Genomic DNA, 288,358 nt, shown 5'->3' with positions numbered 1-288,358 from the left:
ATTATTCACCCACCTTGTGTCAATCATTTTTCAGAATCACCTTTAGCTACAACTTCAACTCTGAGCAGGGGCGTTATTAGAAATGTTTGGGCCCCTAGTTCAGTATTGATGGGGCCCTCTACGTATCACTGTAAAATCATACTCGTCACATTGTCTGTTATTCCTTAATCTATATATACTGTATAAATGCGAAAGCCCTCACTCACTGACTGACTGACTGACTGACTGACTGACTGACTCATCACTAATTCTCTTACTTCCTGATATGTTAGAAAGCTGAAATGTAACATAGGTATTCTTAAGGAGGGAAATAGCAAATTGTCAAAGTCAGAAAAATATCTCTATGCACACTACCATATTTGCACCTCACACAGGTCCGTGCTGCGCATGCGTACGCTCTCCCGTACGTGCGCATACTCACAGTCGCAGGCACCCGCAGGCGCACGGTATGCGTATTTACGGTAGAGTTTATGTGATCGTAGCGTGCGACTCAATCGTTACATATTTCCACTATATAATGTATTTTGTAGATCATGGTCCCTTTGATAGATTCTGAAAGTTTGGTTAATGTAGAATGTTCATGAACAGAGAAATCCCTCTTTGTTTGATACAAAGGGTCAGACAGGAGTAATACAGTGGTGTTTAGTACCCATCGGAAGAGTATTTAATTAGCAATATTCCGGTGTTGGTTTGAAGCGGATTAATCGCTCGTGCGAATAGTTATGGACATAAGAAGTTTATGAACATTTACTGTATTTGCACTTACTTATCCATGCGGCGGGAAACCCAGTTTCCCTCCCACCTGAGCTGTTGGAAATAGTCACGGCCCACCTGTATGAATCAACCTATGACCTTTTGTTATAATGCGAGGAGGAATTCCTGTGTCCAATGAACAATGAGATTGTAGGGACCATTGAATTGTATTGTGTGTGGGGCATAAATAGACAAGCCGATCACATCCAGCTCTCACTCTTCAACGGTTATCATTGCTGAAAATCGGGAGCTGGATGTCCAGAGGCGCATGCGATCGTTTCCCCTTGTGCGTAAGTGTTTCTCCGCAACCATATTGTTCTTACTGTTATTGTGGGCCATTTCTCTCTCTCTCTCTCTTCTCCTCTTTCTCTCTTATTTTCCTTTAAAACGTAATTGTATTGTATTGTATTTCCTGTGTAGTTATCTGGTTAGGTAGTCTATGTTATATTGTAGTGTATGACTTGTATTGTGTTAATTCTTTTGCAAGTATATCATTCATAATATATATATATTAGGCGTTGGACCCTAAGCCCAGGTATCTGTGTATTTCTTATAGTGTTTAGTATTCTCAGAGCGTCGGTGACGCTCGAACAGCATTTGAGTTAATAAGGTTACACTAGGTTGCATCTACACCCTATTTCTACACTAAGGTTTTACTGCATTATATACTGTTTATGGTTTAGAGATAAAGGTTCAACATTGTGAGCGTCAGCGCCGCTGGTGATCTCCTCGTGGTCCCGAGCGTCCGCTACGCTATAGCGAATCATTACGTTAGACGGCAGCCAATAGCGTGCCTGCCTGTGATCTCTTGGCCATGAGCGAACGTGACGCTTGAGCGTCTCGACTACGGCTAAGCGATTGCTACGCAACGAGCGTACCCTTACGGTACTCCATACGTGAATAGCGTACAGTGTTCTTAGACCTCACAAAGGGTTTTATATAAGATAAATATTCAGCTTTATCAATTGGCGGCTCGCCCGTCCTTCACATATCTGCACTAGGTAATTTCAGCAGACATTATCCAGCAGCAAAGGGCGGGAGGTCATATTCCTCGTAGTGCTGTTTGGATAAGCGTCTGCTTCGCTTAGTAAAGGGTGCTGAAGGAATCCGGGACCGGAGGTAAGAACAAAACGATAGTGTCTTTTTAAAACTGTTTATTTCTGTCTTGCGTACACACGCACGCATATCTGCATTTCTTTTCATCCGTGTATTTTCATATATCACTCTCCTGTTTGCCATTGTATAATTGATAAACGTACTAAGAGAGATTTGCCGCTATTCCATAGTTAAAAGAGTAAAGGTAATACAGTTAAGGTATAGAAATACACACAGCTCTACCTAAAGGTAAAAGGAGAGATTGGTGTGGTGTGCGGTAGATGATCGAGGATCATCTACATTGATAAAACGTGTTAGTTGTGTTACGGTGGACATTGGTTTTGTGTACACGTGTCTCTAACAAAGGGCTGAGACTCGCGTACGCAAAGGCCGACGCACGCAGCGTAAATTACGCAACGGAGCGTCTGGGTACGCCCACGTAACTCAAGTTACACGATAGTGTTGATTTTTAAGTAATGCAACAAGCGATAAATAACGCAACAGGCGATAAGTAGCGCAAATCTATTTTAAATTCGAAATTTAAATTAACAGATCCTTCTCCTAATTTGTAACACATCTGGTCTAAAGAGAAATTTCTGCGCAGAAATAGAAATAGAAACAAAAGTGTACATGTGGTGAGTGAGTGTTTTTACATACAATTTTGAGGTTGAACCAAAAGAAATCATCGAGTTCTCGTGAGGTACATACGTGTAAGTGACATGCACGGTGGCTAGGGAGGCATCCTTGGTTAAACATAAAAAAAATGAGCATTAGAGTATAGCAGACCAGGAGGTCATACTGTAACAGACCAGGAGGTCATAGCAGACCAGCAGGTTCAGGTACAGCAGACAAGGAAGTCCGCTATACAGTCCACAGGCACAACACCAAAAAAAGGGTTGATGCAACACCCATATAGGCCATACAAGCTCTTGCTGAAGGAATTCGCAGCCGCAATTTTCGATTCCGCTGGTCGCTCCGTACATAAGATTAGTTGCTTATGTGCTGAACGATTGTACCGCACGTAATTGTGTGCATTAGTAAACCTGACCGGTACTATTTGTGTACGAGGGTCATAAACGCTATTTGTACATTCTGACGTGATTTGTGTAATTTTTTATTTTTACAAAGGGAAGTTCGCTGGTCACTCAGGAATTATCCAACAACCTCACCTTTACTGGAAAGAGTAAATGTTCTGCGGATATCCCTCGCATGTTCCAGTAAACAAAGGTTAATAGGTGCCCTGGGTCGAGTACGCCAGCACCATATCGGTGTGATCAGGTCGTATTGGTCGGCGTGGGCAGAGTGAGTAAGGTGCTCGGTAAACCTTACCGTCAACCTATCGTGAATATCTTGGTTTTTTGGAAGGGTCCGTAACACCTGCAAATTATGGGGGCCAGTTGTTCAGGAAGGGGGCGATCAACCTCGGTTCGGGTTGATTCCATAAACCGACCAGTCGGGTCGGCAAGGTACGTAATGTGTGAAAAGTACGGAAGTCACACAGAAGCTTTATGTGATGAATGGGAGAGAATGACAGTACATGACGGGGAGAAATTCCCAAGAGTAGGTAGCTTCAGCACAGAAGTGTTAACGAATTTAAGGAGAAGGATATGTCTCATTAAATCAGCAAAGAGACGAATCAAGCATTATGATTATTTGCAGTTGTGGCAACAGGAGGGTGACATACAGAGAGGATTGGCTCAGGCGGCGGGATCTGGCTCGATCAGGAAACTGATAGCCACGGCTCCACCGCCACCATACATATCAGGAGAGAAATTGGTTGCGGAGAATGACGCACTAAGGTGTAACAAACAAACACTTAGCAACTGTGTAAATGTTAAAGATAATGTTAACCAATTAACCAATGCAAGTATTAACCCGTGCAAGTTGTGCCCTGTTTTGAACTTTCCTCAGGAGTGTGATCAAGAGGACGAATCGGCAACAATTTCAGCGCTCTCTCTAGCAGCCACCAAAGCAGAGACCACAGTAGGCACAGCTCCACCCCCGAGATTAGTAACAAAGGCCCCTAGCGGAGGGATAGGTGAGGTCGTATCAACGGGTAAGTACGGCACCATACACTATGCTGAAACTATTTCACCACAGCCTGTAGAATCTACACAGAATGAGGTTGTTAGTTAATCCTGTTAAGGTAATAGTAGTTCCAAATGGGAAAACAGACACTTCAGGAGTCACTCCTGTTAGGAACATTGCCATGTATAGCCCATTATCCCGAATGGAATTAAGGACCATAGTGTCTGAATTCCCTGACCCTAGAAAAGACCTAGTTGCCAGCCAAAAATACATCAGAGACCTAGGTAACACGTTAGAGCCCAACAACAAAGACTGGCAGATTGTTAGGGTCTCCTGCCCTGTGCTGCCACGTCGTCATGGCAACCGGGAGACAAGTGCTAGTGGAGTAACCTGAGCGCAGCTGATACTCCGGTTCAGGTCTTTTGCTGTGCAGTGGTTATAGGCTCTGTGCACGGCAGGGGATCCGGTGCTGGTTTTTGTGCTCACAGTCTGTGAGGTCTGAGTGGGGCGTGGACAGCACCTGCTTTATAAGGCCTCTTTTCAGGGTAAGCAGATGCTGCTGAATCTCTGTTGGTTAGTCAGTTCATCAAAGTTAGCCAGTACTGTGTAGCTTTGAATTTGTTTGTTGCTTACTGCAAATAGGCCTGGGGATTTGGTATTACACTCTGCCAATCCAGACCTAGCAGTAAGACTGGAGTCAGTCGTTTAGCTTGCTGGGGTTCTGTTATTACTCTGTGAACTTAGCAAGTTTGCGGCTGTATTCTAACACTTGCCTGTCTAATCCTGTCTCACTGTGCTAGGTGTCAGGGGTCAGTTTAGTGGCAGTAAGCTTAAACCTGTGCACTGCAAGTGAGAATCAGGATTGTGGAGGCTCTCCTTGTGTCTATCATTCCATCTCTGACCAAGGAGTTTACTGCCACACCCGTTGGTAACCCTTTAGGGTTTTGCTGTTGCCCTTAGCAACAGCATTTCGGGTTCTCTACGTATTAAAACACAACATCTTGCTTTTTACATCTGAGCAGTTCTAATACAAGGGAGATACCCAGTTCCTTAGCCTCTGGGCTTCTCTGTTCACTGTGTGTGTATTTTGTTACCCTATCACCTTCTGTGTACGTTATGTCATATTCCCCAGTTTGTCTGTGAGTCCATTTGTTTTGCATAACAGTTCAAACACCAGTACATTCCTGCAGGCACTGGTGTGCATAACATATTCAGCAGCCTAATACTCCTGTTGAAATTTTGTGGGAATATGGAGCATACCCCTCAAAATACGTTGCAACAGGTGGTCGATCAGGTGCAGGTCCTGACTCGGCAATTTAATGATTTGTCCATTAAAATGCACACCTCCCAGGCTGCTGGCGGAGCTCCCGCAGCAGCAGCACCTGCAGGGGTTAAGGAGCCGAAAGTAAATCTCCCGGATCGTTTTTCTGGAGATCGCTCGCAGTTCTTTTGTTTCAAGGAGAGCTGCAAGCTATACTTCCGGCTTAGGCCTCAGTCTTCTGGGTCGGAGATTCAGCGGGTGGGCATAGTGATTTCCTTGCTACAAGGAGACCCACAGGTCTGGGCATATGGGTTGCAGCCTGACTGTCCGTCGCTTAAAAGTGTTGATGCTTTTTTTACGGCACTGGGCATGTTGTATGATGACCCTGACAAGACGGCCTCAGCCGAGGCTCAGATTTCGATCCTTAAGCAAGGGCGAAGGCCAGTTGAGGTTAACTGTACGGAGTTTCGGAGGTTGGCCCATGATACCCAGTGGAATGACCCAGCCCTGAGACACCAGTACCGAAGAGGTCTTTCTAACCAGATAAAGGACCAACTGGTACAATATCCCTTGCCTGATAGCTTGGATCAGCTCATGCAGTTATCCATCCGGGTGGATAGACGGCTGAGAGAGCGTAGGCTTGAAAGGGAGACTGAGATTTCCTTCCTTCCCAAGGGAACCTCAGACTCTGAGGAATTTTCTGAGGTGCCTATGCAGATTGGGGCTACCCGCCTCTCCTCGCGTGAGAAGACGCGGAGGAGACAGCAGGGGTTGTGTTTGTACTGTGGGAATAAAGGTCATGTGGTAGTATCATGCCCAGAAAAGCCGGAAAACTTCAGGGCCTGAGGGTGATGGGAAATATCCTGTCAGGCCAGAAGTCAGAATTTCCCAAGAAGACTTTTATCATTCCGGTGACCTTGAAGATCCTCGGTCAAACTGTCAAGACTGAGGCCTTTGTGGACAGTGGGGCCGACGGGGTTTTTATGGACCGCCAATTCGCCCTAAAACACTCTGTTCCCTTAGTACCCTTGGCATCGGAAATTGAGATTTGTGGGTTAAACGGGGAACCATTATCCCAAGGTAAAATTACCTCTTGCACTAGCCAGATTTCTTTGTTTATTGGAGCCACACACTCGGAGGAGTTGTCCTTTTATGTGACTGTCTGTACTTTTGCCCCATTGGTGTTGGGGTTACCCTGGTTAAGGGCCCACAATCCTCAATTTGACTGGGTCTCTGGGGAGATTCTTAGTTGGGGTACTGATTGTTTCAGGAGTTGCTTGAGCCTTCCAGTCAGGCTCTCGCAGCTAAGTTTGCCAGGATTGCCAGGGTGTTATGCAGATTTTGCGGACGTGTTCTCCAAAAAAGTTGCAGAGGTACTACCTCCCCATCGCCCCTATGACTGTGCCATTGATTTGTTGCCAAATGCTAAGCTTCCCAAGAGCAGGTTGTACTCCCTGTCACGTCCTGAGACTCAGGCTATGGCAGAGTACATTCAGGAGAACTTGGCTAAGGGATTTATCAGACCTTCACAGTCTCCAGTTGGGTCGGGGTTCTTCTTCGTGGGTAAAAAGGACGGTTCGTTGCGACCCTGCATCGACTTCAGGGAATTGAACCGTATCACGATTAAAAACTCATACCCACTGCCTCTCATTTCGGTCTTGTTTGACCAGCTTCGTACTGCCACCATTTTTTCTAAGATTGACCTACGCGGTGCGTACAATCTAATCCGAATAAGAGAGGGGGATGAATGGAAGACTGCCTTTAATACCCACTCAGGGCATTATGAATATTTGGTGATGCCTTTTGGGCTCTGTAATGCCCCGGCAGTCTTCCAGGATTTCATGAATGATGTGCTCAGGGAATATTTGGATAGATTCTTAGTTGTATACTTAGATGACATCCTAATCTTCTCCCATTCCCTGGAGGAACATCGGAAGCATGTACGCTTAGTCCTCCAGAAACTCAGAGACCACCGGCTTGGGGCGAAGCTGGAGAAGTGCGAATTTGAAGTTCAGCAAATCGCATTTCTAGGATATATTATCTCCCCAGAAGGTTTCCAAATGGAGGGTTCCAAGGTACAGGCAGTCCTGGATTGGGTGCAGCCCACTAGTTTGAAGGCGCTTCAGCGTTTCCTGGGCTTTGCGAATTTTTATAGACGATTTATCGCTGGATTTTCGTCTATAGTGGCGCCCTTGGTGGCACTCACTAAGAAAGGGGCGGATGTTGCTCACTGGTCTTGTGAGGCTAAAGCGGCTTTTGCCCGTCTCAAAAGGGCATTTGTTTCGGCCAAGGTGCTGCGACACCCAGATCCAGAGCGTCCTTTTGTGGTGGAGGTGGATGCCTCTGAGATGGGTATTGGGGCAGTGCTTTCTCAGATGGGAGTGTCTGATAATCGCCTTCATCCCTGTGCTTACTTTTCCCGTAAATTTTCGCCTGCCGAGATGAATTATGACGTGGGTAACCGGGAATTGTTGGCTATTAAGGATGCACTCGAGGAGTGGAGACACTGGCTTGAGGGGGCTAAGTTTGTGGTCTCAATTCTCACTGACCATAAGAATCTGGCATATTTAGAGTCAGCGAAGCGTCTCAATGCCAGGCAGGCACGATGGGCTTTGTTTTTTGCTCGCTTTAATTTTTTGATAACATATCGCCCTGGGTCAAAAAACATCAAGGCTGATGCGCTCTCGCGGAGTTTTGCTCCAATCCAGGAGACCACCGAGGAGCCGTTGCCCATTGTTTCCCCATCATGTATTAAAGTGGGCATTACCCAGGACCTCTTATCATTAGTCCTTAGAGCACAGGAGCAGGCTCCTCCAGACCTTCCGGTAGGTCTTTTGTTTGTGCCTCCTAGGTTAAGACAGCGAGTGTTCCTGGAATTCCATGCCAAGAAGTCGGCAGGTCACCCGGGTATTGCCAGAACTCGGGAGTTGCTATCTAGGGCGGTGTGGTGGCCCTCGGTGGCTAAGGATGTGGATCAGTGGGTTCGGGCATGTGACATCTGTGCCCGAAATAAGACTCCTAGAGGGGTTCCTGTTGGCCCATTACATCCACTCTCTATCCCATCTAAGCCATGGACCCACATTTCAATGGATTTTGTGGTGGACTTGCCCAAATCCTCGGGGATGACAGCCATCTGGGTTGTCGTTGACAGGTTTTCGAAGATGGCGCACTTCGTTCCACTGGTTGGGCTGCCATCAGCCAGACGCCTGTCTGAATTATTTATGCTGCATGTTGTGCGTCTCCACGGGTTGCCACTTGATGTGGTCTCTGACCGCGGATCCCAGTTTGTGGCCAAATTCTGGAGGGCATTTTGTTCCGATCTCCAGATTTCTGTCAGCTTGTCGTCAGGCTACCATCCGCAGTCTAATGGGCAGACTGAAAGGGTGAACCAGTCCTTGGAGCAGTTCCTCAGGTGTTATGTCTCCAAGTGTCAGACTGACTGGGTTGCTCATCTGTCCATGGCGGAGTTTGCCTATAACAACGCGGCTCACTCTGCTACAGGGATCTCTCCCTTCCTTTGTGTGTATGGGCATCATCCTAAGGCCAATTCTTTTGACCCCCTGGACTCCACGCCTGGTGGTTCCTCTGTGGTTTCGGTCCTTAGAGGTATTTGGCGGAAAGTGAAGAAAGCCCTTGTGTCTGTGTCATTAGTGACCAAAAGGGTTTTTGATAAGCGGAAAAGACCCTGCAGCTTCAAATTAGGAGACTTCGTCTGGTTGTCTACCAAGAATTTGAAGTTGAGACAGCCATCTCATAAGTTAGGGCCCCGGTTCATCGGCCCTTATAAGATCACCAGGGTTATCAATCCGGTGGCATTTCAGTTAGATCTGCCCCGTTCTTTGGGTATCAATAAAACATTTCATTGTTCCCTTTTAAAACGGGCGATTAGTAATCCTTCTTCCAGTGGAAGACCTTCCCCTCTTCTGATACGTGGCCAGAGGGAGTTTGTTGTTGAAAGGATTCTTGACTCCAAGGTGGTTCGGGGTCGGCTGTCATTTTTGGTGCACTGGAAGGGGTATGGCCCGGAGGAGCGGTCGTGGGTGCGCAGTTGTGATCTTCATGCCCCCAGACTGATACGCTCTTTCTTCTCGCAGTTCCCCGATAAACCCGGTGGTAGGGGTTCTTTGACCCCTCGTCAGAGGGGGGGTACTGTTAGGGTCTCCTGCCCTGTGCTGCCACGTCGTCATGGCAACCGGGAGACAAGTGCTAGTGGAGTAACCTGAGCGCAGCTGATACTCCGGTTCGGGTCTTTTGCTGTGCAGTGGTTATAGGCTCTGTGCACGGCAGGGGATCCGGTGCTGGTTTTTGTGCTCACAGTCTGTGAGGTCTGAGTGGGGCGTGGACAGCACCTGCTTTATAAGGCCTCTTTTCAGGGTAAGCAGATGCTGCTGAATCTCTGTTGGTTAGTCAGTTCATGAAAGTTAGCCAGTACTGTGTAGCTTTGTATTTGTTTGTTGCTTACTGCAAATAGGCCTGGGGATTTGGTATTACACTCTGCCAATCCAGACCTAGCAGTAAGACTGGAGTCAGTCGTTTAGCTTGCTGGGGTTCTGTTATTACTCTGTGAACTTAGCAAGTTTGCGGCTGTATTCTAACACTTGCCTGTCTAATCCTGTCTCACTGTGCTAGGTGTCAGGGGTCAGTTTAGTGGCAGTAAGCTTAAACCTGTGCACTGCAAGTGAGAATCAGGATTGTGGAGGCTCTCCTTGTGTCTATCATTCCATCTCTGACCAAGGAGTTTACTGCCACACCCGTTGGTAACCCTTTAGGGTTTTGCTGTTGCCCTTAGCAACAGCATTTCGGGTTCTCTACGTATTAAAACACAACATCTTGCTTTTTACATCTGAGCAGTTCTAATACAAGGGAGATACCCAGTTCCTTAGCCTCTGGGCTTCTCTGTTCACTGTGTGTGTATTTTGTTACCCTATCACCTTCTGTGTACGTTATGTCATATTCCCCAGTTTGTCTGTGAGTCCATTTGTTTTGCATAACAGTTCAAACACCAGTACATTCCTGCAGGCACTGGTGTGCATAACACAGATATTGCTGAGAGCATGTTTACCCTCCAATGTTGACGCAACTCAATTTTTAGCTGACTGTGGATTAGATCAGGATGTACCTCTTACAGAAGTGTACAACAAAGACAATGTAAAAAGAATAAGCTTACAGTTAAAAGAGTATTTCCCAGCGGTAGTTAAATGGAACAAGATATTCTCCATTAAACAAAAGGAGTCAGAAACAGCTACAGAGTATTTTCACAGAGCATTATTAGAGATGGCAAAATACACAGGCATAGAGGACATTAAAACAAACATAAACCATCGAGAAGTAGCAGTATCGGTACTGATGGATGGTTTAAAAGAGTCATTAAAGACTAGGGTACAGACCACACAACCATGTTGGCGAGGTCTGTCTGTGGCTACTTTGAGAGAGGCTGCTATTGATCACGATAGGAACATCACCAGACACAGGGAACAACAAGGTGATAAGTTAATGGCAGTAAGTATACAGGCCTTGACCACAAAACAGCCTGTGTTAATATCACCAAACCCTGTGGGTAAGTCAAATGTGGTAACATGTTATTTTTGTCACAAACAGGGACACTTTGCACGAGACTGTAGATCGAGAAATATACAAAAATCTTATCAACCCCCTAGACAACGACACGACACACGACATTGGGATCAGGGTCCGCAGAAACGGAGTTATGAGCCACATGCAGGGGAAACAAAAAGATATCCCCCGAACAGAGACTGGCAAGCCTCTGGTAGCTCCCAATTAACTCCATCACAAGTAGTTGCTGCCAGCGGGATTCAGGGAGGTCACCATACCCAATAGGGGTGTGGCCATACCTGTAATCTGCAGCCAGTAAAATTGATTGCAAGCCTTGGAAGTGAACCAGAAATTGCAATCAATGTAGCTGGTAAATCATTAAACTTTCTTGTAGATACAGGGGCGGCCAAATCAGTGATAAATTCGACAGTGGGCATGAGAACCACTGGTAAGACAATTCGAGCCATAGGGGTAACGGGAGTAGTCCAGCACTACCCTGTTAGCAAACCAGCCGAGATTACAATAGGGCCTTTACATACCAAGCATTCCTTTTTGCTGGCTGCATCGGCACCGACTAATCTCCTGGGAAGAGACTTACTGTGTAAAATGGGGTGCGTCATTTATTGTACTCCTGAAGGTGTATTCTTGGACATACCTGAGAATCACGCTCAGGAAGTACGAGACATGTTAGACTCCCCATCAAAATTAATGTCACATACCATTATGACAAATAGGACTCCCTCCCAAGTAGAAGAAATGACATCTCAGATACCAGAGTCACTTTGGACTAAAGATGGACAGGACACTGGATTAATGGCAAACGTAGCTCCGGTAGTTGTACAAGTAAAAGATGGTAGGATAGCTCCAAAAATCCCACAGTACCCTCTGAAGCCAGAGGTGGAGTTAGGAGTTTACCCAGTAATAGAGCGCTTGCTACAACAGGGCATTCTGGTAAGAACGTCCAGCACTGCCAATAGTCCCATCTTCCCTGTTAAAAAGAGTGGGGGGAGGGGTTACCGGCTAGTGCAGGATCTAAGGGGGATTAACAAAATAGTTGAGAGTCAGTTCCCCGTAGTGCCAAATCCAGCTGTCATCCTAATGCAAATCCCTCCCACTGCGAAATTTTTCACTGTTATTGACCTCTGCTCCGCTTTCTTTTCGGTACCTCTGCACCCTGACAGTCAATATTTGTTTGCATTCACATACAGAGGAGTCCAATACACATGGACTCGATTACCACAAGGATTCATAGATAGTCCAAGTATATTTTCCCAGGCTTTGCATGATTGTTTACAGTCTTTCCAACCAGTGAGTGGATCAGTATTAATACAGTACGTGGATGATCTACTACTGTGTTCTGATTCATTGGAAGCATCCCTGAAGGATACGAAACAGCTCCTGTTTCATCTTTCAGACACAGGACACAAGGTTTCCAAAGACAAGTTGCCATTATGCCAAACTAAGGTAAAATATTTGGGACACTGTCTAACACAAGGACTGAGACACCTGACCGCTGATAGAATTCAAGCAATTAGAGACATGACTCTGCCACAAACCCAGCAACAGATCAGAACGTTTTTAGGAATGTGTGGGTATTGCCGTAACTGGATCCCAGGGTTTTCCATTCTAGCGTTACCTTTGCAGGAGATGGTCTCCTCAAACAAACCTGAGCGGATTTCGCACACAGACGAGTCCGAGATGGCATTTGAGAGACTTAAACAGTGCCTAACGCAGGCACCAGCATTAGGTATGCCAGACTATGGGAAACCCTTTGAACTATACGGAACAGAAAGTGCTGGTTGCGCGGCAGGCGTACTAACCCAAAAGCACGGTGATGCCAGCAGGCCAGTAGCATATTACAGCGCACAGCTAGACACGGTAGCGCGATCCCTCCCCACATGCTTGCGAAACGTTGCTGCGATAGCATTGCTAGTAACGAAAAGCGAAGATGTAGTGCTAGGTCACAACCTCACAATTCATACACCACATGCAGTGTCAGCCTTGCTGAATTCTGCCCAAACCAGGCACGTCTCATCAGCGCGGTTTACAAGATGGGAATTGGCACTAATGGCCCCCGTAAACATCACCATAAGGAGATGCAGTGCATTAAATCCTGCAACATATCTCCCAGGTGTGCCTGGACAGGCACAAAGGGTGGAGGATGAGAGTGGTGGGGAAGGAGGATTTAATACAAAGGAAGACACACATGATTGTATGGAATATTTGACCCAAAATTTTACCGCAAGGCCTGACATCAGTGACAACCCACTGGAAGATGTAGAACTTACGTTCTACACGGACGGTAGTTGTCATAGACAGTCAGACTCGGGAGACTTGTGTACTGGATACGCAGTCGTAGATGACCAAGGCACCATAGAAGCGGAACCGCTAGGCCCACCTCACTCAGCCCAGGTTGCTAAACTGGTCGCCCTAACCAGAGCATGTGAATTGGCTAAGGGCAAATCAGCCAATATCTACACCGACTCTAGATACGCATTCGGGGTAGTCCATGATTTCGGAGCCCTATGGCGCCTCAGAAATTTCATGACGGCAGCTGGTACACCGGTAGCGCATGCAGCTCACATAAAAAGGCTTCTAACAGCGATACAGGAACCCGACAGAGTGGCTGTTATCAAATGTAAAGCACACACATATAGCCAAGACCCAGTATCACTTGGTAACAGCCGAGCAGACGAAGCTGCTAAGTTAGCAGCTGCTACCCCCAGACAGACAGACACCACACAACTGATGGTATTTAATACCATCAACACACAGAAGTTGTGTGAGATGCAAAATTTGTGTTCCACACAGGAAAAGGCAGTCTGGAAGGCAAAAGGATATGGCCAGGAGTCCTCAGGACTCTGGACGGATGGACACGGTAAACCAGTGGCCCCCAGAGCATACCTTCCATGTTTAGCTGAGGCAGCTTACGGGCTGACTCATCTGGGCAAGGAAGGGATGTGCAAGTTGGTAAGAGCATATTGGTGTGCCCCAGGATTTTCATCTCATGCGAGTAAAAGAGCAATGTCATGCCTTACCTGTTTGAGAAAGAACATCGGAAAGGCAATACCTACAGAACCATCTCATATCCCACCTGCCGGCGGCCCTTTCCAGGTAATACAGATTGACTTTGTTCAATTACCCCCTTGTCGAAATTTGAAATATGTACTTGTTTGTATAGATGTTTTCTCAAATTGGGTCGAAGCATTTCCGGCGGCCACAAATACCGCTATGTTTACTGCTAAGAAAATTGTGCAGGAATTTGTATGTAGATATGGTATCCCTAGAATTATCGAAAGTGATAGGGGTACCCATTTTACAGGTGATGTCTTTCAAGGAATGTGTAAATTGATGGGAATTGATAGCAAGCTGCACACTCCTTACCGTCCACAGGCGAGTGCGAAAGTGGAAAGAGTGAACAGCACTATTAAAAATAAACTGAGTAAAGTGATGGCAGAGACAGGACTGACATGGCCAGAAGCTTTACCCATTGTACTGTACAGCATCAGAACCACTCCCAGGTCCCCTCTTAATCTGTCTCCCTTTGAAATCTTGTTTGGTCGACAACCGCATGTTATGATTAACCCTCAGGATGATTTGAAGTGTAACAATGAAGTGACTGTAAAATACTTGATTAACATGAGTAAACAGTTAAGGAATCAAAATGATAATCTGAAGTTAGTGATTCCTGATTTACCAGATAGTAATTGTCATGACATTGAACCTGGGGATTATGTAATGATACGGAATTTTCTACGCTCAGGTTGCCTTATTGACAGATGGGAAGGACCATACCAGGTCTTATTGACTAGCACTACAGCATTGAAGGTTGCTGAGAGAGAGACTTGGGTTCATTCGTCCCACTGTAAGAAGGTTGCTGATCCAGAGAGGTCCCGTGATAAGGAACAGACGGTAGAGGTTGTATCACTGGAGTGTCTGTTCCAGGAGGATTGAGGCGGCACCTGAGCATTGAAAATCACAAGACCAAAAGCAGTTGTCGATCCCCTGTTCCCTTTTATTGTTTTTCTCCAACTTCCCATCCCCTCTCCCTCAAATTATTTTTCCCCCTTCTCATTCTTCTCCGTTTCCTCCTACAAGATGGACTTGCCCCAAGAGACTGTGATCCGGATTTTCCTGTTGACCATGATGTTGACCAGAGCAGTCTGTTCCGGCGAGAGTACCATGGAGGTCGAGAGAGGTTCTGGAATGGGTTCTGATGATAAAGATGGAGGCGTAGTTTTCCAAGAACAACTTAACCAACAAGTAAAGGCGAGTATCAGAAAACGATCCGATAGCATTGACCATAGAAGGAATTGTGAAGGATTGTTAGCTGAAGAAAACTGTATCTGTCGGCTCTGTAACAATGTCATTGAGGATGGGTGCATAAAGAAATGCCAATCCAGTTTTAATATCCATATGGACCGGCATCCATTGAGTGACTATCACTCCTTAGTGGGTAGTGTGTTAAATAAAACAGATTGTTGGGTATGCTCCCAAGTACCTCAAGGTCATAGCAAATCAGGGCTAGTACCATTTCCTTTAACGTTAGGGGAGGTACTTGAGTTAAGTGGTGGGAGACCGGTGGACAGGAGGTTTAATATCTCCAGCCCTCCTAGTTTGAAGCTCCACCAATACCATGTGGATAGGTCCCTATTATGTTTTAACATCTCCAATCCCCGAAAGCCGGGAAATTGGGAAGTGTCATGGAGTAATCAAACCATGACCTTTTCGCATAGAGCAGATAGAATGCCTACAGATACAGAGCTTATACGCCACATAGCCAGTAGAGGAAAATCTTTCCGATATAGGTATACCTTAGGAAATAGGATTACGAGAGTTGGAGAGGTATCACCAGGATACTGTGCACATATCGTACAACCTGATACGTGTACTAAGCAGATGGAAGAATTAGGGTTAGGAGATTTCACATGGAAGGTGTGTAATATGGTTATGTCCTACTCCGTCCCATATGTTCTCCCCGATGATGCATATTTCATATGCGGGAGAAAGGCGTATAAGTGGCTTGCCCCAAACTCTGAAGGATTGTGTTATATTGGAAAAGTACTGCCTGAAGTAATGACTGTATCACATGACAAAATGAAAGACATACACCGTGTTGCCCAAACTCCTTATACTCACACCCATTACGAGCACGTAGTTAAACGGCACCTGATAGAAAGAACAGAGCATCCGGCCTCTGACATGATCCATTAATCCACCGGGATTCAGTTTCTAATCGCGTTAGACATCACTCGCACCGCCAGAGGAGTGTTGAATTATAAATACATATCTGCGCTTGCAAATTTGTTAGATAATATCACTGAAATGTATGATGACACGTTTAGGTATACTGGAAGAGAACTTCAAGCTTATAAAACAGAACTGGTACAGCATAGAATGGTTCTTAATTACCTCACAGCAGTGACAGGCGGATATTGTGTCACACTGGCAACACAATACGGCGTGAAATGTTGCACATATATTACGAATAGCACCGAGGATCCGGTCGAGGTCATAGACCAAAAGATGGACGATATTCTCCAACTGAAGTGGGAATTTCGCAGGAGACACAATCTCACTCTTGCTGCTGTAGGTAATGAGCTGACTGGTTGGGTGTCATGGTTGAACCCGCGAAATTGGTTCTCTGGTTTAGGTGACTGGACTCAAGGAGTCATAATGGATGTTGGGAAGTTTCTTCTATGTATTTTAGGTGTTGTCATATCAATTGGTTTGATATTTAGATGCGGTCAGGCTTTAATGAAGTGCAATCGTCGTACTAGGGTAATGAGTCTGAGGAGTGAGGAAACTGTAATTCCAATGGATTTGATTTATGACCCAAATGTAGAAACAATGATGTGATGAAAATGCGATTTCTACGGTCCGTTTCTTTCACCTGTTTTTCCGTTTTCTCCAAGGTAAAAAGACCCACTTGGACGAGGAATTTGATGAGCCGATATACAGACAACAGATGGATTAAAGAAGAAGTTTTGACAACCTGATACACAGATTTTTTATGAACTTTGCCATAGATCCCCAGTTTCCCTAGAAATTTTAAAATTACGCTAGCCCAACACTTTTGTAAATCTATGGACATTGACAAAGCTTTTGCTCGCACCTTATGGGCAAAAGCACAAAGAAGACTGCATTCAACAGACACCAAACAAGACCTCAATCGACGAATGTACATTTACCTGACATAGAATACCACCGCATTTACCGTAATTATGTATTTTCTTCATTTCTACAACCCTCAGGTAATGACACACATAGTCGATAGGGAATACAGGCACAGATATCAGCAATCACATATCTCCCCCATTCATGTATCATCAACTAAAATGTGCTCCCCCATTTTTTTTTACAACCAAAGCCGAAAAGAGCTCGGTAAAGTTTGACAGCCCATCCACAGACCCGTACCACGGGATAAGAAGGAATTCAAATGTATACTTCGCAATGCCTCGAAGCTTGATGTACAACACGTACGGCACAATGATACATGACCCCCCCCCCCAAACATGGATTCATACACACATGCTTCTACTATCTCACTAGGTCATACCCTCTTCACACCTTCTCCACTCTCCTCCCTTACCCAACCATGTAAATGTATTAACCCCTGACATATATTTTTCTCTTTTTGAAATGTTTTAGAAGGTGGCAGTTATTGTTGACTGCCAAAGGGTGGACTGTCAAAGTCAGAAAAATATCTCTATGCACACTACCATATTTGCACCTCACACAGGTCCGTGCTGCGCATGCGTACGCTCTCCCGTACGTGCGCATACTCACAGTCGCGGGCACCCGCAGGCGCACGGTATGCGTATTTACTGTAGAGTTTATGTGATCGTAGCGTGCGACTCAATCGTTACATATTTCCACTATATAATGTATTTTGTAGATCATGGTCCCTTTGATAGATTCTGAAAGTTTGGTTAATGTAGAATGTTCATGAACAGAGAAATCCCTCTTTGTTTGATACGAAGGGTCAGACAGGAGTAATACAGTGGTGTTTAGTACCCATCGGAAGAGTATTTAATTAGCAATATTCCGGTGTTGGTTTGAAGCAGATTAATCGCTCGTGCGAATAGTTATGGACATAAGAAGTTTATGAACATTTACTGTATTTGCACTTACTTATCCATGCGGCGGGAAACCCAGTTTCCCTCCCACCTGAGCTGTTGGAAATAGTCACGGCCCACCTGTATGAATCAACCTATGACCTTTTGTTATAATGCGAGGAGGAATTCCTGTGTCCAATGAACAATGAGATTGTAGGGACCATTGAATTGTATTGTGTGTGGGGCATAAATAGACAAGCCGATCACATCCAGCTCTCACTCTTCAACGGTTATCATTGCTGAAAATCGGGAGCTGGATGTCCAGAGGCGCATGCGATCGTTTCCCCTTGTGCGTAAGTGTTTCTCCGCAACCATATTGTTCTTACTGTTATTGTGGGCCATTTCTCTCTCTCTCTCTCTTCTCCTCTTTCTCTCTTATTTTCCTTTAAAACGTAATTGTATTGTATTGTATTTCCTGTGTAGTTATCTGGTTAGGTAGTCTATGTTATATTGTAGTGTATGACTTGTATTGTGTTAATTCTTTTGCAAGTATATCATTCATAATATATATATATTAGGCGTTGGACCCTAAGCCCAGGTATCTGTGTATTTCTTATAGTGTTTAGTATTCTCAGAGCGTCGGTGACGCTCGAACAGCATTTGAGTTAATAAGGTTACACTAGGTTGCATCTACACCCTATTTCTACACTAAGGTTTTACTGCATTATATACTGTTTATGGTGTAGAGCAGTGGTTCTCAAACTCGGTCCTCAGGACCCCACACAGTGCATGTTTTGCAGGTCTCCTCACAGAATCACAAATGAAATAATTAGCTCCACATGTGGACCTTTAAAAATGTGTCAGTGACTAATTAATACACCTGTGCACCTGCTGGGTTACCTGCAAAACATGCACTGTGTGGGGTCCTGAGGACCGAGTTTGAGAACCTCTGGTGTAGAGATAAAGGTTCAACATTGTGAGCGTCAGCGCCGCTGGTGATCTCCTCGTGGTCCCGAGCGTCCGCTACACTATAGCGAATCATTACGTTAGACGGCAGCCAATAGCGTGCCTGCCTGTGATCTCTTGGCCGTGAGCGAACGTGACGCTTGAGCGTCTCGACTACGGCTAAGCGATTGCTACGCAACGAGCGTACCCTTACGGTACTCCATACGTGAATAGCGTACAGTGTTCTTAGACCTCACAAAGGGTTTTATATAAGATAAGTATTCAGCTTTATCAAAATCTACATAATTAGAATTTTAATAAATCACCCCTAAGGGGATGAAAAGGAGGTTGACATAATGACGTCATTACCGATGTGTGGCTTGCGTTGCGTGAACGATAACGCCCAAACGGACAATCAAAATTTGGATTGCACCTCCAGTGTGTAGAATTTCATAAACTACAAAAATGGTCCTGTCACTTTTTACCGTATCTGCTATGGGGGCAACTCGGATAATGCCAAGAACCATGGATTAATATTTACTTACATTAAGACGTCTCAAATTTACTGCTCAATATATTTACTACATTTTTAAAGCTCATTTATATTTACAACCGCGAAAATCAGAAACTCCCGTGCGAAGAAGAACATGTAGAACAGCTAGCATACAATAAGGCAGAGTCCTAATTCCATAAACAAAAAGTGTGATTTGCAACATTTGTGGGTATATTTACTAAGGTCCCAAATTAATTTGAATCCATTCGCGTTCCTTTTTTTTGTTCTAAGTATGATCTCGGGAATTTACTAAACACAAATCTCGGCAGTGTTGGGGCTATTTGTATTGAGATACACTGCTGACCACACAAATACGAATGAATAGACCATTGGTCAAATTTGGCTGTTATTTTAAACAACTCGGTAATTTACTGCAAATTCGTATTCTCCATCACTGCCGACAATAGCCAAACACTGCCGGGAAAGCATAGAATTCATAAAAAAATGGAGCTTTCAATTAGAACTGCTTTTTGCTGACATGTTCAGATAGTCATGCACGGATCAGTAAGATCCGTGCATGCTTCTCTGTGTAAAAGGGTCAGAAATAGTTAACAATGGAAAAAACAAATTGCGTGGGGTCCCCCCTCCTATGTATAAACTGCCTCTGGCTTTTTGAGCCTGTCCTGGTAGTTTAAATACCGGGGGGAAATTGACTGGGGTCCCCCAGTATTTTAACAACTAGCACCAGGCTCTTGGCCCGGCCCTGGTTCCAAAAATACGGCGGACAAAAAAAGTAGGGGTCCCCCGTATTTTTAAAACCAGCACCGGGCTCCACTAGCAAGAGAGATAATTGTCAGGTCTCTGGTTTGATCTGTCCTCGGAGGGGGCACTAGTGGGTCAGTGTTGGTGTGATGTACAAAACACGGAGACCGAATAAAAGTCCTGCGCATATGCGCTGATGTTTATTTCAACACAGAGGTCACAGAGCAATGATTTAGCAATGGGTGGTAACTTAGAACCAGCAGTAACAGAAATGAAATAATGTACGGTAACTGAATCCAAGATAATAATTATGCAAAAGACACTGGCAACACAAATGAGGATTTAAGATAACTTGATAACTGAATGCAAATGATTTGAAGAAGTATAAAGTCACTGGTAACACAAATGAAAAATGAAGATAACTTGATAACTGGATGCAAACTGTTTGTAAAGTATAACTGAAGCAGACAGAACTCCGGTATTACTATGAAAGCACACAGTCTCTGTATCACTCTAGTTCTTATGGCCAAGCAAGGCCCAGGCAGGAGACAGTCCTAACGCAGCAAGCTTGTTAATGCTGAATGCACAGAGTGGAATGCTGGTAATTAGGTGCACAGGTTAGGCAATGAATAAACACCTGAGGAAAGTCTCTTACTGCAGATGAGCTGTAGCTGGCTGTGGCTGGAGTCTGAAGCAGGCAGGAGAAATGAAGACTGAAAGACGAGAGTAACCATGGGGAATCCACTGGAGACAGGAACACGAGAACCAGGAGAACTTGACACACCGAATGTGACTCGTTGTCCGAGGCAATGTGACTGAGCTACGGACTGGAACTTATACCCCTTGCTCTGCGGTGATTGGTTGCTGGACTTTGTGTGCAAGCACAGCGCTGGTCGGATGTCCGGATCAGCTGAGTGTGGGTGTCATGGCAGTGCCCATACAGACCGGACGCAGGCACACAGCAAAGCACACATGGCTCAGGGGTACTTAGCGACAATGAAGATGACGTTCGTGATCAGCGCATCCATGCAGCCGTGACTGAGGCAATGACCTCCGGAGGCCTGCACACCAGCGCTCTGGTAAGTGAGACGCTGCTGAACGCCGATTCCTGACAATAATGCCACAGCCGGGGAACACTTTTATACTGGTCCCTGCGGCTGTAACATTACCCCCCCCCCAACTAGTCAACCCTAGCCAGGGTACCCTGGGGGAGTGGTGACCCCTTAAATCAAGGTGCCCCCCCTCCAGGCACCCAAGGGCCAGGGGTTATCACTGGATTGTTTGTAAATATATTTTTTATTTTTACAGGTACACGATTGGATTCTACTGGACAAGGGGACGTGATTGGCGGCGTGGGATGTAGGTAAGTATGTATGAGTGTGTAAGTGTGTTTTAATAAATTTTTACAGTCACGGTGTGTGTCTTGTTTTTATTTGGATATTTCTTTTGTTGTAGAACTACAGGTACCAGAGGGCCTCTTATTTCCCCACATGCTGGTACTTGTGGTTCTCCAAGTATCAGCAAGTGGTGGAGGCTTGCTGGGACTTGTAGTTTGAAAACAAAAGACAATATTCTTTTTTTTTTACACTGAAAAAGGCTATCAGCCCTCCATCCACAGCCCAGGGATGGGGAGGACAGCCTCGGCTTCACCCCTGGATCTTGGGTGCCTGGAGGGGGGACCACTTGATTTAAGTGGTCCCCACTATCCCAAGGTACCCCGGCCAGCGGTGACTATTTGGGGGGTAATGCCACGGCCGCAGGGACTTAAATAAAAGTGTCCCCCGGCTGTGGCATTATCTCTCTGGCTAGTGGAGCCCGGTGCTGGTTTTAAAAATACGGGGGGAAGCCGACATCTTTTGTTCCCAATATTTTTGGAACCAGGACTGAACGCAGAACCCGGTGCTGGTTGTCTAAATATGGGGAACCCCTGTCCAATTTTTTCCTGGTATTTAAACAAAAAGGACCGGCTCAAAGAGCCCGAGGCTGGTTATACATAGGAGGGGGGACCCAACACAATTTTTTTTTTTACTTTTAACACTTTAAATACTATACACAATGAAGCCCTGCTGATCCGGCTGGGCTTCATTGTGTTATGTCCGGCAGTGTTTTACTAATCACTCCCGTAAAACACTGTCCGACAATACGAATGTCATCGACATCGGAAAATACAAATTAGAAAAACACGGTAGCTTAGTAAATTACCGGTTACAAATTCAAAAAGTTGCCATTTTGCACGGCCGATGTTATTCGTGTTCAATTTCGAGTGAAATCGGCAGAAATCCAGGGATACTGCCGTATAAATCCAGTCCAGTGGTACTGCCGTATAAGTCCAGTGGTACTGCCGTATAATTCCAGTGATATTGCCGTATAATTCCAGTGGCACTGGCGTATAACTCCAGTGATACTGCCGTATAAATCTAGTCCAGTGGTACTGCCGTATAATTCCAGTGATACTGCCTTATAATTCCAGTGATACTGCAGTATAAGTCCAGTGATACTGCCGTATAAATCCAGTCCAGTGGTACTGCCATATAAGTCCAGGGGTACTGCCGTGTAAGTCCAGTCCAGTGGTGCTGTCTTGTGCTGCATCAGTCCAGTGGTGGTGTCTTGTGCTGCCATAAGTCCAGTGGTGGTGTCCTGTGCTGTAAATTATTTACTCCAAATAGAAAGGTTATATACATTACTTATATTATTATCCAAATAATTTTTACAGGGTTTGCCCTGTGTGGTGTAGGGGTACGCTCGCCTGTGCTGCATATTATTATTATTATTATTATTATAGCTCCAAATAAAAGGGTTATTATTATCCAAATTAATTTTACAAGCTTTGCCGTGTGTGTGTGGTTTAGGGGTACGCTCTCCTGTGCCACCAATGTTGTGCATGTATTACATCTGGGCAAATTCTAGCATGTCCCATGTTGTTTGTGCCGCACATTGTATGATGTGCTGTTTGGGGCCTAGTTTTTTAAAGTGCCATCCTGTCTGCAACTGCAGTGCCACTCCTAGATGGGCCAGGTGTTTGTCCCGCACACTTGTGTCGCTTAGCTTAGTCATACAGCTGCCTCATTGAACCTCTTTTACTTCTTTGCATGATGTGCTGCTTGGGGCCTAGTTTTTAAATCTGCCATCCAGCTACCTCGGTGCAACCTTTTGGCCTAAAAACCATATTGTGAGGTGTTCAGTGTTCAGAATAGACTGGAAATGAGTGGAAATTAATGTTATTGAGGTTAATAATACCGTAGGATCAAAATTACCCCCAAATTCGGTGATTTTAGCTGTTTTTATGTTTTTGACAAAAATCATGCAGATCCAAAACATGAAAAGGTGGTTTTGGCAAAACCAATCCAGATCCAAAATACGAGCATGGAACCAGAACCAAAACCAAAACACAAAACACAAAATAATATTCAAACAAAACCTTTAGGTGTCAGTGGACTGCTTACGCTATTACCCAAAGTTTCTGAACTTGACAATGACTTATGATGACTGCGCTGCTGGTGATGTATAAGGGAGGATGTTCCTAGGTGGTTAATGTCCTTACCCCTACTTATTATGGATTGACAAAGGCAACAGATAGCTTGACACCTGTTGTCCGGATTTGTGCAGAAATAATTCCACATCGAAGAGGTGGCTTTTTTGGTATTTTGCCCAGGCATGACAATGGGTTTTTAATCCCATGGCCAACAACTGTTGCCACTGGTGCCTTATTCAAACAAACCACATCACCATCAGAATCCTCATCGACAACTTTTTGCGCAGCGTCAGCTGCACCCATATCATCCTCATCCTGTTGTACTTCTACGGTGACATCCTCAATCTCAATATCAGCAACTGGACTGGTGGTGCTCCTACCAGCACTTGCAGTGGGCGTGCAAATGGTGGTAGGAGCCTCCTCTTCCCATACAGTGTTGTGAAGGTTAGGCCTAGGCACCGCAACCGTGGACAGTGCCAGCACCCCTGTATTTTCACAACACCCCTGTCATTTTACAGCATACGAGACAGGATAAGTGTACATTGCTTTTCACTGCACCTTAGAATAATTACAGCATACAAGACAGGGCCAATGTACATTGATTTTCACTGAACCCTAGAGTAATTACAGCATACAAGACAGGGTCAGTTTACATTGATTTTCACTGCACCCTAGAATAATTACAGCATATAAGACAGGGCCAGTGTACATTGATTTTCACTGCACCCTAGAGTAATTACAGCATACAAGACAGGGCTAGTGTACTGTACATTGATTTTCACTGCACCCTAGAAAAATTACAGCATACAAGACAGGGCCAGTGATTTTCACTGCACCCCTGAATTTTTACAACATACAGGGCCAGTGTAATGTTATTTGAACAGCAACACCCCTATATTTTACAGCATACAAGAGCAGTGTGCTTTTAATTTTTAATTACTGCACCTATGAATTTTTATAACATACAGGGCCAGCAGCACCCCTATATTTTACAGCATACAGCAGTGTGCTTTTAATTTTTAACAACTGTACCCCTGAATTTTTACAACATACAGGGCCACTGTAATGTTATTTGAACAGCAATACCCCTATATTTCTCTTACGTCCTACTGGGGTCCACATTAGTACCATGGGGTATAGACGGGTCCACTAGGAGCCTTGGACACTTTAAGAAATCACTAGTGTGCACTGGCTCCTCCCTCTATGCCCCTCCTACCAGACTCAGTTTAGAAAATGTGCCCAGAGGAGCCAGTCATGCTTAGAGAAGCTCCTGAAGAGTTTTCTGCATTTATTTTCTGTTTGTTATTTTCAGGCAGGTCTGGTTGGCACCAGACTGCCTGCTTTGTTGGACTAAGGGGGGAGAACGCAGTGCCGTTTTCCCCCTCCTCCCTCCTCCTGAGTACCCAGCTCGGGGGGCGGAGTTTTGCGGAATGACGCGGTGCGTACTCAGGAGGAGGGAGGAGGCCAGGAGTGGGAGACAAGCTGCAGGGGAAGCCAAGCACCGCGTAGTCGAGGGAGAGGCTGCCGAAGAGCGTGAAGAACCGCTTCAAACGTAAGTCAGCCTCTCCCTCTCTCTCCCCCCCTCTGCCATCATGTGTAAAATGGGGACTCTTGCCTGCCATCATGTGTAACATGGGGACTCTTGCCTTCCATCATGTGTAAAATGGGGACACTTGCCTGCCATCATGTGTAAAATGGGGACTCTTGCCTGCCATCATGTGTAAAATGGGGACTCTTGCCTGCCATCATCTGTAAAATGGGGGTCAGTAACTGCCTGGGGGACCAGCAGCGAATACCAGGTGCAGTAAACAACCCAGCTGAACAGCAGAAGTAAGGCACCCCTCCTTTGATACTATCTTCTCTTTCTTTTTTAAATTCTTAATCTAACATTACATCATGTGATTGCTGAATAGATTACATCTCCTTTTAGCACACTCCTATACTCAAACAGTAATTTCGTATTTTCAGTTCTTTTTGCCTGTTGCAAAAAGTCTAATGATACAACAACCATCGCAATAAAAGCCCTTTGGTGAACACAACTGCCTCAATCTAGAGCTGTAGGTGTTGAAGGACCTATATAGGCAACATTTTGAATCGACTATATTACAACTTTTTTACTGTATGGAGCATTAATAACACAGAGAAATCTAACCGAGACATCATCCCTCTGGGACTTAAATATAACCTGTCTTACATTATAGACAGGAGTCCCAGTTTAACGTACAAATTACAAGTAATTTTCACCAAGGCGTTCTTATATATTATATTATTCTTTTTTTGAGTCACTATATTTTATCATGTTTATTAAAAGTTAAGTTTTAGTGTCTATTTTTCGATAAAGAGTGCCCCAACATAGAGTCTTTCTCCTCTTTCGTTTTGTTGCCTAAACATACTGACTCTGGGAGCACCACCGACGCATAATTGGTCAAGTACACTTCGTGTACATCATTAAGTTTAAAGTCGGTCACAGACTTAGATCTAATCTTGGTCAAATGTCTGTTAGAATAAACCTGTTGCGGAACTACCCCCTTTAGATAAAAAATGGGGACTCTTGCCTGCCGTATTGTGTAAAATGGGGACTCTTGCCTGCCGTACTGTGGAAAATGGGGACATCTGCCATATTGTGTAAAATGGGGACACTTGCCTGCCGTATTGTGGAAATGGGGACACTTGCCTGCCGTAATGTGGAAAATGAAGACATTTGCCTGCCGTATTGTGGAAAATGGGGACTCTTGCCTGCCGTATTGTGGAAAATGGGGACTCTTGCTGCAGTATTGTTTAAAATGGGGACTCTTGCCTGCCATAATGTGTAAAATGGGGACACCTGCCGTATTGTGTAAAATGGGGACACTTGCCTGCCGTATTGTGTAAAATGGGGACTCTTGCCTGTCGTATTGTATAAAATGGGGACACTTGCCTGCCGTATTGTGTAAAATTGGGACTCTTGCCTACCGTAATGTGGAAAATGGGGACACCTGCCGTATTGTGTAAAATGGGGACACTTGCCTGCCGTAATGTGGAAAATGGGGACACTTGCCTGCTGTATTGTGGAAAATGGGAACACTTACCTGCCGTATTGTGGAAAATGGGGACTCTTGCCTGCCATATTGTGGAAAATGGGGACTCTTGCCTGCCGTATTGTGGAAAATGGGGACTCTTGCCTGCCGTATTGTGGAAAATGGGGACTATTGCCTGCCGTAATGTGGAAAATGGGGACTCTTGCCTGCTGTAATGGGGATTTAATGTACAGTATCAAGGGCATTGCTGTGTATGGCATAATATATATATTTTTATTTTTTTCCTGTGCTCGCCGTGATCTGTTGGTGCAAGGTCAAAAACTGGGGTGTAAGGTAGTCTTTTCAGACGAGGCCACACCCATTTTACAGAGAACACGCCCATTTTATCAAGGCCATGCCCCCTTTGCCGGGGGCGCTTGCATACCTTTTTCTTTTTATATCTCTGGGGGGGGGGCGCATTTTTAGTTATGTCAATGGGGGGGCGCATTTTTAAATCTCGCACTGGGAGCCAAATTGGCTAGAAACAGCCCTGGAAGAACGGCACAACTTCCTAGAGTTAATGGTCCCGTTTCTCCGCTGACAGGACAATGAGCTCCTGAGGGAGTCATTCGCAAGCACCACCATGGTGAGCGTGCCCTCCTGCAGCACTCCGCCACCCCTAACAGAGCCAGAAGATAGTAGAGTGGTGAGCACAGCGCCAGCGTCCCGGTTAGCGGGTCGCCGGCGGAAATGGCGGCACAAGGGTAGGAGTGCAGCTCTGAGTGCAGGCTGCGCTCCAGGGGGCTCAGGAGGACATACAGTGTAGTGTGTCCCGCTGTGAGGGGCGCGTGAGCCACCACTGATTACCCACACTGGCTAACATACCTTACAAAGGGTTTTAACCATCTATTAGGCATAAACATTACCTCAGGCCAGTATAAAAAAGCGGGAAGCCGAGCTCCATTAAGGGGGCGGGGCTTCACTATGCGAGGATCCAGCAGCTCACCAGCGCCATTTTCCCCCTGCAGCTTACACTGACAGGAATCACAGGGAAGCGCAGCTCTTCCACAAAGACTCCACGTCTCCTCAGCGGTACCAGGGGGTCTTAGAAGGGGGGGAGTGTTGTAGTATACTAAGCCTTATTAAGGGACTTAGCATGGCGACCCAGCTAAGTATTACTTGGTTACAGGGGCGCTGTGTGGCTGGCTCCAATTTCTGTGGCTCTGTGTGGGTTAAACTGTGTTTTCTGTGGGTGGATGTGTGTCCCTTCACATTACCATGTCCATGGACTCTGTTTCCTGCACATCTGAATGTCTTTCCTCCCCCGGAGACTCACTACCCTGTACTCAGGGTAGTGCACATTCTCAAGCTAGTGGGACAGAACCCCCTATTGTCATTACAGAGTACTTTACCAGCTCAGTCAGGATCACCTCTGAGCTATCTTTGAATCATGTAGGCAACCACCGGAAAGCTCTTTGTGGTATAACTTGTTTATATATTGAAACTGGAATCATAATACAAACTGATAGTCAAAACAGTATATCTGTGCATGAGCTGCCATCATGCATGCTCCATCTCTCTCCTTCATGTAACCTTCAGAATACAGGAACAAACAAGTGTAAGACATACATCACAGACTGTAAAACACATAACATATATAGGACAGCTCCACCTGCTGTCCCTCCTGTGTAACACTTCAAGTCTGAATTGTCAGGAATCGACTTACTGCAGCTGCATCTGTCCGCCGGTGCAGTCTCCATCTGGGGCTTCCATGTCTCGCTGCCACTGGTCACCTTGTCGCCAAATGTCATCCTGGACCTAAGGACACTCCTGTTGTCAGCAGGCGTGCATGCACGCCGCGTCCCCGCCGGGCCGCGGCATGGCGCCGCCATGACAGTTCCCATCAGCTCCTTCGCATCGGCCAATCCGGAGCTTGGCCGCACCTCCCCATTCACTCCCAGCCAATACCTGCAGACCGGGGGGTATATCAGGAGCAGCATGGAGAGTCAGTCCTTGCCTTGGACTTCGTGTCATTCCTCTGACCTGTGTCACTGGCTCCGTTCTCCGGTTCCTCTGTTAATCTACTCTACGTTCCAGTCTGGTCCTGTACTGCTGTGGAACTACAAGCACCAGCAACCCGGGTACCTGTGATCAAGCTTCACACCTTTACCAGCTACAGTGTGCTCCAGCCCTCTGCAGTAGAGACTTTCCTCCAGGTGCATCTCACTATCTACACCTGTTCATCAGCCTGCAAGCTGCCAGTGTTATTCAACCTGCACTGAGGATTTCAACACTTGTCTCCTGCAACTGTTACCTAGCTTGCTATTCTCACCATCATCCCTGCTGTGTTCCATGATCCAGGAACCATCGGTTTCCACACCGATACATCGATCCCCTGATCGATTGTTACGTACCATACAGACTTTGCCATAAGACTTTCAACTTCTTACTACTTATTCATTATTGCATATCCTCTGTTACCATCAAGTATTCCTGCTGCCATACTACCTGTTAAAACTGTTTAATAAACAACTTAGCACACCTATCCTATCCGGCCTCCTCGTTTTCTCCATCCTATCTCCACTGACCCACTAGCGCCCTCTCCGGGAACACAAACTAAACAGAACCTGACAGTAAGTCCAAGGCCGATGGACTCGGATAGTGGTCAGAATGTGGGGTCAGGGGCCTTACAAAATCTGGTCTCCCGCTTGGATGGTCAAGAGGCTGCGCAGCAGCAGATGTTCCATTTCCTGCAAGGAATGTCCTCCCGTCTCGATATACTACAACAATCTCTGCCCAGTGCTCTCGTTCCTTCAGTTCCAGTCACCCCTGCACCTGCAAGTTCAGCGGGTTCTCCTTCACCGGCTGCATCAACTCCAGTGTCACGCTTGCACCTGCCCATGCCCAGCAAATATGATGGCAGTCCTAAGTTATGTCGCGGGTTTCTTAATCAATGTGAAATTCAGTTTGAGTTGTTATCACACAATTTCCCCACGCCAAGATCCAAGGTTGCTTACATTATATCACTGCTCTCTGGACCAGCCTTGAGTTGGGTGTCTCCTCTGTTGGAGCGTGCTGACCCTCTTATGAATAACTATACCGAATTTGTGTCAACCTTCAGACGCATTTTTGATGAACCGGGTCGCGTAACATCAGCCTCTGCAGATCTTATCCAACTCCGTCAAGGTACCCGTAGCATGGGTCAATACGTCATCCAGTTCCAAACGTTGGCCGCAGAGATTCAATGGAATAACCAAGCGCTGGTAGCAACCTTCTGGCATGGTCTCTCTGATCGAATTAAAGATGAATTAACCACTCGTGACATTCCTGAGCAATTATCAGATTTAATTTCTTTGTGTATCAAGTTGGACTCTCGCATTTGCAAATGCAACAGTGAGCGTGCTCGTAGTGAGCTCCGCAAGCCGAGAATGGTACCCCCGACACAAATTCAGCCTCCATCTTCTGATGAGCCTATGCAAATAAATAGGTCCCGCTTAACCCCTGAGGAGCGGTCATGAAGACTTCGAGAGAGACTGTGCCTATATTGTGCGGCTACAGGTCACCAAATTAGTTCTTGTACAGCGCGTTTGGGAAACGCCACATCCTGACTTGTAAAGGAGGAGTCAAGTTGGGATCTTCTAGACAAGCTCCTTCAATCCAAGATCTTATCCTTCCTGTGACTTTAGAGACTAGGGCTGGACTCCAGTCTGTATCTGCATTAGTGGACTGTGGAGCTGCCGGAAACTTCATTACTCAAGCTGCAGTTGACAAGTTCCATCTGCCTATCTGTGAACTCACATACCCAGTCTATATCACTGCAGTGGATGGTAGTCGAATTTCCAAGGGTTCCATCTCTCATCAAACCAGGCCAGTGGTTTTAGGAGTCGGGTTCCTGCATTCCGAACTAATTGAGTTCTTAGTCATTCCTAAGGCAACCCAGGAGGTCGGTTTGGGTATGCCCTGGCTCCAGCTACATAATCCGTAGATTGACTGGTCCACGTTACAACTGACTTCTTGGGGTTCACATTGCCATCAGTCCTGCCTAGCCCAAGTTCGTCCTGTAAGGTCTTCAGAAGTTAAAATTCAGTCAAGTCTTCCTGTGGCCTATCAAGATTTCTCTGACGTCTTCAGCGAAAAGGCCGCCGATGTTCTGCCGCCCCATAGAGAGTGGGATTGTCCCATCGATCTAATTCCCGGCAAGAAGCCACCTAGGGGGCGTACTTACCCATTATCTGTACCTGAAACCGAGGCAATGAGTGAGTACATCAGGGAGAATCTACAGAAAGGATTCATCCGCCCTTCGTCTTCGCCCGCCGGAGCGGGTTTTTTCTTTGTTAAAAAGAAAGATGGAGGATTACGTCCATGCATCGATTACCGGGGGCTCAACGATATTACCATCAAAAACAGCTATCCACTACCTCTCATCACTGAATTATTTGACAGAGTCAAGGGAGCCCACATTTTCACTAAGTTAGATCTCCGCGGTGCCTGCAATCTCATCAGGATTCGAAGTGGTGATGAATGGAAAACTGCCTTTAATACTCGGGATGGTCATTACGAGTACCTAGTAATGCCGTTCGGGTTGAGTAATGCCCCAGCAGTGTTCCAGCACTTTGTTAACGAAATTTTCCGTGATGTCTTGTATAAATATCTTGTAGTCTACTTGGATGATATCCTTATCTTCTCTCAAGATCTCTCCTCGCATCGCCAACAAGTTCGTGAGGTCCTCCGACGTCTTCGTGAGAACCGTCTCTACGGCAAGTTGTCAAAATGTACCTTCGAAGTTCCTTCCATACCCTTTCTGGGGTATGTGATTTCCGGATCGGATCTCCAGATGGACCCGACAAAATTAGAAGCTATTGTTAATTGGTCCACTCCGAGTACTCTCAAGTCCATTCAGCGATTCTTGGGGTTCGCTAATTATTATAGGAAGTTCATCAGAGGATTCTCAACTCTCAATGCTCCTATTACCAGCTTAACTTGAAAAGGGGCAGATCATTCCAACTGGTCAGAAGATGCCTTGGCTGCGTTTCAGAGAATTAAGCAGGCTTTCATGTCCGTCCCAGTTCTGTCACAACTAGATATTAACAAGCCGTTCCAGTTGGAGGTAGATGCTTCTACAGTGGGAGTTGGAGCTGTTCTCTCCCAAGTAGGGGTTGATGGAAGATTCATCCTTGTGGGTTCTTCTCTCGCAAGTTCCTTCCTGCGGAAGCTAATTACTCCATCGGTGACCAAGAATTACTGGCGATCAAGCTGGCCCTTGAGTAGTGGAGGTATCTCCTGGAAGGGGCACAGTATCCATTTAACATCTATACGGATCACAAGAACCTGCTCTACTTAAAGGCAGCCCAGTGTCTTAATCCTCGCCAGGCTCGGTGGGCAATGTTCTTCTCTCGTTTCAACTTTAAGCTTCATTTCTGTCCAGGTTCTCAGAATACCAAAGCTGATGCTCTGTCCCGTTCTATGGGATCCTAAGAGGAGATTCCCGATCCAGTTCCTCATTCCGTTTTGAATCCAGTTGTGTTTGCCTCATCTCAAGTTACTCCTGTTCCGCCTCCTGGCAAGATTTTTGTTTCCCCTGAGCTTCGTTCTATGTTGTTGTCTTGGGCTCATCAGTCTAAGTTCACAGGGCATCCTGGTGTCCTAAAGACTTTCAAGTTCCTGTCTGAAACCTACTGGTGGCCTAAAATGAAGGTCGACATCAAGGACTTCGTGGCATCCTGCCCCAAATGTGCCCAGCATAAGACTCCCCGTCAGTCTCCGGCAGGTCAGTTACAGCCGTTATCAATACCCAGCCGTCCCTGTTCTCACCTGTCCTTGGACTTCATCTCCGATCTACCCTCCTCTCAAGGATTCAATACCATCTGGGTAGTTGTCGACAGGTTTACCAAAATGGCCCACTTTGTTCCACTCCAGGGCCTTCCCTCGGCTCCAAAACTTGCTCAAGTCTTCCTACGAGAAATCTTTCGTTTACATGGACTGCCTACTGAAATTATATCTGACCGTGGAGTTCAGTTCGTAGCAAGGTTTTGGAGAGCCCTCTGTTCTGCCCTACAAGTGTTAGGGTCTCCTGCCCTGTGCTGCCACGTCGTCAAGGCAACCGGGAGACAAGTGCTAGCAGAGTAACCTGAGCGCAGCTGATACTCCGGTTCAGGTCTTTTGCTGTGCAGTGGTTACAGGCTCTGTGCACGGCAGGGGATCCGGTGCTGGTTTTTGTGCTCACAGTCTGTGAGGTCTGAGTGGGGCGTGGACAGCACCTGCTATATAAGGCCTCTTCTCAGGTTAAGCAGATGCTGCTGAATCTTTGTTGGTTAGTCAGTTCCTGAAAGTTAGCAAGTACTGTGTAGCTTTGTATTTGTTGTTGCTTACTGCAAATAGGCCTGGGAATTTGGTACTACACTCTGCCAATCCAGACCTAGCAGTAAGACTGGAGTCAGTCGTTTAACTTGCTGGGGTTCTTTTGCTACTCTGTGAACTTAGCAAGTTTGCGGCTGTATTCTCAGATTTGCCTGCCTAAATCCTGTCTCACTGTGCAAGGGGTTCAGGTGTCAGTTTAGTGGCAGTAAACTGAACCTGTGCACTGCAAGTGAGGATTAGGATTGTGGAGACTCTCCTTGTGTCTATTATTCCATCTCTGACCAAGGAGTTTACTGCCACACCCGTTGGTAACCCTTTAGAGTTTTGCTGTTGCCCTTAGCAACAGCATTTCGGGTTCTCTACGTATTAAAACACAACATCTTGCTTTTTCCATCTGAGCATTACTAATACTAGGGGGACACCCAGTTTCTTAGCCTCTGGGCTTCTCTGTTCACTTTGTGTTTATTTTGTTACCCTATCACCTTCTGTGTACGTAATGTCATATTCCCCAGTCTGTCTGTGAGTTCATTTGTTTTGCATCCCTATCCGTTCAGACACCAGTACATTCCTGCAGGCACTGGTGTGCATAACAGTTCAGACACCAGTACATTCCTGCAGGCACTCGTGTGCATAACATATTCAGCAGCCTAATATTTCTGTTGAAATTTTGTGGGAATATGGAGCATACCCCTCAAAATACGTTGCAACAGGTGGTCGATCAGGTGCAGGTCCTGACTCGACAATTTAATGATTTGTCCATTAAAATGCACATCTCCCAGGCCGCTGGCGGAGCTCCCGCAGCAGCAGCACCTTCAGGGGTTAAGGAGCCGAAAGTAAATCTCCCGGATCGTTTTTCTGGAGATCGCTCGCAGTTCTTTTGTTTCAAGGAGAGCTGCAAGCTATACTTCCGGCTTAGGCCTCAGTCTTCTGGGTCGGAGATTCAACGGGTGGGCATAGTGATTTCCTTGCTACAAGGAGACCCACAGGTCTGGGCATATGGGTTGCAGCCTGACTGTCCGTCGCTTAAAAGTGTTGATGCTTTTTTTACGGCCCTGGGCATGTTGTATGATGACCCTGACAAGACGGCCTCAGCCGAGGCTAAGATTTCGATCCTTAAGCAAGGTCAAAGACCAGTTGAGGTTTACTGTACGGAGTTTCGGAGGTTGGCCCATGATACCCAGTGGAATGACCCAGCCCTGAGACACCAGTAACGAAGAGGTCTTTCTAACCAGATAAAAGACCAACTGGTACAATATCCCTTGCCTGATAGCTTGGATCAGCTCATGCAGTTATCCATCCGGGTGGATAGACGGCTGAGAGAGCGTAGGCTTGAAAGGGAGACCGAGGTTTCCTTCTTTCCCAAGGGAACCTCAGACTCTCAGGAATTTTCCGAGGAGCCTATGCAGATTGGGGCTACCCGCCTCTCCTCGCGTGAGAAGACGCGGAGGAGACAGCAGGGGTTGTGTTTGTACTGTGGGAATAAAGGTCATGTGGTAGTATCATGCCCAGAAAAGCCGGAAAACTTCAGGGCCTGAGGGTGATGGGAAATATCCTGTCAGGCCAGAAGTCAGAATTTCCCAAGAAGACTTTTATCATTCAGGTGACCTTGAAGATCCTCGGTCAAACTGTCAAGACTGAGGCCTTTGTGGACAGTGGGGCCGACGGGGTTTTTATGGACCGCCAATTCGCCCTGAAACACTCTGTTCCCTTAGTACCCTTGGCATCGGAAATTGAGATTTGTGGGTTAAACGGGGAACCATTATCCCAAGGTAAAATTACCTCTTGCACTAGCCAGATTTCTTTGTTTATTGGAGCCACACACTCTGAAAAATTGTCCTTTTATGTGACTGTCTGTACTTTTGCCCCATTGGTGTTGGGGTTACCCAGGTTAAGGGCCCACAATCCTCAATTTGACTGGGTCTCTGGGGAGATTCTTAGTTGGGGTACTGATTGTTTCAGGAGTTGCTTGAGCCTTCCAGTCAGGCTCTCGCAGCTAAGTTTGCCAGGATTGCCAGGGTGTTATGCAGATTTTGCGGACGTGTTCTCCAAAAAAGTTGCAGAGGTACTACCTCCCCATCGCCCCTATGACTGTGCCATTGATTTGTTGCCAAATGCTAAGCTTCCCAAGAGCAGGTTGTACTCTCTGTCACGTCCTGAGACTCAGGCTATGGCAGAGTACATTCAGGAGAACTTGGCTAAGGGATTTATCAGACCTTCACAGTCTCCAGTTGGGTCGGGGTTCTTCTTCGTGGGTAAAAAGGACGGTTCGTTGCGACCCTGCATCGACTTCAGGGAATTGAACCGTATCACGATTAAAAACTCATACCCACTGCCTCTCATTTCGGTCTTGTTTGACCAGCTTCGTACTGCCACCATTTTTTCTAAGATTGACCTACGCGGTGCGTACAATCTAATCCGAATAAGAGAGGGGGATGAATGGAAGACTGCCTTTAATACCCACTCAGGGCATTATGAATATGTGGTGATGCCTTTTGGGCTCTGTAATGCCCCGGCAGTCTTCCAGGATTTCATGAATGATGTACTCAGGGAATATTTGGATAGATTCTTAGTTGTATACTTAGATGACATCCTAATCTTCTCCCATTCCCTGGAGGAACATCGGAAGCATGTACGCTTAGTCCTCCAGAAACTCAGAGACCACCGGCTTGGGGCGAAGCTGGAGAAGTGCGAATTTGAAGTTCAGCAAATCGCATTTCTAGGATATATTATCTCCCCAGAAGGTTTCCAAATGGAGGGTTCCAAGGTACAGGCAGTCCTGGATTGGGTGCAGCCCACTAGTTTGAAGGCGCTTCAGCGTTTCCTGGGCTTTGCGAATTTTTATAGACGATTTATCGCTGGATTTTCGTCTATAGTGGCGCCCTTGGTGGCACTCACTAAGAAAGGGGCGGATGTTGCTCACTGGTCTTGTGAGGCTAAAGCGGCTTTTGCCCGTCTCAAAAGGGCATTTGTATCGGCCAAGGTGCTGCGACACCCAGATCCAGAGCGTCCTTTTGTGATGGAGGTGGATGCCTCTGAGATGGGTATTGGGGCAGTGCTCTCTCAGATGGGAGTGTCTGATAATCGCCTTCATCCCTGTGCTTACTTTTCCTGTAAATTTTCGCCTGCCGAGATGAATTATGACGTGGGTAACCGGGAATTGTTGGCTATTAAGGATGCACTCGAGGAGTGGAGACACTGGCTTGAGGGGGCTAAGTTTGTGGTCTCAATTCTCACCGACCATAAGAATCTGGCATATTTAGAGTCAGCGAAGCATCTCAATGCCAGGCAGGCACGATGGGCTTTGTTTTTTGCTCGCTTTAATTTTTTGATAACATATCGCCCTGGGTCAAAAAACATCAAGGCTGATGCGCTCTCGCGGAGTTTAGCTCCAATCCAGGAGACCACCGAGGAGCCGTTGCCCATTGTGTCCCCATCATGTATTAAAGTGGGCATTACCCAGGACCTCTTATCATTAGTCCTTAGAGCACAGGAGCAGGCTCCTCCAGACCTTCCGGTAGGTCTTTTGTGTGTGCCTCCTAGGTTAAGACAGCGAGTGTTCCTGGAATTCCATGCCAAGAAGTCGGCAGGTCACCCGGGTATTGCCAGAACTCGGGAGTTGCTATCTAGGGCGGTGTGGTGGCCCTCGGTGGCTAAGGATGTGGATCAGTGGGTTCGGGCATGTGACATCTGTGCCCGAAATAAGACTCCTAGAGGGGTTCCTGTTGGCCCATTACATCCACTCTCTATCCCATCTAAGCCATGGACGCACATTTCAATGGATTTTGTGGTGGACTTGCCCAAATCCTCGGGGATGACAGCCATCTGGGTTGTCGTTGACAGGTTTTCGAAGATGGCGCACTTCGTTCCACTGGTTGGGCTGCCATCGGCCAGACGCCTGTCTGAATTATTTATGCTGCATGTTGTGCGTCTCCACGGGATGCCACTTGATGTGGTCTCTGACCGCGGATCCCAGTTTGTGCCCAAATTCTGGAGGGCATTTTGTTCCGATCTCCAGATTTCTGTCAGCTTGTCGTCAGGCTACCATCCGCAGTCTAATGGGCAGACTGAAAGGGTGAACCAGTCCTTGGAGCAGTTCCTCAGGTGTTATGTCTCCAAGTGTCAGACTGACTGGGTTGCTCATCTGTCCATGGCGGAGTTTGCCTATAACAACGCGGCTCACTCTGCTACAGGGATCTCTCCCTTCCTTTGTGTGTATGGGCATCATCCTAAGGCCAATTCTTTTGACCCCCTGGACTCCACGCCTGGTGGTTCCTCTGTGGTTTCGGTCCTTAGAGGTATTTGGAGGAAAGTGAAGAAAGCCCTTGTGTCTGTGTCATTAGTGACCAAAAGGGTTTTTGATAAGCGGAAAAGACCCTGCAGCTTCAAATTATGAGACTTCGTCTGGTTGTCTACCAAGAATTTGAAGTTGAGACAGCCATCTCATAAGTTAGGCCCCCGGTTCATCGGCCCTTATAAGATCACCAGGGTTATCAATCCGGTGGCATTTCAGTTAGATCTGCCCCGTTCTTTGGGTATCAATAAAACATTTCATTGTTCCCTTTTAAAACGGGCGATTAGTAATCCTTCTTCCAGTGGAAGACCTTCCCCTCTTCTGATATGTGGCCAGAGGGAGTTTGTTGTTGAAAGGATTCTTGACTCCAAGATGGTTCGGGGTCGGCTGTCATTTTTGGTGCACTGGAAGGGGTATGGCCCGGAGGAGCGGTCGTGGGTGCGCAGTTGTGATCTTCATGCCCCCAGACTGATACGCTCTTTCTTCTCGCAGTTCCCCGATAAACCCGGTGGTAGGGGTTCTTTGACCCCTCGTCAGAGGGGGGGTACTGTTAGGGTCTCCTGCCCTGTGCTGCCACGTCATCAAGGCAACCGGGAGACAAGTGCTAGCAGAGTAACCTGAGCGCAGCTGATACTCCGGTTCGGGTCTTTTGCTGTGCAGTGGTTACAGGCTCTGTGCACGGCAGGGGATCCGGTGCTGGTTTTTGTGCTCACAGTCTGTGAGGTCTGAGTGGGGCGTGGACAGCACCTGCTATATAAGGCCTCTTCTCAGGTTAAGCAGATGCTGCTGAATCTTTGTTGGTTAGTCAGTTCCTGAAAGTTAGCCAGTACTGTGTAGCTTTGTATTTGTTGTTGCTTACTGCAAATAGGCCTGGGGATTTGGTACTACACTCTGCCAATCCAGACCTAGCAGTAAGACTGGAGTCAGTCGTTTAACTTGCTGGGGTTCTTTTGCTACTCTGTGAACTTAGCAAGTTTGCGGCTGTATTCTCAGATTTGCCTGCCTAAATCCTGTCTCACTGTGCAAGGGGTTCAGGTGTCAGTTTAGTGGCAGTAAGCTGAACCTGTGCACTGCAAGTGAGGATTAGGATTGTGGAGACTCTCCTTGTGTCTATTATTCCATCTCTGACCAAGGAGTTTACTGCCACACCCGTTGGTAACCCTTTAGAGTTTTGCTGTTGCCCTTAGCAACAGCATTTCGGGTTCTCTACGTATTAAAACACAACATCTTGCTTTTTCCATCTGAGCATTACTAATACTAGGGGGACACCCATTTTCTTAGCCTCTGGGCTTCTCTGTTCACTTTGTGTTTATTTTGTTACCCTATCACCTTCTGTGTACGTAATGTCATATTCCCCAGTCTGTCTGTGAGTTCATTTGTTTTGCATCCCTATCCGTTCAGACACCAGTACATTCCTGCAGGCACTGGTGTGCATAACAGTTCAGACACCAGTACATTCCTGCAGGCACTCGTGTGCATAACAACAAGTTAAACTTAAGTTTTCGTCAGCCTACCACCCTCAGATTAATGGACAGACAGAAAGGTTGAATCAAGAATTAGAGACCTTCTTGAAACTTTATGTTTCCTCTTCCCAAGATGACTGGGTAGACCTGCTTCCCTGGGCTGAATTTGCTCACAACTTTCGCTATCATACTGCCACGGAGACTACCCCGTTCTTTGCTGTATATGGGCAACATCCTCGTGTTCCAGATTTCCAAGATCTACCAAACATCGATGTTCCTGCAGCCACTTCTGTTCTAAATCAGTTTTCATCTACTTGGAGGAAAATTCATGTTTCCCTTAAAAAGGCCTCAAGCCGTTACAAGTTCTTTGCTGACCGCAAAAGACGTGCAGTTCCCAGCCTAAAACCTAATGATAAGATTTGGCTTTCCACCCGGAACCTTCGTCTCAGAGTGCCATCAATGAAGTTTGCACCACGCTTTATTGGTCCTTTTTCCATTGACAAAGTCATCAGTCCTGTAGCGTACAAGCTCAGATTGCCTCCTTGTTTGCGAATACCTAATGCCTTTCATGTCTTTCTCCTTAGACCCTTGATCCTGAATCGTTTCCAAAAAGCTCTTCCCGTTGGCCCCAAAGTACGAACTCAAAGGGGCATTGAGTTTGAAATAGAGAAGATTCTGGATTCTCGTTGCCAATACGGTCATCTGCAATACCTTATCGACTGGTCCGGCTATGGTCCTGAGGAGAGGAGTTGGGTAAATGCTACAGATGTCCATGCTCCAAGGTTGATCCAAGTTTTCCACAGAACTCATCCTTCCAAGCCACGTGGGTGTTCGGTGCCCACCCGTAAAGGGGGGGTACTGTCAGGAATCGACTTACTGCAGCTGCATCTGTCCGCCGGTGCGGTCTCCATCTGGGGCTTCCATGTCTCGCTGCCACTGGTCACCTTGTCGCCAAATGTCATCCTGGGCCTAAGGACACTCCTGTTGTCAGCAGGCGTGCATGCACGCCGCGTTCCCGCCGGGCCACGGCATGGGCGCCGCCATGACAGTTCCCATCAGCTCCTTCGCATCGGCCAATCTGGAGCTTGGCCGCACCTCCCCATTCACTCCCAGCCAATACCTGCAGACCGGGGGGTATATCAGGAGCAGCATGGAGAGTCAGTCCTTGCCTTGGACTTCGTGTCATTCCTCTGACCTGTGTCACTGGCTCCATTCTCCGGTTCCTCTGTGAATCTACTCTACGTTCCAGTCTGGTCCTGTACTGCTGTGGAACTACAAGCACCAGCAACCCGGGTACCTGTGATCAAGCTTCACACCTTTACCAGCTACAGTGTGCTCCAGCCCTCTGCAGTAGAGACTTTCCTCCAGGTGCATCTCACTATCTACACCTGTTCATCAGCCTGCAAGCTGCCAGTGTTATTCAACCTGCACTGAGGATTTCAACACTTGTCTCCTGCAACTGTTACCTAGCTTGCTATTCTCACCATCATCCCTGCTGTGTTCCATGATCCAGGAACCATCGGTTTCCACACCGATACATCGATCCCCTGATCGATTGTTACATACCATACAGACTTTGCCATAAAACTTTCAACTTCTTACTACTTATTCATTATTGCATATCCTCTGTTACCATCAAGTATTCCTGCTGCCATACTACCTGTTAAAACTGTTTAATAAACAACTTAGCGCACATGCGCAGGAATCCTATCCGGCCTCCTCGTTTTCTCAATCCGATCTCCACTGACCCACTAGCGCCCCCTCCGGGAACACAAACTAGACAGAACCTGACATGAATCTATTGAATGCTGTTTCTCAACACCCCTTCTCAGTAGGAGAGACTTGATCCACGAGACCCATCTTTCTAGATAGTCTGTGATGTCTTTCTCCAGCCAATGGCTTGGGGAGAATGTCTGCAGTCATTTCTTCTGTTAGGCAATATTCCAAGTTGAGAAGACCTTGTTCCTGTAGATCCTTCATGAAGTGGTACTTCACATCAATGTGCTTGGTCCTTGGATTTACACGTTCTGTAAGTGCTCATGCGAGACATCCTCGATTATCTTCAAAGATTTCTGTAGGTTCTGCTTGTTGCTGTCCCAAATCAGCTAACAATTGTCTCAGCCATAATAGCTCTTGACTTGCTTGAGCTGCCGCAACATATTCTGCTTCTGTGGAAGAAAGTGTTACACACGATTGCTTCCTACTTGTCCAACTGATTAGTCCTTCACCAAGTAGAAATAGGTAACCACTTGTGGACTTTCTGTCTTTAGAGTCTCCAGCCCAATCTGCATCTACATATCCAATCAGATTACACTTTCTGCTTGCTGGAAGTCTAAGTCCTAAACTGATGGTTCCCTTTAAGTAACGTATAACCCTTTTCACGGCAATCCAATCCATCTGACTTGGCTTGGAGACCTTTCTGCTTAGAATTGCTACTGCTGTGGTAATGTCGGGTCTGGTAATAATGGCAATGTAAAGCAATTTTCCTATTGCCTTTCTGTACTGGTGATTGTCTGGTAATGGTGTACCTTCATTGTACATTTCCTTTATGTAGTTGGTCTCCATGGGAGTACTTGCCAGTTGCATCTTGCATCCCAAACTCATCAACGACTTCCTGTATTTTTTGTCTCTGGTTTAAGGTAAAGTCGCCATTTTCTTCTCTCGCTATTTGAATACCTAAATAGTGTGTTATATTTCCTAGGTCTTTTAATTCAAATTCCTTGTTCAGAATCTTCAGTAATTCCACTTTATCTCCTTCTTGCTCGAAACATACTACAAGGTCGTCCACATAGATTAACAGGTAGATCCACCTGTCAGCTATTTCCTTAACATATAAGCAGGGATCTGCTTTGCTTCCCACAAAGTCTTCCTGTATGAGTATTTAATTTAATTTTGTGTTCCAGGCTCTTGCTGCCTGCTTCAGACCATATGTACTCTTCTGGAGCTTGCATACTTGGTCTGGTCTTTCAGGGTCTTTGAAACCTGGTGGCTGTTCCATGTAAATATCCTCCTTTAGCTCCCCGTGTAAGAACGCTGTCTTTACATCGAAGTGTCTCACTTGCATATCCTTTGCAGCTGCTACTGTAAGTAATGTCCTTATGCTTGTGTGCTTTACTACTGGAGCAAATGTCTCATCATAGTCTTCTCCATATTTTTGCAAATATCTTTTGGCTACTAATCTGGCCTTGTATCTCTCCACTTTTCCATCTGTGTTGTATTTGACTTTGAATGTCCATTTGCTGCCTATGGTTTTTCTTCTTGCTGGCAGTTCTGTTAGTGTCCATGTTTGATTGTCACGCATGGATTTCATTTCTTCTTTTGCTGCTACTATCCATTTTTCAGCTTCCCTTTCTGGTAAGTCAGATACTTCTTCCCATGATGCGGGTTCATGTATACTGATGGTGCTAGCTTTATATGAGAGATGCACTGGTGCTTTGCCTTTGTTCTCTCTGGTCGAGTGCCTTACTTCATCTGTGGTGCGCTCTTGCATACCTTTGGTATCTGGTTCGAGACTAATTTCAACCTCTTGGTCAGCATCTGTTGTGATGGTGTCACTAGAGTCAGCGTTGTCTTCATTATCCAGATCTGCTGGAATCATCACTTAATTTTTTAGTTCCTCCACGAAGGTCACACTATTGCTTATGGTCAGGGCCGGTGCAAGGTTTCGTGTCACCCTAGGCAAAACTTCAGCCTACGCCCCCCCCCCCCCCCCACACACACACACACACACACACATACAAACACGCGTACGCAGGTGGCATCTTACAAGTACCCCTGCCACTTGCTTGCATGGAATACAGCAATATACTTCATTTTTTGTTTTATTGCATTATTTTATTACCTAAATATAAACAAATGAGGGCAGTCAGGAAAACATCTTTTTATTTTAATGTGTGTAAATTGTGTCCAATTCTATACCAGTCCCACTTAGAGGTCAATCCAATTAGCCGTGATGATATCGCGGGAGCAAATCATTGCGGCATTGGCCGCACTCTACAACGAACCGAACTTACTCAAAAGTGCGGGCAGTGAGCACTTTTGTATCTAAGTGCACAAGGCCATAGTATATATTTATTCATATAGAAGGGCACAGTATATGCTATTTATGTACATAAATTGTCATTTTCTTTTAATTACTCCAAGATGGGCGGTCAGTGAGTTTTACTAATAAATATATATATATATATATACACATACATATACACACACTGTAAAAGGGCACTCTGGGATAGTAGATAATGCCGGGGTGCATTCCCTAAAAGGTAATGTAGAATGCAGGTATCCCCAGGTTATAAGGAAAAGGTGGCACTCCTGTTTTGTGCATAAAAATCCAAGCTGTGCTGTTTATTCACAACGTTTCAAGGCCTGTGGGTGCATAAATGTTATAAGTGAAAGGCTTACCTTATATAGGGAGACATTAGTATCTGCGTGCATTGTCTCCTCCCACTGTGCTTCCAGGTGTTGGTGCACATGCGACGTCACTATGCCGCCGACATCTGGAAGCACAGTGGGAGGAGACAATGCACACAAATACTGATGTCTCCCTATTTAAGGTAAGCCTTTCACTTATAACATTTATGCACCAGCAGGCCTTGAAACGTTGGGAATAAAGTAAACAGCACAGCTTGGATTTTAAAGCACAAGACAAGAATGCCGCCTTTTCCTTTTAACCTGGGTATACCTGCATTTTATATATATATATATATATATATATATCACACACACACACACACACACACAGCAGTAACAGCTGACCTTATACCACCGCAGCCCCCCCCCCCCCCCCTTCCCAATACATATGAGCGGCTGAAAACTCCCTTTTCCCATCCATCCATCCATCCCCACCCCACATTACTCAGAATTTGCAGCAAACCCCCCTTCCCCTCCACACAGCAGTGGAAGTGGCCAGTGAATTCCCCGTACCTGTGAATACACATGAGCGCCCGGCGCTGGCACGCTCCTCCGTCCCCAGAGACACATTCAGCGGCATCGATTTTTCTCTCCTGCCCCGTCCTACAACAAACACAGCAGCCGGCATTTACAATCACTCACCCGCCCCGCAGCGCACACTCTAGCAGTCATCAGAACTCCCCCCACCCTCCAGAAGAGAGCAGCGATAGGTGGACAGGCAGTGACACCCGGCGCCGCTCCCTCCATCTCACTCCGCGGTAGGAGCCATCAGTAAACCCTATAACCCCCACAACACTGAACTCTCCCCACAAGCAGGGATCTAGTGACAGCGATGGCTGTGAATGGTTAGACTCACAGCTGCTGCTGGCTAGCGCAATCTTTGAAAGGAGGATTCACTTTTCAGTATGACAGATGTAGTGGCGCCCTCCGGTGGCCGGCGCCCTTAGGCAGCTGCCTAAAGCTGCCTAATGGTGGCGCCGGCCCTGCTTATGGTTATCGTATCTGTCTTTGGATTCAGAATTCTGTATCCTTTGGAGCATTCACTGTATCCAACAAAGATTCCTTCCACTGCACGGTTTTGCAGTTTACTGTGTCTTTCTGCTGGAATATACACAAATGCTTTACATCCAAAGACTCTTATCTGTTTCACATTAAGTTTTCTACCATGCCATAATTCATATGGTTTTTTTTCCACTGTTCTTGAGAATAATCTGTTCTGTAAGTATGTGGCTGTCATTACGGCTTCACCCCAGTATTTGTCAGGTAATCCTGAATCTGTTAACATGCATCTGATCATTTCTGTCCTATTCTTTCTTTCAGCTACCCCATTCTGTTCTGGTGTGTAGGGTACTGTCTTGTGGTGCTCTATACCGAGTCATCTCAGGAAGTGTTCTATTTTGTGACCTATGAATTCACCTCCATTGTCGCTACGAAATACTAGTGGATTTCTTTGAAATTTATTTCTAGCCATTGTTACGTAATCATGTAACTTGTCCAGTAAATTCATCCTTGCTTTTGATCAGATAAGTAACTGTATATCTGGAGTAGTCATCAGTGAAAGTCACTATATATCTGTTACCGCTTGGTGTACGTACTTGCATTGGGCCACACACGTCGCTGTGTATGAGATCTAGAGGTCTTTGGGCTCTGTTCTCACTTTGTTTTGGAACTGTCATTCTTGTTGCTTTGGCTTTTATACAGCATTCACACCTCATGGTTTCTGAACAATGTATGTATGTATTATGTATTAGAAACAGGACCGTTGCACCATAACTCAAGATAACACTATTGTGAGTTATGATTGACCTGCAGGAAGTAATTAAAATATTCTTGAATGTAATTAATTTTATGAAATATAATTTGTCAACTAATGGGACATATGTATATAAATATGATGGGTTGTTTTGATTTGGAATTTTTAGAGTTATCAGGAAACAGGAAATTGAGGATCTACTTCCGGGTTACTTTTAGTATAAAAGGGGATGCATGCAGGTATGGATCATTCTGCCCTGAGGAAGAGTTAAGAATAACTCGAAACGCATTGGCGGCTTATTGATCCATTTACCTGCATCCACAATTGGAAAGGAACTGACCTGGTCCTGCTGCCGGTGTTTAGCCTGGAAGGAGTAAGGAGGAATTTCCGGAAACTCCAAAATTTATTGCTCTCTCGATTGCTCCATGCTGGGAGCTTGGCACGGTACGGTTCCAATTTTATTAATGTAAAGTGAATGCTTTCACTTTTATTTGGATGAAAAAGTGTTTTTACACGTACTCACTTTTTATACACTCTTTGAATTGTAAAATAAATCGTACATTTTTAAACTAAAATACTACACCATATGCGCTTTTTTTTCTATTTTGCATGGACACTTATTTGTAAGAAGTTCTCTGCCTTGAAGACTTGCTGGAGGAAAGTGAACCTGTGGAAGTACAAAGAAATCCTTTCTGGGACATTTAAATAGACTCTCTCATTACTCCCTAATATTGTAATTATTTTCAAACATTGTAATGTACATCTGAGGTGGTAGCGCCGAAGCTATATTCAAATCTTGCTCTCACATGGTTTCTGAACAGTCTGATACTGTGATGTCCTTTGTTAGGCCTCTCTTTTGTAGTTCCTTAATGCTGTCTGGGTGCCTGTGTCCTAGTCGTCTGTGCCACATGTGAATACAGTCTGTGTGTCCGTGTGTGCTTAATCTCACCAGTTGTGCCGCAGTGTCTAGACGATACAGGTGTTTTTCTGCTTTGGCTGTGGCTACTGTTTCTGTTCCATTTTGAATGATGCACACTTTATCTTTGAATTTAACGGTAAGCCCTTTATCCGGCAAACACTTTACAGATATTAATCCACCTTCCAATCTGGGAACATACAGTATAATACGTTTTTAATTGGTATTGTTATATCACTTCCATTAGCACTGGAGCATATGAGCATACCATGCCCTTTACCTTCTGCAGTGATATTGGTACCATCTGCAAGATAGATTGCTTCTCTATGACTTGTGTCAATTTCGGTGAAGAAATCTCTGTCGCTTGTCATGTGGCTTATCGCTCCTGAATCTATGTACCAACTAAAGTTCGTATGTGTTACTGTCGCTTTAAAAGTGATATTCCACTTGTTTGTGCATATGTCTGTAAGTGTAGTCTTGGCTTTCTGCTTGAATCCTTTTAAAAAATAGTTTCTGCTGTTATCCTTTCCATATAGAGCAGTCCTTTTTTAAATATCCTATCTTCTTGAATCTAAAGCATGCTCTTGGTTCTTTGTTATGCACCCTAGTATCTGTAACTTTGAGAGATTTTTCTGTGTCACTGTCCATGTAATCCTGTGTGATTTCTTTCCTGCGCTGATATTCATCTATAAGGCTGTTTTTCACAAAGTCTAGTGTGAGTTTTGTTTCAGGTCTTGTTTCCAAAGCGTTTATTGGTGCACTGTATGTGTCTGGTAGACTGCACAGAAGTATGGCTACTGTGTGGCTGCATTTTAGCTCCTCTCCTATGGATCTGAGCTGTGTTACTATCTCCAGCAATTTACTTATGTGCTCTTGCATAGTCTGTCCTTTGCTAAGTCTCATTTGGTACAGTTTTCTTAGCAGCAATGATTTGCTGTTTAAACTGGTTCTTTCATGTAGCTTTGCAGTGTATCCCACATGCCCTCTGCATTTATATGGACTAACTGGTCATCAGGCCCGGCGCAACCCGCTCAGCGAGGTGATGCAACGCAGGGAGGTGCCGGGCCTGAGAGGTGCTCTCCCCCTCTCCATAGCTAGCAGCGCCCCGCTGAAGAGCGAGCAGTTAGTCCACTATTGCCGTGCAGCCTATTCGCTCCCTGGGAGGGGGGGAGAGAGAGACGCAAATGTGAAGGGGGGAGACATAACCGCCGCTGTAACTGGATGGGAAACAAAGCCGCAGCTATGATTGGAGGAGAGTGGAGACATGTGATTGGAGGGGAGAGAGAGGAATAGCCGCGGTTGTGATTGTGAAGGAGGGGAGAGAGAGAGGAATATGCACGGTTGTGATGGGGGGCCATTGAGGAGAAAAAAAGCCACAGCTGTGACTGGAGGTGGTGGTGGGGGGGGGGGTAGAATAGCCACAGTTGAGATTGGGGAGGGATGGGGAGACATAGCCACAGCTTGGGGGGGGGGGAGAGAAAGCCTCAGATGTGACTGGGCAGGGAGGGAGAGGGTAGAGTAGCCACAGCTGTGATTGGGTAGGGATGGGGAGACATAGCTGCAGCTATGATTAGGGAGGGGGGGAGAGATAGCTGCGGCTGTGATGGGTGGTTATGGTGGAAAGAAATAGCCACCACTGTGGTTGGGGAGGGGGAGAGATAGCCGCAGCTGTGGGGAAAGTCTTCTATGTGCTGGGCTGCTACTGTGTGTGGTGCTGAGCACAAGGAGCTGTCGGACGGCGGCTGCAGCAGGAACAGGGCTTCAGGTAAGTGCAGTACTGTGACTATCTGGTATTATGTGTAAGGACACTGCTACTGTGGGCATTATGTGTGCCACTACTACTGTGGGGTATGTGTAAGGGGCACTATTACTTTAGGCATTATGTGTGGCATTAATACTGTGACTGTTATGGGTAAGGGGCCCTACTACTGTGGTCTATGTGTAAGGGGTACTCCTGCTGAGGGTATTATGTGAAAGGGGCACTACCAGGTAATAATTGCCGGACATGATGGAGGAACCTGGGTCCTCTGTCGTCCCACTGCCCCCCTTACCTGTCAGCAACAGCAGCTTTATTCTCCAGCCAGCACGTGCTGCTGTGTGGTGGCTGGGCTTAGCAGCAGCAGTCTCCTCTGCCTGTACAGGGGGGTAGGACGGGAGTGATCACATTGATCATGCCACCCCCCCTCTGAATTGCCCGTCACTGAAAATACTTATTTTTACAATGAATTATTAGAAGGAGGCATGGCCACACCTCCCTCAATTGTACCACACCCTCAAAAAAGTACCTGGGATAGCCACAGCTCTCTACACCCTGGGGCACTACTGCTGTGGGCATCATGTGGAAGGGGCACTACTACTGTGGATGTTATGTGTAGTAAGGGACACTACTGTGAGCATTGTGTATAATGGGGACTACTATTGTGTAGCCTGAGTACAATGGATACTACTGTGTCGCATAATGTGACTATGGGGCTCTACTATGTGGTTTAATATGAATCAAGGGCACTACATATGGTGTAATGTGAATAAGATTGTGCTACTGCATGGCATAATTTGTATTTGGGGTACTACTGAGTTGCCATGCCACACAATAGTACCCCTAATTCAAATAATGCCACACCCCTTCTTTTGCAGGTGCACGATATCACTTTATTACATATGTAAGGGAGGGTGCAAATTTATAATCTGCAGGGGGGCGCTGAACACCCTAGCACCGGCCCTGCTGGTCATCTTCAACTAATAAGCCTATAGTTGCACGTGCCTGTCTGTTTTTATTGTCCCATTCCTGGCTATCAACATTTGGTCTTGCTGTGTTTACAGATGTATCCTCATACAGCGTTGCTCATAGCGCGCTATTTAGGGTCCTGAATCGCGAGTTGTAATAACGTTATGGCGTGTGTTGTGTCCCACGCCATGTAATACACAGTTTCACCGCTAGGTGGCGAATGCTCCATGTTAAGCACGGTGCCGCGCGTTCACTAAGAGTACAATACATCACCACGCTATGAGTAGGCACTCCAGGTAAATATATGATGTGTTTGGATGTGTTGTACTATTAACGGGTTTTGTCCGGTGTCTGTGTACAAAACATAATGGAGCCTTCCAAGATGTCACATTAATGACATAGGGATCCAGTGGCATTGTGCATTACATATTTAGGGCCATTGGAAGCAAATGAACTGGAAATGATGTCCGAAATTTACATGCTGTTTATGCTTCACCAATAAAAGATATTTTCCCCAATGTAATGACAATATTGATAGTGAACAGGTGCACCGTGGTTGGGGTAGGTGCTTTGTTACAACGAGCTCAGCAGGAAAGAATAAACAGACCAAATAACTTTAGTTCATGAAAAAAAAAATATATAAATAAATAAATCCACAAAAAAAAAACAATTCTGGTCCCGCTAGGATTTGAACCCGTCAGCCAATCAGCAGGTGGCGCTACGAAGGGTCCGTTGGCTATTTGAGGCATTCGCTGTATAGTTTAGGAAAAGCGACATCTGGTGGACAGAAAGTAGAATGCACGTTACAATTATAACGTGACGTCACATTTACAATGCAACTTATAATGGGAGTTATAGCGCAAGGAGCTGGCGCGAGTTGCATGGCGCCCGCTATGCGGTACGCAGCAACGATATATGAGGACACATCTGTATATCTTCACACAAATAATCTTTAGTCAGCAGCATTTCAACTTTAAATTTCCACAGTTGGTAGTTATCATTAGAAAGCTTGGTTACTGCCAGTCTAAGTCTGTGCTGCTTGCCATCTCTTTCTGTTTGTCTGTTATTCCCCTTTAGTAATAATACTGGGTTTACTCACAGTTGCTGTGCAGATCTCTCAGAGATGTTTCTTGTGCCTTGATCCTTGTAATCTTTGCTCCTGGTAACTGGGATCCTCTTGTCTGTGTCTGGGCCCATAACCTGTTGTCATTACAGAGTACTTTACCAGCGCAGTCAGGATCACCTGTGAGCTATCTTTGAATCATGTAGGCACACACCGGAAAGCTCTTTGTGGTATAACTTGTTTATATATTGAAAATGGAACGGATCATAATACAAACTGATAGTCAAAACAGTATATCGGTGCATGAGCTGCCATCATGCATGCTCCATCTCTCTCCTTCATGTAACCTTCAGAATACAGGAACAAACAAGTGTAAGACATACATCACAGACTGTAAAACACATAACGTATATACGACAGCTCCACCTGCTGTCCCTCCTGTGTAACACATCAAGTCTGAATCTATTGAATGCTGTTTCTCAACACCCCAATAGTTAGCTTCCATTAAAGGGATGATATCTAATATTTCTACTAAATTATCCCATAATGAGATAAAGACGCAGATTTTAAGACAGTCTGTGGATGACCTGATGAATAGAGATTCAGTTCCCATATTAGCGTCTCAAATCCTTGCCATTTGCACACAAAAGCGTTCTTTGGCCCAGCTCATGCAGGATGATACTGATGACGATACATCAGATCCAGAGGAGGGTGAAGTGGATGCAAGTGGGGGGGATGCGGTCCTGTCACAAGGAATACAGGCCCTGATAGAGGCTGTCGGAAATGTCCTGCACATTCCTGACAAGACGGCGGAGGTAGAGGAGGAATCTTATTTTAATGTAAAAAATAAATCCTCAGCTACTTTTCCTGCAACAAAGGAATTGAATGCCCCGTTTGAAGAAACTTGGGCTAACCCTGACAAAAAATGTCAGATCCCTAAAAATAAGAATTTACTTACCGATAATTCTATTTCTCGGAGTCCGTAGTGGATGCTGGGGTTCCTGAAAGGACCATGGGGGAATAGCGGCTCCGCAGGAGACAGGGCACAAAAGTTAAGCTTTAGGATCAGGTGGTGTGCACTGGCTCCTCCCCCTATGACCCTCCTCCAAGCCTCAGTTAGGATACTGTGCCCGGACGAGCGTACATAATAAGGAAGGATTTTGAATCCCGGGTAAGACTCATACCAGCCACACCAATCACACTGTACAACCTGTGATCTGAACCCAGTTAACAGTATGAGAACAGAGGAGCCTCTGAAAGATGGCTCACTACAACAATAACCCGATTTAGTTAACAATAACTATGTACAAGTATTGCAGATAATCCGCACTTGGGATGGGCGCCCAGCATCCACTACGGACTCCGAGAAATAGAATTATCGGTAAGTAAATTCTTATTTTCTCTATCGTCCTAGTGGATGCTGGGGTTCCTGAAAGGACCATGGGGATTATACCAAAGCTCCCAAACGGGCGGGAGAGTGCGGATGACTCTGCAGCACCGAATGAGAGAACTCCAGGTCCTCCTTAGCCAGGGTATCAAATTTGTAGGATTTTACAAACGTGTTCTCCCCCGACCACGTAGCCGCTCGGCAAAGTTGTAAAGCCGAGACCCCTCGGGCAGCCGCCCAAGATGAGCCCACCTTCCTTGTGGAATGGGCATTTACATATTTTTGGCTGTGGCAAGCCTGCCACAGAATGTGCAAGCTGAATTGTACTACAAATCCAACGAGCAATAGTCTGCTTAGAAGCAGGGGCACCCAGCTTGTTGGGTGCATACAGGATAAAACAGCAAGTCAGATTTCCTGACTCCAGCCGACCTGGAAAACTATATTTTCAGGGCCCTGACAACATCCAGCAACTTGGAGTCCTCCAAGTCCCTAGTAGCCGCAGGTACCACAATAAGCTGGTTCAGGTAAAACGCTGACACCACCCTAGGGATAAACTGGGGACGAGTCCGCAGCTTTGCTCTGTCCGAATGGACAATCAGATATGGCTTTGTGAGACAAAGCCGCCAATTTTGACACTCGCCTGGCCGAGGCCAGGACCAACCGCATGTTCACTTTCCATGTGAGATATATCAAATCCACAGATTTGAGTGGTTTAAACCAATGTGATTTTTGGAATCCCCAAAACTACGTTGAGATCCCCCAGTGCCACTGGAGACATCAAAAGGGGTTGTATATGCAGTACTCCCTTGACAAACTTCTGGACTTCAGGAACTGAAGCCAATTCTTTCTGGAAGAAAATCGACAGGCCGAAATTTGAACCTTAATGGACCCCAATTTGAGGCCCATAGACACTCCTGTTTGCAGGAAATATAGGAATTAACCTAGTTGAAATTCTTCCGTGGAGCCTTCCTGGCCTCACACCATGGAACATATTTTCACCTAAACTGTGATAATGTTGTGCGGTCACCTCCTTCCTGGCTCTGACCAGGGTAGGGATGACCTCTTCCGGAATGCCTTTTTCCCTTAGGATCCGGCGTTCACCCGCCCCTGCGTCAACGCAGCTGCGGTAAGTCTTGGAACAGACATGATTCTTGCTGAATCAAGACCCTTCTTATCTCTTGAAGTTCCGGTTACCAAGTCCTTCTTGGCCAAACCGGAGCCACGAGTATAATTCTTACTCCTCTCCTTCCTATAATTCTCAATACCCTGGGTATGAGAGGCAGAGGAGGGAACACATACCCGACTGGTACACCCACGGTGTTACCAGAGCGACCCAGCTATTGCCTGAGGGTCTCTTGACCTGGCGCTTCAGGTGGGACGCCATCTTATGACCACCTTTGGTCTTTCCCACGGTTTACAATCATGTGGAAACTTCCAGATGAAGTTCCCACTTTTCCGAGTGGAATTCATTCCTGCTGAGGAAATTCAGTTTTCCACTCCCGGAATGAACACTGCTGACAGTGTTATCACATGATTTTTTGCTCAGCGAAAAGTTCTTGCTGTCATTGCCCTCCTGCTTCTTGTGCCGCCCCGTCTGTTTACGTGGGCGACTGCCATGATGATGTCCGTGACTTTGAAGCAGAGGTCTTCCTAGGCTCAGAGCATTGGAAATTGCTCTTAGCTCCAGTATATTCATGTTGAGAAAAGTCTCCAGACTTGACCACATTCCTTGGAAATTTCTTCCCTGTGTGACTGCTTCCCAGCCTCTCAGGCTGGCATCCGTGGACACCAGAACACAGTCCTGAATGCTGAATGTGCTGTCCTCTAGAAGATGAGCACTCTGCAGCCCCCACAGAAGAGACACCCTTGTCCTTGGAGACAGGATTATCTGCTGATGCATCTGAAGATGCGATCCGGACCATTCGTCCAGCAAATCCCCCTGAAAATTTTTTGCGTGAGATCTGCCGAATGGAATTGCTTCGTAAGAAGCCACCATTTTTCCCAGGACTCCTGTGCATTGATGCACTGATACTTGGCCTGGTTTTAGGAGGTTTCTGACTAGTTCGGATAGCTCCCTGGCTTTCTCCTCCAGGAGAAACACCTTTTTCTGGACTATGCCCAGAATCATTCCTAGGAACAGCAGACGTATCGTCGGAAAAACGCTGCGATTTTTGGAATATTTAGAATCCACTCGTGCTGTCATAGAACTACTTCAGATAGTGCTATTCCGACCTCCAACTGTTCTCTGGACCTTTCCCTTTTCAGGATATCGTCCAAGTAAGGGATAATTAAGATGCCCTTTTCTTTGAAGAGAATCATCTTTTCGGCCATTACCTTGGTAAAGGCCCGGGGTGCCGTGGATAATTCAACGGCAGCGTCAGAAACTGATATTGACAGTTCTGTACCACGAACCATAGGTACTGAGTGACTCCATCTTGATTTGAACCTTTGTATGTAAGTGTTCAAAAATTTCAGATTTAGAATATGTCTCACCAAGCCGTCTGGCTTCAGTACCACAATATAGTGTGGAAGACTAATACCCTTTTCCTTGATTGTAGGAGGGGTACTTTGATTATCACCTGCTGGAAATACAGCTTGTGAATTTTTTCCCAATACTGCCTCCCTGTCGGAGGGAGCCTTTGGTAAAGCAGACTTCAGGAACCTGCGAGGAAAAGATGTCTCGAATCTCCAAACTGTACCCCTGGGATAATACTTTGTACGATCTAGGGGTCAACTTGCGAGTGATCCCACTGCACGCTGAGACTCTTGAGACGACCCCCCACCTCACCTGAGTCAGCTTGCACGGCCCCAGCGTCCTGCTGAGGACTTGGCAGACTCGGTGGAGGGCTTCTGTTCCTGGAAAGGGGCTGCCTTCTGCAGTCTACTTCCCTTTCCTCTATGTCTGGGCAGATATGACTGGCCCTTTGCCCGCATGCCCTTATGGGAACGGAAGGATTGAGGCTGAAAAGACAGTGTCTTTTTCTGCTGAGATGTGACTTGGGGTAAAAAGGTTGGATTTCCCAGCTGTTGCCGTGGCCCCCAGGTCCGATGGACCGACCCCAAGTACCTACTTTCCTTTATACGACCATACTTTCATGTGCCGTATGGGATCTGCATCACCTGACCACTGTCGTGTCCATAACATCTTCTGGCAGATATGGACAACGCACTTATCTTGATGCCAGAGTGCAAATATCCCTCTGTGCATCTCGCATATATATATATATATATAGACTGCATCCTATTAAATGCTCTAGATCACTAAAATATTTTCAGTCAGGGAATCCGACCAAGCCAACCCAGCACTGCATTTCCAGGCTGAGGCGATCGCTGGTCGCAGTATAACCACCGTATGTGTGTATATACTTTTTAGGATATTACTCCAGCTTCATATCAGCTGGCTCCTTGAGGGCGGCCGTATGATAAGCGTGTGAGCGCCTTATCCACCCTAAGGGGTGTTTCCCAACGCGCCCTAACTTCTGGCGGGAAAAGGTATAACGCCAATATTTGCTATCGGGGTAAACCCACGCCTCATCACACACTTCATTTTATTTTATCTGATTCAGGAAAAACTACGGTAGTTTTTTCACTGCCACATAATACCCATCTCTGTGGTACTTGTAGTATCAGAAATATGTAACACCTCCTTCATTGCCCTTAACGTGTGGCCCTAATGAGGAATACGTTTGTTTATTCACCGTCGACACTGGATTCAGTGTCCGTGTCTGTGTCTGTGTCGACCGACTAAGGTAAACGGGCGTTTTAAACCCCTGACGGTGTTTTTGAGACGTCTGGACCGGTACTAATTGTTTGTCGGCCGTCTCATGTCGTCAACCGACCTTGCAGCGTGTTGACATTATCACGTAATTCCCTAAATAAGCCATCCATTCCGGTGTCGACTCCCTAGAGAGTGACATCACCATTACAGGCAATTGCTCCGCCTCCTCACCAACATCGTCCTCATACATGTCGACACACACGTACCGACACACAGCACACACACAGGGAATGCTCTGATAGAGGACAGGACCCACTAGCCCTTTGGAGAGACAGAGGGAGAGTTTGCCAGCACACACCAAAAACGCTATAATTATATAGGGACAACCTTATATAAGTGTTTTCCCTTATAGCATCTTTATATATATGTCTAACGCCAAATTAGTGCCCCCCCTCTCTGTTTTAACCCTGTTTCTGTAGTGCAGTGCAGGGGAGAGCCTGGGAGCCTTCCCTCCAGCCTTTCTGTGAGGGAAAATGGCGCTGTGTGCTGAGGAGATAGGCCCCGCCCCCTTTTCGGCTGGCTCGTCTCCCGCTCTTCAACGGATTCTGGCAGGGGTTAAATATCTCCATATAGCCCCCGGAGGCTATATGTGAGGTATTTTTTGCCAAATAACAGGTTTCCATTGCTGCCCAGGGCGCCCCCCCCAGCGCCCTGCACCCTCAGTGACTGCCGTGTGAAGTGTGCTGAGAGCAATGGCGCACAGCTGCAGTGCTGTGCGCTACCTTAAGAAGACTGAAGAGTCTTCTGCCGCCGATTTCTGGACCTCTTCTCTTTTCGGCATCTGCAAGGGGGCCGGCGGCGCGGCTCCGGTGACCCATCCAGGCTGTACCTGTGATCGTAGTGCAGTGCAGGGGATCCTAAAGCTTAACTTTTGTGCCCTGTCTCCTGCGGAGCCGCTATTCCCCCATGGTCCTTTCAGGAACCCCCAGCATCCACTAGGACGATAGAGAAAGATTAATTACTTCCTTTCCCTTTCCTCTGAAAGATAGAAAGAAATGGGAAAAACCCGCCGATTGTGGACGCATCGGTATCTAGGTTGTCACGTAAGATAGTCTTACCTGTTCCTGGGGCAGTATCCTTAAAGGACACAGCTGACCGCAAGATTGAGAACACTCTCAAATTGTTATACACTGCTGCTGGGGTGGCCCAGAGACCCTCTATTGCTTGTGCATAGATCACTAAAGCCACTGCAAACTGGTCAGGTAACTTAATTGACGGATTGGGTACCTTACCCAGGGCGAAGAAAGTTTTACTCCTGCAGCATATTCAAGACTCTGATAACTTTGTGGTGGAGGCCATAAAGGAAATTTTTGCTCAACGCATGCACCACTGCCATGGCAGTGTCAGCATGCAGGGGCCTGTGGCTATGCAAGTGGACTGTGGATGCAGATTCCAGGAAAGGCGTGGAAAACCTACCATTCACAGGTGAGGCCCTTTTTGGAGATGAACTGGATAAGTGGATATCCAAGGCTACAGCGGGTAAGCCTATGTACCTTCCTTCCGCAGCACCCCCAGCTAGGAAAACCTGCTCCAATTCTGCAGTTTTTTCGGACAGCGAAATTCAAAGGCAAATCCAAAGGTTCTTCTACAGCCTTCAAAGGTAATAGAGGTAAACCCAGAAAACCAGCAGCTGCAGGTTCTCAGGAACAGACCTCTGGGTCTGCTTCCTTAAAGCCTTCAGCATGACGGTGGTCCACACTGCCTGGAAGACAGGCAGGTGGGAGCTCGGTTACATTATTTCAGTCACATTTGGGCAACATCTTGCCAGGATCCCTGGGTCACAGACATTATCACCCAGGGATGCAGACTGGAGTTTCAGGAACTCCCATCTCACAGATTCTTCAGGCTTACCAGCTACTCTGGAAGCAAGTATGACTTTACAGGCAGCAATTCAAAAACTGGTACAGACTCAGTCCCAGTTCCACTTCAACTACACAACAAGGTTTATTACTCCAACCTGTTTGCGGTACCGAAACCTGGCGGTTCGGTAAGGCCCATTTTAAACTTCAAATCCCTAAACCCGTATTTAAGGGTGTTCAAGTTCAAGATGGAATTTCTGGTGTCTCTGGACATCAAAGATGCGTACCTTCATATTCCGATTTGGCCACCTCATCAAGCTTATCTACGGTTTGCAATACAAGACTGTCATTACCAGTTTCAGGCCCTGCCATTTGGCCTCTCCATGGCACCGAGGGTATTCACCAAGGTAATGGCAGAGATGATGTTTCTCCTCCACAAGCAGGGAGTGAACATAAAACCATACCAGGACGACCTGCTGATAAAAGTGCCTTCCAGGGAGAGGTTGTTGGACAGCATTGCCCTCTCAACCCAACTACTTCAGGATCACGGATAGATTCTGAACCTACCAAAGTCCCACCTGGAACCAACACGGAGGCTTCCGTTCCTGGGGATGATACTGGATATGGAGGAACAGAAGGTATTCCTTCCATTGGAAAAGGCATTGGTAATCCAGTCGATGGTGCGGGATGTTCTAAAACCAGCCCGGATATCGGTGCATTTATGCATTTGCCTTCTGGAAAGATGGTCGCCTCTTACGAGGCTCTGCAGTATGGAAGGTTTCATGCAAGGCCCTTCCAGCTGGATCTGCTGGACAAATGGTCTGGATCGCATCTTCACATGCACCAGAGGATATGTCTGTCGCCAAAAGCCAGGATTTCTCTTCTGTGGTGGCTTCAGACTTCTCACCTGCCCGAGGGTCGAAGGTTCGGGATTCAAAATTGGATTCTGCTAACCACAGACGCAAGCCTCAGAGGTTGGAGAGCGGTCACCCAGGGGCAACAGTTCCAAGGAAAATGGTCAAGTCAGGAAGCCATTCTTCCAATCAACATTCTGGAACTAAGGGCCATATACAACACCCTTCTACAGGCATCGCATCTTCTTCAAGATCAAGCCATTCAGGTTCAGTAGGACAATGTGATGGCCATAATGTACATAAACCAACAGGGCGGAATTAAGAGCAGACCAGCAATGTCAGAGGTAACAAGAATTCTCCTCTGGGCAGAAAGACATGTGGTGGCGCTGTCAGCAATCTTCATTCCGGGAGTAGACAACTGGGAAGCGGACTTCCTCAGCAGACACGACCTCCACCCGGGAGAGTGGGGCCTTCACCCGCAGTTGTTCGAGTCCTTAACACGTCGGTGGGGAATGCCACAAATAGACATGATGGCCTCTCGTCTCAACAAGACGCTAAAGCAGTATTGTTTCAGGTCGAGGGACCCGAAAGCAGTGGCGGTAGATGCTCTGGTGACTCCATGGGTCTACCAGATGGTTTACGTGTTTCCACCTCTTCCACTGATCCCAAGAATTCTCAAAAGAATAAAAAGGGAAAAGGTTCAAGCAATTCTCATTGCTCCAGATTGGCCAAGAAGGGCCTGGTACGTGGATCTACAGGAAATGCTCCTAGAGGACCTGTGGCCTCTACCTCTTTGAGAGGATCTTCTACAACAGGGGCCGTTCGTCTATCAATACTTACCATGGCTATGTTACCATGGTAAGCCATGGTAAGTCTATAAACACTTACCATGGCTAACCATGGAAGTTGAACGTCAAATTTTAGCCCAGAAAGGCATTCCGGACAGGGTTATTGCAACCCTGTTCCAATCCTGGAAAGGGGTAACATCTAAACATTACCACCGTATTTGGAAAAATATGTCTTGTGGTGTGAAAACAGGAAATTTCCTGCAGTGGGATTTCAGCTGGGACGTTTTCTCCTTTTTCTACAGTCGGGTGTGGATGTGGGCCTACGTTTGGGCTCCATGAAGGTCCAGATTTCGGCCTTATCCATTTTCTTCCAGAAACAAGTGGCTTCCCTCCCTGAGGTCCAGACGTTCTTGAAGGGGGTTCTGCACATCCAACCACCCTTAGTGCCTCCCATGGCACCTTGGGATCTTAACGTGGTGTTGCAGTTCCAACAATCGGAATGGTTTGAGCCTTTACAGGAGGTTGACGTAAAGTTTATTACATGGAAGACCGTTACACTGTTGGCCTTAGCTTCCGCAAGGCGTGTGTCGGAACTGGGGGCGTTGTCTCACAAAAGCTCCTATTTTTTAACTCAGAACTCGTCAACAATTTCTTCCTAAGGTGGTGTCTGCGTTTCATATCAACCAACCTATTGTGGTTCCAGTGCTTACTGACACCTCTGCTACCTCAAAGTCCTTGAATGTTGTGAGGGCTTTGAAGATCTATGTGAAGCGGACAGCTCGTCACAGGAAATCTGACTCGCTGTTTGTTCTCTTTGATCCCAAGAAAATTGGGTGTCCTGCTTCAAAGCAGTCTATTGCTCGCTGGATCAGGCTCACTATCCAGCATGCTTATTCATCGGCAGAATTGCCGGTTCTTAAAGTACAGGCCCACTCTACTAGATCGGTGGGTTCTTCCTGGGCGGCTGCCCGGGGTGTCTCGGCTTTACAGCTCTGCCGAACAGCTACTTGGTCCGGTTCGAACACGTTTGCTAAGTTCTACAAGTTCGATACTTTGGCCTCTGAGGACCTTTAGTTTGGTCAATCAGTTCTGCAGGAACCTCAGCACTCTCCCACCCAGTTTGGGAGCTTTGGTACATCCCCAAGGTACTAATATGGACCCCAGTATCCTGTAGGACGTAAGAGAAAATAGGATTTTAATTACATACCGGTAAATCCTTTTCTTGTAGTCCGTAGAGGATACTGGGTGCCCGCCCAGTGCTTTGTTTTTCCTGCACTATTACTTTGTTAAGTAATGTTGTTGGTTCAGCTGTTGCTGTTCCTGTTCAAGTTTGGTTAGCATGGCTTTCCTCTTGTTTGTGTGTGCTGGTTCGAATCTCACCACTGTTCTGTTACATCCTTCAACAGGATATGTTCATCTCCTCGGGCACAGTTTCTAGACTGATTCTGGTAGGAGGGGCATGTAGGGAGGAGCCAGTGCACACTATTGATTTCTTAAAGAGCCCAAGGCTCTTAGTGGACCCGTCTATACCTCATGGTACTAATGTGGACCCCAGTATCCTCTAGGATGTAATAGAAATATAGGGGTGTTGCTGTTCCAATAACATTACAGTGGGCCTGTATGATGTAAAAATTCAGGGGTACAGTTGTTAAAAAGTAAAAGCACACTGCTGTATGCTGTAAAATATAGGGGTGCTGCTGGCCCTGTATGTTATAAAAATTCATAGGTGCAGTAGTTAAAAATTAAAAGCACACTGCTCTTGTATGCTGTAAAATATAGGGGTGTTGCTGTTCAAATAACATTGCACTGGCCCTGTATGTTGTAAAAATTCTAGGGTGCAGTGAAATTCAATGTAAACTGACCCTGTCTTGTATCTTGTAATTATTCTAGGGTTCAGTGAAAATCAATGTACACTGGCCCTATCTTGTATGCTGTAATTATTCTAGGGTGCAGTGAAAATCAATGTACACTTGTCCTGTCTCGTATGCTGTAAAATTACAGGGGTGTTGTGAAAATACAGGGGTGCTGGCACTGTCTGTGGTTGCAGTGTCCAGGCCTAACCTTCACAACACTTTATGGGAAGAGGAGGCTCCTTCCACCATTTGTACGCCCACTGCAAGTGCTGGTAGGAGCACCACCAGTCCAGTTGCTGATATTGAGATTGAGGATGTCACTGTAGAAGTACAACAGGATGAGGAGGATATGGGTGTAGCTGGCGCTACGGAGGAAGTTGTCGATGAGGATTCTGATGGTGATGTGGTTTGTTTGAATAAGGCACCAGTGGCGACAGCTGTTGGCCATGGGATGAAAAACCCATTGTCATGCCTGGGCAAAATACCAAAAAAGCCACCTCTTCAGTGTGGAATTATTTCTGCACAAATCCGGACAACAGGTGTCAAGCTATCTATTGCCTTTGTAAATCCATAATAAGTAGGGGTAAGGACATTAACCACCTAGGAACATCCTCCCTTATACATCACCTGTCTATACCCCATGGTACTAATGTGGACCCCAGTATCCTCTACGGACTACGAGAAAAGGATTTATCGGTAGGTAATTAAAATCCTATTTTTACAGCATACAGCAGTGTGCTTTTAATTTTTAACAACTGCACCCCTGAATTTTTACAACATACAGGGCCAGTGTAATGTTATTTGAACAGCAACACCCCTATATTTTTCAGCATACAGCAGTGTGGGTTTAAATTTTAACAACTGCACCCCTGAATTTTTAAAACATACAGGGCCAGTGTAATGTTATTTGAACAGCAACACCCCTATATTTTACAGCATACAGCAGTGTACTTTTAATTTTTAACAACTGCACCCTGAATTTTTATAGCATACAGGGTCAGTGTAATGTTATTTGAACAGCAACACCCCTATATTTTACAGCATACAGCAGTGTGCTTTTAATTTTTAACTGCACCTCTGAATTTTTACAACATACAGGGCCAGCAGCACCTCTATATTTTACAGTATACAGCAGTATGCTTTTAATTTTTAAAAACTGCACCGCTGAATTTTTACAACATACAGGCCAGTGTATGTTATTTGAACAGCAACACTACTATATTTTACAGCACACAAGAGCAGTGTGCTTTTAATTTTTAACAACTGCACCTGTGAATTTTTACAACATACAGGGCCAGCAGCACCCCTATATTTTACAGCATACAGGAGTAGTGTGCTTTTAATTTTTAACAACTGCACCTCTGAATTTTTACAACATACAGGGCCAGCAGCACCCCTATATTTTACAGCATACAGGAGCAGTGTGCTTTTAATTTTTAACAACTGCACCTCTGAATTTTTACAACATACAGGGCCAGCAGCACCCTTATATTTTAAAGCATACAGGAGCAGTGTGCTTTTAATTTTTAACAACTGCACCACTGAATGTTTACAACATACAGAGCCAGCAGCACCCCTATATTTTCCAACATACAGGAGGACAGTGCCCCTGCACCCTGTACAACACAGTGACAGCCAGGACAGCAACACCCATGTACAGCTGCCGCACATGAATCACCAGTGACAGCCAGTGACAGCCAGGACAACACCCCTAACACTGCAGCAGAACCCCTACAGAGCACACACTAACCCCACCAGACAACACCACCCACATAGAGAGACAGAGGTCTGTCTCCCTCAGTCTCCAAGTCCGAAGTGAAAATGGCAGTGGCGCGCGGCTATTTATATGGAATCCGAAACCCGCAAGATTGAGACAGTGGGATGATGACATTTTGCCTCGTTCTGGTTTCCAAGTCTGGCGGGAAGTCCCGAGTCAGACTCGGATCCGGGCTCGGAGCATGAAGTTTCGGGGGGTTCGGTTTGGTTATATATACATTGTGTGACCGAACCACATACAGTAGACGGAGTACAGTGTGACTCATTTATTTCCACCTTAGGCAGGTTTACACAGTACATGCAGGTTTTGCAGGTCAGGTTTTATAGCAGTCTTTAAGCAGCAGCACAACATTCCAAGTTCTAATAAGCACAAGTAGTACAGATTCCAAATGGTTTCTAATGTAACCCCAGACTCCCACCCTATCGCCTGGCCACTTGCTGGTTTCATGAGCAATGGCCTACTGAACAAACACATTTTTAAAAGTAGAAGATAGTTTGTAGTGATTGACTGTGGCTTACGGGATCAGTATGATACCGGCGGTGAGCGCAGCATGTTCCCTCGCGAGCTCGCTGCGCCTGTCAAGCTTTGGCCCCAGTGGCAACCGACAGGGTTATATTCCCCACTCGGGTTGTGGCGTGGACCACCTCCCAAGTGGGGATTCCAGCCAGCGGTCAGGATTCCGACCGCTGGTATTTCACTGGGTGTTGGGATTCCAGTGTCGGTATCCTGACAGCCGGGATCCCGACAGCTGCTAAACTGACTGCCTCCCGTGGCTTACAACAGACTCAGCTAAAACCCGACCTATTGCTGCCTCTCCAATCCTGCCAAATCCTGCACATTAACCTCATGTGGAATTATGCTGTGCCTGCCAGACTTACTGCAATATTAAGTAGTAATAGCACCAGCTGGTCCTGATCAACACCCCTCTGCCACCCGGGGTACCTCTCAGTCTGGGCCCGGGACTGAAATCCCTGCCGTCCCCGCTACATGGCAGCCATGTATGCATGGCCAGTGATGGACGTAGTGGAGCTATTGTGCATGCATCCAAGTCGCATCACCCATGTGTCCCGATTGTGTCTATACAGAGTCACATAGGCGATTTCAGATGCACGGATTGAGAAATGTGTTGAAAATGTAGTGGGCATTCCTGGACGCTGACAGAGAGGTGTCTTAGCGCACGCACAGAGATGGTCCGTCTTATAGGCGTTTTATGGGAGTGTCACAGACGTGTCAGTGGTTGCGTACACAGGCACTCAGCCGCTCACATAGGAAGCCACACACGGATGGAGATACTGCACCTGTTATAGGGCCTGTGCAATTTTTGATGGGGTGACTTATGGTGCGTCTAAACAGTGGCATTCACAATGAGGGGTGCAGGCCACTCCAGACACCAAAATGACGACTCCTCCGCAGTATCAGGTGCCAGGTGCTGCGAAGGAGCCGTCAGTGATGAAAGAGTCTCTGAGTGCAGCCCGCACACGCCTCGAGTGAGGTAATCAGTGGCTTCTCCCACAAAGTCACATCCCCTTCAGTGATGTCAGGTGGACTCCCATGAGGCCACGCCTCCTTTACATGTAGCCATGCCCCTTTTTCGGCCTCATGTGCATGGGGTCTCATGGCCCCACCAGGTGTCACCAACCCTGCTGCCACCACTGCGTCTAAAGACTCAACAATCCGTATTACTGCATGTATGGACGCTGACAGCAAGCATCTCAGTCCTTGCACATCCAGATGCATGGATGGACCCAAGGGTAAGACTTTGTACTGGCATTTGCATAAAGTCACAAATGGGTGACCACCAATAGACATAGTTGTGGGCTCTATAGCTTCCACCTCGAATAAGCCCCTTACAGTGGTGCCAAGAGCAGCCCGGGATAGCAAAAATAAAATAATTCTGGTCCGTTCCAGAGAAAATTCAGCTATTTTGATATATATGATATTGGCAACCTACATTAATAATTCAATATACTTTACTGACATCTGCTGGTTGTGATAAAACATGACATATTTATTTGCTGTTTTACCTTAAACATTTTTTTAGTGTCTGTCTTTTTATTTCACATGGTGGTTGGTTTTTATGTGGTGCTAGATCATATAATTGCATCATTTCATTAAAATGTACTAGCTTTCTTCATTAAACAACTGTGAAGTAAATGTTTTGCCCAAAGTACAGTTTTAGTTTAGCGCGCAATCCAAATAAAAAAAAAATTGTCAACAGCTTTAAAATGCGCACATTAAAGTTAAAATATGACAGTGTCGCTGGGAACTGAATGTACTGGCTCTATTTGTGTGTGGTCATTTGCTTTGAAGTATTTGGTAGGTGAGGCGCCTGGGGAAAGGGAATGATTGAGAGACATGGGGAAGTGACTAAAGAGCTACAGTAATGATGGAAAATCCATGAAGAAACCACAGTTGACACACTAAGTTAATTAGGTTTGACCAAGCAGGAAGAGTTGCAAATTAAATAAACCATTATATTTTCCATTAAGGTTTTTGTAACGTGCCTTTCATTACGTATAGGTTTTATTTCATACAATGTAATTTTCTACATATGGAACTGTTGGTATACAGGGCTGGCAATATACAGTATGTCATTTAAAGACAATTGTAGACCTGAGTAGGAACAGCATGACCCAAAGGGGTAGATTTACTTAAGCTTGTAAAACAGACAAGTGCAGGTGTTATTAGTCATAGTAACCAATCAGATTCTATAATTTTCTAAGACGCAATAAAGAAATGATACTTAGTCTCTGGTTGCTATGGGCAACACCATCGCTTTTCATTTTTAGAAGCTTTATGAAATCTACCACAAAGACTGCCTAATGGGCCCTAGACACTGGCAGATCCGCCACCGAGGTGCCCGACGGCGGATACAGCCGACGGGCGACCCGACGGCGGATACAGCCGATGGGCGACGCGGCGGGGGAGTGAAGTTTCTTCACTCCCTCCCGTCACCAGGCTCCATAGCACTGCATGCTAATATGGACAGTCTCGTCATATGCATATGTGACGGGGCACCAACGATTGACGAGCGCGGGGCCGCGCATCGTTAATCGTTGGTGCCTATACATTGCACGATATGAACGAGTTCTCGTTCATTAATGAACGAGAACATTCATATCGTGCAGTATTATCTGCCAGTGTGTAGGGCCCTTATGTGCACGGTGACTCTCGTGTAACTTCCCACTTTTTCTAAATAATCCACACCCATGATCCATTCAATCCACCCGCAGTCTACACAAAGCCCTCCAAGATCTATCCGATCAGGTCCACACTACTGTAAAGCCATTTGGGACTTTATTGTGTCTGACAGAGCCGGCCCTAACTAATATGATGCCCTAGGCAAGATTTTAGCTAGTGCCCCCTAGCACCGCCGCTAGTTCTGCAGGAGATGCCTGGCATGAGTCAGCTGGCAGCTCTGCTAATGTCGGGCGACTTTTGTTTATGAAAATTCATTTTATTTGCATTACTTTATGGTTAGCGTGCACAAGCAGCTTCTGCTGATTAAAACAATATGCAGCTTGCCTATATTCTGTGTGTGACTGTGGCTGTATCTGCATACGAAATGCTACATTACAGTGATTTCCAGGAATACACTGCAATGTAGCATTTCGTATGCAGATACAACCGCAGTCACACAAAGAGTATAGGCATGCTGCATATCATTTTAATCAGCAGAAGCTGCTGGTGCCCCTAAGCATACCAAATGCCCTAGGCATTTGCCTAGTTTGCCTATGCCTAAGGCCGGCTCTGGTGTCTGAAAACATTGACATATTTAATAAACAGCTTAGGATAACTTTCTGGAGGTAAAAGCTTTCATCAGTGGACACAGGATGCCTTGATCAACTTAATTTATTTATATAGACAGGTGATGCCATACTCTGTGTTTCAATACAATGTTCTTTGAAATGCACAGTAAGCCTATGACCCCAAGTTTTTTATACTTCTTCTCAAGGTCAGAAAGATATCACTGCACTGGGTCCTAGTAGGAAACATCTGGCCCTTGTTATTACTCTGGGGCCTGGAGTAATACCACAAAAAGTCTTAGGGGGACATTTACTAAGCAGTGATAAGGGCGGAGAAGTGAGCCAGTGGAGAAGTTGCCCATGGCAACCAACCAGCACTGAAGTAACATCTATAATTTGCATACTATAAAATGAACAGAGCTGCTGATTGGTTGATGGGACAACATCTCCACTGGATCACTTCTCCGCTCTTATCACTGCTTAGTAAATGTCCCCCTTAAAGTTTATTCTGACCAATTTAGCATTATTATTATTATTGTTGTTGTTGCACAAGGCACTATAACTATATCAAACATTGCACTATTAAAAAGCAAACTGCTAAGAAATAAATACAAGATGGTAATAGAATTACATTGTCTCACTATTTCCTGCTGCCATCTCCTGGACTGTGGTTGGTGGGACTGCACTGCCCAACACAAAATCATAATGCTTTGTTTGCCCGCTTCCTAGTTTAGTAACATAGGCTGGGCTGAGAGGACAAGGTAAGGTTCAGTGACGGTCATAATCCCATTGCATTGATGCCTGTCAGAAAACTTGAGTTTTTTAGGGGATCCGGTTAGAATGTCAACATAGGTTCTGAATGTTGACAGTCAGAATGCTGACTTTTACATAAGGTCAACAATAACCCCAAATGTCGACATGGACAGAATGTCGGCAGTACATTTTTGTGTTATTTTTAGGGATAGGTTTAGGATAAGGGGTTAAAATTATGTTTATTGTAGGGCGTTAATGTTAGGTATAGGGTAAGGGTTAGGTTTGGGGTAAAGGATTAGGGTAAAGTTTAGGGTAAGGCGTTAGTGTTAGGTTTAGGGTAAGGTTTAGGTTTAGAGTTAGGAGTTAGGGTTATGTTTACAGTAAAGCATTAGTGTTAGGCAGAGGCGTAGCGTGGAGACATGACACCCGGAGCAGGGTTATGTCACGGCGCCCCCACCACCACTACACACACATACATACATACATACATACATATGTACACAACACCTGAGCCACAGGTGGGAAGAGACTGTTTGTCTGCATTATCTTTTGGAGGGCACCCAGGCGTTATTCTACTTATCAGAGTGCCGGATATTTCTTTTTTGTATGCTATTGGGACATGGCAATCATCCCTATGTATCAAGGCACCTGCACCAATTGTACCTAGCTGTTTCTGTCCTTGCCTGGACTATCTCAGTAAACAGCGTACGTTACTTTTTTGCAGTTTTTTGAACGTTTGCTTTACGAACCGCACTACCAGTGCATCTCATTGTCAACTCAAATTGCTGCACAGCAAACGGCACGGCGTTGGCTGTCGCCTTCAAGAGGCAGCATGACAACACCCCCCCTGTTGGGACCTTTGTCGTTCATCGACCTCAAACAACATCTGGACGAAACTTTGAGTTTCAATACTGAACAAGCCCACCAGATTCTATTTGGGGAAGACCTCAGCATTAAACCGGATCCATCCACCATAGATGAAATTTCTCACATACTTCTCAAATTGCGCAATAAAGAAACAGACTATCTCCTACATGGAACGTCCTTGTCGGATTATTTTCGTTCAAAAATGATACCCCGTGGGTTCAGAATAAGAAACACGCCCACTATTGGTCGCAATAGCGCAGAATTCTGCCGCAAGTGGGTATCTATACTTAATAAGTGTAGCTTTGATCTTATGCTATTAGTCATTGATGAAGCGAGATCCACATTATCAGATACTAGGTCCAAATTAGCAGCAGCGGCCACGAGATATAAACCACAGTTGGAGGATAAGAAATATCAGGCCCAATGGGAAAAATTGGAACAACAGTGCAACACTTATCGTCAAGATCTCATTAAATTCAAACAAAAAAAACTCTCTGCAGTACAATCCGACTATGAAGACCTCAGGGTGTATCGGTGGCTGCAAGGATCTGATCCACCTACCCGTGCCAGATCCCGCGTCTCTTGGAGGGACAGAAGGGCACCACAAAGAAGAAATAGATCGCAGTCCAATAGCGACAGCGACTTTTTAGTCACCGACTCTGAAGATCCCCAGTCATCTCGCACCCCTTTAGCCAGGGCCACACGTTCAAGAGAAAATCTCAACAAGGAAGAACGCGACGTGGGGGCCAAAACCAAAGGATCTTCCAAACCACCCACCAACAAAGGGAAGAAATAACCTTCAATTTATCATCCCGGGTGTTTACCGATACAGAACTAAAGGTACTTAACAAGGGATTGTCCTTTGTGCCCACACACAATCACCGCGACCTTGATTGGAAGGTAGATCTGTACGGCCTTCATAGGACTTTAAAAACGAAAGAATTTTTCCAACACCAACCTGACTCCAGCAGCGACTCAAGCACAAGAAGGATAATTTCTAAAAAAAACTACGTTTGATCCTCCGTCATCAAATGCCTCGCTGAAATCATTCAATCGACTAATGGACATGGCTGTCACCAAATATCATGCAGCACAGCCTCATGTCATTCCAAATCTCACCACAACAGAACAAAAAGCTCTACGAGATTTGTCACACTACTCAGATGTTATTTTTCGCCCAGCGGATAAGGGAGGTGGCATTGTCATCCAAGACACCCCCAAATATATCAACAATATTGACCTGCTATTGCAAGATCACTCCACGTACCGCCATCTATCTGCTAATCCCACGGACTCATACAAACGGGAACTGGATTCAATTCTAGTTGAAGCTTACACCTTGGGACATTTGGACAAAAAGACCTACGGTTCATTAATTACCCATCACCCTATTACACCAATATTATACACAATCCCTAAACTTCACAAAGATCCGATTGATCCACCACCTAGACCGATCATTTCAGCGCGGGGATCGCTGCTACAGCCCATTTCTCAATTTCTGGACCAACTTGTCCAGCCATATATCATGCAACAACCCACGTTTCTCAAGGACACCACCCAATTACTCATTAAACTGAAGCATTTGGGAACGGTACCAACTAACACCTTGTTATGCACTCTAGATGTTAAAAACCTCTACACAGTTATTCCCCACACCAGCGGCCTAGCTGCAATGGAACTGTTTCTCTTTAAACATCACTTTGATGCTATTCCCATTCCATTGTTTCTACAATTATTGTCCAAAACTTTGACTCAAAATTACTTCATCCACAATGGTCAATATTATGTACAAACAACTGGGTGTGCAATGGGGTTTTCGGTGGCCCCGTCATTTGCTAATGTTTTCATGTTCCAACAAGAAGACATGTTTTTCTTTTCATCACCTGACACAGTAGGCAAGATGCTACTCTACACACGCTATATTGACGATCTGCTGATCATCTGGTCTGGAACAGAGGCAGAACTTGTCAAATTGATCAATAGGATTAACTCCGAGGATTCCACCATCAAATTTACTTACCAGATCAGCTCTACCAGCATCAATTATCTTGATGTAACGATCCAAATTGTTCAAAACCAGCTTCAAACCAAGCTGTTCTCGAAACCTACAGACCGCAACACGCTGCTTCACCATAGCAGCTGCCACCCGCCGGCGTTGATCCGGGGGCTCCCAAGATCCCAGATGCTTAGGGCAGCACGCATATCCAGCGACAGGTTTTCCCTAGCCAACACGCTAGAACAAATGATTCACAAATTTGCGGATAGAGGCTACAAATATCGCGAATTAATCAAGACAAAAGATGAGGTGCTACAAATCCCGAGAGATCAGCTGCTATATAGTGTACCAAAAAAACAACTGGGTTCTCGTATCCCTTTCGTGACCCAATTCACTACGGCCAGTAAAATCATTCCACGAGCCACAAAAGGTTTGTGGCCTATTGTCTCAGGTGACAAAGAACTCCCCTGCTTTAAACACACTACATTGATGCCGAGCTACAAAAGGGGACCAAACATTAGGGACATCTTGGTCAAAACCAATATTGTCCCCAACAACCGCTCAAAAACCCCCACCATTCAGATGAAAAAACCAGGGTGCTACAAATGTGCATCTTGCACTACTTGTAAATATTTGGAAACTGGCCACGAATTTTCCAATCCGCACACAGGCCAAAAATTCAAAATCCGTCACGTGCTTACTTGCACCACATCTTTCATTGTATACATAATCATTTGCCCATGTGGCATGTTATATGTGGGACAAACCATCAGAAATTTGCGTGACAGAATGGCGCTCCACCGTTCGGCCATAAAAGCATCTCTGGACGGCAAACAGATTGACCAACCAGTGGCCCGCCACTTTAAATCATGTGGCCACCCTTTGTCCAGCCTCCGATACAAAATCATCGACCACATCCCGGTTGCACCAAGAGGTGGAGACAGACAGCGGGCCTTATCCAAATGTGAATCAAAATGGATTTTTCTTCTGGATGCATTATCACCCAAGGGCCTCAACGAAAAATTCACTTGGAACATATTTCTATCATGAGGGATATGCCACTGAGCCTCCTCATAAGTTTTACTACACAACAGTAGTCCATGTTGTCCCTTTTTTTCTAACCTTTATTGATGCTGATTTTGTCTATATATATATTTTTGTCCCCCCCTTTCCCTTTTCTTTTCCTTCCTCCCCCCCCCCTCACCCTTTCCCCCCTCCCCTTCTTTTTTTGCCTCCCTTCTCTTTTCCTCCCCCCCCCCCCCCCCTCCCACCTTCCCCCCCTTTTTCCTGTTCTCCTGCACCTCTTGAGTGACATACGTCAGCCAGGGCTTAGTGCCCAAGTCAATATCAAAATTTAAAGATTACAATTTAAATAATAATTATTTTTCCCTGCATGGGATATACAGTTAAAATATGCTCATATGCCTATATAACATGTGCCTTTATTGGTAACTACAAAACTACATGTTATTTGCTGTACAGCTTCTTGAATATTGTCTTTTTAAACATTTTTTAAACTTATCTCTCAGTCACTATATTGCTTTCACTTTCACAAGTTCCGTTCACAGCTTCACTGCATGTATTTCACATGCCTTATCACTTTGTTTACATTTCTCTGACAGGCTTTCCCGGCGCCTGTCTAATCACGGACACGTTGCTAGGCAACACACACGTCATCACAGAGCCTCTCACGTGACTCACCAGGAAGTCCTGATCACAGACGCCGGGAACAGCTTGCCTTCCTCCTGCATGCTATTTAAAAGGTGAGTGTTTCTGGGTTTAGTTTGGTTCGTTTTTCTTTTTTTTTTTTTTTTCTTTTCTTTCACAGCACCAGGGTCACTTACCTGATGAAAAGGCTGCCATGCCTTGAAACGTTGTAAGATACCTGTACCTTTGTTTTGCTTTGTTTTTTTTCACCATGTTTTGAATACAAGTTTGTTATACAAGTCCTTGGAGTGCCGCCTGTTTCCTCCTCTACACAACACCTGAGCCACAGGTGGGAAGAGACTGTTTGTCTGCATTATCTTTTGGAGGGCACCCAGGCGTTATTCTACTTATCAGAGTGCCGGATATTTCTTTTTTGTATACATACATACATACATACATAGATTCACACACATTTAGGCACAGACATACGTTAACACACATATATACACAGATATATACACACAGACATAATTAAACACACAAATATACACACACAGATATACACAGACATACACATATACACACAGACATACATAAACACACACATATACTCACATATACTGTATACAAAGATATATACACACATAAACACACATACATGTATACACATTAGCACACAGACATATACACACACATTTACACAAACACAGACATATACACATAAACACACAGTATACACTAGTGATGTGCACCGGAAATTTTCGGGTTTTGTGTTTTGGTTTTGGATTCGGTTCCGCGGCCGTGTTTTGGATTTGGACGCGTTTTGGCAAAACCTCCCTGAAATGTTTTTGTCGCATTCGGGTGTGTTTTGGATTCGGGTGTTTTTTTTACAAAAAACCCTCAAAAACAGCTTAAGTAATAGAATTTGGGGGTCATTTTGATCCCATAGTATTATTAACCTCAATAACCATAATTTACACTCATTTCCAGTCTATTCTGAACACCTCACACCTCACAATATTATTTTTAGTCCTAAAATTTGCACCGAGGTTGCTGGGTGACTAAGCTAAGCGACCCGAGAGGCCGACACAAACACCTGGCCCATCTAGGAGTGGCACTGCAGTGTCAGACAGGATGTCAGATTAAAAAAATTGTCCCCAAACAGCACATGATGCAAAGAAAAAAAGAGGCGCAATGAGGTAGCTGTGTGACTAAGCTAAGCGACCCAAGTGGCCGACACAAACACCTGGCCTATCTAGGAGTGGCACTGCAGTGGCAGACAGGATGGCACTTCAAAAAAATAGTCCCCAAACAGCACATGATGCAAAGACAAAAAGAGGCGCAATGAGGTAGCTGTGTGACTAAGCTAAGCGACCCAAGTGGCCGACACAAACACCTGGCCCATCTAGGAGTGGCACTGCAGTGTCAGACAGGATGGCACTTCAAAAAAATAGTCCCCAAACAGCACATGATGCAAAGAAAAAAAGAAGCGCAATGAGGTAGCTGTGTGACTAAGCTAAGCGACCCAAGTGGCCGACACAAACACCTGGCCCATCTAGGAGTGGCACTGCAGTGTCAGATAGGATGGCACTTCAAAAAAATAGTCCCCAAACAGCACATGATGCAAAGAAAAAGAGAAGCGCAATGAGGTAGCTGTGTGACTAAGCTAAGCGACCCAAGTGGCCGACACAAACACCTGGCCCATCTAGGAGTGACACTGCAGTGTCAGACAGGATGGCACTTCAAAAAAATAGTCCCCAAACAGCACATGATGCAAAGAAAAAAAGAGGCGCAATGAGGTAGCTGTGTGACTAAGCTAAGCGAACCAAGTGGCCGACACAAACACCTGACCCATCTAGGAGTGGCACTGCAGTGTCAGACAGGATGGCACTTCAAAAAATAGTCCCCAAACAGCACATGATGCAAAGAAAAATGAAAGAAAAAAAGAGGTGCAAGATGGAATTGTCCTTGGGCCCTCCCACCCACCCTTATGTTGTATAAACAGGACATGCACACTTTAACAAACCCATCATTTCAGCGACAGGGTCTGCCACACAACTGTGACTGAAATGACTGGTTGGTTTGGGCCCCCACCAAAAAAGAAGCAATCAATCTCTCCTTGCACAAACTGGCTCTACAAAGGCAAGATGTCCACCTCCTCCTCATCGTCCGATTCCTCACCACTTTCACTGTGTACATCCCCCTCCTCACAGATTATTAATTCGTCCCCACTGGAATACACCATCTCAGGTCCCTGTGTACTTTCTGGAGGCAATTGCTGGTGAATGTCTCCACGGAGGAATTGATTATAATTCATTTTGATGAACATCATCTTCTCCACATTTTCTGGAAGTAACCTCGTATGCCGATTGCTGACAAGGTGAGCGGCTGCACTAAACACTTTTTCGGAGTACACACTGGAGGGGGGGCAACTTAGGTAAAATAAAGCCAGTTTGTGCAAGGGCCTCCAAATTGCCTCTTTTTCCTGCCAGTATACGTACGGACTGCCTGACGTGCCTACTTGGATGCGGTAACTCATATAATCCTCCACCATTCTTTCAATGGTGACAGAATCATATGCAGTGACAGTAGACGACATGTCAGTAATCGTTGGCAGGTCCTTCAGTCCGGACCAGATGTCAGCACTCGCTCCAGACTGCCCTTCATCACCGCCAGCAGGTGGGCTCTGAATTCTTAGCCTTTTCCTCGCAGCCCCAGTTGCGGGAGAATGTGAAGGAGGAGCTGTTGACGAGTCACGTTCCGCTTGACTTGACAATTTTCTCACCAGCAGGTCTTTGAACCTCTGCAGACTTGTGTCTGCCGGAAAGAGAGATACAACGTAGGTTTTAAATCTAGGATCGAGCACGGTGGCCAAAATTTAGTGCTCTGATTTCAACAGATTGACCACCCGTGAATCCTGGTTAAGCGAATTAAGGGCTCCATCCACAAGTCCGACATACCTAGCGGAATCGCTCTATGTTAGCTCCTCCTTCAATCTCTCCAGCTTCTTCTGCAAAAGCCTGATGAGGGGAATGACCTGACTCAGGCTGGCAGTGTCTGAACTGACTTCATGTGTGGCAAGTTCAAAGGGTTGCAGAACCTTGCACAACGTTGAAATCATTCTCCACTGCGCTTGAGTCAGGTGCATTCCCCCTCCTTTGCCTATATCGTAGGTAGCTGTATAGGCTTGAATGGCCTTTTGCTGCTCCTCCATCCTCTGAAGCATATAGAGGGTTGAATTCCACCTCGTTACCACCTCTTGCTTCAGATGATGGCAGGGCAGGTTCAGGAGTGTTTGCTGGTGCTCCAGTCTTCGGCACGCGGTGGCTGAATGCCGAAAGTGGCCCACAATTCTTCGGGCCACCGACAGCATCTCTTGCACGCCCCTGTCGTTTTTTAAATAATTCTGCACCACCAAATTCAATGTATGTGCAAAACATGGGACGTGCTGGAATTTGCCCAGATGTAATGCACGCACAATATTGGTGGCGTTGTCCGATGTCACAAATCCCCAGGAGAGTCCAATTGGGGTAAGCCATTCTGCGATGATGTTCCTCAGTTTCCGTAAGAGGTTGTCAGCTGTGTGCCTTTTATGGAAAGCGGTGATACAAAGCGTAGCCTGCCTAGGAACGAGTTGGCGTTTGCAAGATGCTGCTTCTGGTGCCGCCGCTGCTGTTCTTGCTGAGGGAGGCAATACATCTACCCAGTGGGCTGTCACAGTCATATAGTCCTGAGTCTGCCCTGGTCCACTTGTCCACATGTCCATGGTTAAGTGGACATTGGGTGCAACTGCATTTTTTAGGACACTGATGACTCTTTTTCTGACGTCTGTGTACATTTTCGGTATCGCCTGCCTAGAGAAATGGAACCTAGATGGTATTTGGTACCGGGGACACAGTACCTCAATCAATTCTCTAGTTCCCTGTGAATTAACGGTGGATACCGGAAACACATTTCTCACCACCCAGGCTGCCAAGGCCTGAGTTATCCGCTTTGCAGCAGGATGACTGCTGTGATATTTCATCTTCCTCGCAAAGGACTGTTGGACAGTCAATTGCTTACTAGAAGTAGTACAAGTGGTCTTCCGACTTCCCCTCTGGGATGACGATCGACTCCCAGCAGCAACAACAGCAGCGCCAGCAGCAGTAGGCGTTACACTCAAGGATGCATCAGAGGAATCCCAGGCAGGAGAAGACTCGTCAGACTTGACAGTGACATGGCCTGCAGGACTATTGGCTTTCCTGTCTAAGGAGGAAATTGACACTGAGGGAGTTGGTGGTGTGGTTTGCAGGAGCTTGGTTACAAGAGGAAGGGATTTAGTTGGCAGTGGACTGCTTCCGCTGTCACCCAAAGTTTTTGAACTTGTCAATGACTTCTGATGAATGCGCTCCAGGTGACGTATAAGGGAGGATGTTCCTAGGTGGTTAACATCCTTACCCCTACTTATTACAGCTTGACAAAGGCAACACACGGCTTGACACCAGTTGTCTGTATTTCTGTTGAAATAATTCCACACCGAAGAGGTAATTTTTTTTGTATTTTGACCAGGCATGTCAATGGCCATATTCGTCCCACGGACAACAGGTGTCTCCCCGGGTGCCTGACTTAAACAAACCACCTCACCATCAGAATCCTCCTTGTCAATTTCCTCCCCAGCGCCAGCAACACCCATATCCTCATCATGGTGTACTTCAACAGTGACATCTTAAATTTGACTATCAGGAACTGGACTGCGGGTGCTCCTTCCAGCACTTGCAGGGGGCGTGCAAATGGTGGAAGGCACCACCTCTTCCCGTCCAGTGTTGGGAAGGTCAGGCATCGCAACCGACACAATTGGACTCTCCTTCGGGATTTGTGATTTAGAAGAACGCACAGTTCTTTGCTGTACTTTTGCCAACTTAACTCTTTTAAGTTTTCTAGCAGGAGGATGAGTGCTTCCATCCTCATGTGAAGCTGAACCACTAGCCATGAACATAGGCCAGGCCCTCAGCCGTTCCTTGCCACTCCATGTCGTAAATGGCACATTGGCAAGTTTACGCTTCTCCTCAGACGATTTTGATTTAGATTTTTGGGTCATTTTACTGAGCTTTATTTTTTTGGATTTTACATGCTCTCTACTATGACATTGGGCATCGGCCTTTGCAGACGACGTTGATGGCATTTCATCGTCTCGGCCATGACTAGTGGCAGCAGCTTCAGCATGAGGTGGAAGTGGATCTTGATCTTTCCCTATTTTACCCTCCACATTTTTGTTCTCCATTTTTTAATGTGTGGAATTATATGCCAGTAATATATCAATAGCAATGGCCTACTACTATATATACTGTGCACAACTGAAATGCACCACAGGTATGGATGGGATGGTATACTTGACGACACAGAGGTAGGTAGAGCAGTGGCCTACTGTACCGTACTGCTATATATTATATACTGGTGGTCAGCAAAATTATGCACTGTCCTCCTACTATATATATACTGTGCAAAACTGAAATGCACCACAGGTATGGATGGATAGTATACTTGACGACACAGAGGTAGGTAGAGCAGTGGCCTACTGTACCGTACTGCTATATATTATATACTGGTGGTCAGCAAAATGATGCACTGTCCTCCTACTATATATATACTGTGCCAAACTTAAATGCACCACAGGTATGGATGGATAGAATACTTGACGACACAGAGGTAGGTAGAGCAGTGGCCTACTGTACCGTACTGCTATATATTATATACTGATGGTCAGCAAAATTATGCACTGTCCTCCTACTATATATATACTGTGCACAACTGAAATGCACCACAGGTATGGATGGATAGTATACTTGACGACACAGAGGTAGGTAGAGCAGTGGCCTACTGTACCGTACTGCTATATATTATATACTGGTGGTCAGCAAAATTATGCACTGCCCTCCTACTATATATATACTGTGCAAAACTTAAATGCACCACAGGTATGGATGGGATAGTATACTTGACGACACAGAGTTAGGTAGAGCAGTGGCCTACTGTACCGTACTGCTATATGTTATATACTGGTGGTCAGCAAAATTCTGCACTGTCCTGCTACTATATATATACTGTGAAAAACTTAAATGCACCTCAGGTATGGATGGATAGTATACTTGACAACACAGAGGTAGGTAGAGCAGTGGCCTACTGTACCGTACTGCTATATATTATATACTCGTGGTCAGCAAAATTATGCACTGTCCTCCTACTATATATATACTGTGCAAAACTTAAATGCACCACAGGTATGGATGGGATAGTATACTTGACGACACAGAGGTAGGTAGAGCAGTGGCCTACTGTACCGTACTGCTATATATTATATACTGGTGGTCAGCAAAATTATGCACTGTCCTCTTACTATATATATATATACTGTGCAAAACTTAAATGCACCACAGGTATGGATGGGATAGTATACTTGACGACACAGAGGTAGGTAGAGCAGTGGCCTACTGTACCGTACTGCTATATATTATATACTGGTGGTCAGCAAAATTATGCACTGTCCTCCTACTATATACTACAATGCAGCACAGATATGGAGCGTTTTTCAGGCAGAGAACGTATACTGGTTGTCACTGGTCAGCAAATCTCTGCACTCTCCTCCTACTATATAATACTGCTGGTCCCCAGTCCCCACAATAAAGCAATTAGCACACTGAGCACAGATATTTGCAGCACACTGAGCACAGATATGGAGCGTTTTTCAGGCAGAGAACGTAGATATTTGCCGCACACTGAGCACAGATATTTGCAGCACACTGAGCACAGATATTTGCAGCACACTGAACATAGAAACTGAGAGGACGCCAGCCACGTCCTCTCACGATCATCTCCAATGCACGAGTGAAAAATGGCGGCGACGCGCGGCTCCTTATATAGAATACGAATCTCGCGAGAATCCGACCGCGGGATGATGACGTTCGGGCGCGCTCGGGTTAACCGAGCAAGGCGGGAGGATCCGAGTCTGCTCGGACCCGTGCAAAAAAGGGTGTTCCGAGGAACCGAACCCGCTCATCACTAGTATACACACATTAATTCTCACCAAGGGGCAGCAGCAGAGCAGCTCCTTGTTCTAGCCTGGGGGGGCGGAGCTTCTATGTGATTGACAGGCTGGGCCTCCGTGGGTAGAAGGAAAGGACTGAGGAAAGTGAAGGGTTGGCAACCACACTGCCTGCATGTTCCAGATCACTGAATGCAGATACCTGACAGCCAGGAAAGTTCTTATGACAAGCCTCCAAACCTCCCCTCTTCCCTAACACACCACACTGCACTCCACTGGACTCTCTGCACACTGTACAATCAGTGATATGCAGCATGCAGGCAGTGTGTTGGCCACCCCTTCCATCTCTTCTAATCATCTCCTCCTACCCCTGCCCGAGATCCCGGCTCTCAGCTGTGCAGTGAGCCGTCGCCTTCTGTCCCCAGTGGCGCCTGGAGCTCAAGCTCTACTTGTTCCACCCTCCTTATGCCCATGGCGTTAGGTTTAGGGTAAGGGTTAGGTTTGGGGTAAGGGGTTAGGGTTATGTTTAGGGTTAGGTTTGGGGTAAGGGGTAGGGGTTATGTTTAGGGTAAGGTGTTGGTGTTAGGTTTAGGGTAAGGGTTAGGTTTAGGGTAAGGGGTTAGAGTTATGTTTAGGGTAAAGTGTTAGTGTTAGGTTTAAGGTAAAGGTTAGGTTTGGGGTAAAGGATTAGGGTAATGTTTAGGGTAAGGCATTAGTGTTAGGTTTAGGGTAAGAGGTTAGGGTTATGTTTATGGTAAAGCGTTAGGTTTAGGGTAAGGGTTAGGTTTGGAGTAAGGGGTTAGGGCTATGTTTAGGATAAGGCATTAATGTTAGGTTTAGGGTAAGGGTTAGGTTTGGGGTAAGGGGTAGGGGTTATGTTTAGGGTAAGGTGTTGGTGTTAGGTTTAGGGTAAGGTTTAGGGTAAGGGGTTAGAGTTATGTTTAGGGTAAAGTGTTAGTGTTAGGTTTAAGGTAAAGGTTAGGTTTGGGGTAAAGGATTAGGGTAATGTTTAGGGTAAGGCGTTAGTGTTAGGTTTAGGATAAGAGGTTAGGGTTATGTTTATGGTAAAGCGTTAGGTTTACGGTAAGGGTTAGGTTTGGAGTAAGGGGTTAGGGCTATATTTAGGATAAGGCATTAATGTTAGGTTTAGGGTAAGGGTTAGGTTTGGGGTAAAGAGTTAGGTTAAGACTAAGATTTACAAAAAACTGTCCATATTATGGTGTTGACATGTTATATATTGACATTATGAACATGTTGACATTTTACCCATGTCAACATTTATGAATGTTGACATATTGCTTCATTCAAAGCATATCAACATTCTGGTATAAATATTCTGAATGCCAACTTTTCATACCACACCTGTTTCTAGTAATCTTGGTCTGTCTCATGTACAAAAAACAACATAGAGAGAGCACAGGTAATCTTTATACTGTAAAAATGACTAAACACTATTTCCCATCAAACCAGTATATTTCTGTCAGTTACTACACATAACTGAAAAACAATAGACCTTGAAATTTCAGCTACCTACTGTACTTTAACAGTTTTGTTTTATTTTTGCAGTTTTGATGATACTTACTGCAGGGCCGAAACTAGGATTTTCGTCACCCGGGGCAGGCAGTAATTTTGCCCCACACACACACACACACACGCACACACGCACACACACACACACACACACACACACACACACACACACACACACACACACACAAACACACCTCCCCCCCAAAAGAAATCACACAAAAAAAAACCCAAACCCTATCAGACTAAAATACTCAGATTATCAAAAATGTTGAAAAAAGGGGATACTACTGGACAATATTCCCCTATGTGCCTCAAATGCCCTATGCGTCACATGCCCCGCCAGCGTGTTCAACTACATGCTTCTTTGTGTGTCCCCATACATTGCACTATATCATAACACTTCATGTCTGCACTACATTCCCCTATACACTGCACTACATCCAGGGCCGGCTCTAGGCATGTTCCAATAGAGCGGCTGAACAGGGCGCCGCACTTTATGGGTGCCGCTAGCTCTGGCCGCCATATTGGAACCTGGCTGGAGCCTGGAGCACCTGCAGCAAACAGCGATCAGCGTCCGTCCATGATCCATCCATTCCCGGGCCGGCCCGCCTCCTAGTAGTGTATCGACTTAGCGTAGCCTATCAACAACAGCAGTGGGCGGCTGACTGTGTGTGCAGTGTGCTGCCCAGGCTGTGCCGATGACTCATCATGAGGGGAAGTGCTGTGGGCGGGCCGCGGACTGAATCAAAACTACCCTGTATGCACTCTCTGCGGCGGCAGCGGCACCGGCGTCTGACAGGTATTAGGGGGGGGGGGGGGTGAATCATTTATGGATGGCACTGTGGGGGCATTTATCTGGCACTGTGGGGGCATTTATCTGGCACTGTGGGGACATTTATCTGGCACTGGGGGCATTTATCTGGCACTGGGGGCATTTATCTGGCACTGTGGGGACATTTATCTGGCACTGTGGGGGCATTTATCTGGCACTGTGGGGACATTTATCTGGCACTGTGGGGCATTTATCCGGCACTGTGGGGACATTTATCTGGCACTGTGGGGCATTTATCTGGCACTGTGGGGACATTTATCTGGCACTGGGGGCATTTATCTGGCACTGTGGGGACATTTATCTGGCACTGGGGGCATTTATCTGGCACTGTGGGGACATTTATCTGGCACTGTGGGGGCATTTATCTGGCACTGTGGGGACATTTATCTGGCACTGGGGGCATTTATCTGGCACTGTGGGGACATTTATCTGGCACTGTAGGGACATTTATCTGGCACTGTGGGGGCATTTATCTGGCACTGTGGGGGCATTTATCTGGCACTGTGGGGACATTTATCTGGCACAGTGGGGGCATTTATCTGGCACAGTGGGGACATTTATCTGACACTGTGGGGGCATATCTGGCACTACTGTGGGGGCATATCTGGCACTGTGGGGGCATTTATCTGGCACTGTGGGGACATTTATCTGGCACTGGGGGGCATTTATCTTAGCACTGTGGGGACATTTATCTGGCACTGTGGGGACATTTATCTGGCACTGTGGGGGCATTTATCTGGCACTGTGGGGACATTTATCTGGCACTGGGGGCATTTATCTGGCACTGTGGGGACATTTATCTGGCACTGGGGGCATTTATCTGGCACTGTGGGGACATTTATCTGGCACTGTGGGGGCATTTATCTGGCACTGTGGGGACATTTATCTGGCACTGGGGGCATTTATCTGGCACTGTGGGGACATTTATCTGGCACTGTAGGGACATTTATCTGGCACTGTGGGGGCATTTATCTGGCACTGTGGGGGCATTTATCTGGCACTGTGGGGACATTTATCTGGCACTGTGGGGGCATTTATTTGGCACTGTGGGGACATTTATCTGACACTGTGGGGGCATATCTGGCACTACTGTGGGGGCATATCTGGCACTGTGGGGGCATTTATCTGGCACTGTGGGGACATTTATCTGGCACTGGGGGCATTTATCTGGCACTGTGGGGACATTTATCTGGCACTGTGGGGGCATTTCTGTATCTGGCACTGTGGGGACATTTATCTGGCACTGTGGGGGCATTTATCTAGCACTGTGGGGGCATATCTGACACTGTGGAGGCATATCTGGCACTGTGGGGGCATTTATCTGACACTGTGGGGACATTTATCTGGCACTGGGGGCATTTATCTGGCACTGTGGGGGCATTTATCTGGCATTGTGGGGGCATTTATCTGGCACTGTGGGGGCATTTATCTAGTACTGTCGGGGCATTTATCTAGCACTGTGGGGGCTTTTCTGTATCTGGCACTGTGTGGCCATTTATGTATCTGGCATTGCTGGGGGGCATGTCATGTGTTGCTGGCACTGCTGGGGGGCATTTCATGTGTAGCTGGCACGGCTGGGGAGCATGTCATGTGTAGATGTTACTGCTGGGGGGCATATCATGTAGTGTTCCCGCTAGGCGTCTGTGGCTAGGCAGTGTGCCTAACGTGCTCTGCCTGGCGCAAAGTGTCTAACGTGCTCTGCCTGGTGCAAAGTGTCTAACGTGCTCTGCCTGGCGCAAAGTGTCTAACGTGCTCTGCCTGGCGCAAAGTGTCTAACGTGCTCTGCCTGGCGCAAAGTGTCTAACGTGCTCTGCCTGGTGCAAAGTGTCTAACGTGCTCTGCCTGGCGCAAAGTGTCTAACGTGCTCTGCCTGGCGCAAAGTGTCTAGGAGGTTCTACCTGGTGCAGTGTGTATTAACTGCACTACTGTGTGGTGTAATGCGAATTGCCACTATTATGTGGCCACGCACCTTCCCCACAAAGCAACGCCCCTAAATTTTTGCTGCGCGCCTTCAGCGCGCACTGTCCATGCTTTCCATGTAGGTAAATGAGCACCAAACATTACAGTATGTACATCATTTTGCCCTCCTAACTTAAAAATGTGCCCTCCCTGCCCTAAAAAGTGAACACTATCGTGTAGTGGCACTGCTGGGGGGCATATTGTGTGTAGCTGGCACTGCTGGGGGGCATATCATGTCTATCTGGCACTGCACATTGTGTATCTGGCACTATACTGGAGACATTATGTGTATCTGACACTATACTGGAGACATTGTGTGTAAGGAACACTACTGTGGCTGTTATGTGTAAGGCTGCTAATTGTGGCCCTCATTCCGAGTTGATCGCTCGCAAGGCGATTTTAGCAGAGTTACACACGCTAAGCCGCCGCCTACTGGGAGTGAATCTTAGCTTCTTAAAATTGCGAACGATGTATTCGCAATATTGCGATTACAAACTACTTAGCAGTTTCAGAGTAGCTTCTGACTTACTCGGCATCTGCGATCAGTTCAGTGCTTGTCGTTCCTGGTTTGACGTCATAAACACACCCAGCGTTCACCCAGACACTCCTCCGTTTCTTCAGCCACTCCCGCGTTTTTTCTGGAAACGGTAGCGTTTTTATCCACACGCCCATAAAACGCAGTGTTTCCGCCCAGTAACACCCATTTCCTGTCAATCACACTACGATCGCCGGAGCGAAGAAAAAGCCGTGAGTAAAAAAACTATCTTCATAGCAAAATTACTTGGCGCAGTCGCAGTGCGAACATTGCGCATGCGCACTAAGCTGAAAAACGCTGCGAGGCGAAGAAAATTACCGAGCGAACGACTCGGAATGAGGGCCTGTGTGCGTAGAGGGGGTGTGAAAACATATTTATTTATAGTCTAATAATATGAAGTTATGAGGCCACGCCCACTTTCCAAGAGGCCACGCCCACTTTCCCTGGGCTCAGTAATACTACATTACTAATACTAGTACAGTGTCTTGTGCTAATCGTGCTGCTCAGTGTCAGTTCTCAGTAGTATCATCAGTGCTCAGTATCAGTGCTCAGTAGTATCATCAGTGCTCAGTATCAGTGCTCAGTAGTATCATCAGTGCTCAGTAGTATCATCAGTGCTCAGTATCAGTGCTCAGTAGTATCATCAGTGCTCAGTATCACTGGTCAGTGCTCAGTGTCTGTGTGCTGCATCATGCTGCTCAGTGTCAGTTTTCAGTAGTATCATCAGTGCTCAGTATCAGTGCTCAGTAGTATCATCAGTGCTCAGTATCAGTGCTCAGTAGTATCATCAGTGCTCAGTATCAGTGCTCAGTAGTATCATCAGTGCTCAGTATCAGTGCTCAGTAGTATCATCAGTGCTCAGTATCAGTGCTCAGTGTCATCAGTGCTCAGTATCAGTGCTCAGTGCTCAGTGTGTTGTGCTGCTCGGTGTCTGCCATTTGATACAATTCCCGTGATACTGGCTTTTAATTCTAGTGATTTTGTCATTTTCTTCCAGTGATTTGGACCAATAATGCCATTGATTAGAACAAATAATTCCAGTGATATTGCCTTATAATTCACATGATACTGGAGTCCAATTCTAGATGGGCCAGGTGTTTGTGTCGCTTAGCTTAGTCACACAGCGACCTTGGTGCACCTCTTTTTCTCATACGTCCTAGAGGATGCTGAGGACATTTCAAGAACCATGGGGTATAGAAGGGATCCGCAGGAGACATGGGCACTTTAAGACTTTCAAATGGTGTGACCTGGCTCCTCCCTCTATGCCCCTCCTCCTCCAGTTTAGATCTGTGCCCAGGCAGACTGGATGAACACTGAGGAGCTCTACTGAGTTTCTCAGAAAAGACTTTATGTTAGGTTTTTTATTTTCAGGGAGATTGCTGGCAACAATCTCCCTGCATCGTGGGACTTAGGGTAGAGAAGTCAGACCTACTTCTGGGGAGTTTAAAGGCTCTGCTTCTTTGGCTACAGGACACCATTAGCGCCTGAGGGTTTGGAACACTAGGTACGCCTAGGGGATCATTCCCAGAGCCCGCCGTCACCCCCCTTGCAGAGCCAGAAGTCAGAAGACGGGTGAGTAGAAGAAGATCAGAAGACTTCAGTGACAGCTTATGAGGTACCGCACAGTGGCCGCGCTGCGCGCCATGCTCCCACACAGAGGCACTACAGGGTGCAGGGGGGGGGGGGCGCCATGGGCAGCAGGTATACCTCAATATAGACTGGCAACAGGGGACATAGGTGCCAGGGGCACTGTCCTAAGCCCCGCCAGTATAAAGATATTAACAGAAATAGCGGGTCTGAAGCGCGCCATTGCGGGGGGCGGTGCTTAGCCCTCACAGCTCACACAGCCAGCGCCATTTTCTCTGGTAGAAACGCTGGTCCTTCCTCACACTGCTGACAGTTTCAGGGTGTAAAACGGGGGGGGGGGGGGGGGGGGGAGGGGAGCGCAGTAAATGTGAAATATATGTTCAATATAAAAGTGCTGCAGGTTTGGGGCATTATATAGTCTTCAAAACCGTTCAGTAAGCGCTGGGTTATGAGCTGGCAAACTTATCTGTGTCTCACTGACAGAATTATACTGTGAATCGGTCCACTATATGTCAGTGGGTGGTTAGTACACGTGTGTCGGCATGTCTGTGGCGGAGTGCTTCCCACAAACGGCTGTGGGAATTACCCTGTCGGCACCGCCGACCCCTGATGGTACTTGGTACAAAAGGTCGGAGGATGAATGTTTTTCACAAGAGAAAACTATATTAGGGGATGTGAGTGGGTGGCCCTGTCAACGCCATCAATATCTGACTGGGTAAAAAAGATTGCATGTGAATGTAATGATATCAGAAAGGGCTATGTCTGTGTATATATACATATATATATATATATATATATATATATGTATATATAGTAAGGTTGCATATTCATAGCTATATTTCCCTCAGACACCTCGGGGTCGCAAAAAATTTATTTTGCCCAGTTACTACTCCCTAATACCGACACAGATGCAGCTTCCTATGTCGACCATAATGATCCCCCCAAAAAAAGAGAAGAGCATTTACTACATGATTAGTGTATGAGAAGGACATATTAATGTCACTGAGGATCCTGCTATTCTGAATAGAGAGGATCTTTGTATGTGTGTGTGTAGGTATGTATATGTTCAGGGCCGGCTCCAGGCATGTTCGAGTCGAGCGCCCGCGCAGGGCACCACTCTTAAAGGGCGCCGCACGCTGGCGCCGACATGTTGGAGCCTGGAGCCGGCCCTGTCCTAGCCCTGCGCGCGCCGCGCTGTTCGCCGCCGGCGTCTGATGTAAGACACTGGCGCTGCACAGCGCGCACAGATCACTAGGGCACAGGCACCGCACAGCGCGCACAGATCACTAGGGCACAGGCACCGCACAGCGCGCACAGATCACTAGGGCACAGGCACCGCACAGCGCGCACAGATCACTAGGGCACAGGCGCCGCACAGCGCACCTGCCTGCAGCTGCATTCCCCCTCCCTCATCGCCGGCGCCCGGCACATCAGGTACTCAGGGGACATATGTGGCACAGTGGGGGCATTAATGTTTCTGGCACTGTGGGGGCATATCTGGCACTGGGGGCATTTAATGTATCTGGCACTGTGGGGGCATATCTGGCACTGGGGGCATTAATGTATCTATCACTGTGGGGGCATATCTGGCACTGGAGGCATTAATGTATCTGGCACTGTGGGGGCATATCTGGCACTGGGGGCATTAATGTATCTATCACTGTGGAGGCATATCTGGCACTAGGGGCATTATTGTTTCTGGCACTGGGGGGCATTAATGTATCTGGCACTGGGGGCATATCTGGCACGGGGCAATAATGTATCTGGCACTGTGGGGGGCATTAATGTATCTGGCACTGTGGGGGGCATTAATGTATCAGGCACTGTGGTGGGCATTAATGTATCTGGCACTGCGGGGGCATATCTGACATTGTGGGGGCATTAATGTATCTGACACTGTGGGGGGCAATAATGTATCTGGCACTGTGTGGGCACTTATGCATCTGGCACTGGGGGCATTTATGTATCTGGCACTGGGGGCATTTATGTATCTGGCCCTGTGGGGGCATATCTGGCACTGTGGGGGCATTTTTATATCTGGCACTGTGGTGGCACTTATGTATCTGGCACTGTGGGGGCACTTATGTATCTGGCACTGTGGGGGCACTTATGTATCTGGCACTGTGTGGGCACTTATGTATCTGGCACTGTGGGGGCATTTATGTATCTGGCACTGTGGGGGCATTTATGTATCTGGCACTGTGGGGGCATTTATGTATCTGGCACTGTGGGGGACATATCTGCACTGTGGGGGCATTTATGTATCTGGCACTTTGGGGGCATTTATGTATCTGAACTGTGGGTGCATATCTGGCACTGTGTGGCCATTTATGTAGCTGGCACTGCTGGGGGGCATGTCACGTGTAGCTGGCACTGCTGGGGGGGCGGGGGCATGTCACGTGTAGCTGGCACTGCTGGGGAGCATGTCACGTGTAGCTGGCACTGCTGGGGGGCATGTCACGTGTAGCTGGCACTGCTGGGGGGCATGTCATGTAGTGTTCCCGCTAGGCGTCTGTGGCTAGGCAATGTGTCTCAGTGCTCTCCCTGGTGCAATGTGTCTCAGTGCTGTGCCTGGCGCAAAGTGTATAGGAGGTTCTACCTGATGCAGTGTGTATTAGCTGCACTACTGTGTGGTGTAATGCAAATTGCCACTATTATGTGGCCACGTACCTTCCCCACGAAGTAACTCCCCTTAATTTTTGCTGCGCGCCTTCGCCGCGCACTGTCCATGCTTTGGCATATAGGTATGGGAACAACAAGCAGTATGTACATCATTTTGCCCTCCTAACTTAAAAATGTGCCCTCCCTGTGATCAGCACCATGCCCTAAAAAGTGAACACTATCATGTGTAGCTGGCACTGCTGGGGGGCATGTCATGTGTAGCTGGCACTGCTGCGGGGCATGTCATGTCTAGCTGGCACTGATGCGGGGCATGTCATGTCTAGCTGGCACTGCTGCGGGGCATGTCATGTGTAGCTGGCACTGCTGGGGGGCATGTCATGTCTATCTGGCACTGCACATTATGTGTATCTGGCACTATACTGGAGACATTGTGTGTAAGGAACACTACTGTGGCTATGTGTAAGGCTGCTAATTGTGTGAAAATATATTTATAGTTTGATGATATGAAGTTACGAGGCCACGCCCACTTTTCCAGAGGCCACGCCCACTTTGGGGGGCGCTTTTAAATTTTCTCGCTCAGGGTGCTAGTAGGCCTGGAGCCGGCCCTGACTACATCACTATGGCCCTCATTCCGAGTTGATCGCTCGCTAGCTGTTTTTAACAGCAGTGCAAACGCTAAGCCGCCGCCCACTGGGAGTGTATCTTAGCTTAGCAGAAGTGCGAACGAAAGGATCGCAGCGCTGCTACAAAAAATGTTCATGCAGTTTCTGAGCTGCTCGATACTTACTCCTACTTTGCGATCACTGCAGAATGTTTAGTTCCTGGTTTGACGTCACAAACATGCCCTGCGTTCGGCCAGCCACTCCCCCGTTTCCCCAGCCACTCCTGCGTTTTTATCTGGCACGCCTGCGTTTTTTAGCACACTCCCTGAAAATGGTCAGTTTCCGCCCAGAAACACCCACTTCCTGTCAATCACTCACCGATCAACACAGTGACAGAAAAGCGTCGCCCGTCCTTGTGTAAAACTGCATAGTTCTGTGTAAAAGTACTTTGCGCATGCGTACTGCGGCCCGTATGCATGCGCAGAAATGCTGCATTTTCACCTAATCGCCGCGCTGCGACCGAAAGCAGCTAGCGATCAACTCGGAATGAGGGCCTATACTACATCCACTACACGCTGAATTACATCACTACACTACATGCCCCTACGCACTGCACTACATACCCTATATGCTACACTACATTACTACACTACATCCCCATCCCCTTATATGCTACACCACATCAGTACGCTTCTATAGCTTGCACGGTGCACCGCATGCTAGTCGCAGCATTGCATGGCAAAGAAGAGCGTTTAAGACAGTAGCCAACATGGGAGAGATCCCAGGCACTGGAGCTCACCCACACAGCGTCGGAGCCGGGCAGACATGTGGGTCAGAAACATTGCCCTGGGAGCTGTCTGCTGTCTCACTGGAGCAGCACAGCACTGCCGGTAAAAAAACAAGACAAAAAAATCTGCTCCTCACTAACTCCTTGGCGCCCCCTCAAATCCTGCACCCGGGGCACATGCCCCCTTAGCCCCCCCCTAGTTACGGCCCTGCTTACTGGTACCGGGTGTAGTATGGTATGCTGGCTTGCCACTGGGATTTTTGCCCATTCCTCAAGGCAAAACTGTTCCAGCTCCTTCATGTTGGATGGTTTCCGCTTGTGAACAGCAGTCTTCAAGTCTGACCAGAAATTCTCAATTGGATTGAGATCTGGGCTTTGACTAGGCCATTCCAACACATTTAAATGTTTCCCCTTAAACCACTCGAGTGTTACTTTAGCAGTATGCTTTGGGTCATTGTCCTGCTGGAAAGTGAACCTCCGTCCCAGTCTCAAATCACAGGCAGACTGAAACAAGTTTTTCTCAAGAATAGCCGTGTATTTAGCAGTCCCTGCTGCTGAAAAACATCCCCACAGCATGATGCTGCCACAACCATGTTACACTGTGGGGATGGTGTTCTTGGGATGATGGGATGTGTTGGGTTTGCGCCAGACATAGCATTTTCCTTGGTGGCCAAAAACTTAAAGTTTAGTCTCATCTGACCAGAGCACTTTCCTCCATACATTTGGGGAGTCGTACACATGCCTTGTGGCAAACTCAAAACTTGCCTTCTTATTTTTAACACTAAGTAATGGCTTTTTTTCTGGCCACTCTTCTATAAAACCCAGCTCTACGGAGTGTACGGCTTATTGTGGCCACATGCGCAGGTACACCAGTCTCTGCTGTGGAACTCTGCAGCTCCTTCAGGGTTACCTTTGGTCTCTGTGCTGCCTCTCTGATTAATGCCCTCCTTTCCCGGTCTGTGAGTTTTAGTGTCCGGCTCTCTCTTGGCAGGTTTGTTGTGGTACCATACGATTTCCATTTGAAGATGATGAATTGATGGTGCTCCGGGGGATCTTCAAAGATTTGGATATTTTTTTATAACCCAACCCTAACATGTACTTCTCAATAACTTTGTCCCTGAGTTGTTTTAAGAGCTCCTTGTTCTTCATGGTGTGATGCCTCTTGCTTAGTGGTGTTGCAGCCTCTGTGGCCTTTTAGAAAAGGTGTGTTTATACTGACAGATCATGTGACACTTAGATTGCACACAGGTGGACTTCATTTCACTAACTATGTGACTTCTGAAGGTAATTGGTTGCACCAGAACTTTTGATGGGCTTCATAGCATAGGGGGTGAATACAAATGCACATGCCAATTTAAAAAAATGTATTTATAAAAAAATATAATTTATATACATTTTTCTCATTTCACTTCACCAACTTAGACTATTTTGTGCAGATCCAAAAATAAATAAATTACAGGTTGCAATGTAATAAAATAGGTAAAAAGCCAAGGGGGTGAATACATTAGCAAGGCACTGTATTAGTTTAAAACTAATATACACCATTGGTTTAAATTTAATATACACAATCTATACCTCCCATCATCACCCATTCCAGGAGGGACAAAATACTTTCTACCTGGACTTCCTTCTTAATTTCTGCTTGCAAACACCTGTGTTGAAACACCTTTCTTATCAATTTTAAATAGTTCAACACAGGTGACATCAATCATATATTAGGTGACATCAATCATATATTAAGAGGGAAGTCCAGGTAGAGAGCATTCTGTCCCTCCTGAAATGGGACATGTTGGGAGCTATGCACAATCTAATATACATCCCCCACCTTCCACCGGGGCCCCCCCTGTCTTAACTGCCCCGGGCAACCCCAAGGCTTAATCCGGCCCTGGGGAGAGCCGTCACTAACCTAGGTCCACCCTGCGGTGTGAACAGGGTTTCAAGCCGCTGTGACATGACTTGAAACCACTGTTCAATTACCAAGGTTGAACCTGGGTTTTAGGTGGAAAAGGGGTGTTAGATAAATCTGCTTGTTTAGATAATTACCGGTACTTTTTGTTATGCGTACCAGTTATTTTTTTTATTTTTTTTATAGGTGAAACAAGGCAGCGATTAACAGTATATAGAGCTTAGACCAATTCCCTGCATGCGCTGCTGTATCCAAACTTTAATGCATGCCGCTGAACACAATAGCCTTGTGTCTTCCTATACCCGTATTCCCATATGCCTAAAAAGCTTTAATCAGTTTGTTTTGAACTTTTTGAGCAATGTTGATGATTTGATCCTAGAGCGAGACTCTTGTGAACACAGCTTTAACACATTTCTTTTGACTTCTTGGGGTCCACACATATAATGATTTCATTCAGTAGCTTTTGGCCAAGCAGGGAAAGTACTGGAAAAAAAATCCCACAGAGTTTAGATGACCTTTTCCTAACTTTAGATTTTTTTCCTGTTTTCCTTTCTGCATTTTGCCAGGTATAACATAAATATTCATCAGCTGATATTTGCAGTAGTTGTGAAATTATGAATGAGGCCAAAAGGCTTCCCCACCACTCCATTTGCAAAATGGCAGCTTCTGGTCTTAACTCACAGCCAAGCAACAATTTCCGAAATCCCTTAAGTGTACTCCGAGGCTTTCAAATTCAGTCAAGTTTTAATGTGTAAAGCAGAAATTCTGTCTCTCTTATATTTGCCATGGGATTACAAAAAAAATACATTACTTTGCTTCAATGTAAGCTTTCTGCAGTCCCGACGTAACAGACTGAAGTGCTGGCAGCTGAAATTTCTGGTTGGTTTCTCTGAATGAACATGATTTTTGCAATTTTATCTTGTAGAATTAAAAGGAATTCAGGGACCAAAGCTAATTTTACCAGCCCCCCCCCCCCCCCAAAGGAACAGGTTAATAACTTTTTTGAACATAAAGGGGTTTATTCAATTGTAGTCGGAACTGCCGTCTTGTCGGAAAGACGTCAGTTTCCGACTTTTTTAGCTCGGATAATGTTCCGACCTATTCAATATGGCTGCCATTTTTCCGACAGGTCGGCAATTTTGACTTGTCAGAAAACATGTAGATCGGCGGATTAGGCCAGGGAGGAACTATTTTTTCTGGGGGTTTTTCTCTGTGTGCAGGGCCACGCCTTCTGTAATTATGCCACGGCCCCCGAAAGATACCTGGACCCAGCCAGGCTCTCTACTCTCCTGTGTGCTTCCATTTTGAGAAACACTTCCCGCTGCCTCTCCTGCTCCCAAACAGCCACAGCCTGTCAGTCATGCTGTGGCATAAGGGGTACTGCAGTGCATCTGACAACGCAGAACCCATTCTAGATTTGCACAGTCCAAAAAACATTGAAGATGTACGTATACCATTGGATTGTGAATTAGGCACATAATCACTAATTTCCCCATAACCTATATCTATCTCTGTTTCAAGTTATTATAAAAAAAAATAAAAAAAATTCAGATTTTGTAATTATAAAATAAATAATAATATTATATTTACCGGTCACATGTAAGTCACATCATAATGCAAACATATTGCTTAAAATGTTATACCCAATAGAACTGTAGTAAAAAGAAAAATGATGTCACATATTGCACCTGCATCATCTATAATGTGGAAACAGAATACAGCAGAGGAGATAGAAATTACAATATGTGGTATAATTTGCATATCATTTACATATCATTAAATTGGGGGTGGGGAATAAAGCTCTTGCTTTGAATGTACTTAGACTTATTTATTCAGGTGTTTCCATTTTTTTTCTTTTTTGTTATATTTTTCTTTCGCTCTACCACCTGTAAGTGAGGATATAGAAGTCTAGACGTGCACAATTACAGTGTAGAAATTCTAGGAGACCAATTTTTAAATGGCTTTGTAATTCTTGCCTTTTCATCAGAATGTATAATCTCCTCTGACACTTAACCATGCAATATTTTATAGGCTGCTCTGGAGGTGAAGGGGTTACATTACTTTCAGACTTGAGACAAGTTCACACGGAACATGACAAATTTGGTAAACCTGAGTATATGTGGCCACAATACTTACTGAATGAACAAGAGTAGAAAGAAAATGAATCACTCACCCATTCTGTTTCCGCACCCCTCTCTGTGCCATCAGCTCCAAGGTGGCATGCATCCTGGCATTAACTGCAGCCCAGAGACTCGTATTTCTACATAGTTGGGTTTCCACCAGAGCAGAGACAGCAAGGACACTTCGTAGTCTTGTAACTACAGTCCTTCACATTCAGTGCAGTTAACAGGGCCAAGAACATCGGTGGGTGTGGTAGAATACCTGAGACATCCATGACCCTAATATATCCCTGGACCACTGCCGATTTTCATTAGTCTGAAATGAACAAAATGTTTCAACACATATTAAAGAAATCTATGACTATCAGTGTTTTGCAGCTGCGGAATCAGTTTACAAAAGGTTACGCAAAAAAGTAAACAAATTGTTTTTGAAAATCTTGTTATTTTTAACAAGATTGTGTATTACGATGTAGTTGCTGAGAAAATCCCATAAAAACAAGGAATAATGAATTGAATATAACTTATAAACGACTTCTTACATCCTCAGGCCGGAGTTTTATATCACTGTTTCAGATTTCTGAATAAAATATTTGTGATTTAATTAAATGATTATTATGATTACTATATAATATTGTTGTTGTTATTATTATTATTATTATTATTATTATTATTATTATTATTATTATTATCTTTTAATTATAAGGGACCACAAGGATTCTGTAGCTCCATACAAATGAATGTAAATAAAAATACAGTGTTCACTCAATATAGATAAATACCCTGTGACCCAAACCCAGGTACATTTAATGATGTTTGATTATCCACTTACAGTAAGTTTGTTTTACTTCTTTACAGCTGTGCATCACTTGCATTTCTCTAAATAAAAATATTATTCTGGTAGAATGTAAATTAATGTCACTGTATAATTTAGATTATATTGCCTTATTGCTAACGAAATTTCCCTATCAATAAGATGTCACTTGGAATGAATAGAACCTCAACATATGTCTATGAATTACAAGGTAATATAAAAATTAAATCAGATTATTTCCAGTCGACTACGGTAAGTGACTACTGTGGGGCAGGACCGGAACAGTCTTAACAGCATTGTAGGCCCTAGGCAAGCTAAGCACTGTGGCCCCTAACCACCCATTCACTGAAACCAGTTATAAAGAATCATAACATGTCCTTCCTGCTACCATACAGTGAATGGCTGCCAGCACTCTGATTTGTGGATAGCTCCAGCCATCCACCAATCAGCATGTTGAGCATCTTTCACTGTCTTGCTGCAGGCTGGGAGGCAGGTAGAGAATGTTGCCTCACCGCTCTGATTGTGTGACCACAAACTGTTTCTGCTCGAATGCCCATAGAATTGTGGGGTCCTGGCCAGCTGCCCAGTGCTTATACGTTAAGATGGTCCTGCAGTATGGATCATTTTATATCCTGAACTCACCAGAGATAGCAGTGGTCTGTGCAAATTGTTGCTATGAATTCACTATCATCTGCACACTTAGGTACATTTGATGTAGGAAAACATTAAAATCTCCTATATAATAGCCCTGTGATTCTGTGCCTTGGTCTCTAACGCTGGGCGTGGCTAGGAGCTCTCATTGGGTTAGTGGCAGGTCTATCACACCCAGTCCACAGCTGATTGGGCGAGAAACGCCCTCCCACACAGGTTACATCCAATGGGAGGCTCTGCCCTTTGCATGCTGTATTTTCACAGAGCAGGATTAGCAATGGGACTGATGGAGCTGCAGCTTCAGCCCCACACCCCAAAATAGTCCCACTGCATCTGCAGCATCATACCCTCCAACAATTTACACATAAACATTGATACACATTTGAAAAGGGGGCGTGGTTACGGGTAAAGCGACGTGGCCACGCCCCTTTCCCTATACTTTCAATGGAAGCTTGGAGAGTCAAAAAATTGGACAGACCATAAAAAAGGGACTGTACCTGCCAAAAAGGTGCAGCTGGAGGGTATGCCACTGCATCTGCAGCAAGTCTCTGCACTGTAGATAGGGGGAAACCATCCTTTTACTGCAGCGTCCTATGGGGGTCATTCCAAGTTGAACGCTAGCTGTATTCGTTCGCTGTGCAGCGATCAGGCAAAAACTCTGCACTTCTGCGTATGCAGCGCAATGCGCACGTGCGGCGTACTATTACAACGAACGATGTCGTTTTACACAGGGTCTAGCGATGCTTTTCAGTCGCACAGGCAGCCGCAGACTGATTTACAGGAAGAGGGCGTTTCTGGGTGTCAACTGCCTATTTTCAGGGAGTGTTCGAAAAAACGCAGTTGTGGCTGCCCGAACGCAGGGCGTGTTCATGACGTCAAATCAGGAACTGAATGGTCTGAAGTGATTGCAAGCGCCGAGTAGGTCTGAAGCTACTCTGAAACTGCACAAAATATTTTTGTACCCGCTCTCCGATCCCTTCGTTCGCACTTCTGCTAAGCTAAAATACACTCCCAGTGGCTGGCGGCATAGCATTTGCACGGCTGCTAAAAACTGCTAGCAAGCGATCAACTCGGAATGACCACCAATGTCTTGCTGCCAGTCCACCTGCCCCCTCCGGCATCAACAATTCCCACTCCCTAGCCGCGCCACAGGTGAAACAAAAGCTGCTGCGGCCACCGGCATAGATGTGTATGAAAGCGACACAGCGGAAGGCTTTCATATCCCTCCCTGCGCCACATACTCTCTGAGCCCTGGAGCCTCCTCTGCGTATGATGTCACAGAAGTGCCTCCCCGCCACAGTCGCACCCAGATCCCCAGAGGCCCTGACTCCGCAGCACAGCACCTGGCCTGCCGGCCTGGATGCCCCAAGATGGTTAATGTAGCGGATAGAGAGGGTGATATCGCGGAGGGTAATGTATGGACGCTGAATCAATGTAAAAGGTGCAGTGCAGTGCAGTGGGTGTGCAGTCAGGGCCATTGCTAGAGTGTTCGGCGCCCCCCTGCAAACTATAAATTTGCACCTTCGCATACTTTACAAACGCACAGCGCATATAATGACCCCTGTAGTAGAGACACTTACACATGTAATGCCCCCTGTACCAGAGACGCTTACACATGTAATGCCCCCTGAACCAGTGACGCTTACACATATCGCGCCCCCCCTGTAGCAGTGACGCTTACACACGTAATGCCCCCTGTAGCAGTGACGCTTACACACGTAACTCCCTCTGTACCAGTGCCGCAAAGACATGTAACGTCCCCTGTACCAGTGCCGCTTAAACACGTAACGCCCCCTGTACCAGTGACGCTTACAGACGCAACGCCCCCCTCTACCAGTACCGCTTACACACATAAAGCCCTCTGTACCAGTGCCGCTTACACACGTAACGCCCCCTGTAGCAGTGCTGCTTACACACGTAATGTCCCCTGTACCAGTGATGCTTAAACACATTATGCAGCAGTCACACATACACACACACACACACACACACACAACAGACACATATATATACAAACACACACACATACAATCTGTACATACATTACACACATACACAGTCACACATATACACAGTATACACAGACACTGTATATACACACACACTCTCACTCTCTTTCCAGACACTTACCTAATGAAGTCTGGCTGGCCGAAGCTGTAGCAGCTCATCCTCCTGCTGCAGCATGGTCCCGTGTAGCTCCGCCCCTTACTCCCATCTAGCTCTGCCCACTTTTGTTCCCTCCCGGACACTGAATGTCACGGACCACCACCCGTGGCACCCACGCACCCTCCCCCACCTGTGGCACCACCGCACCAGCCCCTCCCCCACCTGCGGCACCACCGCACCAGCCCCTCCCCCACCTGCGGCACCACCGCAACTTCCCCTCCCGCGGCACCCCAGGGTACCATCCGCATCTTCCCCGAAGCCGCCACTCCCCCAACCAAAGCACCTATTAGGTGATTCATCAGGCTCTGTGTGCGCTGTTCACGCCGTTGCAAGGGGCTTCGACCCCTCAACCATTACACGCCCTTTGTCCATGCAATATTTAACCACTCACACAATTATGATTGGATTTAATACTCCATATAATAAAAATATTGCACGCCACAAGGGTGTGCAAGGGTTAAGGGGGAGCGTTGCCCCTTACGACGGTGTGAAGAGCGCCCGTAGGGCGCGATGAATCACCTAGTCTATTTATAACCAACATAATTAAAACATGGGCCTCATTCCGAGTTGTTCGCTCGTTAGTGGTTTTCGCAACGGAGCGATTTGTCGCAAACTGCGCATGCGCAATGTTCGCAGAGAGCATACGCTTAGTTATTTTACTCAAAAGTTAGGTATTTTACTCACGGCATAACAAGGAATTTTCATCGTTCTGGTGATAGGAGTGTGATTGACATGAAGTGGGTGTTTCTGGGCGGAAACTGGCCGTTTTATGGGTGTGTGCTGAAAAACGCTGCCGTTTCTGGGAAAAACGCGGGAGTGGATGGAGAAACGGGGGAGTGTCTGGCCGAACACTGGGTGTGTTTGTGACGTCAAACCAGGAACGAAACTGACAGAACTGATCGCAGTGGCAGAGTAAGTCCCGAGCTACTCATAAACTGCAAAGAAATTTCTATTCGCAATTATGCGAATCTTTCGTTCACAATTCTGCTAAGCTAAGATTCACTCCCAGAGGGCGGCGGCTTAGCGTGTGCAATGCTGCTAAAAGCAGCTAGCGAGCGAACAACTCGGAATGAGGGCCATGGATCTGTAAAAATCTATGCTAAGCTGATACATTTAATAAAGACATATCCAATGTTCCTAAAGTCTCATGTTTCATTTAAAACTGAGATTCCAGCAAGCTGTATTTTCTAAGTAAAGAGGAACAAATCTATCTGTGCTCGTCTTTAATTAACACTCTTAAATGTTTTTTTAATCTTTACAAATGCGAAAGCCCTCACTCACTCATTCACTCACTCACTCATCACTAAGGGGTCTATTTACTAAGCTTTAGTTGGAGATGAAGTAGATGGAGATAAAGTACCAGCCAATCAGCTCCTAAAAGCCATATCAGAGGCTGGGTTTGAAAAATGTCAGTTAGGAGCAGGTTGGTCGGTTCTTTATCTCCATTCAGATCTTAGTAAATAGACCCCTGATTCTCTTACTTTCCTATATTTTAGCAAACTGAAATATAACATAGGTATTCTTCAGTATTTCTTCATAGGAAAACTATGTAATTAGAATTTTAATAAACCTCCCCTCAGGGGATGAAAAGGGGGTTGACATAATGACATCATTATCGATGCATGGCTTGTGTTGCGTGAACGATAACGCCCAAACGGAAAATCGGATCAAAATTTGGATTGCACCTCCAGTGCATAGAATTTAATAAACTACAAAAATGGTCCAGTCACTTTTTACCGTATCTGCTACGGGGGCTCCTCGGGTAACTCCAAGAACCATGCATTAATATTTACTTACATTAAGACGTCTCTATAGATTTACCAAATTTTTTAACGCTCATTTACATTTACAGCAGTGAAAATCAGAAACTCCCCTGCAAAGAACGGGTAGAACAGCTAGTTGTGGCATAAAGTTTTGGGGGTTTTCACAATATGCGGCTAATTATGAATCAGCCGGATCCCTGCACGGATGCAAATAGTGAATTTTTGCATGCAGCAAATGCACATATGTAAATTTACACATTTGTGTGTATGTCCGTCCTATCGTGTGTCAGACAGAACTTGGCTGGATCTGTCTTTCCGTGAACAATGCAAGCGAAATACAGACACTTCGCACCCAAATCAGGCCCCACGTTATAATGTGACTCCAAAATTAGTGAGATCATTCATGCATGTGAAAATTGATTTTGCACCTCCTGCATCAACAATATCACTAGTTCCTAGGAAACTGATAGGCTGCATCTTGATTAAAGAGATAAGGTTCAGTTCTCCAAAAATCCAAATCTATCCTAATTTTGTGGATCCGAACTGAACCAAAACACAGTCCGGATCTCCTGAGGACATCTGAGCTGAACCAAATCCTAGTTGGGATCTTCTCGCGTATGGAATTCAGATTTTAAATCTAAATTTCAGATTTTGGATTCCAAAAATATCATGATTTTGCTGTTTTCATCAATTTTATTGATTTTTATTAAGATTCTAATTTTTCTTAATCGATTTTTAACCGAAACAAAACTGAATCTGAACCAAAACACTTGAGGGTGGTTTTGCCAAAATTAAAACACAATTATGAATAAGAATCAAAACCAAAACACAGGGGTCCGCAAACATCTCTGATCTTGATGAATATTAATCAGCCTAAACCGTTGCTGCCTCCTCTGTACATACAATAACTACAGCGCTCCCAGCTAAATTGACGATTTGAGCTATAGTAACTTTGCCAAGTCATTACTATCACACCCAGCACAGATTACTATTAATCAGCAAAATGTTCGAAACATACAGTAAAGAAAGTATGTATTTTACTTTATTGCTTAATACCTTTAACCTAAGTCATTTTAAAATAAGTAGCATTTTCTCTTTATATTACCTTTAAATAGTCGACGCTTATCACCATTGTGTCTGCAACAATATGTTTATTGTAAGGAAAAGGAAAAGACATAATAAATATTTGAGCATACGTATTATTTCAGATCAGTTTAGCACGATCCGTGCATCTATAAGAAAAGTCTTGGCTTGCAGTGTTTCGTGAACACCTCATAAGAAAATGTAAAGCTTTGGCATATTGTAACATTATAACTTTCAACTCTTTCCCAACTTTGCTGAAGTACTTAACAGGGAGCCAGCTTCTGTGGTTTCTGCAAATGAAGAGGCTATTTATAATAGCTTTCAATAAATTGAGAGCCAGTTTCACTTCAAAAGCAACTTTATAACAGATATCCTTACATTGAGCCTCCGCACACAATCAATGACTTCATACTCCAGCATTCTGCATGCATACAGTGTTTGATTTGACTTCTTGACAGATGCCAATGAAAGCATGCCTATTCCAGCCCCGTTACACTGAAGAGTTTCCTTATTTAATCCGCTGCATTCTCCACACAGCCAGAGGCTGTGCTATGTTAAGGCTTTGAGATGGGTCGTTGGCATTTTCTCTACTTCCAAGGGAATTACCATTCTGAGGCCAACAGGGGTTCATTTAGTTTGTGTTGTTCAAAGGGGATAAAAAAGCCATTCTATGATTAGCTGGCACGATTCTTTGATTTAGTAGTGCACTAATGATTCTCACATTTACTGTACGATTCCCCCTTACCTGTGGGCAGATACAGTATGAGAAGCAGGAGACGAGTTTACTTTTAAAGGCACACAGATCAAGAGACGATTTTATTTTTAAAGGCACACAGACCCTATATTTCCTATATTTTATATATATATATATATATATATATATATATATAATACAAGAAATACCCCTATTTTGCGCTGTATCGGAGCAGCACTATAGATGGATTCCCTGTTAGTGGGAACCTTACAATTCACACAATACAAGACACTATCCAAGTGCGCTAGCAAATACTAGTGATGAGCGGGTTCAGATCCTCGGGATCCGAACCCGCCCGAACTTCACCTTTTTTTTCACAGGTCCGAGCGACTCGGATCCTCCCGCCTTGCTCGGTTAACCCGAGCGCGCCCGAACGTCATCATCCCGCTGTCGGATTCTCGCGAGATTCGGATTCTATATAAGGAGCCGCGCGTCGCCGCCATTTTCACACGTGCATTGAGATTGATAGGGAGAGGACGTGGCTGGCGTCCTCTCCGTTATAGTAGAAAAGACTGAGTGACTTAGTTATAATTTTGGGGAGGATTGGGGACGGGTAGCAGCTGTTAGGGAGTACAGTGCAGGGTTTTGATTATAATACCACCAGTGAGTTTAATCCGTTGTTTCTCTGCCTGAAAAAAACGCTCCACCATATCTGTGCTCACTCAGTGTGCTGCACTGCTGCATGATATATCTGTGCTGAGTGCACTGCTCACACTGCCTAATTGTGGGGACTGGGGAGCAGTTATAGCAGGAGTACAGTGCACAGTTTTGCTGACAGTGACCACCAGTCCAGTATACGTTTGTCTGCCTGAAAAACACTCCTGTGGTGGTTTTTTTTTTCTTCATACTAGTTTAGCAGTCTGCTGACAGTGTCCACCAGGTCCGTTATTATTATACAGTATATTATATATATATATATATATATATATATATATATAGCAGTACGGTAGGCCACGGCTGTACCTACCTCTGTGTCGTCAGTGCACTCGTCGTCCATAAGTAATATAATACTATACTATCCATCCATCTACATTGTATACCTGTGGTGGTTTTTTTTTTCTTCATACTAGTTTAGCAGTCTGCTGACAGTGTCCACCAGGTCCGTTATTATTATACAGTATATTATATATATATATAGCAGTACGGTAGGCCACGGCTGTACCTACCTCTGTGTCGTCAGTCGTCGTCCATAAGTAATATAATACTATACTATCCATCCATCTACATTGTATACCTGTGGTGGTTTTTTTTTCTTCATACTAGTTTAGCAGTCTGCTGACAGTGTCCACCAGGTCCGTTATTATTATACAGTATATTATATATATATATATATATATATATATAGCAGTACGGTAGGCCACGGCTGTACCTACCTCTGTGTTGTCAGTCGTCGTCCATAAGTAATATAATACTATACTATCCATCCATCTACATTGTATACCTGTGGTGGGGTTTTTTTTCTTCATACTAGTTTAGCAGTCTGCTGACAGTGTCCACCAGGTCCGTTATTATTATACAGTATATTATATATATATATATATAGCAGTACGGTAGGCCACGGCTGTACCTACCTCTGTGTCGTCAGTCGTCGTCCATAAGTAATATAATACTATACTATCCATCCATCTACATTGTATACCTGTGGTGGTTTTTTTTTTCTTCATACTAGTTTAGCAGTCTGCTGACAGTGTCCACCAGGTCCGTTATTATTATACAGTATATTTTATATATATATATATATATATATATATATATATAGCAGTACGGTAGGCCACGGCTGTACCTACCTCTGTGTCGTCAGTCGTCGTCCATAAGTCATAAAATACTATACTATCCATCCATCTACATTGTATACCTGTGGTGGGTTTTTTTTTCTTCATTCTAGTTTAGCAGTCTGCTGACAGTGTCCACCAGGTCCGTTATTATTATACAGTATATTATATATATATATATATAGCAGTAGGGTAGGCCACAGCTGTACCTACCTCTGTGTCATCAGTCGTCGTCCATAAGTAATATAATACTATACTATCCATCCATCTACATTGTATACCTGTGGTGGGTTTTTTTTTCTTCATACTAGTTTAGCAGTCTGCTGACAGTGTCCACCAGGTCCATTATTATTATACAGTATATTATATATATATATATATATAGCAGTACGGTAGGCCATGGCTGTACCTACCTCTGTGTCGTCAGTGCACTCGTCGTCCATAAGTAATATAATACTATACTATCCATCCATCTACATTGTATACCTGTGGTGGTTTTTTTTTTTCTTCATACTAGTTTAGCAGTCTGCTGACAGTGTCCACCAGGTCCGTTATTATTATACAGTATATTATATATATATATATAGCAGTACGGTAGGCCACGGCTGTACCTACCTCTGTGTCGTCAGTGCACTCGTCGTCCATAAGTAATATAATACTATACTATCCATCCATCTACATTGTATACCTGTGGTGGGGTTTTTTTTCTTCATACTAGTTTAGCAGTCTGCTGACAGTGTCCACCAGGTCCGTTATTATTATACAGTATATTATATATATATATATAGCAGTACGGTAGGCCACGGCTGTACCTACCTCTGTGTCGTCAGTGCACTCGTCGTCCATAAGTAATATAATACTATACTATCCATCCATCTACATTGTATACCTGTGGTTGGCTTTTAGTTGTGCGCATTAAAATATGGAGAACAAAAATGTGGAGGTTAAAAAAATAGGGAAAGATCAAGATCCACTTCCACCTCGTGCTGAAGCTGCTGCCACTAGTCATGGCCGAGACGATGAAATGCCATCAACGTCGTCTGCCAAGGCCGATGCCCAATGTCATAGTACAGAGCATGTAAAATCCAAAACACAAAAGATCAGTAAAATGACCCAAAAATCAAAATTAAAAGCATCTGAGGAGAAGCGTAAACTTGCCAATATGCCATTTACGACACAGAGTGGCAAGGAACGGCTGAGGCCCTGGCCTATGTTCATGGCTAGTGGTTCAGATTCACATGAGAATGGAAGCACTCATCCTCTCGCTAGAGGACAATTCCATCTTGCACCTCTTTTTTCTTTTTTCGCAGGTGATAAACAAGGTTTAATTGTTTGAAGATCCGCAGGCACACCCGCACCACCCAGCGGTACCCCCATGTCACGCCCACACCACCCAGAGGGACGGCAATGCTCTCACAACCCCGAGATGTCCGCACCACCTAGCGGTGCCCCCACACCATGACCTCACCACCCAGAGGCACTCCCACGATACGTTCGCACCACCCGGAGGCACGACCATGCCCACACCACGTCTGCACCACCCAGTGGAACCCCCACGCCGTACCCGCACCGCCCAGAGGCACCTTTATGTCCGCACCGCCCAGAGGCACCCCCACGCCATGTCTGCACCGCCCAGTGGAACCCCTACGCCATGTCCGCACCGCCCAGAGGTGCGGCCGCACTATGGAGAGAACATTCCCGGATTTATGCAGTAATTGCATCTGAAAAATCTTTTTTTTTTTTGAAGGGCCATCCTGCGTGACACTGCAGTGCCACTCCTAGATGGGCCAGGTGTTTGTGTCGGCCACTAGGGACGCTTAGCTTAGTCACACAGCTACCTCATTGCGCCTCTTTTTTTCTTTGCGTCATGTGCTGTTTGGGGAGTATTTTTTTGAAGGGCCATCCTGCGTGACACTGCAGTGCCACTCCTAGATGGGCCAGGTGTTTGTGTCGGCCACTAGGGTCGCTTAGCTTAGTCACACAGCTACCTCATTGCGCCTCTTTTTTTCTTTGCGTCATGTGCTGTTTGGGGAGTATTTTTTTGAAGGGCCATCCTGCGTGACACTGCAGTGCCACTCCTAGATGGGCCAGGTGTTTGTGTCGGCCACTAGGGTCGCTTAGCTTAGTCACACAGCTACCTCATTGCGCCTCTTTTTTTCTTTGCGTCATGTGCTGTTTGGGGAGTATTTTTTTGAAGGGCCATCCTGCGTGACACTGCAGTGCCACTCCTAGATGGGCCAGGTGTTTGTGTCGGCCACTAGGGTCGCTTAGCTTAGTCACACAGCTACCTCATTGCGCCTCTTTTTTTCTTTGCGTCATGTGCTGTTTGGGGAGTATTTTTTTGAAGGGCCATCCTGCGTGACACTGCAGTGCCACTCCTAGATGGGCCAGGTGTTTGTGTCGGCCACTAGGGTCGCTTAGCTTAGTCACACAGCTACCTCATTGCGCCTCTTTTTTTCTTTGCGTCATGTGCTGTTTGGGGAGTATTTTTTTGAAGGGCCATCCTGTCTGACACTGCAGTGCCACTCCTAGATGGGCCAGGTGTTTGTGTCGGCCACTTGGGTCGCTGAGCTTAGTCACACAGCTACCTCATTGCACCTCTTTTTTTCTTTGCGTCATGTGCTGTTTGGGGAGTATTTTTTTGAAGGGCCATCCTGCCTGACATTACAGTGCCACTCCTAGATGGGCCAGGTGTTTGTGTCGGCCACTTGTGTCGCTTAGCTTAGCCATCCAGCGACCTCGGTTCAAATTTTAGGACTAAAAATAATATTGTGAGGTGTGAGGTGTTCAGAATAGACTGAAAATGAGTGGAAATTATGGTTATTGAGGTTAATAATACTATGGGATCAAAATGACCCCCAAATTCTATGATTTAAGCTGTTTTTTAGGGTTTTTTGAAAAAAACACCCGAATCCAAAACACACCCGAATCCGACAAAAAAAAAAACCGGTGAGGTTTTGCCAAAACGCGTTCGAACCCAAAACACGGCCGCGGAACCGAACCCAAAACCAAAACACAAAACCCGAAAAATTTCCGGTGCACATCACTAGTAAATACAATACTGTATATTCAGTGTCAAAGTTAGAAACGTAGAAGAACTTGTCTCATTAAGCTCACCTTGAATTGGCTTAATGAGACAAGTTCTTGCACGTTTCTAACTTCAACACTGAATATACAGTATTGTATTTACTAGCGCACTAGGAGATATATATATATATATATATATATCCAAGTGTGCTAGGGCTATATATATATATATATATATATATATGTTAAATGTATCTGTTTAACAACTTTAAGAAGCTGATAGGGAACGATGTATCAAACCTACTTAAAAGGACAGTTAGAGAAAAGGCAATAGCCAGTGGCGCCATGAGGGAAGGCACAGGTATTAATTACCCAGGCCTGGTCTTATTAGCAAGGCCCATAGAGGGTCCCTGCTCACCCCCTCCCCCTCTTACCTGACAGCTTTTCTTCCCAGCATGTAGTGGGCTGCTGCTACTGGGTAAGCAATCTCCTCTGCCAGCAGGAGAGGTTAGCAATCGCATTGATTAATCCCCCCCTCCCTACCCCTGGATGACACACAGTAGGATTTTTTCACAGTTTTTTTTAAGGGGGTGTGGTAACACTTCTCTGATTAGGCCACACCCCTCACTTTTTTCGGGATCCTGGCAATCTGTATATGCAGGGCCGGTTCTTTGCCTTGTGGCGCCCCGGGCAAAATATAGGGGCGTGGTTTCAAATGGGGGCGTGGTCACGGCGCTGAAAGAAAAAATAAAATTAAAAAAAGTATACTTACCATCCCCGTTCCTGATCCAGACCGCCTCCGCCGGCGCCGCCGCTTTTCTCCTCTCTTCGATCTATGGGAGAGACGTTACTCCCATAGAACAGCATAGACACTAGAGGTCAATTATGACCCCTAGTGTCTGTGCCAGTATGTTGTGCGGTGCGCGATGACGTCATCGTGCATCGCACAGCAAAGGTCCTCTCCATGAAGGGAAACTAGACCGTAGCGTCTAGTTTCCCTTCATGGAGAGGACCTTTGCTGTGCGGTGCGCGATGACATCATCGCGCACCGCACAACTAAGGTCCTCTCAATGAAGGGAAACTAGACGCTACGCGTCTGGTTCCCTTCAAAGCGGGGGGGCACAGCAGGGCACTGCGGGGGGCACAGTGGCGGATCTTGCCCTGGTGCGGCACCCTCCGGAAGGCGGCGCCCCGGGCAAAAGTACCGCTTGCCCGTGGCAAGAACCGCCACTGTGCATATGGCCCTGCCCATAGCTACCAATCAGCTTCTAGCTCTCATTTATTAAACTAAAATGATAGCCGGAAAGCAGAAGCTGATTGGTTTCTGTGGGCATCTTCTCTAAACTATCCTTTTTTGAAGAGAATCTTTCTGCAGTTGCCGCTCTCAGAGGAACCTACTGGCCTGCTGTGCAGCCAGGGCCAGATGAAGGGCCACATGGGCCTGGGGCTGAAGGAGATCAGGGGCCTACTGTGAGAAGCAGAGGAGCTGTGACCAGTGTCATGTCACGTGGGCATGTACGCCACTCAGCTATATCAGGATCTAAGAGGTCTATGTACTAAGCCTTGGAGAGAGATAAAGTGAACGGACATAGTGTACCAGCCAACCAGCTCCTAACTGTTCTTTTTTAAACACAGCCTGTAACATGACAGTTAGCAGCTGATTGTCTTGTACTTTATCTACATCCACTTTATCTCTCTGCAAGGCTTAAGCCCCATACACACTAGATGAGAAAGTAAAAGATATTGTTCAGAAGGGACAATCTGAGCGAGATCTATTACAATCTTTTCTAGTGTGTACACTGAACATGTACAGACGAGGGAGATCCTCGTTAATGACAGACAGATGCAGCATGGGTGTCGTTGTCGTCGTCCCCCACATACACCCCCCCCCCCCCCTGCTGTTGCTCCCTTCCCCGCTGGCATCGGCAAGTGTGTATGCACTTGCCGAAGTCGGCTTCGCCGGTGCCAATATCGGCATTGGCGGCGACTCGTTTAGTGTGTATGGAGCTTTAGTACATAGACCCCAATGTCTCTCTAAGAGGGAGAAGTATGAAACCCACAGGCAACATCTCCACTTTATCTCTCTCAAAGGTTTGATACATCTTTCCATAGTCCTCATATGTAAAAGTAGAAAAAAGGATAATTTTATTAGGAAATGTAAATATTCTGTTAATACTTCTGAAAAATGGCCAGTCGTGTGGCTAAATGGGTGGCTGCTCTTCATCATGCTACTGTGTATGAAAATGGGCCAATTTTTAAGTGGAGACCAGGGGCTGTAATCCCAGCTGCCGCTTTGTTAATCTGGCCTTGTGTGCAGCCCATCACTTATTATTAAATCCGATGTTTATAAAAAATGCTTAATAAAATTGTGTTGGAAATGTTTTTAATAAATGTTATTAACCTAATTCAATCATAAAAAACTCAACAATTAAAAACAAAATTAAGTAATTGAGAAGTTGTGCTTAATATGATTCCAGAGAACTCACCAGCAATTTGTACATGCAGTTTTCACACAGAACCATTTCAATCAATGGGGGCCTTTAGATAAAATGAAGTTAAACAAATACACAGGATTAAAGGTGCATACACACTAGGCGACGTGCTCTATGAGCGATGTCGTCTAGTGTTTCCCCCTCCCGGCACTGGCGTTTCTATAATGGGTGCAGTGTGTACGGTGCACACAGGTCCCTGAGTCCAGAGGAGACCCCCACCGTACACACTGCACCCATTTGTAAAATACTTACCCCTCCGAAGTCCAGCGCCGGCATCCGTAGCGCTGCTAGAACACAGTGAAAATGGCCCAGCGGCCATTTTCACTGCGTTCTGCGCATGCGCTGTAGAGAGATCTCAGGGAAAATGGCCGCCGCGCCATTTTCCCGGAGATCTGCGCATGCGCAGTAGAGTATGAGCCCTCTAGTGCTCAGACTCTACGGCGCTCCGGGCAGAGAGGAGGGGGCCCGACGGTGGAGGCTGAACACGGGCCTCCTCCTCTCTTAAAACGCCCCTGCCTCCTGGGCCAGGCGGTTGGCGTCCGGGCATACACACTGAACAATATTACGTTCATATCGCTCAGTGACGTCACGCGGTGGCCGGGCCATGCGGGCAGCTCTTGGACGACAGTCCAGATTAATCATGCATGCACAGCCGTCAGCGAGGGTCATTAACGACCCGCGGGGCTGCGCATTGGTTGTCGTCGCCGGCATGCACACTTGCAGAGAAAATGAACAACGTCGCTCAGGAAGGGTGAAAATGAGCGACGCTGTTCATTTTATCGGCAAGTGTGTATGCACCTTTATTTACAGTGAAAATATAGTTTTGATAATAAATCAATGCAATGTTTACATTTTAACCTCTTCATACTGCATTTGTCTGATGAACAGCAGTTTGTACAAAGATTCCTGAGCTGGCAAAATCACTCTAGTAACCGCACTCTCTGGAGCCTAATTCTGAGCTGAACAAGTGCAACCACTTTTCTGCACCCTCACAGTGTTCTCAGGCCAGGATTAACAATGGGGCAGGTAAAGCTGCAGCTCCAGGCCTTCCCATAAAAATAGGCCCATGTCTGGAAGCAGACTGGGCTACGTGCCTTGCAAGTGATTTGGGATGGTACTCGGTTGGTTCAGTAATCTTGGAATGCGGTCACATGTTGCTTCATTCATTTGCACAATGTGGCCAATGCATCAGCTCAACAGTGGCTACGTTCCGTACAGCACTGTGTGGCAGCATTCCTGTATCAGCTAGCTGTACAGTTGGCAGCCACCAGGGAGCACTGTAGAGTTAAAAAAAAAGTTTAAAACAAAAGTACAGTAAGCGCCGGCACACTTTTGTCATGATCCGTGCCGGCGCCCACTATTTATATGTCTGTGCCATATTGCATATGCCAGCCTCTCTGCCCTATTTCTGCATATAACAACCTCTGTCCTTTTTTGCAAGTGCCAGCCTCCCTGCCCACCTCCTGTCTGTGCTAATATCTCTACTCATTCTTGTCTGTGCCATCCTTTTTGCTGTTCTGTCTGAACCAGCCATTATGATCTTATCCTGTCTGCGCTAGCCTCTATGCGGGTCTCCTTCTGCACCAGTCTCTCTGTCCTTCCCTATTTGTGCCCACTGTTCTATCCTTCTACTTAATATGCCAGACTCTGCCTACAGAGTCGGCCCTAACCAATATGATGCCATAGGCAAGATTTTGGCTGGTGCCCCATAGCACAGCTGCTAGTTCCGCCTCTGACCCTGCACCTCTTTTCCAGCACCATAACCACTCACCCATAGCAGTCCTTATTTTGGCACTTCTACCCCTTATATTTTAAATGGGAACATTCAGTGTGAAGACAAAAAAGGGGCATGTTCTTCTTGATGGGAAGGGGTATGGCCACATGTTAGTTCTCCCAATTCAATTTATGCCACACAGTAGTGTAACTTTATTCACATTATATCATGCGATAGTGTCCCTTATTAACATTACATCACACGGTAGTACCATTTTACCTTATATACATTACTCCTCACAGTAGTGCCCCTTATTCACATTACACCACACCATATTGCTCTTTATTTACATTAGACCACAGTAGTGCCATTTCTATACATTACGCCACACAGCACAGCACCTTATACACTTAATGCTACATATTAGTAATGCCTTTATACATATAATAAACACAGTAATGCCCCTTACACATATGACACACATTATTATTGTCCTTATAAACATACAGTAATGCGCCTTACACATTATGCCAACCTTTATTAATGCCCTTATACACATAATGTCCCTTACACATATGCCACACATTATTAACACCAATAAACACATTATGACACACATATTGCCCCTTACACATACTGCATGCTGCACATTATTAATGCACTTATACACATGACACACATAATGCCCCTTACACATATGCTGAATAATATTGCAAAACCAACCCACCTGTACACAGCACTCACACAGCCGCTAACACTGTGACCTCTGCCTCTGCTTGGATACAGATGTGTCCTCATACAGTACATCTTTCCTCAATATGCCATGCAGCAGGAGATGCCTGGAGTGAGTCAGCTGGCAGCTCCCGGCCAGCTCTGCTAACGTTGGATGCCTTTTTTGCCGATAATGCATCTTATTTGCATTGCTATGTAGCTGGGATGCACAAGTAGCTTCTGCTGATTAAAATGATATATGGCATGCATATAATCTGTGTGTGACTGTGGCTGTACCTGCATACGAAATGCTACGTTACAGTGATTTCCAGGAATACACTGTAATGTAGCAGTCACACACAGAATACAGGCATGCCGCATATCATTTTAATCAGCCACCGAGAGTCCAAACGACTAAGCATGGCTATATGTCACACTTAGCTCCGGACTTGCTGATTTTTGTTTGCAAAAAAGCACTATAGGGCTGCACAAATAGTCACCAAAATCAGGCGACAAGGAGTGCGAATTTGCCCACCGTTGCCAATGTTTTTATGCAATAAGGATGGCAACCCGTCCCCCTTGCATGTAATTGAATTGGCTCGCTAAGAGTGGTACTGGACAGGAAAAAAATATTTATTATTATTATTATTATTATTATTATAAACAAAAAATAACTTTTTCTTTTGTAAATTGTATTGAAAACATTTACTTTTTTTCCATTGTTTGTGAATCTGCTACTGGAAATTCAAGTCCGGGCTTTCAGAACAGTGTCCATGTGATAGCTAAAAAACCCAAGACAACCAGACCTAGAGGGACCTAGACTGGCCAACGAGGAGGTAAGAGTCTTCTTACCACTTTGTGTTAATATCACCAGGAAACTAGGTATCACATACAGTATGTCGAATTCTCATTGGTAAATTATGGAAATAGATTTCTAAGTGATGCAGTGGCATAACTAGAAATTTTTCTCCCCCAAGCCAAAAAATTATCTGCCCCCCCCCCCTCCATAATTGGCACTAGTAAAGTGGCGAATCTGCGTGCGACAAAAGCGCGCCTTACAAAAAAAGGTGTGGCCTTGCTGAAATGGGCGTGGCTTTGCATGAAGGGGCGTGGCATTGCAGAGAAAGACTACCTTATGTCCCAGTTTTGCAACCTGCACGCCCAGGCGTTGGCCACCACAGGAAAAAAAAAGAATCCTGATTCATGCCCCTTACATTATTTGTCATTTTTCCTCCGTATATATATATATATATATATATTATACCACATACTGCAATGGCCCTTAGACATTATGCCACACACAATAATGCCCATGACACAATATGCCACACACCATAATGCCCCCGACACATTATGCAACACACCGTAATGCCTGTGACACATTATGACAGGCATCGCAATGCCCATTATACATTATGCTACACACTGCAATGCCCCTGATACATTATAGCACATACAATGCTTGTGACAGATTATGCCATACACTGCAATGTCCGTGATACATTATGCCACACACCGCAATGACCCTGAGACATTATACCACATACCACAATGGCCGTGATATAGTATACCACACACCGTAATGCCTGTGACACATACCGCAATGCCTGTTATACCCTATGCCACACACCACAATGCCCATTATACATTATGCCACACACTGCAATGCCCCTGAGACATTATACCACATACCACAATGCCTGTGATATAGTATGCCACACATCGTAATGCCTGTGACACATTATGACACACACCGCAATGTATGTGATACATTATGACACACACCGCAATGTCCGTGATACATTGTCACAAACCGCAATGCCCATTACACATTAAGTCCTACAGTAAGGCTTCTAATTACTTTTAAATTACCTGCTCATTGCCAGGGGTTTCCATGCACGGTGCAAGGGGTTTTCATGCTCAGGGTGTCATGCTCGTTGCCAGGGGTTTCATGCGCTAGGTGTTATGCTTATTGCCAGGGGTATCATATGCTGGGTTTCAAGCTTGTTGCCAGGTGGTAATATTCGTTGCCAGGGGTTTCATGCACTGGGTGTCATGCCCGTTGCTAGGGGGTAATGCTTGTTGCCAGGGATTTCACGAGCTGGGTGTTGTGCTTGTAACCAGGGGGTAATGCTTGTTGCTAGGGCTGTGGTCCCAGTGCCAGATATTCCCCCACAGTGCCAGGTACACATATGCCCCCAGTGCCATTTATGCCCCCCCCCCCCAGTGCCTGGTACACATATATCCCCAGTGCTAACTATGCCTCCCCCCCCAGTGCCAGGTACACATATACCCCCCCAGTGCCAAATATGCTCCCCCAGAGCCATATATGCTCCCCCAGTGCCAAATATGCTCCCCCAGTGCCAAATATGCCCCCCCAGTGCCAAATATGCTCCCCCAGTGCCAAATATACTCCCCCCCAGTGCCAAATATGCTCCCCCAGTGCCACGTACACCCTCAGATGGCCCCAGATGGTGACAGGTTAACCAGCTTCAAGTGAAATAAAGATCATGCCAGGACCGCTCCTTGGTTATTTACTATATGATAGCTGGTTTATTTAACATTAAACAATTTACAAATAAATGAAAACTTAAAAAAGTACTTAACTTAAAACATTTGGACATTGTTTTCAGTTAAGTATTTTTTTAAGTTTACCTTTATTTCACTTGAAGCTGGTAAACCTGTCACCATCTGGGGCGCACCAAGAAGCAAAAGAACCTGTCTTTTCCTATATATGGGGGTAAAGGCATAATTGTTGTGTTTGATGTGCCATTCGTGACAACAGTACTACACTATGCAGTCCTTTCTCTGTCTTTGAGACCTAGAATTGTTGACGGAAGGTTCTGCCGTAAGAGGGAATTACAAGGCTTGGTTCTATTACATGCAGGATTACTATTGTTTCAAGGTAAAGGCATAATTGTTGTGCTTGGTGTGACATTTGGTGACAAACAATACTACACTATATAGTCCTTTCTCTGTCTTGGAGATCCAGAATTGTTGCCGGAAGTTTTCGCTATAAAGGGGGGTACTCACGGAGAGATCCATGCTTAAAATCTAAGCAATCTGACTAGATTGCTTAGATTTTAAGCATAGATCACTCGTGTGTACCCCCTACAGCAATAGCGATGCGCAGCCCCGCGCATAGCTATCGCTGGTGCTAGATTGGCCTGCCGTGCAGGCCAATCTAGCACGTCGCTCATTTCACCCGCTGGGTGAAGTGAGCGCCCCCCCCCCCCCCCGTCTCCCCCCGCGCGCTCAGCACGCTCAGCACACATCGCGCTGTACTGAGCAGCGGGAGAGATGTGTGCTGAGCGGTTCGCTCAGCACACATCTCTCCCGTGTATAGGGCCTCTAAGAGGAAACTACAAGGCCCCCTGTTGTTACATACAAGATTACTATCGCTTCAAGATACACAGATAAGCATTACCCTGCTATAACCACCCCACTGTAACTGTATTACACTATCTCTGTTTTCTGTTTCTCTTTGAGAGTTAATACACGTCTCGGGAGCTGCTTCATTAACAATCTGACTACAGGCTGTTATATATACCAAAATCTGGTACAGGTACCATCTACATTATATACATTGTCAATCTGTTATTTGAAACTACTACACTATTAGGCGCCTGTTCCCTCCCCATTGTTTCTATATATATATATATATATATATATATATATATATATATATATATATAAGTAGCAGTAGTCAGCAGCACTCCATACTGAATAAGATAGAAAGTTAAAGCCGGTGCCCTCCGTTTAACACCCCCAGCAGGGATGTCTTAAAACAACAGACCCAGTCGGCGGCACTCACGGCTCCCTCAGCAGGGAATAAAACGAGACGTAGTCGCAGAGCTTGTCAACGTTTCAATGTTATTAATGTAACATTTTCATCAGGACATAAAACAAAGTGAAAGTGTGACATACCTATATACCACCGAGGCCGTCCATGCCGCCCGCCGTCCGCCCGCTGCACGTCCATCACAACTGACGTCATCATGCCGCGCCAGACGCGGCGTTACGGAGAGCCCCGTTACACCTGCAAGTGGAACAACATAATTAACTGCTACAAACAAGAAAACAAATAATAAACATAAAACTCATGTGGAGATGCATTGATACATAACATGGCTATTAATTGCTCCAATTATTGGCTGTTACACAGAAATAAACATTAAAAGAAATATAGCAATAATTTGGTACATAAATGATGCTGTTAATTAGTACCACAAGATGTTCTTAACATGGTTTCAAGGTAATAGTTTTAACATAGTATCAGTTACTATTCAAGCATCACATTCAAATTGGACGACATTAATTCGTCCAAGAGAGTGTGGTGCAAAACTTTCAATGCAAATTACCTTAAATTACACCCAAAGATATGTGATAAGGCTTAGAGGAAACAATGTAACCCAGAGTGTTCGTTTAGACCTCTGGGCGCAAGGGTGTCCAACAAAAAAATCCAACGTGCCTCTGCTTTCAAGAGGATTAATCCCCTGTCACCTCCACGTTTAAGAGGAGGAACATGGTCAATAATTTGATGTTTCAGAACCGCCAAGGAATGGTTGGCAGTTAAAAAATGTCGGGCGACAGGTTGGTCGCTCTTTTTAGTGGACAAAGCTGCTCTAATTGAAGCCCGATGGCCCGCCATTCTTTCTTTGAAAGTGCATTCAGTTTTGCCGATATAGTGCAAGCCGCAAGGGCAGCTTAGCATATATACGACAAATTTAGTAGAACAAGTTAATCTGTGTCGGATTTTGTATCTTTTGCCTGTATAAGGATGGCAAAAGCTGTTGCCGACAATCATATGGTTACATGTAGTGCAACCAAGACATTTGAAGCATCCGACCCTTAAAGGATTTAAAAAAGAGGAAGAGGCGTTAGAGGCAACTGAAGTCTGTGAAGAAAATTGGATATTGGTTTTCACCAAGTGGTCGCGCAGGTTACGCCCACGTTTATAAGCTGGCATCAGGCGGGTATTAGATAGGGAACTTAGCTGTTGGTCCGATTGAATAATGGGCCAGAAGTTTTTACTGGTCTGATTGATTTTATTACTAAGGGTATTATATTTATTTACCCAAATAAATTTCTCATGACTGATTTTTTTCTTAACTGGTTCCAATAATTGTGGACGTGGAATTTTTAAAACTCGTTTTTTGATATTATTTAGCTCAGCTGGATGGTATCCTCGTTCAATAAATTTCGCTATCATAACGTCAAGGGATGCTTCAACTTTAGATTCCTCACTTACAATGCGTCTGACTCTCAGCATTTGTGAGTAGGGAAGACCGCTCAGCAATGCTTTAGGATGATGACTAGAGGGGAGTAAAATATTATTGCGGTCTGTTGGTTTCACAAACATGTTAGTAGTGATCTTGCCATCACACACCTTAATCTGTACATCAAGGTAATTAACCCTTTCAGAATCAATATTGTAAGTTAACTTGATGGGAGTGGTAGACTGGTTGTGAGTGTCAATTAAATTAGAAAGGGACTCATGTGTACCCGTCCACAGGATTAACAGGTCGTCTATAAACCTTAGGTACAACAAAACATTTAAACGTACTGATGAATCTGAAAAGAATAAATGGTCTTCTATCTGAAACATAAAAGCGTTAGCAACAGAAGGAGATACATTACTGCCCATAGAACAACCTTGCAGTTGAAGATAATATTGATTGTTAAATAAAAAATAATTCCGCTGTAACGTAAGTTTTAATAATTCCATAAAGAGATCAATATCGGGACCTTTGTAAGCCGGATTGTTAGTAATCAAATTTCTGATTGCAAGAAGTCCCAATTCATGGGGTATGGACGTATAGAGATTACAAACATCAATGGTGGCAAGTAGACAGTTCTGAGGAACTTCTGTGATCCTTCCCAATTGGATTAATAGATCTGTTGTGTCTTTGAGACAGGATGTTTTCGCTTGAATGCACGGTTGCAAATGAAAGTCCAGAAATATGGATATGTTTTGATAAAGGGAACCGCGTGCTGAGATGATAGGACGTGCTGGTGGATGGTGACAGTCTTTATGGATTTTTGGTATGGAATAAAGAACTGGGGTTACCGGAAATGAAGTGGTTAATGCTTCACAATCTTCTTTTGTGAGTAAGCCTTCATTGGTGGCTCTCGCTAGGATCAGGTCTAATTCTCGCTTGTAGCGGGCAGTAGGATCATGAGTAAGTTTCTGATAGGTATGGGTGTCTTGTAATTGACGGTCAAGTTCAGCCACATAATCCGCAGTATTCTGAATTACGAGGGCTCCCCCCTTATCAGATGGACGAAATACCACGTCATCATATTTACTCATTCGCTGTAGCGCCTCCCATTCATTTTTAGAAAGGTTGTTAACCGACGTCTTAGAGTTGAAGTTGACAATGCTAAATTCCTTTGTCGTATAAACAACCCTTTATGAAGCTAAGAACACTGTACGCTGTTTACTTAAGAAGTACCGTAATGGTACGCTAGTTGCGTAACGATCGCTCAGCCGTAGGCGAGACGCTCAAGCGTCACGTTCGCTCACGGCCCAGCGATCACAGGACACGTTATTGGTTATGTCTAGGGTAATGATTCGCTATGGCGTAGCGGACGCTCGAGACCACGAGGAGATCACCAGCGGCGCATACGCTCACAACGCTATACCTTAATGTTTAAACCTTATACCAAAGAAATACACTGAATACCTTAATGTGAGTACAGGGTGTAAGTGCAACCTTGTGTAACCTGACTAACTACAAAGCTGCTTGAGCGTCACCGACGCTCAAGTGAACACTTAACACTATAGAAAATACACAGATACTGGTTTAGGTTCCAAGGCCTATTAACTGTATTATATCTAATATACTTGTAAAAGGGGATAACAGTACAAATGATACACTACAATATAACAGAGACTTCCTAACCACAGAACTAAACAATAAATACAAAAAGACAATACTACACTGACCTAAATGCAATACAATACAATACTATCTAATACAATACAATACTAGCCTAGTCTAGGGGAGATATGAGAGAACAGAACAGAGAGAGAGAGAGAGAGAGAGAGATGAGATGAGAGAAATTGGCTCACAGAAAGACAATGATTACGGAGAGAAACTTACGCACAAAGGGTATGATCGCCTGCGCCTCGATATCCAGCTCCCGGCTATCAGCAGATAACCGTTGATGAGAGAGTGAGAGCTGGATGTGGTCGGCCTGCCTATTTATGCCCCACACACAATGCAATCTCCTGGTCCTACAATCCCATTGTCCATTGGCCGAAGGAATTCGGCCCTGCATCATAACAAAAGGTCATAGGGTGATTCATACAGGTGGGCTGTGACGATTTCCAACAGCTCAGGTGGGTGGGAAACTGGGTTTCCCGCCGCATACCTGAGTATGTGTAAATAATAGAAATGGACATAAACTTCTTATGTCCATAACTATTCGCACGGGCGATTAATACGCTCCAAACCAACACCGGAATATTGCTAATTAAATACTCTTCCGATGGGTACCAAACACTGCTGTATGATTCCTGTTAGACCCTTCGTACGATATAAAGAGGGATTCCCCAGCTCTGGGACATTGTATTTTAACCAAACTTTCAGAATCTATCAAAGGGACCATGATCTATAAACTACATTAATTGTGAAAATATGTAACGAATGAGTCGCACGCTACGACTATATAAACTCTACCGTAAATACGCATACCGCGCCTGCGAGTGCACGCTATTGCGGGTATGCGCCTCCACGGGAGAGCGTACGCACGCGCAGCGCGGACCAGTGTGCGGTGCAAATATGGCAACGTGCATTGAGACATTTTTCTGACTTTGACAGTCCACCCTTTGGCAGTCAATAATAACTGCCACAAAACATTTAAGGAGAAAAATGTAAGTCAGGGGTTAATTGATTTCCATGGTTGGGTAAGGGAGGAGAGAGGAGAAGGTGTGAAGAGGGTATGACCTAGTGAGATAGCAGAAGCATGTGTGTATGAATCCATGTTTGGGGGGGTCATGTATCATCGTGCCGTACGTGTTGTAAATCAAGCTTCGAGGTATTGCGAAGTATACATTTGAATTCCTTCTTATCCTGTGGTACAGGTCTGTGGATGGGCTGTCAAACTTTACCGAGCTCTTTTCGGATTTTGAACAAAATGGGGAGCACATTTTAGTTGATGATACATGAGTGGGGGAGGTATGTGGTTGCTGATATCTGTGCCTGTATTCCCTATCGTCTATGTGTGTCATTACCTGAGGGTTGTAGAGATGAAGATAAAGAACACTTACGAAAAATGCAATGATATTCTATGTCAGGGAAATGTACATCTGTTGTTGAAGTTGTGTTCGGTATCTGTTGAGAGTCGTCTTCTTTGCGCTGTTTTGCTCCTTAGGCATGAGCAACAAGCTTTGTCAGTGCCATCAGATTTACAAAAATGTTGGGCTAGCGTGAGTTTAAAAATACTAGGGAAACTGGGGATCCATGGCAAAGTTCATCAAGTGTCCATATTTAAAGTTGTCAAATCTTCTTCTTTGGTCAATCCGTTGTCTGTATACATCTCGTCTCGTCAGCTTCCTCGTCCAAGGGGGTCTTTGTATCTGGGAGAAAAGCAGAAAAACAGGTGAAAGAAACGGACCGTATAATCGCATTTTCATCACATCCTGGTTTCTATCATTGGGTCATAAATCAAATCCAGGTTAATTACAGTTTCCTCGCTCCTCAAGCTCATCACTTTTGTACTTTGTTTGCACCTCATTAAAGCCTGCCCGCATCTAAATATCAATCCAATCGATATAACGACACCCAAGATACATAGTAGAAACTTTCCAACATCCATTATGACTCCTTGAGCCCAGTCTCCTAAACCGGAGAACCAATTTCGCGGGTTCAACCATGACACCCAACCAGTCAGCTCATTACCTACAGCAGCAAGGGTGAGATTGTGTTTTCGACGAAATTCCCACTTTAGTTGGAGAATATCGTCCATCTTTTGGTCTATGACCTCTACCGGATCCTCGGTGCTATTTGTGATATACGTGCAACACTTTATGCCGTACTGTGTTGCTAATGTAACACAATATCCGCCTGTTACTGCTGTAAGATAATTAAGAACCATCCTATGCTGAACTAGTTCTGTTTTATAAGCTTGAAGTTCTCTTCCAGTGTATCTAAACGTGTCATCATACATTTCAGTGATATTATCTAACAAATTGGCGAGTGCGGAAATGTATCTATAATTCATCACTCCTCGAGCGGTACGAGTGAAATCTAACGCTACCAGAACCTGAATCCCGGTGGATTCATGGATAAGATCAGAGGCCGGATGCTCTAACCTTTCTGACAGTTGTCTTTTAACTCGGTGCTCGTAATGAGTGTGAGTATAAGGAGCTTGGGCACCACGGTGTATGTCCTTCATTTTGTCATGTGTAACAGTCATCACTTCAGGCAATACTTTTCCAATATAACACAATCCTTCAGAGTTTGGGGCAAGCCACTTGTACGCCTTTCTCCCGCATATGAAATATGCATCATCGGGGAGAACATATGGGACGGAGAAGGACATGACCATGTTACAAACCTTCCAGGTGAAATCTCCTGACCCTAATTCTTCCATCTGCCTAATGCACGTATCAGTTTGTATGATATGTGCACAGTATCCTGGTGATACCTCTCCAACTCTAGTAATCCTATTTCCTAAGGTATATCGATACCGGAAAGATTTTCCTCTACTGGCTATGTGGCGTACCAGCTCTGTATCTGTAGGCATTCTATCTGCTCTGTGTGAAAAGGTCATGGTAAGGTTGCTCCATGACACTTCCCAATTTCCCGGTTTTCTGGGATTGGAGATGTTAAAACATAATAGGGACCTATCCACATGGTATTGGTGGAGCTTCAAACTAGGAGGGCTGGAGATGTTAAACCTCCGGTCCACCGGTCTCCCACCACTTAGCTCAAGTACCTCCCCTAACGTTAAAGGAAATGGTACTAGCCCTGATTTGCTGTGACCCTGAGGTACTTGAGAGCATACCCAACAATCTGTTTGGTTTAACACGTTACCCACTAAGGAGTGATAGTCACTCAATGGATGCCGGTCCATATGGATATTAAAACTGGATTGGCATTTCTTTGTTACAGAGCCTACAGATACAACTTTCTTTTTTGAACTAACATTCCTTCACAGTTGTTTACAAATAACATGGTTGTTAGATCGTGCCCGGTACTCGCCTTTGCTTGGTGATTGGGTTGCTATTGGAAATTTACACCTCCGTCTCAGTCATCAGGACCTTTCTGGATCCTTTCTCGACCTCACTGGTACTCTCACCGAAACAGACTGCTCTGGTCAACATCATGGTTAACGGGAAAAATCCATATCACAGTCTCTTGGGGCAAGTCCATCTTACAGGAGGAGAAAAGAAGAAATTTGTAAATGGGGTATAAGAAAATCAGTTTGAGGGGGAGAGAACTCGTTACGATAATAAGTTCTCTCGTCTTGTTGTTCTTCTTGTTCTGCTGTCCTCTCAAAGGTGTTGTCTCTCAGTCTTCAAAAACGATCATTCTGGTGATGCAATATTCCTTCCTAACCGACGATCTTTCTGTAAGGAGCAAAAATCTGGCATTACCATTGGTCCAACTGAGGGGTGACATAGCATCTTTAAACCATGGAAACATGAGTGAGAAGAGAGAGAAAATAAAAAAACAAAAGAGATAGAGAACAATTCATGTGCATATATACATTACATAACTCGACAATAACCATCAATAAGAAAAGAGAAACAAAGCATTTTTAAACATTGTAAGAAAACATTGTTAGCATTAGAAAAACATTGTCAGACTTATTAGGCTGTCATATCTATGTGTCTACTGGTCTCCTTGAGCAGTCCCTCCCCACCAGCACCTGCATTACTCCACTGTCTGTATCTGGCCAGAAATACATTGTGGCGGAGGTCATGCTGGGGTTTGGTAGACTTCTGCAAGGACCAAGTGGATATGCAATGTGTGAATTCTTACCACTACTAGTCAGAGATGGGGATAGAGAGAGGGAGAGAAAAAAACATTTTTCACAAATACATTTACAACTTTTCACCTGGTCATTCCTGTGTCTTTAGTGAATGACCTCCCATTTCATTAACCGTTACTTCAGGCTTGCCTCCATTCCTAATAATCACCTTTCCTGCCTATGTGATCCTTGATTATAATGGTGTGTATTGTAATTTTGCTCATTTCTTGGTCTAGGGGGTCTAACTTTATGTGTGTTATTACAGTTGCTGGCATAATGCCCTTCTCTCCTACAATGGTAACAAATCCTGGGCTCCCTCCACGTGTCAATGACCTGAGGTTTTGGTTGATTTGATGCCTCCTCAAACGCTCGGATGCTCATCATCATCAATCGTTTCCCCTGTACTTCCCTGGTTCCTTGGATACCATGATTATGTCGCTGTCTTTCTCTTGATCTACAATCTCTTGCGATGTGTCCCTTTTTATGACAATGGTAACAGACTACCATATCTGGGTTTCTCGCAGGGGTGTGGGGCTTTTGTTGGGGTGGTCTTGTGGTTTGGGCCTGTATATTTGCTGCCATTAACTTATCTCTTAGTGACTCTCTGTACCTGGTGATATTCTGGTCATGATTAATGACGGCCTCTCTTAGTGCGGCCACCGAGATATCTCTCCAGTTTGGGTTGGTGGTCTGTACCCTTGTTTTTAATTCATCCTTTAAACCATTCATTAATACCTTAACCGCTATTCCTTTATGTTGTGCATTTGTCTTGATGTCTGCGATCCCAGTGTTTCTAGCCATTATTTGCAGTGCTCGATTGAAATAATTAGAAACATTTTCCCTTTCGTTTTGCCTTATGGAGAGAATGTCATTCCACTTGACAGCAGCTGGGAAATATATTCCTAACTGTCGGTTAATCTGCCTAATACATTCCTGATTGTGTTCCTCCATACAAGGTACCTCCGTGTTTAATTTACAATCAGCAATGAATTTTTCAGGGTCAACCCTGGAGGGCAAACATGCCCTCAGCACTGTCCGCCACTCTTTGTTGGTGGGTTCTGTGGCGTTTCCTAGTTCTTTAATAAACCTTTGACATTTGGCTAGATTTCTCCTAGGATCAGGAAATTCAGACATAATTGATCTCAATTCGGTCCGGGACCAGAGACAGCGCATTGCACTGTCCTTGACGGGAATGATTCCCTGATCGTCAGTCTTCCCATTGGGGACTGAGATCACCCTGGCCAGATCGAGCTCAGCTACATCATCTTGTGTTGGTCTTACAATATGGGGTACATCTGTTTGTGCGTGATATGAAACATTGTACGTACCTGTGGACACGACCTCACCTGACCCTCTGTTAGGGGGTTCGATTATTGCCTTTACCAATTTGGTCGTGTCCACCTGGATGTCTTGTAGGATGGCTTCTGGAAGAGGTGCCGACATCGTTCTGGGCTCACTTTCTTGTTTGTATTCCTGAGGGAGGTTTGACATGGGGTGCAGCTTGCACAGGTTAATAGTTGTACATTCAACAGTATTACAATAATCATGGTTACATTTATTACACTTATCCTTATAATCTATATTACAGTTGCTAAGAGCGTTTTTATTGTTCCACCTTTGTGCTTTTCTCTCCGCAATCAACTCCTCTCCTGCTGCCATGTCTCTCCTCTCAAGATAAGAGTCAGAAAAGTCAATAGACTCTTTTTGTAATTCACTTTCCTGTTGCCATAACTGTAAATATTCATAATGTTTATTTTGTCTCTTCGTTGGTTCAATGAGACTTATCCTCCTCCTTAAATTTTGTAACACTACTGGACTGAAGCTACCTATTCTTGGGAATTTGTCCCTGTCTTGTACAGTCATTCTCTCCCATTCATCACATAAAACTTCAGCGTGATTTCCATATTTCTTACACATCACATATCGTGCCGACCCGATGGATCGGTTCTCTGAATCAACCCGAACCGAGGTTGATCGCCCCCTACCTGAACAACTGGCCCCCATAATCTGCAGGCGTTGCTTATTCCTCCTTGAATATCAAGGCTTTCAGCGAACCCTTACAAACAAACCAAGAAGTCCTTGGGCAGGCCGGCGGTGGCGGTTTACCAAGTACCCCACTTACTTCTCGCCCACGTTGGCCAGTACTGCAATCACTGTAACCAGAGCTGCTGTACCCAACCCAGGGCCCCTGTGAACCTTTATTTACTGGGGCGTGCTGGACCTACCAGTCCCCAGTAAGTATCGGTTGTTGGATAGTTCCCGAGTGACCAGCGAACTTCCCTTCCAAAAATAAAAAATTACACAAATCACGTCAGAATGTACAAATAGCGTTTGTGACCACTTTACTCTAATGGTATTAGGTCAGATTACTAACTACTGCACACAATTACGTGCGGTCCAATCGTTCAGTACACGAGCACTACTTGTCATGTACTGAAAGATCAATGGAATCTATGTTTCCGGCTGCGATTCCTTCAGCCAGAGCTTGTATGGCCTATATGGGTTCTGCACCAACACCCCAGGCGTTGTGCCACTGGACTTTTATAGCGGACCTCTTTGTTACCTTATGACCTCCTGGTCTGTTAACCTTATGGTCCGCTATACTCTAATGCTCAAATATTATTTAACCAGGGATGCCTCCCTAGCCACCGTATATGTCACTTACACGTATGTCCCTTGACGAGTACCCGGCTTTCCTTTTGGTTCCACCTTAAAGTTATATAAACTTTTGTATACAAAACACACTCACTCAACACATGTACACTTTTGTTTCTATATCTATTTCTGCGCAGAAATTGTCTTTAGCCCAACAGTGTTACCAATTAGGAGCAGGATCTGTTAAACTAAATTTCAGATTTTCCAAAAATAGATTTGCGTTATTTACCGCTTCGCGTTATCTACCGCTGTGCGTTAATTATCGCCTTTGCGTTACTTCACTTTATCACAACTTGAGCTACGTGGGCGTAACCGGACGCTACGTTGCGTAATGAACGCTGCGTGCGTCTGCCTTTGGATTGCGTACGCTAGTCTTTGTTAGCGACACGTGTACGCAATATAAAAGATCCACCGTAACACAATTTCTATTTTTATCAATGTAAATGATCCCTGATCATCTACCGCAATCCACACTGACTGCCTTGTATCTCAGACAAACCGTGTGTTGTTCTATACTTTAACTATTACCTCTACTATGAAATAACAGCAAATCTCTTTTTAGCACTTTCTATCAACTATAAAATTGGCAAACAGGAATAGTGATATACGAAAATGAAACAGAAATGCAGATATATGCGTGCGTACGCAAGACAAAAGAAAAATAAACAGTTTTAAAAGGACACAAGCGTTTTGTTCTTACTTCCGGTTACCGGGTTCCTTCAGCACTCTTTATCTAAGCGAAGCAGACGCTTATCCCGCCAGCACTATGAGACAATCTCCCACCCTTTGCTGGGGGATAATGTCTGCTGATCTACCTAGTGCAGATGTGAGAAGTATAGGACGAGTCCCCAATTGACAATGCTAAATTCCTTTGTCGTATAAACAACCCTTTATGAAGCTAAGAACACTGTACGCTGTTTACTTAAGAAGTACCGTAATGGTACGCTAGTTGCGTAACGATCGCTCAGCCGTAGGCGAGACGCTCAAGCGTCACGTTCGCTCACGGCCCAGCGATCACAGGACACGTTATTGGTTATGTCTAGGGTAATGATTCGCTATGGCGTAGCGGACGCTCGAGACCACGAGGAGATCACCAGCGGCGCATACGCTCACAACGCTATACCTTAATGTTTAAACCTTATACCAAAGAAATACACTGAATACCTTAATGTGAGTACAGGGTGTAAGTGCAACCTTGTGCAACCTGACTAACTACAAAGCTGCTTGAGCGTCACCGACGCTCAAGTGAACACTTAACACTATAGAAAATACACAGATACTGGTTTAGGTTCCAAGGCCTATTAACTGTATTATATCTAATATACTTGTAAAAGGGGATAACAGTACAAATGATACACTACAATATAACAGAGACTTCCTAACCACAGAACTAAACAATAAATACAAAAAGACAATACTACACTGACCTAAATGCAATACAATACAATACTATCTAATACAATACAATACTAGCCTAGTCTAGGGGAGATATGAGAGAACAGAACAGAGAGAGAGAGAGAGAGAGAGAGATGAGATGAGAGAAATTGGCTCACAGAAAGACAATGATTACGGAGAGAAACTTACGCACAAAGGGTATGATCGCCTGCGCCTCGATATCCAGCTCCCGGCTATCAGCAGATAACCGTTGATGAGAGAGTGAGAGCTGGATGTGGTCGGCCTGCCTATTTATGCCCCACACACAATGCAATCTCCTGGTCCTACAATCCCATTGTCCATTGGCCGAAGGAATTCGGCCCTGCATCATAACAAAAGGTCATAGGGTGATTCATACAGGTGGGCTGTGACGATTTCCAACAGCTCAGGTGGGTGGGAAACTGGGTTTCCCGCCGCATACCTGAGTATGTGTAAATAATAGAAATGGACATAAACTTCTTATGTCCATAACTATTCGCACGGGCGATTAATACGCTCCAAACCAACACCGGAATATTGCTAATTAAATACTCTTCCGATGGGTACCAAACACTGCTGTATGATTCCTGTTAGACCCTTCGTACGATATAAAGAGGGATTCCCCAGCTCTGGGACATTGTATTTTAACCAAACTTTCAGAATCTATCAAAGGGACCATGATCTATAAACTACATTAATTGTGAAAATATGTAACGAATGAGTCGCACGCTACGACTATATAAACTCTACCGTAAATACGCATACCGCGCCTGCGAGTGCACGCTATTGCGGGTATGCGCCTCCACGGGAGAGCGTACGCACGCGCAGCGCGGACCAGTGTGCGGTGCAAATATGGCAACGTGCATTGAGACATTTTTCTGACTTTGACAAAGTATTGGCGACCCAATTGAGAATCAAAGAATACTTCAACTCTAAGACGTCGGTTAACAACACAACCACTTTGCTACCCACAGTTTTACGAAAAAAGTCCAAGTTTGATCCATCTTCTCAAAATCAAGCTATACGCACCTATTGTAAAACAGTGGATTATCAAGTACAACAGAACATCAAGCATGCAACACCCGGTCATTCAAACCTTTCTAAAAATGAATGGGAGGCGCTACAGCGAATGAGTAAATATGATGACGTGGTATTTCGTCCAGCTGATAAGGGGGGAGCCCTCGTAATTCAGAATACTGCGGATTATGTGGCTGAACTTGACCGTCAATTACAAGACACCCATACCTATCAGAAACTTACTCATGATCCTACTGCCCGCTACAAGCGAGAATTAGACCTGATCCTAGCGAGAGCCACCAATGAAGGCTTACTCACAAAAGAAGATTGTGAAGCATTAACCACTTCATTTCCGGTAACCCCAGTTCTTTATTCCATACCAAAAATCCATAAAGACTGTCACCATCCACCAGCACGTCCTATCATCTCAGCACGCGGTTCCCTTTATCAAAACATATCCATATTTCTGGACTTTCATTTGCAACCGTGCATTCAAGCGAAAACATCCTGTCTCAAAGACACAACAGATCTATTAATCCAATTGGGAAGGATCACAGAAGTTCCTCAGAACTGTCTACTTGCCACCATTGATGTTTGTAATCTCTATATGTCCATACCCCATGAATTGGGACTTCTTGCAATCAGAAATTTGATTACTAACAATCCGGCTTACAAAGGTCCCGATATTGATCTCTTTATGGAATTATTAAAACTTACGTTACAGCGGAATTATTTTTTATTTAACAATCAATATTATCTTCAACTGCAAGGTTGTTCTATGGGCAGTAATGTATCTCCTTCTGTTGCTAACGCTTTTATGTTTCAGATAGAAGACCATTTATTCTTTTCAGATTCATCAGTACGTTTAAATGTTTTGTTGTACCTAAGGTTTATAGACGACCTGTTAATCCTGTGGACGGGTACACATGAGTCCCTTTCTAATTTAATTGACACTCACAACCAGTCTACCACTCCCATCAAGTTAACTTACAATATTGATTCTGAAAGGGTTAATTACCTTGATGTACAGATTAAGGTGTGTGATGGCAAGATCACTACTAACATGTTTGTGAAACCAACAGACCGCAATAATATTTTACTCCCCTCTAGTCATCATCCTAAAGCATTGCTGAGCGGTCTTCCCTACTCACAAATGCTGAGAGTCAGACGCATTGTAAGTGAGGAATCTAAAGTTGAAGCATCCCTTGACGTTATGATAGCGAAATTTATTGAACGAGGATACCATCCAGCTGAGCTAAATAATATCAAAAAACGAGTTTTAAAAATTCCACGTCCACAATTATTGGAACCAGTTAAGAAAAAAATCAGTCATGAGAAATTTATTTGGGTAAATAAATATAATACCCTTAGTAATAAAATCAATCAGACCAGTAAAAACTTCTGGCCCATTATTCAATCGGACCAACAGCTAAGTTCCCTATCTAATACCCGCCTGATGCCAGCTTATAAACGTGGGCGTAACCTGCGCGACCACTTGGTGAAAACCAATATCCAATTTTCTTCACAGACTTCAGTTGCCTCTAACGCCTCTTCCTCTTTTTTAAATCCTTTAAGGGTCGGATGCTTCAAATGTCTTGGTTGCACTACATGTAACCATATGATTGTCGGCAACAGCTTTTGCCATCCTTATACAGGCAAAAGATACAAAATCCGACACAGATTAACTTGTTCTACTAAATTTGTCGTATATATGCTAAGCTGCCCTTGCGGCTTGCACTATATCGGCAAAACTGAATGCACTTTCAAAGAAAGAATGGCGGGCCATCGGGCTTCAATTAGAGCAGCTTTGTCCACTAAAAAGAGCGACCAACCTGTCGCCCGACATTTTTTAACTGCCAACCATTCCTTGGCGGTTCTGAAACATCAAATTATTGACCATGTTCCTCCTCTTAAACGTGGAGGTGACAGGGGATTAATCCTCTTGAAAGCAGAGGCACGTTGGATTTTTTTGTTGGACACCCTTGCGCCCAGAGGTCTAAACGAACACTCTGGGTTACATTGTTTCCTCTAAGCCTTATCACATATCTTTGGGTGTAATTTAAGGTAATTTGCATTGAAAGTTTTGCACCACACTCTCTTGGACGAATTAATGTCGTCCAATTTGAATGTGATGCTTGAATAGTAACTGATACTATGTTAAAACTATTACCTTGAAACCATGTTAAGAACATCTTGTGGTACTAATTAACAGCATCATTTATGTACCAAATTATTGCTATATTTCTTTTAATGTTTATTTCTGTGTAACAGCCAATAATTGGAGCAATTAATAGCCATGTTATGTATCAATGCATCTCCACATGAGTTTTATGTTTATTATTTGTTTTCTTGTTTGTAGCAGTTAATTATGTTGTTCCACTTGCAGGTGTAACGGGGCTCTCCGTGACGCCGCGTCTGGCGCGGCATGATGACGTCAGTTGTGATGGACGTGCAGCGGGCGGGCGGCATGGACGGCCTCGGTGGTATATAGGTATGTCACACTTTCACTTTGTTTTATGTCCTGATGAAAATGTTACATTAATAATATTGAAACGTTGACAAGCTCTGCGACTACGTCTCATTTTATTCCCTGCTGAGGGAGCCGTGAGTGCCGCCGACTGGGTCTGTTTTATATATATATATATATATATATATATATCAACCAAATACTCTCCTTCTGCGCTGTTCTAAGGCTAATTAGATACAATAAGATACAGTACTCCTTGGGAGGGGCTGCCTATTTCACTAAGTCCCTTGTTAGGAGGGACTAGATACAGAAAATATAAAAAGAAAGGAAATTGGCGCCCAAAGGTTATTTTAACCTATAAATACAGGGAACCCAGTAGGTTTCACAATTAACATTGATTTTAAAACATAAACATGAACTGTTCTTTCATGAAAAAAATTTTTATTAAAATGTACAGAAGCAATGAAGCAAGTCCATCATATTACACAGACAAAATGATGTAATTTCTCTTTGAATACTCCATCTTTGAAGTTGATAGAGGAATATTGGCAACTTAGTGCAGTATCTTTAATCTTCCTCATATGCTATTCAGAGATAACATCAAATATAACAATCCAACGCGTTTCGTCTAGTGACGAGACTTCATCAGGGGTATGTCTAAAAATTATAAGACAGCCAATCAGTATTTATACACTACAGTAAAAATCATATAATAGCAATAGTATGGTACAAAGAACAGTCAATGAACAATAGGATGTGCAAGACATGGTGAAACAGAGTGAAGAGACAATAATTGGGCTATTGACAACAAAATGAGAACTCAGTTAGGTGGTGATCATAAAACTCATATATATTATCTATTATCATTGGGTATTTTACATACCTTTTGGTATTAACATTTATCAAAATGTGATCAGAGTGGACACTCAGGATTTTTCAAAGAATAACTTCAAAACATCAAAAAGGAGACTGCCGAAGCTTCAAGTCAGTCTAATTAAAAGGTAATTGATTCATATTACTATCAAAAAATTGATTTATCAACCATTGTATGGTTCATAAAATAGAAGCATCACATAGCTGAATTCTGATCAATCGAATATGAGGTATTTCCTATAGAAAAGAGCGGGTTCGGTTTCTTTGAATCCGAACCCGCACGAACTTCACTTTTTTTTTCACGGGTCCGAGCGACTCAGATCTTCCCGCCTTGCTCGGTTAACCCGAGCGCGCCCGAACGTCATCATGACGCTGTCGGATTCTCGCGAGACTCGGATTCTATATAAGGAGCCGCGCGTCGCCGCCATTTTCACACGTGCATTGAGATTGATAGGGAGAGGACGTGGCTGGCGTCCTCTCCATTTAGATTAGATTTAGAAGAGAGAGAGAGAGAGAGATTGCTGTGATACTGTAGATTAGAAGAGAGTGCAGAGTGCAGACAGAGTTTAGTGACTGACGACCACAGTGACCAGTGACCACCAGAGACAGTGCAGTTGTTTGTTTTATTTAATATATCTGTTCTCTGCCTGAAAAAAACGATACACAGTCACACAGTGACTCAGTCTGTGTGCACTGCTCAGCCCAGTGTGCTGCACATCAATGTATTGTATATAAAGCTTATAATTGTGGGGGAGACTGGGGAGCACTGCAGGTTGTTATAGCAGGAGCCAGGAGTACATGATAAATAATATTATATTAAAATTAAACAGTGCACACTTTTGCTGCAGGAGTGCCACTGCCAGTGTGACTAGTGGTGACCAGTGCCTGACCACCAGTATATTAGTAGTATTGTATACTATCTCTTTATCAACCAGTCTATATTAGCAGCAGACACAGTACAGTGCGGTAGTTCACGGCTGTGGCTACCTCTGTGTCGGCACTCGGCAGGCAGTCCGTCCATCCATAATTGTATTATATACCCCCTAACCGTGGTTTTTTTTTTCTTTCTTTATACCGTCGTCATAGTCATACTAGTTGTTACGAGTATACTACTATCTCTTTATCAACCAGTGTACAGTGCGGTAGTTCACGGCTGTGGCTACCTCTGTGTCGGAACTCGGCAGGCAGTCCGTCCATCCATAATTGTATTATAATATATACCACCTAACCGTGGTTTTTTTTTCGTTCTTTATACCGTCGTCATACTAGTTGTTACGAGTATACTACTATCTCTTTATCAACCAGTGTACAGTGCGGTAGTTCACGGCTGTGGCTACCTCTGTGTCGGAACTCGGCAGGCAGTCCGTCCATCCATAATTGTATTATAATATATACCACCTAACCGTGGTTTTTTTTTCGTTCTTTATACCGTCGTCATACTAGTTGTTACGAGTATACTACTATCTCTTTATCAACCAGTGTACAGTGCGGTAGTTCACGGCTGTGGCTACCTCTGTGTCGGCACTCGGCAGGCAGTCCGTCCAACCATAATTGTATTATATACCACCTAACCGTGGTTTTTTTTTCATTCTTTATACCGTCGTCATACTAGTTGTTACGAGTATACTACTATCTCTTTATCAACCAGTGTACAGTGCGGTAGTTCACGGCTGTGGCTACCTCTGTGTCGGCACTCGGCAGGCAGTCCGTCCAACCATAATTGTATTATATACCACCTAACCGTGGTTTTTTTTTCATTCTTTATACCGTCATCATACTAGTTGTTACGAGTATACTACTATCTCTTTATCAACCAGTGTACAGTGCGGTAGTTCACGGCTGTGGCTACCTCTGTGTCGGCACTCGGCAGCCCGTCCATAATTGTATATACCAGTGACCTAACCGTGGTTTTTTTTTCTTTCTTTATACATACATACTAGTTACGAGTATACTATCTCTTTATCAACCAGTCTATATATTAGCAGCAGACACAGTACAGTGCGGTAGTTCACGGCTGTGGCTACCTCTGTGTCGGCACTCGGCAGCCCGTCCATAATTGTATATACCAGTGACCTAACCGTGGTTTTTTTTTCTTTCTTTATACATACATACTAGTTACGAGTATACTATCTCTTTATCAACCAGTCTATATATTAGCAGCAGACACAGTACAGTGCGGTAGTTCACGGCTGTGGCTACCTCTGTGTCGGCACTCGGCAGCCCGTCCATAATTGTATATACCAGTGACCTAACCGTGGTTTTTTTTTCTTTCTTTATACATACATACTAGTTACGAGTATACTATCTCTTTATCAACCAGTCTATATATTAGCAGCAGACACAGTACAGTGCGGTAGTTCACGGCTGTGGCTACCTCTGTGTCGGCACTCCGCAGCCCGTCCATAATTGTATATACCAGTGACCTAACCGTGGTTTTTTTTTCTTTCTTTATACATACATACTAGTTACGAGTATACTATCTCTTTATCAACCAGTCTATATATTAGCAGCAGACACAGTACAGTGCGGTAGTTCACGGCTGTGGCTACCTCTGTGTCGGCACTCGGCAGCCCGTCCATAATTGTATATACCACCTAACCGTGGTTTTTTTTTCTTTCTTTATACATACATACTAGTTACGAGTATACTATCTCTTTATCAACCAGTCTATATATTAGCAGCAGACACAGTACAGTGCGGTAGTTCACGGCTGTGGCTACCTCTGTGTCGGCACTCGGCAGCCCGTCCATAATTGTATATACCACCTAACCGTGGTTTTTTTTTCTTTCTTTATACATACATACTAGTTACGAGTATACTATCTCTTTATCAACCAGTCTATATATTAGCAGCAGACACAGTACAGTGCGGTAGTTCACGGCTGTGGCTACCTCTGTGTCGGCACTCGGCAGCCCGTCCATAATTGTATATACCACCTAACCGTGTTTTTTTTTTCTTTCTTTATACATACATACTAGTTACGAGTATACTATCTCTTTTTCTTTGCGTCATGTGCTGTTTGGGGAGGGTTTTTTGGAAGGGACATCCTACGTGACACTGCAGTGCCACTCCTAAATGGGCCCGGTGTTTGTGTCGGCCACTACGGTCGCTAATCTTACTCACACAGCTACCTCATTGCGCCTCTTTTTTTCTTTGCGTCATGTGCTGTTTGGGGAGGGTTTTTTGGAAGGGACATCCTACGTGACACTGCAGTGCCACTCCTAGATGGGCCCGGTGTTTGTGTCGGCCACTAGGGTCGCTAATCTTACTCACACAGCTACCTCATTGCGCCTCTTTTTTTCTTTGCGTCATGTGCTGTTTGGGGAGGGTTTTTTGGAAGGGACATCCTGCGTGACACTGCAGTGCCACTCCTAGATGGGCCCGGTGTTTGTGTCGGCCACTAGGGTCGCTTATCTTACTCACACAGCGACCTCGGTGCAAATTTTAGGACTAAAAATAATATTGTGAGGTGTGAGGTATTCAGAATAGACTGAAAATGAGTGTAAATTATGGTTTTTGAGGTTAATAATACTTTGGGATCAAAATGACCCCCAAATTCTATGATTTAAGCTGTTTTTTAGTGTTTTTGGAAAAAAACACCCGAATCCAAAACACACCCGAATCCGACAAAAATAATTCGGTGAGGTTTTGCCAAAACGCGTTCGAACCCAAAACACGGCCGCGGAACCGAACCCAAAACCAAAACACAAAACCCGAAAAATTTCAGGCGCTCATCTCTAATTTCCTATGTTTCTAACTTTCAAAAGGAAGGTGAAAACAGCAAGATCCTGCCAAAAATGGACCTAACAAATCAGTTTATTTTAATTAGTGTATATCTAATCCAATCTAAACCGAGAGGGAAAAAAGAAAGAAAGAGGAGGGAGGGAAAGCTTGAATATCCACCCCCTCACCATTATCCTCTATTAGGAAAACACACTTGCGTCTAATACATGGATCACAATATAATTGTCTAAATGATCAGTGTAAGCTGACTCTTATATACAGAGTCTCCTGATAGAAATACACTATGAATGACCCTAATGATAGCAGGAAACTGCGTTAATCAACCTCTACAAATATACAGATATTTAAATATTTATAAGGTTATTACAGATGAAATTCTTAAAGCATCATGACATACCTCATGTGTCAAACACAAACGTGAAATACAGATACGGATAAGCTGTCCATACAGATTCACACAGGAAAAAACCTAAGGGTCAATTAGATAATAACCAATTATTTTAAGTATGGTAGCAGTACTGAACTACAAACTGTATCACCTGTCCTCTGTGATAGTTTAAAAAATTGTGATATCATTTGTTGCTCACATGCTAACAGGCTTATAGTGAATCCAGTATATACTGATTAGAACTCATAAATGAGGCACAATGTGTGTTCAAAAATCACCCTTAAATGTCACTTTTTTTGTACACATATATATATATATATATATATATAAAATGGTTGTATAGCCTGCCACACACAGTATCGTCCATACTAGGAGTGCTGGGTACATAATATGTTGCAATAGTCCCAAAGAGATAGAAACCAGCACCTCCAAATTACTGCATAATAAAGTCTTTATCAAGATATAAAAATCTTAAAACACCAGAGGCAAGAAACATTGAATAAAGCACATGGGGTGTCAAAAAAACTGCATAATATCATATCACCATATCCAAAGTGGTAAATAATGCAAGCCTCCAGCGACAGACAGGTAGTAGGTCAACAGCTGTTTCGGTGCTCACAAAGGCACCTTCCTCATGGACAGTCAACCTGATGTAAAAGTGTGTCTCTTATACCTGCCAGAAATGAGTAAAACATGCTTACCTGATTGAGAATGAAGCACACCTGTGTCTGTCCAGCATCACCGCCGCGTCCGTCACCGGAAGTGACGCCCGTCAACATCTGGCCGGATCAGCAGCAGTGCGACATGCTGGAGAACCAGCAACACCGCCGCGTCCGCAACCGGAAGTGACGCTTGTCAACATCCGGCCGGGTCCAGCAGCAGTGTGACGCGGCCAAAGAGCCGATCATGTGACCTAAACACCACCACTCCTCTGAGCTGGCAATGCAGGCTCTATGACTCCGCCCCCATTTTCGGCCATGTCACAGCCCAGACAACATGATGTGTTACCATGACAACAAAAGCACGGTATATAGTAACGGGCAATATTTGAATAAATAGTTAATGCCCCAAATAACTAAGTTGCCATTCTCTATATACTGGCAGATATAGTAGACACACCCAAACATAATAAACAAACAAGTGATAGTTAAATAGAACCGGAAAACCTGAATAGGACCAAAGTAATTCAATCAGGCTATGGAGAGTCTCTAATGAAACATTCACCCTACAGAAAGCAACCAAACCCCTGACTTTCATTGAGTCCGTTGGGTGCAACTGAATTAAGTCGGGCTATCTAATGGGCTTCACGCTGGAGTAGAATACGTCCACGGTCACCCCCTCGTCTAAGTGGGGGGACACAATCTATTGGAATACAGTGGAAATCTTTAATAGTATGTCCACTCGTCACAAAACGTTTAGCCACAGGTGGTGTATTTAAATCCAGTGTAACATAGGCTTTTTTTATGGAAGAACGGTGCATTGAGATTCTCTCCTTCAGTGTCCTTATCGTTTTCCAATCGTAGAACAGATGGCAAGGGCAGGATATGAGATATACAACATAGCGACTGTTGCAGTCCAGATGATGCTTTATTTTTAATCTCTTGCCATTCTGGTGATCAAAAAAGGAATCTCCTAACGACAGAAAGCTGCAGTTTGCACACCCATGGCATTTGAAAACACCCAGCTTGGGTTGTAACCAGCATTTGGATCTGATAGGACCAATGTCCGATGGTGCTATGATATCTTTAATGTTCTTGCTCCTCTTATAGCAAAAAAGTGGAACATTCTTGCACAATGTTCCTATGGTTGCATCAGCCTGAATGATGTGCCAATGTTTAAATATGACATCACGAATATGTCTTGAGGCTATAGAATAAGTAGAGGAGAAAATCATTCGTTCAGTTATAGCATCCTTTTTTCTAGATTCCAAAGCATCCTCCCGTTTAATGTTCATACATGTTGCAATGGCGTCATTGATTTCCCTTTGTGCATATCCGCTTTGTGCAAAGCGTGTGCCCATTTCTTCAAGTGCCCGTCGTAATTCTGCCATATTAGATGTAATACGTACTACTCGTAATAGCTGCGAGAGGGGAAGACCCCGCTTCAAAGGGGTCGGGTGGAAGCTATCTGCTGATAGTAACGTATTTTTATCGGTTGCTTTCCTGTAGATTTGTGTAGACAATTCATCCCCTTGTTTTACTATACACACATCAAGATAGTTGATTGAAATCTCACTAAACTATAATGTAAATCTAATCTTAGTGTCCAGACTGTTCAAAGTATCTATGAAGTCGGTGAGGAGCCCCTCACCACCAGTTCACACCATAAAGAGATCGTCAATGTAACGAACGTAAAAATGTATAAACTGTGAAAAAATGGAATCTGCCATAATATGTTGGATTTCATACAGATGCATATACAGAGTAGCATACGCGGGGGCCACATTGGACCCCATCGCGGTCCCTTGCAGTTGTAAATAAAATGAATTCTCGGACAAAAAGTCATTTTTACACAACACAATCTCCAGTAACAAAATCAAAAATTCAATGTTGGGACCTCTATAGTGTGGACTGGTGGATACCAGACTCCTAACCGCATCAATGCCAGCAGATTGATCAAGCTGGTAATATCCAGAGTAACCAACAAACTCCCCAGAGGTAAGGTACCCAGTTCTGAAAGTTTTTTTAATAAAGTCGGTGGTGTCTTTTAAGTAATACGTGGTATTCTGTACGACAGGTTGTAACCAAAAATCTATAAACTGCGATAAAGGTTGACAAAGGGATCCACAGGACGAAATTATGGGCCTGCCAGGTGGACTAACAAGCGTTTTGTGTACTTTAGGCAGTACATAGATCAAGGAAACTCTTGGATGGACCTGCGTAAGAAAATGTGCAGTCGATTCATCAATCCAGCGGTTCAACAGACCAAGATTGATAACAGTGTCAATTTCTTTCTTGTAGGAGTAAGTAGGATCATATGTGAGACATTTGTAACACTCAGTGTCCGAAAGCTGTCTCTTGATCTCCCTTATGTAATCACATCTATTGAGCAATACAATACCACCCCCTTTATCCGAGGGGCGTATAACAAGCTCATTATTATCTCTAAGGGACATAAGTGCCTCATTTTCATCCTTAGTTAGGTTGGTATAAGAGACCTTCTGATTCTGCATAAAAGGCAAAATGTCCCTTTTGACAAGATTGGAAAAAGTCTCTATAGATGGATTCATACTGGGTGGATCAAAAGTACTTTTGGGCCTAAAGTTCTTTTGATCAGTAATAGGTGTAGGGTGTTTAACAAAAAAATCTTTCAATCTAAGTGAACGAAAGAAGCGGTATAGTTCAACCTCAAATTCAAACGTGGGTTGTTTGTACGTTTTAACAAAAGACAGACCCTTTGAGAGAACAGACATTTCTGTCTCATTAGGTACGTAATTAGACAGATTGAAAACCACTACTTCTTTTTGTAGTTTGTCCCTGATTTTTGTTTTGTTTCGCTTCTTGCCTCCCCTCCTACATCGCCTTTTTCTATGTGGTCCTTGTATTTGCTCCTTGTGATGGAGCCTTTCCGGAAAAAAGCAGCCGAAGTGGTTGCTTGTGAGTGATCAGAGTCACTCGCTGAGGTGTGTGTATCAATATCCGAAAAGTTACGTCCTGTGCGATTGCCTCTAAATCTATTACCTGTACGCCAATTTGGTCTAGAATCACCACCAGATAACCAGATATAGACTCTGGATTCCTTGTAATCCTCCTTAACCCTTTTATATTTATTCTTTTTAAAAGCTAATAAGTCGGCATGAAATAATTCCACAGAACTTTCCAGTCTGGACAACCAATCAACTGATTTATCAGCTTGTAGACTCTCCAAACCTGTTTCCTCACATTTAGCAATTTCCTTATCCAAGGATACCAAATCAGTATTGACCTGCTCTATGACTAAGACCATAAGTTGGAGAGAGCAATCATTCAAAATCTGACACCACTGTTTACAAAACAAAGCATTTGATCTGCCTATAGTGGGCTGATTTTTGATGCAGAAGCCCCTAGGTATAATTTTTTCTTTATAATACTGTGAAAGTGTCAATCCATGCAGGTTCAACTCCACCCTACGTTTCTTCAATTTAAGCAAATCAGAGAAAATTTCAGTGGGGCTGTCCACATCAAATGCAAGTGAATTGGTGTCCTGAAATAGTATTCTGGAAATGTCTTTGTCAGCAAATCGTTTGATCTGAGTCAGGTCATTAGCATATGTATTAGATATATCCATATCCACTGATTTTCCAATTCAGAAAGTGAGTACATACAAACTCCAAAGGAAAATAATTATTTAAAAATATCAGGTGCTGGCTGGCATAAAAATGTTGCTCATAGAATGGTTGTATAGCCTGCCGCACACAGTATCGTCCATACTAGGAGTGCTGGGTACATAATATGTTGCAATAGTCCCAAAGAGATAGAAACCAGCACCTCCAAATTACTGCATAATAAAGTCTTTATCAAGATATAAAAATCTTAAAACACCAGAGGCAAGAAACATTGAATAAAGCACATGGGGTGTCAAAAAAACTGCATAATATCATATCACCATATCCAAAGTGGTAAATAATGCAAGCCTCCAGCGACAGACAGGTAGTAGGTCAACAGCTGTTTCGGTGCTCACAAAGGCACCTTCCTCATGGACAGTCAACCTGATGTAAAAGTGTTATCGTACAGGTTTTGGATACCTGCGCTCACCCTTTATTTGGTGTTTGTATGTGAGAAATGATGTATCTCTATGATCTGTAAATACCTTTATAAGTCACAATGCTTAGTATAACAGATGGCAGGGCCGTAACTACGTGTGTGCCAAGTGGGCTTGGCACACAGCGCAGTTGCCCTGAGGGCGCACGGCCAGCGGCATGTAATGAGTCAAATTGACTCATTACATGCCGCCTCTAAGTCTCTGCGCCGTGCGCCGCGCTGTGAAGATAGAAGACATCAGCGTCGCCGCCGGGCAGCGGAGAAGGAGGAGGGAGGGGGAGCTGGGCAGCCAATACGGAAGGAGAGGGGGATGCTGCAGCGGCGCTTACTACCAATAACATAGCGCTGCTGCGGCTCCCTGCTCCCCCTTCCTTCTTCTCACCTCACTGCCTGCACCGAGGGAGCTGCACGAGGAGCCTGTCAGCGGGGAGAAGGTAAGTATATCCCCCCCCCCTCTCTCTCTCTCTCTCTCTCTCTCTCTCGGACACCGCCTGCCGCAATGTGTAAAAAATGGGACTGGCTGCCGCAATGTGTAAAATGGGACTGGCTGCCGCAATGTGTAAAAAATGGGACTGGCTGCCGCAATGTGTAAAAAATGGGACTGGCTGCCGCAATGTGTAAAATGGGACTGGCTGCCGCAATGTGTAAAATGGGACTGGTTGCCGCAATGTGTAAAAAATGGGACTGGCTGCCGCAATGTGTAAAATGGGACTGGCTGCCGCAATGTGTAAAAAATGGGACTGGCTGCTGCAATGTGTAAAAAGGGGGACTGGCTGCTGCAATGTGTAAAAAGGGGGACTGGCTGCTGCAATGTGTAAAAAGAGGGACTGGCTGCAGCAATGTGTAAAATGGGACTGGCTGCCGCAATGTGTAAAAAATGGGACTGGCTGCTGCAATGTGTAAAAAGGGGGCCTGGCTGCCGCAATGTGTAAAAAGGGGTCCTGGCTGCCGCAATGTGTAAAAAGGAGGACCGGCTGCCGCAATGTGTTAAAAGGGAGATTGGCTGCTGTAATGTGTAAAAAGGGGGACTGGCTGCCGCAGTGTGTAAAAAGGGTCTATCTACCGCAATGTGTAAAAAGGGGGACTGGCTGCCGCAATGTGTAAAAAGGGTCTATCTGCCACAATGTGTAAAAAGGGGGCCTGGCTGCCGCAATGTGTAAGAAGGGGTCCTGGCTGCCGCAATGTGTAAAAAGGGAGACTGGCTGCCGCAATGTGTAAAAAGGGGGACTGGCTGCCGCAATGTGTAAAAAGGGGGACACTGTCTGCTGTAATGTATAAAAGGGGCTCTACCTGGTGTAGTGGCGCTACTGTGCAGCGTAATTTGAATAATGTAGACTACTGTGCACCGTAGTATGAATTGCTATTATTTTGTGGCCACGCCCCTTCCCCGTGAAGCAACGCCCCTAGAAATTTTTTGCACGCTTGCGGCGCGCACTACCCCAATCTTTCATGGGGGGGGGCGCCACTGTCGTTTCTCGCACACAGCGCTAAAATGCCTAGTTACGGCACTGACAGATGGTACAATCATTCATATATAATTGATGATATTGTGATTACACATAAATGCCCTTATTTGCAAATAGTAACATGCATATTGTGTGAACATCCGATGTATAGGGAAATTAAACACAAGATGAAATAAAATATGGTATTGCCGCTTGATGAATATCCTAAAAAAAAAAAAAAAAAAGTCTTGTGAGAAAAGGAGTGTCTTTGTTCAAGATATATAGGAGTCAGTCTTTATCTAAAGGGATTTCCTTTCCCCTCAGTGTGAGTCTAAACAGTGTGCCCAGAGGCGGTTCTTTTGTCAATAATTGATCGTAGGTGGAGGTCGTGTTCTGGGAGGCCGGCGTCCCGGCCTGCCAGGTGCAACTTACCCTCACGATGTGATGTTTAGTTCTCTTTGTTCACTCTGTGGTGAGTGATGATGTGGCCACTTGCGCTGTTTCCGCTGTATCTGTCCCCGGTGGTGCTCCTCAGCAGACAGGGCTGGAAGCCTTCCTGGCTCTGCTGCTAGGCTGCCGGGTCCCGCCGGAAGCCGCACTGAACAACCGGAAGTTGCGTTGCCGCAACGCTCCGCTTCTTCCTATGTCCTGTGCGGTCTCAACGGCCGCTCCACTCGCCGGCCGGCGAGGAGTCTTGTGGATGTAGTTTGCGGTGATGTGCTGGCAAGCTTGAGGTGTCTGCATGGATCTGTTTCCAATGCGTTTCGGCCGCAACTGGCCTTCTTCAAGGATTCAGAGTGCTGTCCCATGGGGTTCTTTTATTGGTCTTTCTGACCAAACATTCAGGAAGGATGTGGATGTCAACAGTTACATCCTAGCAACCAATGGACACCACAACACATGGCTTCAAAACATACCTAAGGGGCAATTCATGAGAATTAGGAGAAGTTGCTCAGATGTGGGTGATTTAAAGACACAAGGGAAATTGCTGGGGGACCAATTCTTGGAAAAGAAATACGCCCCCGAACTGGTAGATAAAGCATTTGCAGAAACATTACATTTAGACAGACAAACACTACTCCCCAGGAGAGAGGACCTACTTCATAACCCTATATAACAGAGCAGCCACTCCTCTGAGCTGGCAATGCAGGCTCTATGACTCCGCCCCCATTTTCGGCCATGTCACAGCCCAGACAACATGATGTGTTACCATGACAACAAAAGCACGGTATATAGTAACGGGCATTGCCAGCTCAGAGGAGTGGTGGTGTTTAGGTCACATGATCGGCTCTTAGGCCGCGTCACACTGCTGCTGGACCCGGCCGGATGTTGACAAGCGTCACTTCCGGTTGCGGACGCGGCGGAGTTGCTGGTTCTCCAGCGTGTCGCACTGCTGCTGGATCCGGCCGGATGTTGACGGGCGTCACTTCCGGTGACGGACGCGGCGGTGATGCTGGACAGACACAGGTGTGCTTAATTCTCAATCAGTTGAGCATGTTTTACTCATTTCTGGCAGGTATAAGAGACACACTTTTACATCAGGTTGACTGTCCATGAGGAAGGTGCCTTTGTGAGCACCGAAACAGCTGTTGACCTACTACCTGTCTGTCGCTGGAGGCTTGCATTATTTACCACTTTGGATATGGTGATATGATATTATGCAGTTTTTTGACACCTCATGTGCTTTATTCAATGATTCTTGCCTCTGGTGTTTTAAGATATTTATATCTTGATAAAGACTTTATTATGCAGTAATTTGGAGGTGCTGGTTTCTATCTCTTTGGGACTATATATATATATATATATATATATATATATTGCTCAAAAAAAATAGAGGGAACACTTAAACAACACAATGTAACTCCAAGTCAATCACACTTCTGTGAAATCAAACTGTCCACTTAGGAAGCAACACTGACAATTAATTTCATATGCTGTTGTGCAAATGGAATAGACAACAGGTGGAAATTATAGGCAATTAGCAAGACACCCCCAATAAAGGAGTTGTTCTGCAGGTGGTGACCACAGAACACTTCTCAGCTCCTATGCTTTCTGGCTGATGTTTTGGTCACTTTTGAAAGCTGGCGGTACTTTCACTCTAGTGGTAGCATGAGACGGAGTCTACAACCCACACAAGTGGCTCAGGTAGTGCAGCCCATCCAGGATGGCACATCAATGTGAGCTGTGGCAAGAAGGTTTGCTGTGTCTGTCAGCGTAGTGTCTAGAGCATGGAGGCGCTACCAGGAGACAGGCCAGTACATCAGGAGACGTGGAGAAGGCCATAGGAGGGCAACAACTCAGCAGCAGGACCGCTACCTCCGCCTTTGTGCAAGGAGTAACAGGAGGAGCACTGCCAGAGCCCTGCAAAATGACCTCCAGCAAGCCACAAATGTGCATGTGTCTACTCAAACGATCAGAAACAGACTCCATGAGGGTGGTATGAGGGCCCGACGCCCACAGGTGGGGGTTGTGCCTACAGCCCAACACTGTGCAGAACGTTTGGCATTTGCCAGAGAACACCAAGATTGGCAAATTCGCCACTGGCACCCTGTGATCTTCACAGATGAAAGCAGGTTCTCAGTGAGCACATGTGACAGACGTGACAGAGTCTGGAGATGCCAAGGAGAATGTTCTGCTGCCTGTAACATCCTCCAGCATGACCGGTTTGGCAGTGGGTCAGTAATGGTGTGGGGTGGCATTTCTTTGGGGGGCCGCACAGCCCTCCATGTGCTCGCCAGAGGTAGCCTGACTGCCATTAGGTACCGAGATGAGATCCTTAGACCCCTTGTGAGACCATATGCTGGTGCGGTTGGCCCTGGGTTCCTCCTAATGCAAGACAATGCTAGACCTCATGTGGCTGGAGAGTGTCAACAGTTCCTGCAAGACGAAGGCATTGATGCTATGGATTGGCCCGCCTGTTCCCCAGACCTGAATCCAATTGAGCACATCTGGGACATCATGTCTCGCTCCATCCACCAACTCCACATTGCACCACAGACTGTCCAGGAGTTGGCGGATGCTTTAGTCCAGGTCTGGGAGGAGATCCCTCAGGAGACCATCCACTACCTCATCAGAAGCATTCCCAGGCGTTGTAGGGAGGTCATACAGGCACTAGAGATGAGCGGGTTCGGTTTCTCTGAATCCGAACCCGCCCGAACTTCATGGTTTTTTTCACGGGTCCGAGCAGACTCGGATCCTCCCGCCTTGCTCGGTTAACCCGAGCGCGCCCGAACGTCATCATGACGCTGTCGGATTCTCGCGAGACTCGGATTCTATATAAGGAGCCGCGCGTCGCCGCCATTTTCACACGTGCATTGAGATTGATAGTGAGAGGACATGGCTGGCGTCCTCTCCATTTAGATTATAAGAGAGAGAGATTTACTGGAGCTTAGGACTAGGAGGAGTACTGTAGAAGTGTAGAGAGTGCAGAGAGTTTACTAGTGAGTGACCACCAGACAGTGCAGTTTATTTAATATATCCGTTCTCTGCCTGAAAAAAGCGATACACACAGTGACTCAGTCACATACCATATCTGTGTGCACTGCTCAGGCTCAGCCCAGTGTGCTGCATCATCTATATATATTATATATCTGTCTGACTGCTCAGCTCACACAGCTTATAATTGTGGGGGAGACTGGGGAGCACTGCAGTGCCAGTTATAGGTTATAGCAGGAGCCAGGAGTACATAATATTATATAGTGAGTGACCACCAGACAGTGCAGTTTATTTAATATATCCGTTCTCTGCCTGAAAAAAGCGATACACACAGTGACTCAGTCACATACCATATCTGTGTGCACTGCTCAGGCTCAGCCCAGTGTGCTGCATCATCTATATATATTATATATCTGTCTGACTGCTCAGCTCACACAGCTTATAATTGTGGGGGAGACTGGGGAGCACTGCAGTGCCAGTTATAGGTTATAGCAGGAGCCAGGAGTACATAATATTAAAATTAAACAGTGCACACTTTTGCTGCAGGAGTGCCACTGCCAGTGTGACTGACCAGTGACCTGACCACACTGACCACCAGTATAGTTAGTAGTATACTTATATTGTGATTGCCTGAAAAAGTTAAACACTCGTCGTGTGACTTCACTTGTGTGTTGTTGTTTTTTTTATTCTATAAAAATAAAACTCATTCTGCTGACAGACAGTGTCCAGCAGGTCCGTCATTATATAATATATAATATATACCTGTCCGGCTGCAGTAGTGATATATATATATTTTTTATATCATTTATCATCCAGTCGCAGCAGACACAGTACGGTAGTTCACGGCTGTGGCTACCTCTGTGTCTGCACTCGGCAGGCAGTCCGTCCATAATTGTATACCACCTAACCGTGGTTTTTTTTTCTTCTTTATACATACATACTACTACGACATCTCTTTATCAACCAGTCTATATTAGCAGCAGACACAGTACAGTACGGTAGTTCACGGCTGTGGCTACCTCTGTGTCTGCACTCGGCAGGCAGTCCGTCCATAATTGTATACCACCTAACCGTGGTTTTTTTTTCTTTCTTCTTTATACATACATAGTTACATAGACATCTCTTTATCAACCAGTCTATATTAGCAGCAGACACAGTACAGTACGGTAGTTCACGGCTGTGGCTACCTCTGTGTCTGCACTCGGCAGGCAGTCCGTCCATAATTGTATACCACCTAACCGTGGTTTTTTTTTCTTTCTTCTTTATACATACATAGTTACATAGACATCTCTTTATCAACCAGTCTATATTAGCAGCAGACACAGTACAGTACGGTAGTTCATGGCTGTGGCTACCTCTGTGTCTGCACTCGGCAGGCAGTCCGTCCATAATTGTATACCACCTAACCGTGGTTTTTTTTTCTTTCTTCTTTATACATACATAGTTACATAGACATCTCTTTATCAACCAGTCTATATTAGCAGCAGACACAGTACAGTACGGTAGTTCACGGCTGTGGCTACCTCTGTGTCTGCACTCGGCAGGCAGTCCGTCCATAATTGTATACCACCTAACCGTGGTTTTTTTTTCTTTCTTCTTTATACATACATAGTTACATAGACATCTCTTTATCAACCAGTCTATATTAGCAGCAGACACAGTACAGTACGGTAGTTCACGGCTGTGGCTACCTCTGTGTCTGCACTCGGCAGGCAGTCCGTCCATAATTGTATACCACCTAACCGTGGTTTTTTTTTCTTTCTTCTTTATACATACATAGTTACATAGACATCTCTTTATCAACCAGTCTATATTAGCAGCAGACACAGTACAGTACGGTAGTTCACGGCTGTGGCTACCTCTGTGTCTGCACTCGGCAGGCAGTCCGTCCATAATTGTATACCACCTAACCGTGTTTTTTTTTTCTTTCTTCTTTATACATACATAGTTACATAGACATCTCTTTATCAACCAGTCTATATTAGCAGCAGACACAGTACAGTACGGTAGTTCACGGCTGTGGCTACCTCTGTGTCTGCACTCGGCAGGCAGTCCATAATTGTATACTAGTATCCATCTCCATTGTTTACCTGAGGTGCCTTTTAGTTGTGCCTATTAAAATATGGAGAACAAAAATGTTGAGGTTCCAAAATTAGGGAAAGATCAAGATCCACTTCCACCTCGTGCTGAAGCTGCTGCCACTAGTCATGGCCGAGACGATGAAATGCCAGCAACGTCGTCTGCCAAGGCCGATTTACGACACGGAGTGGCAAGGAACGGCTGAGGCCCTGGCCTATGTTCATGGCTAGTGGTTCAGCTTCACATGAGGATGGAAGCACTCAGCCTCTCGCTAGAAAAATGAAAAGACTCAAGCTGGCAAAAGCAGCACAGCAAAGAACTGTGCATTCTTCGAAATCCCAAATCCACAAGGAGAGTCCAATTGTGTCGGTTGCGATGCCTGACCTTCCCAACACTGGACGTGAAGAGCATGCGCCTTCCACCATTTGCACGCCCCCTGCAAGTGCTGGAAGGAGCACCCGCAGTCCAGTTCCTGATAGTCAGATTGAAGATGTCAGTGTTGAAGTACACCAGGATGAGGAGGATATGGGTGTTGCTGGCGCTGGGGAGGAAATTGACCAGGAGGATTCTGATGGTGAGGTGGTTTGTTTAAGTCAGGCACCCGGGGAGACACCTGTTGTCCGTGGGAGGAATATGGCCGTTGACATGCCAGGTGAAAATACCAAAAAAATCAGCTCTTCGGTGTGGAGGTATTTCACCAGAAATGCGGACAACAGGTGTCAAGCCGTGTGTTCCCTTTGTCAAGCTGTAATAAGTAGGGGTAAGGACGTTAACCACCTCGGAACATCCTCCCTTATACGTCACCTGCAGCGCATTCATAATAAGTCAGTGACAAGTTCAAAAACTTTGGGTGACAGCGGAAGCAGTCCACTGACCAGTAAATCCCTTCCTCTTGTAACCAAGCTCACGCAAACCACCCCACCAACTCCCTCAGTGTCAATTTCCTCCTTCCCCAGGAATGCCAATAGTCCTGCAGGCCATGTCACTGGCAATTCTGACGATTCCTCTCCTGCCTGGGATTCCTCCGATGCATCCTTGCGTGTAACGCCTACTGCTGCTGGCGCTGCTGTTGTTGCTGCTGGGAGTCGATGGTCATCCCAGAGGGGAAGTCGTAAGACCACTTTTACTACTTCCACCAAGCAATTGACTGTCCAACAGTCCTTTGCGAGGAAGATGAAATATCACAGCAGTCATCCTACTGCAAAGCGGATAACTGAGGCCTTGGCATCCTGGGTGGTGAGAAACGTGGTTCCGGTATCCATCATTACTGCAGAGCCAACTAGAGACTTGTTGGAGGTACTGTGTCCCCGGTACCAAATACCATCTAGGTTCCATTTCTCTAGGCAGGCGATACCGAAAATGTACACAGACCTCAGAAAAAGAGTCACCAGTGTCCTAAAAAATGCAGCTGTACCCAATGTCCACTTAACCACGGACATGTGGACAAGTGGAGCAGGGCAGGGTCAGGACTATATGACTGTGACAGCCCACTGGGTAGATGTATGGACTCCTGCCGCAAGAACAGCAGCGGCGGCACCAGTAGCAGCATCTCGCAAACGCCAACTCTTTCCTAGGCAGGCTACGCTTTGTATCACCGCTTTCCAGAATACGCACACAGCTGAAAACCTCTTACGGCAACTGAGGAAGATCATTGCGGAATGGCTTACCCCAATTGGACTCTCCTGTGGATTTGTGGCATCGGACAACGCCAGCAATATTGTTTGTGCATTAAATATGGGCAAATTCCAGCACGTCCCATGTTTTGCACATACCTTGAATTTGGTGGTGCAGAATTTTTTAAAAAACGACAGGGGCGTGCAAGAGATGCTGTCGGTGGCCAGAAGAATTGCGGGACACTTTCGGCGTACAGGCACCACGTACAGAAGACTGGAGCACCACCAAAAACTACTGAACCTGCCCTGCCATCATCTGAAGCAAGAAGTGGTAACGAGGTGGAATTCAACCCTCTATATGCTTCAGAGGTTGGAGGAGCAGCAAAAGGCCATTCAAGCCTATACAATTGAGCACAATATAGTAGGTGGAATGCACCTGTCTCAAGCGCAGTGGAGAATGATTTCAACGTTGTGCAAGGTTCTGATGCCCTTTGAACTTGCCACACGTGAAGTCAGTTCAGACACTGCCAGCCTGAGTCAGGTCATTCCCCTCATCAGGCTTTTGCAGAAGAAGCTGGAGACATTGAAGGAGGAGCTAACACGGAGCGATTCCGCTAGGCATGTGGGACTTGTGGATGGAGCCCTTAATTCGCTTAACAAGGATTCACGGGTGGTCAATCTGTTGAAATCAGAGCACTACATTTTGGCCACCGTGCTCGATCCTAGATTTAAAGCCTACCTTGGATCTCTCTTTCCGGCAGACACAAGTCTGCTGGGGTTGAAAGACCTGCTGGTGACAAAATTGTCAAGTCAAGCGGAACGCGACCTGTCAACATCTCCTCCTTCACATTCTCCCGCAACTGGGGGTGCGAGGAAAAGGCTCAGAATTCCGAGCCCACCCGCTGGCGGTGATGCAGGGCAGTCTGGAGCGACTGCTGATGCTGACATCTGGTCCGGACTGAAGGACCTGACAACGATTACGGACATGTCGTCTACTGTCACTGCATATGATTCTCTCAACATTGATAGAATGGTGGAGGATTATATGAGTGACCGCATCCAAGTAGGCACGTCACACAGTCCGTACTTATACTGGCAGGAAAAAGAGGCAATTTGGAGGCCCTTGCACAAACTGGCTTTATTCTACCTAAGTTGCCCTCCCACAAGTGTGTACTCCGAAAGAGTGTTTAGTGCCGCCGCTCACCTTGTCAGCAATCGGCGTACGAGGTTACATCCAGAAAATGTGGAGAAGATGATGTTCATTAAAATGAATTATAATCAATTCCTCCGCGGAGACATTGACCAGCAGCAATTGCCTCCACAAAGTACACAGGGAGCTGAGATGGTGGATTCCAGTGGGGACGAATTGATAATCTGTGAGGAGGGGGATGTACACGGTGATATATCGGAGGGTGATGATGAGGTGGACATCTTGCCTCTGTAGAGCCAGTTTGTGCAAGGAGAGATTAATTGCTTCTTTTTTGGGGGGGGTCCAAACCAACCCGTCATATCAGTCACAGTCGTGTGGCAGACCCTGTCACTGAAATGATGGGTTGGTTAAAGTGTGCATGTCCTGTTTTGTTTATACAACATAAGGGTGGGTGGGAGGGCCCAAGGACAATTCCATCTTGCACCTCTTTTTTCTTTTCTTTTTCTTTGCATCATGTGCTGATTGGGGAGAGTTTTTTGGAAGGGACATCCTGCGTGACACTGCAGTGCCACTCCTAAATGGGCCCGGTGTTTGTGTCGGCCACTAGGGTCGCTAATCTTACTCACACAGTCAGCTACCTCATTGCGCCTCTTTTTTTCTTTGCGTCATGTGCTGTTTGGGGAGGGTTTTTTGGAAGGGACATCCTGCGTGACACTGCAGTGCCACTCCTAGATGGGCCCGGTGTTTGTGTCGGCCACTAGGGTCGCTAATCTTACTCACACAGCTACCTCATTGCGCCTCTTTTTTTCTTTGCGTCATGTGCTGTTTGGGGAGGGTTTTTTGGAAGGGACATCCTGCGTGACACTGCAGTGCCACTCCTAGATGGGCCCGGTGTTTGTGTCGGCCACTAGGGTCGCTAATCTTACTCACACAGCTACCTCATTGCGCCTCTTTTTTTCTTTGCGTCATGTGCTGTTTGGGGAGGGTTTTTTGGAAGGGCCATCCTGCGTGACACTGCAGTGCCACTCCTAGATGGGCCCGGTGTTTGTGTCGGCCACTAGGGTCGCTAATCTTACTCACACAGCTACCTCATTGCGCCTCTTTTTTTCTTTGCGTCATGTGCTGTTTGGGGAGGGTTTTTTGGAAGGGACATCCTGCGTGACACTGCAGTGCCACTCCTAGATGGGCCCGGTGTTTGTGTCGGCCACTAGGGTCGCTTATCTTACTCACACAGCGACCTCGGTGCAAATTTTAGGACTAAAAATAATATTGTGAGGTGTGAGGTATTCAGAATAGACTGAAAATGAGTGTAAATTATGGTTTTTGAGGTTAATAATACTTTGGGATCAAAATGACCCCCAAATTCTATGATTTAAGCTGTTTTTTAGTGTTTTTTGAAAAAAACACCCGAATCCAAAACACACCCGAATCCGACAAAAAAAATTCGGTGAGGTTTTGCCAAAACGCGTTCGAACCCAAAACACGGCCGCGGAACCGAACCCAAAACCAAAACACAAAACCCGAAAAATTTCAGGCGCTCATCTCTAACAGGCACGTGGAGGCCACACACACTACTGAGCCTCATTTTGACTTGTTTTAAGGACATTACATCAAATTTGGATCAGCCTGTAGTGTGTTTTTCCACTTTAATTTTGAGTGTGACTCCAAATCCAGACCTTCATGGGTTAATAAATTTGATTTCCATTGATAATTTTTGTGTGATTTTGTTGTCAGCACATTCAACTATGTAAAGAACAAAGTATTTTTTAAGAATATTTCATTCATTCAGATCTAGGATGTGTTATTTTAGTGTTCCCTTTATTTTTTTGAGCAGTGTATATTTATATATATATACATATCAAGTGGCCCAGCCCATGCACTCTCTCTAATGGTTAGCCAACCCTCTATGGTGGCTGGCCACAACCTTAAGCATGGGCCCCTAGCACTGTTTTCACTTTTGCAGGGGCACGTGGATCCCTAGGTACAGCCTACTTTACAAACGCATAGTATAAATCTGGCTAACTAGCAGGGACGGATTGGGATCGAACACCAGCCTGGGAAATTTATGGAAGCAGCCCTAATGGGGTTGGAGTCTGAGGGGGAGGGGTTGTCAAGAGGGCGGGGTCACTCCTCAAAGGTCCTGATTCGGAGATAACCACAGTTGGATTCTCCTTTGCTTTACGTTATGCTAATGTTTACCTGCGAATTTATGCATATGCTGCTACAATGCCCTTCCCTGATGTACATCTGTACGTATGAATATACAAGGACTGATATCCCCACTTTCAGTGTCCACTGACACTACAGTCATGCCTTTAATCTACTTCTGATTTTATTGATTTTCATTCTAAAAAAAATCCTTTTTTTTAACCTTATATGTTTCAAAGTACAGGGAGGAGGAGCACACACTACATACAGCACAGTACAGGGAGGTGGAGCACACACTACATACAACACAGTACAGGAAGGGGGAGCACACACTACATACAGCACAGTACAGGGAGGGAGCACACACTACATACAGCACAGTACAGGGAGGGAGCACACACTACATACAGCACAGTACAGGGAGAGGGAGCACACACTACATACAGCACAGTACAGGGAGGGAGCACACACTACATACAGTACAGGGAGGAGGAGCACATACTACATACAGTACAGTACAGGGAGGGAGCACACACTATATACAGCACAGTACAGGAAGGGAGCACACACTACATACAGCACAGTACAGGGAGGGAGCACACACTACATACAGCACAGTACAGGGAGGGAGCACACACTACAAACAGTACAGGGAGGGGGAGCACATACTACATACAGCACAGTACAGGGAGGGAGCACACACTATATACAGCACAGTACAGGGAGGAAGAGCACACTACATACAGCACAGTACAGGGAGGGGGAGCACATACTACATACAGCACAGTACAGGGAGGAAGCACACACTACATACAGCACAGTACAGGGAGGGAGCACATACTACATACACCACAGTACAGGGAGGGTGAGCACACACTACATACAGCACAGTACGGGGAGGGAGCACACACTACATACAGTACAGGGAAGGGGAGCACATACTACATACAGCACAGTACGGGGAGGGAGCACACACTACATACAGTACAGGGAAGGGGAGCACATACTACATACAGCACAGTACAGGGAGGGAGCACACACTACATACAGCACAGTACAGGGAGGGAGCACACACTACATACAGCACAGTACAGGGAGGGGGAGCACATACTGCATACAGCACAGTACAGGGAGGGAGCACACACTACATACACCACAGTACAGGGGGGGGAGCACACACTACATACAGCACAGTACAGGGAGGGAGCACACATTACATACAGCACAGTACAGGGAGGGAGCACACACTACATACAGCACAGTACAGGGAGGGAGCACACACTACATACAGCACAGTACAGGGAAAGGGAGCACACACTACATACAGCACAGTACAGGGAGGGAGAGCACACTACATACAGCACAGTACAGGGGGGGAGCACACACTACATACAGCACAGTACAGGGAAGGAGCACACACTACATACACCACAGTACAGGGAGGGAGAGCACACTACATACAGCACAGTACAGGGAGGGAGCACACACTACATACAGCACAGTACAGGGAGGGAGTACACACTACATACAGCAGAGTACAGGGAGGGGGAGCACACACTACATACAGCACAGTACATGGAGGGAGCACACACTACATACAGCACAGTACAGGGAGGGAGCAAACACTACATACAGCACAGTACAGGGAGGGGGCACACACTACATACAGCACAGTACAGGGAGGGAGCATACATTACATACAGCACAGTACAGGGAGGGGGAGCACATACTACATACAGCACAGTACAGAGAGTGGGAGCACACACCAAATACAGCACAGTACAGGGAGGGAGCACACACTACATACAGCACAGTACAGGGAGGGGACCACACACTACAAACAGCACAGTACTGGGAGGAAGCACACACTATATGCAGCACAGTACAGGGAGGGGGAGCACACACTACATACAGCACAGTACAGGGAGAGAGCACACACTACATACAGTACAGGAAGGGGGAGCACACACTACATACAGCAAAGTACAGGGAGGGGGAGCACACGCTACATACAGCACAGTACAGGGAGGGGAGCACACACTACATACAGCACAGTACAGGGAGGGAGCACACACTACATACAGCACAGTACAGGGAGGGGGAGCACACACTACATGCAGCACAGTACAGGGAGGGGGAGCCCATACTACATACAGCACAGTACAGGGAGGGAACACACACTACATACAGCACAGTACAGGGAGGAGGAGCACACACTACATACAGCACAGTACAGGGAGGGAGCACACACTACATGCAGCACAGTACAGGGAGGGGGAGCACACACTACATACAGCACAGTACAGGAAGGGGGAGCATACACTTCATACAGCACAGTACATGGAGGGAGCACACACTACATACAGCACAGTACAAGGAGAGGGAGCACACACTACATACAGCACAGTACAGGGAGGGAGCACACACTACATACAGCACAGTACAGGGAGGGAGCACACACTACAAACAGCACAGTACAGGGAGGGAGCACACACTACATACAGCACAGTACAGGGAGGGAGTACACACTACATACAGCACAGTACCGGGAGGGAGTACACACTACATACAGCACAGTACAGGGAGGGGGAGCACACATTACATACAGCACAGTACAGGGAGGGGGAGCACATACTACATAAGGCACAGTACAGAGAGTGGGAGCACACACCAAATACAGCAAGGTACAGGGAGGGAGAACACGCTACATACAGCACAGTACAGGGAGGGGACCACACACTACATACAGCACAGTACAGGGAGGGAGCACACACTACATACAGCACAGTACAGGGAGGGGGAGCACACACTACATACAGCACAGTACAGGGAGGGAGCACACACTACATACAGTACAGGAATGGGGAGCACACACTACATACAGCACAGTACAGGGAGGGGAGCACACACTACATACAGCACAGTACAGGGAGGGAGCACACACTACATACAGCACAGTACAGGGAGGGGGAGCACACACTACATGCAGCACAGTACAGGGAGGGGGAGCCCATACTACATATAGCACAGTACAGGGAGGGGAGCACACACTACATACAGCACAGTACAGGGAGGGAACACATACTACATACAGCACAGTACAGGGAGGAGGAGCACACACTACATACAGCACAGTACAGGAGGGAGCACACACTACATGCAGCACAGTACAGGGAGGGGGAGCACACACTACATACAGCACAGTACAGGGAGGGGGAGCACACACTACATACAGCACAGTACAGGAAGGGGGAGCATACACTTCATACAGCACAGTACATGGAGGGAGCACACACTACATACAGCACAGTACAAGGAGAGGGAGCACACACTACATACAGCACAGTACAGGGAGAGAGCACACACTACATACAGCACAGTACAGGGAGGGAGCACACACTACAAACAGCACAGTACAGGGAGGGAGCACACACTACATACAGCACAGTACAGGGAGGGAGTACACACTACATACAGCACAGTACAGGGAGGGAGTACACACTACATACAGCACAGTACAGGGAGGGGGAGCACACATTACATACAGCACAGTACAGGGAGGGGGAGCACATACTACATACAGCACAGTACAGAGAGTGGGAGCACACACCAAATACAGCAAGGTACAGGGAGGGAGCACACACTACATACAGCACAGTACAGGGAGGGGACCACACACTACATACAGCACAGTACAGGGAGGGGGAGCACACACTACATACAGCACAGTACAGGGAGGGAGCACACACTACATACAGTACAGGAATGGGGAGCACACACTACATACAGCACAGTACAGGGAGGGGAGCACACACTACATACAGCACAGTACAGGGAGGGAGCACACACTACATACAGCACAGTACAGGGAGGGGGAGCACACACTACATGCAGCACAGTACAGGGAGGGGGAGCACACACTACATACAGCACAGTACAGGTAGGGGGAGCACACACTACATACAGCACAGTACAGGGAGGGGGAGCACACACTACATACAGCACAGTACAGGAAGGGGGAGCACACACTTCATACAGCACAGTACAGGGAGGGAACACACACTACATACAGCACAGTACAGGGAGGAGGAGCACACACTACATACAGCACAGTACAGGGAGGGAGCACACACTACATGCAGCACAGTACAGGGAGGGGGAGCACACACTACATACAGCACAGTACAGGGAGGGGGAGCACAAACTACATACAGCACAGTACAGGGAGGGGAGCACACACTACATACAGCACAGTACAGGGAGGGAAAACACACTACATACAGCACAGTACAGGAAGGAGGAGCACATACTACATACAGCACAGTACAGGGAGGGAGCACACACTACATGCAGCACAGTACAGGGAGGGGGAGCACACACTACATACAGCACAGTACAGGGAGGGGGAGCACACACTACATACAGCACAGTACAGGAAGGGGGAGCACACACTTCATACAGCACAGTACATGGAGGGAGCACACACTACATACAGCACAGTACAAGGAGAGGGAGCACACACTACATACAGCACAGTACAGGGAGGGAGCACACACTACATACAGCACAGTACAGGGAGGGAGCACACACTACATACAGCACAGTACAGGGAGGGAGTACACACTACACACAGCACAGTACAGGGAGGGGGAGCACACATTACATACAGCACAGTACAGGGAGGGGGAGCACATACTACATACAGCACAGTACAGAGAGTGGGAGCACACACCAAATACAGCACAGTACAGGGAGGGAGCACACACTACATACAGCACAGTACAGGGAGGGGGAGCACACACTACATACAGCACAGTACAGGGAGGGAGCACACACTACATACAGTACAGGAAGGGGGAGCACACACTACATACAGCACAGTACAGGGAGGGGGAGCACATGCTACATACAGCACAGTACAGGGAGGGGAGCACACACTACATACAGCACAGTACAGGGAGGGAGCACACACTACATACAGCACAGTACAGGGAGGGTGAGCACACACTACATACAGCACAGTACAGGGAGGGAGCACACACTACATACAGCACAGTACAGGGAGGAGGAGCACACACTACATGCAGCACAGTACAGGGAGGGGGAGCACACACTACATACAGCACAGTACAGGGAGGGAGCACACACTACATACAGCACAGTACAGGGAGGGGGAGCACACACTACATACAGCACAGTACAGGGAGGGGGAGCACACACTACATACAGTACAGTACAGGAAAGGGGATCACACACTTCATACAGCACAGTACATGGAGGGAGCACACACGACATACAGCACAGTACAAGGAGAGGGAGCACACACTATATACAGCACAGTACAGGGAGAGGGAGCACACACTACATACAGCACAGTACAGGGAGGGGGAGTACACACTACATACAGCACAGTACAGGGAGGGAGCACACACTACATACAGCAGAGTATAGGGAGGGGGAGCACACACTACATACAGCACACACTACATACAGCACAGTACAGGGAGGGAGCACACACTACATACAGCACAGTACAGGGAGGAGGTGCACACACTACATACAGCACAGTACAGGGAGGGAGCACACACTACATACAGCACAGTACAGGGAGGCAGAACACACTACATACAGCACAGTACAGGGAGGGAGAGCACACTACATACAGCACAGTACAGAGAGGGGGAGCACACACTACATACAGCACAGTACAGGGAGGGAGCACACACTACATACAGCACAGTACTGGGAGGGAGCACACACTACATACAGCACAGTACAGGGAGGGAGCACACACTACATACAGCACAGTACAGGGAGGGGGAGCACACACTACATACAGCACAGTACAGGGAGGGGGAGCACACATTACATACAGCACAGTACAGGGAGGGAGCACACACTACATACAGCACAGTACAGGGAGGGAGCACACATTACATACAGCACAGTACAAGGAGGGGGAGCACACATTACATACAGCACAGTACAGGGAGGAGGAGCACACACTACATACAGCACAGTACAGGGAGGGAGCACACATTACATACAGCACAGTACAGGGAGAGGGAGCACACATTACATACAGCACAGTACATGGAGGGGGAGCACACACTACATACAGCACAGTACAGGGAGGGAGCACACACTACATACAGCACAGTACAGGGAGGGAGCACACACTACATACAGCACAGTACAGGGAGGGAGCACACACTACATACAGCATAGTACAGGGAGGGAGCACACACTACATACAGCACAGTACAGGGAGGGAGCACACACTACATACAGCACAGTACAGGGAGGGGGAGCACACACTACATACAGCACAGTACAGGAAGGGCACACACACAATTAGTGAAACACAGACACAGAGGACTAGCACATCAGAATCTGTCCAAGTGGCCAATCCTCCGCTGATTACATACATAGCCACCACATTATATACATAGCCACTACATCACACGTTAAAGCACTGCATTACATGTATAGCACCGCACTACACAAATTAGCACCACATAACACGAATAGCACCACATTACATGTATAGCACCGTACTACACGTATAGCACCGCATTACACGTACAGCACCACATTATATACGTAGCCACCACATTACATTCATAGTCACTGCATTACATACGTAGCCACCGCATTATATAAATAGGCCCATCATCATGGACAGACATTAGGCAGCTATAGGGCTGAAGGACGTTGTATTAGAGATTGTCCCAGGGCTGGCTGTGAGTGCAGCCTGATCAGCTGACATCCTGAGAACAAAGTACATCCTGCTCCTGTCCAGTCCCCAAACCATACACTGTGACCGGGGACTCCCTAACCCTTACACCGAATTGATAATGCAAATAATGTAATTAAATCTAATCCTCTCTGCCGGGTCCCCTTCAATGCTCAGTCGCCGCTCTGGCCAGTTCAGTGAGAGTGCGGGAGCTGGGGTGGCAGCGGGTGTAGTGGACCCAATTACGACCATCGCTATGCTGCTGATCACGGGCCGGCCTCATTGAAGAGACCTTTGGCTGGGGTCAGGGAGAGGATGCTGCTGGGCTGGTTAACTTTATCCAGGTCCCCCGCTGGTAGAACACTTTTCACGGCTCACGGCACGTGGAAGTCCTTTCTAGCCTAACTTCCGGATTGCATTCCAATGAACCATAAGTACTGGAAGCAATGTGAGCCAGCCCAGCCTGAGTGTGTATCGGCCTGGCTGAGGGGGATATGGGACCAGCCTATCGGAATCTGTCATGGTGTCCTGGTGGGCCAATCCGCCCCTGCTAACTAGTGCTGGCAGTAGCATTCTTGTCATGTACCATACCCAAAAATAAAACTTTTCATACATGTGCTGAAAAATCTCATGGTTATCTGCACAAGTGAAAGTGACTGGAGCCTGGAATAGGCCATTTTATTGCTTGTTACAAAAGAAAACACGCTACCTCACCTACTGATCTCATACAAATCATCTTCTGTGGTAAGTAAAATATACAACCACATATAATACCCACATATTAAACATTTCTTTCAAGCTGAGGTTAGGTTCTTGTGTAGATTGGCCGAGTATGCTTATATGGTTTAATATGTGAATCTGTTCCTTTTCCTCCATGGAAACTAAACCATGTTATAAATAATTCTCTTGGATATTACATACAGTATCTATTAAATGAAATTATTTCAGTAGTATTTGTGAATGTCAGTATTTGCCATGTGTTTGTACCTTGCTGCTGATAGCTGAATTTACAGTAGAACAGCTTTTGTTACATATTCTATGTAAGAACCTCAATAAAATCATATTGGAGAAAGTTGGGATGGGAAGGGGAATATTTTTTGCCAATTTTGCATAACAAATGGTCCAAAATAGTGAAACCGAGCCTAAGACCACCATAGGTTTGGTGAGATGCTGGACAGTATTGCACATGGTAAAAGCTTTCTGACCTATTGGCCCCAGCTGTTATTCTTGGATTTATACATTGCATAACGCATGGCCCCAGCTTTTATTGCATAAGAGTTTGGCCAATAGTTTATACTGTATGTTTTATAAAGCAGGGGTTTAGTTTGCGGTTTACAGATGCATATAGTAAATCCTGCAATTTGGAGATTGAAAACTCAACTCACATCTGATGTGTGACATTTAGCAAACCCCTAAACCACATTTGGTTCATGTTCGACTCAGGTGGAATGAGGCGAGATGTACTGTGAGGCTCTCTATGATTGGCTAAATGGTGCAAGAGACTTATCCTGATCGTCTACCTAGCTGTTAATGACTCGGCTCACTTGAGATTGAAGCAGCCTGAATTGCATATTGCTTGCAGTGATCAGTCTCAGTGGCGTCACTAGGGTTAGTGTCACCCAGTGCGCTAAATAGACCCTATGTGCCTGAAAATATGTGTAGCCTCATTTGGAAAGGTGCATTTTCATCACTCTGGGGGCATGCCCAGCTCTCCTGGAGATGTTGTGCTGCCTCCAAAGACTCTTCTCGCACTGTTGACTCCTCCTCAGTGACCAGGAGGTGGGCACTGCACTTTGACATTATCACACGGTGCCCCCTCCTGGCTTCTGTCATTTTGATGTCTCGTCCTCGGAGGGTATCACCCCCAATCCTTCCCCCAGTGACGCCACTGGTCTTTCTAATCCATATAGTGACTTGAGCTATCTCATCTTTTGGTACAACATCTGTTTTGTTGCCTTTCTTTCACGCTGTTTACATTGTAGCTTGGTAATATGCTATTTAGTAAAGTACATGCTCTCAACTCGCAAAACAAATCATTTAGACAAATATCACAAGAGAGCGCTTCCATTAAAATACATTTGTCACAGACAATTTATTCATTAGATGAAGTGTAATAAGAAATCAATAGAATACACTGATTTTCACCACTGCATTTTTAACGTCCTACTCACCACAGAGGACAATGGGGGTCATTCCGACCCGTTCGCACGCAGCGGTTCTTCCCTGCGGTGCGAGCGGGTCAGAAATGCACATGCGCGGCGGTCGCTTTGCGCACACGCGTCATTGCCGGGCAACGATGCTGCCAACGACAAATGTGATCGCAGCGGCGATCGCAAGAAGATGGACAGACGGGAGGCGTTCCAGGGCGGATACTCACCATTTCCAGCCGTTTTCGGGGAGTGGTAAGAGAAACGCAGGCGTGTCTAGGAGAACGGAGGGCGGATGTCTAACGTCAAAGCCGGGACCTTCATCGCTGGAACCATCGCACAGGGTAAGTAGCTGCAGGGCTAGTCTTGTTTTGAGTGAAACTTTTTTAGCATAGCAGGGCTGCACAAGCATTCGCAGCCTTGCTATGCTAAAATACACTCCCCCCATAGGCGGAGATTAGTTGATCGCACCAGCAGCAAAAAGTTGCTTGGTGCGATCAACTCGGAATGACCCCCATTATGCAGTCCACACATAGAGCAATTATCGTTTTTGCAGAGCTCCAATATTAGATATAAATGATCCACATCTGGTGCAAAGAAGGCTTGTTTGTAAAGCTGCCAGCTTGGAAATATCTCATCAAATAGTTCCACCAATATTGGTGATGCAGATGTGAGTAGATACAAACACAAGGGGAGAAAAAGAAGATTCTTTTGTGGGTGCACTCTGAGTAATTTAGAAAAATTAATAGAAATGATGAATAATGAAGAAGATGTAAAATTAATTCAATTTTATTAATTTCGTGATAAAATATGTCAGTAGTTTGGTGTGTTTTATAACAATGCAAAAATAATAATAATAACAATAATAACCATAATTGGTATTAATTAGCAAGTGCCTGCTGTCTGAGATAGATTTAGATTCAATTAAGGATTATCCTATAAATAAGGAATCCAATAAATTTACAGATTGATCTCAACCATAAGTTTATGCATGACTTTACGAAGTTAATAGTCAAAAGTTGCCTCAGTGCCTGAGCAATAATTTTAAACATGTATTGTGGTCAGAGCATGACAATGTAAGCCACCAAAAAGTAATGGAGAATAAGTAATGAGAGTAGAAATAAAAGGGTGAATTTGCTGTCAGTTAAACACTGAGCATGGGGATCATGAGGATACTCTACTAAACTGGATCTTCCTCAGGGGTCTCCCACTCGAGTATTGACTCAGCCCGACACTGATTAGCTTCCAAGATCGGATGGATTCGGGCGTGATCAAGCCCGGTATATGGGTGAAACGCGTCTTCCGTCCTGTCTGTCAAGCTGTCTGAGATCGCGGGCTGATCTCCGTCTCCTCCTCGAGCCACGCACCCGCCTTTGCCGCCCCACTGTAAAGATGTGAGTAGATGTAGGCAATTTAGCTTAGCATGACCCGCAGAGTGTGCGCTATGCTACCACCTCCCCACCACCAGAGTTGTGCTCACCACTGTATCCCGTAGACCCTCACACACTGCCCACACGTCACCTTGATCACCTGCAGATTCCAGCACTCCATTCTGATCCCCGCTGCAGCCCGCAGCTGTGAGCTGCGCCCTCCCTCCCTGTGGACATCGCTATCACAGCCGCTTACACTCTGAGAGACCGGACCAGCATACAGACTGCTGTCCATGCTGGGACCAATGGGATACAGTGGGGAGCACAACTCTGGCAACGGGGAGGTGGTAACATAGCGCACGCTCTGCGGGGCATGCTGAGCTAACGTGCCTACATCTACTCACATCTGCATCACCAATATTGGTGGAACTATTTGATGACATATTTCCAAGCTGGCAGCTTTACAAACAAGCCTTCTTTGCACAAGATGTGGATCATTCTAATATTGGAGCTTTGCAAAAACGATAATTGCTCTATGTGTGGACGGCATATGGGTGGTCATTCCGAGTTGATCACTCGCTAACAGTTTTTAGCAGCCGTGCAAATGCATTGTCGCCGCCCACTGGGGAGTGTATTTTCGCTTTGCAGAAGTGCGAACGTCTGTGCAGCAGAGTGCCTGCAAAAACATTTTGTGCAAAACAAGACCAGCCCTGTACTTACTCTTCGTGTGCGTTGATTCTAACGTTGGAGGGACGGCTTTTGACGTCACACACCCGCCCAGCGTTCACTCAGCCACGCCTGCGTTTTCCCTGTCACACCTGCATTTTTCTAAGCACTCCCTGAAAACGGTCAGTTACCACCCAGAAATGCCCCTTTACTGTCAATCTTATTGCGGCCACCAGTGCGAATGAAAACATCGCTAGAACCTGTGCAAAACCACAAAGGCCTTTGTACCCATACGTCACGCGCGCGCAATGCGGTGCATGCGCAGAAATGCAGATTTTTAGCCTGATCGCTGTGCTGCGAACAACGGCAGCTAGCGATCAACTCGGAATGACCCCCATCGTCCTCTGTGGTGATTAGGACGTTAAAAGTGCGGTGTATACTAATGATTTTATTTATAATTGTACATTCATTTCTTATTACACTTTATCTAATGAATAAATTGTCTGTGACAAATGTATTTTAATGGAAGCGCTCTCTTGTGATATTTGTCTATCTTTTTTGATGGCTGTATGTGTATTGAGTAATCAGTGGCGTAAGTTAGCTACAATCGCCCGGAGGATGATAAATGTTGGTGCCCCCCCTACATACTGTATATACACACACACACACACTTCATATGTAGCTATCCGGCACTCATGTTGAACAGTAGTAGCGTGCTCAGGTGCCTTTCCCAATAGTAATATAGATACACATACAAAGTGGACGGCACTCTAAGTCAGTCATCACAATAAAATAGACACCAGCATACCTTTATAGCACACCTACAGTGCTCCCTCACCCACCAGCGTGTCTCGATGGAGATGCTTTGGCACAGTGGTGTGCCGATATACAGTATATATATAAAAAACACACAAATGCCTCTTTCACTTAAACACACACACAAACTCCACTTTCACTTAAACACACACACGCCTCTCACTTACACTCACGCCTCTTACTTACACACGCCTCCTTCGCTAAACACACACACCTCCTTCGCTTAAACACACACCTCTCACTTACACATGCTTCCTTCACTTAAACTCACACACACACACGCCTCCTTCATTTAAACTCACACACACACGCTTCCTTCACTTAAACACACAAACATGCCTCTTTCACTTACACACACACACATACACACAAAAATGCCTCTTTCACTTAAACACACATATGCCTCTCTCACACATACACACACACACACGTCTCCCTTACACGCACACACGCCTCTTTCACTTAAAAACACACACACAAACAAACAAACAAACACATGCTTCCTTCACTTACACACACACCTGGCAGCACCCCTCCCCCCTCCAACTACACCCCCCCAACCACACAGTGCAGCTTGAGGCAAATGCTGCCAGTGCCTACTTCATAGTTGCCTACCCTCCCTCATTCTGCAGGAGACTCCCTGAAATAGCAGCAATCTCCCTCACTCCCTGAAAAGTCCAGCAATCTCCCTGATTGTACCTTACCCCCATTATGCAGCTATTACATTCTTGGGGGGGAAATAAATCAGAGATACATACATTCGAATGGGATCATTAGTGCCATTTCCCTGCATTGGTTATAAGGCACAACGATCCCTATGGCCACTTACAGTATATGGAACCTCTTGTAAAACACAATACACGAACAAATCGTGCAAAATATCAGTGTGTTTTCTTCAACAAATAGATCTTACTAACTTTGGGGCTCATTTACATTTGGATGTAAGTCATTTTCATGACACACCTTTCCGATATAGCAGTACGCGCCCGCGGTGATAGGTGTTACTTTCACAATCTCCCTGAAATGCTTTTTCAAAAGTAGGCTAGTATGGCATACTTGCTGCTATCAGCCCAACGGAGGAATAGAGAGCTTCACTCGGCCAGCTCATCTGGAAGGGCCTGGCAGGAGCTGCGCCCTGGAGCTCCCCCTAGCTGCAGCCACAGCCAGCTCTCTGTATATACAAGGAGGCAGCTTCCGTGTCACTGACACGAAAACTCCTTGCAGCAAACGATCTTCAGGGTCAGGCAGCTGGAGACAGTGGAGGAGATGTGCCCCCTTGAGGGTAGGAGCCCGGCGGCAGCCGACTCCACTGCCTCCCAGAGTTCTGCCCCTGTGAGTAGTGATGAGCACCGGAAATTTTTCGGGTTTTGTGTTTTGGTTTTGGGTTCGGTTCCGCGGCCGTGTTTTGGGTTCGAACGCGTTTTGGCAAAACCTCACCGAATTTTTTTTGTCGGATTCGGGTGTGTTTTGGATTCGGGTGTTTTTTTCAAAAAACCCTAAAAAACAGCTTAAATCATAGAATTTGGGGGTCATTTTGATCCCAAAGTATTATTAACCTCAATAACCATAATTTCCACTCATTTTCAGTAGAGATGAGCGGGTTCGGTTTCTCTGAATCCGAACCCGCACGAACTTCATGTTTTTTTTCACGGGTCCGAGCGACTCGGATCTTCCCGCCTTGCTCGGTTAACCCGAGCGCGCCCGAACGTCATCATGACGCTGTCGGATTCTCGCGAGACTCGGATTCTATATAAGGAGCCGCGCGTCGCCGTCATTTTCACACGTGCATTGAGATTGATAGGGAGAGGACGTGGCTGGCGTCCTCTCCATTTAGATTAGGAGAGAGAGAGAGAGATTGACCTGAGGCTGATACTGTAGAAGAGAGTGCAGAGTTTAGTGACTGACCACAGTGACCACCAGCAGTGCAGTTGTTTTATTTAATATATCCGTTCTCTGCCTGAAAAAAACGGTACACACAGTGACTCAGTCACATACCATATCTGTGTGCACTGCTCAGCCCAGTGTGCTGCATGCCTGCATCATCTATGTATATATTATATATCTGACTGTGCTCAGCTCACACAGCTTATAATTGTGGGGGAGACTGGGGAGCACTGCAGTGCCAGTTATAGGTTATAGCAGGAGCCAGGAGTACAAGACAGTCACATACCATATCTGTGTGCACTGCTCAGCCCAGTGTGCTGCATCATCTATGTATATATTATATATATGACTGTGCTCAGCTCACACAGCTTATAATTGTGGGGGAGACTGGGGAGCACTGCAGTGCCAGTTATAGGTTATAGCAGGAGCCAGGAGTACATATTATATTAAAATTAAACAGTGCACACTTTTGCTGCAGGAGTGCCACTGCCAGTGTGACTGACCAGTGACCTGACCACACTGACCACCAGTATAGTTAGTAGTATACTATATTGTGATTGCCTGAAAAAGTTAAACACTCGTCGTGTGACTTCACTTGTGTGGTGTTTTTTTTTTTATTCTATAAAAAACTCATTCTGCTGACAGACAGTGTCCAGCAGGTCCGTCATTATATAATATATATACCTGTCCGGCTGCAGTAGTGATATATATATATTTTTTATATCATTATTTATCATCCAGTCGCAGCAGACACAGTACGGTAGTTCACGGCTGTAGCTACCTCTGTGTCGGCACTCGGCAGTCCATCCATAATTGTATACCACCTACCCGTGGTTTTTTTTTCTTTCTTCTTTATACATACATACTACTACATCTCTTTATCAACCAGTCTATATTAGCAGCAGACACAGTACAGTACGGTAGTTCACGGCTGTGGCTACCTATGTGTCGGCACTCGGCAATCCGTCCATAATTGTATACCACCTAACCGTGGTTTTTTTTTCTTTCTTCTTTATACATACATACTATGACATCTCTTTATCAACCAGTCTATATTAGCAGCAGACACAGTACAGTACGGTAGTTCACGGCTGTGGCTACCTCTGTGCCGGCACTCGGCAGTCCGTCCATAATTATATACCACCTAACCGTGGTTTTTTTTTCTTTCTTCTTCATACATACATACTACGACATCTCTTTATCAACCAGTCTATATTAGCAGCAGACACAGTACAGTACGGTAGTTCACGGCTGTGGCTACCTCTGTGTCGGCACTCGGCAGTCCGTCCATAATTGTATACCACCTAACCGTGGTTTTTTTTTCTTTCTTCTTTATACATACATACTACGACATCTCTTTATCAACCAGTCTATATTAGCAGCAGACACAGTACAGTACGGTAGTTCACGGCTGTGGCTACCTCTGTGTCGGCACTCGGCAGTCCGTCCATAATTGTATACCACCTAACCGTGGTTTTTTTTTCTTTCTTCTTCATACATACATACTACGACATCTCTTTATCAACCAGTCTATATTAGCAGCAGACACAGTACAGTATGGTAGTTCACGGCTGTGGCTACCTCTGTGTCGGCACTCGGCAGTCCGTCCATAATTGTATACCACCTACCCGTGGTTTTTTTTTCTTTCTTCTTTATACATACATACTACTACATCTCTTTATCAACCAGTCTATATTAGCAGCAGACACAGTACAGTACGGTAGTTCACGGCTGTGGCTACCTCTGTGTCGGCACTCGGCAGTCCGTCCATAATTGTATACCACCTACCCGTGGTTTTTTTTTCTTTCTTCTTCATACATACATACTACGACATCTCTTTATCAACCAGTCTATATTAGCAGCAGACACAGTACGGTAGTTCACGGCTGTAGCTACCTCTGTGTCGGCACTCGGCAGTCCGTCCATAATTGTATACTAGTATCCATCCATCTCCATTGTTTACCTGAGGTGCCTTTTAGTTGTGCCTATTAAAATATGGAGAACAAAAATGTTGAGGTTCCAAAATTAGGGAAAGATCAAGATCCACTTCCACCTCGTGCTGAAGCTGCTGCCACTAGTCATGGCCGAGACGATGAAATGCCAGCAACGTCGTCTGCCAAGGCCGATGCCCAATGTCATAGTACAGAGCATGTCAAATCCAAAACACCAAATATCAGTAAAAAAAGGACTCCAAAACCTAAAATAAAATTGTCGGAGGAGAAGCGTAAACTTGCCAATATGCCATTTACCACACGGAGTGGCAAGGAACGGCTGAGGCCCTGGCCTATGTTCATGGCTAGTGGTTCAGCTTCACATGAGGATGGAGGCACTCAGCCTCTCGCTAGAAAAATGAAAAGACTCAAGCTGGCAAAAGCAGTAGCACCGCAAAGAACTGTGCGTTCTTCGAAATCCCAAATCCACAAGGAGAGTCCAATTGTGTCGGTTGCGATGCCTGACCTTCCCAACACTGGACGTGAAGAGCATGCGCCTTCCACCATTTGCACGCCCCCTGCAAGTGCTGGAAGGAGAACCCGCAGTCCAGTTCCTGATAGTCAGATTGAAGATGTCAGTGTTGAAGTACACCAGGATGAGGAGGATATGGGTGTTGCTGGCGCTGGGGAGGAAATTGACCAGGAGGATTCTGATGGTGAGGTGGTTTGTTTAAGTCAGGCACCCGGGGAGACACCTGTTGTCCGTGGGAGGAATATGGCCGTTGACATGCCTGGTGAAAATACCAAAAAAATCAGCTCTTCGGTGTGGAACTATTTCAACAGAAATGCGGACAACAGGTGTCAAGCCGTGTGTTCCCTTTGTCAAGCTGTAATAAGTAGGGGTAAGGACGTTAACCACCTCGGAACATCCTCCCTTATACGTCACCTGCAGCGCATTCATAATAAGTCAGTGACAAGTTCAAAAACTTTGGGTGACAGCGGAAGCAGTCCACTGACCAGTAAATCCCTTCCTCTTGTAACCAAGCTCACGCAAACCACCCCACCAACTCCCTCAGTGTCAATTTCCTCCTTCCCCAGGAATGCCAATAGTCCTGCAGGCAATGTCACTGGCAATTCTGACGAGTCCTCTCCTGCCTGGGATTCCTCCGATGCATCCTTGCGTGTAACGCCTACTGCTGCTGGCGCTGCTGTTGTTGCTGCTGGGAGTCGATGGTCATCCCAGAGGGGAAGTCGTAAGCCCACTTGTACTACTTCCAGTAAGCAATTGACTGTTCAACAGTCCTTTGCGAGGAAGATGAAATATCACAGCAGTCATCCTGCTGCAAAGCGGATAACTGAGGCCTTGACAACTATGTTGGTGTTAGACGTGCGTCCGGTATCCGCCGTTAGTTCACAGGGAACTAGACAATTTATTGAGGCAGTGTGCCCCCGTTACCAAATACCATCTAGGTTCCACTTCTCTAGGCAGGCGATACCGAGAATGTACACGGACGTCAGAAAAAGACTCACCAGTGTCCTAAAAAATGCAGTTGTACCCAATGTCCACTTAACCACGGACATGTGGACAAGTGGAGCAGGGCAGGGTCAGGACTATATGACTGTGACAGCCCACTGGGTAGATGTATGGACTCCCGCCGCAAGAACAGCAGCAGCGGCACCAGTAGCAGCATCTCGCAAACGCCAACTCTTTCCTAGGCAGACTACGCTTTGTATCACCGGTTTCCAGAATACGCACACAGCTGAAAACCTCTTACGGCAACTGAGGAAGATCATCGCGGAATGGCTTACCCCAATTGGACTCTCCTGTGGATTTGTGGCATCGGACAACGCCAGCAATATTGTGTGTGCATTAAATATGGGCAAATTCCAGCACGTCCCATGTTTTGCACATACCTTGAATTTGGTGGTGCAGAATTATTTAAAAAACGACAGGGGCGTGCAAGAGATGCTGTCGGTGGCCAGAAAAATTGCGGGACACTTTCGGCGTACAGGCACCACGTACAGAAGACTGGAGCACCACCAAAAACTACTGAACCTGCCCTGCCATCATCTGAAGCAAGAAGTGGTAACGAGGTGGAATTCAACCCTCTATATGCTTCAGAGGTTGGAGGAGCAGCAAAAGGCCATACAAGCCTATACAATTGAGCACGATATAGGAGGTGGAATGCACCTGTCTCAAGCGCAGTGGAGAATGATTTCAACGTTGTGCAAGGTTCTGATGCCCTTTGAACTTGCCACACGTGAAGTCAGTTCAGACACTGCCAGCCTGAGTCAGGTCATTCCCCTCATCAGGCTTTTGCAGAAGAAGCTGGAGACATTGAAGGAGGAGCTAACACGGAGCGATTCCGCTAGGCATGTGGGACTTGTGGATGGAGCCCTTAATTCGCTTAACAAGGATTCACGGGTGGTCAATCTGTTGAAATCAGAGCACTACATTTTGGCCACCGTGCTCGATCCTAGATTTAAAGCCTACCTTGGATCTCTCTTTCCGGCAGACACAAGTCTGCTGGGGTTGAAAGACCTTCTGGTGAGAAAATTGTCAAGTCAAGCGGAACGCGACCTGTCAACATCTCCTCCTTCACATTCTCCCGCAACTGGGGGTGCGAGGAAAAGGCTCAGAATTCCGAGCCCACCCGCTGGCGGTGATGCAGGGCAGTCTGGAGCGACTGCTGATGCTGACATCTGGTCCAGACTGAAGGACCTGACAACGATTACGGACATGTCGTCTACTGTCACTGCATATGATTCTCTCACCATTGAAAGAATGGTGGAGGATTATATGAGTGACCGCATCCAAGTAGGCACGTCACACAGTCCATACTTATACTGGCAGGAAAAAGAGGCAATTTGGAGGCCATTGCACAAACTGGCTTTATTCTACCTAAGTTGCCCTCCCACAAGTGTGTACTCCGAAAGAGTGTTTAGTGCCGCCGCTCACCTTGTCAGCAATCGGCGTACGAGGTTACATCCAGAAAATGTGGAGAAGATGATGTTCATTAAAATGAATTATAATCAATTCCTCCGCGGAGACATTGACCAGCAGCAATTGCCTCCACAAAGTACACAGGGAGCTGAGATGGTGGATTCCAGTGGGGACGAATTGATAATCTGTGAGGAGGGGGATGTACACGGTGATATATCGGAGGGTGATGATGAGGTGGACATCTTGCCTCTGTAGAGCCAGTTTGTGCAAGGAGAGATTAATTGCTTCTTTTTTGGGGGGGGTCCAAACCAACCCGTCATATCAGTCACAGTCGTGTGGCAGACCCTGTCACTGAAATGATGGGTTGGTTAAAGTGTGCATGTCCTGTTTTGTTTATACAACATAAGGGTGGGTGGGAGGGCCCAAGGACAATTCCATCTTGCACCTCTTTTTTCTTTTATTTTTCTTTGCGTCATGTGCTGTTTGGGGAGGGTTTTTTGGAAGGGACATCCTGCGTGACACTGCAGTGCCACTCCTAAATGGGCCCGGTGTTTGTGTCGGCCACTAGGGTCGCTAATCTTACTCACACAGTCAGCTACCTCATTGCGCCTCTTTTTTTCTTTGCGTCATGTGCTGATTGGGGAGGGTTTTTTGGAAGGGACATCCTGCGTGACACTGCAGTGCCACTCCTAAATGGGCCCGGTGTTTGTGTCGGCCACTAGGGTCGCTAATCTTACTCACACAGTCAGCTACCTCATTGCGCCTCTTTTTTTCTTTGCGTCATGTGCTGATTGGGGAGGGTTTTTTGGAAGGGACATCCTGCGTGACACTGCAGTGCCACTCCTAAATGGGCCCGGTGTTTGTGTCGGCCACTAGGGTCGCTAATCTTACTCACACAGTCAGCTACCTCATTGCGCCTCTTTTTTTCTTTGCGTCATGTGCTGATTGGGGAGGGTTTTTTGGAAGGGACATCCTGCGTGACACTGCAGTGCCACTCCTAAATGGGCCCGGTGTTTGTGTCGGCCACTAGGGTCGCTAATCTTACTCACACAGTCAGCTACCTCATTGCGCCTCTTTTTTTCTTTGCTTCATGTGCTGATTGGGGAGGGTTTTTTGGAAGGGACATCCTGCGTGACACTGCAGTGCCACTCCTAAATGGGCCCGGTGTTTGTGTCGGCCACTAGGGTCGCTAATCTTACTCACACAGTCAGCTACCTCATTGCGCCTCTTTTTTTCTTTGCGTCATGTGCTGATTGGGGAGGGTTTTTTGGAAGGGACATCCTGCGTGACACTGCAGTGCCACTCCTAAATGGGCCCGGTGTTTGTGTCGGCCACTAGGGTCGCTAATCTTACTCACACAGTCAGCTACCTCATTGCGCCTCTTTTTTTCTTTGCGTCATGTGCTGATTGGGGAGGGTTTTTTGGAAGGGACATCCTGCGTGACACTGCAGTGCCACTCCTAAATGGGCCCGGTGTTTGTGTCGGCCACTAGGGTCGCTTATCTTACTCACACAGTCAGCTACCTCATTGCGCCTCTTTTTTTCTTTGCGTCATGTGCTGATTGGGGAGGGTTTTTTGGAAGGGACATCCTGCGTGACACTGCAGTGCCACTCCTAGATGGGCCAGGTGTTTGTGTCGGCCACTAGTGTCGCTTAGCTTAGTCATCCAGCGACCTTGGTGCAAATTTTAGGACTAAAAATAATATTGTGAGGTGTGAGGTATTCAGAATAGACTGAAAATGAGTGGAAATTATGGTTTTTGAGGTTAATAATAATATGGGATCAAAATGACCCCCAAATTCTATGATTTAAGCTGTTTTTTAGTGTTTTTTTAAAAAAACACCCGAATCCAAAACACACCCGAATCCGACAAAAAAAATTTGGTGAGGTTTTGCCAAAACGCGGTCGAACCCAATACACGGCCGCGGAACCGAACCCAAAACCAAAACACAAAACCCGAAAAATTTCAGGCGCTCATCTCTAATTTTCAGTCTATTCTGAACACCTCACACCTCACAATATTATTTTTAGTCCTAAAATTTGCACCGAGGTCGCTGGATGACTAAGCTCAGCGACCCAAGTGGCCGACACAAACACCTGGCCCATCTAGGAGTGGCACTGCAGTGTCACGCAGGATGGCCCTTCCAAAAAACACTCCCCAAACAGCACATGACGCAAAGAAAAAAAGAGGCGCAATGAGGTAGCTGTGTGACTTAGCTCAGCGACCCAAGTGGCCGACACAAACACCTGGCCCATCTAGGAGTGGCACTGCAGTGTCAGGCAGGATGGCCCTTCCAAAAAATACTCCCCAAACAGCACATGATGCAAAGAAGAAAAAAAAGAGGCGCAATGAGGTAGCTGTGTGAGTAAGCTAAGCGACCCTAGTGGCCGACACAAACACCGGGCCCATCTAGGAGTGGCACTGCAGTGTCACGCAGGATGGCCCTTCCAAAAAACACTCCCCAAACAGCACATGACGCAAAGAAAAAAAGAGGCGCAATGAGGTAGCTGTGTGAGTAAGCTAAGCGACCCTAGTGGCCGACACAAACACCTGGCCCATCTAGGAGTGGCACTGCAGTGTCACGCAGGCTGGCCCTTCCAAAAAACCCTCCCCAAACAGCACATGACGCAAAGAAAAATGAAAGAAAAAAGAGGTGCAAGATGGAATTGTCCTTGGGCCCTCCCACCCACCCTTATGTTGTATAAACAGGACATGCACACTTTAACCAACCCATCATTTCAGTGACAGGGTCTGCCACACGACTGTGACTGAAATGACGGGTTGGTTTGGACCCCCACCAAAAAAGAAGCAATTAATCTCTCCTTGCACAAACTGGCTCTACAGAGGCAAGATGTCCACCTCATCATCATCCTCCGATATATCACCGTGTACATCCCCCTCCTCACAGATTATCAATTCGTCCCCACTGGAATCCACCATCTCAGCTCCCTGTGTACTTTGTGGAGGCAATCGCTGCTGGTGAATGTCTCCACGGAGGAATTGATTATAATTCATTTTAATGAACATCATCTTCTCCACATTTTCTGGAAGTAACCTCGTACGCCGATTGCTGACAAGGTGAGCGGCGGCACTAAACACTCTTTCGGAGTACACACTTGTGGGAGGGCAACTTAGGTAGAATAAAGCCAGTTTGTGCAAGGGCCTCCAAATTGCCTCTTTTTCCTGCCAGTATAAGTACGGACTGTCTGACGTGCCTACTTGGATGCGGGCACTCATATAATCCTCCACCATTCTTTCAATGGGGAGAGAATCATATGCAGTGACAGTAGACGACATGTCTGTAATCGTTGTCAGGTCCTTCAGTCCGGACCAGATGTCAGCATCAGTAGTCGCTCCAGACTGCCCTGCATCACCGCCAGCGGGTGGGCTCGGAATTCTGAGCCTTTTCCTCGCACCCCCAGTTGCGGGAGAATGTGAAGGAGGAGATGTTGACAGGTCGCGTTCCGCTTGACTTGACAATTTTCTCACCAGCAGTTCTTTGAACCCCAGCAGACTTGTGTCTGCCGGAAAGAGAGATCCAAGGTAGGTTTTAAATCTAGGATCGAGCACGGTGGTTAAAATGTAGTGCTCTGATTTCAACAGATTGACCACCCGTGAATCCTTGTTAAGCGAATTAAGGGCTCCATCCACAAGTCCCACATGCCTAGCGGAATCGCTCTGTGTTAGCTCCTCCTTCAATGTCTCCAGCTTCTTCTGCAAAAGCCTGATGAGGGGAATGACCTGACTCAGGCTGGCAGTGTCTGAACTGACTTCACGTGTGGCAAGTTCAAAAGGTTGCAGAACCTTGCACAACGTTGAAATCATTCTCCACTGCGCTTGAGACAGGTGCATTCCACCTCCTATATCGTGCTCAGTTGTATAGGCTTGAATGGCCTTTTGCTGCTCCTCCAACCTCTGAAGCATATAGAGGGTTGAATTCCACCTCGTTACCACTTCTTGCTTCAGATGATGGCAGGGCAGGTTCAGGCGTTTTTGGTGGTGCTCCAGTCTTCTGTACGTGGTGCCTGTACGCCGAAAGTGTGCCGCAATTCTTCTGGCCACCGACAGCATCTCTTGCACGCCCCTCTCGTTTTTTAAATAATTCTGCACCACCAAATTCAAGGTATGTGCAAAACATGGGACGTGCTGGAATTTGCCCAGATTTAATGCACACACAATATTGCTGGCGTTGTCCGATGCCACAAATCCACAGGAGAGTCCAATTGGGGTAAGCCATTCTGCGATGATCTTCCTCAGTTGCCGTAAGAGGTTTTCAGCTGTGTGCGTATTCTAGAAAGCGGTGATACAAAGCGTAGCCTGCCTAGGAAAGAGTTGGCGTTTGCGAGATGCTGCTACTGGTGCCGCCGCTGCTGTTCTTGCGGCGGGAGTCAATACATCTACCCAGTGGGCTGTCACAGTCATATAGTCCTGAGTCTGCCCTGCTCCACTTGTCCACATGTCCGTGGTTAAGTGGACATTGGGTACAACTGCATTTTTTAGGACACTGGTGAGTCTTTTTCTTAGGTCTGTGTACATTTTCGGTATCGCCTGCCTAGAGAAATGGAACCTAGATGGTATTTGGTACCGGGGACACAGTACCTCCAACAAGTCTCTAGTTGGCTCTGCAGTAATGATGGATACCGGAACCACGTTTCTCACCGCCCAGGATGCCAAGGCCTGAGTTATCCGCTTTGCAGCAGGATGACTGCTGTGATATTTCATCTTCCTCGCAAAGGACTGTTGGACAGTCAATTGCTTGGTGGAAGTAGTAAAAGTGGTCTTCCGACTTCCCCTCTGGGATGACCATCGACTCCCAGCAGCAACAACAGCAGCGCCAGCAGCAGTAGGCGTTACACGCAAGGATGCATCGGAGGAATCCCAGGCAGGAGAGGACTCGTCAGAATTGCCAGTGACATGGCCTGCAGGACTATTGGCATTCCTGGGGAAGGAGGAAATTGACACTGAGGGAGTTGGTGGGGTGGTTTGCGTGAGCTTGGTTACAAGAGGAAGGGATTTACTGGTCAGTGGACTGCTTCCGCTGTCGCCCAAAGTTTTTGAACTTGTCACTGACTTATGATGAATGCGCTGCAGGTGACGTATAAGGGAGGATGTTCCGAGGTGGTTAATGTCCTTACCCCTACTTATTACAGCTTGACAAAGGCAACACACGGCTTGACAAATGTTGTCCGCATTTCTGTTGAAATACTTCCACACCGAAGAGCTGATTTTTTTGGTATTTTCACCAGGCATGTCAATGGCCATATTCCTCCCACGGACAACAGGTGTCTCCCCGGGTGCCTGACTTAAACAAACCACCTCACCATCAGAATCCTCCTGGTCAATTTCCTCCCCAGCGCCAGCAACACCCATATCCTCCTCATCCTGGTGTACTTCAACACTGACATCTTCAATCTGACTATCAGGAACTGGACTGCGGGTGCTCCTTCCAGCACTTGCAGGGGGAGTGCAAATGGTGGAAGGCGCATGCTCTTCACGTCCAGTGTTGGGAAGGTCAGGCATCGCAACCGACACAATTGGACTCTCCTTGTGGATTTGTGATTTCGAAGAACGCACAGTTCTTTGCTGTGCTTTTGCCAGCTTAAGTCTTTTCATTTTTCTAGCGAGAGGCTGAGTGCTTCCATCCTCATGTGAAGCTGAACCACTAGCCATGAACATAGGCCAGGGCCTCAGCCGTTCCTTGCCACTCCGTGTGGTAAATGGCATATTGGCAAGTTTACGCTTCTCCTCCGACGATTTTATTTTAGATTTTTGAGTCCTTTTTTTACTGATATTTGGTGTTTTGGATTTTACATGCTCTGTACTATGACATTGGGCATCGGCCTTGGCAGACGACGTTGATGGCATTTCATCGTCTCGGCCATGACTAGTGGCAGCAGCTTCAGCACGAGGTGGAAGTGGATCTTGATCTTTCCCTATTTTTGGAACCTCAACATTTTTGTTCTCCATATTTTAATAGGCACAACTAAAAGGCACCTCAGGTAAACAATGGAGATGGATGGATACTAGTATACTTATGGATGACGAGCGACGAGGTATATATTGTATAATGACGGACCTGCTGGACACTGTCAGCACTGCAGACTCCTAAACTACTAGTATGAAGAAGATAGAAAAAAAAAACCCACCACAGGTAGGTATACAATTATGGACGAGCGACTGCCAGTGCCGACACAGAGGTAGCTACAGCCGTGGACTACCGTACTGCGTCTGCTAGTATAGACTGGATGATAATGATATAAAAAATATATATATATCACTACTACAGGACAGGTATATATTATATAATGACGGACCTGCTGGACACTGTCAGCACTGCAGACTCCTAAACTACTAGTATGAAGAAGATAGAAAAAAAAAACCCACCACAGGTAGGTATACAATTATGGACGAGCGACTGCCAGTGCCGACACAGAGGTAGCTACAGCCGTGGACTACCGTACTGCGTCTGCTAGTATAGACTGGATGATAATGATATAAAAAATATATATATATCACTACTGCAGGACAGGTATATATTGTATAATGACGGACCTGCTGGACACTGTCAGCACTGCAGACTCCTAAACTACTAGTATGAAGAAGATAGAAAAAAAAAACACCACAGGTAGGTATACAATTATGGACGAGCGACTGCCAGTGCCGACACAGAGGTAGCTACAGCCGTGGACTACCGTACTGCGTCTGCTAGTATAGACTGGATGATAATGATATAAAATATATATATATATCACTACTGCAGGACAGGTATATATTGTATAATGACGGACCTCCTGGACACTGTCAGCACTGCAGACTCCTAAACTACTAGTATGAAGAAGATAGAAAAAAAAACCCACCACAGGTAGGTATACAATTATGGACGAGCGACTGCCAGTGCCGACACAGAGGTAGCTACAGCCGTGGACTACCGTACTGCGTCTGCTAGTATAGACTGGATGATAATGATATAAAAAATATATATATATCACTACTGCAGGACAGGTATATATTGTATAATGACGGACCTGCTGGACACTGTCAGCACTGCAGACTCCTAAACTACTAGTATGAAGAAGATAGAAAAAAAAAACCACCACAGGTAGGTATACAATTATGGACGAGCGACTGCCGACACAGAGGTAGCTACAGCCGTGGACTACCGTACTGCGTCTGCTAGTATAGACTGGATGATAATGATATAAAAAATATATATATATCACTACTGCAGGACAGGTATATATTGTATAATGACGGACCTGCTGGACACTGTCAGCACTGCAGACTCCTAAACTACTAGTATGAAGAAGATAGAAAAAAAAAACCCACCACAGGTAGGTATACAATTATGGACGAGCGACTGCCGACACAGAGGTAGCTACAGCCGTGGACTACCGTACTGCGTCTGCTAGTATAGACTGGATGATAATGATATAAAAAATATATATATATCACTACTGCAGGACAGGTATATATTGTATAATGACGGACCTGCTGGACACTGTCAGCACTGCAGACTCCTAAACTACTAGTATGAAGAAGATAGAAATATAATGAATGACGGACCTGCTGGACACTGTCAGCAGAATGCGTTTATAGAATAAAAAAAAAAAACACCACACGAGTGTTTAACTTTTTCAGGCAGACAATATACTGGTGGTCACTGCTGGTCAGTCACACTGGCACTCTGGCAGCAAAAGTGTGCACTGTTAAATATGTACTCCTGCTATAACTGCTCCCCAGTCTCCCCCACAATTAAGCTGTGTGAGCAGTGAGCACTACTCAGCACAGTCAGATATACATAGATGATATTATCATGCAGCACACTGAGGCTGAGCACAGATATGGTATGTGACTGTGTATCGTTTTTTTTCAGGCAGAGAACGGATTATATTAAATAATAAATAAAACTGGTGGTCACTAGTATAACTATCAGCAAAACTCTGCACTCTCTGAGTACTCCTAATGCTCCAGTAAATCAAGTGTCTCACTCTCTATCTAAACGGAGAGGACGCCAGCCACGTCCTCTCCCTATCAATCTCAATGCACGTGTGAAAATGGCGGCGACGCGCGGCTCCTTATATAGAATCCGAGTCTCGCGATAGAATACGAGCCTTGCGACAATCCGACAGCGGGATGATGACGTTCGGGCGCGCTCGGGTTAGCCGAGCAAGGCGGGAAGATCCGAGTCTGCCTCGGACCCGTGTAAAAAGCGTGAAGTTCGGGGGGGTTCGGTTTCCGAGAAACCGAACCCGCTCATCACTACCTGTGAGTAATGCAGATTACTCTTATGGGAGCTGCTTAATACTATCTATACATTCAATTAACTCACAGGTGACCAACCTGCTATTAATTGTCCTGTGCACCTGATTTAACAATTACTATAGTTATCTGATTGTTATCTGTATATATATCTCTTGCAAAACAAAAAACCTGGTTGTGGTTTCAGATCCGGTAACTTTGATTCCTGCGCTTTGATGTGCAGTTTGGTTTACAAATCACACATCAAAGTGCCTGAAAATCTGTTGTTTGGACAAACCACACATTAGCATATTTGCTTTCTCAGACTAGACTTGCCTACATCATGTGACTTCTTCTGCACAAAGCAGGGCAATTATGAGCTACCAGGGCACACAGGTCTGTCACTCCCAGTCCCTGCGCCACAGGGGAGCACCAACGAGAAGGGGAATGACTGCTATGCCTATTATGTACATGCTCTGCAGCTTTCCTTGTAATTGGGTTTCTCTCCAGCCACCCCGCTAGGTACAACTGAACGGCGAGTTGCAATCAAGGTAGCAACTGGCCTTGTACCCTGGATTTCGGCAGCGGTTATACACTCATCATTACAGCTCTTGAGGTATGGGCAGTGTGCCTAACATGGGGGTCTATGTACTAAGCTTTGGAGAGAGATAAAATGGACGGAGATAAAGTACCAGCCAATTAGCTCCTTACTGCCATGTTACAGCCTGCGTTTGAAAAATGACAGGAGCTGATAGGCTGGTATTTATCTCTTTCCACTTTCTCTCTCCCCATAGGGGCGTGTGATCATGGCAGGCAGATCCTCACCTGTTATACTCCAGTATACTCCAGGGTTTTGACTATAAAAATTATTAGAATAATTCAAAGAAGATATTTATAATTTAGTCTGTGTATTTAGGGTCTCATTAGTTGCAGCAAGGATTTAGCAAGTTCAATATGTGCTAATTAATAAAATACTGTAGAACCTAGTCTCACAGGTTAAATTGTCAGCTGGTAATTCAAAACATATACCCTGCTGTGTCCATTTGATTAGTGCTGAGCAACAACTTAATGGGGGAGATGTATTGAGTCTTGGAGAGTGATAAAGTGGAGACAGATAAACTACCAACCAATTAACTCCTAACTGTCATCTTACAGTCGGTGTTTGAAAAATGACAAGAGCTGATTGGTTGGTACTTTCTCTCTCTCCACTTTATCTCTGTAACCTCTGTCTCTTTAAGCATTTTAAGCTGGACATACTGTACATTAGACCAACTTTTATCCAACCATCAAACTAGTTGGTTGGTAGGCAGGGCCAGATTAACAATGGGGCGGATGGAGCTCCAGGCCTACACATAAAAATTAGAGATGAGCGGGTTCGGTTCTCCGAGATCCGAACCCCCCCAAACTTCACCTACTTTACACGGTTCCGAGGCAGCCTCGGATCTTCCCGCCTTGCTCGGTTAACCCAAACGCGCCTGAACGTCATCATCCCGCTGATGGATTCTCGCGAGATTCGTATTCTATATAAAGAGCCGCTCGTCGCCGCCATTTTCACTTGTGCATTGGAGATTAAACGGAGAGGACATGGCTGCGTTCTCTCCCTGAAAAGCTCCGTAATCTGTGCTCAGTGTGCTGCAAATATCTGTGCTCAGTGTGCTGCAAATATCTGTGCTCAGTGTGCTGAAAATATCTACATTCTCTGCCTGAAAACGCTCCATATCTGTGCTCAGTGTGCTGCAAATATCTGTGCTCAGTGTGCTGCAAATATCTGTGCTCAGTGTGCTGAAAATATCTACATTCTCTGCCTGAAAACGCTCCATATCTGTGCTCAGTGTGCTGAACATATCTGTGCTCAGTGTGCTGCATTGTGGGGACTGGGGACTACCAGTATATAATTATAGTAGTACAGTACAGTACAGTAGGCCATTGCTGTATCTTGCAGCTCTGTGTCAAGTATACTATCCATATCTGTGCTGCATTATTGTGAGCAGTATCTAGTAGGACAGTGCAGCATTTTGGTGACCAGCAGTATACATATAGTACAGTACAGTAGGCCATTACTGTATCTTGGAGCTCTGAGTCAAGTATACTATCTCTGTGCTGCATTATTGTGAGTAGTGTATAGTAGGACAGTGCAGCATTTTGGTGACCAGCAGTATACATATAGTACAGTACAGTAGGCCATTGCTGTATCTTGCAGCTCTGTGTCAAGTATACTATCTCTGTGCTGCATTATTGTGAGCAGTATATAGTAGGACAGTGCAGCATTTTGGTGACCAGCAGTATACATATAGTACAGTACAGTAGGCCATTGCTGTATCTTGCAGCTCTGTGTCAAGTATACTATATATATCTGTGCTGCATTATTGTGAGCAGTATATAGTAGGACAGTGCAGCATTTTGGTGACCAGCAGTATACATATAGTAGAGTACAGTAGGCCATTGCTGTATCTTGCAGCTCTGTGTCAAGTATACTATCCATATCTGTGCTGCATTATTGTGAGCAGTATATAGTAGGACAGTGCAGCATTTTGGTGACCAGCAGTATACATATAGTACAGTACAGTAGGCCATTGCTGTATCTTGCAGCTCTGTGTCACTTCTAGAATCCTGATCAGTGCTCAATATCTGCTGCATTGTTGTGACCAGTATGTATACTGTACTGTGTGACGTGTGTTATACACCTGGTGATTTTATACATCCTGTAATCTGTACTGAGCGATGTGTGAGATACACCTGGGGATTATACACCCTGTATACTGTACTGTGCAACATTTGTGATACACCTGGTGATTATACACCCTATATACTGTACTGTGCGATGTGTGTGATACATCTGGTAATTCATTATACACCCTGTATACTGTACTGTGCGACGTGTGTTATACACCTGGTGATTATACATCCTGTAATCTGGACTGAGCGATGTGTGAGATACACCTGGGGATTATACACCCTATACACTGTACTGTGTGATGTGTGAGATACACCTGGGGATTATACACCCTATATACTGTACTGAGCGATGTGTGAGACACCTGGGGATTATACACCCTATATTATTATTATTATTATCCTTTATTTATATGGCGCCACGAGGGTTCCGCAGCGCCCAATTACAGAGTACATAAATAATCAAACAGGAAAACAGCAATTTACAGTTGATGACAGTATAGGACAAGTACAGGATAAATAAACATAGTTACATCAGCAGATGACACTGGAATAAGTAGCAGGTGGCAGAAGACTGCTGGATGTGGTACAGTTGAAGATTATTAAAGTAAGACAAAGGATAAGCACATGAGGGAAGAGGGCCCTGCTCGTGAGACCTTACAATATTAAGGGGAGGGGTAGACAGACATGGGTGACACAGATGGGGTACATAGAGAACGTGTAACAGAGGGTTAGGATGAGATTTGGCTGGGTTTGGTGAAGAAGTGGACCCCCAGAAGGCACAAGTCAATGCTTAACATTGCAACATTTTACTGGGCTATGCAGGAGAAGATTAAAAATAGGGGGAAATAAAAATAAAAAAAAAGAATCGATAACTTCTTCCGCTTTCAAAAAGGTCAATGGAAGCTGAAATAATGAACAACTACCTCATGGAAGCCAGATACAGTATACCAAACAATACTTAGCAGAGTTAGGAATGAGTGCTTATGAAATACATTAACATTTTGTCAGAATATTTCAGAAACTGCATTGCTGGTCTCTTGCACTCTTTTGCTCTAATACACCACCTGCTTTAGGATTTATATTCAAAAACATTATGTCTCTATAATCCCAAAAACGTCAGTCTTCTTGGAAAGTGGTTTGTTCCTTTGTAAGGGAAAGAGAACAAACGTTCTCAAACAACGGTTTCTCAATTTCTTTTTCCTCTGAGAAGGGATTGTGGATTCGCAGGAATATCTGAGCATTTCTGTAATCAGAAAGCAGCAACTTTCTACAAATGTTTACATTAGATTATGTTTGGCAAAAAAAAAAAGTACAGAATCCCATTTAGGATGTCTTCACCAAATCGTAGACATAAATATGGAAATCGTCATCAAACTTAATGAAGTACACAGATGGTTTAGCTTCAACTTGATGAATAACCATGCCAGTCCTTTTTGAGCCATCTTCTTTGGCATATTCCACTTGCTTGTCCACCAGGCTGTCCACAACCTCCCCTGGTACTCTTTCAGCTGGAGGGGAATCATTTGAGTCTGGCATGATCCGAAGATCTCCTTCTTTATAGTCATCTAAAAGTCGATACATATATAAGACTGGGTCCTTTTCATAGGTTATATAATAATAAAACCATGTGTTCATAATAGGTGCTCATGCTAATACCATCCCTCGCCACTCATCGTTGGAACCATCCTATGTTTCAAACACATGCTCCACTGCTTTACCAAACATTGTGTCAGCCAAATGGGCATCGCTGAGTTGGGATGAGGCAACTCTGTCTGGTAGAACTTCAAGAGCAGACACCCTTTCATCCTTGTGAAGCTCAAGTCCATAGACACAATCAAATCCATCATACTTTATAAGATAGAGGGAGGGATTCACTGGTACTTCATCCAGAACTGTTCCTTCCACTGGGTTACTGCCCTCTTTCCACCCATGCTGTATTCTACAGCCTACAATATTTCGCCTTGGCTGGGAGATTGGTTTACTTGGTCCCATATTGTTTCGATGTTTCTTATGAGATGTTCTTTTCTTCATCATATATGCAGAAACACCTGCATGTGCTGCATCAGCTCTTGATCGCTGAGCGGCCGCTTTTCCAAATGGAGTCTTCATTCATCTGTGTATTAAAGGGCAGCAGGGCTGCTGAACTAGGGTGAAAAGTGTAGTCACTCCAAGTTTGTTGTAGTCCTTCCAGTCTACATGAAAAAGAACACCTTCCTTTCCACCTTTCAGAAAAACTCAGACCCTCAATTGCTCTGATCAGAAGTCACTTATCTGGGGCAGATAGGATGTGTTTCCCTCCACTCCCGCTGCAGGTGATGGCTGCGGCACAGTGCTCCCCTGCGGCCAGTTGCCCCAATCCTCCTCCTCCCTCCTTTGTCAGACTCTGTCACCACCACTGTGCACTGCTATGGAAGAGCAGCTCCCGCCTCACTCCCCCTGAACTTCCAAGGCCTCCGCTCAGACATTCCAGCGCTCGTTCCCTTCCCTCACCCCCTCCCTCTCCACACACTGCCAGATTTGGAGCTGGCTGCTTCTATACGGCCGCCTGTCACTCTGCTGCCAGGACCAGGCCTTGCCTTCCTGCCAAATACTGATCCCTCCAGAGCTGCATACTGTATACTGTACTGTGCGACACGTGTTATACACCTGGTGATTATACATCCTGTAATCTGTACTGAGCGATGTGTGAGATACACCTGGTAATATCTGTGCTCAGTGTGCTGCATTGTGGGGACCACCAGTATATAATTATAGTAGTACAGTACAGTAGGCCATTGCTGTATCTTGCAGCTCTGTGTCACTGCAAGTATCCATTCCATATCTGTGCTGCATTGTTGTGAGCAGTATATAGTAGGACAGTGCAGCATTTTGGTGACCAGCAGTATACATATAGTACTGTACAGTAGGCCATTGCTGCATCTTGCAGCTCCGTGTCAGACTCAGTTCTAGTATCCTGATCAGTGCTCAATATCTGCTGCATTGTTGTTACCAGTATATAGTAGTACAGTGCAGCATTGTGGTGACCACCAGTATATAGTAGTACAGTAGGCCATTGCTGTATCTTGCAGCTCTGTGTCACTTCTACTATCCTGATCAGTGCTTAATATCTGTGCTCAGTGTCAGTGCTGCATTGTGGTGACCAGTATACTACAGTACAATAGTCCAGTGCTGTTCTCGCTGCTCAGTGTCAAATCTCCGTAGTATCATCAGTGATCAGTATAATCAGTTCTCAGTATAATCAGTGTGCTCTTAGATGTGTGCCCGTTTCCACCATTAGTGCAGTGGGATTTAGACAATTGATGAAGTTATTGTGTCCCCGGTACAAAATCCCATCTAGATTCCACTTCACTAGGCAGGTGAAAGTGAGATTTTACCAATTAATATCAGTGATTCATAATTATTAATTACAGTGATCTTGCCAAATAATTCCAGTTATTTTGTCATTTTCTTCCAGTGATTTGGACCAAAAATACCATTGATTAGAACGAATAATTCCAGTGATTTTGTCATTTTCTTCCAGTGATTTGGACCAATAATACCATTGATTAGAACGAATAAATCCAGTGATTTTGTCATTTTCATTCAGTGATTTGGACCAATAATACCATTGATTAGAATGAATGATTCCTGTGATATTGAGGTGTTTGTATCGCTTAGCTTAGCAGTCCAGCGACCACAATGCACCTCTTTTTCTCTTTTTTTTGCATCATGTGCTGTTTGGGGCCAATTTTTTTAAGTGCCATCCTGTCTGACACTGCAGTGCCACTCCTAGATGGCCCAGGTGTTTGTGAGGTGTGAGGTGTTCATAATAGACTGGAAATTAGTGGAAATTGTGGTTATTGAGGTTAATAATAATATAGGATCAAAATTACCCCCAAATTCTATGATTTAAGCTGTTTTTGAGGGGGTTTTGAAAAAAAACACCCGAATCCGACAAAAAAATTTCAGGGAGGTTTTGCCAAAACGCGTCCGAATTCAAAACACGGCCACGGAACCGAATCCAAAACTAAAACACAAAAGCCGAAAAATTTCCGGTGCACATCTCTAATAAAAATAGGCAGATAATCATGGCAGCATGATGATCACCAGCCAACAGCTGGCAACACGGTCAGCCATAAATCATAACTATTAAAATTGCATTTCTATTTTTCTCATAAATTATGCCATTTTTTTTATTTTTATATATTCAAAAGGGAGACATTGGAGCTGATAGTGTAGGTGGTGTATACGACCACATGGCTCTGGCCACACCCACACAGCACTGATCAAACCTTAATACGCCCTTAATACGTTCATCGTCTGCAGATCTGCTCTGTCAGTGCCTCCATTGGTTACCGGTATTCTACCGTATTAAATATAAAATACTTTTACTTACATACAAGGCTATTAACCAAACTACACCAACATACATCTCTTCACTCATCTCAAAATATCTCCCTACCCGACCTCTCCGCTCTGCACAAGATCTACGTCTCTCATCCACACGCATTACTTGTTCACACTCAAAATTACAGGACTTTATCCGGGCTTCACCCACTCTGTGGAATGCCCTCCCACCAGTGGCGTAACTACTGCCACCGCAGTCCTCGCAGTGGCTTGGGGGCGAGGGGCTGCGGGGGCGCCACTGATTTACAGCAGACTGACATGCGGACGAGCGTCCGCATGTCAGTCTGCAGTCTCCTTCCCTCAGCCGCTTGTTGGAGGGACACGGAGGGCACACAGCGCGCCTCCCTGTGTCCCTCCTGCTGCATCATCTCCGGCGGCCGCGGGTCTAATAGGGGGAAGTGCCGTCCGTGAGCTCTAATTGGCTCACGAACCGGCACTTCCCCCTATTAGACCCGCGGCCGCCGGAGATGATGCAGCAGGAGGGGCACAGGAGAGACGAGCTGTGCCCTCCGTGTCCCTCCAAAAAGCGGCGGCGGGGGGGGGGGGTAAATATCTGGCACTGGGGGCATATATGGCACTGGGGGGAATATCTGGCACTGGGGGCATATATGGCACTGGGGGGAATATCTGGCACTGGGGGCATATATGGCACTGGGGGGGGGTATCTGGCACTGGGGCATATATGGCACTGGGGGGAATATCTGGCACTGGGGGGGGATATCTGGCACTGGGGCATATATGGCACTGGGGGGGAATATCTGGCACTGGGGCATATATGGCACTGGGGGGAATATCTGGCACTGGGGGCATATATGGCACTGGGGGGGGTATCTGGCACTGGGGCATATATGGCACTGGGGGGAATATCTGGCACTAGGGGGGGATATCTGGCACTGGGGCATATATGGCACTGGGGAATATCTGGCACTGGGGGCATATATGGCACTGGGGGGGAATATCTGGCACTGGGGGCATATCTGGCACTGGGGGGGAATATCTGGCACTGGGGGAATATCTGGCACTGGGGGGGGATATCTGGCACTGGGGCATATATGGCACTGGGGGGGAATATCTGGCACTGGGGCATATATGGCACTGGGGGGGGATATCTGGCACTGGGGGCATATATGGCACGGGGGGCATATATGGCACTGGGGGGGAATATCTGGCACTGGGGGCATATGTGGCACTGGGGGGGTATATGTGTACCTGGCACATGGGGACGACGACTATATTTGGCACTAGGGCATGTAAGTACCTGGCACCGTGGGGGAATATCTGGCACTGGGGACATATGTGGCACTGGGAGCACAGCCCTAGCAACAAGGACTACCTCCTAGCAACGAGCATGACACCCAGTGCATGAAACACCTGGCAACGAGCATGACACCCAGTGCATGAAACACCTGGCAACGAGCATGACACCCAGTGCATGAAACCCCTGGCAACGAGCATGACACCCTGAGCATGAAAACCCCTGGCACCGTGCATGGAACCAAGAGCATGAAACCCCTGGCAACGAGCATGACACCCAGTGCATGAAACCCCTGACAACGAGCAGGTAATTGAAAAGTAATTAGAAGCCTTACTGTAGGACTTAATGTGTAATGGGCATTACGGTGTGTGGCATAATGTATCACGGACATTGCGGTGTGTGTCATAATGTGTCACAGGCATTACGGTGTATGGTATACTATATCGCGGGCATTGTGATATGTGGTATAATGTCTCAGGGTCATTGCAGTGTGTGGCATAATGTATCACGGACATTGCGGTGTGTGTCATAATGTGTCAGGCATTACGGTGTGTGGTATATTATATCACGGGCATTGTGGTATGTGGTATAATGTCTCAGGGTCATTGCAGTGTGGCATAATGCATAACGGGCATTGCGATGTGTGGCATAGGGTATAACGGGCAGGGCATTGCGGTATGTGTCACAGGCATTACGGTGTATGGTATACTATATCACGGGCATTGTGGTATAATGTCTCAAGGTCATTGCAGTGTGTGGCATAATGTGTCACAGGCATTGTATGTGCTATAATGTATCGGGCATTGCAGTGTGTGGCATAATGTATCACGGACATTGCGGTGTGTGTCATAATGTGTCACAGACATTGTATGTGCTATAATGTATCAGGGGCATTGCAGTGTGTAGCATAATGTATAACGGGCATTGCGATTCCTGTCATAATGTGTCACAGGCATTACGGTGTGTGGCATAATGTGTCACAGACATTACGGTGTGTGGCATAATGTGTCGGGGGCATTACAGTGTGTGCATATTGTGTCGTGCATTATTGTGTGCGGCATAATGTCTAAGGGCCATTGCAGTATGTGGCATAATGTATACTGGGCATTACTATACGGAGGAAAAATGACAAATAATGTAAGGGGCATGAATCAGGATTATTTTTCTTTCCTGTGGTGGCCAACGTATGGGCGTGCAGGTTGCAAAACTGGGGTATAAGGTAGTCTTTTCCTGCAATGCCACGCCCCTTTATGCGAAACCACGCCCACTCCAACAAAACCACGCCCCTTTTTTGGTGCGTGCGCCGAAGGCGCGCGCATATTTATCCCTTTCTTGCTCCCAATTATGGAGCATGAAGGGGGGGGGGGCGCCGAAGAATTTTTTGGCTTGGGGGAGAAAAATTTCTAGTTACGCCACTGCCTCCCACGCACAATAAGACTCGCCTCTAGTCTCCAAACCTTTAAATGTTCCCTGAAAACTCACCTCTTCAGACAAGCCTATCAAATTCCAGACCCACCCACATAACCTTCAGTGCTTCCCTATCTAATTACATCCTCTGTAGAGTATTCATAACATCACATATCTTGTCTTTCTTTAGTCTCACACCCTCCTGACACTTGGCCAACTTTGTGGGGTATCATCATACAACCCATTAAGAACCTAGCAATCTGGTGGACCATTATGCAATAGGTAGCATCAATCCTTGTGTATCTATGCCTATTTCCCTATAGATTGTAAGCTTGCGAGCAGGGCCTTCCTACCTCTATATCTGTTTGTTTTTACCCAGTTTTGTTCTATTACTGTTGTTCTAATTGTAAAGCGCAACGGAATATGCTGCGCTATATAAGAAACTGTTAATAAATAAATAAATAAAATAAATAATATTTTCAGCTCCAGGCCCATGTGGCCCTTAATCCAGCCCTTTTGGTAGGAATAAAAGTCTATTAATGACAATCAGCCATTTGCTCCCAAACGGTATCCGGACTCTGGGTCGACACCACTTAGGTCGACACCCATTTGTCGAAAGTGACTAGGTCGACACTAGAAAGATGTCGACATGGCCATTAGGCCGACATGAACGGGGTCAACATGCAAAAAGGTCGACATTATTTTATTATTATTTATTACCAGTTATTTATATAGCACACACATATTCCGCAGCGCTGTACAGAGAATAATTTGCCCATTCACATCAGTCCCTGCCCCAGTGGAGCTTACAATCTATATTCCCTATCACATGTACACACATACACATTAACGCTAGGGTTAATTTTGTTGGGAGCTAATTAACCTACCAGTATATTTTTGGATTGTGGGAGGAAACCGGAGCACCTGGAGGAAACCCATGCAAGTACGGGGAGAATATACAAACTCCACACAGTTAGAGCCATGGTGGGAATCGAACCCATAATCTCAGTGCTGTGAGGCAGTAATGCTAACCATTACACCATCCGTACTGCCCAACATGAGTTGTTGTTGTTTTTTAAAATCCTTTTTGGAAGGTCTTCATACTTTACGATCTACGTGGACTACGATTGGGAACAGTAAACTGTGCCGAGCGCAGCGGTAGCGGAGCGAGGAACCTTGCCCGAAGCATGGCGAGCGAGGCACCTTGCCCGAAGCATGGCGAACGAAGTGAGCCATGCGAGGGAACACAGTGCTCCAATTGGGGTTCGTGGTCACTTTTTACGAAGAAAACGACACCAAAAAAACATGAAAAACTCATGTCGACCTTTTTTCATGTCAACATTGTTCATGTCGACCTAATGGCCATGTCGACCTATTTCTAGTGACGACCTTGCCACTGTCGACCAATAGGTGTTGACCTAATGGGTGTCGACCCTGAGTCCCATACCCCTCCCAAACACAGGAAAACAGATGAAAATGGTCATTCTGACAAGTTGGTTAAAACTGTTTGCTTTAAGCAACTTGTCTAAGAAAGAGTTTTATCCATTTTCTGGGGTTTCGGAGCAAATGACTGATTGTCTTTCCAGATTTACATTCTGATAATGCTGATATTATCTTAGACCGCAAAGCTATACCTCTAAATACACTTTTACCGTTGAGCCGCTATGGCCGCTAGACTGAATGCACGTGCTACGCACTTTGTACGCTATTTGCGTACAGAGCCCTGCACGTGGTATGCACTTGGCGTACACACGCCGCGTTGAGTGTACGGAGTACGCTCAGCGTGCGCACACACAATGGATAACCTTTAAACCTTGTTAATGACACAATGTAATGATATGCTTACACTTTAAATCCTTAACAGTAAAGTACTGCAATGATGTTATACCTTTAAACCTTAAGTAGCGCTGGCGATACAAAGTACCCGCAGTGCGTACACCTTATCAATGCTGATACACCTTATACAGATAAATCTACTTTAAACCCTCGTGCAGGAACGTGAAAACACATCACTGTTTCTGTAGTTGAAACCGCAGGGTTCTAAGGCCACAGTGGATTGATTCCAAAAAGGTAAACAATACAATTTATACACTACAGGCTAACAAGTAAATCTAAACAGAATAATGGCTACAGAGAATGTACATACGTGAGAATGTTTCGCAAGCGCAACCCGGCTCGGTCCTCCGCTGGTCATACAGATAGCGTTTAGAGTCTTCTGACCGGCCAGGCAACAATGGTCTTTTTATACACAACATGCATACACAATACAATGGTCACTGTAATCTCATTGTCCATTGAACACAGAGATGTGTCTCTACATTACAGGAGAGGTCATAGGTTGATTTGAAAAGGTGGGCGATGTCTTTCCCCAACTGCTCTTGTGGGTGGTGTCCTCTGGATTCCCGCCGCATACATAAAATACAGTAAATACAGTTAATGTTCATATTCTACTTTTGCACATAACTATACGCAGGAACAAGCGATCTTTCTCTAACTAACACCGGAATGTTACCCTCAAAATACCCTACAGCTGGATACTAGACATCACCTTCCAACCTTTATCTGACCCTTCCTTACATGCAAAGGCGAATCTCTCTGTCCAGGAACTGTTTAAACTATTAATACTCGGTGACATGGTCTAGGGGGAACTATATCTAAAATGTACACTATTTGGGTTAAATATGTAATGTTCTAATAACCCGCTACCCGCTCACAAACTCCGCCGTAAATACCCACATCATGTGCATGATCGCCGGAGCGGTCCTACGCAACTTGCGGATATGTTCACGCACGGCGGACCGAGTGCACGAGCAGCGGGCATGTGCATGGGGTTAGTACAAGTCATATGCATTATGATATTTTTCGACTTTGACAGTCCACCCTTTGGCAGTCAACAATAACTGCCACTATCTAAAACAGAAAAATATACAATACATATCTACAAATGATTGCATGGTAGGAGGAGAGGAGTAGGCGGGAAATGTATGGCCTAGTGGGATAGTAAAAGCATGTATGTATGAAATCCATGTCTAAGGGGCATGTATCATCATGCCGTACATGTTCTAGATAAGCTTCGAGGTATTGCGAAGTATACATTAAATCCTTCTTATCCCGTATTAAGGGTCTGTAAGTGGGCCAACAAACACTACCGAGCTCTTTTCGGCTTCTTGTTCCAACAAATGGGGTGCACATTTAGTTGATGATACATGGAGGGGGAACATATGTGAATGCTAATATGTGGATATCACCTGTCGACTATGTGTGATACTACCTGAAGGTTGTGGAGATGAAGATAAGAAACATATCACAAATACATTCACAAAATCATTTGTGCAATCGTCCTTGGGTGTTGATTGAAGTCTTGTCCGTGTGGATGTATCTTTGCTGTGAGTGTCCATTAAAAGTCTTTTGAGTGTCCATTAAAAGTCTCTTAAAGTGTCCATTAAAGTCTTTTCCGGATGGATGTATCTTTGGTTTAGGTGTTCATCAAATGTCTTTTCTGGATGGATAATTTTTCGCTGAGGGAAAACAAAGGAGAAACGGGTGAAAGAAACGGACCGTGTAATCACGTCTTATCACAACATTGTCTCTATTGATGGGTCATAAATTAAATCTGTTGTTGTAACAATGCCCTCGTTCCTTAAACTCATCACTTTGGTACTATGCTTGCGCCGCGTTAAAACTCGAACACATCTAAATATCAAACCAATCATTATGACAACTCCCAGGATACAAAGGAGAAACTTTCCTACACTCACGATAACATTTTGAGCCCATTCTCCTAAACCTGAGAACCAATTGCGTGGGTTCAACCATGATACCCAGCCGGTCAGTTCATTACTCACAGCAGTAAGGGTAAGGTTGTGTCTCCTTCGGAACTCCAATTTCAATTGCAAGATATCGTCCATCTTTTGATCTATGACCTCGGTTGGGTCATCAGTACTGTTTGTAATGTACGTGCAGCACTTCACACCATACTGAGTTGCTAAGGTGACACAGTACCCGCCTGTCACCGCTGTGATATAATTTAGAACCATCCTGTGCTGGATCAGTTCCATTTTGTAAGCTTGCAACTCCCTCCCAGTATACCTGAAGGTGTCATCATACATCTCGGTGATATTATCTATCAGGTTCGCTAGCGCATGAACATACCTAAAATTTATAATTCCTCTGGCGGTACGGGTGATATCTAACGCAAGTAGGAATTGAATCCCGGTGGATTCGTGGATCAAATCAGAGGCTGCGTGCTCTGTCCTATCTATAAGGTGTCTCTTAACGATATGTTCATAGTGAGTGTGAGTGTAAGGAGCTTGAGCATTGCGGTGAACGTCTTTCATCTTATTATGGGTTATGGTCATAACTTCTGGCAACACTCTTCCAATGTAACACAATCCCTCTGAGTTTGGGGCAAGCCACTTATACGCCTTGCTCCCGCATATGAAATATGCATCATCGGGGAGAACATATGGGACAGAATATGACATTACCATATTGCAAACCTTCCAGGTGAAAAATCCTATCCCTAACTCTCTCATCTGTTCAGTACACGTATCAGGCTGTATGATATGCGCACAGTACCCTGGAGATACTTCTCCAACCCGCATGGTCCTACTTCCTAGAGTATACCTGTACCGAAAATACCTCCCACCGTCGGCTATTTGGCGTATAAGTACAGGGTCTACGGGCATTCTGTCAGCTCTGTGTGAAAATGCCATGGTTTGGTTATTCCATGTCACTTCCCAATTTCCCGGCTTTCGGGGATTGGAAATGTTGAAACATACTAAGGATCTATCCGCATGATATTGGTGGAGCTTCAAACTAGGGGGCCTAGAAATATTAAATTTCTTGTCCACCGGTCTCCCTCCCCGTAATTCAAGTACCTCATCTATTGCTAAAGGATACGGTACTAGTCCTGACTTGCTCTGACCTTGAGGTACTTGTGAGCACACCCAGCATTCTGTTTGGTTTAAAACCTTACCCACTAATGAGTGATAGTCACTCAATGGATGACGGTCCATGTTGATATTAAGGCTGGACTGACATCTCTGGATGCACCCGTCCTTAACTATGTTTTCACAATTTCTACAATTCTCTTCAGCCAATAAACCTTCACAGTGTCTCCTAGTTTCTTGACTACCAGATCGTTTTCTGATACTCGCCTTTGCTCGGTGAATGTGTTGCTCTTGGAATTCTACAAATCCGTCCTTGTCATCAGAACCTATTCCAGATCCTTTCTCGACCTCTCTGGTACTCTCACCGAAATAGACTGCTCTGGTCAACAACAGGGTCAACAGGAAAACCCGGAATGCAGTCTCTTGGGTTAAGTCCATCTTGCTAAGGGGAGAGAAAAAGGAGCAAGGAAGGGGGAAAGGAGGGTAATGGGAGATGGAGAAAATAATAAAAAGGAAAAGAAAGCTGGTAAGACAACCGCCTCTGGTCTTGTTATTTTCCTTGCTCAGGTGCCGCCTCAATCTTCAACGAACAGACACTCCAGCGATACGATGTTCTTTGCAGTCTGTTCTTTGTCACGGGCTTTCTCGGGGTCGGTTACCTTCTTACAGTGGGATGAGTGGACCCAAGTCTTTCTCGGCAACCTTCAATGCTGTCGTGCTGGTTAGTAAGACTTGGTACGGTCCTTCCCACCGGTCAATAAGGCAACATGATCGTAGAAAATTCCAAATCATTACATAATCCCCAGGTTCAATGTCATGACAATTGCTGTTTGGTAGGTCAGGAATCACCAGCTTTAGATTGCTGTTTTGATTCCTCAACTGCTGGCTCATCTTAACCATGGCCCTCATTCCGAGTTGTTCGCTCTGTAAATTTCATCGCATCGCAGCGATTTTCCGCTTAGTGCGCATGCGCAATGTCCGCACTGCGACTGCGCCAAGTAAATTTGCTATGAAGATAGGATTTTTACTCACGGCTTTTTCTTCGCTCTGGCGATCGTAGTGTGATTGACAGGAAATGGGTGTTACTGGGCGGAAACAGGCCGTTTTATGGGCGTGTGGGAAAAAACGCTACCGTTTCCGGGAAAAACGCAGGAGTGGCCGGAGGAACGGGGGAGTGTCTGGGCGAACGCTGGGTGTGTTTGTGACGTCAAACCAGGAACGACAAGCACTGAACTGATCGCAGATGCCGAGTAAGTCTGAAGCTACTCTGAAACTGCTACGAGGTGTGTAATCGCAATATTGCGAATACATCGTTCGCAATTTTACTATGCTAAGATTCACTCCCAGTAGGCGGCGGCTTAGCGTGTGCAATACTGCTAAAATCGCCTTGCGAGCGAACAACTCGGAATGAGGGCCCATATATTTTACAGTCACCTCATTATTGCATTTCAAATCATCCTGGGGGTCAATCATTACATGGGGTTGTCGACCAAAAAGAATCTCAAAGGGTGATAGGTTAAGGGGGACCTGGGAGTGGTTCTGATGCTGTACAATACAAGTGGCAAAGCTTCTGGCCACAACAATCCTGTTTCAGCCATCACTTTGCTCAGCTTGTTCTTAATAGTGCTGTTTACTCTTTCCACCTTCGCACTCGCCTGTGGGCGATACGGAGTATGCAGCTTACTATTAATTCCCATCAGTTTGCACATTACCTGAAAGACTTCACCTGTAAAATGGGTACCCCTATCACTTTCAATTATCCTAGGGATACCATATCTGCACACAAATTCCTGCACAATTTTCTTTGCCGTAAACGTAGCAGTATTTGTGGCAGCGGGGAACGCTTCTACCTAATTTGAAATCACATCAATACAAACCAACACATACTTTAAATTTCTGCAGGGTGGCAATTGTATGAAATCAATTTGTATTACCTGAAAAGGGCCGTCTGTTGGCGGGATATGGGATGGTTCTGTTGGTATTGACTTTCCAATATTCTTCCTCAAGCAGATAAGACATGTTATTGCTCTCTTACCCGCATGAGAAGAGAATCCTGGCGCACACCAGTAGGCTCTCACCAGCTTACACATACCTTCTTTGCCCAGATGAGTCAGACAGTGTGCCGCCTCAGCTAAGCTTGGAAGATATGCTCTGGGGGGTACTGGCTTACCCTGTCCATCTGTCCAGAGTCCTGAAGACTCCTGGCCATATCCTTTTGACCTCCAGACTGCTTTTTCCTGTGGAGAACACAAATTTTGCATTTCACTTAATTTTTGTGTGTTGACGGTATTGAATACCATCAGTTGTGTGATATCTGTCTGTATGGGGGTGCTGGCTGCTGATTTAGCAGCTTCGTCTGCCCGGCTGTTACCAAGTGACACTGGGTCTTGGCTGTAAGTGTGGGCTTTGCACTTGATAACAGCCACTCTGTCAGGTTCCTGTATCGCTGTTAGAAGTCTTTTTATATGGGATGCATGCGCTACAGGTGTGCCAGCTGCCGTCATGAAATTTCTGAGGCGCCATAGGGCCCCGAAATCATGCACAACTCCAAAGGCATACCTAGAATCTGTGTAGATATTGGCTGATTTACCCTTAGCCAATTCACACGCTCTGGTTAGGGCGACCAGCTCAGCAACTTGTGCTGAGTGCGGTGGGCCCAGGGGTTCAGCTTCTATGATACCTTTGTCATCTACGACTGCATATCCAGTACACAAGTCTCCCGAGTCCGTCTGTCTGTGGCAACTACCTTCAGTGTAAAAAATAAAATCTACGCCTTCCAGTGGGTTGTCACTAATGGCAGGTCTTGCAGTGAAAGTTTGGTTCAGATATTCCATACAATCATGTGTGTCTGTGTCTGTGCTAAATCCTCCTTCACCATCATTCTCATCCTCCACCCTTTGTGCCTGTCCAGGCACACCTGGTAAATAAGTTGCAGGATTTAGAGCGCTGCATCTCTTTACAGTGATGTTTACAGGGACCATTAGTGCTAATTCCCACCTTGTAAACCGTGCTGATGAGACATGTCTGGTTTGGGCAGAATTCAGTAAGGCTGACACTGCATGAGGTGTATGAACGGTCAGGTTGTGTCCCAACACGACATCTTCACTTTTACTCACTAGCAATGCTATCGCTGCAACACTTCGCAAGCATGTGGGGAGAGATCGTGCTATGGTGTCCAACTGTGCACTGTAGTAAGCTACCGGCCTGCTGGCATCACCATGTCTCTGGGTTAAAACACCTGCCGCACACCCAGCACTTTCCGTACCGTACAACTCAAAATGTTTCCCATAATCTGGCATACCTAATGCAGGTGCCTGTGATAGGCACTGTTTGAGTCTCTCAAATGCCAGTTCGGACTCATCTGTGTGCGAAATCCGATCTGGTTTGTTTGAAGAGACCATCTCTTGTAAAGGTAAAGCCAGTATGGAGAACCCTGGGATCCAGTTTCGGCAGTACCCACACATTCCTAAGAAAGTGCGGATCTGCTGCTGGGTTTGTGGCAGAGTCATGTCGCGAATCGCCTGTATTCTATCAGCGGTGAGGTGTCTCAGTCCTTGTGTCAAGCAATGTCCCAAATATTTCACCTTGGTCTGGCAAAACTGTAGCTTGTCCTTTGAAACCTTGTGTCCCGTATTAGAAAGGTGAAACAGAAGCTGTTTCGTGTCTTTCAAGGACGATTCGAGTGAGTCAGAACACAGCAGTAAGTCATCTACATACTGTATTAATACTGATCCGCTCTCAGGTTGAAAGGATTGTAAACAGTCATGCAAAGCCTGTGAGAAAATACTTGGGCTGTCAATGAAACCTTGGGGTAAGCGAGTCCAGGTGTACTGTACTCCTCTGTATGTAAATGCAAACAAGTATTGGCTGTCAGGGTGCAGAGGGACCGAAAAGAAAGCGGAGCAGAGGTCAATGACAGTGAAAAACTTCGCAGTAGGAGGAATTTGCATGAGGATGACAGCTGGATTTGGCACTACGGGGAATTGGCTCTCAACTATCTTGTTTATCCCCCTTAGATCCTGCACTAACCTGTAACCCCTCCCCCCACTCTTTTTCACAGGGAAGATGGGACTATTGGCCGTGCTGGACGTCCTAACTAGGATGCCTTGTTGTAGCAAGCGCTCTATGACTGGGTAAACTTCTAATTCCACCTCTGGCTTCAGAGGATACTGTGGGATTTTTGGAGCTATCCTACCATCTTTTACTTGCACTACTACAGGAGCTACATTTGCCATCAATCCAGTGTCTTGTCCATCTTTGGTCCAGAGGGATTCCGGTATCTGGGAGATCATTTCCTCTACCTTGGATGGACACTTGTCTATAACAGCAGAGTGTGACATTAACCTTTGTGGGGTGTCTAACATATCCTGCACTTCCTGAACGTGATTCTCGGGTATATCTAAGAAGACACCCTCAGGAGTACAATATATGACACACCTCATCTTGCACAATAAATCTCTCCCAAGTAGATTAGTTGGAGCCGATACAGCTAGCAAAAAGGAGTGCTTGGTCTGCAAAGGCCCTATCGTAATCTCTGCTGGTTTACTTAAAGGGTAGTGTTGCACTACTCCTGTTACCCCCATTGCTGAAATTGTTTTACCCGTTTTCATACCTACCGTTGAATTTAACACTGACTTGGCCGCCCCTGTATCTACAAGGAAAGGTAGTGATCTACCAGCTACATCAACTGTAACCTCGGGTTCATTTCCAAGGCTAGCAATCAACTTCACTGGCTGCAAACTACAGGTGTGGCCTAGCCCCTATTGTATTTTGTGACCCTCTCGCAGCGCACTGGAAGCTACAATATGTGAGGGGGGTAGCTGAGAATTTCCAGAGGTCTGCCAGTCCTTCCTAGGTGGGTACCTCCTTGTTTCCCCTGCATGTGGCTCATAACTCCTTCTATGCGGTCCCTGATCCCAATTACGTGTGTCATACTGTGTGTCATGTTCTGGTCGAGGGGGTCGATATACCTTATGTGGGTCTTTAAAATTACAGTTCCGTGCGTAATGTCCTTCCCTCTGACATTTATAACATTTTACCACATACGACTTACCATCAGGGGTCTGGGGTTTTGGCTGATATGGCTTCGTTGTCAGGGCTTTTATACTTACTGTCATCAGCTTATCCCCCTGTGACTCCCTGTGCCTAATGATGTTCCGATCGTGCTCAATAGCGGACTCTCTTAATGCAGCCACTGAGATACCTCTCCAGTTAGGTTGAGTGGTTTGTACCAACTTTTCTTTCAAGCCGTCCATTAATACGGACACCGCTACCTCTCTATGATGTACATTTTCCTTAATATCCGCGACCCCAGTGTATCTAGCCATTTCCTGCAGTGCTCGATGGAAATATTCAGAAGCCGTTTCACCTTCTTTTTGTCTAATGGAGAAGATTTTATTCCACTTGACAACAGTTGGGAAATATACTCCTAATTGCAGATTGATCTGTTTTACATTCTCCTGATTGTTTTCATCAGTGAGAGGTACTTCTGCGTCTAATTTACAATCGGTAATGAATTTCACAGGGTCAATATTAGAGGGCAAACATGCCCGTAGCACTGTCCGCCAATCTTTGTTTGTGGGTTCGGTGGCATTACCTAGTTCTCTAATAAACCTCTGACATGCGGCTAGATCTTTTCTGGGATCGGGAAATTCAGATATAATTGTCCTCAATTCTGTCCGGGACCAAGGACAATGCATAGCAATGTTCCTGACGGGAGTGATTCCCTGAGTGTCAGTCTTCCCATTGGGAACTGCGATCACCCTGACAGGATTTAGTTCAATTACATCATTCTTGGTTGCTTCTACAATGTGAGGTGCAATTGTCTCTGCATAATGTACTGTACCGTACTTACCTGTGGACACGACCTCACCTGTCCCTCCGCTAGGGGCCTTTGCTACTGCTCTTACTGGTTTGGCCGTGCCCACTTGTGTGTCTTGTATGGTGGCTGCTAGAGATAGTGCTGATATCGTGCTGGGCTCATCTTCTTAGTCGCAGTCCTGAGGGAAGTTTAAGATGGGATACAACTTGCACGGGTTAGCATTAACACATTTATTAAGTTCACTCTTATTATATATTAGTATGCCATTGTCTGTAGCCACTTTCTCTCCTGTAATGTACGGTGGTGGTGGTGCAGTTGCTATCAGTTTCCTGCTAGGGTTGGAACCAGCTGTTTGAGCTAATCCCCTTTGCATATCACCCTCTTGTTGCCACAAATGTAAACAATCTGTATGTCTAATCCTTTGTTTTCTGGATTTTATTAGACATATCCTTCTCCTTAAATTTTGCAACACCTCTGGATTAAAACTGCCTACCTTAGGGAATGGTTCCCTATCTTCCGCAGTCATACGTTCCCATTCATTGCATAAAACCTCTGCGTGTGATCCATATTTCTCACACATTATGTACCTCGCCGACACTTTGGGCAGCAGAATATCAACCTGAACCCTGGTTGATCGTCCCTTACTTAAGCAACTGGCCCCCATTCTTTTGCAGGTATTGCCTTCTCAGCTAATTCCTACAAAAAACCAAAATACTCAGTGGTAAGGCAACGGTGAAAGTTCTCAGAGCGCTCTCACCCACTCACGCCCACGTTGGCCAATACACCTAAACACTGTCGTCAGCGCCGGTCGTACCCAACCTAGGGCCCTATGTAACCTCTATTTCTCTGACGTCCTAGTGGATGCTGGGGACTCCGAAAGGACCATGGGGAATAGCGGCTCCGCAGGAGACTGGGCACAAAAGTAAAAGCTTTAGGACTACCTGGTGTGCACTGGCTCCTCCCCCTATGACCCTCCTCCAAGCCCCAGTTAGATTTTTGTGCCCGAACGAGAAGGGTGCTCACTAGGTGGCTCTCCTGAGCTGCTTAGTAAAAAGTTTAAGTATAGGTTTTTTATTTTCAGTGAATCCTGCTGGCAACAGGTTCACTGCACCGAGGGACTAAGGGGAGAAGAAGCGAACTCACCTGCGTGCAGAGTGGATTGGGCTCCTTAGGCTACTGGACATTAGCTCCAGAGGGACGATCACAGGCCCAGCCATGGATGGGTCCCAGAGCCGCGCCGCCGGCCCCCTTACAGAGCCAGAAGACTGAAGAGGTCCGGAAAATCGGCGGCAGAAGACGTCCTGTCTTCAATAAGGTAGCGCACAGCACCGCAGCTGTGCACCATTGCTCTCAGCACACTTCACACTCCGGTCACTGAGGGTGCAGGGCGCTGGGGGGGGCGCCCTGAGACGCAATAAAAACACCTTATATGGCAAAAAATACATCACATATAGCTCCTGGGCTATATGGATGCATTTAACCCCTGCCTATTTTTCCTTAAAAAAGCGGGAGAAAGGCCGCCGAGAAGGGGGCGGAGCCTATCTCCTCAGCACACTGGCGCCATTTTTCCTCACAGCTCCGTTGGAGGGAAGCTCCCTGACTCTCCCCTGCAGTCCTGCACTACAGAAACAGGGTAAAACAAGAGAGGGGGGGCACTAATTTGGCAGATAAATCTATACAGCAGCTATATAAAGGAAAAACACTTATATAAGGTTATCCCTGTATATATATAGCGCTCTGGTGTGTGCTGGCAAACTCTCCCTCTGTCTCCCCAAAGGGCTAGTGGGGTCCTGTCCTCTATCAGAGCATTCCCTGTGTGTGTGCTGTGTGTCGGTACGTTGTGTCGACATGTATGAGGAGGAAAATGGTATGGAGGCGGAGCAATTGCCTGTAATAGTGATGTCACCCCCTAGGGAGTCGACACCTGACTGGATGGTCTTATGGAAGGAATTACGTGATAGTGTCAGCACTTTACAAAAGACTGTTGACGACATGAGACAGCCGGCAAATCAGTTATTACCTGTACAGGCGTCTCAAACACCGTCAGGGGCTCTAAAGCGCCCGTTACCTCAGATGGTCGACACAGACCCAGACATGGACACTGACTCCAGTGTCGACGGTGAGGAAACAAACGTATTTTCCAGTAGGGCCACACGTTACATAATCACGGCAATGAAGGAGGTTTTGAACATTTCTGATACTACAAGTACCACAAAAAAGGGTATTATGTGGGGTGTGAAAAAACTACCCGTAGTTTTTCCTGAATCAGATGAATTAAATGAGGTGTGTGATGAAGCGTGGGTTTCCCCCGATAAAAAACTGCTAATTTCTAAAAAATTATTGGCATTATACCCTTTCCCGCCAGATGTTAGGGCGCGTTGGAAACACCCCCTAGGGTAGATAAGGCGCTCACACGCTTATCAAAACAAGTGGCGTTACCGTCTCCTGATACGGCCGCCCTCAAGGAACCAGCTGATAGGAAGCTGGAAAATATCCTAAAAAGTATATACACACATACTGGTATTATACTGCGACCAGCAATCGCCTCAGCCTGGATGTGCAGTGCTGGGGTGGCTTGGTCGGATTCCCTGACTGAAAATATTGATACCCTGGACAGGGACAGTATATTATTGACTATAGAGCATTTAAAGGATGCATTTCTATATATGCGAGATGCACAGAGGGATATTTGCACTCTTGCATCAAGAGTAAGTGCGCTGTCCATTTCTGCCAGAAGAGGGTTATGGACGCGACAGTGGTCAGGTGATGCGGATTCCAAACGGCATATGGAAGTATTGCCGTATAAAGGGGAGGAGTTATTTGGGGTCGGTCTATCGGACCTGGTGGCCACGGCAACGGCTGGGAAATCCACCTTTTTACCCCAGGTCACCTCTCAGCAGAAAAAGACACCGTCTTTTCAGGCTCAGTCCTTTCGTCCCCATAAGGGCAAGCGGGCAAAAGGCCACTCATATCTGCCCCGGGGCAGAGGAAGGGGAAAAAGACTGCAACAGGCAGCCTCTTCCCAGGAACAGAAGCCCTCCCCCGCTTCTGCCAAGTCCTCAGCATGACGCTGGGGCCTTACAAGCGGACTCAGGCACGGTGGGGGCCCGTCTCAAGATTTTCAGCGCGCAGTGGGCTCACTCGCAAGTGGACCCCTGGATCCTGCAGGTAGTATCTCAGGGGTACAAATTGGAATTTGAGACGTCTCCCCCTCGCCGGTTCCTGAAGTCTGCTTTACCAACGTCTCCCTCCGACAGGGAGGCGGTATTGGAAGCCATTCACAAGCTGTATTCCCAGCAGGTGATAATCAAGGTACCCCTCCTACAACAGGGAAAGGGGTATTATTCCACGCTGTTTGTGGTACCGAAGCCGGACGGCTCGGTGAGACCTATTTTAAATCTGAAATCCTTGAACACTTACATACAAAGGTTCAAATTCAAGATGGAGTCACTCAGAGCAGTGATAGCGAACCTGGAAGAAGGGGACTATATGGTGTCTCTGGACATCAAGGATGCTTACCTCCATGTCCCAATTTGCCCTTCTCACCAAGGGTACCTCAGGTTTGTGGTACAGAACTGTCACTATCAGTTTCAGACGCTGCCGTTTGGATTGTCCACGGCACCCCGGGTCTTTACCAAGGTAATGGCCGAAATGATGATTCTTCTTCGAAGAAAAGGCGTCTTAATTATCCCTTACTTGGACGATCTCCTGATAAGGGCAAGGTCCAGAGAACAGTTAGAGGTCGGAGTAGCACTATCTCAAGTAGTACTACGACAGCACGGGTGGATTCTAAATATTCCAAAATCGCAGCTGATTCCGACGACACGTCTGCTGTTCCTAGGGATGATTCTGGACACAGTCCAGAAAAAGGTGTTTCTCCCGGAGGAGAAAGCCAGGGAGTTATCCGACCTAGTCAGGAACCTCCTAAATCCAGGCCAAGTGTCAGTGCATCAATGCACAAGGGTCCTGGGAAAAATGGTGGCTTATTACGAAGCGATTCCATTCGGCAGATTCCACGCAAGAACTTTTCAGTGGGATCTGCTGGACAAATGGTCCGGATCGCATCTTCAAATGCATCAGCGGATAACCCTGTCTCCAAGGACAAGGGTGTCTCTCCTGTGGTGGTTACAGAGTGCTCATCTTCTAGAGGGCCGCAGATTCGGCATTCAGGACTGGGTCCTGGTGACCACGGATGCCAGCCTGAGAGGCTGGGGAGCAGTCACACAGGGAAGAAATTTCCAGGGCTTGTGGTCAAGCATGGAAACGTCACTTCACATAAATATCCTGGAACTAAGGGCCATTTACAATGCCCTAAGTCAGGCAAGGCCTCTGCTTCAGGGTCAGCCGGTGTTGATCCAGTCGGACAACATCACGGCAGTCGCCCACGTAAACAGACAGGGCGGCACAAGAACCAGGAGGGCAATGACGGAAGTTGCAAGGATTCTTCGCTGGGCGGAAAATCATGTGATAGCACTGTCAGCAGTGTTCATTCCGGGAGTGGACAACTGGGAAGCAGACTTCCTCAGCAGACACGACCTCCACCCGGGGGAGTGGGGACTTCACCCAGAAGTCTTCCACATGATTGTGAACCGTTGGGAAAAACCAAAGGTGGACATGATGGCGTCCCGCCTCAACAAAAAACTGGACAGATATTGCGCCAGGTCAAGGGACCCTCAGGCAATAGCTGTGGACGCTCTGGTAACACCGTGGGTGTACCAGTCAGTGTATGTGTTCCCCCCTCTGCCTCTCATACCCAAGGTTCTGAGAATCATAAGAAGGAGAGGAGTAAGGACTATACTCGTGGCTCCGGATTGGCCAAGAAGGACTTTTTACCCGGAACTTCAAGAGATGCTCACGGAAGACCCGTGGCCTCTACCTCTAAGAAAGGACCTGCTCCAGCAGGGACCCTGTCTGTTCCAAGACTTACCGCAGCTGCGTTTGACGGCATGGCGGTTGAACGCCGGATCCTGAAGGAAAAAGGCATTCCGGATGAAGTCATCCCTACCCTGATCAAAGCCAGGAAGGATGTAACTGTGCAACATTATCACCGTATTTGGCGTAAATATGTTGCGTGGTGTGAGGCCAGGAAGGCCCCTACAGAGGAATTTCAACTGGGTCGTTTCCTGCATTTCCTGCAAACAGGACTGTCTATGGGCCTAAAATTAGGGTCCATTAAGGTTCAAATTTCGGCCCTGTCGATATTCTTCCAAAAAGAACTAGCTTCAGTTCCTGAAGTTCAGACGTTTGTCAAGGGGGTACTGCATATACAGCCTCCTTTTGTGCCTCCAGTGGCACCTTGGGATCTCAATGTAGTTTTGGGGTTCCTAAAATCACATTGGTTTGAACCACTCACCACTGTGGACTTAAAATATCTCACATGGAAAGTGGTAATGCTGTTAGCCCTGGCTTCAGCCAGGCGTGTCTCAGAATTGGCGGCTTTATCCTATAAAAGCCCTTACCTAATTTTTCATACGGACAGGGCAGAATTGAGGACTCGTCCTCAATTTCTCCCTAAGGTGGTTTCAGCGTTTCACTTAAACCAGCCTATTGTGGTACCTGCGGCTACTAGGGACTTGGAGGATTCCAAGTTGCTGGACGTAGTCAGGGCCCTGAAAATATATGTTTCCAGGACGGCTGGAGTCAGAAAATCTGACTCGCTGTTTATCCTGTATGCACCCAACAAGCTGGGTGCTCCTGCTTCTAAGCAGACTATTGCTCGTTGGATTTGTAGTACAATTCAGCTTGCACATTCTGTGGCAGGCCTGCCACAGCCAAAATCTGTAAAAGCCCATTCCACACGGAAAGTGGGCTCATCTTGGGCGGCTGCCCGAGGGGTCTCGGCTTTACAACTTTGCCGAGCAGCTACTTGGTCAGGGGCAAACACGTTTGCTAAATTCTACAAATTTGATACCATGGCTGAGGAGGACCTGGAGTTCTCTCATTCGGTGCTGCAGAGTCATCCGCACTCTCCCGCCCGTTTGGGAGCTTTGGTATAATCCCCATGGTCCTTTCGGAGTCCCCAGCATCCACTAGGACGTCAGAGAAAATAAGAATTTACTTACCGATAATTCTATTTCTCATAGTCCGTAGTGGATGCTGGGCGCCCATCCCAAGTGCGGATTGTCTGCAATACTTGTACATAGTTATTGTTACAAAAATCGGGTTATTATTTGTTGTGAGCCATCTTTTCAGAGGCTCCTCTGTTATCATGCTGTTAACTGGGTTCAGATCACAAGTTGTACGGTGTGATTGGTGTGGCTGGTATGAGTCTTACCCGGGATTAAAAATCCTTCCTTATTGTGTACGCTCGTCCGGGCACAGTATCCTATTTGAGGCTTGGAGGAGGGTCATAGGGGGAGGAGCCAGTGCACACCAGGTAGTCCTAAAGCTTTTACTTTTGTGCCCAGTCTCCTGTGGAGCCGCTATTCCCCATGGTCCTTTCGGAGTCCCCAGCATCCACTACGGACTATGAGAAATAGAATTATCGGTAAGTAAATTCTTATTTTACTGAGAGTGTGTGGGAGTGACTTCCCTTCCCAGTAAATATTGGTCGTTGGAGATTTCCTGAGTGACCAGCGAAACTCCCTTAAAATAAAAAAAAACTGTTACACAAATCACGTTGCGTGTGCTACAATTAGCGTCGATGATCCCGCGATTTTACGCAAATGGCGTAATAGGTATCAAGTTGAACTAAATATTGCACAAACTAACGCGCGGTACAATTGCACGGCGTATAAGTAACTGTTACTTATCTGCTGTACGACCAATGGAATCGTTTTTCAGGCTGCGAAACCTCAGCCGGAGCTTTTCAGAACAGGCCTATATCGGTACTACGCCAACCCCCGGGGCTGCGCTCTCTATACAACTCACCGCTGACCTTTTAAGCCACGGTATTCAGAGCTTCGCTTGACTTTGTCAGCGGTTTTCTGACTTCGCTGACCTCTTGGTCTGCTGTTATACTAATTGCTCCTTTATACCTTAATCAATGTTAACGTGAGCAAGCCACTCCCACCCCACCAAGTGTCCACTCACCTGATGTGGTCTCCTACGGGATCCCGAATTCCCTGGGTCCACAAAACCTTTATTGTTTGCACACTCACGCTCATTCACTCATATACACTTTGGTTTTTCTGTACAGAAAATTAACTTTCATTCAGATAAAACAGAATAATTCCAGAGGTGATACAGTAAGGGAAGGTTCTTTTAAACTAAATATTGGAAACTGAACAAATTTGTGCTATTATCGCGTGGCTACCGTATCGCCTAAACTGAAACAATGCTATTGTGTGATTTGTATTTAGTGGGCGTACCTGTACGCACGTTGCGTAAACACGCCACGTGTGTAGGCCTTTACATTGCGTACGCAGTCCCGAACGTTGTCCGAGACACGTGTACAAAGGCCGTACGTCCGCAGTACTACAAATCCCACACTTCTATAAATGTAAGCGATATTTAACTATAATCGCTCACTTAACACACCACACAGTTTCTACTGCATAAACCTTTACTAGGCCAGGCTGCGTGTGCGTCTTACACTTACTCCCTTAAATATTAACTCTATATGTTAACTAAATAGCAACAAATTTTCCAGTACAGGTCAAAATAAATCTAGTAATCAGTAATTATGGCAATAGTGTGAGCAGATATGCAAAGTACAAAATACAGGTGTGTGCGTGTGATGCGTGCGCATTTGACGCCAAAACAGAAATTTACAGATTTTAAAAGAAAAATAGCTTTTGCGTTCTTACCTGACGAATCCCTCCGGCATCCCTTCAAACCATGCAGGGCAGACGCTTATCTAATCAGCACTTATTGTATCCCCCGACCAAGAGAAGGTTTAAAGGGGATACCTCTCCGCCCTTTGCTGATAGATAAAGTCTGCGAAAACTCTGCTAGGCTGCGGGTATGAGAAGGAACCGGACGAGCTCCCAATTGATAATGCTGATATTATCTTAGACCGCAAAGCTATACCTCTAAATACACTTTTATCGTTGAGCCGCTATGGCCGCTAGACTGAATGCACATGCTACGCACTTTGTACGCTATTTGCGTACAGAGCCCTGCACGTGGTACGCACGTGGCGTACACACGCTGCGTTGAGTGTACGGAGTACGCTCAGCGTGCGCACACACAATTTATAACCTTTAAACCTTGTTAATGATACAATGTAATGATATGCTTACACTTTAAACCCTTAACAGTAAAGTACTGCAATGATGTTATACCTTTAAACCTTAAGTAGCGCTGGCGATACAAAGTACCCGCAGTGCGTACACCTTATCAATGCTGATACACCTTATACAGATAAATCTACTTTAAACCATCGTGCAGGAAAGTGAAAACACAACACTGTTTCTGTAGTTGAAACCACCGGATTCTAAGGCCACAGTGGATTGATTCCAAAAAGTTAAACAATACAATTTATACACTACAGGCTAACAAGTAAATCTAAACAGAATAATGGCTACAGAGAATGTACATACGTGAGAATGTTTCGCAAGCGCAACCCGGCTCGGTCCTCCGCTGGTCATACAGATAGCGTTTAGAGTCTTCTGACCGGCCAGGCAACAATGGTCTTTTTATACACAACATGCATACACAATACAATGGTCACTGTAATCTCATTGTCCATTGGACACAGTGATGTGTCTCTACATTACAGGAGAGGTCATAGGTTGATTTGAAAAGGTGGGCGATGTCTTTCCCCAACTGCTCTTGTGGGTGGTATCCTCTGGATTCCCGCCACATACATAAAATACAGTAAATACAGTTAATGTTCATATTCTACTTTTGCACATAACTATACGCAGGAACAAGCGATATTTCTCTAACACACACCGGAATGTTACCCTCAAAATACCCTACAGCTGGATACTAGACATCACCTTCCAACCTTTATCTGACCCTTCCTATCATGCAAAGGCGAATCTCTCTGTCCAGGAACTGTTTAAACTATTAATACTCGCTGACATGGTCTAGGGGGAACTATATCTAAAATGTACACTATTTGGGTTAAATATGTAATGTTCTAATAACCCGCTACGCGCTCACAAACTCCGCCGTAAATACCCACATCATGTGCATGATCGCCGGAGCGGTCCTACGCAACTTGCGGATATGTTCACGCACGGCGGACCGAGTGCACGAGCAGCGGGCATGTGCATGGGGTTAGTACAAGTCATATGCATTATGATATTTTTCGACTTTGACAATTCCAACTACATTTTTCGGGTTTTGTGTTTTGGTTTTGGATTCGGTTCCGAGGCCGTGTTTTGAATTCGGACGCGTTTTGGCAAAACCTCCCCGAAAAAAATTTGTCGGATTCGGGTGTGTTTTGGATTCGGGTGTTTTTTTACAAAAAACCCTCAAAAACAGCTTAAATCATAGAATTTGGGGGTCATTTTGATCCCATAGTATTATTAACCTCAATAACCATAATTTCCACTCATTTTCAGTCTATTCTGAACACCTCACACCTCACAATATTATTTTTAGTCCTAAAATTTGCACCGAGGTCGCTGGATGACTAAGCTAAGCGACCCAAGTGGCCGACACAAACACCTGGCCCATCTAGGAGTGGCACTGCAGTGTCAGACAGGATGGCACTTGAAAAAATAGTCCCCAAACAGCACATGATGCACAGAAAAAAAGAGGCACAATGAGGTAGCTGTGTGACTAAGCTAAGCGACCCAAGTGGATGACACAAATACCTGGCCCATCTAGGAGTGGCACTGCAGTGTCAGACAGGATGTCAGATTTAAAAAATAGTCCCCAAACAGCACATGATGCAAAGAAAAAAAGAGGTGCACCAAGGTCGCTGGATGGCTAAGCAAAGCGACACAAGTGGCCGACACAAACACCTGGCCCATCTAGGAGTGGCACTGCAGTGTCAGACAGGATGGCACTTCAAAAAAATAGTCCCCAAACAGCACATGATGCAAAGAAAAAAAGAGGTGCACCAAGGTCGCTGGATGGCTGTCACGATCCGGGTATCTGGACGCCATTTCTTACCCATCAGATGCCTCCTAAGGCTGGCTCAGCGCTCCAGGACCGGATCCCATCTGTTATCCTAATGTTCACATTCCTGCATCCTCTCCTGTCTCTCTGAGACGCTGTTACAGTAACGCCTTATTACATCTGGCATGGCGTCTCCCGCGGCCTCCGCCGCCGTCCCTGAGCTACTGCATGCAGAGTGTCAGAGTGGCGATTACGTCAGCCGCGGCCTCCGCTGTGTCCGCGTGGTTGGATGTGCACTTGTCAGCCTGGCGTCTCCTGTCTCCAGTGGCCGGCGCCGCCATTACTGTTTTCATTACCACATGGATTACAAACCAAACTTCCCTCCAAGTGTCTGCATGGGCGCAGCCATCTTGGATTCTGTCAGCTGATCATTTCCTCCAATCTGTTGTCAGTATTGTTAATCTGCATAATTGCCTAGCCAATCCCTTCCTTGCTGCAGGTATAAATACACTGTGCCTGAGCAAGGAAGGCGTCAGTGCTTTGGTTGTCAAACCTAGTTCCTGTTTGTCTCTCTCCTGTGATTGTCTTCCAGGTTCCAGCTCCTGTCTCAAGACTTCCACCATAGAGATCCGCACCAGCATTCCACCTGCGGTGTAGCCTGACTCTCCAATCCATTGTGGATTCATCTGTTTCCAGCTACAACTTTACCTGCTTCCAGCTCAGCTTCCAGCAGAGTACAGCTTCCCTTAAAGGGCCGGTGTCCTTTCTACACTTTACCACTCTCCACCGGTATTATTATTTCTCCGCTCTTAAGTTCTACATTTCAGTTCATATTTCATCGCTCCCAAGTTCATTTATTATTTAACTGGTTCCAGCCAGTATCCACTCCGTGCTAACAACAGTCTGGTTCCAGCCAGTATCCACAGCAGCTGTTTTATCTTCAGCAACCCAGCTTTTCCTGGAACACCAGCTGGCACAATCCTGGGTTATCTCCATTGCTACAGTCGGGCCTGGTAAGGACTTTCCATCTAGAAGATCATAAGAACTATCTCACACTACCAGTGCCCTGTGGCTCCTGCCATCCTGTAGTACCCAGGAACTGTATTTATTCTTTGCTGACTTTTACGTTTTCTTTTACTGCTGCTGTGTTGCGGAGTTGTCATAATAAACATCATTGACTTTTATCCAAGTTGTCGTGGTCACGCCTTCGGGCAGTTATTATTCATGTTACTTACATGTCCAGGGGTCTGATACAACCTCCCAGGTTCCGGTACATCTCAGCCCCTACAACTGAGGCTGCCTCCCGTCAGCTCAGGCCCTCAGTTGTGACAGTAAGCACTGACCTAATGAATCCAGCCGGAGACCAGGATCAAGCGGCCAGGCCGATGCAAGAACTGGCAGCCCGACTAGAACATCAGGAGGCTGCACAGGGCCACATCATCCGCTGTCTCCAGGATCTCTCTACTCGGCTGGATGGGATTCAGACAACTCTCCGTGGATCAGGCGCGTCTGGTGCGTCAACCACAGTGACTCCAGCTATAACCCCACCCACCTTACCCATTTCTGCTCCACGTCTTCATCTTCCAACGCCAGCAAAATTTGACGGATCTCCAAGATTCTGCAGGGGATTTCTCAACCAGTGTGAGATTCAGTTTGAGCTACAACCTGGCAATTTTCCCAGTGACCGTACAAAAATTGCCTACATTATTTCTCTTCTCAGTGGCTCAGCCCTTGATTGGGCATCACCGTTATGGGAGAGGTCCGACACCCTGCTATCTTCCTACACTGCCTTCGTGTCAACATTCAGGCGCATCTTCGACGAGCCAGGCCGGGTAACCTCAGCTTCATCCGAGATTCTCCGTTTACGCCAGGGGTCACGTACTGTAGGACAATATCTGATACAGTTCCAGATCCTGGCATCCGAACTGGCATGGAACGACGAGGCCCTGTATGCTGCATTCTGGCATGGCTTATCTGAGCGTATTAAAGATGAGTTAGCTACCAGAGACTTACCTTCTAAGTTAGATGAGCTAATCTCACTCTGCACGAAAGTTGATTTACGTTTCAGAGAGAGAGCAACTGAGCGTGGAGGATCATCTGCTCCAAAATCTTCTGCTCCTCCTCCTCGTCAACTGTCACCATCTAAAAATGAGCCCATGCAACTTGGCCGTTCCCGTTTAACTCCTGCTGAGCGCCGAAGACGTCTCTCCGAGTTTCTCTGTCTCTATTGTGCAGCTCCGTCTCACACCATTAATGCCTGTCCCAAACGTCCGGGAAACTCCAAATCCTAGCTCGCCAAGGAGAGGGCCGGCTAGGAGTAATGATCTCCTCTCCATCTCCTCAAGATTGTAATCTCCCAGTCTCGCTTCAAGTTGCTCAACGTTATCGGAACGTCATTGCCCTCCTTGATTCCGGAGCAGCTGGGAACTTTATTACCGAAGCCTATGTTAAACGGTGGTCCCTACCCACCGAGAGACTTCCTTCGTCCATTTCTTTAACTGCCGTGGATGGCAGCAAAATTTTTGATGCAGTTATTTCTTTAAGGACTCTACCAGTTCGTCTGAGAGTGGGAGTTCTTCATTCCGAACTTATTTCTTTTTTAGTGATTCCAAGAGCCACACATCCTGTGGTCCTGGGCCTTCCATGGCTCCGTCTTCACAATCCTACAATTGATTGGACGACTACGCAAATCCTGGCATGGGGTTCCTCCTGTGCTGAGACATGTTTGTTTAAAGTATTGCCTGTCTGTTCTTCCTCCCCCAGGTCGTCTGATGTTCCACCTCCTCCATATCAAGATTTCACGGATGTGTTCAGTAAAGCTTCTGCTGATATCCTTCCTCCTCATAGAGAATGGGACTGTCCGATTGATCTCGTTCCAGGGAAGGTTCCACCTCAAGGCCGAACTTATCCGTTGTCTCTGCCTGAGACGCATTCTATGGAGGAATATATTAAAGAGAACCTAGCAAAGGGGTTCATTCGACCTTCTTCTTCTCCAGCCGGCGCAGGCTTCTTTTTTGTAAAAAAGAAAGATGGTGGTCTGCGGCCGTGCATCGACTACAGAGGTTTGAACGACATTACCATCAAGAACCGTTATCCTTTACCCCTGATTACTGAGCTCTTTGACAGAGTTAGCGGAGCTACCATCTTTACAAAGCTGGACTTGCGAGGTGCATACAATCTCATCCGGATCCGTGAGGGTGACGAGTGGAAGACCGCCTTTAACACCCGTGACGGACATTATGAGTACCTCGTCATGCCCTTCGGATTGAGCAATGCTCCAGCTGTCTTCCAGCATTTTGTCAATGAGATCTTCAGAGACATTCTATACCGTCATGTCGTGGTCTATCTAGACGATATCCTCATTTTTGCCAACGATTTAGAGGAACATCGTTTTTGGGTTAAAGAGGTTCTGTCCCGTCTCCGTGTCAATCATCTCTATTGCAAATTAGAAAAATGCGTCTTTGAAGTCAAGTCCATTCCGTTTCTAGGGTACATTGTGTCCGGTTCCGGACTAGAGATGGATCCTGAGAAACTACAAGCAATCCAAAATTGGCCGGTACCCTTAACCCTCAAAGGGGTCCAGAGGTTCTTAGGGTTCGCCAACTATTACCGAAAGTTTATACGAGACTTTTCAACCATTGTGGCGCCTATTACTGCTTTCACTAAGAAGGGTGCTAACCCGTCCAAGTGGTCTGAAGAAGCCATGCAAGCATTTCATCTTTTAAAACAAAGGTTCATCTCTGCGCCTGTTCTGAAACAGCCTGACATCGACTCTCCTTTCATCTTAGAGGTGGATGCCTCCTCCGTTGGAGTAGGAGCGGTGTTATCTCAGAGGGCTAAAGATGGCCATTTACACCCTTGCAGTTTCTTCTCCCGGAAGTTCTCCCCAGCTGAGCGCAACTATGCCATTGGCGACCAGGAGTTGCTAGCCATCAAGCTCGCTCTAGAAGAGTGGAGGTATCTGTTGGAGGGAGCTTCTCATTCAATCACCATACTTACAGACCACAAGAACCTTTTATACCTGAAGGGCGCACAATGTCTCAACCCTCGTCAGGCCAGATGGGCACTTTTCTTTTCCAGGTTCGACTTTAAACTCCAGTTCTGTCCGGGCTCTCAGAATCGCAAGGCCGATGCCCTTTCCCGCTCATGGGAGCAAGAAAATGAGTCAGAGTCTTCAGACAAGCATCCTATTATAAATCCGTTGGCATTCTCCACGGTAGGGATGGACTCTATGCCCCCATCAGGGAAAAGTTTTGTGAAGCCGATGCTAAGGAAGAAGCTCATGCATTGGGCCCATGCTTCCCGTTTTGCCGGACATACAGGTATCCAAAAAACCCTGGAGTTTATCTCTAGGTCCTATTGGTGGCCAACTCTGAAAAAGGACGTCTTGGAGTTTATTGCATCTTGCCCAAAGTGTGCCCAACATAAAGTATCCCGCCAGTCGCCTGCGGGGCAACTGGTTCCACTATCCGTTCCCCGTCGACCATGGACCCACTTGTCGATGGATTTCATTACAGACTTACCCATGTGCAACAAGTTCAATACCATCTGGGTGGTAGTTGACCGGTTCACCAAGATGGCACACTTCATTCCTCTCACCGGTCTTCCGTCAGCTTCCAAGTTGGCTCAAGTATTCATACAAGAGATCTTCCGACTCCACGGTCTTCCTGAAGAAATTATCTCAGATCGAGGAGTTCAATTCACAGCCAAATTCTGGCGAAGTTTATGTCAAGTCCTCCAAGTCAAGCTAAAGTTTTCCACGGCTTACCATCCTCAGACCAATGGTCAAACCGAGAGGGTGAATCAGGACTTGGAGGCCTTCCTCCGCATCTATGTGTCCTCCTCTCAAGATGACTGGGTTCAATTACTTCCCTGGGCCGAGTTCTGTCATAACAACCAGTATCATTCTTCATCTGCTTCAACACCATTCTTCACTAACTTTGGATTCCACCCTAAAGTCCCTGAGTTCCAACCGCTTCCAGCAACTTCTGTTCCCGCAGTGGATATCACCTTGCATCAGTTTGCCAATATCTGGAAGAGCGTACGATCAGCTCTGCTCAAGGCATCGTTCAGGTACAAGAAGTTTGCGGATAAGAAGCGTCGAGCAGTTCCTGCTCTCAAGGTGGGTGATCGGGTATGGTTATCCACGAAGAATTTGAGGTTAAGAGTTCCCAGTATGAAGTTTGCACCTCGCTATATCGGTCCTTTCAAGATTGAACAAGTCATCAATCCTGTTGCTTACAGACTTCAGTTGCCTCCCTTCTTAAAAATACCCAGGACATTCCATGTTTCCCTGTTGAAACCGCTGATCTTGAATCGGTTTCATTCCTCACTTCCTCCAACTCCGAAAGTCCAAACTCAACGAGGCGTTGAGTATGAAGTGGCCAAGATCCTGGACTCACGTCACCGTTACGGTCAACTACAGTATCTTATTGACTGGAAGGGTTACGGCCCTGAGGAACGTTCATGGACCAATGCTTCTGATGTCCATGCTCCTGCCTTGGTCCGGAGATTCCATTCCAAGTTTCCTCAAAAGCCAAAGAAGTGTCCTGGGGCCACTCCTAAAGGGGGGGTGCTGTCACGATCCGGATATCTGGACGCCATTTCTTACCCATCAGATGCCTCCTAAGGCTGGCTCAGCGCTCCAGGACCGGATCCCATCTGTTATCCTAATGTTCACATTCCTGCATCCTCTCCTGTCTCTCTGAGACGCTGTCACAGTAACGCCTTATTACATCTGGCATGGCGTCTCCCGCGGCCTCCGCCGCCGTCCCTGAGCTACTGCATGCAGAGTGTCAGAGTGGCGATTACGTCAGCCGCGGCCTCCGCTGTGTCCGCGTGGTTGGATGTGCACTTGTCAGCCTGGCGTCTCCAGTGGCCGGCGCCGCCATTACTGTTTTCATTACCACATGGATTACAAACCAAACTTCCCTCCAAGTGTCTGCATGGGCGCAGCCATCTTGGATTCTGTCAGCTGATCATTTCCTCCAATCTGTTGTCAGTATTGTTATTCTGCATAATTGCCTAGCCAATCCCTTCCTTGCTGCAGGTATAAATACACTGTGCCTGAGCAAGGAAGGCGTCAGTGCTTTGGTTGTCAAACCTAGTTCCTGTTTGTCTCTCTTCTGTGATTGTCTTCCAGGTTCCAGCTCCTGTCTCAAGACTTCCACCATAGAGATCCGCACCAGCATTCCACCTGCGGTGTAGCCTGACTCTCCAATCCATTGTGGATTAATCTGTTTCCAGCTACAACTTTACCTGCTTGCAGCTCAGCTTCCAGCAGAGTACAGCTTCCCTTAAAGGGCCGGTGTCCTTTCTACACTTTACCACTCTCCACCGGTATTATTATTTCTCCGCTCTTAAGTTCTACATTTCAGTTCATATTTCATCGCTCCCAAGTTCATTTATTATTTAACTGGTTCCAGCCAGTATCCACTCCGTGCTAACAACAGTCTGGTTCCAGCCAGTATCCACAGCAGCTGTTTTATCTTCAGCAACCCAGCTTTTCCTGGAACACCAGCTGGCACAATCCTGGGTTATCTCCATTGCTACAGTCGGGCCTGGTAAGGACTTTCCATCTAGAAGATCATAAGAACTATCTCACACTACCAGTGCCCTGTGGCTCCTGCCATCCTGTAGTACCCAGGAACTGTATTTATTCTTTGCTGACTTTTACGTTTTCTTTTACTGCTGCTGTGTTGCGGAGTTGTCATAATAAACATCATTGACTTTTATCCAAGTTGTCGTGGTCACGCCTTCGGGCAGTTATTATTCATGTTACTTACATGTCCAGGGGTCTGATACAACCTCCCAGGTTCCGGTACATCTCAGCCCCTACAACTGAGGCTGCCTCCCGTCAGCTCAGGCCCTCAGTTGTGACAATGGCTAAGCTAAGCGACACAAGTGGCCGACACAAACACCTGGCCCATCTAGGAGTGGCACTGCAGTGTCAGACAGGATGGCACTTCAAAAAAATAGTCCCCAAACAGCACATGATGCAAAGAAAAAAAGAGGCGCAATGAGGTAGCTGTGTGACTAAGCTAAGCGACCCAAGTGGCCGACACAAACACCTGGCCCATCTAGGAGTGGCACTGCAGTGTCAGACAGGATGGCAGTTTTAAAAAATAGACCCCAAACAGCACATGATGCAAAGAAAAAAAGAGGTGCACCAAGGTCGCTGGATGGCTGAGCTAAGCGACACAAGTGGCCGACACAAACACCTGGCCCATATAGGAGTGGCACTGCAGTGTCAGGCAGGATGGCACTTCAAAAAAATACTCCCCAAACAGCACATGATGCAAAGAAAAATGAAAGAAAAAAGAGGTGCAAGGTGGAATTGTCCTTGGGCCCTCCCTCCCACCCTTATGTTGTATAAACAGGACATGCACACTTTAACGAACCCATCATTTCAGCGACAGGGTCTTCCACACGACTGTGACTGAAATGACTGGTTGGTTTGGGCCCCAACCAAAAAAGAAGCAATCAATCTCTCCTTGCACAAACTGGCTCTACAGAGGCAAGATGTCCACCTCCTCCTCATCGTCCGATTCCTCACCCCTTTCACTGTGTACATCCCCCTCCTCACAGATTATTAATTCGTCCCCACTGGAATCCACCATCTCAGGTCCCTGTGTACTTTCTAGAGGCAATTGCTGGTGAATGTCTCCACGGAGGAATTGATTATAATTCATTTTGATGAACATCATCTTCTCCACATTTTCTGCAAGTAACCTCGTACGCCGATTGCTGACAAGGTGAGCGGCTGCACTAAATACTCTTTCGTAGTACACACTGGAGGGGGGGCAACTTAGGTAAAATGAAGCCAGTTTGTGCAAGGGCCTCCAAATTGCCTCTTTTTCCTGCCAGTATACGTACGGACTGTCTGATGCGCCTACTTGGATGCGGTCACTCATAAAATCCTCCACCATTCTTTCCATGGTGAGAGAATCATATGCAGTGACAGTAGACGACATGTCAGTAATCGTTGGCAGGTCCTTCAGTCCGGACCAGATGTCAGAACTCGCTCCAGTCTGCCCTGCATCACCGCCAGCGGGTGGGCTCGGAATTCTTAGCCTTTTCCTCGCAGCCCCAGTTGCGTGAGAATGTGAAGGAGGAGCTGTTGACGGGTCACGTTCCGCTTGACTTGACAATTTTCTCACCAGCGGGTCTTTGAACCTCTGCAGACTTGTGTCTGCCGGAAAGAGAGATACAACGTAGGTTTTAAATCTAGGATCGAGCACGGTGGCGAAAATGTAGTGCTCTGATCTCAACAGATTGACCACCCGTGAATCCTGGTTAAGCGAATTAAGGGCTCCATCCACAAGTCCCACATGCCTAGCGGAATCGCTCTGTTTTAGCTCCTTCTTCAATGTCTCCAGCTTCTTCTGCAAAAGCCTGATGAGGGGAATGACCTGACTCAGGCTGGCAGTGTCTGAACTGACTTCACGTGTGGCAAGTTCAAAGGGTTGCAGAACCTTGCACAACGTTGAAATTATTCTCCACTGCGCTTGAGTCAAGTGCATTCCCCCTCCTTTGCCTATATCATAGGCAGATGTATAGGCTTGAATGGCCTTTTGCTGCTCCTCCATCCTCTGAAGCATATAGAGGGTTGAATTCCACCTCGTTACCACCTCTTGCTTCAAATGATGGCAGGGCAGGTTGAGGAGTGTTTGCTGGTGCTCCAGTCTTCGGCACGGAGTGGCTGAATGCCGAAAGTGGCCCGCAATTCTTCGGGCCACCGACAGCATCTCTTGCACGCCCCTGTCGTTTTTTAAATAATTCTGCACTACCAAATTCAATGTATGTGCAAAACATGGGACGTGCTGGAATTTGCCCAGATGTAATGCACGCACAATATTGGTGGCGTTGTCCGATGTCACAAATCCCCAGGAGAGTCCAATTGGGGTAAGCCATTCTGCGATGATCTTCCTCAGTTTCCGTAAGAGGTTGTCAGCTGTGTGCCTCTTATGGAAAGCGGTGATACAAAGCGTAGCCTGCCTAGGAACGAGTTGGCATTTGCGAGATGCTGCTACTGGTGCCGCCGCTGCTGTTCTTGCTGCGGGAGGCAATACATCTACCCAGTGGGCTGTCACAGTCATAAAGTCCTGAGTCTGCCCTGCTCCACTTGTCCACATGTCCGTGGTTAAGTGGACATTGGGTACAACTGCATTTTTTAGGACACTGGTGAGTCTTTTTCTGACGTCTGTGTACATTCTCGGTATCGCCTGCCTAGAGAAATGGAACCTAGATGGTATTTGGTACCGGGGACACAGTACCTCAAGCAATTCTCTACTTTCCTGTGAATTAATGGTGGATACCGGAAACACGTTTAACACCGCCCAGGCTGCCAAGGCCTGAGTTATCCGCTTTGCAGCAGGATGACTGCTGTGATATTTCATCTTCCTCGCAAAGGATTGTTGGACAGTCAATTGCTTACTGGAAGTAGTACAAGTGGTCTTCCGACTTCCCCTCTGGGATGACGATCGACTCCCAGCAGCAACAACAGCAGCGCCAGCAGCAGTAGGCGTTACACTCAAGGATGCATTGGAGGAATCTCTGGCAGGAGAGGACTTGTCAGACTTGACAGTGACATGGCCTGCAGGACTATAGGCTTTCCTGTCTAAGGAGGAAGTTGACACTGAGGGAGTTGGTGGTGTGGTTTGCAGGAGCTTGGTTACAAGAGGAAGGTATTTACTGGTCAGTGGACTGCTTCTGCTGTCATCCAAAGTTTTTGAACTTGTCACTGACTTCTGATGAATGCGGTCCAGGTGACGTATAAGGGAGGATGTTCCTAGGTGGTTAACGTCCTTAACCCTACTTATTACAGCTTGACAAAGGCAACACATGGCTTGACACCAGTTGTCCGCATTTCTGTTGAAATAATTCCACACCGAAGTGGTGATTTTTTTTTTGTATTTTGACCAGGCATGTCAATGGTCATATTCGTCCCACGGACAACAGGTGTCTCCCCGGGTGCCTGACTTAAACAAACCACCTCACCATCAGAATCCTCCTTGTCAATTTCCTCCCCAGCGCCAGCAACACCCATATCCTCATCCTGGTGTACTTCAACAGTGACATCTTCAATTTGACTATCAGGAACTGGACTGCGGGTGCTCCTTCCAGCACTTGCAGGGGGCGTGCAAATGGTGGAAGGCGCAACCTCTTCCCGTCCAGTGTTGGGAGGGTCAGGCATCGCAACCGACACAATTGGACTCTCATTGGGGATTTGTGATTTAGAAGAACGCACAGTTCTTTGCTGTGCTTTTGCCATCTTAACTCTTTTAAGTTTTCTAGCAGGAGGATGAGTGCTTCCATCCTCAGGTGTAGCTGAACCACTAGCCTTGAACATAGGCCAGGGCCTCAGCCGTTCCTTGCCACTCCGTGTCTTAAATGGCACATTGGCAAGTTTACGCTTCTCCTCAGACGATTTTGATTTAGATTTTTGGGTCATTTTACTGAGCTTTATTTTTTGGGATTTTACATGCTCTCTAGTATGACATTGGGCATCGGCCTTGGCAGACGACGTTGATGGCATTTCATCGTCTCGGCCATGACTAGTGGCAGCAGCTTCAGCACGAGGTGGAAGTGGATCTTGATCTTTCCCTATTTTACCCTCCACATTTTTGTTCTCCATTTTTTAATGTGTGGAATTATATGCCAGTAATATATCAATAGCAATGGCCTACTACTATATATACTGCGCACAACTGAAATGCACCACAGGTATGGATGGATAGTATACTTGACGACACAGAGGTAGGTAGAGCAGTGGCCTACTGTACCGTACTGCTATATAGTATATACTGGTGGTCAGCAAACTGTGCAAAACTGAAATGCACCACAGGTATGGATGGATAGTATACTTGACGACACAGAGGTAGGTAGAGCAGTGGCCTACTGTACTGTACTGCTATATATTATATACTGGTTGACAGCAAACTGTGCAAAACTGAAATGCACCACAGGTATGGATGGATAGTATACTTGACGACACAGAGGTAGGTAGAGCAGTGGCCTACTGTACTGTACTGCTATATAGTATATACTGGTGGTCAGCAAACTGTGCAAAACTGAAATGCACCACAGGTATGGATGGATAGTATACTTGACGACACAGAGGTAGGTAGAGCAGTGGCCTACTGTACCGTACTGCTATATATTATATACTGGTGGACAGCAAACTGTGCAAAACTGAAATGCACCACAGGTATGGATGGATAGTATACTTGACGACACAGAGGTAGGTAGAGCAGTGGCCTACTGTACTGTACTGCTATATAGTATATACTGGTGGTCAGCAAACTGTGCAGAACTGAAATGCACCACAGGTATGGATGGATAGTATACTTGACGACACAGAGGTAGGTAGAGCAGTGGCCTACTGTACCGTACTGCTATATATTATATACTGGTGGTCAGCAAACTGTGCAAAACTGAAATGCACCACAGGTATGGATGGATAGTATACTTGATGACACAGAGGTAGGTAGAGCAGTGGCCTACTGTACCGTACTGCTATATAGTATATACTGGTGGTCAGCAAACTGTGCAAAACTGAAATGCACCACAGGTATGGATGGATAGTATACTTGATGACACAGAGGTAGGTAGAGCAGTGGCCTACTGTACCGTACTGCTATAGTATATACTGGTGGTCAGCAAACTGTGCAAAACTGAAATGCACCACAGGTATGGATGGATAGTATACTTGACGACACAGAGGTAGGTAGAGCAGTGGCCTACTGTACCGTACTGCTATATATTATATACTGGTGGTCAGCAAACTGTGCAAAACTGAAATGCACCACAGGTATGGATGGATAGTATACTTGATGACACAGAGGTAGGTAGAGCAGTGGCCTACTGTACCGTACTGCTATATAGTATATACTGGTGGTCAGCAAACTGTGCAAAACTGAAATGCACCACAGGTATGGATGGATAGTATACTTGACGACACAGAGGTAGGTAGAGCAGTGGCCTACTGTACCGTACTGCTATAGTATATACTGGTGGTCAGTAAACTGTGCAAAACTGAAATGCACCACAGGTATGGATGGATAGTATACTTGACGACACAGAGGTAGGTAGAGCAGTGGCCTTCTGTACCGTACTGCTATATAGTATATACTGGTGGTCTGCAAACTGTGCAAAACTGAAATGCACCACAGGTATGGATGGATAGTATACTTGACGACACAGAGGTAGGTAGAACAGTGGCCTACTGTACCGTACTGCTATATAGTATATACTGGTGGTCAGCAAACTGTGCAAAACTGAAATGCACCACAGGTATGGATGGATAGTATACTTGACGACACAGAGGTAGGTAGAACAGTGGCCTACTGTACCGTACTGCTATATAGTATATACTGGTGGTCAGCAAACTGTGCAAAACTGAAATGCACCACAGGTATGGATGGATAGTATACTTGACGACACAGAGGTAGGTAGAGCAGTGGCCTTCTGTACCATACTGCTATATAGTATATACTGGTGGTCAGCAAACTGTGCAAAACTGAAATGCACCACAGGTATGGATGGATAGTATACTTGACGACACTGAGGTAGGTAGAGCAGTGGCCTTCTGTACCATACTGCTATATAGTATATACTGGTGGTCAGCAAACTGTGCAAAACTGAAATGCACCACAGGTATGGATGGATAGTATACTTGACGACACAGAGGTAGGCAGAGCAGTGGACTACTGTACCGTACTGCTATATATATAGTTATACTGGTGGTCAGCAAAATTCTGCACTGTCCTCTTACTATATACTACAATGAAGCACAGATATGGAGCGTTTTTCAGGCAGAGAACATATAATACTGGTGGTCACTGGTCACTGGTCAGCAAAACTCTGCACTGTCCTCCTACTATATAATACTGCTGGTCCCCAGTCCCCACAATAAAGCAATTAGCACACTGAGCACAGATATTTGCAGCACACTGAGCACAGTCAGATATGGAGCGTTTCTCAGGCAGAGAACATAGATATTTGCACTTGCAGCACACTCAGCACAGATATTTGCAGCACACTGCGCACAGATATTTGCAGCACAATTTGCAGCCCACTGAACATAGAAACTGAGAGGACGCCAGCCACGTCCTCTCACGATCATCTCCAATGCACGAGTAAAAAATGGCGAGAATCCGACCGCGGGATGATGACGTACGGGCGCGCTCGGGTTAACCGAGCAAGGCGGGAGGATCCGAGTTGCTCGGACCCGTGAAAAAAAAGGTGAAATTCGGGCGGGTTCGGATCCCGAGGCTCCGAACCCGCTCATCACTACAACTAACCAACTAGTTGGATGGTTGGATGAAAGTTTGGCCTGTTTAAATGATTGCCCTTTGCTTTAGTAATTGGGGCATAAAAATTTAAAAGTGTGTGTGGCCGGAGAGACCCCCAGCCCACGTGGACAATGGCCGCCACGGCACTGAAGGGGTTAACCCCTAGTGCCCGGCGCCATTATGAGGACAATGGGCGCTTGGCGCCATATTTAAAATACTGTGGGCGCTAGGCGCCGTGTGTCTACAAATGTTTAAAAATGTATTTTAAATTGTGTGCCACGACGAGGGAGCTCCCCGGCGCGCTGATCTGTGTGTGCGCGCCGGGGGAGAGGAGAGGCACTGTGTGTGCGCTGAGGTCCGTGAGCTACGCTCGCGGCACCTCAGCGCTACGGAGGGAGAGCAGCTCCCGCTGCAGTGCTCGCTGTGGGTGCCGCCGCTGGGGGCCTGGAACTCTGCTCCCGGCGCCTCAGCCCATCGGAGGTGGCCAGCCGCGGCAGCCGAGATGAACGTCCCGGGCTGCTGGGCGGCAAGGGGGGTGCACCGCAGCCCATCTCCCCGCCGGATGCTGCGGCGGGACCACAGATTTAGCGCCGCATACAGGGGACCAGGCTAGCCGGCTCGCTGCGCGGCGAGGCCACCAGAATGCGCCGCACACAGGGGACCGGGCTAGCCGGCTCCCTGGCGGCGGGGGGATGATTAGGCTGGTGAGTGCTGGGGTCCGGGAGCTATGCTCCCGGCGCCTCAGCGCTGCAGCAGACACAGAGCCACGGCAGCCGGGACAAGTGTCCCGGGCCGCCGGGCTTTAGATCAGGGGGGTGCGCCGCACGGGATCCGGTCTGAAGATCGACGGTGTCTAGGTCGACAATGTTTATGTCGACCACTATAGGTCGACAGTCACTAGGTCGACATGGATGGAAGGCCGACATGGTTTCTAGGTCGACATGTGCTAGGTCGACAGGTCTAAAGGTCGACATGAGTTTTTCACATTTATTTTTTTTTGTGGATTTTTTCATACTTAACGATCCACGTGGACTACGATTGGAACGGTAAAGTGTGCCGAGCGAAGCGGTAGCGGAGCGAAGGCACCATGCCCGAAGCATGGCGAGCGAAGCAAGCCATGCGAGGGGACGCGGTGCACTAATTTGGGATCCCGGTCACTCTACGAAGAAAACGACACAAAAAAAAAATCCTCATGTCGACCTTTAGACCTGTCGACCTAGCACATGTCGACCTCTAAACCCTGTCGACCTTCCATCCATGTCGACCCAGTGACTGTCGACCTATAGTGGTCGACCTAAACATTGTCGACCTAGATACTGTCGATAAAACGAACCACACCCGCGCCGCACTGTGCGGCGAAGCCACTGAGTGAGTGCCACACTGGGGGAACAGGGAGAGCCAGCTCCCTGGACCCCAGTGGCGGGCATTACACGCAGGCTGGAGGATGGGGGAAGCCAGCCCCATACCCCCAGCACAGACAGAGTCCTAGCAGCCAGGCTGCAGGGCTAGGGGACAGTATTTAGAGAAACAAAAAAACATTGTTTTAAATGTAATCACATATACCGTGTGTTGTAAGGCACTGCAGTGTCTAGGTATGTGGAGCCTGTGCAGGGCACAGGCTCAGAGTATATTTAAAGGGAAACACATGTGTTTAAAGGAAATGTATTTAAAGGTAAATTGCACTTACTTGGTTGTGTGTCCCAGGAGGGGGGAATCCATGGCTGTGCAGGCTGATGGATTCTCCCAGACCTTTTCCCCAAAAACGGAATACTTTCCCTTCCAGCCTCACTCTTGAAAGGGGCATTGGGAGAGAGAGAAGAAGCTCAGCTTTGAAACAAGCTGAGTGGTTTTCTGGAGCTCCATGGAGATCACCACCCGTAATGGACAGGAAACCTTGACCGGGGATCTAGGCTGCCCAGCTCTGGAGCCCAAATCCAGGCTGCAGGCAGTGGGCTAGGTCCCGGGCAGGTTTCTGGAAGTCAGTTTAGGCGGGAAAACTTCCCCCAGCCTAGACTGAACGGCACCGGGGCGTATCCTGATCCTCCAGGATGGGACAGGCAAAGGAGAACGACCACTCCCCACTGTCCATAGGGAACAATGTAGCTGTACATGTGACCAAGGCATGCACAGCCCATGGGTAAACATTGATTGGTTGTACACCACAGGCTTACCCCCTGTGGTAATGTGTATTGGAGTAGGATAAAAGGAGGGCTGCTGTCCCATTGTATTGTATTGTACCATCTTTATTCTGCTGGAACATCTTGCTGTATGCTGTTGCCCCTAGCAATAGGGAAGAGTCTTTTTTAAGGCTATTGTTGAGCAAATAAACATCTCATCTGCCTCAAGAAGATTGCTTCATCTTGTGACCTACAGGGTTATGCCAAACATAGCCCCATCCTCCGGCTGTCCAGGGAAGCACCTAACGTCTCCAAGTTCCGCCTTCCGCCAGCTACCGGTAGAGGCCTAGCAAGTGGCTAGTGGGGATTCGTCAACACCACACAGGTGTGGTAAGGCAGTGCGTCGGCAGATACAGAGCAGAACCGTGGTTCCAAACGCCACGGCAGGTTAGGAGTTTGGTGGTGGCAGAATAAACCCGCCCACAGCACAGTGGGTGGAGTCAGTAACAGGCGGTTACTGACGGTAAGCGGGAATCCCCTATGTGGCCAGGTCCCGTGTGACCTGACCCTCCATTCTGAGCACAGGAGACGGGACGCAAAAGCGGTGAGTGCTTTCGTACGGAACCGTCCTGTCACAGTGTGAAAATCCATTTTAATCTTCTGGAATTAAAACAGATTTTAAATAACTTTATTTAAATACAGTAACAAAAGATAGTCTGTACTTTTTCTGTAGGCATCAACTACTGTATAAGGCATCTCCAAAAGAAATTTGAAAGCGTTATAAAATAAAATCATCTAAGTTGTACAGATACTGTATGCTGACTCCATGTGCCTGTTTACACAGGATGATGGCCCGAAAGCGTAACCTCCCCCATCCCAAGCACAATCCAGCAGACAACCTTGACCAAATTTATTCAGCTAAACACTCTCATGCTTGAAGGAGATTACTTTACTTTGATAGATCTTGAGCAGATTTTACCTTGTTTTTACAACCAGGATTTGCCTCTCTTAATTCCTTTTTAAGTAACAACTTGGAACTTTAGAGTGAGTGCTGCATTAGTTCCACGGATAAACTCCAGAGTCCTGTGAGAACGACTAGCTTAACACCTGAGGTTCCTGATTAATGTTTGTGGACCTGCTGAAAAACATCTTTATGAAGGCCGTAAATTACTCCTCAGTATTTCCAGACTTATGAACGGGGGACAAGAAACACTGGACGCAGTGACGAGCCGCTCTGCCATAATGAATTACTTCAGTCGTCTGACTCATTTGCAATATAATGTGTGGAAATGTTTTTATACACGTACACATTTCCAATTTAGGCATAGTGGATGTTAACATTAGTAGGCTACAGAATTTAGAATATTCTAGGTCCTGCAAATGGTAATAATTGTAATGTACTGATGTGAGAGGTGTACAGAAACATTCCAGGCACAGCTATAGCTGGAACATCGATGTATATCATATAAATAAGCATTGGGGTATTAACAAGATAATCTATGATGCAGATGGAAAAGCAGAAGACTTTATTTAAATACGAGACAGCGGAAACTGATTTGTCAGGTTGTAATCTGGCATGTGGAAAAAAATCATCGGTTACATTAAGGGGGTAATTCAGAGTTGATTGCAGCAGCAAATTTGATAGCAGTTAGGCAAAACCAGGGGGGTCATTCCGAGTTGATCGCTAGCTGCCGTTATTCGCAGCGCAGCGATCAGGCTAAAAATCGGCATTTCTGCGCATGCGTATAGGCCGCAGTGCGCACGCGCGACGTACTTTCACAAAAAACGATGCAGTTTCACACAAGGTCGAGCGACTCTTTTCAGTCGCACTGCTGATTGGTGAGTGATTGACAGGAAAGGGGCATTTCAGGGAGGTAACTGACCGTTTTCTGGGAGTGTGCTAAAAAAACGCAGGCGTGTCAGATAAAAACGCAGGTGAGCCTGGGGAAACGGGGGAGTGGCTGGCCGAACGCAGGGCGTGTTTGTGACGTCAAAGCAGGAACTAAATAGTCTGAAGTGATCGCAAGGTACTCAGAAACTGCATGAAAATATTTTGAAGCAGTTCAGCGAACCTTTTGGTCGCACTTCTGCTAAGCTAAAGTACACTCCCAGAGGGCGGCGGCTTAGCGTTTGCACTGCTGCTAAAAGCAGCTAGCGAGCGATCAACTCGGAATGAGGGCCCATGTGCACTGCAGGGGAGGCAGATATAACATGTGCAGAGAGAGTTAGGTTTGGGTGGGTTATTTTGTTTCTGTGCAGGGTAAATACTGGCTGCTTTATTTTTACACTGCAATTTAGATTTCAGTTTTTAACACACCCCACCCAAATCTAATTCTCTCTGCACATGTTATATCTGCCCCCCCTGCAGTGCACATGGTTTTGCCCAACTGCTAACAAATTTGCTGCTGCGATCAACTCGGAATTAGGCCCTAAATTCTTGCCTATTTAATGTTAAAATACTTTTCAATGACTTTACAGTTAGTTAATTTTAGAGATATATAGGTAAGGATAGTACAAGCTGAATATAGAAATATCTTAAGGAATATACAGTACAGAGGTGGAACTGCTGGAGACAATGGAGTCGGCTGACGCCGGGCTCCTGCAGTGTAGGGGACACCCTTCCTCCATTGTCTCCGACTCCATGTGATAACCTGTTATATCGAGGCCAAGTGGAGCACCATCAGCAGAGGCGAAACTAGCAATTAAGTGGCTCACAGCCGGTGGCATATACACCTTGTGACCCGCCTTACTGCCGCCTCCCACTTTGCCAGGGCTGGCGAGAGGAGAGAGGAAAAATTGTGGGTTGGCAGCGCTAATAATGAAGTGATCGGATTAGTACAATACTTTACCAATTTATTTTTAGTAAAAACACATATAATAAACAATTACTCTCCTCATGTTTAAAAATAAGTGAATAAATAAAACACATCACATTCAGTTCGTCCTATAGCTGTTAGGATCACTCGGTGTCTGTTCCTTTAAGATGCCCAGAAACGTCCACTGATTTGTACAGAGGTTTGATTAATTTAGCACAGTTCGGTTTTTTTTGTATAATTACTGGTCACCGCTTTAGAGGTGGAAAGGCTTCCATAGGTAGCAGTCCATATTAGATGGAAAATATCCTCATTGGTAGTGGTGAGTGCTAGAGTTGTCCTCTTTTTTGCCGCACGGCAGATTAGTAGTGGATCCAAGGCTGGTTCAGACACACGCTGGAGCTCATTGGAACTGAAGTGATGCAAAACAGGGGGGAGAGGAGAGAGTGCGATGCTAGCATTACATCATGGCCACTCTTCCTGCCCTGTCTTGCTCCTGCCGCGAAGAAGCAGCACCTGCCTGGCCTCACTAGTGTCCGCTGGCTGACTGTCATACAGGTGAGAGCCGCTACCGATGAATGGAGGGGGTAGAGGAGTGAGAGAGGTCGGGGAATCTTGAGAGACACAGTATGAAGGAAGATGCAGGTTGAAAGATACAGTGAAGGGGGGGTCAGGCTGAAAGACAATGCAGGAGGCATCTGAGTGGCACAGACAGAAGGGGGAGGCAGAGAGGTACAGAGTGAAGGGGGACAGCTGAAAGGCACAGAGTGAAGCGGGAGGAGACTGAGAGTCACAGAGTGAAGGGTGGCAGGCTGAGAGACACAGAGGTGGGAGGCTGAGAGGCACAGAGTGAAGGGGGGGCAGGCTGAGAGACACAGTGGTGGGAGGCTGAAAGGCACAGATTGAAGGATTGGAGGCTTAGAGGAACAGAGTGAAGGGGGCAGGCTGAGAGACACAGAGGTGGGAAGCTGAGAGACAGAGTGAGGGATGGGAGGCTGAGAGGCACAGAGTAAAGGGTGGGTGGCTGAGAGGCACGGAGTGAAGGGTGGAGGCTGAGAGACACAGAGTGAAGAGAGGGAAGGTTGAGAGACACAGAGTGAAGGGTGGGAGGTTGAGAGACACACAGTGAACGGTGGGTGGCGAAGAGGCACAGAATGAACGGGGGAGCCTGAGGGGCACAGAGTCAATGGGGGATGGCTGAGAGACACAGAGTGAAGGGGAGGCTGAGAGGCACAGAGTGATGGGGGAAGGCTGAGAGCCTCAAAAAGAGGGGGATGGTGAGAGATGCAAGTGGGAGATGATGGTGTGGATGAGAGGCGACGCAGGTTGTAGATGATGGCATGGCTGAGAGATGACACAGGGAGGAGATGATGGTTTGGCTGAGAGATGCAGGGGGGAGATGATGGTATGGCTAAGAGATGCGGGGAGGAGATGATGGTGTGGCTGAGAGATCAGGTGGGAGATGATGGTATGGCTGAGAGGCACAGAGGGCAGGAAGTGACACAAGTCTGGTTGAACTTCTGTTGTATGATGATGACATTGGTTATATTCCTACACAAACAGGAAACTTCTGGACCATGTGTTATCCAGTAGGGGGTGCTAGACATGCCCTACAGGCAGTGCTAGACACGCCCAGTAGGTGGTGCTTGACACGCTCCTCCGACGGTGCACCACATAATAAAATGTGCTGCGCATGCAGCTATGTATATGTATATATCTATCTATCTGTAAATATCTATCTATCTAGCTGCATCTATCTATGGGGGTTATTCAGAGTTGATCACAGTTTTGCAAAAATCTCAGACAGATGTATCATCCATCTGTGCCTACGCAGCATTAGCATTGCACATGCACTGGCTTCCACTATGCGATCGCATCCCAAAATGGTTGACAGGCGGCAAGTGGTCAGGGGTGGTAATGCGGCGTTGGTGCGGAGTGGTGTAGGAAATGCAGGCGTGTCATGGCCATTTTAGGGGTGGTCGGATGACATCGCCTTCTATGGAAAATATGGCGTCGGACCGCCTACACAAGCAACCTGGCTGCATATGCAGGGGGTCCAGCTCTATTTCATGATTCCTGCAATACGATCCCATTTTAAATATAGTCGTAATGCCGGGCAGCACTACACATGCAGGGTGGCCTTGCCCTTGATAATGCCGATTGATTACCTTATAACCTTCACTATATACAGGTAAGAGACTCAGTACGCAATTGGCGTATGGAGTACCGTAAGGGTACGCACTTAACGTAGCATACGCTCGGCCGTGATCGAGACGCACATGCGACACGCTCGCTCACAGCTTAATGCGTGGTGTCGAGCACGCTATAGGCGGTCGACTACCGTAATGCTACGCTGCCAGCGTAGCGGACGCTCGAGACCACGAGGGGAACACGAGCGGCGCAGACGCTCACGGGATGACACTCAGTAAACCTTGAATGTAACACACAGAAAGGATACTCTTATGCTGTAAACCTTGTACTGAAATACTGTAGCGATGTAACGCTGCTTAACCTTGTAAATGCTAAAGCTGCTTGAGCGATAGAGACGCTCCGATTACCCACAGTAATGTAATGAACACACGATACTTTACTAAGGTTCCAAAACCTTTACTAGCAAGCTTCTAGTTATATCGAAAAGGGGAAACAGTTGACAAGTCATACACTACAAGCTAACATATAACTCTAACAGAATATCTAGACAGAAATATACACAATAGTAAACAATCACAAATACAAATACATAGACTAAGAATGAATGGCTAACATTACACGGGTAACAAAATGGCCACAGAGAAACATACCATACGGGGAACACTCGCAAGCGCAACCGGAATCCAGTCCTCCAATTATCAGAGATAAATGTTGAAGAGAGAGAGTACTGGCCGGTCTGGGGACAGTGACCCTTATATACACAACATACAGTGTACTACAAAGGGCTCTACAATCTTATTGTTCATTGGACACAGGAATGTCTCTCTGCACTGTAACAAAAGGTCATAGGTGGATTTGAACAGGTGGGCTGTGGCTATTACAAACTGCTCAGGTGGGAGGGAATCGCCGGATTCCCGCCGCATGGATAATGAACTGCAAATATGAGAAATGTCCAGAAACTACTAATGGGCATAACTATATGCAGGAGCGATTAATCTTTACCTAACCAACACCGGATTGTTGCTGTTAAAATACTCTCCGGTTAGGTACCAGACACCACTGTTCAACCTTAATCAGACCCTTTGTACCACGTAAAGAGGGATTCCCAAGTCCGTGAACAAGTCACATTAAACAAACTTACAGTTATCATTAAGGGGAACATTACCTATAAAACATACCATTTGGTTTTATTATTTAACGATTGAGTCGCCCGCTAGACGCACACGAACTCTACCGTAAATGCACATACCATGCGCTCGAGCGCACGCCCGTAGAGGCGCCGTCACGCAACTGCGAATATGTGCATGCACGCCAGAGAAAGTGCATGGGCAGCGGGCAAGCGCATAAGGTGAATATATGGCAACGTGTAGCATGATATTTTTCCGACTTTGACAGTCCACCCTTTGGCAGTCACCAATAACTGTCACTTCCTAAAACAGTTCAAAAAGAAAAAAATATATGTCATATGTAAATACATTTCTATGATTGGGTAAGGGAGAAGAGAGGAAGGTGGGAAAAAGGTATGACCTAGTGAGATAGTAGAAGCATGTGTGTATGAATCCATGTTTGAGGGGTCATGTATCATCGTGCCGTACGTGTTTTAAATCAAGCTTCGAGGTATTGCGAAGTATACATTTGAATTCCTTCTTATCCCGTATCAAGGGTCTGTGGATGGGCTGTCAAACTTTACCGAGCTCTTTTCGGCTTTTGGTTGTAACAAAATGGGGGAGCACATTTTAGTTGATGATACATGAATGGGGGGATATGTGAGTGCTGATATCTGTGCCTATATTCCCTATTGACTATGTGTGTCATTACCTGAAGGTTGTAGAAATGAAGATAAGAAGCAATTATGGTAAATGCAGTCATAAACTATGTGAGTTTAATATACATTTGCCGATTGAGGTCTTGTCTTGTGTCTTGTCTCGATGTACATGTTGACTGTAGTCTCCTGATGCTTTTGCTATAAATGGCGACAAAAGTTTTTCCATTGTCCAGAAAGTTACAGTCACTAAAATATTTGGGGCTATCGTAAAATTTAAAGTTACTAGGGAAAATGGGGCTTGTAGCATAGTTCATCAATGGTCTGTATAAAAGAGGTTGTCAAATTCTTCTTCCAAGCGGATGTCTTTGTAACTTGGAGGAAAACAAAGGAGAAACGGGTGATAGAAACGGACCATGGAATCACATTTTCATCACAACATTGTCTCTATCGTTGGGTCATAAATCAAATTAGTTGTTGTTAGTACAGTGTCCTCGCTCCTCAGGCTCATCACTCTAGTCCTACCTTTACACTTCGTTAAAGCCCGAACGCATCTAAATATCAGTCCGACCAATATGACGACTCCTAGAATACACAAAAGAAATTTCCCTACATCCACAATAATACCTTGGGCCCATTCTCCTAAGCCCGAGAACCAATTTCGTGGGTTCAACCATGCCACCCAACTGGTCAGCTCATTACCCACAGCAGCGAGTGTGAGATTGTGTTTCCTTCGAAACTCCCATTTTAATTGTAAAATGTCATCCATCTTTTGGTCTATGACCTCGGCTGGGTCCTCCGTGCTGTTTGTAATGTACATGCAGCACTTTATTTCATATTGAGTCGCTAGGGTAACACAATACCCGCCTGTCACAGCTGTGAGGTAATTGAGAATCATCCTATGCTGAACCAGTTCTGTTTTGTAGGCTTGTAACTCTTTCCCAGTGTACCTGAATGTGTCGTCATACATTTCGGTGATATTGTCTAATAAATTTGCAAGCGCAGATATATATTTGTAATTTATCACTCCTCTGGCGGTACGAGTGATATCTAACGCGAGTAGGAATTGAATTCCGGTGGATTCATGGATCAGATCAGAGGCCGAGTGCTCTGTCCTCTCTATCAGGTGCCTTTTAACGATGTGCTCGTAATGAGTGTGAGTATAAGGAGCTTGGGCACTGCGGTGAATATCTTTCATTTTGTTATGGGTTACAGTCATTACTTCAGGCAGTACTTTTCCAATATAACACAATCCCTCTGAGTTTGGGGCAAGCCACTTATACGCCTTCCTCCCGCATATGAAGTATGCATCATCGGGGAGAACATATGGGACGGAGTATGACATTATCATGTTACAAATTTTCCATGTGAAATCTCCTAACCCTAACTCTCCCATCTGTTTAATACACGTATCTGTTTGTACGATATGTGCACAGTATCCTGGTGATACTTCTCCAACTCGCATGGTCCTACTTCCTAGAGTGTATCTACACCGGAAAAATCTTCCATGGTCGGCTATCTGGCATATAAGTTCTGTGTCTATGGGCATTCTGTCGGCTCTGTATGAAAAGGTCATGGTTTGATTACTCCATGACACTTCCCAATTTCCCGGCTTTCGGGGATTGGAAATGTTAAAGCCCACTAAGGACCTATCCACATGATATTGATGGAGCTTCAAACTAGGAGGACTAGAGATATTAAACCTCTTGTCCACTGGCCTCCCACCACTTAGCTCAAGTACCTCTCCTACAGTTAAAGGGAATGGTACTAGTCCTGATTTGCTATGACCTTCAGGTACTTGAGAGCATACCCAACAGTCTGTCTGGTTTAACACTTTACCCACTAGGGAGTGATAGTCACTCAATGGATGCCGGTCCATGTGGACATTAAAACTGGACTGACATTTCTTGATGCACCCATCCTCAACTATATTGTCACAATGCCTACAGATGCAGTTCTCTTCAGCTAACAATCCTTCACAATTTCTTCTATTATCAATGCTACCAGATCGTTTTCTGATACTCGCCTTTACTCGGAGATTATGTTGTTCTTGGAAATTTACGCCTCCATCCTGGCCATCAGAACCCATTCCAGATCCTTCCTCGACTTCCATGGTACTCTCACCGAAACAGACTGCTCTGGTCAACATCATGGTTAACAGGAAAATCCGTATCACAGTCTCTTGGGGCAAGTCCATCTTAGAGGAGTAAAAGGAGAAAAAATGAGAAAGGGGAAAGGGAATAGGAGGGAGGTGGGAACTGGAGAAAATAACAAATGGGGAAAAGAAGTCTGGCTCGACAAGCTTCTGGTCTTATTATCCTCAGCGCTCAGGTGTCGTCTCAATCTTCCCTGAACAGACACTCTAGTGATACAACCTCTACCGTCTGTTCTTTGTCACGCGACCTCTCTGGGTCGGCAACCTTTTTACAATGAGACGAATGAACCCAAGTCTCTCTCTCTGCAACCTTCAAAGCAGTTGTGCTGGTCAATAAGACTTGATATGGTCCTTCCCATCTGTCAATAAGGCAACCTGAGCATAGAAAATTCCGTATCATTACATAATCCCCAGGTTCAATGTCATGACAATTACTGTCTGGCAAATCAGGAATCACCAACTTTAGATTATCATTCTGATTCCTCAATTGCTTACTCATCTTAACCAAGTACTTTACGGTTACTTCATTGTTACATTTCAAATCATCCTGGGGGTTAATCATAACATGGGGTTGTCGACCAAACAGAATTTCAAAAGGAGACAGATTAAGAGGGGACCTGGGGGTGGTTCTGATGCTGTATAATACGATTGGCAAAGCTTCAGGCCATAACAGTCCTGTTTCAGTCATTACCTTGCTCAATTTATTTTTAATAGTGCTGTTAACTCTTTCCACCTTCGCACTCGCCTGGGGGCGGTACGGAGTGTGCAGCTTACTATTAATTCCCATCAACTTACACATTGTTTGCAAGACTTCACCTGTAAAATGGGTACCCCTATCACTCTCAATGATTCTAGGAATACCGTACCTACACACAAATTCCTGCACAATTTTCTTTGCAGTAAATACAGCGGTATTTGTGGCCGCGGGAAATGCTTCGACCCAATTTGAGAATACAGCAATACAGACCAAAACATACTTTAAATTTCTACAAGGTGGTGATTGTATGAAATCAATCTGTATTACCTGGAAAGGGCCATCTGTCGGAGGGATATGGGATGGCTCTGTCGGTATTGCCTTTCCGATATTCTTCCTCAAGCAGGTGAGACATGTCATTGCTCTTTTACCCGCATGGGAGGAAAATCCTGGGGCGCACCAATAAGCTCTTACTAGCTTACACATTCCTTCTTTGCCTAGATGAGTCAGCCCGTGTGCTGCTTCTGCTAGACTTGGAAGGTATGCTCTGGGTGCCACTGGTTTACCATGTCCATCTGTCCAGAGTCCTGAGGACTCCTGGCCATATCCTTTTGACCTCCAAACTGCCTTTTCCTGCGGGGAACACAAATTTTGCATTTCACACAATTTCTGTGTGTTTACAGTATTAAATACCATCAGTTGTGTGATGTCTGTCTGTCTGGGGGTACCTGCTGCTGATTTAGCAGCTTCGTCTGCTCGGCTGTTACCAAGTGATACCGGGTCTTGGCTATATGTGTGAGCTTTACACTTGATAACAGCCACTCTGTCGGGTTCCTGTATCGCTGTTAGAAGTCTTTTGATGTGGGCTGCATGCGCTATGGGTGTGCCAGCTGCCGTCATGAAATTTCTGAGGCGCCATAGGGCTCCGAAATCATGGACTACTCCGAAGGCGTACCTAGAATCTGTGTAAATATTGGCTGACTTGCCCTTAGTCAATTCACATGCTCTGGTTAGGGCAACCAGTTCAGCAACTTGTGCGAGTGTAGTGGGCCTAGCGGTTCTGCTTCTATGGTACCTTGGTCATCTACGACTGCGTACCCAGTACATAAGTCTCCCGAGTCCGTATGTCTGTGACAACTACCGTCAGTGTAGAAAGTAAAATCTACATCTTCCAGTGGGTTGTCACTGATGTCAGGCCTTGCCGTGAAATTTTGGGTCAAATATTCCATACAATCATGCGTGTCATCCCCTGTATTAAATCCTCCTTCACCATCACTCTCATCCTCCACCCTTTGTGCCTTTCCAGGCACACCTGGGAGATACATTGCAGGATTTAATGCACTGCATCTCCTTATGGTGATGTTTACGGGGGCCATCAATGCCAATTCCCATCTTGTAAACCGCGCTGATGAGACGTGTCTGGTTTGGGCCGAATTCAGTAAGGCTGACACTGCATGTGGTGTATGAATTGTGAGGTTGTGTCCTAGCACTACATCTTCGCTCTTTGTGACTAGCAATGCTATTGCTGCAACACTTCGCAAGCATGTGGGGAGGGATCGCGCTACCGTATCTTGCTGGGCGCTGTAGTAGGCTACCGGCCTGCTGGCATCACCATGCTTCTGGGTTAAGACACCTGCTGCGCACCCAGCACTTTCTGTTCCGTACAGCTCAAAGGGTTTCCCATAGTCTGGCATACCCAATGCCGGTGCCTGCGTTAGGCACTGTTTAAGTTTCTCAAATGCCATCTCAGATTCGTCTGTATGCGAAATCCGATCAGGTTTACTTGATGAAACCATCTCCTGCAAAGGTAAGGCCAGTATGGAAAAACCTGGGATCCAGTTACGGCAATACCCACACATTCCTAAAAATGTTCTAATCTGTTGCTGGGTTTGTGGCAGGGTCATGTCACGAATTGCTTGAATTCTATCAGCGGTGAGGTGTCTCAGTCCTTGTGTTAGACAGTGTCCCAAATACCTCACACGGGTCTGGCATAATTGTAACTTGTCCTTGGAAACCTTGTGTCCCGTGTCTGAAAGATGAAACAGGAGTTGTTTCGTATCTCTCAGGGACGCTTCCAGTGAATCTGAACACAGTAGTAAATCATCCACATACTGTATCAATACTGATCCACTCTCTGGTTGGAAAGACTGTAAACAATCATGCAGGGCCTGTGAGAAGATACTTGGACTGTCTATGAAACCTTGTGGTAAGCGAGTCCAAGTGTACTGAACTCCTCTGTATGTGAATGCGAATAAGTATTGACTGTCAGGGTGCAGAGGTACTGAGAAGAAAGCGGAGCAGAGGTCAATCACAGTGAAAAATTTGGCAGTGGGAGGGATTTGCATAAGGATGACAGCTGGATTTGGCACTACAGGGAATTGACTCTCAACTATTTTGTTGATCCCTCTTAGATCCTGCACTAATCTGTAACCCCTCCCCCCCACTCTTTTTAACAGGGAAGATGGGACTATTGGCAGTGCTGGACGTCCTTACCAGAATGCCCTGTTGTAGCAAGCGCTCTATTACAGGGTACACTCCTAACTCCACCTCTGGTTTCAGAGGGTATTGTTGGATTTTTGGAGCTATCCTACCATCTTTTACTTGCACAACTACTGGGGCTACATTTGCCATCAATCCAGTGTCTTGTCCATCCTTGGTCCAAAGTGATTCCGGTATCTGGGAAATCATTTCTTCTACCTTGGACGGACACCTATTTACAACAACAGTGTGTGACATTAATGTTGTTGGGGAGTCTAGCATATCCTGCGCTTCCTGAGCGTGGTTTTCGGGTATGTCCAAGAACACACCTTCAGGAGTACAGTATATGACGCATCCCATTTTGCACAGTAAATCTCTCCCTAGGAGATTAGTCGGAGCCGATGCAGCCAGCAGAAAAGAATGCTTGGTATGCAAAGGCCCTATCGTAATCTCTGCTGGTTTGCTTAAAGGGTATTGTCGCACTACTCCTGTTACTCCCATGGCTGGAATTGTTTTACCAGTGGTTCTCATGCCCACAGTCGAATTTATCACTGACTTGGACGCCCCCGTATCTACAAGGAAATTTAGAGATTTACTAGCTACATTAATTGTGACCTCAGGTTCATTTCCAAGACTCGCAATTAATTTCACTGGCTGCAGATTACAGGTGTGGCCCCACCCCTATGGTGTGTGGTGACCCCCCTGCATTGCAGTGGCAGCTATCACCTGTGAAGGGGGTGAATGGGTATTATCAGAGACTTGCCAGTCTCTTTTTGGGGGATACCTTCTTGTTTCCCCTGCGTGTGGCTCATAACTCCGTCTCTGCGGTCCTTGATCCCAATTTCGTGTGTCATGTCGTTGTCTAGGGTTTTTATGTGCATTATGTGAGTTACTGGTGCAGTTACGTGCAAAATGTCCTTCCCTGTTACAATTGTAACACTTTACCACATACGGCTTACCACCAAGGGTCTGTGATCGGGACTGAGGCGGCCTTGTTGTAAGGGCTTGGATACTTATAGCCATCAGTCTATCACTCTGTGACTCCCTGCATCTTGTGATGTTCCTGTCGTGCCCAACAGCAGTCTCTCTTAAGGCGGCCACCGACATACCTCTCCAGTTAGGTTGAGTGGTTTGTACTCTACTCCTTAATACCTCCTTTAAACCGTCCATCAAGACGGACACCGCTACCTCTCTATGGTGTATATTTGCCTCAATGTCCACGATCCCAGTATATTTAGCCATTTCCTCCAGTGCCCTGTGGAAATAGTCAGGGGCAGTTTCCCCTTCCATTTGTTTGATGGAAAATATTTTGTTCCATTTTACCACAGCTGGGAAGTATATTCCCAACTGCAGATTGATTCTGGTTACATTGTCTTGATTATATTCATCCGTAAGGGGTACCTCCTCATCTAATTTACAGTCAGCTATGAACTTTACAGGGTCAATACTAGAGGGCAGACATGCCCGCAGTAGTGTCCGCCAATCTTTGTTGTTAGGTTCAGTAGAGTTACCTAAGTCCTTAATGAACCTCTGACATGCGGCTAAATCTTTTCTGGGATCAGGAAATTCAGACAAAATTGTTCTTAATTCTGCTCGGGACCAGGGACAGTGCATGGCAATATTCCTGATGGGTGTGGCTCCATTTGTGTCAGTCTTCCCATTGGGGACCGCTATTACTCTAACAGGATTAAGATTAATTACTTCACTCTGGTTTGATTCTACAGCGTGTGGTGCAATAGTTTCAGCATATTGTACAGTGCTGTACTTACCTTGAGACACAACCTCACCTGTCCCTGAGCTATGGGCCTTTGATGCCACTCTTACTGGTTGGGCGGTGCCCACTGGAGTATCGCTTATGGTGGCCGCTAGAGAGAGAGCTGAAATCGTAGTGGGCTCATCTTCCTGGTCGCATTCCTGGGGGAAGTTTAAAATAGGATACAACTTGCATGGGTTAGCGTTAGTATCAACATTTGCATTAACTTTTATCTTAATCTTATCACTACTACATTGATTAAGTGCACCCTTATCGTACACCCGCATGCCATTCTCTGTAGCCACTTTGTCCCCTAATATATATGGTGGTGGTGCCGTTGCTATCAGATTTCTACCAGGATTTGAATTTGCTTTCTGAGCTAATTCCTGTTGTATTTCACTTTCCTGTTGCCATATCTGTAAACAATCATAATGTCTAATCCTCTGCTTTGCAGATTTTATTAGACCTATCCTTTTTCGTAGGTTCTGCAATACCTCAGGGTTCAAACTGCCTACCCGGGGAAACTGCTCCCCATCATCCTCTGTCATTCGTTCCCATTCTTTGCATAATACCTGTGTGTGTGATCCGTATTTTTCACACATTATATACCGTTCGGACCCTTTGGGCCAGCAACTACCAACGTGAACCCTTGTTGGACGTCCCTTCTTTGAACAACTGGCCCCCATCGTTTGCAGATATTGCTGTCTTAGCTAATTCTTACAAACAGACCAAATTGCCCGCAGTAAGGCGACGGTGAAAGTTCAACTAGTGCCTTCACTCACTCTGCGCCCCAATTGGCCAATACAAGTTCCAGTGATGTTCTCACCACTGGACGTACCCAATTCGTAGGATCTTTTTGTAACCTCTATTTACTGGTGCGTGTGGGATCTACCCTCCCCAGTAAGTATTGGTTGTTGGAGATTTCCTGAGTGAACAGTGAAACTCCCTTAAAATAACAAAAACCTACACAAATCACGTTAGAATGTACAAATAGCGTTTATGATCCCACAGTAAAATTTTAATGGGTATCAAGGTAACAAACTAATGCACACAATGACGTGCGGTCCAGTCGCACTGCGCATAAATAACTTAATATTTATACGCTTTACGACCAATGGAATCGGTTGTTTAGGCTGTGAAACCTTCAGCCGGAGCTCAACTTGACTATATGGGTGCTACGCAAAACCCCTCGGGCTGCGCTTAAACCTTCGCAGTCCTTTTGTCTGCGGATACTACTTGCTCCTTTTACCTTGTATAATGTTAACGCGGGCAAGCCAGTCCCACGCCACCAAGTGTCCACTCACCTGATGTGGTCTCCGACGGGATCCCGATTTGTGGGTTCACAAAAAATAATACCTTTATTTCCACACTCACTCCTACTCACTCATATACACTGATCTTTCTGTACAGAAATTCCTTTCATACAGGCAGTAGTTCAATCCCTGAGTATTGCAATAGAAAAAGGTTTTCTTTTAACTAATACTTTTTGGAGAAAAAAAAACTGAACAAACCTGTGCTATTATCAGGTGGCTATACTATACCGCCCACACTAAACAAGGTTATTGTGTGATTTGAGTCTCGGTGGGCGTATCCGTACACTCCGTTGTGTAAACACGCCACGTGCGTATGCCTTTGCGTCACGTACGTGATTTCGCACGTTGTCCGAGACATGTATGCACAAAGTTCAGATATGCCCACATCGACACAATCAACACGCTTCTATCAATGTAAACGATGTTCAACTGTAATCGCTTACCGTACACCACACAGTATTTGCTATGCTGTGTGTGTGTCCTTTACAATTATTCCCTTAAAATTATCCTATTTAATCTCAACTAAATAGCACCAGATTTCCTCAGCCCGTGTCTAATAATCAATTCTAATGGCAACAAGGGAGTGAGATACAACAATGTAGATGTGTGCGTGTGTGTACACAAAACAGAAATAAACAGTTTTAAAAGATATTAGCGTATTGTTCTTACCTCCGGTTCCGGATTCCACCAGCACTCCTACAACGTAGCGAAACAGACGCTTATCTAGCCAGCATTACTGCCTTCCCGCCCTTGCTGGCAGATAACGTTTGTTTTCGTTATTGCGGATATGTGGAGGACGGACGAGCCCTCAATTGATAATGCCTATTGATTACCTTATAACCTTCACTATATACAGGTAAGAGACTCAGTACGCAATTGGCGTATGGAGTACCGTAAGGGTACGCACTTAACGTAGCATACGCTCGGCCGTGATCGAGACGCACATGCGACACGCTCGCTCACAGCTTAATGCGTGGTGTCGAGCACGCTATAGGCGGTAGACTACCGTAATGCTACGCTATCAGCGTAGCAGACGCTCGAGACCACGAGGGGAACACAAGCGGCGCAGATGCTCACGGGATGACACTCAGTAAACCTTGAATGTAACACACAGAAAGGATACTCTTATGCTGTAAACCTTGTACTGAAATACTGTAGCGATGTAACGCTGCTTAACCTTGTAAATGCTAAAGCTGCTTGAGCGATCGAGACGCTCCGATTACCCACAGTAATGTAATGAACACACGATACTTTACTAAGGTTCCAAAACCTTTACTAGCAAGCTTCTAGTTATATCGAAAAGGGGAAACAGTTGACAAGTCATACACTACAAGCTAACATATAATTCTAACAGAATATCTAGACAGAAATATACACAATAGTAAACAATCACAAATACAAATACATAGACTAAGAATGAATGGCTAACATTACACGGGTAACAAAATGGCCACAGAGAAACATACCATACGGGGAACACTCGCAAGCGCAACCGGAATCCAGTCCTCCAATTATCAAAGATAAATGTTGAAGAGAGAGAGTACTGGCCGGTCTGGGGACAGTGACCCTTATATACACAACATACAGTGTACTGCAAAGGGCCCTACAATCTTATTGTTCATTGGACACAGGAATGTCTCTCTGCACTGTAACAAAAGGTCATAGGTGGATTTGAACAGGTGGGCTGTGGCTATTACAAACTGCTCAGGTGGGAGGGAATCGCCGGATTCCCGCCGCATGGATAATGAACTGCAAATATGAGAAAAGTCCAGAAACTACTAATGGGCATAACTATATGCAGGAGCGATTAATCTTTACCTAACCAACACCGGATTGTTGCTGTTAAAATACTCTTCGGTTAGGTACCAGACACCACTGTTCAACCTTAATCAGACCCTTTGTACCACGTAAAGAGGGATTCCCAAGTCCGTGAACAAGTCACATTAAACAAACTTACAGTTATCATTAAGGGGAACATTACCTATAAAACATACCATTTGGGTAAACATTTTAACGATTGAGTCGCCCGCTAGACGCACACGAACTCTACCGTAAATGCACATCCCATGCGCTCGAGCGCACGCCCGTAGAGGCGCCGTCACGCAACTGCGAATATGTGCACGCACGCCAGAGAAAGTGCATGTGCAGCGGGCAAGCGCATTAGGTGAATATATGGCAACGTGTAGCATGATATTTTTCCGACTTTGACACCCTGTACTGGGCGGCCCCCAGCATGTGCTTTTATCAGTAGCAGTTTCACATTTTTTTTTACAAAACTGCTACTGAGTCTGAATAACTCCAAATATATCTTTCAATATGGGAGAGGTGGGGGGCACCAACATTTATCTTGCCTCCTGGCGAGTCGACTGGGGTAGAACTTACGCTACTAATACAGTAGTTAAAAAACTGATACAATTCCAGCAGATTTGAACATTGATAAACATAAGTAGTTAAATTTGCTAAGTTTCCCTTAAGGACAGGTCTAAAGTAATGAGAAACCTTATTAGGAGTCTGTGAGTAAGGGGTCCATTTATTATTGAAATGCCATCTGGGCGCGATGTTAGTACCCAAGATCGCAATGCAGGATGCGCATATATCGGGCAGGTGTATGAACGTATAGACTCTGGAGGCCGTCCTTGCGATGTGCTTGGAGTGGCAGCAGGAGTAATGCGCAGCCATTGCCGGGGAGGGTTTTGGGTGGAACACTCTCATGGCAATTTATGCGATGCGTAGCGCATAGGCTACAGCGGGCTACCGCCATCTTCGCATTCCCAAGCTTGGTAAATCTAGTAGCATTGCATCCTCCGTAGAAACCTATGGGGGTTGTGGTGACAGACAGGAATGGAGGGATCGCAGCAGGTACAGTATCAGATATATCTGCTGCGGTCCCTCAGTCATACATTCGGGGGATACTAAGTATTTGTGAGGGATGCGATCATGAGACCGCCTGCCGGGATCCCAGCGGTCACAATGCCAACGCCGGAATCCTGACAGGTGGTGAAATGCAGCCGCCGGAATACCGGTGCCACAGGCTTTTCTCAATCTGTGGGTGTCCGCAACACCCACACAGGGAGAACATAACCTGTGGTGAGCGCAGCGAGCCACCAAGCCCACAAGGGGCTTTCTAGCGCTCGCCCCGCTGTCGGCATACTGGTGGCCGAGATCCCGCTGTCGGGATTAAAGCCAACAGTAAATTGTATGTATTTCATTTGTGGTTACCCCCGAAAACTAGTGTTTTCTGTGATTAAGCTGTAGATATTCAATGATAAATGGGCCCCTAAGTATGCCTATACGCTGCACTTGTAGTAGCTCCGGACTCGCAATACAGGGCAATACAAATAATGGTAACGTGTCCCCCTCGCGGCTAATTGAATTGATCCCTAAATGTGTCTCATACTAATTGCCAAACAAAAATAAACATGGATGTATTGTACAGTAATATTTCAGACAAAACGATTTGTAATAATGGGATTTGTCACTGAACAAAATCACTGACCAGTAAAGTGAAAATCAGAGCGAAAAAAATATTTCTTTGATATTCTATAAATAGAGATACGCATTGTAAACAATATTCTGGTTGTGGTTTTGGCAAAATTAGACTGATGTTTTGATTTTGGATTTTGTAGCAACCCAAAAAGGCATGGCTGTAACTATAGTGAGTACAAGGGGTGCCATTGCTATAGGGCCCAGAGGCCTAGTGGACCAAGACCCAGGTTATAAAGTTGCATACCAATTTCCCAGATCTGCCTGCTAAGCAGCCGGATCTGATCCATTGCCCAGCCTGTATTGTGTGACATTACATTTTCAGTGAGAGGAGTGTGTAGAGGTTGTTATAATGGTAAGGGGGCAGTGTAATGTGGCATAAATTGAACTGGAGGCCACTTTGATGTGGCATAGTATGAAACGGAGGCAGTATAGGTTAGCATATGATGAACTGGGGCATTGTAACATGGTATAATTTAAACTGGAGGGCACTCAAATGAGGTACAGTATGAACAGGGGGTACTGTAATGTAGCATAATATGAACTGGGTAAATTGTATGTTAGAATGTGTATTGAGGATACTCTTTGTCATACTGTGTACCTTCAGCCCTACATGTAAACTAGGGAACTTCAATGGTTCATAAAATGAACTAGGGCACTATTATGGGGCAAAAAAATGAATGCTATGGAGAGGTGTCTCTAAAGAAGCATTGGGATAGGGACCTCTTCAATATGCTGCTATGGGGACCACAAATTGCTGGTTATGACCCTGCAAAAAGGGCTAGTCAGCTCCAAACATAAATAGTCAAATGGAGGGTGCACTCACTAGTCTTGAACGCGGGTAAAATAGGTTATTTAAATATAGGCATAATTCCAATGGGCATTTTGCTCTGTTTATTACTTGCATTGACCTGTTGTTTGTGTTTCTTTTGCCTATTTTATAGGTCAGATCTTCTAGCCTCAAGGCAGTGTTCCAGCAACTAGGAGACAACATTGGACACAAATGAAACAGACAGGAAGAGTAGCACCAGATACTGTATGTAACTGGATGCCAGTTTAGGAAAACGACACAGACAAGATAAATCCTGACACGTAATCCTGGAAAATGTAATCAATGCAGAGTGATTTGGAACACACAGCTATTTGCTCATACGGTAGCACTAAGGGAGTACCCAGCAAATAACCACGAATCAGGATAAATAATCACAGGTCAGGAGCTTGGAAACACCCTTTATGCTGGATTTTCTGAAGAATTAGGAAAACACTTTCTGCATATTCAAGGGTTTACTTATTATTACATAGTATTTAAATCATGTATTTATTTTTAATTAGTTGTATCGCCTGACAAATAATTAGGAATGAACTTACTTGCACAACATTATTATTCTCATTATTGTTGTTATTATTATTATTATTATTATTTATTTATTTATTTCTTTATTTTTTTCTCCACAGGATGTATAAAGTGCTATTATCCGGTGTGTCAGGCAATCCACTTACGCCAATGACTGCAGTACATTGAGCACCTATAATGGGTGCAGTGAGTGCGGTGTACACGGGCCCCTGGGGCCATGGGGGCCCACATCGCACACACTACACCCATGTTTAATTACTTACCTTTCCGGGGTCCCGCATCATCTGCGCTGCAGCCAGGACAAAAATCACCGGCAAAATGGCCACCGCACCTGCGCAGTAGTGATTTGTCACTGGAATATGGCTGATGCCATGTTTCAGAAGATCTGAGCATGTGCAGTAGGCTCTGGTGCAATGCCAGAGTCTACTGTGCTATGCAGAAAAGGGGGGCCCCTGGGAGTCTGCACAAGGCCCCCCCCCCCCCCTCTGTTAAAATGCCCCTGACTGCTGTACCAGTTGTCCACTCACTAAATGATGGAATCACATGGCAATTGAAACAACTGAGTGAGTATGTAGTGTGTCATACAAAATGTTGACAGAATGTTACCATGGTGTTAATGTTAACATACATAATGTTGACATGGGTGCAGGGCCGGTGCTATGGTGTCCGGTGCCCTCCTGCAAACTGTAAATTTGCGCCCTCCCTCAGACACAGATGGGGGCAGGTGATACAGTAACTGGGACGGAACACAGGCGGGAGGGTTGACACAGTGGGGGAGATTCAATTGTTTGAAAAGTCGGTTGGGTGTCTGTTTTTCCTATCTAATAGACAGGAGAAACCAGACACCCAACCGACTTTTCAAACATTTGAACTCCCCCCAATGACTGGGACAGAACACAGGGGTGATGACACAATGGCTGGGACAGAATACAAAGAGGGGTGACATAGTGACTGGGACATAACACAGGAGTCGTGTCAGTGGCTGGGACAGAACACAGTGACAGAACAGGGAGGAGTGACAGAACACAGGGTGGTGACAATGGCTGGGATAGAATACAGAGGGGGGTGACATAGTGACTGGGACAGAACACAGAAGTCGTGCCACTGGATGGGACAGAACACACAGAGGGAGTGACGATAACAGAACACGTGGGGGTGGGGTGACAGTGACTGGGGCAGAATGTAGAGGGGTGTGTGTGACACTGACAGAACACAGGGTGGTGACAACGGCTGGAGGTGACATAGTGACTGGGGCAGGATGCAGAAGAGTTGTGTGACACTGACAGAACACGGGGGGGGGGGGTTACACTGTGAGAACACAAGGGTGGTGACACAGTAAGAAGTTGCTGTGTCCCAAATGGCTTGTGACCTCACCTCCCAGAATCCTAACAGGTCCCTCTACTGTGTCCCACTCCACTGTTGTTGCCTCATAGTAGTGTGCGGTTTCCATGGTGACCTGGAGTTAAGTGTATGTTAATACAGCTGCTTGCGCCCACGTTCCCTCCTCCTGCACATTGACCAACTGCACTCACTCAGAGCCGCGACCATCAGCGCCCGTTTGGAATGCCGAGTTTCTGTCTAAAGTGCTACCCGTTTCAGCACACGGACTGTGCGCTGACACCTGCAGCTGTGAGGACTCTAGGGTGAGTGGCCGGCGGCAGCAGCAATATGAGAGAGGGGGCAGAGCTTGCTGCATTCTAATTGGGGGGGGGGGGTGCTGAAGGCTGGCCCTCTCATATCTACTGTATGCTGCCATCATATCCGATATCCACACAGCTGCCAGCGCTGCTGCCTGTCATAGGCAGCCGCAGCAGCAGGGACAGCTCAGGGATGCAGAGCAGGGAAAGCGCCTCTCCAGCCTGGTGCCTACCTGCTGTGCATCCCTTTGCTGAGCGGGTTGCGCCGAGCCTGCATGGGCGTTATATCAACAAGCGAAATGTTGACATTAACAAGGGTCAATTCAATCAGCCATGAGGGGGTCAAGTTGCTGTTGCGCCGACACCAGCAGCGGCAGCTGAACTCACCCCCCTTGTTGCCCGATCTTAACCTAGACTCGCCTTTTTTGTACGCAGCCCTATGAGGATGGTGTTAAATTCCATTTACCAGGAAATAGATTTCAAAATATCGGCAATATTAACAATTGAAGCAGGGTAATATCAGTATTTATTACATTTCAAAATAAATACACAGAGCATAACAGAAAAATTAAATATTTAAGCAATGCAAATGAATCTTTTCCTATACTTTGTCTTGTATGACTGACATATTGCCTTCTGGTTGTTCTGCAGTAAGTTCAACTTTTCTGAAAGGAAAGTTTTCTTTATGCTGACTTATCTACATTTTAGAAGAGAAGCGGCTTTCTCGAACAAGTGACTTCCCTATTTCATTCACAGAACAGCAACCTGAAGAGAAAAGGAATGGCAATCAGAATAGTTATAATAAATATTCCCTCTAATTATGATGTCCAGATGTGCACAATACTGTCCCCTGTGATAGCCAAAGCATGCTAATATTCCTGTCTACCTCTATGGGATGCGCAGGAAACTTAGCGAAGCTGCATGTCTCAAAGTAATTCACCCAACCCTTCAGGAAGCACTGTGCTGAACTGAATCACCCCTGTATTGTTTCTTTCCAATCTGATTTATCTTCGGACAAGTATATTTTATTTTGGCTTCAATGGGCCCAATTCAGGTAGGATCGCAATAGGCGATCCAACCGCAAAAATTACGAAAAGGATGCGGGCACATGTGCAGGGGCAAACGATCCGTTTCTTAGGAGATGGAGCGTGTTGGTGGGGGGGGGGGGGGGTGACGGGAAATCTGCGATCTGGGTCATCTAAACGGGGAGCGTGGCGTTGGTGCGATTGCGGCAGCTGCGTATGACTTCGGGCCTCCTGAGGCAACCCTAATTTCTGCGATCAAGGGGGGGGGGGGCGCGGACAGCATGCTGGGCAGCTTTGCCCTGCGATGGGTGGCCCCCCCCATGCGATCACAAGGATTGCAAATTCTGCTACTTAGCAGAATTTGCAATTCGACCTGAATTAGGCCCTATGTACAATGTTAATCAGTGTTCTATCTACACAACGAGGACAGACAGTAGATTACAGTAGCAAACAAAGGGAAAGGCTACAGTAATGAATTACTAGTACACACACACAGTTGTTTATTGGCAGTCTTGTCTTTGATGAGATTAAAACATAACTTCAAAGAACTTGCTTTCAACAAAGAGATTAAATAAGAAAATGTAATAATAATAAAACAGCCTGATGTTTGAATTGTTTAACGTGTCAGTCATTACCTGAAGACTTTGGTCCTGGGTAACATGATTCCGTGAATGGTGTCTGGAAAGCTTGAATTTGCCACAAATCCAGTTTTAATTAACCGGCTGAGTAATACTGGCTTTTAAGGTATTACACGTGTATTACCTATTCTAGTCACTGCATGAATGCATTTAAAGCTAATTAGGATGAAGCTCTCTTGGGGAAAAAAAAAAAAATTTCGTTCTCAATTTATTTTGCATTGAGCCGGATTTCTTAAGATAAACATCTAAAAAGATGTTCTTTATTAAGATATTATTCACATGTTCATAACAATTTGCTACAGACTCCGGGAATATGGCACCTGCACCATGCTCACAGTGTTTTCTCTACTGCACATACGCAAATCTACTGGAAAATGGCTGCCACACTATTTTCACAGTGATCTCTCCTGCACTGCAGCACCAGGCAATGCAGGACTCCTGCTAGGCACTGTAAGTATAGTTATATAGGTACAGCGTGTGCGTGTGGGCTGCCCTGGACCCATGAGCCCGTGTGCATGGCACACCTTGCACTCTGTTTAGATATGCCAATGCTTGCAGACAGCGGCAGCTCCTACTTCCATTTTTCTAGGGGGGCTGCTGTTACCCCCGTGTCTGGAGAGGAGACAGCCAGTCCCGGGTCCTAGCACCTGCGCAATGAATCCGGCGGTTCCGGATCCAGTGTAGAGATGTGCCCTGTGGGCACATCCGAGGTGCTGTCCCTGGCTGTGGACAGCGCTGGGGCAGCTTGTCTGTCCCCAGCGCTGGGTGTGCGGCGGCGGGTGTCTGGTGCAGGGATCGGATGTTTCCCTGCACCAGGCTGTCGGCGGGTAGCGGCGTGGCGGCGGTGCTTTAAACTTGGCGCCGTTCTGGCCGCCAATCAGAAGCGCCGCCCGCGGCTTTTCGAATCCGGCGCCGTCCGCAAGCCAATCGCGGCTCGCGGGGCGCCGGCCAATCAGAGGCGGGCGCAGCGAGCCAATCGGCGCTCACCGCGTCATAGGCCCCGCCCCCGGCGTCTGACGTCAGACGCCGGGCGGGAGCCGAAGAGGACCAGAAGCTCGCGGAAGAGCACGGAAGAGCACGGAAGAAGAAGCGGCCGGGACCCAGAGGAGGAAGTCGGCGCGGGAGAGATGACGACGGCCGCGGAAAGAAGAGCTCCGGTGGCCGCGGAAGAGGCCGGAAGACTCCAGGCTCAGAAAAGAAGATGTCCAGCGGTGGCTGGACGCGGCAAGGCGACGGCGGCGCCGCTGGCCAGGACGGGCCAGCGGCCGAAGATTGAAAAAGAGCGCCGGAGAGGTCACCAGGGATGGAAAGTAAGAGAGCTGACGAAGCTCCCCCCTGGTGCCTCTCCCAGCGGGTCAGGTAGGCCCTTCTCAGGTGCCCCTGTACCCGCTCCCCCCTAGACCACCGGGTGTTCGGGCATTAGGCCCGTGGGCACAGTCAGGCCCTTCCGGCCTGTGGGCACGTAGTCGGGGCCTCCCGGCCCGTGGGCACATTGTCGGGCTCGTGGCCCTGTTAGAACCGGGCGCTAGGCCCGCGGCCACATTTAGTCACCCGTGGCGCAAGATAGGCGGGCATTAGGCCCGAGCGGCAATCCAGGCAATAGGCCTGTGGGGACATTAGAGGGCATTAGGCCCTAGTGTATTTTGGCTAATTAGGGTAACATAAGGTGACCCTGGGCACCAGGCCCAGGTCACCCAATGAGGGACGAGATAGGCGGGCACTAGGCCCGTGGTTAAAGTCGGGCCTCGGGTCCGTGTGCAAATAGGGGGCGCTAGGCCCAATAAATAAGTGGTTCCCCCAAAGTGAATAGAGGTGGCACTGGGCACTAGGCCCAATTCACCCCAAGGTGTTTAGGCAGGCAGGCCCGCTCGGCCTGAGCCCTGGAAAGAGAGTACGGGAGGTGGGTGAGCTGTGCGGCCCCCACTACTGGGTGTTCTGAGTTGGGTACCTAAAGGGATAGCACCGTGTTAGTTGCGTGCACTGTGTATCGTGATGTATGTTGTTACCGTGCGGGGCAAAGTATGAGCTTGTTAAGTGTGTTTAGTTTTGTTGCACCACACCCACAGAGCTAGTTTGAGGGCTCTGCCGTTGTAGTTAGTATAGGGGTGTGACACTAGGTTAGAGTTAGGCCCTGCACGGCTGTTTGCTTGTTTGTTTGCCTCCTTACAGGGACCTGTAAGAGAAGAAGACGTTCGCAGTGCGGAACTGACGGTGAGTGGCATCTGTGTGCGTTTGTCCCTTGTCTGTCCCCGAGCGCCGGAATAGGGATTGCTCACGGACGTGAGAATCCCCTTCATCACACTACGTGCGAGAGCGCGAGTGTGTGAAATCTGGGTGGCTGAGGCTTTGTGCCAGTGATGACCTTTCACCCAACCGGTGAAGGTCGCTGTCACCCCTGGGGTATCCCCTTTTCCGGTGGAAGAAGGGTTGATACCCCCCTTAAGGTAAACTATTTTCTCCTCAGCTCGGTCGTTGGTCAGCTCCGAGAGGGAATCGTCGTGTCCGGATCCGACTGAAGATTACTAGGTCCGTTGAAGGCTCCGGTACCTGAAGGTGAGAGAGAGCGGCGCCTGGTGAGTACCGAAGCTACACCTGTACGGCAGCAGGCACCACCACACGCACCGCCGCACCTCTTACACCAGCACATGCGCAGACACCGCAGTGCTCAATGCTTATCGCACACTGGTCTGGCAGTCCCGGAGGGAGTAAACACCTCCTAATGGGACTGCTCTGTGTGTCTGTGACTGACAGGTAGGACTTCCAATAGGAAGTCACTGCCAGTCACAGTGAAGCCAGTGCAGTCATGGACTGCATCTGGCTTCACTGACACTGAGCTGGGTGGCGGATTTTACATGGGGGGGCTGCAGTCTTGCAAAAATCCATCACTGCTTGCAGGTAAGTAGTTGCTTTTCCCTTATTGGAGCTCATCAGTAACATACAAGCTGAGCTTTCATGACTTCATGTTTGCACTGGTCATTATGTCATGTCATAGCTGCTGCTAATTACCTTTGTTTTCATGACATTGCTCCAGAGATCACTACAGTTGCCCCACCTAGTCATATAAGAGGCGATGCAGAGAGGAGCATGTGTCCTTTTGTGGAGATCATCTTACATACTGACGCACTGCATATATTGTGGAAACAATCGCATACAACACTGAAGCAGCACTACCGCTAACCAGATGCAGAGGCCGTGGTGCAGCGACGGCCCCTGCGCCCTGTGTGACGGCACCACTTGCACACCACTCCCTATGACCCTGTATCATACTTGCCTACTCTCCCGGAATGGCCGGGAGGCTCCCAAAAATTTGGTGACCCTCCTGGCCCCCCAGAAGAGCAGGCAAGTCTCCCGATTTCAGGGGTCCCCCCCTGCCCGGCCGCCCACTTAGCGAGTAAAGTGGGCGGTCCGGGCAGGCGATGACGCGATTCTTGTTGAATCGCGTCATTATAGCCACGCCCCCTGCTGTATAATGCCGGTAATTACGGCATTACACAGTGGGGGCATGGCTTACATGACGCAGCCACGTCCCCATTCCGCCTCCGCCATGTCCCGTTTCGCCTCTGGCCCGCCCCCCTCTGCACGTCACGTCACTGCCCGCCCGCTGCTGAGCCGACCTGGCTGCTCTCTCCCGGAGAGAGCAGCCATAAAGTCGGCACATATGCCCTGTATGCATTGATAAGAAATTATAATTTCCAGGACTTTTTGAGATAACTGATTAATAGGCCTGATAGTGTCAAAGCCACCACAAACAATTCATAGTCTTGAGTTTATGTAACAAAGTAGGTGAGCCAACAGTTTACCGCAATCAAGGTTAGAAACTGTCAGTAGATATAATGACTGAATAAAAAGAAAGAAAGATTTTTTTAATAGTTTTTATAGTTATATTTTTTTTGATAGTCAAAGTAATAGTGATAAATAAATGAAGTGTACATCAAAGACACAGAAATTAATTATTAATGTGTTTTGTGTTTATATGTATATTGTTTTGCATTTGTATAATCTCTATTTGAAAATTGTAAAAGTTTTTGTTGCTCAGTTTGCATACGGGGGAGGGGAGGGGGGGTTTCAGAGGTATGGGATCCCGATGTAAGGGATGCTGAATGTCACTATACCGACATTGGCATCCTGGGTGCCAGAATGCTGGCAGCGGGGTGAGCGCATTGAGACCCCTTGCGGGCTCCATGCTGCACGCACTATTCTCCATCTATGGGTGTCGTGGACACCCACAGAGGGAGAATCACCTACCTCGGCGGTATTCCGGCAGTGGGATAGTAGCATTGTCGGGATTACGGCATCGGTATTGTGACCGGCGGGATACCGCCGGGCGGTATTTTAACCGCATACCTTTCTGAGTACTTAGAAACCCTCCCTGACTGACCACCCTCGGGGTCCCACCCCTTAGCGGTGTAATGCTGTGGTTCGCAGGTATCATTTTTGCTCCAACCCCTGGGGCCTATTCATGTGTTTTACCTGGCTCCCAAAGAGAAGTGCTGCAGGTAAGTGAGAGATATATAAACCCTACCTACCTGATATATATTATCCTGAGTTTATCCTTGTTTATGTGTCAGTAACTTGCAAAGAATAAATAGTTTTACATACCTGTAAGAGCCATTGCCAGCTTAAATTCTTCCCTTAGTATGTCAAGGACTTCTTTCACACCGTCTTCTCCCTGGCATCGTCCAAAAACATTAAAATGACCAGTTTAAATCCGCAGTTCCATCGTAGTTCCATTGAAGCATATGCAGTTTACTAATCGTACATACACTCTATAGCTAGTGCTACTGTACCTGGTATGCCAAGCCCCATAATACAGGCCGACCAATGAAAACTGCCCGAGCACCCAAAGCTAAAGCCTTCAGAACGTCTGTTCCTTTCCTCACTCCGCCATCTAGATACACTTCCACTTTCCCTTCTACTGCTGCCACTATTTCTTGCAGCACGTCAATCTGTAGAGTAAAGAAGATTTCTATACACTTTCTAATATGACTGGCTCATAATTATCAGAGAGGCATGCAGGATGATTGGCTAGAGCAATGAGGGTAATGTGCTGGTGACGTCTGGCACCACATCAATAGGTTTGGAATTGCACCCTCTAAGTTTGTCTACACCTAGACTTAGATTTAGATTTAGAGGTGGATGCAGAGATAGCTGTGGATACGTCTTCTGGCGGCCACCCATCAGTGACTTTATGTAAATGTCGCTAAAATATTCTTCCCTGGTGTACATCCATGTGTATAAATGCACGAGGACTAAGATGCCCACTGTAGATGCTGTAATACCACCTGGTGCGTCTGTATAAGCCCAGTGGCGCAGAGGGGGGGGGATGGGTACTAAGTAATTACCCTGACTGAGCCTTGTTAGAGGGGTCTTGGTCCTCCCAACACCCAACCCCCCCTTCCTCCTGATTTGGCCACACCTCCATGATTTGGCCACACACCCCAATTTTACTGGGACCCAGACAATAGCTGCTACCCAAATAAATTTGGTTAATCTGGGACTATCTTGATTTTCCGTTAGAGAATCTCCTCAATCACCCACAGATGGTTTTATCATTAATAGTTATTAATTTATCTCCAAAAAAAATCTATATTTTTTTTGGGAAAGATCCTAAAAACTTGAACTGTCTGACAGGTCTGGAGACAAAGTGGGACCCAGGGTGTAAGTGGAAAATGTATGAGCACAGAAAAAAAACATATGAGCAAGTGGCCACAATAACATACATCACATACATTTTCTGACGAGGAATTTGTAGGTTTGGTTCTTTTATTTACTAATAGGGGGAAATTCAAATGTTTGAAAAGGCAGTTGGGTGTCTGCCTTTTTCTATCTAATAGACAGGAAAAAACAGACACCTAACTTTTCAAACATTTGAATTACCCCCATAGAGTATAAAATGAAATACTCGTCAGTGACTATGGAATGTCCCTCATGGTCTTCAGACATTAATGTAAGCGCTAACACTCACTGTAGCGGGAACACCATCTAACTGGCGAGCTCCGTGATTGGACACCAGGATGCCGCTGACGCCACGTCTAACAGCTTCTTTAGCATCATCAGCTGGAACAGAAAGGACGTCAGTTATCTCTACTCTGAATTCAAAATGATGATGTCATTGTAACCTCAAAATTAATTAAAACAATACTTGGTTGAAACATAGCAGGGAGACTATTTCACCACTTAACTAACACATTTTTTAACCAAAACCGCTCAGAAATTGTGACTTTTTTTTATATAATAAAGTTAAAAAGTATTTTCAAAAATATACTTAAATATTTTATTTAAGAAAAAATTATACCTACTGTAGTAGGTGTTTTTCACCCCACCCTGTGTCCATAGACCCGAATTGTAATTTTGCTTTCCATCCCCACAAGAAACAGCCCCCGTAGTGGTATAAGATCTCTTGCATTATCAAACCCCAACCCCCTTAGTGGTAATATATCCCAACGGCAGAGTCACCACCATCACCTCCAGTGTCTATGGGCCCCCAGTTTAGTCTCCCCGCCTCCCCATGAGCCATTATATATGTATTTTTTTTATTTTTAATATATACCACCCACCACCGTGGTATAGCAACACCCTCTCACAGAGCACAGCCGAGCGTGGGGCACGAAGCACGGATCGTCATCAGCATATGTTAGTGCCAGGCACGTGGTTAAAGTTGACACTTACTTTAGCAGTGTGAGCATGTCCTGAATTACAACATGCTCACTGACCAACACCTAATTACATAAAAGGCCCCTCAGTGACCAGATAGCTGTCATATGTACCGTCATCTCCCTTGAGTTCACCGTAGGCAGCAGGGCTCTTGAGTTCCTACCAGTGTGTCACCGACAGAAAATTAATAGCAGAGCAGCACCCAGTGAGCAGCCCACAGCAAGAAGAGGCAGGCAGCCTGTCTGATGGGCTCTGTCGCTAGTAATGTTAATTTGGGCTCCATTTTGCTATGGAGCCCGAAAAAAACAGCAAGGATGGCGTAGTGGTTAGCATTGCTGCCTCACAACACTGAGCTCATGCATTCAATTCTGGTCATATCTGTGGAATTTATATGTTCTTATCATGTTTGCATGGCTTTCCATCCACTCTCCAAAAACATGCTTGCAGGTTAATTGGCTTTTGACCAAAAAATAGCCCTACTGTATACATTTGATAGGGAATATAGATTGCAAGCTACACTGGGACAGGGACTGAAATATGCTTTGTAATGCGCTGTGGAATATGTGTGCACTATAGCAATAACTTAATAAATATAATCAATAGTTACTCCCCTGCCCTGGCTACAGAGCCAAATGTACATGCCTGGATTAAAACCATTATATTTGTACTGCATACAGTATATTAGGGCAGTATGCTGTGTGCCAACCAATCGGTTACTAAAGGACCAATTTTATCAATGTGCAGCAATACCATAGACCAGTGGTTCCCAAACTTTTTTGAATCTCGGTGCCCTAGTGTATCAGAATTTTTTTCACGGCACCCCTTGGCCAAAAATAATTTTAATTGGTCCTGGACCACCGACTCAGGGCACCCCTGCAAAGGCCCTGAGGCACCCCGGGGTGCAACAGCACACAGTTTGAGAACCACTGCCATAGATTGCATCATAATAATAATATTATAAGATTATTTATTATTATTCTTATTAAAAATATACAGCATAGTAAATGGAGTATTACCACTTCAACAGCTAGGGTTGCTGGATCTGTATAAGTGTGAGCCGGAGCTGCCAGTTCACCCATGGGCAGTGGAATTGGAATCCCTGGCCTGGTAGCCATACTCCGGAGAATGGACATTTATCCCTTTAATAGACCGTTAAATTTTTAACTAAATTTAAAAAAAAAAGTCTACTTAATATAATGCCGTACAGCAATGCATGATAATTTCAGACTTAAGGAGGGTACACTCTGAGAGATCCGTTCTTAAAATCTAAGCAATCTGACTAGATTGCTTAGATTTTAAGCATGGATCTCTCCTGTGTATGCCCCACAGCGATAGCAATGCGCGGCTCCGCACGGCGCTATTGCCGGTGCTAGATTTGCTAATTTCACCCCATGTGTGCTGCCCTTTAAAATAACACATCTGGCTACATCTTTACTGACCTCGTAAAATGCCTTTGGCTACAATGGGTAAAGAAGTCAGTCCTTTAAGCCACTCAATGTCATCCCACTTGATAGACGCATCAATAGCCTGTGATACATAGACTGCCAATCCACTGTTGTCCCCATAGCCTTTTTTCGATGAAAACGCCAGGTCTTCAGTTTCAAAATTTTTCATCCTAGAAATGTCACATTAGCATAATAATATATTCTGATGGCTGCAGCAGATGTATGCAAACGCATGCAATGATGTCCTGTCATTTGTAGCAAGTTATGTTTTTAAATTAGCTTTATGAAACCTTCATTCAACTATGAAATAAAAATTGAAAAAAGATAAACATATATTTTAAAAGTCATATTAGCTCACCTAATGCCCATGGTCCAGCTTTTGGATGACATTCGTCTGATGTTGACCACTCTCTACTCATTACAAACACTACAATCCCTATGTCTTCAGGACACGGTCCTTTTCTTGGTTCTCATCCTACGTATCTAATTGCTCTTTCAGTGTTCATTTCTCTGAGTTCACCTCCTCTTTGCTACCTCTATCAGTGGGAGTACCGCAAAGCTCAGTCTTAAGTGCTTTTCTCTGACGTCCTAGTGGATGCTGGGAACTCCGTAAGGACCATGGGGAATAGACGGGCTCCGCAGGAGACTGGGCACTCTATAAGAAAGATTTGGTACTATCTGGTGTACACTGGCTCCTCCCTCTATGCCCCTCCTCCAGACCTCAGTTAGATTTCTGTGCCCGGCTGAGCTGGATGCACACTAGGGGCTCTCCTGAACTCCTAGAAAGAAAGTTTAATTTAGGTTTTTTATTTTACAGTGAGACCTGCTGGCAACAGGCTCACTGCAACGAGGGACTAAGGGGAGAAGAAGCGAACCTACCTGCTTGCAGCTAGCTTGGGCTTCTTAGGCTACTGGACACCATTAGCTCCAGAGGGATCGACGGCAGGACCCGTCCTTGGTGTTCGTTCCCGGAGCCGCGCCGCCGTCCCCCTTACAGAGCCAGATGCATGAAGATGGTCCGGCAATCGGCGGCAGAAGACTTCAGTCTTCACCAAGGTAGCGCACAGCACTGCAGCTGTGCGCCATTGCTCCTCATTACACACTTCACACTCCGGTCACTGAGGGTGCAGTGCGCTGGGGGGGGGGGGGGGCGCCCTGAGCAGCAATAAAAACACCTTGGCTGGCAAAATAACCACAATATATAGCCCCAGAGGCTATATATGTGGTAATTATCCCTGCCAGAATACAAAAAATAGCGTGAGAAAAGTCCGCCGAAAAAGGGGTGGAGCCATCTCCCTCAGCACACTGGCGCCATTTTTCCCTCACAGTTCCGCTGGAAGGAAGCTCCCTGACTCTCCCCTGCAGTCTACACTACAGAAAGGGTAAAAAAGAGAGGGGGGCACTAAATTTAGGCGCAGTTTAATACTATAAGCAGCTATAAAGGGTCATAATTCAGTTAGTCCCTGCATTATTATAGCGCTCTGGTGTGTGCTGGCATACTCTCTTTCTGTCTCCCCAAAGGGCTTTTGTGGGGTCCTGTCTCCTTTAAGAGCATTCCCTGTGTGTGTGCGGTGTGTCGGTACGGCTGTGTCGACATGTTTGATGAGGAGACTTATGTGGAGGCGGAGCAGATGCCTGTAAATGTGATGTCACCCCCTGCGGGGCAGACACCTGAGTGGATGGATTTATGGAAGGAATTACGTGCAAGTGTCGACTCCTTACATAAAAAATTTGACGACATGCCAAATACGGGACAGCCGGCTTCTCAGCTCGTGCCTGCCCAGACGACTCAAAGGCCATCAGGGGCTCTAAAGCGCCCGCTACCTCAGATGGCAGACACAGATGTCGACACGGATACTGATACCAGTGTCGACGACGATGAGTCAAATTTAATGTCCACTAGGGCCATTCGTTGCATGATTGAGGCAATGAAAGAGGTATTACACCTTTCTGATATAAACCCAGGTACCTCAAAAAAGGGTATTATGTTTGGGGAGAAAAAACTACCTATAGTTTTTCCCCCATCTGAAGAATTAAATGAAGTGTGTGAAGAAGCGTGGGCTTTCCCCGATAAAAAATTGGTGATTTCAAAAAAATTACTAATGGCGTTCCCTTTCTCGCCAGAGGATAGGTCACGTTGGGAAACTCCCCCTAGGGTGGATAAAGCGCTCACACGTTTGTCTAAAAAGGTGGCACTACCGTCTCCGGATACGGCCGCCCTAAAGGAACCTGCTGATAGAAAGCAGGAGGCTATCCTAAAGTCTATATATACACACACTGGTGTTATACTGAGACCAGCTATTGCTTCAGCGTGGATGTGCAGTGCTGCTGCTGCTTGGTCAGATTCCCTGTCGGAAAATATTGACACCCTAGACAGGGACACTATATTGCTAACCGTAGAGCATATAAAAGACTCAGTCTTGTACATGAGAGATGCACAGAGGGAGATCTGCCGGCTGGCATCTAGAATAAGTGCATTGTCCATTTCTGCTAGGAGAGGCTTATGGACTCGGCAGTGGACAGGAGATGCAGATTCTAAAAGGCACATGGAAGTTTTGCCTTATAAGGGTGATGAGTTATTCGGGGATGGTCTTTCAGACCTTGTTTCCACAGCTACAGCTGGGAAGTCAGCATTTTTGCCCCATGTCCCCTCACAGCCTAAGAAAGCGCCGTATTACCAGGTACAGTCCTTTTGGCCCCAGAAAAACAGGCGGGGAAAAGGCGGGTCCTTTCTGTCTAGAGGCAGAGGAAGGGGGAAAAAGCTGCAACGCACAGCAGGTTCCCAGGACCAAAAGTCCTCCCCCGCTTCTTCCAAATCCGCCGCATGACGGTGGGGCTCCACAGGCGGAGCCAGGTACGGTGGGGGGCCGCCTCAAAAATTTCAACGATCAGTGGGTTCGCTCACGGGTGGATCCCTGGATCCTTCAAATAGTATCTCAGGGGTACAAGCTGGAATTCGAGGCGCTTCCCCCCCGCCGTTTCCTCAAATCGGCCTTACCGACAACTCCCTCGGGCAGGGAGGCTGTGCTAGAGGCCATTCACAAGCTGTATTCCCAGCAGGTGATAGTCAAGGTACCCCTACTTCAACAAGGACGGGGTTACTATTCCACACTGTTTGTGGTACCGAAACCGGACGGTTCGGTGAGACCCATTTTAAATTTGAAATCCTTGAACACATACATAAAAAAATTCAAGTTCAAGATGGAATCGCTCAGGGCGGTTATAGCAAGCCTGGACGAGGGGGATTACATGGTATCCCTGGACATCAAGGATGCTTACCTGCATGTCCCCATTTACCTTCCTCACCAGGAGTACCTCAGATTTGTGGTACAGGATTGCCATTACCAATTCCAGACACTACCGTTTGGACTGTCCACGGCACCGAGGGTGTTTACCAAGGTAATGGCAGAAATGATGATACTCCTTCGAAAAAAGGGAGTTTTAATTATCCCGTACTTGGACGATCTCCTTATAAAGGCGAGGTCCAGGGAGCAGTTACTGGTCGGAGTAGCACTATCTCGGGATGTGCTACAACAGCATGGCTGGATTCTAAACATTCCGAAGTCACAACTGGTTCCTTCCACTCGCTTACTGTTCCTGGGGATGATTTTGGACACAGAACAGAAAAAAGTGTTTCTCCCGCAGGAGAAAGCCAAGGAGCTGTCATCTCTAGTCAGAGACCTCCTAAAACCAAAACGGGTATCGGTGCATCACTGCACACGAGTCCTGGGAAAAATGGTGGCTTCATACGAAGCAATTCCATTCGGCAGGTTCCATGCAAGGACCTTCCAGTGGGACCTCTTGGACAAGTGGTCGGGATCGCATCTTCAGATGCATCAACTGATAACCCTGTCTCCAAGGACCAGGGTGTCTCTACTGTGGTGGCTGCAGAGTGCTCATCTTCTAGAGGGCCGCAGATTCGGCATACAGGACTGGGTCCTGGTGACCACGGATGCCAGCCTTCGGGGCTGGGGAGCAGTCACACAGGGAAGAAACTTCCAAGGACTATGGTCAAGTCAGGAGACTTCCCTGCACATAAATATTCTGGAACTAAGGGCCATTTACAATGCCCTAAGTCAGGCAAAACCCCTGCTTCAAAACCAGCCGGTACTGATTCAGTCAGACAACATCACGGCAGTCGCCCATGTAAACCGACAGGGCGGCACAAGAAGCAGGATGGCGATGGCAGAAGCCACAAGGATTCTCCGATGGGCGGAAAATCACATAATAGCACTGTCGGCAGTGTTCATTCCGGGAGTGGACAACTGGGAAGCAGACTTCCTCAGCAGACACGACCTACACCCGGGAGAGTGGGGACTTCATCCAGAAGTCTTCCTACTGTTGGTAAACCGTTGGGAAAGGCCACAGGTGGACATGATGGCGTCCCGCCTCAACAAAAAGCTAAAGAGATATTGCGCCAGGTCAAGGGACCCTCAGGCGATAGCTGTGGACGCGCTAGTGACACCGTGGGTGTACCAGACGGTTTATGTGTTCCCTCCTCTGCCTCTCATACCAAAGGTATTGAGAATAATAAGAAGGCGGGGAGTAAGAACGATACTCGTGGTTCCGGATTGGCCAAGAAGAGCTTGGTACCCAGAACTTCAAGAAATTATATCAGAGGACCCATGGCCTCTACCGCTCAGACAGGATCTGCTACAGCAGGGGCCCTGTCTGTTCCAAGACTTACCGCGGCTGCGTTTGACGGCATGGCGGTTGAATTCCGGATCCTAAAGGAAAAGGGCATTCCGGAGGAAGTCATTCCTACGCTCATAAAAGCCAGGAAAGAAGTAACCGCAAACCATTATCACCGTATTTGGCGGAAATATGTTGCGTGGTGTGAGGCCAGGAAGGCCCCAACAGAGGAATTTCAGCTGGGTCGTTTTCTGCACTTCCTACAGTCGGGAGTGACTATGGGCCTAAAATTGGGATCCATTAAGGTCCAGATTTTGGCTCTGTCGATTTTCTTCCAGAAAGAACTGGCTTCTCTGCCTGAAGTTCAGACTTTTGTGAAGGGAGTGCTTCATATTCAGCCCCCTTTCGTGCCTCCTGTGGCACCTTGGGATCTCAATGTGGTGTTGAGTTTCCTAAAATCACATTGGTTTGAACCACTTAAAACTGTGGATCTGAAATATCTCACGTGGAAAGTGGTCATGTTATTGGCCTTGGCTTCGGCCAGGCGTGTGTCAGAATTGGCGGCTTTGTCATGTAAAAGCCCTTATCTGATTTTCCATATGGATAGGGCAGAATTGAGGACTCGTCCCCAGTTTCTCCCTAAGGTGGTATCAGCTTTTCACTTGAACCAACCTATCGTTGTGCCTGCGGCTACTAGGGACTTGGAGGATTCCAAGTTACTGGACGTAGTCAGGGCCTTGAAAATGTATGTTTCCAGGACGGCTGGAGTCAGGAAGACTGACTTGCTATTTATCCTGTATGCACCAAACAAGATGGGTGCTCCTGCTTCAAAGCAGACTATTGCTCGCTGGATTTGTAGCACAATTCAGCTGGCGCATTCTGCGGCTGGATTACTGCATCCAAAATCAGTAAAAGCCCATTCCACGAGGAAGGTGGGCTCATCTTGGGCGGCTGCCCGAGGGGTCTCGGCTTTACAACTTTGCCGAGCTGCAATTTGGTCAGGGGCAAATACGTTTGAAAAATTCTACAAATTTGATACCCTGGCTGAGGAGGACCTTGAGTTCTATCATTCGGTGCTGCAGAGTCATCCGCACTCTCCCGCCCGTTTGGGAGCTTTGGTATAATCCCCATGGTCCTTACGGAGTTCCCAGCATCCACTAGGACGTCAGAGAAAATAAGATTTTACTCACCGGTAAATCTATTTCTCGTAGTCCGTAGTGGATGCTGGGCGCCCATCCCAAGTGCGGATTGTCTGCAATACTTGTATATAGTTATTGACTAACTAAAGGGTTATTGTTGAGCCATCTGTTGAGAGGCTCAGTTGTATTTCATACTGTTAACTGGGTATAGTATCACGAGTTATACGGTGTGATTGGTGTGGCTGGTATGAGTCTTACCCGGGATTCAACATCCTTCCTTATTGTGTCAGCTCTTCCGGGCACAGTATCCTAACTGAGGTCTGGAGGAGGGGCATAGAGGGAGGAGCCAGTGCACACCAGATAGTACCAAATCTTTCTTATAGAGTGCCCAGTCTCCTGCGGAGCCCGTCTATTCCCCATGGTCCTTACGGAGTTCCCAGCATCCACTACGGACTACGAGACATAGATTTACCGGTGAGTAAAATCTTATTTTCTCAATCTATACCACATCTCTTGGCAAACTAATTAGCTCTTTCAGATTTCAGTATCATCTGTATCCTCCCCAGATTTGTCACCATCCGTTTTGGTGCGTTTCACTGAATGCCATTCTGCCGTTTTATCTTGGATGTCATCTCGCCACCTCAAACATATTATTTCCAAAACAGGAATTATTATTATTATATTTCCATGGGCCACTTATAGTTACCAACCTGATATCTCTATCATGGTTGATAACTCAACAATCAACCCTACCCCACAAGCTCGCTGCCTAGGTGTCATTTTTGACTCTGAACTGTCCCACATTCAATCGGTCTCAAAATCATGTTCATTCATACATCTAAGAAACATATCCACAAAACACTGCAAAAACTCTGCTACATGCTCTCATCATCTCCCACATTGATTATTGCAATCGTCTTCTTACTGGTCTTACCAAAATCAGACTCTCACCACTACAATCCATTCTGAATGCAGCTGCAAGGCAGATCTCACTTGCTAGATGTTGATCGTCTGTGGATCTCCTCTGTCAGTCCTTCCACTGGTTACCGGTACTAGGCTATTACCAAACTGCACCAACAAACATCTGTTTGCAAAATATCTCCCTGCCCGACCTCTCCACTCTGCACAAGATCTGCATCTCTCATCCACACGCATTGCTCAGTCCCACTCAAGATTGCAAGCCTTTTCCCAGGCTGTGGAAACTCTGTGAAATGCCCTCCCACGCACAATAAGACTCACCTCTAGTCTTCAAACCTTCAAGCGTTCCCTTAAAACTCACCTCTTCAGACAAGCTTATCAAATTCCGGACCCACCCTCATAACCTTCAATGCTTCCGTATGTAAGTATATCCTCCCTGTACAGCACACACATAACCTCACATATTTTATCTTTCTTCACTTTCACACCCTCCTGACCCTTGGCCAACAATGCTGGGTGATCATATTATACAACCCATTAGGATCCCTTGCAATCTGGCCAGACCGTTATGCAATAGACGGCACCTATCCTTGTGTACCAGTGCTTATTCCCCTATAGATTGTAAGCCTGCGAGTAGGGCCTTCCTACCTTTATGTCTGTCTGTTATTACCCAGTTTTGTTCTATTACTACTCCAATTGTAAAGCGCAATGGAAAATGTTGCGCTATATAAGAAACTGTTAATAAATACATTAATTAATTAATAAATAATAAATAAATGTACACAAAGATCACTAAGGAGACACTTCGGGTCCTGTAAGTCTGGTTAGAAGAAGATTATACAGGTAGATGTCATCTTCAATATGAAATTTACAGACAGGCATGATGTTGCTTGCTATGGGCTAAGTTGTAAGTACTGCAGGCAATATTTCTGCGTGTATGGCCACCACTGCTGTGTGACTGAATTGTGGTAATCTGAGTCGCTTTATCAGGTTTTCTTTTTCAGGAAGAAATAAAATGAATTATTAATTGTCATGTGTGTCATTTGTGTAAGTTATGAATAAGTGATCTAAAAACAAAGACTGTTCTGCCTGTTTAAATGAAGCACTGGAAACAAAAAAACTTACAAATCTGAGAAAATACAGGTCAGCCGCAAGAATTCCCTCTCCGTCACCCCTCTTCAGCTGCACTGTACTCTCTGCTATGCGGCACTGCGGCTGATAGTTTGCCTGTCAGAGCTGACGCTGTAGCGAGCCAGGAGCACAGGTAAATCCGATCTGTGGCAGGGGACCCTTTTAGAAAGAGATCCAATATACTGTAGTAAACGACGTCGCTCAGGAAGGGTCAAAATGAGCGACATTGTTTACTTTATCGCCCAGTGTGTACACACCTTCACAGTTTTGATATGAGAAATATATAATATTCTGTCTACAGAGAACATTTCAACTTTTTATTCATTATGGTCATTGAACATACTCTTCTCTAGTTTCTAAATTACAATTGATCATGCACGTTACGCCAGCCTCTACCTGTGGTGTAATGAGTATAAAAGGGGCAATGTGTTTGAGGGGCTCTACCTTGTGTAACGTGATTAAGGGGCTCTGCCTGGCATAACGCGTTTAAGGGGCAGACTTTGCCTGGCATTACGTGTATAAGGAGCTTTGTCTGGCATAACTTGCATAATAGGCTCTGCCTGGCGTAATGTGTATAATGTGCTCTCCCTGTCATATCGTGTATAAGGGAATCTGCCTAGTGTAACATGTATAAGGGGCTCTGTCTGGCGCAATGTGTATAAAAGGGGCACTGCCTGTTGTAACATGTATAAGGGGCTCTCTACCTAGTGTAATGTGTATAAGGGGATTTGTCTACTGTGGTGTAATGTGTGTAAAGGGCTGTAACATGGCATCATGTGTATAAGGGGTACTACTGTGTGGTGTAATGTGACTGACGGATACTACTGTGCTGTATAATGTGAATTGTGTGGCCATGCCCATTTCCCATGAAGCCACACCCCTACATTTTTGCTGTACACACTGACATAAGGTCTAGAACTTGCCCTGATTTTACACCAACCACTGCGACCATCATCATTAGTTATCAGCAGTTGCATCAACCCCACGCTTGGTGTAAGTGATCTGTCTACACAGTATCCCCTTTCCCCATGTATGTGGTTCAATAGATCCACTTAAAAAAGGTCTACAGTCAATAGGTCAACCCCAAATGGTCGACATGAAAAAGGTCAACAGGGTCCAAAGGTTGACAGGAAAAGGGTATAACGTATAAAAGATTGACAGGGTCAAAAGGTCAATGTGGAAATGTTCGATACAAAAAAGGTCGACTTTTTTACGTTTTTTTGTGTTTGTTCACTTTTTTCCTAGAAAAAACCCCCATTAGTGTACCGTGTCCCCTCATGTGGCTCACTTCGCTTGCCACACTTTGGCCAAGGTGCCTTGCTCCGTTCAGCATAGGTTGCTATTTACAATTGTAGTCCACGCACAGCGTCTATTCATGGAGATAGAGAGCCTGGAGGCATGCCTGTATCTCATAGAGTGCCAAAATGGAGGCATGGTTTGTGATCGCGCATTCCTGTGAAACCACACTCCTTTTTTCAGGAGCGCACATCTTCAGCGCAAAATGTCCTAACTCTGGGGGTCATTCCGAGTTGTTCGCTCGCAAGCTGCTTTTAGCAGCTTTGCACACGCTAAGCCGCCGCCTACTGGGAGTGAATCTTAGCTTATCAAAATTGCGAACGAAAGATTAGCAGAATTGCGAATAGACACTTCTTAGCAGTTTCTGAGTAGCTCCAGACTTACTCTGCCACTGCGATCAGTTCAGTCAGTGTCGTTCCTGGTTTGACGTCACAAACACACCCAGCGTTCGCCCAGACACTCCTCCGTTTCTCCAGCCACTCCCGCGTTTTTCCCAGAAACGGTAGCGTTTTTTCACACACACCCATAAAACGGCCAGTTTCCGCCCAGAAACACCCACTTCCTGTCAATCACACTCCGATCACCAGAACGAAGAAAAAACCTTGTAATGCCGTGAGTAAAATACCTAACTGCATAGCAAATTTACTTGGCGCAGTCGCACTGCGGACATTGCGCATGCGCATTAGCGACTAATCGCTCCGTTGCGAGAAAAAAATAACGAGCGAACAACTCGGAATGACCCCCTCTATGGGGTATATTTACTAAAAGTTGATTTTCAGTCAATTTTGTGTGACAGGTCTTTAAGGAAATCAAAATCGACTCGAAATCAACACAAAATCATCTGAAATAGGACTTTACACTTAAATACAACTACAATAGAACAATTCAATACTTTAACATACAGTTCAATTCCTAACCCATATTTACTAATAGTCAATTTGAAAATCGACTCAAAATCACCATTTTCAATAGAACCATCAGAAATAGTTCTATATGATTTTATATCATGTAGAATTGTCTGAGACTTCAATATTATGGAAAATATATGGGAGAGAAGCATGTGGGGCCTCTGGCTGCATACGGTATTACATTGAAAGGCACAGCAATGATTTTAAAAAATCGTGGATATGCAAATTAGCCCAGGAGTGAAGGTGTCTGTCAGTAATACAGTGCATGTGACCTCTTATGGCCAATAGAAATGCTTTTGTATAATTTTGGGTCGATTTTTTTATCGATTTTTTGCCATTTTGGCTTGATTTTTGATGAATAGAACACTTGTAGAGCTTCAAGTAGAACTCACATCACACAGCAATTTTTAAAAGGAACTCAAAATTGACTTTTAGTAATTGAGCTATTTTTTTGTGTGGATGTTGGTTCTATTCTGGTCGATTTTAAAGAGACCCAAAATCGACTTTTAGTAAATATACCCCCCATGTTTCAAAATGTTGGGAGGTAAGCAAATGTGTTGCATGCTCATATATTTTAGGAATTATTATTTTCACTTCCCCTCATCTCTGTCTTACTCCCTCTGTATAGAAAGACAGTAGTAAATTACATATACGGCTGTCATAAATAGGCAGTTTGTTGTGGATTTCTAAAAGATTTCAACAAAAATAGATTTATGCTCACAATTGGACATTAAAGCTGAACTATCAATTATGGTAACATGTTACTAATATCCACCTTCCCTTAATCGTTGCTCTTCCCATATAAACAAGAGTTACCTGTTAATAGTGAGAATTGGTACAGCCTCTGTAGCCTGTAGCCACAAGTACAGAACATAGTAACATAGTAACATAGTATTTGAGGTTGAATAGAGGCAAATTGCCCATCGTGTTCAACCTGCTTTAAGTTGTGATGATTCTACATACTTGCTGAATAATGTTTTATGACTAGTTAGCTACTATAACTCATGTTACCCCCGGATTAACCACGTTGATATTTTAAGTATTATAACCTTGGATAGCTTTTTCATTCAGAAATGTATCCATTCCTTTTTTAAATCCAATTACAGAGTCCGCCATTACCACCTTCCCTGGCAGGGAATTCCACATCCTGATTGCCCTAACAGTGAAGAAGCCTTTCCTCCATTGCGTTCGGAACTTTCTCTCCTCCAGTCGCAGCGAGTGCCCACGTGTCCTAAACTGTGTTCTTTTAATAAATAATTCCTCTGATAACTCTTTGTGATGTCCCTTTACATATTTGAAGATATTAATAATATCTCCTCTTAGGCGCCTCTTTTCTAGTGTATACATATTCAGCCTAGTAAGTCTTTCCTTATAGTCCAGTCCTTCTAGGCCTTTAATCAATTTAGTAGCTCTCCTTTGAACACTTTCGAGTTCACTGATGTCTTTTTTTATACAATGGTGCCCAAAACTTAACACAATATTCCAGGTGCGGACGTACCAATGCCTTATACAGCGGCATGATTACATCCGAGTCCCTTGTCTCAATTCCCCTTTTTATGCACGCTAGCACCTTACTTGCCTTCTTTACTGCGTTTTGACATTGTGTACGGTTATTAAGCCTATTATCAATGAATACCCCCAAATCTTTTTCCAACTCTATTTTCCCTAGGCGTTCCCCATTTAATATGTAGGATGCAACTTTGTTTTTAGTCCCAAAATGCATAACCTTGCATTTGTCTATATTGAACCTCATTTTCCATTTAGACGCCCAGAGTTCAAGTTTAGATAGATCATTCTGCAAGGCAGAGGCGTAACTAGGGTTTTAGGAGCCCAGGGGAAGATGGATAATGGCGCCCCCCCCCCCCCCCCCCCCCCCAAAAAAAGGAAGAAAAAACACACAAAAAGAAGCATGTGCGCGCGCCGAAAAAAAATGGGCGTGGCCACACACCAGAAGGGGTGTGGCCACGCTCCAGAAGGGGTGTGGCCACTGAAAATGGCCCACAGTGCCAGTTACATTGCCCCACAGTGCCGGATACATGCCCCACAGTGCCAGTTACATTGCCCCACAGTGCCGGATACATGCCCCACAGTGCCGGATACATTGCCCCACAGTACCGGATACATTGCCCCACAGTGCCGGATACATGCCCCACTCAGTGCCAGTTACATTGCCCCACAGTGCCAGTTACATTGCCCCACAGTGCCGGATACATGCCCCACAGTGCCGGATACATTGCCCCACAGTGCCAGATACGTGCCCCACTCAGTGCCAGCTACAATGCCCCACAGTGCCAGTTACATTGCCCCACAGTTCCGGATACATGCCCCACAGTGCCAGATACACTGCCCGACAGTGCCAGATACATGCCCCACTCAGTGCCAGATACATGCCCCACAGTGCCAGATACATTGCCCCACAGTGCCGGATTCATGCCCCACAGTGCCGGATACATTGCCCCACAGTGCCAGTTACATTGCCCCACAGTACCAGATACATTGCCCCACAGTGCCAGATACATGCCCCACAGTGCCAGATACATGCCCCACAGTGCCAGATACATTGCCCCACAGTGCCAGTTACATGCCCCACAGTGCCAGATACATGCCCCACAGTGCCAGTTACATGCCCCACAGTGCCAGTTACATGCCCCACAGTGCCAGATACATTGCCCCACAGTGCCAGTTACATTACCCCACAGTGCCAGTTACATTGCCCCACAGTGCCAGATACATTGCCGCCACAATGCCAGATACATTGCCCCACAGTGCCAGTTACATTGCCCCACAGTGCCAGTTACATTGCCCCACAGTGCCAGATACATTGCCCCACAGTGCCAGATACATGCCCCACTCAGTGCCAGATACATGTGCCAGTTACATTGCCCCACAGTGCCAGTTACATTGCCCCACAGTGCTAGTTACATTGCCCCACTGTGCCAGATACATGCCCCACTCAGTGCCAGATACATGTGCCAGTTACATTGCCCCACAGTGCCAGTTACATTGCCCCACTGTGCCAGATACATGCCCCACTCAGTGCCAGATACATGTGCCAGTTACATTGCCCCACAGTGCCAGTTACATTGCCCCACAGTGCCAGATACATGCCCCACAGTGCCGGATACATTGCCCCACAGTGCCGGATACATTGCCCCACAGTGCCAGATACATGCCCCACAGTACCAGTTACATTGCCCCACAGTGCCAGTTACATTGCCCCACAGTGCCAGATACATTGCCCCACAGTGCCAGATACATGCCCCACTCAGTGCCAGATACATGTGCCTGTTACATTGCCCCACAGTGCCAGTTACATTGCCCCACAGTGCCAGATACATGCCCCACTGTGCCAGATACATGCCCCACTCAGTGCCAGATACATGTGCCAGTTACATTGCCCCACAGCGCCAGTTACATTGCCCCACAGTGCCAGATACATGCCCCACAGTGCCAGTTACATGCCCCACAGTGCCAGGCCCCACTCAGTGCCAGTTACATGCCGCATTTGGTGCCAGATACATGCTCCACTGTGCCCCCCCGGTTACTCACCGGCCGCTTGTTGTAGACACTCCACATATACTGGAGTATGGGTGAGCCGGGGAGGCAGCAGGAGGAGCCACAGTAGGAGCTGAGAGCAGCGGCTGCGGAGGACCGGAGGTGTAATGTTCAGGTCACATGCACGGCTTCCGGCCTCACACCATCACTGAGTTGAGAAAGAATACCACCCGCCCCTGCCGCCGGCTTACTTACGCCGCTACCACCATGGTGAGTGATCACCAACAGTGGCTAGCGAGTTGTCCCCGGTCAGCAGCGAGAGCTGATGAGGGACTGCTCGGCGGCGGCGGCGCCGTCACCATGGAGGGCAGAGCTCCGGCGGTGGTGTTCGCATGGGGCGAGCGGGCCGTGCAGGTGCCGGTGGCGCCCCCCTCTGCTGGGGCTGCCACGGCGCCCAGGGCACGCACCCTGCTCGCCCCATGCTAGTTACGCCTCTGCTGCAAGGACTCCACATCCAATTCTGAATTAATTACCTTACACGGTTTAGTATCATCTGCAAAAATTTACACTGTGCTTTCCAGGCCTATTTCTAGGTCATTGATAAATATGTTGAACAGTAGTGGTCCGAGTACGGACCCTTGTGGTATTCCGCTGACTACTGGGGACCAGGTTGGGGACTTCCCGTTGACCACTACTCGCTGTACCCTGCTATCCAACCAGATGCTTATCCATGTGCAAATAGTTTTTCCTAGGCCAATCTCCTTTAATTTGATCATCAGTCTCCTGTGAGGAACTGTATCGAAGGCTTTTGCAAAATCTATGAAGACCACATCCACTGCTTTTCCTTGATCAAGATTATTGCTCACTTCCTCATAGAAGCTAATTAAGTTAGTCTGACATGACCTGTCCCTCACAAACCCATGCTGGTTCTTGCTAATAATCCTAGCGGACTTTAGATACTCCTGTATGACGTCCCTTAGAATTCCTTCCAATATTTTCCCCACTATAGATGTTAAACTAACTGGTCTGTAGTTTCCCGGAAGATTTTTGGATCCCTTTTTAAATAATGGCACTACCTCAGCTATACGCCAATCCTTCAGTACCATGCCTGATCTAATTGAACTATTGAAAATCAAGTATAAGGGTCGTGCTAGTTGTGAACTAAGCTCCATAAGAACCCTCGGGTGAAGTCCATCAGGACCAGGTGATTTATTAATCTTAATTTTGCTTAGTCTCTCCCGGACTACTTCTCCGCTTAAACAAGTATCTAACCATGAATCACTACTGTCACAATTGTTATGCTCTACTCCCACCATCAGTTCTTCACTGGTGAATACTGTGAAAAGAATTTGTTCAGTATTTCCGCTTTTATTTCGTCATCATTTATCAATTCTCCTAATTCATCTTTTAATGGACCTATATTCTTTTTTTTTAACCTTTTACCGTTTATGTAATTAAAAAACTTTTTAGGATTGGTTTTACTCTCTATAGCAATTTGCTTTTCATTTTCCATTTTAGCTGTTCTTATTGCTTTTTTGCATTTCTTTTTACACTCCTTGTAATACTTGAAAGACTCCTCCTTTCCATTAGATTTAAATGTTTGAAAGCCCGCTTTTTTTTATCCATTTCTGCCTTAACCTTCTTGTTAAGCCTCATCGGTTTGAGTTTAATACTCATGCGTTTACTGCCCATGGGAATAAAGTTATGAATATTGCTATCCAGCAACCCTTTTAAAACATCCCACATTTCCGAAGTGTTCTTGTTATTAAACAGAACCTCCCACTCTATGTCGTTAAGTGCACATCTAAGCATACTGAAATTAGCCTTCCTAAAGTTAAAAGTTTTGGTGGAACCCCTGTAGCTATATTCCTGAAACTGATGTCAAATGTGATCATATAGTGATCACTGTTACCTAAAGTCTCCCCAACTTTAGTGTTTGATATAATGTCCACATTATTAGTAATTACTAGATCCAGGGTAGATTTACCCCTAGTTGGGTGTCACGATCCGGGTATCTGGATGCCATTATTTACCTTTCAGGTGTCTCCTAAGGCTGGTTCAGCATCCTAGGCCCGGTTCCCAGCTATGTTGCTAGCATTCATATGTCATGTCTCATCTTTGCTGATCCGTGGATATTGTCCTTTCAATGCCCGGGCGACTGGCATGGCGTCACCTGCCGGCGGGGCCTCGGGCATCGTCTCCTATTCTCAATGCACTACAGGGTATGTGGCACTCTTCACCTACTGCGGCCGCGGCCATCCATGCTGGAGGTTTGAGACGCAAGTCGGCGTTCTCTGTGTTCACCGCCGCCATTACAGAGGAATCTCCATGTGGTGTTACAAACAAGGTTTCCCTCCACTGGCCGGTATGGGCGCAGCCATCTTAGTTCTAGTCACATGATCCTGACCTCCAATTCATAGCTCCGCTGAAGTCTGCCTAATTGCTCATCCAATCCCTGCATACCTAAGGGTATAAAGGGATTGAGCCTGCACCAGGAAATCGTCAGTGCTTTGGTTGTCAAACCTTGTTTCCAGTCTCTCTCTCCTGTGGTTGTTTTCATTCCAGGTTTCCAGCTCCTGTTTCCAGCTACCACTAAGAGACCCGCACCTGCTTACCACCTTGCGGTGCAGCCTGACTCTGCAGTCTTCTGTGCTTGCTCCAGCTTCCAGCTACAGTTTCATCTGCTTCCAGCGGTCAGCTTCCAGCAGTTATCAGCTTCCTTAAAGAGCCGGTGCTTCTCCAGCGGTTGCCTGCATACCATCGGTACCCGCACACCATCGGTTCCTATATCCTCGCTCCCTAGCTTCATTCTACTGTTTGGCTGGTTCCAACCAGCATCCACTCCATGTTCTAACACCTGGCTGGTTCCATCCAGCGTTCACAGCAGCTACCTCAACTACAGTGTTACCGGCTTCCAGTGATACATCTGCTGGTGTGTTCCTTGGCTACATTTAATACTACGGACGGGTCTGGTAAGGACATTCCATCTCTGGGACATTAAGAACTGTACCTACTGCTGCCAGTACCCTGTGGCCATTGCCAAACCCATAGTTATCCAGGAACTGTTTTATCATATCTGCTGTATATCTTCATTCATTTATCACTGCTGTGAATACATGAAGTTCTGTTAATAAACTTTTATTGACTTTTAATCCTGGTTGTCATGGTCACGCCTTCGAGCAACCTTTCTACATCTTACTCATATGTCCAGGGGTCTGATTAAACCTCCGAAGTTTAGTTTCACCTCAGCCCCTACAACTGAGGCTTCCTCCTGTCAGCTCAGGCCCTCAGTTGTGACAGTAAGCACTGACCAGATGAATCCAGCCGGAGACCAGGATCAAGCGGACAGGCCAATGCAAGAACTGGCAGCCAGACTCGAACATCAGGAGGCTGCACAAGGCCACATCATCCGCTGTCTTCAGGATCTCTCTACTCGGCTGGATGGGATCCAAACGACCCTCCGTGGATCAGGGGCGTCCGGTGTGTCCACCACAGTGACACCAGTCGTAACCCCACCCACCTTACCCATTTCTGCTCCACGTCTTCATCTTCCAACGCCAGCAAAATTTGATGGTTCTCCAAGATCTTGCAGGGGATTTCTCAATGTGAAATACATTTCGAGCTACAACCTGGCAGTTTCCCTAGTGAACGCACTAAAATTGCTTATATTATTTCCCTCCTTAGTGGCTCAGCCCTTGATTGAGCATCACCTTTATGGGAGAAATCCGACACCCTGTTGTCCTCAATGTAACGACATTCAGGCGCATCTTCGACGAGCCAGGCCGTGTAACTTCAGCTTCTTCTGAGATTCTTCATTTACGCCAAGGAACGCGTACTGTGGGACAGTACCTAATACAATTCAAGATCCTGGCATCCGAACTGGCATGGAACGACGAAGCCCTGTATGCTGCATTTTGGCATGGCTTATCTGAACGCATCAAGGATGAATTAGCTACCAGAGACTTGCCCTCTAAGTTGGATGAGCTAATATCTCTATGTACAAAAGTTGATCTACGGTTCAGAGAAAGAGCAACTGAGCGGGGAAGGTCATCTATCCCAAAATCTTCTGCTCCTCCTCCTCGTCAACCGTCTCCATCCAAAGATGAGCCCATGCAAATTGGTCGTTCCCGTCTATCTCCAGCTGAGCGTCGAAGACGTCTTTCTGAGTCCCTCTGTCTTTACTGTGCAGCTTCGTCTAATGCAATCAATGCCTGTCCCAAACGTCCGGGAAACTTCAAGTCCTAGCCCGCCAAGGAGAGGGCCGGCTAGGAGTAATGCTCTCCTCTCCATCTCCTCATGATTGTAATCTCCCAGTCTCGCTTCAAATTGCTCAACGTTATAGGAACGTCATTGCCCTCCTAGATTCCGGAGCAGCTGGGAATTTCATAACTGAAGCATATGTTAAACGGTGGTCCCTACCCACTGAGAGACTTTCCTCGTCCATATCTTTGACTGCCGTGGATGGCAGTAAGATTTTTGATGCAGTTATTTCTTTAAGAACTCTACCAGTTCGTCTGAGAGTAGGAGTTCTTCACTCAGAATTAATTTATTTTCTAGTTATTCCAAGAGCCACACATCCAGTGGTTTTGAGCCTTCCATGGCTCCGTCTCCATAACCCATCGATTGACTGGACGACTACTCAAATCCTGGCATGGGGTCCTTCCTGTACTGAGACCTGCTTGTCCAAAGTGCTTCCTGTATGTTCTTCCTCCTCCAAGTCGTTTGATGTTCCACCTCCTCCGTATCAAGATTACACGGACGTGTTCAGTAAAGCTTCTGCCAATATCCTTCCTCCTCATAGGGAATGGGACTGTCCAATCGATTTCATCCCGGCGAAGGTTCCACCTCGAGGCCGAACCTATCCGTTGTCTTTACCAGAAACGCATTCTATGGAAGAATATATTAAGGAGAATCTGGCGAAGGGTTTCATTCGACCTTCTTCCTCCCCAGCTGGCGCGGGTTTCTTCTTCGTTAAGAAGAAAGACGGTGGCCTGCGGCCATGCATCGACTACAGAGGCTTGAACGACATCACTGTCAAGAACCGATATCCCTTACCCTTGATTACAGAACTCTTTGATCGAGTTAGCGGAGCAACCATCTTCACGAAATTAGATTTGAGGGGTGCCTACAACCTCATCCGGATCTGAGAGGGTGACGAGTGGAAGACCGCATTTAACACCCGTGATGGACATTATGAGTACCTCGTCATGCCTTTCGAATTAAGTAATGTTCCTGCTGTCTTCCAGCATTTCGTGAACGAGATCTTCAGAGACATCTTATATCGCCATGTCGTGGTTTATCTAGATGATATACTTATCTTTGCTCACAGTCTGGAAGAACATCGTTTCTGGGTAAAGGAATTTCTGTCCCGTCTCCGTGTCAATCATCTCTATTGCAAATTGGAGAAGTGTGTTTTTGAAGTTAAATCCATTCCGTTTCTAGGCTACATTGTGTCCGGTTCCGGACTAGAGATGGATCCTGAGAAACTACAAGCAATCCAGAATTGGCCGATACCTTTAACCCTCAAAGGGGTCCAGAGATTTGTAGGTTTCGCCAATTATTACAGAAAGTTTATACGAGACTTTTCCAGCATTGTGGCACCTATCACTGCGTTAACCAAGAAGGGTGCTAACTCGTCCAAGTGGTCTGAAGAAGCTATGCAAGCCTTTCATCTATTAAAGCAACGATTCATCTCTGCTCCGGTTTTAAAACAGCCCGACATCAACTCACCTTTCATCCTTGAGGTGGATGCCTCTTCCGTTGGAGTAGGGGCGGTGCTATCCCAGAGAGATAAAGATGGTCATCTACATCCTTGCAGCTTCTTCTCCCGGAAGTTTTCTCCAGCTGAGCGCAACTATGCCATTGGCGATCAGTAGTTGCTGGCAATCAAACTCGCTCTGGAGGAGTGGAGATACCTGCTGGAGGGAGCTTCTCATTCAGTTACCATACTTGCCGATCACAAGAATCTATTGTATTTGAAAGGCGCACAATGTCTTAATCCTCGTCAGGCCAGATGGGCACTTTTCTTTTCTAGGTTCGACTTTAAACTCCAGTTTTGTCCGTGCTCTCAGAATCGCAAGGCCGATGCCCTTTCCCGCTCTTGGAAGCAAGAAAATGAGTCGGAGTCTTCTGACAAGCATCCTATTATCAATCCGTTGGCGTTCTCCACGGTAAGGATGGACTCTACGCCCCCACCAGGGAAAAGTTTTGTGAAGTCGGTGTTAAGGAAGAAGCTCATGCATTGGGCACATGCTTCCCGTTTTGCTGGACATACAGGCATTCAGAAAACCCTTGAGTTCATCTCTAGGTCTTATTGGTGGCCAACTCTGAAGAAGTACGTCATGGAGTTTATTGCTTCTTGCCCAAAGTGTGCCCAACACATAGTATCTCGCCAGTCGCCTGCGAGGCAACTGGTTCCATTATCTGTTCACCGTCGACCGTGGACCCATTTGTCGATGGACTTCGTCACAGACCTGCCTATGTGCAACAAGTTTAATACCATCTGTTTAGTGGTTGACCGGTTTACCAAGATGGCACATTTCATTCCCCTCACCGGTCTTCCGTCAGCTTCCAAGTTGGCTCAAGTATTCATTCAGGAAATCTTTCGACTACACGGTCTTCCCGAGGAGATCATCTCTGATAGAGGAGTACAATTCGTAGCCAAATTCTGGCGAAGTTTGTGTCAAGCCCTCCAAGTCAAATTAAACTTCTCTACAGCTTACCATCCTCAGACCAATGGTCAAACTGAGAGGGTGAATCAGGACTTGGAGGCCTTCCTCCGCATCTATGTGTCTTCCTCTCAAGATGACTGGGTTCAACTTCTTCCCTGGGCCGAGTTCAGCCATAATAACCAATATCATTCCTCATCTTCTTCAACACCATTCTTCATCAACTACGGATTCCACCCTAAAGTTCCAGAATGCCAGCCACTTCCAGCGACTTCTGTACCAGCAGTTGATATCACCTTGCGCCAGTTTTCAAACAACTGGAAAAATGTTCGAGCGGCCCTGCTCAAAGCATCATTTAGATACAAGAAGTTTGCAGATAAGAAGCGTAGGGCAGTTCCTGCCCTCAAAGTGGGTGATCGTGTGTGGTTGTCTACAAAGAATTTGAGATTGAGAGTTCCAAGCATGAAGTTTGCCCCCCGTTACATCGGTCCTTTTCAAATTGAACAAGTTATCAATCCTGTTGCTTACAAACTCCAGTTACCTCCATTCTTGAAAATTCCTAGGACATTCCATGCTTCCCTTCTGAAACCGCTGATCCTGAATCGATTCCATTCTGCACTACCTTCGGCTCCTAAAGTCCAGACTCAACGGGGAGTTGAGTATGAAGTTGCCAAGATTCTGGATTCACGTTTCCGTTATGGTCAGTTACAATATCTTATTGATTGGAAGGGCTATGGCCCTGAGGAACGCTCTTGGACCAATGCTTGGTAACCGCTGGAGAAGCCGGTGCTTCTCCAGCGGTTACCTGCATACCATCGGTACCCGCACACCATTGGTTCCTATATCTTCGCTCCCTAGCTTCATTCTACTGTTTGGTTGGTTCCATCCAGCATCCACTCCATGTTCTAACACCTGGCTGGTTCCATCCAGCGTTCACAGCAGCTACCTCAACTACAGTGTTACCGGCTTCCAGTGATACATCTGCTGGTGTGGTCCTTGGCTACATTTAATACTACGGATGGGTCTGGTAAGGACATTCCATCTCTGGGACATTAAGAACTGTACCTACTGCTGCCAGTACCCTGTGGCCATTGCCAAACCCATAGTTATCCAGGAACTGTTTTATCATATCTGCTGTATATCTTCATTCATTTATCACTGCTGTGAATACATGGAGTTCTGTTAATAAACTTTTATTGACTTTTAATCCTGGTTGTTGTGGTCACACCTTCGGGCAACCTTTCTACAGCTTACTCATATGTCCAGGGGTCTGATTAAACCTCCAAAGTTTAGTTTCACCTCAGCCCCTACAACTGAGGATTCCTCCTGTCAGCTCAGGCCCTCAGTTGTGACATTGGGTCCTCGACTAATTGAGACAAGTAGTGATCCCTAAACATATTTAAGAACCTGCTGCCCCTCGCTTTAGCACATGAATCGTTACTCCAGTTTATATCCGGGTAATTAAAATCCCCAATGACAAGGATGTCCCCCAATCCCGCAGCCATTTTGATTTGCTGCAATAGTTGTTCTTCCTTATGTATTCTAATATCTGGCTGTTTGTAGCACGTGCCTATGATTAGTTTATTTGCATCAATTCCCCCACTTGAGATATCTACCCATAGTGTCTCCACATTATCGCCAGTCTCCTCATAGATAACCTCCTTTAGGTATGCTTTAAGTGATTGTTTAACATAAAGACATACACCTCCTCCTCTTTTGTTAGCCCTGGCCCTCATTCCGAGTTGATCGCTCGCAAGGCGAATTTAGCAGAGTTGCTCACGCTAAGCCTACGCCTACTGGGAGTGTATCTTAGCTTCTTAAAATTGCGACCGATGTATTCGCAATATTGCGATTACAAACTACTTAGCAGTTTCAGAGTAGCTTCAGACTTACTCGGCATCTGCGTTCAGTTCAGTGCTTGTCGTTCCTGGTTTGACGTCATAAACACACCCAGTGTTCGCCCAGACACTCCCCCGTTTCTCCGGCCACTCCTGCATTTTTTCCGGAAACGGTAGCGTTTTTATCCACACGCCCCGAAAACGCTGTGTTTCCGCCCAGTAACACCCATTTCCTGTCAATCACACTACGTTCGCCAGAGCGAAGAAAAAGCCGTGAGTAAAAATACTATCTTCATTGTAAAATTACTTGGCGCAGTCGCAGTGCGAATATTGCGCATGCGTACTAAGCGGAATTTCACTGCGATGCGAAGAAAATTACCGAGCGATCAACTCGGAATGAGGGCCCCTGTCCCTCCTAAAAAGAGAATACCCCTCCAAGTTAGCAACCCAGTCGTGAGAGTCGTCCCACCATGTTTCTGTAATACCTATAATGTCATACTCAGCCTTTGATGATAACAATTCCAATTCCCCCATTTTACCTGCTAGACTTCTTGCGTTTGCAAGCATACATTTTAGTTTATCGGTTCCTTTATTTGTTTGTTTTCCTAAAGATTTCCCATCCTGGTTAACTAGTGCATCCGTAGAGTTACTGATACAGACTGTCCTTCTCGCTCCCTCTCCAACCCCACCGTACTTAGTATTGCCCACCTTACTTTTCTCTTTGGTCAACCCAATGTTCCCGTCTAAAATCACCGCCCTGACATAAGTATTTTCCCTTAAGTCCCGTACAACATTTTCTATAGTCTGTAGTGATGACACATAATTGTTATTATTTAATGCTTTAGCAATACCTTTCTTAACACCCTTAATAGAACCCATGTAAATACCCTTACCGGCTGCACTTTCCCTCCCCCTTCTCCACCCCCATTTATCTCACTACCACCATCCATACTATACTCGCTGCATGACCCATAGTTTCTAGCTAAACCCTCTCCCCATGCTCCTAGTTTAAAAGCTCCTCCAACCTACTAACCATCCTACCCCCCAGCATCGCAGCCCCTTCCTCACTCAGGTGCAATCCGTCACGAGAAAAAAGATGGCGGCTGACTGAGAAGTCCACCCAGTGTTCCAAGAACACAAACTCCTCTTTCCTACACCAGTCTCTGAGCCAGGCATTTATCTCCCTAATCTCCCTGTGTCTCCCTGGGCTAGCGCGTGGCACTGGTAATATTTCGGAGAAATTTACCTTAGATGTCCTTTTTTTTAGTTTCTGGCCTAAGTCTCTATAATTTTTCTTAAGGACATCCCGCCTACCACTAACTTTGTCGTTGGTGCCATCGTGCACCAAGACCGCCGGGTCTTTCCCAGCCCCTCCCAACAATCTATCTACCTGGTCCGCGATATGAACAGAATTCCACCTCCTGTGATCAGTACCTTGTCCCACGCTCCATTGCATACCCTCCAACTGTACCTTTCTACCAGGTACAGTACCTTTTTTTTATGGTCTGTACCGATTTTTGGTATTTCAAACTTCCATTGAAAGTATAGGAAAAGGGGCGTGGTCACGCCCACTTTACCCGTGGCCCTGTCCCTTTTTCTAATTTGTACCGATTTTTCTGTGTAAAATGTTGGAGGCTATGCCATTGTGCTATCTGCACAAAGGGGAGGCGATATAACAGGGGGGGCTGTCCTCTGGCACCAGGTTTTTTTTGCTGTGCCTAAAATAAGTTTTTAGGGGGGCTGGGAGGGTGATTATATTAATAATACATTTTAAAAAATTGTGACACATGGTGGGGTACTTAAATGGGACCAACTGACACAGAAGGTGAGGGTGGGGGCTCTGCCAAGGTATCTGTTACCATCAGGGAGTTTGGGGGTTGATTTTTCAGGGGATTTTACGCCACTAGGGAGAATATTTCTATTTCTACCCACTAGGTATATATTTTTTTTATATTTTATTTAATACATATCTTTAAAATACCTTTTAAACGTTTTTAAATCTAAAAAAAAAATAATGTCAATTTCCGCACAGTTTTTTTTGTTTGTTTGTTTGTTTTTTTTGGGATGAGGGGAAATAATCATTCAAGTGGCTAATATTCTGCTGGTAAGGGGAGGGGCATGATTTGTGGCATTGTTCAGTGAGGGTAGGGGCCAGGGTGACACATTTGTCACCCTGGCCTGACATCTGGCACTGGCCATCTGAACATCTGCATCTTCCCTCTGACAATTATAGTTTCGCCTTTTTATTATAATAAATGACAATATATACAAAATTATTACGTGCATTATAATCTTGTTAAGAAGATCCCCATTATTAATGACATTTCACAATACCTGAGATGAGGAGGGAGCTGGAACTTGTTGCGCACATCATCCAGTCTCCTCCCGAGGTAAGGAGTATCCACCGTTAAGAAGATTCCTTTGTAGCCCATTCGCTCTGCTCGCTGCACCAGCGACTTTGTAAGGTTGCGGTCTTTGTAGATGTACAGCTGCATCCAACATGGGCTTCCTGCTGCGGCCTCTGCCACTTCCTCAATAGATGAGGTGGCCCAGGAGCTCAGCATCATCCCTGTCCCCATAGATCGGCACGCTACAGTATAATAAAGGAAATCATTGTCACAAGGATATATCAAATACTCATTCGCAGATGATTGACTTATTTAGGAATATACAAGGAAAAGAAAGTCACAAGACTGCACCCGCTCAGAGGCGTTGGGAGAGGTGGAGTACAAGCTCCAGGTGCCGAAAACTTCAGAGAGTGCCATGTGGCTGCTGCTGGGACTCTTAACCACGCACAGCCTCCTTATAGCCTGGCCCGGCCAGTGCTGGGCTCTTCCTAGATGCGGCCCGGCCAGTTGACGGCGCAGCACATTGTCCCTGTCTGTGCTGAGGCAGGCAGGCTGCAGTGGAAGATGATGGGGATGAGGAAAGTGATGGGGCTGGGGCCTGAGGAAAGTGATGGGGCTGGGGGCTTATTAAGGTGATGGGGCTGAAGAAGGTGATGTGGCTGAGGATGGTGATGGGGGCTGAGGAAGGGGATGGGGCTGTGGCTGAGGATGGTGATGGGGGCTGAGGAAGGGGATAGTTCTGTGGCTGAGGATGGTGATGGGGCTGTGGCTGAGGATGGTGATGGGGCTGAGGAAGGGGATAGTGTTGTGGCTGAGGATGGTGATGGGGCTGAGGAAGGTGATGGGGCTGTGGCTGAGGATGGTGATGAGGGCTGAGGAAGGGGATAGGGTTGTGGCTGAGGATGGTGATGGGGGCTGAGGAAGGTGATGGGGCTGTGGCTGAGGATGGTGATGGGGCTGAGGAAGGTGATGGGGCTGTGGCTGAGGATGGTGATGGGGCTGAGGAAGGTGATGGGGCTGTGGCTGAGGATGGTGATGGGGGCTGAATAAGGTGAGGGGGCTGTGGCTGATTAAGGCGATGGGAGCTGTGGCTGAGGATAGTGATGGGGCTGTGGCTGTGGAAGGTGATGGGGTCTGTAGCTGATAACAGGAGGGGATGTAGTTAATATACAGGCTGTTGGGATCCCAGCGTACAGGATCCCCACACCGGAATCCCGACAGACGGTAAAATGCCGGAGGTCGGAAAACAGCTGCTCCCCTGTATTCCCACTTGGGTGGTGGATCTACGCCACCACCTGAGGGAGAATAGAACCCGTGACAAGCAAATCCCAAATCGTGGCGAGCGCAGCGAGCCCGCAAGAGGACTCGCTGCACTCACTGCCAGTATTCTGGCTGGTGGGATGTCGCTGGCGGGATACTGTCAGCCGGGATACCATACTGAATCCAATGGGAGCTGTGGCTAAGGAGTGTGATGTGGCTGAGGATGGTGATGGGGTCTATGACTGAGGAAGGTGATGAAGGACTGAGGAAGGTGATGAGATGCTGAGTGAGGGCCCAGGGAGGGAGGGCATAGAACCACATTTCTTTCAACCCACTGGCCTGGCCTGGACTGTCTGGAGGAAGGCACTCACTGGTCTGGACTTTCTGGAGCGACTGGAGGCTGGTTTCCTGCGATTAGCTATCTGTGACAGGCCAGCGGGTGAGGTCAGTCTTCTGTAGGGGGCTGCGGGAATCAATGTTTGCTTTATTTTTTTTCTGGCTGTGGGGGCAATGAATCAATGTGTTATTTTTGTTTCCCTGTGGGAGCAATCATTTAATCCAGGTCTCTCATTTTTTAGTGAAGTTCAATATGTACAGTATGTGTTTTTCCATGTGGGAGACAATGTGTGTGACTTTTTTTTTTTCCTGTGGGGGACATTGGGGGTAATTCAGAGTTGATCGCAGCAGCAAATTTGTTAGCAGTTGGGCAAAACCATGGTGGTCATTCCGAGATGATCGCTAGCTGCATTTGTTCGCAGCACAGCGATCAGGCTAAAAAATGGCAGTTCTGCGCATGTGTATGCGGTGCAATGCGCACACGCGACATACGGGCACAATGAACGATGCAGTTTTGCACAGGGTTTAGCGATGCATTTCAGTCGCACTGGTTGCCGCAGAGTGATTGACATGAAGTGGGCGTTTCTGGGTGGCAACTGACCGTTTTCAGGGAGTGTTTGGAAAAATGCAGGCGTGGCTGGGCGAACGCTGGGTGGGTGTGTGACGTCAAATCCGGAACTGAATAGTCTGAAGTGATTGCAAGCGCTAAGTAGGTTTTGAGCTACTCTGAAACTACACAAACATTTACGTTCGCACTTCTGCTAAGCTAAAATACACTCCCAGTGTGAGGCGGCATAGCGTTTGCACGGCTGCTAAAAACTGCTAGCGAGTGATCAACTCAGAATGACCCCCCATGTGCACTGCAGGTGTGGCAAATATAACATGTGCAGAGAGAGTTAGGTTTGGGTGGGTTATTTTGTTTCTGTGCAGGGTAAATGCTGGCTGCTTTATTTTTACACTGCAATTTAGATTTCAGATTGAACACACCCCACCCAAATCTAACTCTCTCTGCACATGTTATATCTGCTCCACCTGCAGTGCACATGGGGCCTAATTCAGACCTGGTCTCACGCAGGCTATTTTTTGCACTACTGCGACCAGGTAATCATCACCCCTCAGGGGAGGGGGTAAGGGCTTTGCAGGAATGCAAACGCTTGTGCAGAGAGCTGCACAAACAAAAGTTTGTGCAGTCTCTGCACAGCTCAGGACTTACTCACCCGCTACGACGATCCGGGATGTTGATGACGTCAGGAACCCTCCCAGAAAACGGCCCTGCACGCCTGCATTTCTCCGGACACTCCTAGAAAACGGTGAGTTGCCGCCCACGAACGCCTTCTGCCTTTCAATCTTCTTAAGATCGCCGGTGCAATCCTTTTCTTCATTCGTTTTGTCGCTGCCCGCGACGGCTGTCTCCGGCTAGCAAAGCGCCTGCGCATTGCGACCCGTGCACATGCGCAATACAGACCCGATTGCACGGCTGCAAAAAACTGCAGCATGCAAACGGGTCTGAATAAGGCCCATGGTTTTGCCCAACTGCTAACAAATTTGCTGCTGCGATCTACTCTGAATTAGGCCCATTGTATGTTGTTTTTCTACCAAAGAGGTGTAGGAAAAAGGGGTCTGGGACTCAAGCTCGATAGCAATTAGGTCGACACCACTTAGGTCAACACCAATTGGTTAATACACCTTAGGTCGACACCTAAAATAAGTCGACATGGACGAAAGGTCGACGTGGAAAAAAGTCGACATGAGTTTTTGAAATTTTTTGGTGTAGTTTTCTCCGTAAAGTGACCGGAAACCCCAATTAGTGCACCATGTCCCCTCGCATGGCTCGCTTTGCTCGCCATGCTTCGGGCAAGGTGCCCCACTGCGCTCAGCACAGGTTACCGTTCCCAATTGTAGTCCACGTGGATCGTAAAGTATGAAAAAGTTTAAAAAATGTAAAAAATATGAAACACTCATGTCGACCTTTTTCCACGTCGACCTTGTTCATGTCGACCTATTTCAGGTGTCGACCTAAGGTGTGTCGACCAATCGGTGTTGACCTAAGTGGTGTCGACCTTTTGTCTGGATACCGGAATAAGTAGGCAAGTATAAATATACCATAACATATATATAACATAACATATATCATATATAGGGTGTAGTATGGTTTGCTGACGGCCGGGATCCCGACCGCCGGCATACCGACAGCTGGGAGAGCGCAAATGAGCCCCTTGCGGGCACGGTGGCGCGCTACGCTCGGCACGCTATTTATTCTCCCTCCAGGGGGGTCGTGGACCCCCAAGAGGGAGAACAGGTGTCGGTATGCCGGGTGTCGGGATTCTGGCACCGGTATACTGAGCGCCGGGATCCCAACAGCTGGCAAACTGAATACCACCCTCATATATAGGCTTGCCATAGCATCCCTTTAATCCAGAACACCTATGATTTACACAGGGTCTGTGGCTGGCTAAATCCAAGCCTGTATTTCATCTGGTTTTACTCAGCCAGAGGACCAGTGTAAATCATACTCTAGGTGTCCTGGATTAAACATTAAAGGGATATTATGACAAGCTTAACCATACTGTATATGAAATATAATTGTGGGTGAACAATTTTACCTCTCACAGTAGCGACTTCCCCCTCGGGGTGAGCCATCCGCTGCATTGCAGTTGCTCCCACACATATCGGCATGCTGACTTTCTGGCCTAGTATGGTTGTTGACAGATCAGTGACAGAGACGTCTCTTAGAACGCGAGGATAAAGCCGCCATCTGACAATAATTCCATAAATAAAGTTTTATAAATCTGATACATCTTTAGTATTTAGTTTTGCATTGTTATTATGTAATTAAGCAACTTGGGGGCCATTCAGATCTGATCAATGGGCTGCGTTTTTTACTGACTGTCCTGCATTCAGATAGTCGCGGCCTACAGGTGGAGTGTATTTTCGCTGTGCAAGTGTGCGTTCCTATGTGTATGCCGAGCTGCTAAAAATCACTTTGCGCTGTGTCTGCGCAGCCCAGGGCTTACTCCTACAGTGCGATGAGAACAGGCCGATCGAGGCCGGAGCTGACGTCAGACACCCTCCCTGAAAACGCTTGGACACGTCTGCATTTTTCAGGACACTCCCTGTAAACGGTCAGTTGCCACCCACAAATGGCTTCCTCCTGTCAATCACCTTGCGTATGCCCGTGCGAATGGATCCTTCTTACCATCCCGTCGCTGACCAGCGACGCCCATTGTAGTTGTCTGATGCGCATGCGCATTGCGGCTCAGACGCATGCACTGTTATGACCTGATCGCCAGCTGTGCGAAAGCGCACAGCAGCAATCAGATCTGAATGACCCCCTTTTTCCAGACAATTATCTTCTCAATTCCATTATCAAATGATGCTTTTTCATGGAATCCAGGCCCAATATTATGCGTAAAGAGGAGCTAGCAAGACACTAATGTGATATTAGCAGTGGTCTTAAGTATATATGTTTTGCTAATAGTAACTCCCAATATTGTCACAATAAGAGGCTCCCTGAACACTCTGTGGGGTGTGGTTCATTGGGTTGGCCCTAATTAGGTCGTCAGTCATTAGTCGACCACTAATGGTCGACAGTGACTAAAGGGCCCTACACATTAGGCAATATGCCGCCGAAGTGCCCGATGGCTGATACGGCCGCGGAGGACCCGGTGGCAGGAGGGAGGGAGTGACGGGGGGAATGAAGTTTCTTCACTCCCTCCGTCACCCGGCTCCATAGCAATGCATGCTAATATGGATGCGATTGTCCATATTGGCCTGCATGTATAAGCGACCCGGCACCAACGATGAACGAGCGCAGGGTCACGTATCGCTCATCGGTGGTGCCTACACACTGAATGATATAAATGAGTGCGGAGGGAAATGGGGCGGTGCAGAGGCGGAACTGGGTGTGGTTATTGTGGCACGTCATTTAAGCCACGCCCCCTGCTCTGTAATCCCGCGATTACCGGCGTTATACAGCAGGGAGCGTGGCTGTGATGACGCGATTCAGCATGACTGCCCGGACCGCACACTTTACTCACTAAGTGGGCGGAAGGGCAGGGGGAAACCTGCAAAATCGGGAGACTTGCTTGCTTTTCCGGGGGGCCGGGAGGGTCACCCGATTTTCGAGAGCCTCCCGGCCATTCCGGGAGAGTAGGCAAGTATGCCCCAGGGCTGTAAAGTGAGCTACTGCTTTGCAGCATCAATTTACTGCATCTTGGGTCACAGCAGCAACAGTAGGATCCGATGACCGGCAGCCCTCATCAGAGCACCGATCACCAGCACCTTCTAGATGCAATATTCAGTTAATATTAAGATGTCAATCAATGGCATTCTTTGTGTTTAAACACATTTCAGATAATAATGAGTAACTGTAAGGTTTTCTTTGGTCGTGAAAAATACATGTTATTTTTTCTATGACTAAAATACAATAATTGAATATTTTGACTGTCTACATATTGATTGTCGACATATAGTCCATGCTGACAATTTGGTCTACATACTGTAATGTACCTGTCAACTTCATGGTGACTATATTTTGATTGTCTAAATAATAAACCAACCCCATGGCTCGATTCACTTGCAATAAGTAGTTCTTAACCTCATTTTGGGCTCGATTCAGACCTGGACGCAGCCACGCGGTTGCTAGCAGCGGCCACATCCATTTGGCTGCTGCGAATACGCACCGACCATTGTGCGCGTGCATGGCCTTACACATTGCGGCCACATTCCTGAAGGACGCGGCGTAATGTGGTTGACAGGCGCAGGCATTGCGGGGGCGAAGTTACAGCGTTGCCGGGGCCGGGACCATTTTCGGGGTGGCTGCGTGACAACACACGCAGCCACTCCAAAAAAATGGCCGCTGACCGCCTGACAGCACCAGGGGTCAACCCTAGATACGATGCCTCAGCAATCTAATTGCGGACGCTTTGGGGGAGGGCGGCCTCACACATACTGGGCGGCCTTGCCCTGTGCTGGGCGGCCCCCAGCATGTGCAGAGATGAACGCAGATCTGGCTGCATATGCAGCGATCCGTGTTCATCTCTGAATAACCCCCTTTATCCTAACGATTGTATGCTTACAAGCAGTGCTTTCTTACCTCTCTGTCTTTTGCCCCTTTCTCCTGGCCCCCTAACACTCTCTCCCAACACCCTTTCCCATTTTCTACTGGCATCATTTCTCTTTCATTTGGCAACCCTTTCTCTCTCTCCTGACACCATCACCAGGACAATGTCCCCTGAGATTAAATCCCTCTAATGGGGCTCATATCTAGCCTGCTTTGGGGCAATTCCTTATTCAGCCGACTCCAGGGTCGAAAGATCGGGGAAATCCAACATGTTGGATTTCCTACACTTGCCGAGTTCGGCCATAAAATGGTTGGACAGGGAATCGGTGCCTTATATGTATGGCACACATTACATTCTCTACATACTACTCCTAGGGTCCTAGATACTCCCCTGGGATCCTGATACTTTCCTGGGACCCTCTTAGTTCTCCCGTGGATTCCCATTCCATGTCGCCTTGCATCATCTAACTATTTACTAAGCTTTGGAAGGAGATAAAGTGGACTGTGGTAAAGTACCAGCCAATCAGTTCCTTACTGCCATGTTACAGGATGTGTTTGAAAAATGGCAGTTAGGATCTAATTGGCTGGTACTTTATCTCCATCCACTTTATCTCCCTCCAAGGCTTAGTAAATAGACCCCTTAAACCTTATCCTATCTCCTGACAACCAACCCTGTCACCTTGATAAAGAAAACAGAATTAATAAAGAATTTCCCCCAAAATAAACAGTAATAGATAGAGAAACCCAGTGTATATTATAGCTTACCTTGAAAAAGCAGCTACATTATCCGCTAAGGTTTCCTGATTTTCTGACCCTGATCGATAATAATCAAATACTGATTTTTTGAGAAAGCGTTTTGCATGTTGTTCAAAATCATCAACTGTTATTAACTTTCCAGACATCATAAAGCTTTGTCACTCAGGAGCCTCCGACCTCACTCAAATGGTTATATGGAATTTGTAGTTTTTAGGTTGTTTTTTTATTTTTTTTTAAAGGGGCCATACGGTAGATAATAAATAACTATTTCATTGTCGAGATTAGATGACCTAAGACTGTTATCTCTGTAAATGTATAAACACAAGTTTGCGCATAGGCTGTTTGCAAACTGGACTTTCTCCTTTAGCAGGGGGACGGTTATTGTTTGCAAATTGTCCACTATCCCTTTAATCTCTGCTGGATATGTGAAGGTAACTATTTAAATGTATCAGGAGATATCACGTCTGGTCAAAAATTAGCAAGCTACAAATAAATAGCAAGATAAATCGTAGCGTAGAGTAAGCTGAGCTTCAGATACGTAAGTGTTTGCATTAAACAAGAGAAAATAAAATAAAAAACAATTTAAAAAGTGGAGGAGATGAGGGGGATGGGAGCCTCCATAAGCAATAAGTGAAGTCAGAGTGGAATGAGAGTTGTGTTAGGGCAGTGTGCTGCGTTGAGGAGATGTTGTTAGAATGAGTCCATGGGCTATGGAATGAAACAGCCGAGTTCCTCGGGATTCTGATAATCAGTTACATCTCATATATGCACTGTTTGTGTTTATTAATAATCTAATTGATCCATTTATACTATTTATTAGTCTCACAGGGGCTGAATTTGCTACTTACGAAACTCAAGGTGGTCAACACTTTTAGTGCATAACTCCCAACTGTCCCGAATACAATGGGACAGTCCCGCTAATTGGACACTGTTCGCTGCGCCAGGTCCTGCCCCTCCATTTAAGTGGCAATACGCATTGCTGCACCATTATACTGTATGTCGTTGCTGTCAAAAGAGCAGACATATACAAGAAAGAAACATTCTTGGTGCTAATTAGCCAAAATTGTGACTATGAGGCTAATTCAGGTCGGATCGCAAATCGCGATCCGGACGGAATTTTTGCGGGGGTGCCGCGGGTGCATGCGCAGTGGAGCCTACTGCGTATGCGTCCACATTTTCTGCGGGGGGCCGCAGAAAATTCGGTCGCCTCTCAATCAGGCAGAGGCGGACGCGGGGCAGCAACGCTCCGTCTTCAGGGAGGAAACGGAGCATTGCGGGGGCAGGGCAACCCGAACGGTGGGCTGTGCAGCGCGAACGGGGGCGTATATGGGGCTTGGTCGCGGCAGCTGCGTGACGTCACATGCAGCAGCCGCGACAGGTAAGATGGCGTTGGGACTCCTGCGGCCGCAGCTAAGCTGAGCCGGCAGGAGTCAACCTTAGTTTCTGCTGACAAGCAGAAATTGCGAGGTGATCATAATTTCTGCTTGTAGCAGGTGGGGAGGGGCCGGTCAGCATGCTGGGCGGCATTGCCCTGCGATGGGCGGCCCCCAGCATGCGTGCAAAAGGATAGCAAATTCTGCTGATTAGCAGCATTTGCTATCCTTACTGAATTGGCCCCTCTATACAGTATATGAAAAAATGACTTCACAGTTATAAAAAGATTATAATTTCTTTTAGTGTATTTAAAAATGTACATGTAATTAATTAATAGCAGCAGCTAGTTTAAAGGAAATTAGTGAAAAAAACTAATAAACAGAACCAATACAAACAAGTGAAACTGCTCTAATCAATACAGAATACTCATATGAAAAAACATTAAATACTGGTATGGCATAATAAGAAATGAACAGAGGGGATCCGAGCACTGGCGTTTCTATAATGGGTGCAGTGTGTGCGGTGCACACTGGCCCCTGAGTCCAGAGGTGGCCCACACTGCACATGCAGCTGCACCCATTTTCTAAATACTCACCTCTCCGGCGATGTCCATGGCGGTATTAAAACTCTGTGAAAATGGCCCAGCGGCCATTTTCACGGAGTTCTGCGCATGCGCAGTAGAGAAATCTCAGGGAAAATGTCCGCCGCACCATTTTCCCAGAGATCTGCGCATGCGCAGTAGAGTCTGAGCGCTCTAGTGCTCAGACTCTCAGCGCTGCCATCAGAGAGGAGGGGGCCCGAACGGAGGAGGCTGCACCCAGGCCTCCACCTCTCTTAAAGCGCCCCTGGATCCGAGTCCACCTGAGCCACGGCTCCCACAAGACTGAGAGCAGGGGCTGGCTGGCAACTTTTAGCCTGGGGAACAAGTCCAGAGCACTGGCCCATAAGTAATGGCACCATCTTAAATGGAGTTTTTTTTGTTTAAAAAATATTTATTAATAAATAAAAATTAGGCCTGGTGTAAATTATCCCAAAGATACTTTATTATAAATTTGTCAGTGCGGCCGCGCACTGTGTAGTGCAGGGGTGGCCAACCAGTCAGTGGCAAAGAGCCAGAAAAGATATGTAGTCAAGGGTAAGAGCCAGATCATGCGCGCGCCGAAGGCGCACAAGCAAAAATGGGGGCATGGCATAGTTGTCACAAAGCCACGACCCATTATTATGCGCACACCTTTCGATTTCACGTTTGTAGGAGTATGACTTTGTGTCATAACCCCATTTTTAGTCATGTTGTACAGTGCCACATACAAATAAAGCCCCTGTACAGTGCCGCATACATATAAAAACACCAAAAAATGGGTGCCTCCACAGTGCCAAATACATATATGGCCCCACAGTGCCATATATATATATATTCCTCCACAGTGCCAGATACATATATCATACCCTCCAACATTTTACACAGAAAAATCGGTACAAATCCGAAAAAGGGGCGTGGCCGCGGGTAGCCACGCCCCTTTTCCTATACTTTCAATGGAAGTTTGGAGAGCCAAAAATCGGTACAGACCATAAAAAAAAGGTACTGTACCTATTAAAAAGGTACAGTTGGAGGGTATGATATATTCCTCCACAGTGCCAGATACATATATGCCCCACAGTGCAAGATACATATATGTCCCCATAGTGCCAGATACATATATGTCCCCACAGTGCCAGATACATATATGTCTCCATAGTGTCAGATACATATATGTCCCCACAGTGCCAGATACACATATTCAGTAGTGCAAATAGAAAAAATGTCTTACAGGTACTGTGTGCGCGCGCCGAAGGCGTGTGCAGCAAAAAATGGGTGTGACCAAATGTCACATGGGGCGTGGCCAACGAAAATGGGGGCGTGATACACATATGGGGGGAGGGGCAGATACACAGTGCCAGATATACAGTGGGGTTTGAAAGTTTGGGCACCCCAGGCAAAAATTCATTTTAATGTGCAAAAAGAAGCCAAGGGAAGGAATTAACTCTGCAGGGTGCCCAAACTTTTGCAGACGCCATTTTTTGTTTTCTGTTC

General features: G+C 46.2%; 1 protein-coding gene and 1 long non-coding RNA gene across 4 annotated transcripts; one reads left to right on the top strand and one right to left on the bottom strand.

Moving 5' to 3' along the window:
- The first annotated feature begins 70,633 nt into the window (after nucleotides 1–70,633).
- Nucleotides 70,634–243,370, top strand: LOC134911821 (uncharacterized). 2 transcript variants are annotated; one of them, XR_010176871.1, is made up of 3 exons: nucleotides 70,634–70,758; nucleotides 241,318–241,582; nucleotides 241,829–243,370. It is a non-coding gene; the product is annotated as an uncharacterized LOC134911821 (long non-coding RNA). The 2 variants fall into 2 exon arrangements; XR_010176870.1 differs by lacking the exon at nucleotides 70,634–70,758 and adding an exon at nucleotides 109,840–109,920.
- Nucleotides 243,371–243,873: 503 nt separating this feature from the next.
- On the bottom strand, nucleotides 243,874–285,171 carry HAO1 (hydroxyacid oxidase 1). 2 transcript variants are annotated; one of them, XM_063918584.1, is made up of 8 exons: nucleotides 284,923–285,168; nucleotides 281,699–281,850; nucleotides 277,486–277,741; nucleotides 253,121–253,296; nucleotides 250,993–251,084; nucleotides 249,815–249,973; nucleotides 249,627–249,696; nucleotides 243,874–244,129 (listed from the first exon to the last, which is right to left on the bottom strand). In XM_063918584.1, exons 1-8 carry the CDS (start codon nucleotides 285,060–285,062, stop codon nucleotides 244,062–244,064), a joined length of 1,113 nt encoding a protein of 370 aa, XP_063774654.1. In that variant the 5' UTR covers nucleotides 285,063–285,168; the 3' UTR covers nucleotides 243,874–244,061. The 2 variants fall into 2 exon arrangements, with proteins under 2 accessions (XP_063774654.1, XP_063774655.1); XM_063918585.1 differs by lacking the exon at nucleotides 249,815–249,973 and having other exon boundaries at nucleotides 284,923–285,171.
- Nucleotides 285,172–288,358: the final 3,187 nt, after the last annotated feature.

This window comes from Pseudophryne corroboree, chromosome 4, assembly GCF_028390025.1.
Source record: "Pseudophryne corroboree isolate aPseCor3 chromosome 4, aPseCor3.hap2, whole genome shotgun sequence".
Taxonomy (NCBI): Eukaryota; Metazoa; Chordata; class Amphibia; order Anura; family Myobatrachidae; genus Pseudophryne; species Pseudophryne corroboree.
Note: the sequence above shows the minus strand (reverse complement) of the source record. Positions and strands in the feature narration are given on the sequence as shown.

Bases quoted from the DNA above. Each gene is read 5' to 3' on its own strand.
- HAO1 (XM_063918584.1), bottom strand. From the start codon at position 285,062: ATGATGTCTGGAAAGTTAATAACAGTTGATGATTTTGAACAACATGCA. The intron at 277,742-281,698 runs GTAAAATTGTTC...ATTATACTGTAG, and splicing joins GGAAGTCGCTACTGTGAGAG to CGTGCCGATCTATGGGGACA. The intron at 253,297-277,485 runs GTATTGTGAAAT...TGACATTTCTAG, and splicing joins CAGCTCCCTCCTCATCTCAG to GATGAAAAATTTTGAAACTG.